Source organism: Homalodisca vitripennis, chromosome X (assembly GCF_021130785.1).
Source record: "Homalodisca vitripennis isolate AUS2020 chromosome X, UT_GWSS_2.1, whole genome shotgun sequence".
Lineage (NCBI taxonomy): Eukaryota > Metazoa > Arthropoda > Insecta > Hemiptera > Cicadellidae > Homalodisca > Homalodisca vitripennis.
In genome coordinates, this window is record NC_060215.1 from 76,852,385 (window position 1) to 77,076,898 (window position 224,514).

At 33.6% G+C, this 224,514-nt stretch overlaps 1 protein-coding gene across 6 annotated transcripts; it reads right to left on the reverse strand.

Annotated features, from left to right (window-relative positions):
- Nucleotides 1-13,195: 13,195 nt before the first annotated feature.
- Nucleotides 13,196-151,148, reverse strand: LOC124369232 (hepatocyte nuclear factor 6). 6 transcript variants are annotated; one of them, XM_046827107.1, is made up of 6 exons: nucleotides 149,551-151,148; nucleotides 109,633-109,692; nucleotides 78,296-78,361; nucleotides 47,033-47,056; nucleotides 28,003-28,115; nucleotides 13,196-15,335 (listed from the first exon to the last, which is right to left on the reverse strand). In XM_046827107.1, the coding sequence occupies exons 1-6, from the start codon at nucleotides 150,827-150,829 to the stop codon at nucleotides 15,120-15,122; spliced, it is 1,758 nt and encodes a 585-aa protein (XP_046683063.1). In that variant the 5' UTR covers nucleotides 150,830-151,148; the 3' UTR covers nucleotides 13,196-15,119. The 6 variants fall into 6 exon arrangements, with proteins under 6 accessions (XP_046683063.1, XP_046683062.1, XP_046683065.1 ...); XM_046827106.1 differs by having other exon boundaries at nucleotides 28,003-28,133; XM_046827109.1 differs by lacking the exon at nucleotides 109,633-109,692.
- Between the last annotated feature and the right edge of the window lie 73,366 nt (nucleotides 151,149-224,514).

The window sequence follows — 224,514 nt, forward strand, 5'->3', positions numbered from 1 at the left end:
ATGGTTTCAATATGTGATTCTCAAAATCAAAAATTATCTAAGGTTATACAAATATGGCAACTTGGATGATATAGAAATGATGAGTATAATATTAACTTTACTTAGGGTTTAAGTTTATATATTTTGCGAAAATGCTAAAATTATTAACTTACTTAAATTTGAGACAAAACGTCTTCTCACCTTTCTTGATTTGGAAAATGGGTAAAAAATGTATCTTACACAGTACGTAATAAAAACAATAATTGTTCCTGTCTACTGGAATAGATTTTTTTTAATGAAAGGCTATTAATTGTGTTGTGCTATACACTATCGTAAATCCCAATATACTATTGTATTGAAAAAATCCAATATAAGACTTTCAGTCAGTAGTTAAAATGATATTATCCTTCTTTAAAGTGTGTGCATGTATTACAAACTCTCCTATATTTATCATTATATTCTTTAACGAAATCAAATAGTTGTAATGTATGTGTGTGGGCCCCTTCTTGACCCCTGATAAAAAGTTTTAAAAATTATGCATAATAAATGTCTGTTAAATTCCGTGTATGTAATACATTTTCAGATTGTTATTACAGTTTGTTCAGTGAAGACAAAACAAATCAAATATGATGGTAACGTGTGATTACATTTGCATAAGTATCCACAAGGGGATAAACCCAAAAACCTTATCCAAACAAAAATAATCAACTTTTTGAAAGTAACAAAGAAATATGGATTATTTATCAGTACATGGTGTATCAATGAATCCCTGTCTTCTGGTGTCTTCCCAAATTGGCTAAAATTGCAAAACCTGTACCTGTTTATAAGAGGGGGACCAAGGAATTCACCTGGATCTTATATGCCGATCTCTGTGGTTCCAATTTTTTTCAAAAATTCTGGAATGTATCATGAACAAACAAACAGGTTGGTGCTTACTTTAAATCGTTGAACCTTTTTTCAAATTATCAGTTTGGCTTTCAAGCAAAAACACTGTGGATGCTGTTGAGGTCTTGGTGAGATCTGTTGTTTCAAGCCAAGGCCTCCACTTTGGCAACACTTTTTGATCTCACTAAGGCCTTTGACTGCGACTCTCGTGATATCTTGCTCTCAAAATTATCTCATTATAGAATTTCTGGTCTTGAATTGTCTCTGTTTAGGTCTTACTTAACCGACCATGAGCAGAGGGTTAGTGTTTGAGGCTGTCTTTCAACTCAACAGTCGGTTACTTGGAGTTTGGGGTTCCGCAGAGGTCGGTTCTTGGTCCTTTCTTGTTTGTGGTCATCATGAATGATGTTAAAGGCCCATGCACTTAAGCCTCAAGGGCCTTTTGCGCACCCCGGAAACACCATGAGGCCTACCAGTCTACAACTTCAGCAGTTCAACAAACCGCCGAAAACAACCTATCAAGTTCTCCTGGGAAAACTCACCACCCCTGTTCAAGCTACCAAAGATGGCATACCGCTCTCTTGCTATTGCAGGGCAATCAAAGAGCAGGTGCTCAGCAGTCTCCTCCTGCTCATTACACCTTCCACAGAGCGGATCCTCCTGAAGGATGCCAACTCTGTGTAGATGCTTCTTCAGGTGACCATGCCCCGTAATGAGACCAATGACCTTAGAAGACATTGATCTGTTTAATGAGAGAAGGTCCGAAGCCACCTTGGGGGAAGGTGACTGTAATACCATTCTACTCACTCTCAAACCCGGATGCAACCTCCACCTTCTCCCATGCTCCGCGCGAATCCATTTCGAGACAACCCTAGAGGATTCACACCTTGGAACACCGCAGAACGGTTGAGGGCCCGTCATAATTGTTGCTGAGCCCTGGTTGGTGTTCCCTGAGATGAATGATGTTCCTGTTAGCATTAAGTCTGATTTAATTATGTTTGCTGATGATACTACTTTGTTTGGTTCTCATAAAGATTTCTTATGGTTAAATAAATTTATAAATGAAGCTTCTAATAATGAAAAAAAATTGGTTTCAGTTAAATCAACTAGCATTAAATGTCAGTAAAACTCAAACGATTTTGTTCACTTTGCATAATTATTCCTTGTCTGATGAATATGTATCTCACGTTCAACTCCTTGATATAATAATTGACACTAAGGATTAGTGAAATCTACCTTTCTTCCAAGTAAGCCACAGTGGAAATTTGACCTCTTGAGGTAGTTTCAAAAATTGTATTATGGCAGTCATTATAACAATTCTCAATATATTCAATATCTTGAAAAATACAAAGATTAAAATAAGCATATAAATTGTTTTTTTAATTGATTTATTGACTATGGTCGATAGAAGATTTGAAAGGACAACAGGATTTCGATGATTTTAACTTGCCATTTGTCTAGACACTAATTTAAACTTAATGTTTTATAGAATGCTTGTTCATAAAATTGCATTAGGTCATGATTTTGTACAATGTGGATAGTAACCATTTTGAAATTCCTATTGGTTGAGACACTTTTATTGGTAGAGAACTTATCCAAGTAATATATTGTAACTTATCCGTGTGTATTGTCTTAGTACAAATTTTAATTTGAATTGGCTATAAATTATGACATTTCACCACTATTTCCGCAATATTACTGTATATTATTCAACACTGCACCATTTTAATTCAATTATTACCAATACAGACAGTATTACAGTTTTTTAATACACCTTAATATTACGTAATAATTGACAAGTTTTATTACACCTCCACTTTTCAACAACTGTTATGCTTTAAAGTTGACGGCCACTCACAATTTGGGAAAAGAATAAGTTTTTATTTGTGTTTTATTTTTAACGTTCTAAAAACCAATTTTAGAAACATTTTGCTATCTCACTTTGTTTTGCCAAACTTTAAGTTTTTGTTTACAAATGTTAAATTTGTATGTTCAACCTCATAAAATTAATATATAACAAGACAAGTGTATTATTGGTATTATTTACTTATTGGTACATAACTAAACTTCAGAAGTTTACGAAGACAGCAATACCAATTACTTTATGTATTGAGTATACAAATATTCATTATGAATTTCTAAAAGAACACATGCAAAGCATTATATAGTAGCCTGCTACTTAGATCTAGGATTCCGGAGGATTGAGAGAGAGAGATGAGCAGATGGGACAGATAACTAATTACAAGTACTTGGAGTGGAGATGGAATAGGCCAGTGGGCTGCTTATTGCAAAAAAACAGGAAACGATGTAGCTCATGCGATGGTGGTACTCCATTTGAAAAGCAAGTAGTAACTGTACAGGTGTGGGATATGTGTGAATATGCTGTAGTAAGAATGCCAATGGCACACAATTTGAGATGTACAGTAGAAGGGTGCTGTTCAGATTGCAAAATGGTAACTGAGCCAGCAGGTTCCATAGTTGTGGAGACTATTCTCAATGATTTTAACAACCAACAGGTCTATCTGAAGAAAGTTGTTTCAAACAAAGTGCCAAATATGGCAAAATGTTCTGTAGCCAATATAGGAAATTCAATAAGCAGATGTTCTGCAGTTCTCCCTCACTCATTGTACAATCTGCAGAATGGATTATCTCTAGAGTTACCCATTTTGTGAAGATCTTTGATATCCCTGTGATTAGACCCACTATGTGAATAAATAAACATGTACTCATGGTGAGATCGTCAGATAACATTCTATGGTAAGGTGGTTGCGTACACTTCATAATGGCAGTGGCCGCTGCTTGGAAATCTGTAGACCAAAGACCCAAGCACCCCCTGACCTTCAACTCTTGACATTTTCAGACAATAATAGACTTAAACAAGTATAAAACACAAAATTTTTAGGACTTATAATAGATAAGAATTTACCTTGGGATAAACATGTAGATTATATGACTAATAAAATGTCTACAGATCTGTATGTACTGCAAGAAATGGCAATATACCAGTTACAGTAATATTGAAACATATCAAAATATATGTATTTAATTAATAATATATTTCTCATTGATCTACTCAAATTTAGCTTGCAGAGTAAGAATTTATGGAGCAACAACAATAAACAATTTAGAAAGATTACTGGTCTTTGTAACAAATCATTGAGAGTCAGAAAACATTTATAATACATATATTCTGTTAATCATATTTTTCAGAACTTGGTATTTTTACAGTATATAAATTACATATATTTAAATCAATAACTTATGTAAAAACAATTTTGATCCAGTATGACAAAATAATAAATATACATATAGTACTTGTTTAACAGACAAATTGATTAACACAATTTCATATTTTATAACAAGAAAACATACTTCAGAGTTGTGAGATATTTACGTAATCTACCAATAAAATGTATAAAGGAAAAAGATTTGTTAAAATTTAAAAAAAGTAATTTTTTAGGTTTAGATAATTATACTCCAGATATTAAAGCTTTAAGAAGGGTAGAGGAAGGATTCATTCTTATCTCTTCAGCATTTCTACCCCTCCAATTATAGATATATGAAAGTTACAGCACTTCTAGGTATCAAATCCTGCTCCATAATGACCATATCATCTTCAGGATGGAGATTTTTTTAGAAAAAAGATACTGGTCACCTTTTTATTCTTATCCTGCCATATCCTTGCACCACTGTATGAGATCTTATCAAACAGAACAAGGAGAAGAGCCTGTGCAGTACGAAGTTGACAAAAGTACTGGTCACTATAGGCGTATCCAAGGGGAGGAGGGGTTTTGGAGGTTGAAACCCCCTCATTTATACAAATATTCAAGGTATATTTTAACTTGTGTTATACTGAAAGTATACTCGTAGTCACAATGTATCATAGTTCAGTTTTGTTTAATTTGTTTTCTTACTTTAACTATAACAGCTTAAATACAATAAACCACAAGACTCATGCTTCGCAATTTTTCAGAATGACGTAATTTTTCAGGTCTGTGGCCCGTGAGGGTTGACAAATACAATAAGCCATGACCGCTTGCCTACCAGTCATTCTTTTGAACGCTAAACTGTAATAGTCTTAAAGTACTACTCATCGCTTTCATTGTTGGTACTAGACTATTAGTGACTTGTGTTATTAATGAATACTATAAGTGGTATTACTAATAAGAATAAAATAAAAGCACACACATCTAGATTGCTGATTATACCATTTAGAAATATTATAATTAAAAGTGATTACATTTTACTTCCTTACTTTGTATGTGTACATTCATTAATTATTCACTGATCGCTATAATGTGTTTCTATCACACTTTGTGTATGGAAATCCAAAATTACACTACTAAATTAATGAAATATCGTGCTTTGTAAATAATATTTAACTTAAAGTTCATAATTTGTATTTGCCTATATTTGTTCATCGTCGAGTGTCTGCTGCGTCTATGCGTAATACACGTAGTTGATATAACCGTTTTGGCGTAATATCAACTGCCAGCCGTGGATACACACAACACAATTACACGTAGATCAATTCAACTATTTTAAACTACAAAAGAATATTGTGCTTCTTTGTCAGATCAAGATCACAGAATATATGTTACTGCATGAACTATTGTGACCAGGTGTCAATTTGTCAACAGATTTTAGAATCATATCCTCAACTTACCACCGAGGATGTTGCTATCCAAGAACAGTGTTTGCTCTCACAAAACTAGAGGGTGATCTGAAATTGGAAAGGAAAGGTACTTATATAGAGTCATAACAACATTACAGCAACATAAACAGTTGCAAAATATTTATTTTTCCAATTTCACCCTACTGATACACACTTGGAGAAATTAAAACTTGAAGGCAGATTTATTCTTAGCTACAGAGAGGTGATATTATTGCATACTCTTTGTATCAGATTTCTTTATTCATTACTTGCATATTGTCTATTAGCTAAATCAGATTATTTTTTTGCAACCAATAGTATATTCACAAACATAAAGATACACAATACATAATCAGGATAAAAAATAATACTGTAACTTAACAGTAAACAGCAGTTGATTAGTCTTGTACATTTCGTATGGAAAGATTTGGATTAATTAGTATTTGTACAAGTGCTTGCATGACACAAGTTTCAAATATTTGTACCTGTTTATTTCAATGTTTCGCTATGCCACTTCGTTAAACATTTAAAACCATAGGCAATATGATTGTTTGGTCTCTCTATAAAAACAATAATTAACTAAGAAAATGTGATACAAGATCAAAAAATACACACCAACCTTAATCAATAACTTAAGAATAACAATACAACAAACACAGCTTCAGCAGGAATAAATGCTTTTTTCCTTAGAAAAATAACAACTAAATCTAAAAAAGAAAATCATTCAGTTATTTTTATCGTTTATTAGAAACAAGTTGTTATCCAATGACTGTGTGTGTCATTTAATTCCTTATAATTTAGTAGAATGAGACATTTTTATCATACCACTCATACTACTGATTATTATGAAATTTCAGGTATTTTCTTGTTTTTTAATAATATTAAATCTACTTACTAAAAATACTGCATGTTGGATATTATTCCAGGAAAGGCCAGACTCATTGCCATAGTGGAGATGTGCAACTCTTAACAATCTTAGAGAAGGAACAAAAGTAAACTCAATAATTTATTTAAAGCGTTACCTGAAATCACACTAAAACTAAAATTGGAACTAATTAATTAGTGAGGCATCCTAATTTTCCACCCTCAACAGCATACATTCAGCTGTGTTAATCAGACCAATATCAAGTGGACTCAAGTCCTCAGATTTCCTGATAACTGGACTATTAATATGAAACCCAACCTAAGATTCAAACAATCTTAGATAGTAGCAGAATTAGATGGGCATTCAATGAAATTCTACATGCTTTTAATGTTATTTCTAATCATAATTTCAAATCTTAAAAATACTGAAAACAAGAAATAGGAAAAACACAACTTCTCCCATATGTTATGTTATTATGTTCAATTTTTAGATGCATTAATTAAACATTACACTTGGTATATTTATATATGTACTTCATTGACAAAAGGAAAACACCTTTTTCATAGTAATTTTTGGAAAGTTTTTATCCATGCGCTGAGATAAAAGCAGCCTCCGTGTTTTTACCATTATTTTAGAGAGTGCTTACAGTCCACAAACGTTTACAATCATTAGTATCCCTTCCAGCACAGTGAAAAGATAGGTAGCTTCCCTGTGAGGCTATGATCAAAGTGTAAAATTAAAGATGCTTTATTAGTTTAGAAAGTTAATTTGAACAACAATGATGGTATGAGGAAGCTTTATTGGTAGACATGTTAATATGATTCTGTCAAATATTTTATAAGCTACATTTGAAACATTATGAATTTAAATTGCATATCAGCGGTTTTTAAAAATATGAACTTATTTATTCTAGAGGTTGTGATTGGCAAAAATCCAAAAAATATCTCCTGTAAATTCCATCACGATAGTAAATGCAGTATAGAGACCTCTATGATCTACCTAATACCACAGAAGTCAGGTTTTACCTGATATCCTTCTATGTTTAATCATTTCTAGAATGAATAGATGAGAACAGCTTGGTAATTGTGTGATTGTTTAACTTATGAAAATGAAACTCTGCATATCAACATAGCATTTAAGAAACTAGTTTAGTGATCTCTGAACCTCAGGGTCCGTAAGAAATCGTTGGTGTATCTATAATGATAGTCTGGGTTTAGTTGCATATCATTTTAAATGTCAATCAATCAATTAATACAATCATTATTCATTCTGCATAATTGTACATCATATGGTGTGAGGAAACATTCTTAAAATTCTTACTGGAAGTTTTACTGGAAGGAGATGTGATTGTACATTGGCTATTAAGTGTTTTTGTAAACTACCTCCATAAACTGAATTCTATTTATAAAATATGACTTGATCTACTGATAAGTTGGACCTTTTACCTGTATACCAAGTAATCCAAGTTTACTTAACAATATATCAACATCATGTTGAAAACAATGGTATGAAGAAAGTTATATTTGGACTATCCGGAAAAATGTTTAGCCATTTAAAGCATTTCAACATCAAATGCCAAATAAACAATACCATTTTATACGAAAATTTTTTTAATGGATCTACATGAAAATAAATGTAGGATAACAAGAAGTATAAAATTATTTAAATATTCACACACTTAAAATATGAATGTAGGATAATGAGAACTAACAAATTGCATGAATATTTTCACAAGAGCTTTTCTTTTACAGACAAGGAAGCATTTCACTAATCCAAAATCTGAGATTGCGGGGAATATTCAAACCCATCATCTCATATTTCATGATGGCTAGATAGACCACAGAAACAGGGTTTAGAGCAAATTTGAACCAAATCTTTGAGGAATTATTACGTAAATTTTAGTGATGAAACTAGTGCATAGTAATGGATAAATGAATGAATGTTCCTATTTACAATGTTGAGATAAGTAATACTAACTAACCAGGATGTTGTTAGTAATTGCTAGTGTAAGTTGTATCTCTATTACATGATTATGATTTTATATGATTACATACAAATGTGAAATGAATATATTTATGAATAACCTGGATTAACATATTTGTACCTGATTTCTATCACTCCATCTGTCATATTTTAAAGTTTCACTTTATGTTGGGTTCCATAGGCGTTTTTGATTATTATTACACAGTTGTGGAATATTTAATTAAAAATTTTGCTAAGCAAAATAAAAATAAAATCCTTTGATATGTTATGATTTGTAATTGACGATAAAAGGTTTTAAAGGATAATAAGATTTCGGACATTTTCCATCATTATACGTTTCATTTTTAACATACTGCCACTCATAATATACTCACTAATATACTGTCACACATAACAATGGTAAATGTCTAAAAAACAAAATATGTGACAATAAGTGCTATATCCTTTCATTAAAGTATTGTCAATCCACTTTTCAAATTTTTCTCTCTACATAAATTTGTAGATAAGTTTTAGATTTTGATTAGACAGTTTGAATTATTGTAATGGACAATAGATGGTTTAGCATATACTCAGATATATACAACAGAATAAAAATTGAATTTGTAGGAATATGTGCATTTCTTGACAATTTAATAATTACTTTAGCTTCCCACATTTTAAACTTTTTCGCCCTATGAAAGCCCATGATTATTTTTGGATTTTGAGGGAAATTATCTGATTATAAAAGGAATGTGCTTAGCTGAATACAATAATTTGTGGTACTTGGCACTATTCTATTACAAAATTGAACAGAACAAAACAAACCTTTACACTCTCCCACAATTTCAAATCTTTTTCCTGTATTGGTTCATAATTTCTTAGACTTTTTAATTTTTTTGTATGTCTTACTGTTTAGTAGTGTAAAATTACAGTGTCTCAAAAACTGGCTAGACTTAAGACTTATCTTCATATTTAGTCCATTAATAGTTATAAAAGTAGAATTTAGTTTTTGTGTACATACTCTACTAAAATTCTGATATAGGCTGATTGACACATTATCATAGTATTCTTTGATATTTATTTAGTTATTTTCGTAGATCAAAATATAAATTTCTCGTGTTTTCAGGAACCATAAATTATTCCTTAAGCATATTCTTCAAAATCTAATTTGAAAGAAATACTAGTTAATGCTGTTTACAATGAACTAACTTACTTCTCAGGCTTAGTTGGCCGATGTCATGGTTATAGTTTAAGATTTCCAGTTCACACTGTAATAAAAGATTAATAATGTGATTAGAATCTCAAAATGTTATATATTGTGGTCTAACATCTGTAAACTGAAGGAGAAATCCTACAACAAGACTGAAATATTTTAAAAGAAGGTGTAAACTTAAAATCCTTACTGAAGTGATCTTTTTATGTACACCATATATATAAAACCCACTGCAAAGTACAATAGTTTAAATAAATAAAACATTATTGGATTTTATTCTTAGATCACAGCTTCTAGAAACACATTAAGAAACAAAGGAGCTATACATATTAGTTACTAAAAGGCAGATTTTTATGCTGGCTTCATCACTTCATCCAGTGACACGAGGGAATTATTTTTGGACTGGTCTATAGAACATAAAATATTCTGTACTGGGGTTATTTTAATTGGGCTTACTAGCAATATTACTTTTGGTTTAACATGCCTTCATGAAAATATTTACAGTATTTTATAATAGAGAATACAAAGTGAATTTTGTTTAACTAATTAAAATTAACCACAGTTTATTTTGACAAAAATGTCATTTAAAAGGAATTACAATGATCTATTTCAGTCAGATTATCCAACACATGACATTCATAGAATCCAAATTATATTGCAATGTTTTACTATTAAAGACTGTCAGAAAACTTCAAAGTTATTAATAATACTGATATAGTAGGCCTATATACGAGTTATGTACTACTTTCATATGATATTCAATTACTTCAATAAAATGATGTTTCAAGATTGTTGCACACCTCAAATGAGCATCTTTCCTTTTTTTTGAATCTGATTATTATGTAAAAGTTGATTTAATCAAAAGACACACACAACCAATCATGGATCCTAACATAAATAACTAAAACAAAAAACCTGACTAGAGCTTAAACAAATAATTCACTTATACAAAGTGTAGAGTACCCTTTAAAAGAGTTTGTGACTAGACGTGCAGGAGTATGACTAGAGTTGCATCAGTCACTGGTCCACCTATATACATCGGCCTCATAGCCTGCTCCAACAAAACAACAATCTTTACAGCCTAATTTAATCTAATCTAAATTAATCAAACTATGATGCATTAAGGTACAAAACAAAAGAAATCTAATGAAATCACTAACAAATTCTAGTCATATATTAACAAATCACTAAACTGCAAATATACGATGGAATACATGTAATAATTCCTATCGATGGAATGTCAACACGGTCTTACCGTACTTTCTAAATTATATACATTTGAACTGTGCAGCTACCAACCCTTACCACAAGTCACTCCTCAACAAGCCAATAAAAAACGCAAGGCTAGATAATCACAACAGGCACTAGACTGTCCTCGGAGCCGTCACATCCGCGTCCGCGAGTGTTACAGCATCCCAGTTGCTAAGAGAAGAACATATTTGCTCGACCGACACAGACCTGTAGCAACATTTGGCACTCGAATATAGCCAGTTGACAACTATCACTTAAGATATAATGCTTTTGAAATTCTGTTTGAAAACAAACAAATTTCCAAGATAATATATTAATCCACAATGGGTTGACCAGCGATTGTACTTTTGGTATGACGGTAATAAGATTACATGGAATGCTTATATAATAAATAAAGGAATGTAACATCACTTTAAGGTAAGAATCTTTCCTTCCTTACCTTCAAACTTGACAGTCAGTAACTTTTATGATAGTTAAAAACCATAATAAAACTAAATAATTTACTAACCTTTACAAAACTATACTAAAGTTGACACGTGTTATCTCTCAAGACTAAAAACAGACATAACTAAATTCTAAGAATAAAAATTAAAACATTACATACCTGTTCCTTAAAAATATATTTGGAATGTAGCTTGCCATAATAAAAGACTTAGTGTGTGATTTACCTGTAATAATAGGTATTATTGATAATACTGACGCAGGTCTAGTTATATAATATTCATGTTATCAAAGATAAAGGAATTTCTGTTTGATTTTAAAAGAGGCTTCTGGTAAGATGAAAAAATATTGATCTCTCCTTGAAAAGGTTTATGTAAGGACTTAGAATTAATGTTTTTTATACTGTGATAATACTCATGCAAGTTCTTTCTATATAGCTCCTAAACTTCCACAAAAATAAACTAAAGTTAAAATATATTAACATATAAATAAAGCTAGGAATCATCGTTCCAGAACATATTCTTAACTTGAAACAATTAACCTCTATAGCAAATAATACTTGAAAATGTAAATACGCATCACATCGTTTCACCTAACAGTCAATTGAAAACACATTATACAGTAATCTTAGACATGATGAAATATATGATGGAAGAGATCATTGTAACGTTACTATTTTATTAACTAATAAAAAATTTGTTTTTGAATTAATAATATCAAATTGTTTCCATACCAATGCTTAATACAGTACATGTTGTGTTCCAACTGTGTACTATTGTGAAACATATGTTATTTATGTTTAAACAATTCAATCTCTAGTACAATCTCAACACAATTAAACAAATGTAAAAATTAAATTCATGCACATTTCTAAAAGTTTATGCTGACTGTATAATTAAACCACACCTAAAACTAAATCAAAGTCTAATTTTTATTGTGTCATCAAATTAAATTGGACTACTCATTTTCCTTTTTCCAAAGTTCACAACAGCATCATTGCCAAATGGGGATAGAGAACTGGGAAAGGAAAATGTAGGCAATAGGATTTGACAGGTTTATTTACATCTATAAAGAAAAGAAGCTATTTTAGATCATTTAATGTCACAAATTCTTGTTTTGTAATTAGTATTTAAATTATGCTTATTTCATGACAGCCATACTTAACTTTGTTGTAATATTTAAGTTGTTACAATTAACTACACTGTATATTACTCGTATACATATAATCTTTTAAAGTATCTGAACTTCATGAAATATATACTTCATTTTTCACCACACACTATCCTTATATTTTTTTATTTTAAACAGTGAGATAATTTTTTCAATGTAAATATTATTATTATTGTATATGTGTGGTTGTATGTACGTATTGCCACCCCACCAACTTAGATCTGCCAACTGCTCTTTACTAATTTAAGGAAACAAACCAAGAATCTTTTGCCAATCTTGGCTACAGAGTCAAAACTAATTTTAAGCCAAGTTTTTCACTTTGGATAAGGTAATTATATACAACAGTTAAATATGGTATGGCATGATAAATGTAGAAGTGAAACCAAGCTCTTATTTTAAGAGAAATCAAGAGCTGTTTTATTGGTAAAGTATATTTATTATTTCTGATAGTAGGGAGGGGGGAATTTGGCAGCGACAAGCAAGTTTAGTTCTAACTTTACGACTGCCTAAAAAGATACAAAAGTAAATCAAACTGCATCAGCAGCACTGCTGATTGATTTAATCGACAAAATGGTGAATTATCTACACACATTCTGGGTTGGTGCTTGTGAACAATAATCTAGATCCTTCAAGTTATGTTTACATTAATGCTCAATACAAATGAAATCTCTGAAATAATGTTTTTATCTTTAATATTTGGAAAACAAAAAATAAATGTATATATATTATATATATATATATATATATATATATATATGTATTTTTTAAGCTATGTAACAAAAGTACAAGAAAACCTCTTTGATTCACAATAATCAAAATCACGTAAACAATTTACTATAGTTTTTTTCAAAATACAAAAAAAATACTTGTTGAATATAACTTTAGAAACATAGCCTCATCCTTAAAATAATTCAAAACTAGCCTTATACATCATGATTATAAAAAGCTAGCCTTTTCCATCACCATTAAAAAAACTAGACTTTTACATTATAATTAGTCAGAAATATTCTTCTTCATCACCTTAGTCAAAACCAGCCTTATTCATATTAAAAACTCAAATGTACTTTAAATAAAACATTGTTAACTTAAATTACTTTGAAATCATTCCTTTAAATACCCTGGTAGCAACAAGGACTTTTAGCAATACTGTTTCGTAAACATTATTAGTTTTACAAAAAGTGAACAAGGCAAGTTTTGATTATGGGTTACTCAATTTAGGTCTCTTACATCTGTTTAGTATAAACTAATACTTACAATGTTTGTTCAATGTGTTATATAAAATTAAAATTTATCGTTAGGGGGAGAAATGATCTTTCTATGTAAATGTACTGAGGTTTTAAATCAATCTATGACTGATATAAAGTGTACCAATTGATTTATAACATTATGTATTGATTTAATGATATAAGACTGCAATATTGAAACTAAAAATAATTTAATAATGAATAGCATTATTCCGTTTACTACTTTTTGTTTCATGTTTATCTCTGAGATACAATCTATAATTAGTTTTGGTTATATAAAAGAAGACCAGTAAACTATCCAGTAGTCTACCTACCTCTCATATCTGCCTCAGGTCTCATCCAAACAAAGTTAATAAATAAATAATTCAATAATATTCTAATCTGATAAGTCTCAGACTAATCAATAAGATCACAAACATATTTACACTCTACATGTATCACCGAAAGTCTCAGTCACAGACTGAATCAATTATAAATAAATAAAACTGAATTATTGGTAACAGTAACAGTAGTTACTTTGTCATCTACACAATAAATAAGTCACAATAAATATCTACACTTTGTTTTCATTTAGCCAAAATAAATTAAAGGCTGGCAAGCATAACAATATAGGAGCACAAAATATCGCTTCCTAAAAAATTACAATAATGTATTTAACAGTTTATATGCATGATTAAAAAAAACTTCTACATAGGAATCCTTAAAAATAAATTTATAATAATTTTATGGAATTATAACAATATACCAGATATTAAAAGGCATTCCTGAAATTGTGCATCTTTTTGGCTCTAACAAATTATTAAATAATCCAGGGGATAGTTAGTGGTACTTGGACTAGCAATTACATATAATTAGTTTTCTTTGTTTTTGTTTGACTCCATTAACTTTAATGTAATACTTCAAAGATCTTTTGAAATCTAAGATTATGACTACAATACAAAAAATTAAAATTTGCTCCTTAACTGTAGAACTGTTACTTGACAGCTTTCGCTGCTCATTACAAGGGGATAAATTATAAGGACAATTCATACACTTTTATTAAATTTCAATACGCAAATGGTCATAAATGTACGTTTTTAAGTGCACAGAAAATAAAGGTGAATGCAAACAGAAAGTGATGGCTTCAAGCTAAAGGTGACTCCTACCTAGTCATAACAATATTGTCGAGACCAGTGCTGCTACAAACACTGCCTTTACTGTCTACCGTGTACTTCATTTATGTACTTATACACCCACTAACAGGCATGACAGACGTATCGCAAATATCAAAAAATATTTTAGTACCAAAAAGGTCTATATGCCAGAAACTATTTGAAAATATATTCTTATCTTAAGCATCGCCTCGGGACACTGCAACCGCACTGAAGTGAGACCTAAGACCCCCTGTGTTGCGTGCGCACGACACGTCCATATTCACAGAAACACCAGGTGTTGTAGGGGGTAGCTCGCATGGTGTCACAACACGTCTGATTGCAGTTGTAGGCTGTTGGACGCTTGCGGGGAGGCCTGTTGGTGATGTGAACTGCTTGTAGATTTAGCTGGGTCTTCATCTTTCCATTTGTCCATTGATCGTCGTCTCGCGTTCATGAAGAAATTACCCACTGTGGTCGGTTCTAACCCCAACTGCCGCGCGATCGTCACCTGCATTTCTTTAGATGGTCGTTTGGTTTCCTGTAAAAATAAAAAGTTATTTTTAAAGTATGGTACAAAACTAAGTGGTACCTACAAGCATACCAAGGACAATAAGTAACATATTGTTAATTATTACTACATTTAAAAATTATAAATTCCCTTTAATGACATTACTCTCCAACTGTAATCTTTTAGCACATCTAAAAATCCAGTAAAAACTCAACACCAACTATTCAAATCAAATAAAAAAATATGATTATATTATTAAAAATATTGATTCAGTCTCTGAACTGTAAAGTGGCATTCTATTCTGCGTCACAACACAAACTTTTGTGATGATATTTGCTTGTTTGCATATTTCTGGAACAAGATACTGTGTCTAGATAAAAGTTTCTCTACATTTCAGTACAAAGTTTCATTGATACCTAGTTGCTTTTTCAGGATTGTAATTTGAAGGAATTCCTAATCTAAATAATGAATTACATTGAAGGTTTAAGAAAATGTATACCAAAACAGTAAGTGTTAAATCAGTTGAAATAAACAAATTTTCTTCTGCTAGTATATTATATCCTCCTCATAAGTTATTTGTAAACGTTCATAAAGGTATGTCTTTATCTACAACATAAACTAAAACTCATGAATTTAAACGTGTGTAAGACATATTAACCAATGAGATACTTATGCAAGATGTATGTTACATAAATTATGATGACCAAACATATTATCAGTTCTTTACAATATTGTATGAATTAAGTAAGAATTGTGAAATCAGTACTTTTGGCTAAACTTAATGTAACAAAAAAGTACTTGGCAAAACAGTCCAATTTTCCTGAATGAAATGAAATTTCATGAACCTTCTATTATCAGATAATTCTACTCCAAATTGGATCACAAAAGGTTAGTTTAATCAGAAATACTTAAAAGAATGTTCCTTATCTAACTAGTATTGCAACTGTAAGACTGAATATTCTCCAAACAATACAAAGCATGACACATGTACCCAGATAATAAAAATTAAAATAATATTTATAAAAAACAATAAAAATCTATGCAAGAGACATACATACATTACAATGAACAGTTGAATAATGTTTCTTCTACCAAACCTTTACATATTGCCCATCTGTACAAACTTTTCAAGAATTTTATAATCCCTTAAGCTTGTAATTTCTAATCAAGTCAATTTCTACAGATCTGGTTTGAATAAAATGCTTTACTATTCAATACCTTTAAAATATGGTAAAACATTACCATTAGTGTAACAAATTTTGTTTATGAAAGATTTCATACAATACGAGAAATAAAATATTGTTAGTAAAATATGTGATGATCTGTGTTCAGAGAGTTCCTGTTTTTAGTGGATTGCATGCAATTAATGTAGCTAAGTGTTAAGAAAACTCATAAACCAATGAGTCCAAAACCAAAATATCAGAAGAACGGGATAACCTTATAGATGGTTAACATGAGGAACTGAAGGGTCGCCAGTTCAGTGCTACCACAGGCTGTCGATCGGATACTTTCCCTCAACTAATAGACGCTGTTAGGAAAGGCAAGGAGAAAGTTAAAAATATCTATTCAACATAAACCGAAATAGTCAAGAGTTAATGACCAAACGAATGATAATACAATTATCTTCTTATCATGAATGACCATGTGGCACAGAGTTTAGTCATCTCAGAGCACAGAATTTTTAGTGAATTTGAGTCTAAACTTGACTGCTTAAGAAAACGGAGTCAAGGGTTCTCTGGATCAAGAATATGAACTGCCGTGAGTGGAACAAACTGACCACCAGAGCTGTGGGGGCTCTATGACATCGGGTAAACAGTCCACCTCTCCCATGTGTGAGGGTCGGAGGAATTTAACATTGGTTAATATTGTGGGTACCAGTAGCTATCCTTTCACAACTTTCTTTCCCTACTTCTATCCTTACTTATTCTTATTTATTTCATTTAATGCTTCTGCTGGCAATATGCTACATTTGTTTTACATAAACAAATTACCAAGTTTAAGAATAATTCCCTAATTCCCAAATACACACACTAAGTTTTGGTTGTCTCATCTATATATGGTTAAAGCTCTACAACTGTAATTTTAGAACTTATGGTAGAAAAGACACTAAATTTTTATTTTTTAACTACAATCAATACTACAATTTTACTGATCTCAGTTCTACCGATATAAAGAATGCTTTTAATATTGATATTTTTGTTATATTCCATTATCTGCCTCTAAAATATAAACTTTTTCTACAAAGTTACGATGAGGTGAGTGTTAATAATATTTTATAGTTTCTCAGGCATTCATGATCAAACCTTTTAGAATTTTGATCTGTTATTTAATAGCTACTATTTCAAGTTATATTTTTCTTTCATCTATTTCAGTGCAGGGTAGCATGAGAAGTGGCCGGAGGCATTAGTGTCAGTTCATATGGAAACTAGAAATACTTTATAATCTTATTCAAACAAGCATAGAGATTGCTTTTCTTGGTCTTCATTTCTAATTCAATAGTTAAAGTAGCACACCTAAAACTTTATGTGTTCGGGGAAAATAACAGAATTTAACTTATATATTTTTATTTTCAGTCATACATGTTAAGACAGACTAATGCTAAATGAAATAATGACTGTACAACACAAATATGCTTATAAATATATGCTCTTGTAAAATGAAAAAAAGAAGTGTAAATATTGAAAGCGATGCATTTTCATTAAAAAGTGTATTAAGAAAAGTAACTAAAGATAACTAACTTGGCGAAGAAGTTCTAACTTACCTGTAGTGTTGGCATTGTCCCAAGTCTTAACTCGCCTAGATAACTAACTCAGTAATGCTCAGCCTTCCGTATAACCCACAAGTTCATTGGTTCATTTCATCTCTCATTGATTTTAAAAAATGCACTTAACCATTTACAGATTTTGATTGGTACCATGAATTAAATCTGTTTAGAAAGTAGTTTTGTTTCTACATGATAAAACATAGTTATAACAATTATAAACAAATTCTTACTATTTTGGAAAGTGAGATGAAATATATATACAATTACGAGATGGTGATACGGATCTATATATTTATAAATTTACAAATAACTCTAAATTTTTTATACATTTTTGCATGGTAAAAAAGGTAAAGCACTGAACAAATTCTAATTCTTTTGCATCTCTCCAAAATACTCTTAAAATTGGAGTTTAATTATTTGTTCTGCTTTGTTCTACATATGTTGCACCTCCTCCACAGGTTTCAGCCACTCTTAGTCTTTCCATAAATCACCCTTTATCAACAAAACTCCTTCAAACTAATTTTTGGTTTCACACTATTTTCAATATTCATCCTCCAAAGGAATCAAAAAATCTTGTAACACAATACATATTAGGCTTATTTCTAACTTGATATAATGAATATTTGATTATGTGTTAACTGTTTAGTATTTTAAATTTATAACGATATAATTGACCTATAATAATATGTAGGCGTTTTGAAAAGTGGAGGCCAATCTCCCTCTCCCCTACCCTCTTCTCAAAAATGCATTTGTATGATAGACATCGTCCATTACTATTAAGTTTGGTTTAAAAAATGTCTTGATTAAATTCTAAAAGAACCTTAAAGTTTTATGTATGCATTTATCGTTTTCAGTTACTATATTTTGTGCTCAGATAAAATAATTTTAAACTTAGGAATTGAAATACATGTAGACAGTTTAATAATTTTTTAGAATATCAATGAATGGATCAGCAATGTAAATTTAAGCAAATAGGAAATCTTGTTTACACTTTAGTTCAATTTTACATACTTTCTGGTCAAAATAATTGTTTTTATAATTTGGTTGGTTTTAAATTTAAACAATTAATACTTTATCTATTAATTTTATTGTTAAAGGTAAATTAAAATCACGATGGTACAAGTATTAAAGATTATCTGAAACCCCTGAATTGAAAAATGAAATCACAAGCTAGTAATTTATGTTTCAACTGAAAATAGAAAAGTTGAACAAAATGGATAACATGAATTTTTATAACCAATTAATGTTGGGGTGTCTTAGATATGTCAAGCTACTGTTTTTATGGTGGACGAGCTATTTTTTCTATTGACCCTATCTTGGTTGTCCATTCATTTGCTAGCTCATGTAACCTATGAGACTGTTATTAACCTTATCTATCATTCCTGAACTACTAATTAGGACCTTCCTTTTTAGTTTCTCTTAACATTATGACTTAAAGGACAGTTAACCATCAACATGAACTTTTAGTATAATGTATTGGGTTAAATCAATGGAAGAGGAAATTTTCAGGATTCCAGGATATTATAAATTACTTTTCATTGAGGAATGCTACAGGAATAAGTTTGAAGTACAAATGTATAACAAGAAAGTAGTTAATAAATGAATTCAACAGCACAAGTCCCTATGCTTGTTTTTATGTTTCACAAATTATGATCATCTAATTTAAATTATCTATAAGTGTTTACAGTTACTAAACACCATATATATAATGCTCTTAAGTTTAAAGAATGCCAAAGACAGAAGGAATACACTATCCTTCTGATTAATTTGCTCTGCTTTTACTTGTAGACTACTGAATGTTGAAATAAATATCTAAAAGACTATTTAAAATTTTGCTTATAAAGTAAGCACAAGTAAATAAATAGTAATAACTGCTCAAATAACTTGCAAAATAATATACAACCATTACAAACCATAACATTCAATGTTAATATTTCGTAAAGTAATTTACTGTTCGAAAATCATATAAATATTTAGTATTTTGGTTAAATAAATGGAATAATTTATTTATTTCCTACTGGGACTATCAATAATGTAATAGTGTCATAATTGAAACATGTGGACATGGCAAATAACTATATGATATTTTCGTAGGTTTAGTAAAAATACAAATGCAGTGGGATTATAATATTGCCAAATATAAGTTTCATTTGTATCAATTAAGTTTTTTGTAATTTCCATTTTTTTTAGAATTACAATTACTGAGATGAATATGGTATACCTGTACAATATGTAAGAAAATATCCTCTGTAGGGTAAACACCTTAAATATTTTACCCGAGTAATTTACATATTTGATTTCAAGACAACTTTGTTGGACTAAGCCCAAGACCAGGAAGTAAGTTTATACAAAAGGTATATTGAAAGTTATATCAAATAAATAACTTCATAATTCATGAACCTTATTCAAAGACCTACCTATTCTACATCTCCAGCCCCAAAATTGACAAGCACGTGCAACTACATATTAAAACACGAGACCAACATAACGAGATTTTCAAAGAGTTTGTGTATGTATACATATAGAATATAGAAAATTCACCAACTAAATGAAATTACACCTTGAATCTCCAACTGTCATATTTACAAATACATAAAAATTATAGAATATTTATTCATTCAGAACTGATATTGACAACCAAAACAATAAAAGAAATAGGTTTTAGTACAATTGTTTTGAGTATAACAAGCTCAATTGACTTCCTTTTTCAAGAATTAAACAATTATTTTTAGTTTAAAAGTTGCAAGGCTTTATTTTCAAAGATGTATTTTAATTCAGAGAACCGTTTTTAATATTGTACAAAAGAGGGTAAATAAAGAAAACCCAACCCTGTACCTGGTTCCGCTGGGACTCGTACAGTCACGGACAGAGCTTGGGTGCAACATACTGTACCAACAAACAATGTAGAACCAATTCCTTGAGTGACGGAGTCAAACATTATAAATTTCTTAAAAGTATATAAATTGTACTGAACTACAGTGGAGATGTACGTCCAGACTCGAGTCGCCGGGAACGAGGTGCAGAGTTTGGTATCTCTCAATAGTTTCATTCCATCTGTATATATACATTTATTTTATTGTAATAAATATCACAGATTATAAAATTTCAATATAAAAATGTAAAATAAATCAATATTTTGTATACTATATTTTTCAATTGTCTATTTTGTGGCCTTGAGCAAATTCACAACTTTATCCACTTGTCATATTGTTCCAAACAATACCAGAAAGTAGGCAACACCAGTTCTTGTGTTTTATAATTATTGCTTCATAAACCACATACTATAGTTTAGTAAAAAATGCTGCTTTTTACATTTTCTTTTTTCTTTCTTGTCTTGATGTTAGTCCTATTATCGACTAAATCACCACAACTGAATCTTTTAAAGTAACTTTTTCATATGTATGGCAAAATGTGTTGTACTAATCTCATGGAAAGTAAAACTAATATATCATTTAGAAAATTATATAACACTGCTTATGTGAATAGTTAATGTTTTTCTTCAGATTTGTCATTTTAAGTTCTTAAAATATTCAAAACATTCTTCAGAAATCTCTCCCATTATCTGCTGAGCGCATTTCTTTTCCTCTTCAGATATATCTTGGCCAGTATTATTTTTTGTTAATGATATCTCTTTTGAAAATCTCTAGGGAAAATCTTTTGACTGTAAGTTAAAAAAGTCTGTAAAAATCGCTTTATTTCAATTTCTTGAAGGTAGTTAATACTACCAATAATGTTGATGTATTATAATAATTTTTTTAGTAATTAAAGAATGTTACTTTAATTAAGTTAGAGTCATGAAGCCACATTGTTCAATTTCTTTAATTTAATAAATAATTATTGAGTAGCTATATCATAACAAACATTTCATAAAACGTTTATAGATATTAAAAGTTATTCAAAACAAACTTTATTGTTCTACACTCATCATTTTCTGTATTCATTTATTGTTCTTCTTGGAGTGCAAAAATTACTGTCAATAAAATAGGAAATTTTTGTTATTTCTTTGTAATTAATTATTTTTCTGTTAGCAAAATATTCTAATGACTTCCATTATAATCGTGACAAAAAATACACTATATTACATCTTGAGAACCAACATTACGAGTGCTTCTTCATTTTGATGAATAAGTTTATATAATTTCAAAAAAGGTATATTATCTCCTTTCTTCATAGCTATCACTTCATCATCACATCATTTAATCAATGCAATCTTTTTGAACTGTATCCATTAACTTGCTAGAAATATTATATGGATGTAGGTATTGTTGAATACCTTTTAAGTCTTTTATTGACTGTTCTTGACAATAAGTGTAACAATAGTTTGTAGAAGTGACTATTGCAAACCCCTGAAGCCAGCCAGAGATCAGGAAGTGAGAGGTTGGAAGTTCTTGCTCATAATTAAAAAAATAAAGATGTTATTTAATTTAACATGAATTTAATTTAATTGTGAATTTTGTGATGTGGGTGACTCATGCAAGCTAATGTACTCCCAAAAGTGTGCTTCCAACTCCAAAGAGTGCAATTAATTTCCATTGGTTAAACAAAATTCACAATAACCAATTTGTTAATGTCACTGAAAGTAAACAACCTTTTTAAATCAGAGTGAACTCACTTTCTTTTAGAGAATAAAAAAATAACTACAAAATATCCCTTTTTGTGTTAAGATGATCTTCACGCATTGTAGACTTCTGGATCTCTGTTAATTTAGGTACAGCCTTAAGCATAAATACGGACTTGATATGTGTGCTATAATTTTGTGACTTTGTCAATAATTGTATATTATTGTGGCAAATAAAATTTGATTTAATCATTTCAATATTTAATCCGGACCAGCCTTTTAAATTCTGATGAGTCATTAGTAGTACCACACAATACATATTTTGAGTTGCCACATACTATTCTTCAATCCATCATTAAAAATCCAGAAAATATGTGATGATTTCCTCCTTCCAAGCCTACTTATAAATGTCATACTGATTCACAGGTGTTCCTTAACTGTTGCAGCAAGTTTTATCCTTTAAAATTAAATTGTGCCTTCTTGACTGGGTTTCACAAACTATGCCACGCTCTTGAGCAGCGCTTTCATCAATGTTCACCAGTTGTGTCTGATCAGTTATAACTAACTATAAAATTCCTACCAATGTTCAATAAAATAACAATTAATTAGTACAGGTTATCATTACAAGCTCATGGAAACAATAAAGCACATAACTGAATTATAATGTAGAAGCTAAAACACACTCAACAAGTTTAATAACATAGATTGTGCTTTGGAATAACATACAGCTATAACAATTTTTTTAAAGAAATAAGGAATCATGATTTACAAGATTATAACAATAAAAGTAAATAATTAATCTGCTAGTCAGTTTTTTGTGAAAAAAGCTACATTTGGACGTCTTCAGTATTTTAAGAATCATATTTATGATACCCTAAATATTGACCCATAAAATATGTTTTGTTGTAATATAAGAAAAGATCTTTCTAATAAATTTATTAAACTCCCATATTAACCAAAGACTTTTAACAATTTTACTTGGTTTTCATAGAGTAACATGGTCTTTTAAAATCATATATAACTACTTAACATTAAATTATAAAAGCTTTCTTTCTATTTTTAACTAAATATTTTTCACTTATTGATTTATATGTGCTTAATTAACCCAACTGGTCAACTGCTTCATACCTATCTTCTGTAATTTAAAAAATTAGTAAATACTGTAGAGTTGTTCTTCCTTCTTTGTCCTTCTCCAATAATGTATGTACTGCTTGATCCATCTGTGAAATACAGCAGACGTTTGTAGCCTTTATACACAATCTCCCATATTTTGTGCCTTTGGTGTACATTAAAAATAAGAATGTGATGTTGCCGAATAATGCATCCATTTTACACAATTCATTATCTTTCAAATTTGTGAACTCTGTTGCCTATTATAAAACATTATTTGCTTAGTTTTAAGAATAAAAAATGAATCAAGAGAAAATTACTTGAATTTTGTTGAATGGTCTTAATTTGATTCTGTAGCATTAAACGTTTACTGTTCCTTATTTTAATTTCTTAAATACAGTTCATATTTATCTTCCAAAATGATACTTTCCAAGCATATATCAAATTCAACTTAATTTCAAAATGCAAAACTTTTTGGTTAGCCTGCAAGATTTAAAAATTATTTCTGGATATTCTAGATAAGTTTGACATAATACGTAAAAAAGGAATTGATAGCAATTTTATATAAACACTCAAATTATATCAATATTTTTTGAAAATTATTTAGTTATTATCATAACCGCAGTTTTTGCTTCCAAACAGCCTAACTTCCTTGCTCAAAGCCAATTTTGTTTTAATTTTTTATCAACATTCATATGAAATGTTAGAGTAATGCATACACATAATACTATATTTAATCAAACACAATTTGAATTTAGTCACACTTGAAACAGTTGAAAAGTTCTGACACTGTGAGTATATGAATAAGCAAGCATTGGTTGCAAATTCTGAGATGATTTCTGTATGGTGCTTTTACTTGTGTACATGAACATTGCTGGGTAAAATAATAATGTCTGGTACTTTTAAATGGGAGGCTCAGTGATTTTTAGATCTTGCATCCATCGCTTGTCAATTAAGAAATGTACCTAGACTACGTTTCGGCTGTTGCAAGAGAAGAGACGGTACTTTTCTTCTGACCAGGCTCAATAAGGCTTTATTCTCTCACCAATTAATTTGATTAGTACTACCTATTCTCTGGCATCATAAATTGCAAACGTTTTACACGTATGACGTCCATCTTCTATTACCTTGGTGATGAGTATGATTCAATCAGATCAATTTCCAAATGAGTGCTTCTCTTCCTCTAAGCTTTATATCTTACTCCTGAGTACAAATTCTGCCTTCAGTTAGTCTTGTGTCTAGGTTTTATGGCCTACTGTATTCCTCATACACTCCAACCTCATACAGTCATAGCAACCATACTTCCAAACAAAGTGAGCTTGCCATCCTCAAGCCCACATATAAGCTCCTTCTATATGTTCTTCTCCCAACATATGTTCTTCCATGTATCTTTCTTGTCTTAACCTTGTCAAGGACATTATAGGCACAAAGAACTCAAACTGATGATTCCTCTTCTCCTCCACAATTGTGACAAATGTGGCCTTTCACAAATCCCAGTATATGAAGATATCTTCCACGTGAAGAAAAGGCCTTTTTAATATTGCTTGGTGCGATGACAAGTTCTAGTACAACTATATGAAAGTCTTGGATGTCACATCTTTAAAAAAAAGTAAAATTACTTTCTTCCAAAAAATGTAGCTACTGACAATGCTGATAGTTCTATTAATATCCATCTTGAGGGTGTTTATAATTTTTGACTAGCAGTGAATTACTAGGAAAAATTTATATTATTAACTAGAAGTTATACTACACCAAATGTGTGCTCCAGAACCTCAAGTGTATGCTCTTCATATTTTTTTATATTTATATTATTTATATTTATAATAGCATTCCGCTATTCTTTGTAAATAAATTCATCTCCATTGTTTCCCTGTAGTTGGGACTTATAAAGCTTTACTGAAATAAGAATGTAGTCTGGCAAATCAAACTCCGTATTTCATCTCTTGAATGCACAGTACAATGAAAGAATGCTTCCAGTTGGAAATCACTAGTCTTCTTCAAATATCAAACTAATGTCAAATTTTTGATTGTGTAGAAAGGTTTCATTCCTTAATTAGTAAAGAAATTGTGGAAACAAGATTAACTGGCATCAAGTTCTTCAACTTTTATATCTCACTCTTAAATATGTCAATAGATATTAAGTGTGTTACCAAAAGTAATAAGGACATTTTTGAACACAAGTATTTTAAAAATTTAAAACAAATAATTAATTCTCAGGAAACAACTATGACACAGTTCAAATAGCCTTTTGACATGGCTGTATTCAAACAAACATATTTTGAACACTTATTGATAATACATTCTTCAGTACCTACTACCAGCTGATCAGGTGGAAATTAAGTATAGAAAGATATTCTATATAATAGACATGTAGAATTCTGTGAGGAAGAATTGAATAATTCCAAAACCTGCCAGGTATATTCTTGTAATACGAGGTGTGTTCAAAAAGCATAGCGAATTTTGAATTTTCACGTGTTACGTATATTCGAATTTCAATTTTTTTTGTGGCGTTATGTTGGTACAGACGTCTCTCACTTATGTTGACAATTTCAGCCAATTTTGAATGTTCAGTTAATTGTTGACAGCTGCTTTGCTTGCACGTGTTTTGGTTCGTCTTCGATTTTTACCTATTCAAAAAAATGGAACAAAGAACCTGTATCAAATTTTGTGTGAAAAACGAAATTAAGTGCACGGATGCATTCCGAATGTTGACTGTGGCATACGGAGAAGCTACTTTGGACAAAAGCAACGTTTATCGGTGGTACAAAATGTTTTCAGAAGACCGAGAAGATGTGAACGACGAAGAGCGTGCCGGACGCCCGAGCACTTCAACAACAGACGAAAAAATTTATGAAGTGAAGAAAATGGAATTGGCCAATTGTCGAATCACCGTTAGAGAAATTGCAGAAGACCTAGGCATATCGATTGGCTCCATTCAATTTTAATCGATAAATTGGGCATGAGACGGGTCGCCGCAAAATTCATACCAAAATTGCTCAATTTCGATCAAAAACTGCTTCGCATGAACATTCCTAATGAGATGTTGGAATCTGTCCACGACGACCCGAATTTGCTCCAGAGGGTCATAACTGGTGACGAACCGTGGGTTTATGGTTATGACGTGGAAGCCAAAGCTCAATCGTCTCAATGGAAGCTGCCGCACGAACCAAGACCAAAAAAAGCACGCCAAGTTCAGTTGAATGTGAAAGTTTTGCTTATAGTTTTCTTCGATTGCCACAAGGTAGAACGGTGAATAAGGAATATTACTTGCAAGTTATGCGCAATTTGCATGAAGCAATCCGCCAGAAACGCGCCCGAATTTGTGGAAAAACAAAAATTTGCTTTTGCACCACGATAACGCCCCTGCTCATACATCGCTGCTTGTACGCGACTTCATTGCCAAAAACAACACAATAATGATACCACAGCCACCGTATTCCCCAGATCTGGCCCCCTGTGACTTTTTCTTGTTCCCGAAACTGAAGAGGCCCATGAAAGGACGACGCTACGCCACGATTGACGAGATAGAGACGGCATCGAAGGAGGAGCTGAACAAGATACAAAAAAAATAATATATAATATCCCAGGGGGATTACTTTGAAGGGGACAAAATAGATATTTACTAATAAATAATTTTTGAAAATACACAAAATTCGCAATACTTTTTGAACACACTATGTATACCTGGCTATTATTATCTTTCTAACAGGAAATACATTTTTTATTTTGCTTCCATTGTTATAAAAAATCAATAATATTTTGATCAAGTTCTAGAGATAGTTTAAAATTATAAAATAATGCTACATAAATATCTCTAGTTATTTATAGTGTTGTAAGGCAAAAAGTTATTTATATATTTCAGAAAAATTGAAGGAACTATAACACTGAAGTTTTAAACAAAATTTGTTGCAACACAATATTATATGGTACACATTAGTAATATGTAACTCTGACCGTAGCTTTCATATGTAAAATTCCTTTTTGATTTTGTAAAAAATTAACTCTGAAGTTCTCTTGTATCAATTGTTTTTAAATTTGACTCGGTTCTCTGAAAGATTTTCATTTCTGTTATGATTTAACATGTTTGCTGTATTTGAGAAGAAATCTGATGGTGAAATCCGAGAGAGATACCAAACTCCTATCCTCCACAAGTCCCGTGATGTCATTCAGCTTCTGAAAATTGTATCCTTCAATGCTTCTGTGCTTCTATTTTAAAAGACTTCTAATTTTTGTCTTCATGATATTTAAAAAATAGTTTTAACCACCTTAAAAATAGCCTGTAGCGTACGGCGCTGTAGGTCTGTGAAAACCAAACGAGGTTTCTTGGGAGCGGGCGTGTGTTCTGGGTGTATCTGGGGCTCCTCTTTCCTCTTGCATGCTGAAACAGGACACAAAACTACACTCAATTAGATATCCACCGGTTGAAATAACATAAAGGAGCCTGAAAACAACTATGCACCCACTGGGATTAGTCTAAAGACAATGTATCATATTTGTAACTAAACTTTTCGAATGTGGTTAAGAAAAAGAAATTATAATAAGAGCAAGTATAATGGTATGTAGAAGCCAAACAGGGTCTATTTCTTCTGGTAAGTCTTTTAGACTACAAGCTGTCAGTTATTTTAATAAACATTTAGTAATTTTTAGAAGTTCCAAACCTTTCCCTTCATTACAAGCTACAATTACTTAATTTAATTATTTATTTGAAACTCATTGTTGTTTAATATTCTTTAAAAAGTGAAGGAATACCTGCCATATTTGAGTAGACCTATTAGTTTAAGTACAGGTTTACTATATCTATTTCCTAATCTTGTGGTAATTTACTTGGTTTAAATTTGATCATTATTATTTTTATTTTATCATTTCTTCATTTTTTTATATATTAACTAAGAACTGCTAAAAAACCATCCGAATTTTCAATATACCGATGAAGTGTCAAACTCACATTAAAGCTGAGGTTTGTACTACCGTAAAATTAGGATAGTTTCCTTTAAAAATTACTTTTTATGAACTATGTGTATTCTCTGATCTTTCACATACTTATAGAAACTTTGTTTTTCTGTGATTATGAAATGTAATGTATCATGACACGTGCCCACTCAACTAGCAATAAGAGTTCTCTGATAAATCTGTGCAAAGTTAGAGAAATGACAGTACTATTTATATATTGAAATTTTTAGCAGTGTTTTACATCACCCAGATCATAAATTCCACAAAATAGACATTTGTTTTCATAACGTCATCCAAGTTTAAAAAAATGTTGTCCAGACCAGTCATTCGTTCATATTAACTAAAGATTTAAGGAACAAAAGTTAGAGAGCAAGAGATATTTGAATCATGTTGAAACTCGTCTCCAATTTTGTGGCCACAACTCAAAAGGAATAAGCTGGTGTGTTTCAGTATAGGAGAACTTTTCATAAGCCATCCATGAATAATTTCTTACACTCCTATTTTAATGAATACACCTGGCAATATTTTCTTTGGATATTATGTTAATTTCAGATCTAGTAGTGATAATGTTTCATCCAAAGATAATGAAAATCCTTGATATTTAACTAAAACAACTTCAAATTTGCTTAGAATAGATAACAAGATTTGTTGAATCAAATTCATATTTTGAAAGTCAGTGATCCCATGCTTAGTTCAGATTAGTGCTATACATTGAGTAATAATCCAATATAGTTGAAAATTGGTATCAGTTTCTCCAGAGGTGCTATTCGTTGAAAATATGCTCAATATACAGCATTTCGGCATACTCTGACTTTTAATTCAGACACAAACCCCTCTTCATATTTTGTTACAAAAAGTATTTATGAGATTTACCCTTATTTTCAATTTGATAACAAACCGGCCTGTCCCTTCACATGTGTTAAAGACTTGGGACCCATCTTGCCCATGGTGGAGATAGCACTGTGTCTATCCTTTTCCAAAATCTCTTTCCACCCATTAATAATATCACACAATAGCTCCATGCTTTACATTACACCAATAGTGCACACAAAAAAATATATATATTTTTGACTAAACCTCTCTTTTACTTAGCATTCAGTGACACAATAACTATAAAATACATTATAGGATACATCTCATTTTCAATAAAGAATTAGTAATAAAAGAATATAAACTGGATTAAAATAAGGAAAAGTAGAAGAATAGTAAGTTACTTCTTATGAAGAAAAGCCAATGCCCATTGTTGTATTTTAAGGAGAAGTGATAAACAGAAGAGTTAAGACTTCAAGACCTATGGATGTTGTGACTACTGCTATCTCAGACCACAATGGCTCTATGCAACCAACACCAACTGTATTGGGAGAAGGAAGTTTAACGAAAGAAGTTTCAAAGCATCATAGGATAGCGAGATCAACAATTGTGGTAGAATGATGTAGAACTAATAATGTAGATGATGCATACAGAAACTTAAAATCTGTTACCGACCAATCCATCAACAAAGCCTGCTTACAAAAATAAAACAATTTTGGACTTACATCTCTATTGCTAAGGATATTTATAGCTAAGGGTTCTCAGAAGTATCAGTAGAGTATTTCAACCTCAAGAATTGTAAGGTCAGGGAATTTATCCACCTATCTCACATATAGGAGTCAGAAGAAGAAAGAAGAAGAAAAATCTTAATTTTTTTCAAAGTTTAAACTCTTCCATTACATTTGAAATCATAAGCTACATAGCAATGAAAACAAATGTATTAATTTGCTAATGTATTTTGTTATGTTGTTTTTTTGTTACATATGACGGTCTGTTTTGTTCCCTACTGTTTGTATTTCTACATGTACAGTAGAGAGAATACAAAAGCACACTAAAAGAATATTTGATGTTTACAAATAAATAAATTACTTTTCCCAGTTATATTTGGAATAGAATAATGTATGTGATAAAACAGAAACATTTAAAGTACATAACTAGTGTTTTATACAGGAAATAAAACAAAAATAAACAGACTGTGACAATAATAATTGTAATAGCAATGTTAAAATTTAAAGTAACCCATATTATTAAGATTAAATACAATGAAAGATACAAAATAACACATTTCACTAAAAGGAAAGAAAATGTAGATTAGTCTACAATTAACCAAATTGTACAAACTAAAAATTTTAGTCTAGAGAGCCAATTTGTTTGTTGCTAAAATAATTATCATTTCTTCATAATTACTGTTTTATCACTGTAATTATTTGATATGCTTTCTGTGGCTATATACTCATATATGTTTTTATTACTCAATTTATATGTGTTCTTTTTAATATGCATTATAAAATGAAGAATAAATAACAATGGAATTAGCACATACTTAATTTATAAATAATGAAATGACTTCTGAATGAAGTATTCAAGGAGTGGTATTGTGAATAATACCACCCTTGCTATCAGATATTTGTCATAAAGAAGCCAATGTACTCGTATCATATCAATACCAGTACAGCATTCAACCAAATAAATTGTTTATTTATTCTATAGTAAATTTTCCACCTTGAAATATATTAAATAAAAATATGATCAACTATGTCAAGTTTAGTGTTTTATTTTACAAATGCCACTTTGCAACATTACTATTCATAATTATATCGTTGATGCTGTTCTGTACATTTAATCGAACATTAGTAAGAATACTGACAAGCTAATGTAGAGATGGCTGAATTGACTTTTCCTCACTGGCTCTCACAATCCCGGGGTTGATACATGGCAAGTTACAAAGCTTATATGAATCACCATCCCCAGTTGTAAACAATAGTCATCATCCTTTCATTCATGTGCTAGAAATATATTGCTTGGAGATGGAATAGTAGGCCATTGTATCCATTGTTCACACATATTTGTCACATAATACATGATTATATCAGTATGTCAAGGTTTTCATTGGTTGTTTAGTTAGTGATAAATCAACAAGAAGTGGTGGAGCAGGTTACATCACAATTCAGGGATAATTTTTCACTCAGGGATGGTCCCAATGATATGTTTCAACGTAATAGTCGATCCAAGAATCTGTTCAGATCATTTATTTTTGTATCAACAGCAATCAATAGGAAGAAGAAGCTAAAATTGATATGTTCAATGCAAAGCTAAAGATATCACAGAATGATTGTAATAAGTATTAAGATATATATATATATATATATATATATATATATATATATATATATATATGCAAAGGAAGTTAAATTTGTATAAATATAAGAAATGTTTAATTATAGGTTAGTAAGTGATTTTATAAAAGGTTTTGAAATGAAAAGGGAGAAGAGAGGTGAAATCTATCTTTGCAATGGATGACAAAAACGCTAGCTTCATCTAACGGTGGTACTAATCTGTTTTGCGGATGTGTTTTAAATCTTTCTGGCTCATTATGTACTAAAACCAATCCAACTCTTCAATATATTTTCTAATTCTATTGACTAATTTTGAGACTGATTGCAAAGGATATATAACAATTGACAAAAAGAGCAAGGGTAGAAAGGGCTTTCCTAGATATAAAATAGTAAGTTGGAAAGACAGGTTTTAAAATCAACACTAAGTTATTTTTTTAATCCTGAGTATAATTATGTCAACTATAATACATTTTGAAACATCAATATTAATAAGAAGTTAAGTTACCTGTCATTTTATAAAGAACAAATGGTTTTTGTTAAAATGTAGATAACATAAGGTGTCTGGCTTTCCCCTTTTGGAAATATTTTTCAATGTATTTGTTTCATGTATACTCAGTAATAAGCATGTAGGATTGATATCCGAAGAGTTGCCAGTTTAGTCATGGCATTAGGTCTACGGTACTCATAGACAATTTCTAGTGAAACACACACGTTAATGACTAAAGTTGTCAGGAACATAACGATAATGAAAACATTTTCATTTGTCAGTAACATACTAGACAGACGGATAATTTCTTGTATAAAGAATAAGTTAATGGTTAAAGCTGGGAAAACAAAAGATAACCAAATAGTTATCAGTTCAGTTATGACACTAGATCTGACAAACTGATAATTACTCATGTAACAAACACATTACCTATTGACTAAAGTTGTTGGGAAGCCAAAAGTGTAAATTGATTAAAAAAAAATTATATATATTACAAATTATGTATGGTTATTTATTGACAAGTATAAATCATAATATTTCTAATATTGTATTAGGTAATATCAATTATATTTTGATTCAGTAGTGAGGAATTTTAAAACATAACCCCATATCTTGAACACGCATACATAGTCGTGCTTGTGTATATGATGTTGTAAAACCGAAATAATGTAGAGTTTAAACAAAAACCTTTGTACACCTGATATAATCCTATCCATCTTCAGCACCTGTTGGGGGCATTACTGGTTTTTCTATTACATTTAGTCTAATATCGATGGTGTACTTAAATAAACATTATTGGATATACTGTGACCAGATGTTGGGGCCGTATGCGACACAATAATGTCCCCCTCCTTCTTTCCGGCAACATAAGCCACCAACGACTGGCACACCCCTCACTCTGGCATCATGGTATGATATTGTAAGAAACATCTTACTCTAACTCATAGCCGAGCTAGTCTTTAAACGATTTGTTTTTTTTATTTATTTCAGCTCAGCAACTTTACAACACAAGAAAAACTTTATGACCACTAACAAAGCAGTAATTTTGGATCATCAGATGCATGACAATTTGCTTTTTTATTTGTAATTTTGTAGCTTTAACTTATTAATTCTATAATTCAAAAAGCAATAGATGCGTGCTATAAATAACATTTCCTGGTTAATGATCAAGCAATTTGATAATTAGTTATGTCAATTATTTAAAATTCTCAAAAATGTTAATTCTTACAAACGTATTGTCTACTAATATACAATCTTTCAAAACCTTTTACCAACTCATCACAATGAATCATATTTTGTTTTGTTTTTAATTTGGTGTTAGAAGCAGTTCCATGTTAATACCAATATTCACCCATTTCAAATACTGGTGAATTCACATCTTTTAATCATTCATTACATAATTTATGAACTTTATCAAAAATTTCAGTTTTCGTTTCGAAAGCCCTGTTAATTCAATGCTACGTAAATGTAAAATACATTTAAGTAAAATATAAATGTAAAAAGTATTGATTTTCATAAACCAATTTTAGTTACTGCTGTTAACTGTAGTTTTGTTTATAAATTTCAGAGTTTACTTTTATTATTTGTTACAGTCTCTAATTCATATTTTTCTTAGCTAGATGGTCCTCAAGATAATATAAAATATTTTTTAGTAATTTTTCACATAGCTATAACTCTACAATAAACAGTTTACTTTAAACCCCTTTAGGTTGATACCAGCTACAGTTTATGTATTTCTACAACTATATTCAATTTGTTATAAGGTTTATACGGGTTGACCGATACAATTGAATGAATAAACTAATAAAAAACCATTAGTACTGCTAAAAAATAATTACTTAGCTGTCAGATTTCAAATAAAGTTAAGGATGGAATGATGATTCTATGGATGGTTTGGTTGTATATTTAAATTATATATGTAATAAAACAATTTCAATTACTTTTCTATTTAATTGTTTATATAATTTTCCTTCAAGAAGAAAAGTCTTTGAAGATAAATTATGTTTGAAATAGGTTACTATACAGAAGAAACATCAAACTTAAACTATATGAACCTAACAATTCTAAAGCTCATTTTTAATACTGCACGACCAGTTACTATATGAACTATTTGTCTATGCTATTTTATTGTTCAAATAATATGTAGCAGGAAAGTGGTTCAATTAATAGGCGTCAGCGCAGTTACTTAAGCAACTCAAGTGGTTTTACTAGGTGCCATTACATACAAAATCCTCACCATCAGGGCCTTGTAATCCGTCCTCATTCTTCATCTATAAAATTGTAGCCTGATCTTAATAGTATGAAATCTGATGGATTTACAAATATCAATCTGATTTTCAGATTAAAACCTCAACAACTTCTAAACTTGAGGGCCACAATTCTAGTAGAATATACTGTCTGATTAGGCTGAAATGTATTACTGAACGGCCATTACTAACACTAATTATTTTCTTTGAATAATACCATGAGTTTCAAGTTCAGATTAAAACTAAAACATAATAGCTTATAGTTCAAACAGTTCAGTCAGGCTGAAACTTTACAGATTAAACATCCATGTGGAGGGCGTTTAATAACCAAACTTCTATGAAAAACGATTGTAGGATTCATATTTAGTCATAATTTTGGGTATTATGGATTAAAATTCGACTCTTGAGGATTAGTTTAGACAAAAGATTTGGCAAAAAGTTCATATGTGAAATACTCTCATGAAGGACACTTGATATGTGTTATTAATTATTTAAAAACAAAAGCTGAAAAACAAGTCATTTTAAAGTGAAGGACATAAATCTTTACTTCATTATATTAAAATCCACTCTTTATGTCCATAAATGAACCACACTGTTGCTAAATGGATAAATGAAGAGTAGTAGAGGTTATACTTTTACATACAAGAGCCATTGTTTCGTAATATCCAACAGAAAACCAAACGTAAACATGCCATCTATATACCACACTATGCTCTACTATATTTGTATAGGAAACAGGCTACCCAGTTTATTTTATTTAGTTGTTATAACCTCCTCATTCCAAATAAAAAAAAATTTTGGAAATTTTTTTATTTTGTTGTTATTTTTAGATTTTATATGTTTACCAAAGACCATTAAAATAAAAATAAATTTTTTTTTTATATGTTTACATACAGAATGGCTGATGTCGACTATAGTAGACATTTGGAATATAGGCATTACATTTTGACCCATCGTATCGAGTAGTATTCTTTTATAATTGTACCAAAGGAAGAATAATCAGCATAGAAAGATAAAGTAAAAAGTGTTTTAATTGTACAGTATACTTTTTTGTAAATTACAATGGTGTTATAATCATCTTATGAAATGGGAATTTTCAAAGCTCGTGGTACGCTTTTGAAGCAATTTCGGTTTTCCTGTAGACACAAGTAGACCTTGCATGTTGCGCACTGAACTCTCGCACCATTTTGAGTTACATCCTGGGAATCTACAGCTGGGTTCTTCTTAGGAGGGGTAGGAATTTCCGGTAAGTGGAGAACATTTTTGGTTCGCAGTGCATCTGGTGGATGTGCAACTCTTGGTTGCTTCCTTGGAGGGGGTATAGAGCAATACATAGTCAGGGTCACTGTCATCAGTTCCCTCACCAACATGTCCGTGAATCAGGAACTCAGCGTACTCTCTTTTGAAGCCCATTAAATCTAGCATATATCCTTTTTTGATGTACCCAGGGCACGCTGATCCCGGCGGTACTCAATCCACCCCGCAGCGATTGCAAAATCAAAGAAATGCATGATTAGTCTTACCGTCCACTTGCTAGTCCTAGCTGAAATGCGGTAATAGCTTATTAAGCGGTCCAAAAAGTCCACACCTCCCATTTGTGAGTTGTACTGTCGTACAACTAAAGGTCTGTTCACCTCAAACGAAAACTCTTCTTTTTCTACACCATCTTCTGCATGTTTCAATGGTTCAGCGCCCTCTTTACTTGATATGAGCAGTACTGGCTTGTTGTCAAACCATTTCACCACACTTATCTGCCCATCTGACCTTACACTCTGGTCCACAGACCCTCTGCCTCTCTCTTCATTATTTTATCCTCTTTCAATTTGGAATTAGAGGGGGGATTCTCTGTTTTTGGAGTGTAACCGGTTTCCTGTGCCTCTCGTTCTGAGTGGAGCAAGTCTAGTAGTTCCTCGGATGTAAAGTACCTATCCATGTAAACTGAAACCCCCTGCGGGAAAGTTCTCAGCAGCTTCATGACTGCCTTACCACCAATGTTAAGTCTGGAACAGGATGGATCTTCTACAATCGGGTCACCCTTGCCATTGTAAAAAAAGAAATCTAGAGGTAATCCATCTGGAGCAGCTGCAACAAAAATTTTAATCCCACAAGGATTTGGCTTGGATTTTATCACTTGTCTTGCAGGACATCGACCCCAAAAAGGCACCATTTGTTCATCTACTGCTACGTTTTGACTTCTATTATTTAAAAGACACCCAGTTCGGACAGATTTTACTATAGGATTAACTTTCCAAAACTTTGTAGCTTTTTTTTCATCCTGAGGCACTTCATTGTTGTAAACAACCTTCAAATTGTTTCTGATGGCAAAAAAAAAGGTCCCGTGGTAAAATTGATGCTATCGATAGGGTACCTTGGTCTTAACATCATAGTACATCCTAGTTCGTGGGAGACCCATAATCGACATTTTGATCGCTGCACCAAAAAAACTTTTTGGTTTTGTTCAGGGACCGGGAAATTAATGGACGACCTTTGTTTTCGATGTAAGTGCGATTTGTTTGGTTAGTAACCACATTGAAAATATCGTCAGGAATGTACTTGCTGACGTAATCTTGAGGAGGTATATTGAGTGCGTTTTTGATTTTATTTCTTTCGTAAGCAGGAGCAGGAGGTAGTGGATCAAAACTAACCTGTTTTTTTTTCCAAAAAGTTCTTGTTTGACTTGGTAAGGTTTCATCATTTTGCTCCGGAGTAGTTACTTGAGTGTGAGTGCCAAGCTGGTTTACTGAAGTCACACTGGAATCGTCTGGAACCTCTTGGTTGAACCATGCGTGTGGAAGGTTCGATTGCAGGATTTGCCACCACCTGAGTTACACCACCTGTCAACACACAATACAAATCAATGTCTGTTACTAACATAAATATATAAGCATAGTATTCAATAATAAATTTTGCATAGCCTATTTGTAAAATACATCCAAATATTATTGAATTTACTAAAGTTTGGAAAACCCAGGTTAAATAAATTTATTCAAATTTTAGAGTACCAACCAATAAAATATGTAACCTAAAAACGTTTTGTCACCCTGGTTTGAGAAATATGGTTGTTTTTTAATATTATTTTAAACGTAAAGCCCAAAGTAAAATCATACCTTCCGAATCACTGTCGTCTTCAGATGTCTCCTCCTGCGCTTGCTGGATAGGTTCTTCCGGTTCAAAATCTGGATCAGCATCTTCATCATCACTGATCTCTAGATCACTAACGTCTCCATTTAATTCGTTGTCCACAAAATCTTCAAAACGACTAGAATCTAAAAAAAAAAAACCAAAGAATTATTGTCAGCAAAAATCAAAATTCTAGTGTTTTAAATAGCACAAAAAAATGAAAAAATAAATAATAAGTTTAAAAATAACATACAATGTTAATTTATCTCAAATATAACATCTATTTTGTTGTTAGAAATGAGAAAGCAGGAACAGTAAACATAGGTTGTTTAGTTTGTTGCTGATTGCCCCTGTTCCAAATGTTCCGACTCTGGTAGACATACAAGTTTCGAACGTTACCAAGGCAACCAAAATCCATAAACTAATCAAAACATTATATCAATGTCTTCCTTAGACCTTAAACAATACATGTAGCCTAGATTTATTCTAAGAATTTAACATTTAGTATTAAAAAACAAGCACTTACATGGACGTAGTCGCTCTGAACGCTCATATCGCCGGTCGGACATTTTCCAAATGATGTGATGATGACCAAACTCAACAAAACAACTGTCAAGAGTATCCAGGGAGTGCTGCTACCTCTAGGCAGTAGAATGAAACTACTCGCAAAGCTGCCAACCTATTTTTAACTCGTAGAGAAAATTCCCTACGACACAATGTTTTATGTCGACTGTGGTCGACGAATGGAACGAGGAGGATAATGCCACTATTATAATATACTGTAAGTAATGAATTCTCCTACCCAGCCATAGTATTATTGTAATGTAATTAATGAACATATTTTGGAAATTATGGGCTTTGCCGACAAGTCCACTGGACTTGAGAAAACCTAAATTTGTAAGAAAATGTTATAATTGAATACATAAACAAGGATCTCATCTCTGAACCAAATATTGAATCAGCTATCAGAAACAATTCGAAAGCCAAGCATTCATACAATCCATACAGTTATTTAAAGAACTAGTTCATAATATAAAATCTATTAATTCTCTTTGTAAAAAACGAATAACCCGTATTTGAGGTGTTCTTTCAAGTATTCAGAACATTCTAACATAAACATTAATGAAAGAATTATATTATTGAATCCTATTAGAGTGAGTTTAAAAATAAACAAAATGCTGTGGGCAAGATTTTGCTAAAGAAAATACTGACCTGAAGACCTTAGTTCATTAACTAAATGCAGTAAGTTTAATCTGATCAGCTTTACCTACTAAATCTTTTTCTCTTCAGAATTTGTCACAGAATATTTATAAAGAGGTCTTTAGAAAACTAATTCTTGCACTGCTAGGTTCTCTTTGAACTATTGGCACTACTAATATTTGTATGCTTAAGTATATGCTGAGCAAGATTAAATAAGGTTTGAACCTGCTTCAAAATCTACTTTAGCCAAAAGTTGACAGTAGCTGCAGGTAAAAAACTAGTCTAAAGAGCAACAACCAAAACGAAAGAGAATCTACAGAATAGTGTTGAATAGTAAGAAATATAAAGTTGAATATCTCATAGCGCCATCGAAATAAGAATTTCTTGGATCTTATTTTTATGAACAATGACACAAAGTGGACTTTTACTTTGGTGAAATTTCACTAGTCGAGGAAGAGAAGGAGCATCCTCCTCCGGATATCTCTTGCCTACAAGTATAAACTAAACCAAATTTCTCTACTTTATATCTGAGGGCTATTTAGGTTTAGATCAGCTTTCTTTATAAATCTGGGCTGATGAGCTTTTATTCCAGTGTCAATGGTGCTGCTGAGGTTCAATAATTACCATGTCCTTAAGATACAATATACCCATGAAAAGAAGACAACAATTCAGGTATGCTAAGTATGTTTCAACCAAATTAATATCTCTATGAAAGGAAGTCTGATATTTCTTAAATAGGATGTAAAATTGATTTTAGAATTGCAGTTGAGTATGAAATTTATTCTGGGCAAGACTGGAACTCAAGTTCTAGCATGCTAGAAGGGTTGAAAGTGATCAGAATGATAATAACCTGCCTAGTTTGGAAATACAATAAACAGTTTCAGGAGGATTCTTCCTCTGACCCACCCAGCTATCAGCATTGATAACAGAATTGTCACAGATATCATTTTGCTGTACTCGAAGTTGGAGAGTACTTCATATCCGTCAATCAATCTACTGATGATGAACCTGAGATGGTGTATCTAACTGAACATGACAAACAGTTAAACAATAACAATTACTTCTTATCAGTCAAAGCTATCTAATCTGTCATAAAAGAATTCTTGTCAGGTTGTGGGATTAAAGGATTTATGTGTTATAATAAAATTTATATTGTCACTCCTATGCTTATGTAATTGTTTTGGTGAAATTTCCGAGGTATTCCTTCCTATCTGGTCTACAAACTCTCTCTAATTATAGACAGGTTTTTGTTAACATGAATCAAAGATATTTCCAAAGATTGTTCATAGTTTTATTTGTAAGTGAGTTTTACCACAGCATATTGGCGTCATAATAAATCAACTGTCATAAACTTGTACTTTTAGAAATAACTGGTCCAGCAGGTGAAAGAAAACTCAAGTTGATACCAACTATCTTGATTTTCAAAAGACCTTTTCAAATTTTGACCTCTATATTATTTTATTAATAATATAATTTATATTTTCAACTGGGATAAGTAGCCTTGTACTGATGATATTCAGACACAAAGATAACATCATGTGGATCACAAACTTTTCAGACAATTATCCGTGTCTGACGTTTTAAATTATTGTTCCTAAGTATCTTGAGCATACCACCATTGTCTGGAACAGGGATTTTGGTTAGATAGATGTGCCAATAGAGGGTGCATGAAAAAATTCCTTCTATAGATGGTCGGAAAGTTTCTGGAGCTGATTTGAATAGGTGTGCACAAGGAGGTCAATCTTCCTTCTCTTTCAACTTTGGACTTGTTTTTTTCTATAGTATTCTATAAGGTTACAATGTAAGCAAAACATACAAATATGATACTTCAGTGGTTTCAATACCAAAAGAGACGCATTCATTAGTTCGTACTTTGAAGTACTTTTGTGACCTGACCAGTAGATATGGAAGTGTTGCAAACATGTTTAACAAATTCTACTTTTCATAATGAAATTACCAGATATTCACGATAACTAAAAATGGAATTTCAGCTATGATAGTGTAACTGAGTCCTTACAATCAGCTTGTTTTAAGACTTCATTTTTACATGCAAGGGAAGTGGGGCTGTTTTGTACACTTGAATGTGTGACATTTCTACTAATTGCTGTAGATACATACACTCAACTTTCTTGCCCGTGCTGGTCGTTCTGCCGGTTTGTCAACAACATCCTATGACAATTTCATCTACACATAAAGTTCTACTAATTGAATAGCAGAAGGAGGATCAGTGAGATATAGGGATGAGTGGGAGGCCCTCTTTAAAAAAATAAACATGCCTCACAGAAGTTTGGAGTATATTAAAAAGCAAATGCCTTTGTTTAGAATGCTTTTGTTCATGACAGTGAGGAATATTTTACAAAGTAACTGTTTGAATTGTTACAGTTTGGTAGAGATGCTGAGCTTAGGGAAGCTTTTGAAATCAATAATTTGATAGCATGAAAAATTCTAAAAGAATTTTATATCATGAAACGTGTTAAATTATGTTATTCCTAGGCATAATGTTGTGAGGAATGAAAAACATACTAAATGGCTTAGAGCACTCTTATTTGAACATGAATTTCAGAATCAATTAATACAGCAGAGGTCAAGCAGTAAACAGCCACAGATTGGTCTTTAGGTTTAATACCTATTAAAGGTTACACTTAAATCCTTACTTAGTACACCAGCATCCAGGCATCCCAGTTGCATACATCCCCATGGTAGTGTGTTTAATGGAGTGATACAAACCAAGTAACACATTCCGAATTACTTCTTTTGTTTCCTAGTAATTGTAGTCAACAGATAAAAGTCTCAGGTAAATTGGGGATGGATTTGATGACTAAATAATTGGAGGAGTGCTTGATAGATCAGATTTGACCTGTAACCTCAACAATGTGTATGATACGTGTTGGTAAATCCCTCAAATAAAATAAAAAGGTGGACATATTTTGGGTAAACAACCACATTTATTTCTTTACGATTCAGTTTAATTTGGCACTTAGGATAGATTGAAAATGCAATTAGTAGAACTTACGGTTCTGATAGTAGTTTTTTCATGGAATGGATGCACTTGGTGTTGTGTGCCTGAGATATCAGTCTAAGCTAAAGCTAATTTGAACAAAGATCAAAATTCTAAATCTGTCAGTTTTACAAAACTTGACCGTGTTTTTTTATATTAATTAGTTCTTTTCTAAAGTATTCGGATTGATGAGATAGTAATATTTATATATTATATACATTAATTTAAAACTATATTTGAAAGAAGCTATAATGTATGAAAATCACAATAGTACTAAATAGAATTTTGTAATACTTTTCAAAAATATGTGCAACTAATTGCATTCCAAAAACAATCCTGTAGTAAGACCATATTTGTTATATTCATTTTGAAAATTAACTGGGAAAATAACCAATAAGTGATTTTGATTTATTTCTATACATAATAAAGTACTAGTATCTTTGCCAACACATAAAATAATGTTATATTTTATATAAATAACATTTTTCTCAATAATGTCTATATATTAATGCTATTAATAGAATACCATGGCTGGGATATGAGAGCTTAATTGCATTGTACAAGAACACAAAATGTTTTTGCAAAATTGGCAGAGAAATTTCACCTGATAAAAAAATCGATCGTTAGTCATAGAAGTTTTGATGAGGGTAAAAATGGGTAGTAGTAAAAGGATTAGAAATACTAAAAGAAATACTTTTTACAGGTTATGTTTTTTTAGTTTGTCATACTTAATACAAATATTTAAAACATATATAAAGTAGTTGTTTTAGGGTCAGCCAACTTAAATAAAGAGGCAAAATAAAAATTAACATAATGGCTCTTGCTTCACACTCTATATAGGCCAGGTTGATCAGTTAATGTACTATATCAATAAATAGAGTTACACTATATGTCCCTTCTAATATAATTATAATTTTTTAATTCAACAACTAAACTGTGTATCTTGGTTAAAGATTACTTATAGAAGGGGTTGTTTGAGTTTATTTCCAAAAGAAAGGTGCATTGTGGAGGTTACAAATGTTATGATGACAAATCTTTAAAATACTTCTTCATTTTTGTTCCTTTTTTGAAGTTTAAAGACAATTCCCCAGCTGCTTTTACACTGTTTCATACTGAGAAAAGTTTAAAGGCTAACTATTCACTTCAGCCTAAATAATGTTTAAAATCGAACCAAGGCCTCACACATCTTAATGGTGTGCAAATCAGTCGTTTTACAGTTTTAGGTTTACAACTTTTCATTAATGCACTGTAAGTTACTTCATATAATTTGTGTTGGTCTTCATCTAATGTTCCTGCCTGGTTACCAACTTGCAGACAGCTGTTACATTAAACATTAACTTGATGTCAGATTTGGCTTCATAAGCATATATCTGGCAGTTCCAACTCACATTTTCCTCACTTTTCAAGTTGGCACAAACGGAATGGGAAATGCTCTTTCATTATCTCCTTTGTGCTATTCTATCACACCCCTCATGTAACACACTACTACACTCATGAACAGCAGACTACTGCAAGATTGATAATCTTTTTTCATTGAATAATTTCCAAAGTTTTAAATATTTCCTTGCATTAAAGGGTTTCCAAGATTTATTAAATTTGTGATTATAATGCAAGCTTTAAAGATGTTTACTAGTTTTAATTTATTCTCAGTAAAGGTGCCAACTCTGTATGCTGTTCTATTAACTGTGTGTTGGTGTGTTAATAATTAATTGTGTTTGTGTGTAATCTGTACACGTATCGTGTATAATATATTGATGTAAGATTGCATGCATGTAGAAGGGGTTTAATGATGTAGTTGTTGAGTTCCTTGCGATTGGTCAATTTGAACATTGCAACTGTTATTAATTTTTCTGGATTCTGGTTATTTCAGCATGCTTTCTATATTACTTGCTCCTGCCATAAAACAATTTTAACATCTTTTTGAAGATTATTTGCACCTACTTTTAAATTTCTTAGAAGAAGTTCTAATGGAACCATCAGGAACTGATTCAGAATTGAGATAACACTTAAATTGAGTACCTTACAATACAGCTCTTTCCGTCTGCAAATTGTATGTAAGACTGGACCAAAGAGTTCTCAGCATTATAAGTTTTTCTTTTTTTGCTTACCGAATATTTTTATTGCTGATAACTTTACTCTGTTCAGTCTTGTTTGCTATCCAGACAACATATATTCACCTAATTTTTTGAGTAATTCCAACTGAATACACTTTATCATTTGGTTAGAATATCACATTCATGAATTATTATTATGAGATTCCCATACTCGTATTATTGTAACATAACAATACTATCTTACTTATTAGGCTTACGTTACTGGTGTCGTTACTAACATGTCAGTTTTCAGTTTATGTCATGTAGAAACTTTTGAAATACTTTGGCCTCACTGTGAAGAACCATATTCGGTCGATTGGATTAGTCATACAACTGCTAATTACCAGAGAATTTTCATTACACTGGTCCTGGTTGACACCTTCACTGTGGCTCTATACTTAGTGTCTTAGTACTCTCTCCAGCCAGTAAGCCCTAAAGCATCTGCCATACTCAACATGTTAAGGCCTCCATCATTATACTCACTTGAGTCATGACTATAGCTACTGTCACCAATAAAGAACATGTTTTTATTAAATAACTAGATGCTGCTCAATCTAAAAACCAGCTGTTTATAGAGCGGATTTGTGTATAAATCAAAGAAATATTAGGTGACTTAATGGATATATTGACTATTTTACACTGGGAAACCTATAACCTTCATGAATACCCTCTTACCTGATTTAAGACATTTTGATTTGTTAAGCTTCTTATACTTTTACTTTGGTATGAATCCAAAATTTGTGAACACAACATTTTACACATCTCAATAACTACCATTAATTAAAAAATTAGTTTCTGTCTCTATCTAGTCTTAATAACGCACGCTTTCATCAAGCTCTATTATTTATGCTGCTGTTACTGTTTTGCATATGTTTATTGCTGTTACTTCTGCATATATTTATATTATTAAGTTATGGTTTTATTACTTATTGTATTTATTATTTGTTATTCATGCCTGTTCTTATTAACAATTAAGTTCATATAATCTGACTCTACGTTGACATTAGTCTAGGTACCTTTCACTTTTCGTGACGCCCTATTGTTAGTTACTGTTTTCACTATTATAGAAGTTGGTATGTAATCTGTGGTTATTGTTGATATTTTTGTTCCTTATTGCTACTATTATTATTAATCGTTCTTGGCTATTATTACTGGAGTGAAGGCCTTCTTTATATGTATTGAAAGAGAATACACTAATTTGTATTCTGTTCTACTTGTGCCTACATATATTTCCTATATACTAGTACTAAACCTTCTTGTTCTTTATTTATAAATGGTAAAATAATGAAATTAAACAACAACTAATGCAAAACAATAATGATAGTCAGTCAAAAGGTTAAATTAATTTTGGCTGTATTTATGAGTTCAAAGATAAAATACTTCAGAAAACAAGAGAAGGCAACAACAGTAACTAGTCAGTAACAAAGTTCAAACAGACATCACTCATGATCATGTTTCAGATGGGTATCAATGTGATTTTAACCCATTGCCTGCTTCCAGGATCATTAAACAGTGCAAAGGCCAGGCCTATTGTCCTTATCTCCTATCTGATACTATTCTTGCTCTGTATGGAAAATTAAAAAGTATAATACATTCTCTCATGTCATGTTTAAAATATTCATGTGAATATCATTCATTGCACCGTTCTCCAACACGTTTCTAAACATTTAATTGAAGTGTAAATTAATTATTATTAATTTAAGCGGTAACCACAAAAATCCGTTCGATCATACTATCTTCTAAACAGCTAAGTGAGCAAGACTTGAATATGACAGGTTCTAACATGTATTTAACTAGATTCAGCATTAACAGGTTTTATACAATCTGAGAAACATGAAAGAAGGAGGAACCATATGTGATATCTTAAGTTACTGTCTAGCACATTCCTGCACCATCACTGAGTTGATTTAATTATTATCATTGTATGGCTAAGGTTTGTTTGGGTCAGGGTTAATCTTCCAAAATTAAATGTAACAATGGAATACATAATATACTGAACTGTATTTTCTTAAGGATAGAGGGATTCACAAATTTGTGTCTTGATCAAAAATATAGTACCATAGTGTGCTGTGTGTTTACATTCTACTTTTCAATTAGGCAACAAACAAGAATGACACTGTTAATACTATACACATAAATGTTTTTTAAATCTTAAAGATTCTTAAGTACACTGTTGGGTTAATTATGTTGTCAGTGTTGACAGTGTTGATAATGAATTAAAATAAAATTGAATAATATTAACAAAGCAACATTTCAAATTAGATTTTTGAGGTTGTGATCTACTTTTGGTTATAATATCTTTTTGAGTTCAAACTTATTTTGAGATATTAAAAATAATAAATTATCTTGCATAAGAACAAGATACAAGATATAATAGGCACAACCAGGAGGCAACTGGTGACCACAAGCTCCACAATGGCAGCTTAGAGAACAAATATCCCTATCTTCTTAATAGCAATATTGTATTGTAATAAGAATGAAATGTTTCTAAAGAAAATATAAACACAGTGTATTTTTTTTGCTATATTTTGTAATACTCGTAGATATGAATTGAGATGACATAAAAATTCATCCTTTTAATTATACATCTCATAAAATCATCTTAAGACTCAAATTGTACTAGGAAACGAGTTCTATGGATCAAATTGCACCTTATACTAAACTGAACTGAAAACTATGGCAAGTTTCATCGCAGACTATACATATTTCTATAGAACAGAAATATCTATAGTCTGTGGTTTTATTTAGAGTAGCTTTGACAAAATAAAGAGTTAGCAATTTTTTGTATTTAACATGTTCTTTTAAAACAAATTAAAAATCACAATTTTACTACCTTATAACCAGATTCAGTAGATAAAAGTGATAACACTATTGATTTTTTAGAATTTAGCAATATGGATAAATCTTCCAAGATTAATCAATTTACTGAAAGTAACTTAATTTAATAATACCTTTACATATTGTATACTTTTGATGCAAGATCCACATAAGCTGGCTCTCAGTACATGCAGTATAATGTTAGAGTACTTACAACAGAGAAGGGACCAGTACTTACTGCCTCGCTGGGGAATCTGTGCAGCTGAAAGAAAAAACACCAACGTTATCAAACATATAACACTAATTATATAACATGTAACATTCAATACTACTACATTACAGTACAATATAGTTATGTCTAGTACATGTATTGATTGAGAGAATGAAACTGCCCGGCCTGAAGCCCGCTTCTGCTCGCTATTCACTTCGTGCGACACCTACATCGTACGCCAACAACCCAACGGAACATAATTGAAAGTAAAGATATTCCCAACACTGTTCGCGGTCCAAACCGAACAGACAAACGTCCATGTCGCCTGCAGCCGTACATCCGCCACGTATGACACCAAACACTAACTGTAACTATGACAAGATGCAACACCTTCGGACAAGTTGTCATGCAAAGATAAAGAAAGCGTTGAAGACATCAATGCAAGACAAGGAAGGACGGGGTCTAAGCGCAATCCGACTATAGAATGAGAATGAGAGAACAGGCAACACAAGAACTCACAAGCACGAAGAGGAGGGTGTTTTCCTTCGTTTATGGGTGACTGCTCTCACGTTAACATTGCGCAGTTGCGAGTCTGCAATGCAAACAAGAGAGGAGTCAGAAACAAACACACAGAAGACACATGCTAACCCTCCCTAACATGCTAGACTAAGGCCTCTGGCCGCGAAACAACTGATCACCAACTGACATTGTCAGGTCACATTAACTTCCGGTTCATCAGTGGTTCCTACTAGGAACTCATTGTCTACTTTTACAACTTTAAAGCATTACAGATTTGCAAATGATGGGACTTCTTAAGTATATCTTAAATTCATTAATGACTTTTATAATTTTATGTTCCAATCCATACTATCATTCAGTATTCATTTGTAAGAAATATGATCTACACTCTAAACTTTAAGAGTATTCTTTTAATGTCCAAGATCTACTGAATGGAATTGCACTTTACTAAGTATGGGGAATTTGTATGTATTCAGCTATATTTCCTCAAAACACTAGATAGCATTAACTCAACTGCTACAGGCTATTTAAGTGATTTGCCTCTCAGTCACAAATAATTACATATCACATTTACAATCTTCTATCTAAAGATCAAAGATTTATCAAGACAGTTAAGATGGATGTTGGAAGTTGTAATGTATTTGATAAATATGAGTAAGTTTTATATTTAAGACATATTAATTCACAGTGGGAAAATTGAAACCTTTGCATCTGTGGTTCTACTGCTGATTACTATTCTCAATTATAGCAGTCAAATCACACTCAAAAAATTACTATATGTTAGAGTTCATTAAAATTAATTAATAATTAACCATTATTAATGCTTATATTAAGAATTTAGAAAAATAATTTATACAAATTCATAATTTATGGATTCACATTTGTAAGAAAACTAGTGTATAATATAAATCTAATACATTAATTACCGATACCACTTAAAAGTAATGGTTGTATATTTCTGTTGCCAAGTGGTATTTTCCCTGAAAATAACTACTTACTGAAAAGCAGTTCAGTTTATTTAATTTTACTGACTAGCATTGGTAAATGAAAACAATTAAAATTAATCAATCTGTTCTTGTTGATATAATATCAGAAAACTCTATATTATTCCAATTTCATATAGATCACAATATAACATCTCAATAAATAGGAGATGCATTCCAAGAAATACTAAATCTCAATAGATTCTGTATTATTATTCATAAGGGCTAAAATAAAATAGCAGTATGAGTGAGTTTTAAACAATTATAACTGTGAAGAGACATCCAAAAAAGAGTGATGTGTATAACACTGACCATCCCAAGATAAATAATTACTGATCAGTAATTGTTTAGGGATTGATTGAGAAATAATTGTCAGCAGCAGAACTGTTAAAAATCTTTGTTAGATTTAATATCAAGTGTGGAAATAGAACTTAAACAAGTGAAGAAAACAGAAATGAAAAAAGTTTAATAAAAAAATATATACAAGAAACTTGATCAACTTGACTTTGGAGAGACAAGATAATGAAATATGGGGCTGTTTATTACCAAGGGCATGATCTGAGATACATCAGATATATGGAGAAAGACATCTCATATTTTCTTTAAACATGATTTGTTCTAGTAGTGTAATAAAGTGGGTTGGCACCAGATATACATAAGTTCCCTATAGTTCAATAGAGAGTTTCAGATGGTTGTACTAAGGTGGCTGTGTTTATGGTATTGTATGCACCATTTTTATAGTGTGGGCCACAAAGGAATTGAGGAATTCTTAAATACTTTGGGTAGGATAGTAGAGACTTGTGTGTAATACTCTGTGGAGAGTATCACATGTATCCTTTACGAGAAACTCTAACAAAGTTTCAATGAAACCCCAGTTTTTTCATTGTCCCCTGATATACTAATATAAGGCTCTGGTGAGAACACTGAATATTCCAATATTAAGGCCATCCTGTACAGATCTCCAAAAGAGAACACTTGGCCAGTTGTTAGTGATGAATGTCTCTGACACTAACATGAGTCCATGGGACTCTCATAGATAGATTATCCCTTAATACATAACAATTATACAATTATACTTAGGAGACACTCTGATATGAAGTGTAATGAGTCTGTTAGACGACTTCTTTGTAAAGCACTGGTGGGTATATTAGAAGCTTAGGGCTGACCTCTAGGTTTTTTTCTAAATAAATCTTAATCAATGGTATTAGGGTGTTACTATATAAAGCTCCTTTGTTGTTGTCTAAAATCATGTGTATAGTTCATAAATTCCTAATCACAGGAATCATACTGTTAATAACTGCCAAGTCCAAAATATGTTTCAGTTAAAGATAAAATAGAGGTATCTTAGGTGTTGAATACTAAATGAAATACATGACCATTTTACAATTTTGAAAAATCAGTTATCCATCCCTTTGAATATTCTACTATAGTGCACATTTACTATCTAAAGTAAATATCTCTTGAATTATCACTTAATCAACTCTTACCGCCTACCATAAACAGAAGCCGTCTTACCTACCAATATTTTCATAATGAAGAGGCTTTATTAGTATAGTATATAGTTTTGAAATAAGAAGTGCTTTTTTAAAGTTACTGTTTACAATTTATTATACATGTTATACAAATACTATGAGCTTACATAATTTTAAGGAGCAGAATTAGAGTTCTAGGTGTACTATACTAGTCATAGTTATTGTTCTGTTTCAACCAATCAAAATAAGGATTAGTCACCTTGTCCCAATGTGCACATGTCTTTAGTAAATAAATATAATGGTACATTATGTGTGATTTTGAGTATGCAAAATTGTTTTAGTTAATGTTCAGTCAAAAATCGAGTCCCTAAAGTTTCTCATCCACCTTCTTACAATTGAATGAAAAAACAATTAAACTCCAATACCTGTTTATGTTTTGTACAGTACACTTTAAATGAAATTCAAACTGACTTTCTCATAGCTCCTATCATAACAGTTGTTATTTCTATTCAATGATGTAAATTTAGCATTGGTAAAGATTTTCATTGAATAACAAATCCATCAAAACAGCACTGTTATTCACATCCTTAATAGTCCAGAATTGTTAATTAACCTAGTTTATTTTTTCTTTAGTACAGAAACTGAATACTTTGATTTAAATTTCAATCAAGATCTCTTTATCCAGGTTCTTATTTGGGGCTATTCTATATTTCCTGATCAAGGTAGAGTGGGGGCAACACATTATTTTAAGGGTAATCAAAACAAATTGAATGATATGTCTGCTTTAAAGTGAAAACATTTCTGTGAAATTATAAATGTAACAGAATAATTTGTAAATGAGTTTAGATCATCGTTTTAGAAATAGAAATTTATAATTTGGTAATATATTTTGAGCTACAAAGTTCTAACAAAACAATAAAAAATAATGTGGGTTAAAAAACAAAACAAGAATTGTTATTTTTAACTAAAATTATAAATGTCAAATATACTCAGCTAGAACATCCTAGAATATTCTGTAAGAGAACCACTTAATGTCTTGTGGAATGTCCTTTAAAAGCACTATCTAAAAGTTACAACAAATACCTTTTTTTTCTTTCTTTTTTTCTAATAGATTATTACAAACATATCCTCCAACAACTCAATGATGCAATGGGCAAAATGACACCAACCTGTGTGAATATTTTGCCGTTTACTTGTATTGAGATTATACTTATAAGTTAATAAGAAAGTCTTCAGAATTGCAAATGTGATACTTGAACCCTAGAGCTGTTAGAGCTAGTAGCTCTCTTGCAAAGCTCTGAGAGGGTGTCCGGAACTACCTCCCCCATGTCGTTGAACTTCAGCTTGTACAATGAACTCATTGCACATTAATTATTAGAGTATAAAATTGCTAATTTGTGATTTGATTATGATATAATCTAAATCTATATCTATGATATAAATATAATATGTTATGTGTCTAGGTTATGGTGATATAACATACTTATATTATATAAAAAAATCAGTCCTAAGGAATGTTTCGCAATGACATATTTTAATACAACATTTATTAGTTCAGAGCAAGAGTCAAAACTGGTCACTTAGAGCTCTGAGATATTTGGAAAATTGTGATCTTGTATCAGTGACATACTTTTACAAATGTATACTTGCATGTCTTATGGTAAAGTAATTTTAACTTCCTGTTTCTCTTTTTCTCCATAAAATACAATTACAAAGTTAATTGAGAAAATAAATGTTTTTTACTGTAAACAGATTATTAGTTACCTGACATGATTGATAGTTAATAAATGACAGACCATCAACATTGATTTGAGTAACGGCTCTGGGTACCGTGGTTAGGTGGTGAATTGCAATATACTTGTTCTCTGTAAGCTAATGCATTAAAAATAGTAGTACTTCATATGACGTGGTCAATGGAAATCACATTCATAAACTTGTTTTTATCCTACAACTCATAAAAAGTTTTTTAATCTCATTTCCACCTCAAGTTTATTCTCCCAGACTCTGTGCCCTTAGTAATTTGTAAAGATTACATAGAACATCAATTAATATAAAGCAATATGAATCTGTAACACAAGGACAGAAAAGAATAATCCAATGACCAATTTCATCAAAATTTAATGTTAAACCACACACCTATGCCAAATACAAGATGTAACTTCTGATAAAAACAATTCAGTTTAATACCCCATAGCCAAGGTAAAACTAGGAACTAGCAAAATTATTTTTGTAAGATAAGGATTTCTTTCATTATTAGTACTATATATACCTTTCTATCTCAAAACTTAACAAATATAGACTAAAACATTTTATTATCATAACAATTAAAGTGTACTGGCAAATCCTGTGTTAATACACCAATCTGTGTAGCTCAGGAAGGGTTTTGGAGAATTCCTTAAAGTGACTCTTTTTACTATTTAAATAAACATATTGTTATCATATTCTTTTAGGATTAAGATACTGTTTCTTCTGAATCCAGATCTCCATAATATTGTTTTCATAAATGTATTGTGAAAAAACAGTGGATAGGAATGTATTTACAGTGTCATAGAATAAATTCTTGTTTACTAAATTAGTCATCATAATTTGAGGAATATTTGTAAGTCAGTGAAAACTCAAATCACATGACATTTCAAGCCGACAATGTGAATAAAATTTGTGAGATATAACTGCAAATACTTCTCAGTTTGTATATCAGTAAAAGCTATTGCAAGGGTTGTTTCTGCTAACCATGCATTTTGAGGTTATCTTCCAACAGATAAATTGGGAATTGGTTTTATGATGTTTACATTGGCCTCCTGTCCTATAACAACAAGAGCCTGTAGTAGAGTTAATTACCTACACTAGCAGTCTGACAGGTTAACACGTATCAACAGGCAACAATTGAGAGCAGATTTTGTATGAATCCGTAGCACTGATGAGTTATGAACAAAGCTTTAGATATGAATTTTATATTATTTCAACTAAATGACAAATTACATTGTAAGTTTAACTGGATGCTATAGCACAGAGGTCACAGGAATTCTTAGACTTTCAAGTTTCAGCACTCTATCTGTTGCTTGATGTCTAGGAAGAGGACTTGTTCTCTTTACCTTGAGTACTTTTGACCCTTGGACCTGCATGCTTAATAAAAAAATATATTTAGGAATCTTCATTCTAACTGCGCTACATAAAAAATTTATGTCATGATGTGTGTGGTTCTCTACACTGTTTGATGCAGACGTAATGTGAAAGTCTTTTACTGCTGAATGAAGAAGATCCAAATCAATTTCCCATTGATGTATGATTTCATTGATTAGTAGCTATAGCTTCCTGCATATTTTTATAGAGTAATATTTCTGAGTGAAGAATAGTAACTGGTAAGCAAAAGCATATACATCTGCTAACTCATATTCTTCTTTGAAGAAGTTTTAGTTGGCTCATTTATCACACCTTGGAGCAAACTAAGTCAAAGACAGACTTTATACTCCATGTCCTATTTTGACCCAAACATGATACTGTATGAGCATTCATAGTCAATCAGTGGGTACTAAGCCTATGTTTGTGAGAAGTTAAATACTTTACTTTTGTTAATGTAACCTGTCAAACCGTGCATTGGAAATTTCATTTATCATTGAAAATTCTGTAAATGCAATTTAGTTAGAGTGAGAGTCCTATTACATTATGTTTAAAGATCATTAGATTTTTTAGTAAATTTGTGAGTATTGCTAACTAAAGCATTAATAATCTCCAGCTTAAGATTGGGTAATGAGTGGGTAATCAGTTGTCTTCCAAGGTGCTGACCTGAAAAATACTTCATATTTACGTGTTGGCAGCAGCAGACATGTTTCTCTTGTAGATAAAGGCAGTGAGAGGCCTATAGTTATGTCTTTTAAGTAGAAAGATGTAATTCAATGACCACTATTGTATTTGAGGTAGAATTCAGTACTATAATAAGACTGGTCTAAACATATTAAAAATTAACAAAGTACCTTGTTACTTATCTGGTTGTGCTTTTACTCCATTTTCATTTACATGATTCGACAAGAATGTTTACTAAATGGTACATAGGTACCATAGAAGTAGTGGCAAAGATAAATGGGTCAAGCAATGACAAGTGTGGGTAATTACTGAACTATTCTGTCCTTGTAAGCAACTCATTTACACAGACCAATGATGGTCATTCCAGAGTTTCCTTAAATGTCTATAAAAATATATACATCTTTAAGGCAAGAATAACTTCCCGTTATTAGTATGGGAGCATTCCACCAAAATCATCCATAAAATAGTTTTCATTGGGAAATCCGAGCTTGAGCAAATAACATAAAAAATAAATTTATTGTAGTATCAAAGTAATTTTCAATAGTATCACAATTATAATGAATATAATGGATATTTTTATATTATTACTACTATTAATAAAGCAAAGTGTCGCTTATACATTCAAATCCGGTATTTTTATGTATGCCTGGAATCCGAGAACCACCAATTATTTACTATTGATCAAGAAGTTTTATAAAAAATATCATACTGCACCTAGAGGATAAATTCATAGTTTATTTGAAGACAAAAAAATTACATAATCACTATCGTTTGTAAAAGCAATATATAATCATGGTTGTTGTATTACAACAATAATTAGCATCATTATGCCAATTGAGTACGGTGTGCTTGTGCTTATGCTTTTTCGTTGTATTCAATGAAGACATTTTTCATTTCATTTAATTTCATTTTTCATTATAAAAAAGGTGTAGGTAATAATGATGTTCATTCATTAAAATTATAGTTTTGTAGAGAGAAAGAACAGCTGAGCAAAGCTGCTCTTGGCATAGACTAACGGTGCAGGTAGTAAGGAGCAGAGTGCTTGAACGAGAATTTAATGAATTTTAAATGGACTTTCTTTATTTTAAATTCTCTTTTATATTTAGATATTTTTGTTTATTTTCATTGGTAACAGATTACTAAATTTATGTAATACAAGATGAAAATTATTTATGAAGTGCTAATTATTTAATGCCGTTAATGTAAAGTCACTGTCGTTGCAACAATTCTGTAGCAGTCATAGTACAGTATAGTATATTAACCAATAATGCAAGTATATAGTTTTCTAAGTTAATTTTACTTTTAGTGATTGGTTATTGCTCTCTATAACATCAAGTTTTTTAGTAGGCGTACATAGATTTAACAGAATTCAATCCACACATAAGATTCGCCCCATGTAGCTCTTTATTATATTGCAATTTGTTATATAAGAAATAAAGATTACTGATTCTGAGAGTCAGTATCAACCTAGACGGGAAGTTGTAGTAATAATGAACGGATCCTGCGACGAGAGGCGGGTAGCTATTTGTAGATATAGTAGTGTTGTGGAATTGAGGATTGGAGACAGAGGAGGCAATCCACGTGAAACAGCATGCAAGCGAGTATCAAAACGGAGTGTTGTGGCGAGAAGCGGGTAGCAACGTGCATGGAGCAGCATGCCAGAGTGACGAAGCGGAGAGTGGCGACGAGAAGTGGGTAGCAACATCCATACAGTAGCATGCCAAAGTGACGAAGCGGAGAGTGGCGCCGAGAAGCGAGTAGCAAAGTGCATGTAGCAGCATGCCAGAGTGACGAAGCGCAGAGTGGCGACGAGAAGCGAGTAGCAACGTGCATGTAGCAACATGCCAGGGTGCCGAAGCGGAGAGTGGCGACGAGAAGCGAGTAGCAACGTGCATGTAGCAGCATGCCAGAGTGACGAAGCGGAGAGTGGCGACGAGAAGCGAGAAGCAACGTGCATGTAGCAACATGCCAGGGTGCCGAAGCGGAGAGTGGCGACGAGAAGCGAGTAGCAACGTGCATGTAGCAGCATGCCAGGGTGACGAAGCGGAGAGTGGCGACGAGAAGTGGGTAGCAACATCCATAGAGTAGCATGCCAGAGTGACGAAGCGGAGAGTGGCGACGAGAAGTGGGTAGCAACATCCATATAGTAGCATGCCAGAGTGACGAAGCGGAGAGTGGCGACGAGAAGTGGGTAGCAACGTGCATGGAGCAGCATGCCAGAGAATAACAGAGCGGGACGTTGCGAGTACAAGAGGGTAGTAACCTAGACAGGTAGCGTGACAATGCGAGAGAAAAGAGTATTGCGTTTTTAAATACTATGATGAGTTTTATTTAGTATCTAATAATTTTGCAGCAGCTATTAATTCAACTAAACATATCATCATACAGAATTCAATATCATTAGTTTTTTCTTGGACTACTTTTTAACAATTGTTTCCAAACATTTCATATTTGACAAATTAGCTGTATTTTACAAATTAATTTGGGTATTTTGCTAGTCCGTGACATCTTTATTGCGTGTGTGTACCCGTAATGTGCGTAAATAAATTAATTGCATACATGTAATGTTAGAGTTTCATTTGCTGTTGAATATTGTTGTACTAAAATTTTAATAATATATATCGCTCTAGCGTGGTCTCAGGAATCACACACTTTAATATAATAAATAATTATGGCTATTATTTTATAAGCGTTTGATTATTAACATTTCAATGGAATGATTAGTGCCAAAAACTTAAGAACAAAATAAAACCAATAAATTAACTATTCTTGATAAATACTATCAAGGTAAATTGAAACACTAATCCACTCTAGCGTTTTAAATAACTCTAAAAAGAAAAGTACTGTAATACTGCTCGTCTAATGAATACTATCACTGAGGCTAGTTACTAATTATACACCTATAACTAATCATTAAAAAAAATTGGTGTTACTTGGGAAGACCACTAAACAAGCGTGAGCGAGCATCCTTTTCAGAGACGGGGTTGCTAAACACAAGTATTAGCAATGCAATACTGATAAGGCGTATGATTGTATATCTCTTAGCTTGGCGGATTCGAGCAACAAGTTTAAAAGTGCATACAGTCCGTTTGGTTCCTCTAATGATACATGCTCGCTAAAGATACACTAAACATTATGGCCCTGGCTTTACTCTGTCGCAGTGTAAGGATTTCTTAACTTGGGTTTATTTGTGAGACTATGGATATTTCTTTATTAACAATCGTGTTGGAACCCATACAGGGCAGTCCACTTGTATCATACAATTGACAACTGGCTAATGATACAAAGACCAGTGATGGTGTGTTAAACGACCTCTTTTTTCTACTTTTCAGATATATAGGATACGTGTAATCAAAAATCATCTAAAAATTGTGACATATACAACTCTATAATTACTTCGAATAATCTAAAGGTTGAGCAGAAGGGATCCAAGTTGCAACTCTGAGGAACATTTCGTTCCTTAATTAGCGGTAAGAATATATTTCTTCGGTGTTCGGTGACGCAGACTTCCCAGAAGATATGATTTTAACCATCATGTTACTTCTTCAAAATAATTATTTTTATTCACCAATAATTGGGAAAAAGGATCGAAAACCTCCCAATATTTAGGAATTACCCTTTTCCATCTATAACGCCAATCATACTGGCAAGTAGTCTTTTCCTTTTACGTCACTAATTTTCAATAGTATCGAATTAAATGATGTACCATCCCACAATTTTGTCCATTATTCAATATATTTCATCATAAATCAGCTGTAAAATATAAATATAAAATTATTATTATTCTCCACTGTGTTAAAAACATAGTTAAATTACAGTTTCTGAATGAAAAGTTTCGCTTTATTTACATGATGGTTATAAATAAACCCTGAACAAATTTTAAAGCGAGCCTCCCCTAATGACCTCCACTGGTAAGTTTGCGGTATCTGCAGCGTGCGCCCTTTGGCATATTGGTCAAATCACTCACTGTTCATTACTTACAACATCTCATTATTGACTATAAGTGTGTTTATATACCTAACTAACGTGTTTAGTACTCTTATGATTGTATACTTGTTAAAAAAATCTATATCAATCATCTCCATCAGCCAATAATTAAGTACTAAAAGTTTACATTATTACAAATATTACTATTATTAGGTAATTGATTAAAACTTTTGACCTCAATAGAAAAATGTTATCGAAAGAAAAGTTTTTATTTTCGGTCAGACAAAAAATGTTTAAACGGAACTTCTTGTTTTATAATACAGATTATCTGTGTCTCAATTTCTGTTTTGCTTATAAACCATTTAGGACTTTAAAAATTAAAAATACCGTTTAAAGGTAGAAGAGCTACCTTTGTTGTAAGTTGTAAGTTCACGTTGATTCTTAAATAAAATAAATAGGATTCAGTTCAACTAATAATTGATTTCATTAGTACATCAATTTCACTATATCACATATTTAAGAGTAATTCACAATCGTGTTCACTGGTCGCTCAGTGGAAGGGGGAAATCCTTCTAAAATTTGTGATACGACTCTGCTTCGTTCATTTATAGAAATCTCTATCATTGTTGTTTCATGTTTTATTTCCTTATACTATTTCCATTGTACGTTTAAGGGTATACTGACCACGATAAGAAGTGAACCAGATATTAAGATGTCACCCAGAGATATTACAAGACCTACTCTGAATATAGAACAAATAAAGTGAAAAAGCTACGAGTGAGGCGTGCCTAACAAAAGATTGTCTATGAAACACGTACCACCAAACTTTTCCTCATTAGCTTTAGCGGCAACTCAGATGTTTTCAAAGACAGTACTAGAGCCAATAACTATGACCAGATAGACGTTTATCACATATAATAACCTCCTAAATATAGATAGCAACATCAATACTGCTGCAACCTCAGGAAAAACAGCATGACAATCATACTATTGTCAGGATGAGGCTTACCTCAGTGACTCCAACAAATACATCAAACTCAAAGTCTACACCTTCAGCAGTGAGTGGTTTATCATCCTCAGGACAAGTATTCTATAGAAGGAGTCGAGTAGGGAAACGTCCATAAAGAATATTTACAATCCCCTGAACAGTCTACGGACAAAAACTTCTTTTCGAACATCTCTGAACTTTACAAAACTACGGTAGAAGTTTTGATTTTCGGAGTGTTAAAAGTTCTCTTATTGTTGAATAATTCGCATTGCACCATATCTCATTAACAAGTTTCAAATCATAATGAACCTCATACAGTTTACTAACGACAAGTTTGTAATCTCTAAGTTTATGATCTTCAGACTATTTTATTATAAATCTGACAATACCACCCCAATTGTCATAGTTAATATTAACTGCACATATTAATATATCGTTCATAATATTATCATGATATACGCGTTGAAATTTATAAAAATCTAAGTATGTCAAAATTAGAATATAAGTCCAGAAAGTTTCTAAGGTACACAAAATGTTCTTTGAAGGCCAAAATACCGCTTATTTCAATAGTGTTTGAGAAAATATGAGTTTGGATGATATAGCATACCTAAAAATGTTTATCGTAGTCTAGCAGACGAATGCATTATGTTACAGAACATTTAACAAATATTTCTCTCATTTAGTTTTAAAAAAATACAATAATATTAATGTAATAAATAATAATACTACATAACAATCACTAAAATGATAAAGTAATTGAGGCTGTTTAGAACAACACTTTTGTATGAGACAAGGACAAGAATATTGTATGGGGGTGTAAACAACATACGTTTTATTTTTAGGAAAACGTATTTTTAAGCTCAATGAACTTTATTTGTAACGTATTAATCTGAATTGCGTTGTTGCGATTAATTTATGGGATTTACGGATAAACAAATTTAGTTTTTAGTTTAGTTACTGCGAGTTGTATAATCAATTCTTCGTCGTTTACTGCAAGGATTTAAACAATGAAGGTGGGGAAGATGATATTTTGATTACTCTTTCTATTTTATTCCGCCCATTCACGAAAAGGGCTACACATTGATGGATCGGCATAAAACTTCCTAATACGTACTGTAGGTGCGGGTCTACTCTGGTTCGAGGAGGCGATTAGAAACGGGCCTACTGAAATAAGAGTACAATATTCTGTGGTTTGGTTTAATAGACCAGACGACTCCAGGGTCAAATCTGTGACAAACATGATGGCTCTTATGTTAAATTTTATATAGGCGGCATACATAGTTTTCTAACTTTAATAACAGCAGAATGTTTTTACATATACCATGTTTTCACAACGTATATGAACAAAACTTTCTAATAAGATTCTCTTTCTGACGTATGTAGGGATAAAACTATAACTTAAACGCAGTCTACATTGTTTTAAATGTATTTTACTCTTATTTTAGTACATGATCCCGGGTATTTGCAATTCTATTACGCCAAGATCCCAACATTACCTTACAACATTATTAGTCAGTTTGCAACGCATGACGTACTTTGTTAATGGATAGCCTTGAGATTTAATTCGATTAGTGAAACGGCTGACACCAAAACCCGTAGTGCCTGTATTATAATAACTTTATAATTTGGATAAAAAAACTTTCATCGTACTTGCTTATCTCTCGTTTGAGTCGTTATCTCGACTCAATGTAGGTGATATTGAAAACGTATTTTATATATTCCATTCCTCTCTTAAACATTACAGAAGATAACTCATCCGCCAGGCAGATTGACATCGTGGCTTTCCATGGATAACTGTCTTAAACTTGAGAAAACTCGCTCACAGGGCAGATTGGCAACAGGACTTCCCAAGTAACTTTATAAAAATTAGGAAACCCATCGAACAGGCACACTGACATCAGAACATTCTCCAGATAACTACCGCAGACTTTAACAACCTTGCTCACAGAGCAGATTGACAACAGGACTTCCCAAGTAACTTTATAAAAATGAGGAAACCCGTCGAACAGGCAAACTGACATCAGAACATTCTCCAGATAACTACCGCAGACTTTAACAACCTTGCTCACAGAGCAGATTGGCAACAGGACTTCCCAAGTAACTTTATAAAAATGAGGAAACCCGTCGAACAGGCAAACTGACATCAGAACATTCTCCAGATAACTGCCGCAGACTTTAACAACCTTGCTCACAAATCAGATTGATAACAGAACATTCCAAGAATAACTTTCGCGATAGAAGTATTGACTTTCAGGGACATTGACAACAGGACATTCACAATATAAATGTCAATAACTTGAGGAAACTTGCCTAGCAGGCAGATTGACAACAAAATACAGAATTTACTTAGCACAGACATTCGCTCGAAAATCTTTCACGCAACTTCATATGCCTGCAATCGTTTTGTTTCGAGACTTCGACGTGGGGGAAGCTTGGTTGCTGTTCAGGTAGACATCATTTGTGGCTATACCAGCTTGTTTAGGAGGAGAGTGAGTAGTCGAATTAAGGTGTTCATGGTGACTTTAAAGGACCACGAATCTGTATTTCGTTATATATTACATTTTATTCCACCTAAGCACCAGCCAAAATTTTGCTGCAAAGTAAGTGCACAGTTTAGTGCCACTCATACCGGCCATGGTACGTACTGTGAATGTCTATTAATGCTGTTAAAGTGTGGTTTTTTCTTCTTGTTGCATTGAACTATTTTTATCAGCACTCTGCATTACTATATATTCTGTTGTATGTTGGTTTTTGTTGCTACGATGTTAGTTATTTAATGTCCTGGTACATCCGTATTAGTTTGGATATTTTCTGTTTGTTTACACGTTTCTATTATTATATTTGTTGTTATTTTATATTATTTTTTGTAAAATGGTATTTACTTTTGAGAGAGAAATAAATAAATAAAACAAAATATTTTAAAGATTACCGCACCGGACTTAAGGAAACTCGCTCTCCAAAGAACTGTCTTAAATCATAGCATTACATCGGAATGTAAAGCTTACACAGTAGCATATCAGCAATTTCATAAAGCGTTTCAAACCAGTATTGTTAATTAGAAATATATCAACAAATTATACCTATCTTCATAATAATTTAGGCTCATTTACCTTGAAATATATGTAATCATTTTGTAATGACCCTTAGCAATCGCCATTAGGAAGTGAAAAATCATAACAATATTAAATTCAATTTAACTGTACATCGGCATCTACAGCAGGGACAGAGAGGGACGTTCAAGAATATTCTTGAATTAAATAAATAGTAAGTACTAATGTTTGTCGCACTTCCAGTTAGGAACGTTTGTTTAATTGTCTGAACGGTCAAATACGTGATTTTTATCTTAGATGTTCTGATAACATCCTTGTTCCACACAGGGTATTTATGAACTCTCATAACGACTTTCTGTATTGTTTAGTATTTTTATTTCAGAAATCATTACATCACTAAATCACAAAAATAACTGTTGTAATGCACGCCGTTTGATGCCGTACACAATAGCCAAATGTTTCCTTGCATTACAACAGTTGAAAGTTATATTTACGTTACGTACTACCCGATTTTTATGTTTTAAGTGTAAACATTTTTCACATTAAATTGCAGAACTTTTTATTATTCTGTAATTAATTCATAATCTCATAATTTTATTACTGTATCAAACTTTAAAAAATAACCGCCTGCCATCTTGATACGTGACAAGATAATAAAATCTAAATTTGTCTGTTGGTTTGTGACTACAAGAAAATTAATTGTACGAAGTTAAAGACTTTTACCTTTACTTCTTTTGGAAAAAACTACAAAACATATATACAGACAAGTAATAAACTGAGCATTTCTAACCCTTGTTTAAATCACATTTTTTGTCTGTCTTGACACGAAGAGCAACTTTTCAAAATATTTCCGCAGAGTTCATAAAACACTCTGTATATACATTATCTGACAATTTCTGTACATACTCTGGCACCCAGTTATACAAAGGTTGGGGTCAGTAACTTTGTCTTCCAACCATGCGATCACCTCGTGTACGTCACAAATCTCGGATTTAATGTTAAGTTCACCCTTAGATCCCAACTGTGGAAGGAACTGTGAGAATTCTTCGAGGCAGTCATATGAACATCACTGGAGGGACAAGATGTGTAACAGAGCGGTAGGAGCTATGCGGATTCAGATATTTCGCCTTTCTTTTCATTTCGTATTAAATTTCTTTTCCCTTGCCTTGTTCGCTCATTTTTCTGCTAATGCATATTAATAATATCACTTTAGTTTACATATGAGAAAATCTAAACGTAACGTCATAACTTTGTGTTACTTATTGTACGTTTTATTAAAGTTCTGTAATAAGAAACCTACTAGAGTTCCGAGATTCACTATACGTACATCAATCAGTCGGCTGTAGGGAACACAATTCGCCGTATGCAGTTATATGATGAGTATTTCACAATCAATAAGTCCAAAGATAAAGTGACTTATCGGCATTTAAATCTCAGCCAGATAAAATCCAATCAGATTTAAGGCAGACATCCAGTCGAAGACCAATTAGATGTCAGTCTGGCGGTGGCAAATTCCGCCGTTGCGCTCTTGAGTGACACTAAGGGTTGCAGAACCGGGCGTCTGACACGACCCGCCGCGCGCTCGCGACCGTGTCTCCGTCAAATTACGCCAATATGTGGCAGTAAGTCGGCTGCAGCTGCCGCGACCAGTTAGAGAAACAAGGTACTTCGTGATCATACGATTTCTCCAATAAATCTCCATTTACCTGTAAGGATTTCCGAGCTATTAAAAAGACGGAATACTCGTACGGCAGGTCTGTTCCTACTCTAACACAGGATTTTCAGCAAAATCATTTTATATACAACTTATTATTTTATATTCAATTGTTTTTCATATATTCAGTAATGTTGTATTGTCTTAACTTCAATTTCTCAACTTATTATACATGTTTTCTGGATTTTTAGAGTTTGCTCGATTCTTCCAAGTGTAGAAACTTGCGATCTCAGCGACCTACATTTGTTTAAAGGATCAAAACTTACTGATCAGTTGAAAGTGTTGTATTTCAATATTACTGGTTTATTGAGAATTGCATGAAAAGCAAATGTCACTATCAAAACATAGTGTGTATATGATGATTTATAATAATTTCTGGTAAACATAGGTCTTAATATAATAGATCAATGGTAATTAAACATACCTAGAGACGCAATAAAATAAAACTAAAAGAGCACATTAATTTTTCATTGCAAGAACCAGGTATTATTAGTTTTTATTTTGTTAGTGTCAATAAGAGGATACAATAAATAGTGAATGTTTCGGGAACTATCTCATGAAGTATTTCAATGAAATATGTGAAATCAAACTTCCATCCATAAGACCATACTAAACAGAAATTAGTTAAAATGCATTCCAATTACATGTATAAATTAAATATATCATATTTGTTCTTAAGTCCGATTTCGTGACTTGTTCACGATAATGTAATATTTCAATATACATTAAATATATCGCTTAGGTTCCGATCTTGCCAAACTCGACGGTCAAGTCAACGGATGATGAAAATAGTTTTTTAAAGCTCGGGGTTTTATGTATAACTAGAAGTGTTTGAAAAATAACGATCCATGAGCCTCAGGTCACTCAGAATATAAAAAATACACACATATTAGAAACTAGGACTAATAAACCCTCTATTTCAGTATCTGGGGACCAACAGCTTAAAGGAGACTTCCAAACCATCAATGGCCGGGCAGGCAGACTGCTTGCAATGATAGGATCGCTCAGCGGTCACCTATCCAAGCAACGACCGAAGTCGACCTTGCTTGATTCAATTATCTCACGATAACCGTTGTACTCGCTACACTGCGCCATTGTAGTCATTGTTTATGAAAATCATTAGCGTAGATAAACTTTATACATTATGTAAAGATATTTCAGAAGTTTATTAATATAAAAAATAGGAAGGACCGATCATTTGGTAAGGATATAATAAAAATATCCGAAACCAATTACTTAACTTTCCAGGTAAACTTTCATCAAACGGTAACTCAACTTAGAGCTAGCACCTTTAAAATTTAAGAGAAAATCTTTAGGTCATAAGCTTTGCTCGGAGACCTTTTTTCATATGGTATCATATGCTGCACCAACATCCACAAAGGCAACAAGGTTTGAGATTTTTGGTACCCATATTTAATGAAAGATGTTTTGGCTCTTGTACTAGGATCTGGGCACAACAGATAAAACTTGCTTGTTGATGTGGATAGAAATATACAGTATGAGTCAATTACGATTGTAAACGAAGCTTTCAAGCAAATTATCACATGTCCTTACAAAAAAAGGGCTAATGGGCGGTAATTGTCTGTACGATCTTCTGGTTTGCCGGGCTTGTAAACAGCAGTAAACTAATAGATTTATATATATATATATATATATATATATATATATATATATAAAGGTAAAGACCAGGTAATAGAAATGGTGTTGAAAAAATAACAAGCTAGAAAGGATTTTAGGCCATGCTCTTGCTAAGCATTTAAAAGATGCTGAACAAACCAGAAGCTTTACGGGTTGACATTGCACAGATGGTATTGCCAAACTTTGTTAAAGAAAATTACTACAAGGTCTGCTGATATTCCTCTCATTTAGTTTGTAGAATATCAACTTATCGGCCAGCGGACTTGTAGAGTTTGATAAGTTCATTCTTTTGAATCTATATGGAAGGACCAGGAATTTAATTTTTTTTTTTTCTGAGCACACTCTATTGGAATGTTTCCTCAAAAATGAACAAGCCTTATAACTGTTGTGGGTGAAATCCAAGCTCTAGCTGTCTCCACCTACTTCTTTCTCTTGGCACAGAAAGAGTACATCCCCTCTCATCAATCATCTACTCATACAATGATTAAGGCCTTATAACTATAACTATAATAGCCATCTTTCTCATTTGCAGCATTCAATCAAAATACACAAGCTTTCAATTTCTACGTTGTTATTTGGTACTGTCAACGTGTTTTTAAATTGCAAGACAAATGTTCGTATCAATTCCAGCATATAAATCTTTATAGCGTTTCTTTATAGGCTAATAGGAAGATCACTGTCAAGTACAATTCTGGGATGAACAGTAACTAATCACGAACATATCTTCAGAGTGAGACGGGCGTTAGCATGCTCACCTAGTTTTCAAGAACAAGGAACATTTCCTTTACCCATCGAATGATACCATTTATAGGCGGCTAACTACATTGAAGAACATACTGTATTTCGTTCGGTTTCATTTAAAACGTTTGTATATATATGACTAATTAGACATATATGAAACATGACTTGTTCATGTTGCCATCTCTACATCGTACAGCTTCTTGCCCTAAACAGTAGTTAACTGCGATGTCCAGCACTGAAATGTTGTTTTTGGATTATTTCCGACAGTAATAACTTCCAAGGTACAGGAAGTTTCTCTTTCATTATTATTTGCTCAGTGAATAATTCCCCCCACACCTAATCTTACTATATAGCATCTTGTTACCATATATTGTCAAGGAAAACATGTAATTAAATATTGTTATTTAGTATTTCGCTTCAAACGGTAGTAGATTATATTGAAGTAAACAGAAAAAATACTATGGAAAAAATACATAGTTATTGCATCAATCTATTTGTTACTGTCAGAAAAAGAAACAACCATAAGAAATATTGTTGTGCGATAACTGCAGATATATATTTTTCATAAAAACTTTCTAGAGTGAAGTCCCTCTAGTTGTTATTTTTAAATCTTGAAAACACTTTTGATCACTCTAGGTCACCCAAGTTTGTTCTACAAACTATTGTAATGCATACACCCTATCACATAATACGATAGTTCTACTATCCAAAATAGTATTATTGAGAAAGCAGTTCAAGATGGGCACCGTGGAGTCCCGCTCGCTCGATCATCGAGCGTCACAGACTTACAAACAGGAAAACCGGCGAGACGAGAACAATTTAATAATTTTTTTATATTACAACAATTAGTACAAAACACAAAAACTATTAAATATATCAAACAATTAAAAAAGTAGAAATACATAATTAATTGTGCTTTGACAAATCCTGAAAGATTAGTTAGCCAGTATTATACATATCAGAAAGTAGGATAAATAACGTCACAAAATAATTTCAATATGTCAATAAAAAACCCAGTAAATGCTATTACTTATAGTTACGCAAGCATAAAGAAAAAGCTGCACTGCACATAACACTAAATAACTACGACGGCGTTGGGTAGGCAATATAGGTACTGTAAGCATATTGCATCACTATTTACGCCTTGACATTTGAGGAAAAAGTCCTATTTTTCTCCGCCTACATACATTTTTTGATACATAATGGTCTAAAATTCATAGTGTTCTTTTCATGCTGAGTAAACGGCAGCAAAAATAAATTAAAAGGGGATTGACTTAAGCTCAAAAGAGAGAAACTAGAAAAATGCGTACCAGATTTAGAAGAACGCTACGCCTATACTGGTATATGCACTTCTACATATATAAATAAACATAGAATAAATTATTTAACATTATTTAACAGTGGAAAATCTAGATAGTGAAAACTACACCCAAGAGAATAGGAATATATATGTTAATCAAGTAATAGAGAGGGATTTATCTACTGGTAAGAGACAAGATAAACAACGGACGCGAAACTGTGCTACTAACTGAAAGATTAGTTTCTCACAGTTGAGATTCGGGATAAAAATGTCTCAATAAACTCTTACGTGTTATTATTAATAGGTAGGAAGATAGTTTTTGCTTTAAAATATTTGTCTATAATCCATGAAATTTAAACTAAGGAATGATAACTTTTACTGCCCATGATATAAAAGCAATAAAATAGTATTTTAAGAAATAGTATCACAGTATATGTTAGGTTTAATTGCAAGTATAAAATGTATTTACATTCTCAGCACAGACTATATCTGTAGGCTATAAAGCCTAAAACTATACAATTTGAAGAAAGTAACTGAGATATCGCTGTATATCTAATTTGAAATTATATTTATGTAGCATTTAAAATTTCAAGGTGGATTGTTGTTGTTGTTGTAAGCATAACTTTAGAATAGTTGATGAAAATTTCAACAGTTCCACATGGCCTTAGTTTCAGATGCCAAATAAATATAAAATGTCTGATTTCTAAATTAACAATTATAGATATTCAAACACATGCATACTTTATTTTATGATGTAAGTTTTTTACAGGATTTTGTCCTGTTCATGTATTAACCTAAAACTTAAGTTGTAAAAACACTACTTTAACTAAAGTATAGTACTGTTAACTACCAATAAACTTTTTAACACGAAACTAGAATAATTATACGATAGTTTATAGATAATTATAGAATAGTTATATATTTAACAATAGTTTGAAAACTTGGTATAAACACACACATACACACAAGAAATAAATAAACCCAATCAACATTGTTTACGAAGAAATCTACATTTCAATAAAGTATCCTTAAAATTGTACGTATCATTTTAAATAAATAGAAAATAGCGCTTGGGGAGATTATAATTCCTATGGGATATTAACGTCTAGCAACGATAACTATTCTCTGATTTGAATCAATTCCCGAGTATTATAAGTTTCAAAAACAGAAAACATAACTATGGAGATGGATAAACTAACCATGATATCGACCAGGATTATAAGATAAACATAGACGTACATGAGTGCAGTGGTATAGTGAGCATACAAAAAATATATATGCTTCAATCATCCCTCATTAAATAAAAATGGAAACAAAATAAATAAGGATGTGAAAAGCAACGCATATTTGATTGATTAGATGTTAAAACTGTCTGTTATTCCCCCTAAATTACACGAGGAATAGGTGAATGGAATGTCCAATTCGTCCGCTATATACGACTCTAGTGACGATCTTATCCCATCCATTAATAATGCAAATATGTGTGAAAAACTATAGAAAGATCCTTGCAAGCAGATGACGAAATATGTGACCCAAAACGAATTAATAAATTATCGCTATGAGACTACCTATTCCGAGTGAAGAAGATGTTCAAAGAGTCAATTCTAATCCTACATACCCAGATAAAGTTGTTTTTTTTTCTTTATTTCAGATAGTATTTACAATTTAGTTGAATACGCCGTATAGAATTTATTGTGATTTATTCATCCTCTAGAAATTCATACATTTTATTGATAGACGTGGATTGTACGAAACAATTCAACAAATTATATGGAAGAAAGTTTTAATTTCAGAAAACAGTTAACTGTGAGTTTTGTATATTGTAACGGCGAGATCAGTAGCCTATTGATGACATTTTCTATGTAATCTTTGTTTGTTGTTCATAATTTAGTATACACCGGACATATAAAAACGGTAGTTAGATTAATATAACCAAAAACCAATTCTTTCTTTGTAAGACCATAAGATCCGTCTGCAAAAGCGGCGGTTTTGATTTTAGCTCGATAAAAACAATTTTAAAGATACAAATTTCTTCTTAACATAATGAGATATGTCTAATTTTAAAGATATAAGAAGTAAATCCAAACAATGTTTAATGTTTATTTTTGTTATTGCTTATTCAGGGAAAATCTTAAACGTTTTACTTCATTGTTTAAATTTTGATAAATGAACTCTTTACAAGATTATCTCGAAGGGTTTGGCTATGTGTTATTTATTAATTTAAAATGGTTAATAATAAATTTAATTCCATAACCAAAAATAGACATCTAATGATGTTTGTGACTGATTTTTTTAATGTTCTCCATGTTTTGCTCTTAATGATCAACATTTCTCGGTCATTTATCTTTAGCGTTTCTCCCTTTCACACCTTCGGTTTACAAAGACAACGCATAATTTGTGCTATCGTTATGACTTGACACTTTTCTTATGAAATAGTGTCATTGTTGAAGAGATGGGGGAGGGGTGGATGGCGGAAGATTGTGAGGAGCAGGGGAGAGCCTGAAGCGCCTTGCCAGGTGTTCGTTCCCACGATGCTTTTAACAACCGCACTTCTTTTTGCACCCTCACTCAATCCTTCCCCCGATGCCAAGAAATCTGGGGGATAATCCTGAGCCCAGTTGGCGAATCTTGAACCGGCACGGTCACTCAGCGCCATCATCCCCCCTTCACATGGGTATGCACTGTAATTGAGCAATGAGATTTTCTTACCCACAGAACACCACCACATTTAATACTTTAAAAGTTTGTTATTGGCGCCAGATGATTTGAAATGATAATAGGGTGTCATAAAGTTTTCATCGTTACACGTTACATAAGACATCGTGTTCTATTTCCTATATCTTTCACCACATTTAACTTTCGTTTTTATATGAACCGTATCTGATGAGAATGAAAAACAATATGTAAAACACACAGCAAAACTTTAATTACAATTTTATAAGCCAATTTTACTAGGCAAGCTCAATGTAACTTCAGTACCACAAATGAGGGATGGTGAGGTTAAAGAAATCTATAGGACCTTCATAGACTGTATGATTCTTTTTTAATAAATAGTCTAACTTTAATCAATTACCTATATATTACAATTTGAGCCAACTAAAATACACTTAAAGATCAAAACTTGAAATAACTTTTTATAAATACGAGGGAATAATAAAATTTAAGAACGGTCTCCATCTTACAAAGTTGTAATTACGGAATATATTATACAATTGTTTTCCCTCCTTGGTTCCCCCCTAAGAATCTTTTTACCAAAAATATTTCATGAAGAATAACAAATACTCGTTAATTTTATTGTTTTATGTGTTGTATTGCCTTTTTCTGTGTATACTGATATTGTTTTATTATTTTTGATGCAATCTGGTCTCAAATAAAAAGGTTCCTACTAATAATATTCCTACACCTACGCAGTAAAAAATTTTGAAATAAACACCCAATTATTAACAGAATACAAACACTGCATGATATAAGAATACATTTAAGTATATTTATTAACTGCAACAACATTATTTGATTAAAAATTGTTATTGGCAATGGAAGGTTTGAAAAATTTACTGCGAAACTTAATCCCTATAAATAGCCAGTTACAGTTACGATCCTAACATATTTCCCATTTTCATATATAAAACAATTAAGAGTAGGTTTACTCTAAAAATTAGCTGATTGATAGAAACAGCGTCAGCAGCAAATAATTATAAAATCCAAGCCTTAAAATAAATCCAGAATGATTCATCTTCATCTCTGTCATATCTATATATAGTATCATATGATTTGGTTAGCTCTCCTAATTTGAAAAGAGAAATCAATAATAGTTTGTTTCTTGCGTATGTGCAACAGAGTGTACGTCCAACAATAGGACAGCGTCGCTAAATGTGTGTGATCCCGAAATAGGGTCATGCTCTGTCGCGTGGTTTTAGTTCAGTGCAGATTTTGTTGACATGGCGGGTGTGGTTTATTCAGTGTCAAACGATAGGGCTGTCAGTTCAGCAACACCAACCTCGCCCCCTTTGGCTGGTACAAACTGACTGACCACAGCCTCTCATACCTCCAAAGTGATTTTAACTAATTACTGACGTCTGACTAAGAGCAAATCTCATGGTAACAGCTCCAGTATGCGTGTACCATCTTTCCTCTATCCATCCTTTACTATCATTAAGAAAGCAGCAAAAAACTTCTAAAACTAATTTAAGTTCCAAGTTCGCAATCCCCCGAACAAAAAACTCTAGCGTACGAAAAGTCACAATGTTAAAATGACCATTTTCAGGTTTAAAGCCCCAATATCTTAATTTTAAACATGTTCGAGATATCATATGTATAGCATAGTAATACATATTATTTTTGTTGTACATTTTTACCTCAACGCTCTAGAAATGTATGGAAAGCTTTGAATAGTCCCTGTTGAAAGAGAAAATGTCGTTATCCTATACTCTCCTATCATATGTATTGCGCTAGGCCATTCAATACAACCACCATCAATGGATCTTCTAAACTTAGGACCTAATAGGTTTCTCTGAAGAATTTAATACACCAAAGGATAATTATGTAACTACTCTGGCTCAAAATAGTCTTCACATTCTCTAAATAATATTTTGTCTTTGAATGGCTAATGAATAGGAATCTTATTTACTGTATTTTACTGGTGTATCTCCAAAACTATATCCAAGGTCCAGACTCAAAATGCTTATACAGTAACCACAATGACACCTAATTCTGATATACTCTCCTTCAAACAGATCCACCACAAGAACTGAATAATTTTATTTTAAACCTGAGTACATTTATATTTGTTCCTAGACCATGAACAGCTTCAGTAAAACTGGAGGGTTAGATGATCTTAAATACGACTGATCAACAAAAAACAAAGGGTTAAAACTAATAAGAAGTCTCTAACATTAAAGGAAATAAAAATGGCAGCCCACCATAAACTTTTAGACAATCTATGAATGAATGAATCTGGAATATCAGCTTATGAAACAACTGATTGATTATAATAATAATAATAATAATAAAAACACATGCTTTCAAATGTTGAGGGAACTACGACCAGTGCAAAAATAACCCTATAATATAAGGCCAATAAACAGCCTTTCGTCAGAATAAGCGTTCTCATTGATGTTCCACGCGAAAAAAATTCATCACCTAATCCATCTGAATTCTTAATTTAAATATTTTATCCAGAGTCAAAACAATTATCATGTACAACATTATAATATGAGACAGACTAATAGTAAAATAACTCCTAATAGTCCTAAGAAATAAATCTTGCACAAGTCTGGAGAATGGCGTCGACCTGGCCAGTTAAAAGAAGACTGTCTACTTGGCGTCAACATAGAAGGCTACAATGACATCTAAATTGCGCATGTTAATTTAAAGGTCATTCTAACTTTGTTACTGGAATTGAAATGTGCATGTAAAATGTATTGTTTGACCAGTTTGCAAAATACAGATTGTTACTAAAACGCCTTAAGTAAGCAGAAGCACATGCGTAGGTCCAACCCGTCTTCATACACACTACAATGAGTGAAGCCAATAAAAGTTTGAGCGAATGGAGAAATAAGAATATTACTCAAGGAGTGCTGTTTTATATTTTAACAATGTACGTAGAAGAGATGATGATGTAATGTATAGTAGGAACCAACCAAAACCAGAATTCACTGAGAAGAAGGGAAGGAGGCGATGAAGGCTTGTGGCCTTCAATCTTTGTGATAATAACGGGAGGGGGCGACCTTTGAGAGAAGAGAGTAATAGATATGTAAATGGAGTTTAATGGAAATTTACGATGGATTTCGGAATAACCACTATCAACATATATAAGACTTAATAAATATTCATATAATGAAGAACAGACAGCGAGAACCAATTTCCAATTTTTAAGAAGCTCATATAGTTCTTTTTTGAAATCGATAGGAATTTCCTCTAAGAAAAGAATAGATTGTCAGCCACTGGTTTTGGTGGAAATTAAAAATAAGGTGGTAGCGCAATGTTAAAAGAAGCAAATTATAAAACTTTTACTGGTACTATTATTATCCTGCTATACTTCAGAGCTGAATGTAGTGAAACGGTCTTGAGTTTTTACTCTGTAAGAATAATTTTAAACCTTTACGCTATAAATTTTAGTCGTAAAATTGCACAAGATGTCTCATATTAAAGATGTGACTAATATAAGCTCAAATTATTGTAGTTTTTCTTGTAGTGTATACTTTTTGAGTATTTAAAACATAAGGTACAAACAATTTTAGATTTGTTTCTGAAAAACTAATACATATATCTAAAAATCTAAAACATAGATATCTCCCGTAACTCAGCGAAAGAATAAGGGCATTTTTACACTACACGTTCAACACGGGTTTGTGTTTATGTTCACCCCACACTTTTGTTTTTGAGTTTAACACTGTTCTTATGGGATTAAAATCAAGCCAGTAGAGCTGCTGACTCTTTACACTAACCGACCGTCAGATACATAATAGAATAGTTATCAATACAAAATTCATCCAACAGTATAGACTCTGCAAATGATTACCTCCAAAACACTAGTATTTATATGACTAGTTGTTTTCTAAGTTTGTTAGCTAAAAAATATGGCTAGTAAAAAAAATGATTATTTGATCTTTTTAACCATTTCATTATCCTCCTTTACGATACCTATTAAAATAGCGCACCAATTCCTGTTTAGGGGAAATTTGTATATCGATTTACCACAGAACTAGGTTGTGTTTTCATACAAAGCAATCAGCCTCTACTCGTGCGCACTATGTACAAAATGCCAACCACGTGATTAGGTGAATGTTATAGTTATGTAGAGAAAGGGGTATTGAAGTTTATGGAAATATGGAGAAGAGCGTTTATTTTGTATTATAGAGTTATATGAGAATCGGGAGTGATTTTTAAAGTTTGTTTTCGAACAAAGTTTTGAACTAATTTTAAAGTTTGAAATATGGGATTGAATAAAAATCATAAACATGATCAACAGATATACGGACTAAGAAATTATAATTTCCTTTCCAGTAGAAATTAACCCGGATTTTATTTTAAGATTTTAACTAGCTATAACGTAATTAGGGCAGACTACACCACGTGTGCTTTATGGGCACCTTTTATCTAAAATTATGGATTATTCACTTTCACGGCCTAAAATGTCCAAACCTATTGTGGAAGTTCTCTGAAACTATAGTTTTACTTATCTCCGCGTCAGATTATCTTGAAAACAGCCAGATTAAAACTGTAATCCTGTAATCTATGTGCACAGGTCACCTGTGGAAACATCATGTGGAGTATCTGTAATCGCATCCTTGTCGTCACTAGTCAGTATCTAGAAATGCTTCCTGTGCCGGTCTGAGTTCTTAGCCTCGTGCGGCTGTCTATACACCATCTTTCCACAACTCATGTTTCTATTTCATACCACGTCAAACCATTGTGAACATAAATGATATCTCAAGATATTCCGTATTCCGTTTAAACTAAATAAATGTTAAACTAAAAATTTACTTTGGATGGGATTGAAGTTTGCCTAAATACCTTGTGTTAGTAATTGTAACTACTAATTTAAATACTACTACTGTACTGTACCGGAAAGATAGTTATCCCGTGAAGTCCAACCAGCATCCGATAAAATAGTAGGCGTACAAAGCACTTATACTATTGATACGACCATCATAAATACTGGAAGAGCTTTGAATTACATGCGGGACAGTATCCTAAACATAAAAGCGGGCGATGCGCCTGCGCGACCCGGTTCCTGACACCTAATCTAAGCGGCACTATTTCCTTGTCGCGCGCGTTCTTTTTTCGAGCCCGTTGAGTTGAAAAATGTTTATGTGTGATTCCAAACCGTGATAATAGGTGAAGTAGGCATTAGAGTAGCGGCATTCAGACCAAAAACAAGTCTATATAGATTTCTTTCATAACGGGTAAGAACACCCACCAAAGAAAACTCTGGTTGACCCACGCTGAACGGTAAACTAATGTTCCATACGATATGTGCAAGCTTTTTAGCTTTTCAAACTACTAGTAACTGGTGAAAAACAAAGACTGTGCCGCAGACAAAGATAAACAAAAGGAAAATAAAGCGATCACGTGAATACTGAGAACGGAATCATGGTAAGAAGGTCAAGAAAAACGCACATCAATTTGCAATGGCAGTTTCAAAAGAAATCCTAATCAACCTTCTTCGGATTGTATTTTCATCTTTAAAAAAATGTAATACGATTCCTCATTAGTAGAGACCTTTACGTCAATATCTAATTTGAGAGTTAAGAAGAATAATCATATACTATATTTATGCGATACAGATTGCACCTAAATACGAGTATAATCTAGCCCGCTACATTTCCTCGATTAATAATATATACAGAAAATCTAACTCTATCTGGCGCAAGAAATGCGTGTGGCATATCAGATTGTCATTGCAAAGCATAGTCACTGGGTTTTCTTCGGGAAGAGACAATCTGATGGTGACAAAAGCCAAGATAGGACTGTAAAAGTCATAATCTGTTGGATAAAATAGTAAGTGTGCAGTGTACTCTTGCTAGGAATATGTTTAATTAAAACCAGTATTTAAGAATGAGCAACTCTATCGACTAAAAAGTATTATTAATCTCAACAACTTGTAGTAACTATAAAAAAACACTTTTTTGGTCATAAATCTCCTCCATTAAGACTGATGTTTGGGAGAGAAAGTGTCGATTACAGGTTCTGAAGAATCCCGTGAAATTGTCATTCTAGATTTTTACTGTTAACAAGAGCGAAAGTTCATATCAGAAATAGAACCTTGGAAAATGATTTAATGCTTAAGGAATTCGACAAGAAAAGAGGCCAACCAAGGGGTCTGGGTGAATGGTATGTGGTCTCTGACCTCGAGTAATTATTTTCCTTGTATGATTCACTTCTGGTTGGTTTCTGTCTGCCAGTAGAACCTATATTGGATACAGCAAAAACCGATATGTCACTTTAATCTGGGCGACCTGATGGATGTGGCACATCACTAACCATCGAATGTTGATTTAAGGGGTAAAAAGGGCTGGTAGATACGTCCGCTTCATTGTGGAGGATGACCGTTGGAGTGGGTGGAGCTGCCTTAATGTCAAAGATATTAAATGCCTAAACTTGAGGAAGTATGGCTTCCTCTGCCAGCTTTGACTGAAGGGGCTGGAACGGAGCCAGCCTCCCCTTATTCCAAGGTGACACATGACTGAGATAGTGACGTTATCCCTCATCACAGGATCTCGACAAGAGGCGGATCCTATCCCCATTCTTATTCATTGTGCATATCCTGTCACTCCGCAAGCAGTGTAAATGTCCTTTTAGGACTAAGTGCAATGTATGATGGGTTTCCTCGCCTTCTTGTACTAAATGAACAAGAATAACTCCAAATATACCGAAACATTTGCTAAGATTATAGAATATAGACAACAATTTATAGTCATCTGTCTGATTCGTTAAAATAGGCTTCGTAATTCCAACTCCAACATGTTGCTTCATACTTACATTTCCGTTGTTCAAGGTAGCTTGTGTTTCAACCTCCAGTTTCAATAATTAAATATAAAGTTCAAACAGCAATTATGCTTGGCACACAAAACATTACAAGTAGTAATCTTTAACACTGTTCTGTAATACAGGAGAAAAATTTACAATGCTAAAAAGATGAGTATCGTTTGCAATATATTAAACGCAATGAGAGACGCAAAGTAAATACAACAATGATACATTTATACTAATTGGAATAAACTTGGTCCTTTAGTGGAATAATAATCAAATAGATCTACTGTTTGAATCATCCACTCATAAGTTTTTATATTTATTCTTCTACTCAAAATATTTACAATATGTACCATTTCATTTGTCTTGACTCTTGTTTTGGCCAACCATACATATGGAGATAGAATCTAAAACTACTATTGCATCCTCATCGAGAATTTCGTTTGTTTGTTGAGGGGGATGTACAGTTATTGTTTCCAGTCCAGAAATTTTAATGTGCATGAAATTAATACAATGTTGCATATAATACAATCTTATTGATGCTAAAATTAATTAAGGAACATTTTATTACGTGTTTTGAAATGCGTTGGAGTTATATGGGTAGAGAGGATGGACAAAGATTCGCATTGACTGGAAACATTGGTTACATCAGTCTTGACAGTAACTCAAACAAACTGTTCCTACTAGTATTATGTGTTCTTATTTGTTATGATTGCCAGCGACAACTTACTAAACTACGCTACCTAGTGCACTACAGTTAGGGTTGCCATTGTTAAGGTCCGACCACATCAAGATCGCCCCCACAACCAGGCACCGGTCTACCTGTCATATCATAGTACCGGTACACCTCAAACACGACTGTTAATGTTTTGGTATTTCCTCAATGATTATAACCGATTCGTTTAAGATATTTTCCAAGGCTGGAAGGAAATTACTTAAACGACTCAATTTTGAAATATTTTTTGTTTGGCATAAATCACATGATATATGTATGGGGCATATTACATGATATGAGAAACTATGTAAGTGTACCGCAATTACGCATAAAAATCACATTGTGAAAGTATAATTTGATAACATGAAATTAGATATATAAATCCGATTAAAATTAAGAGATTGCAATTAGTTTTATGTTTATTATAAAGCCAAACTTATATTTCTGGCTTTATTATATTTAAAGAAGCATACAGTTCTCAATAGAATTGCATCTTATTTTAAAACTACACAAACACGCGTTCTATTAAAAATCAGAATGTTATTACACGGCCTGAATTAGATTGTAAATAAAGTTAAGATTAAAATTAATCTAATCTGTTATAATTCTTCAAACAATAATAATTATTTAACTTTGGTTTGTATACATTTTATTAATAGTTCACAGACAGTATATGCACCTTGTGCACAGTATTTAACTTTTGTAGTTTAATATTTTGATTGTTAATTAATGTGAATTTGTTAGTTAAACTTGGTAATATCTATGCGAGTTACTTTTTTTAATACAAACAGGTATTTAAATTTTAGGTCCTTTCCTTTATCCCACCTCTTTTAGACACTATAAAATCGACTGTGGAATTAACTACTGCCATGATTGAATACGTTAACAGAAGCAATTACGGGTCTGGACAAGAATGTCTGGCAACCCTATCTACACCCGTCACCAACATAGGACTCCAGAGGACATACCGACAGCGCAGGGCAGCTGGCACCCCTTGAAGTCCTTCGGGTACCCTTCACCATACATCGATTCCGCTAAAACAGGGTTCAAATAAAAATATAACAAACAAAAATATCTAACGTAACATAGCATTAAATAAGTGCATGCAATCAACAAAATAAAACCAAGCTAAAATTAGGGTAATCATTTAAAACACTAACCTAATATTCAAGGATATGTTCTTTTAAGGAGTTTTTGTCAGTTTCAATGTCAAGCAAGAAAGTGGAACGTATCTTATCAGCTAAACCTGAATAGATTCCATGTTAGTAAAGAGCGTTAAAGATGCTGTGTATTCATTCAAATTTATTCTAAGTTCAATATCATATTTAGAATCGTTTTTATTACTATTGTAAAATGATTAGTGTCATTTTAAATATAGGTATATTAAAATTAACTCCAGTATAATACTTCTTAAAAGAACATAAGCAAGCAATTACTCAATAAAAATAATATGGAACTTTAAAGTTAACAAACATGAAATCAATAAATGTAAGAGGGGAACATAACTAATAATAAAGTGTAAAAGCACTATGACACTACTTAAAATATAGTAATTATTCATTCTTCAGACCATCATAATTAGTACCAATAATAGTATATTATTAACCAGTCCTCCGATAAATATTCATTTTAAGAAAATAATGTATGTTCTATAAGTAAGGAGCCACACTTTGAGTTTCGGGAAACGAAAATAAACATACAAGTTCCAAAGTATGTCCCTCACAATAAAAATATTCTCAAGTTTAGTTTAAAATTACAATATTGAAATATAGTTGTGGCACATTTTATATAAATGTTACAAAAGTTGAAGCTTGAATATAAACCACAACCTTCTTGTAGATTTGTGAAACACAATACAAATAGTTTGATATATTAAGAAAAAAGTTCGTTTTATTTAGTTCAAGACACGTTTAAAATATGTTAAACTAGTCAAAAACACTTTGGCGCAATATAGATTGCATCTTTACAACAGTATACGCGAATATGTGACAAAACAAACTACTGATCACTTCAAATTCAAAAGATACGTTTTAATAACATGTATAAAACTCATGTGATGAGAGTGATATTCTGTAAATTGTCTTTAGAAAGGAAACAAGGTAATGAACTGAACATGAAAAATAAGAACACATTTGTATAGGGACTGGTTATTACAATTTCAATTATATAATTAATGTATCAGTGATAAAATAAATACTTCGTGTTGACTGCTCTACGTTTGGTGGAACTCTAAAATAATGATTTAGTTTATAATAAAGTGATGACGTTATTTTTTCCATTAATAAGGCAATGATGTACCCAGAACCTGTGTAATTTAAAACATATTGCGAAAAATGTATTCATAATCAAACTTTAATTTTTTGCATTTTATTATTGTCCAATTTTTTTTTAACATAAGATAGTGATCAAATTCCAATCGGAACTGTTTGAAAACGTTATTTCTGACCCCATCCTTTAAATTGTACAAACGTCTTATATTTTTCGGCAATACTTCTTGTTACGAATAATTTACACGAGCTATATTTTTACGAACTAATTTCCCTAATTATTTAGGGAACCTACTTTGGAAGCTTAGGAACAAAATTAATTATGCCTCTTATAACGTTACATATACATGACGGCGAAAGCTCTCTAAATCGTCAGTTACTGTATTTCAAAAATAACAAAGCCTATTGAATTGAAATGTTACATGGCGGTTAATTTTATTATCTAGGTGTAGATACATCAGTTACATTAATGTTATGTTTTATAAAATTTGTTTTGAAAGCAGTTTAACTTTGCTCAAAAACATTAAAATGTAATATGTAACCTTCCGTCTACTTCTTATATAAATTATTATACCCATGAAACTTATTTCAGTGCCATTGATAACTATAAAACGGTCCTAAATTAAATTCATCATATGATCATTTTAATCAAAGTGACGCTTAATTTACTTCTTTCAGTTAGAGACACTGTCTACTTTTCAAAGAACTTATTTTGAAAGCGTAAGACGTATAAATATCACATAGTGGTTCTTATTATTATTTAAATGAAATAGAAAGTGACTTTACAACGTTCACCAAAATTAAATTTTTTCTCCTCCAAGGAAAGTTTTCTAAGTTTGAATTATTAATCTGTCATCTTAAAATAAACTGTTATGGGCTCTAAAATTTAACTCTAGCTGTTTGCTTAGGATATTTCAGTTTTCTCAGAAAACTAGATTAACGGATTTCTTTTTCATTGTCCTAGTCAGTATATATTTTCATTTTTGATTAGGTCTAAAACCGTAGCTCTAAAGCATAGATATTTCACTATTAACTTTCCCTCTCCCACTAACTGAGCTAAACTTTGGCATACTTGGCAATCCAGTGGTGAATATGGTGTATGCTAAAACCTTTCCTTGCCTAAGTCATATAAAATTTAACCGAAAACTGCAAATTTAAATCAGCTATAACCACCACCCTGTATGGGTTAAGTACCTCAGTTTACCTAGATATCGCAGCAGATAGTTATACGGCTTATGAGTAAAAAAACATAACTATGTGAAAAGTGTGTACTTAGATTCCTACAAGGATTGAAAGAGATTTCAATATGAATTTGAAAGAACATTGCCAACACATGGGATATTAATTAATCTCTAAATCTCATTCGAACCGACACTAATACTCAATTTATATTAAACGTACTTTTAAATGTTGGTTACCAGTTCCTCTAAAAGGCCTTAAATAATCACTGCAAATACCGTAGAATAGGCTATGAAAATTCACGGTCTTTTAACTTTATGTTTCACTGATTTTGAAAATTGTTATATCCAATAATTGAGGAATGGTGTTGACAAAATTTAACATCTTCATATTACATACGAAAATATTTCAAATGTGACTATTTTTACTGTCACTTAAATGGTCATACATGCTTGAAATTAGTAATACACGTTTGTTAGGGCTTGACAGTGATACAATATAACGATCAGAGGTTCGTGAAGTCGTGGACTAGTTAAGCTTATCTTGCATTCGAATATTTGTAATTTCTGTTTGGGTCATACAAATATCATCACATCCACTTATAAAAGGCCTAGCAGAATCTTCTTAAAATAATATCGATGTCCATTCGACTGTCCATCTGTACAATAGTTCCTCTTTTTTCTTTTTCAAGTTTTTTCAAGAAGAGGCCGATTCACTTTAAGCTTTTGTTCTGCTCATCCTCATGTGTGAGGGCCTTATCAAGAGAATAAAGTAAAGTAAAGATGTCTTATTTTTACCAGGCGAAATTAGGGCTAAAAAGCCCTCTCTAATACAACCTGGGGAACGGCTTAAAGGTGACTTCCGAACCACCACTAACGGCCGGGCAGGCGGACTGCTTGCAAGGATAGAATCGCTCAGCGGTCACCCATCTAAGCAAGCAGCCACGCTTGACGTTGCTTGATCTGGTTATCTGGCGATAACCTTTGTACCCGCTACACTGCGCCATTGGCATTAAATAATAATAAGAGTAAAGGGGAGAGTCGATACAGTATAGGTCGATGGTACTGATAACAATTTCTAGGGTCACAGACAATATCGGAATCCACGCTATACCTAACTAAGGTCCAAAGCCCGGCGTCCTAGACCGCTCGGCCATCTGCTCTCAGAGGTGCTCACAACATTATCTCTTTCAACTCTCAAACGTAGAGTAGCTGACCGGCCTGCCTGATCCCGAAAAGCCATGGGAGTTCTATAGTCACCGTACTTTGACAAACTCACTAAGAACCCTGCACTTTGAGATAACCGGATACGATCCAAGCTATCGTGCACGACCAGAAGACGATGTTTCTTATCTGAACATTACACTCATTACACATCCAACCTCAACGACCAAAACTGTCTCGATATTTTGTCACGTTTGTGGCGTGTTGTCGTGTCCGATTTACACTGATATACTAATTGATCTATTTCAGCTCTTAGGCTTACGCGGCCGGTATTATAACCAACACCATAGTCTTCTGGTCCACACCACATCGAACCGTTTACATTGGGCCTTATGGACCGTTCAACTCCCCTTAAAAATTAAATTCATGGAATATTTTAGTTTAGTTGTAGAAACCCATCATCAGGCAATATTTCGACGCAGTGAGAACCGATTAGTTACAACTGTCATATATCTATGTTTAAAGCGGTGCAATTGGATTTTCGGTTGGAATATTTTTTTAATTTTGAAACAGTTCAAGCCATTATCTCTTTAAGATAATTTTTCTGAAGACAAATAAACAGAAAAAACCATTTTTAACCTTCAACGAGGAGTGATAGGAATTTTAGGCAAAATTTAGAAGCATATCAGGCCAAAATAAAAACTGTTACACATAAGGATGTGAATTGTTTACGATTTTGTACAGGAAACGATTATACTGGCGAGAATGGCACGTTTTCCTTCAGAAACTCTTTATTACAAAAATACATTCTTCTTAAATTATACTTCATACAAAATAGTCTCCTTCATTCATAAATTACTAGGAATATATTCCTTCTTTTAAGGTATAACTCATTTACATACTTTAGTAATAAAATGTTTGTGTTCAGTCGTTTTTATCCAGCGAAAATTTCCTGCTTTAAATGCCTATAATTCACAGTGTAGTGATATAAACTACTTTATGTATTTTTGTCTTCTACTTAAAAAAATATCTTAACCAAAAACCGATTGCACCACCTGACACTAAAGAATATTTAGCGAATATTTGTGTCATATACGTAGATAAAACATTACCAGTTGCTTAAAATAATAGCGATTAAGTACGTATCTAGGCCACACATTCACATTCACAGGGGAAGAGATCAAGTAGTAGGAAAGGCACTAGTACTGCTTACATTCTTTGAACAATGATTATCAAAACTACTTTTGATTAATTCAAATCCCTTTACTAAGCTAACGAAGAATTCTAAGAACAATAAAGTTTCATAAAAAAGAGCTTTACAAACATTTCGAAAATTTCAAGTCTATCCTCCTGGTTTACCCATATTACGAGTATTTTGGTGTATTTGTACTATAAGAAATACGAAATTGCTTAATGACAGACTCATTCAATAACGGCTAATTCTCTAACTTCTCGATAACTTCAGACTCCTGAAAAGTTAAAACTGTTTGACTGGTTTGTTTCACAATAAGTAAGAGACCTACTTAAGATATTCTTTAGATTTTGGCAAAACCTATATTTTTAAGACAAGACTGGGTCTCTTCTGAGACAGTGAATTATCTCAAAGCAGCAAATTGTATATCTTAGACATGTTAATTACATCTGAATTTTTTAATCTAATAAAAATACAAAATCTGGTTTCAAAATTACACTTATTATCTTTCCCGAACGTGTTGAACTATGTTAGGTCCAATAGTGTATTTAAAGCACTTTGAAATTTAAAAGGGTAGTAACTATTGTCAGCACATTCTTTATCCAAAGCTTAAAAACGGTAGCTTGAAAAATGTTAATATTTAACAAGAACAGTTTTGTATATTATGAACCAAATGGTTTGTACTTGAGACTATTAACACGCAAAAGTAGGATAACGAACACATCGCTGATTCATTTTAAAGTATATTTACTACTGAACACAATTCTTAATATTAACGTGTTAGTTGTAATTTTCACAGCAAATTACGTGAAGCCTCATGCTGAAAATGTTAAAAAATAGGTCCTTTTTTATTGATAATTTTTAATAAGAAATAGTAGTAAAATAATTTACTGGTCTTAAAGTCTATTACTCCCCATTCCTTTGTATATAGTTCTTAATATTGACAACGGAGGATTTGAAAGAATGCTATATGTCACATAAAATAAAATACTTCATTTCGAGGATTGAAATCTAACCCCTTCTTCAGGTGTCAAAATCCCTAATACGTAACAAACCAAAAAAAGCGGCAATGGGTTGCCACTCGAAGTTTTAATTAAGTGATATCTAGCTGGGACGCGAATGGCATGAAATCCACACTGGAAAGAATGAATCCAGGTATCACTTAAATATACCTTTGAGAGGCAGTTCATCGCCTAGATTTATAGTTTATAAGTTGTTTTATGTATTAGTATTATCTTGAAGAAGAAGATTTCAATCCCCAATTTGTTACCCAAGTCCAAAATTTAGTCTTTAACCTTAGATTCCAATGGAAAATTTGTGCGTAAGTTTTGTTTTAACCTATTTAGGATGATCCAATATTTTTGACGTGTATATTATTACGGGGTTGTATTTTACCCGTCAAACTGAATGACAAAACTCCCGCGCGATAGAAACAGTCAAATTAAGCATGACTTAATGTATCGTTAATACCTTCAACGAGTTAAACATTCTGCCTATATACAGAAATATAACTAAACCTTTGTAGACCTCCCTGACCAAACAAGAGAAAAATGTAGTATTTCAGTTATTTATTAGTTAGCATAATATTAACCAAATTTATTAATCCATGTTTAAATCAATCCCCAATTAATGAGGCTGTATCATTTATAGTACCTTTACAGGTAGTTGTGACCATAAGCAGTACAGAATTTAAAAAAGGTTTTTACATAAACATGTTTAGGAATTTCACAAAAACGTGACACCACTGAAAGATCGTTTTAGAACATAAACCCACGTAACCTTCCACCAAGTCAAGGCTACAAACAACTATTAGATTGCAATACACATTGATAGTATAATATTTCATATGCGGCAAGAGAACTACCACGTTAACTGTAACTCAGCGATAAAACCTATTGTAATATTGGCCTGAACACACACATCAATATCTGTAACTCCCTAGTAACCTAACTTACAGTTCTCACTTGCAATATTCCAACTATATTCCTATTTTCTAATTTCTCAATGGCTGGCGTAGGATAAGAATAATTTACAGCATTATATTTTCCTAAATTTACAATTAAGCTTTAACGACAAATTTAATTCAAATAAGGAACATTAGTACACCAAACAATGTCTGTAATGTCTGAATGTTAATTTTTCGAGTTCTGTTATATTCTATTAAGTGCACCGAAGTTTAGAAGTTGTTTTTTAATATAATAATTAAGAGATATTTACATACTGCACACTTTAATACATTCCTGAAATGGACAGAGTTTTATCTATCATGTTTTATAGTTTTTGGAAGTAAGCCACGTTCTTCTACTGTACGCCCATTTTCTGCTTAACAACTTAATGAGGATTTGCAACTTTTGCTTATACACGTAAATTCTTATCGTGTTTTTCAAAGTGTTATAATTTGTCTTATTTAAACAAAACATTGTATATATGAATAATGCCATAAAAACCAACAGTAATTCCAGAAACACTACTAAATACAATTATAATCAGTTTATATGCTAAATCAACAGATTGTAAATGTGACGTCTGAAATCAAAATGTATAAGTAGGTTATCAAACGTTCGTACTAACAAAACACATAATAGTTGGATTGTTTTGTAATCAGTATATGTTTCAATAGAGAAACCATCGCGTTATACCCCAGCTAAGCGTCACTAATTAATACACCCTCAGGTCACTAGCAGTGTATACAGTTTGGTAAGCTTGTAAACAATGATGAGCACCCTTCCAAGAATAAAACAATCAGCTTAGGAAACATCATTATGTTGTATATTCATCCAACCGATATTTTCCTTTACTTACTCTAAAACTTGGAAATCAATCAACGATTCATAATATTTATTCATAATAAATTTATGAGTTTACAAAACGTTTTTAAGTGTGTATTTAAAAAGCAGCCCAACGGTTAATACTTGTGAAAATACAGCCTGTCCTACTTAGTACAGCAAAATAATATGACAGAAATGCACTCATTTTGCTTGTGATTGCACTCTGATGTAAATAAATACGAACAAGCAGATTAGTCGAAATTCAAAGCATTACAATCCACAAACAACTAAAACCGCCAATATGTTTTTTAAATATCCAATATATTATAAGCAAAATTTGTATATACTAAATTTATTCTAGAATTTGTAGCATTGTGGTACAATTTAAAACAGAACAGGAGTAAGCCAAACGCATGATGGTAATGTTAAAGTATTGACGATTGGTGTGTTGTGTTGATCACACTTAAAAAGCATTCAAACATCGTATTTTAGGCTGTTCTAGAACATTACGTTAGAATATTTAAAGGATAGTGTAATGAACTAATGTTTTCATAGTTCATTGAAAGATCACTAGAAAATGCCTAGAATGGTTACTGTTTTCTTGAAAAACGATTCCTTTTAATGATGTATAATGGAGGTAAAATCTTACTTGTGCTGGAAGGTGCAGGATAATAAATATTGTTTTATCTAGGAGCCTATTGTGATAGTAAAAATTGGATTCATTTTTATCAATAGGCAATAAACAAACCCCGGCTGTTGCCTGTAACTCCACGTGGATTTCTACAACACCAGTGTGTCCCAAACTTTTTCGACTCAAGGCTCCCTGTAGGTTTGTACAACTTTCCGCTGCGCATCACCCCCTCAGCGCATCTCACTAGAGTCGATGAAGAATAACAATAAAGTGTTGTGACTTTATAATTCACATAATAATTCAATCACATCGATAAAGTACTTGCCTGTATGCATAACAATATCAAGTAAAGACGGTGTTTTTAGTAGATTATGCAAAACAATGTACTATTCACGAATACTGATTTTTAAAGAACTAAAAATATAATTCTGCTAATGTGTGATTTGGAGTAATAACAATAAATATATAGAGGAAGTAAGTAAAGTATAACACGTTTAAAATATTGTTTTAGTAATTCAAAGTAAATAATGAATGCTACATAAAAATTACAGTTTAAAAAGTCAGATCATATCTACCCAAAATCATCACAGTTCTTAATATTCGTTACAACATTCACACAAACCAGTCGGACATGCGAAAGTCTATGCGAAGGATGAGATTTTTATCCTGTAATTAGTACATCAAAATCTGGACTCGTGATCAAATCTTTAAAAACACATCTTTTTCAATTTTTAAGTTTGGTCTGCATTTTGATTTGATGACTGCCACAACTGAGAAGCCTGCTTCATAAAGGTAGGAAGTAGCAAAGGGTATCAACACAGGCAACGCTTTCCTGGCAATTTGCGGGTTCATTTTTTGACGTTACGTCAAAACTGAAGCAAATAATTCTTTTTGAGTCCAGTCTTTAGGGAAACATCTGTTTGGAATTCAACAAGTTGTTTACTCTCTTCAACGTTCAGGTGCATTTCTTTCTTAAATGGATTTGATACCCAAATAATAGACTTGACATCGTTGATAAAGAATTTTCATCAAAATAGCTTCATTGTGGAAAGATATTTCTTTAATAAACTGTTTCAAGACGGAAAATCTAGTATATTTATCTTTAGCCATGGTATCCTTCTGCAAATAGAATTTCTTTTTAAAGCCTCCCACTTTGTCTGACAGGTTTAAGATAAGTGTCTTCTTTTCTTGAAATTACTTACTTATCATGTTCAACTTTTCAAACAGTTAAATAAGAAAAGCTATCTTCGACAGAAAGTTCTTGTCAATAAATGTATCGGCAATGGATAGGTTTTTATTATTCTGGTAAGCATATATTTCGTGTCTCAGCTCAAACACCCAAGAGACAACCTACAAGAACTACTGTAGAATTAAACATGAGCGGTCAGATCCAATGTCCTTGTACATTTGTTCAAAAAATCTTACTTCATTAGGAGTGTTTTAACGCTGTTGATTGCACCCATAACGGTGTTAAGTATATCGAGCAGTTCCTTAATGAGATGTTCAGCGGTTAATGCTTATCTATGGATCCACATCCACATCATACTGGTCGCTTTCCCTCGAACGAACTTGAACCCCCTTTATCGATCCGCCATTGAACTACCACTATCAGTCGAGTCCTTATTACAGCACATTTTTGCCAATGTCATGCTTATTGGCTTGCCTGGGTGAAATGATGTGCAGCGTCAAGGCAACACGTTCCTAGAAATGGTGGTAAGTACGCATGCGAGTATATCAAGAGAACGCTATTTATGAGATGACGCTTTTTTTTATGTATGCCTAATTGATCAAATATAAATGTAATCTTAAGTACTTTGTGGAACTCTAGGTATATTAATGATGATTAATACAATATGATGAAAGCAATAATATATATATATATATATATATATATATATATATATACTTTAATTTTATCACGCAATATGATATTTTCTTATTCATTGCAGCTCAACCGCAGCGCCCAGGATTCGAGAGCCTCAGGCCGTGAGTGCCGCGACGTAATTGTGAAGTCCAACACCATCTACCGGTCTGTGGCTGTACCGCAGTTGTAAGTAATGATATCATCATTCAAACTAGACAAATTACCTTACACAAATTTCAAATAGATCCCGAAATAATTCCCGAATATTTGAATTAAAAACAAGCTTGCAAGTGCATCCTGTAACACTAGCTATAAATATGAACTATAAATTAGGCCAGTCCCTACTTCACAACTTACTTTAATTTCTCACCCTGATAGGTAAAAATACATCATGATTTCCCTTTACTTTATAGTGTAAAATTATAAGAGTTTAACAATCGTGTATAAAGAAAAGAAATAACCAGATTAGAGGAAAACATACATAATATTGCAAACCGTACTTAATCTTTTCACGAGGCTATCCTGAGTACGTATGCTATATATGGAATAATCTACAACAGATTGAGTTAAATTTTGCGAAAGAGGCCATCTATAAATTAATAAGCTGTGTAAAATATTATGCCAATTAAGAATTGAGAACCAGCGTAGAATTAGCCTCTATTGATAAGCGTATACATAAGTGTAATTCTCATTGTAGGAGATTAATTACAATTATTAATTAATTTGCATGTTTTACGAACAATACATTTATAAGTGGAACAAATGTTATTTGGAAATAAAATCCTTACGAAATAAAATTCATTTAACTATTTTTAAGAGGTGGAATTGAACAAATGAGCTTTAAGAGGAATTAAATATATTTATTAGTTTTTTATATATGTAAAAGCCAAGAGAAATCCAATGATAACTACTAGAAGATACAAAACAAGTGCTATCTCAAACAGCATAATTAAACAATTTAAACATGATTTTCTAAATTTTCTTCATCTAGTACAACATAAAATAATCACGCAACGTGTTGGGTGTAAGATAATAACAGAATACATTTATATTTTATTAAAAGTCCAACTTCTTCTACCTTTTTAGCAAATAAAAGTACAAACAAGGTTTATAAATTTAATCATGGTACTATATTGTTTTACTTTATTCAGTTGTAAATAACCTCCGGTTGCAGAAATATTTTTACGTGGCGTTTTTTAGTTTTAGTACTTGTTATTTTTTTATCCCTTGATAAGTTGTGATTTGCATTCACTTCTGTTCAACTTCTACTCTACTATAATCTTATACCCTTATTTTTGTGCTTTTCATTATAAAAATTACCATTTCTTTTCTTAATTAAGCACTTTTATATTGACCATTTTTTATTGACTTTCCTCAATTTTCATTTAGTCGCGTTATTTAGGAAAAGATATAGAATGTTTTCTGCACCGATTGTGTATAATAGTAGTTGCTGCTGTAATGAATTGCAAAGTTTATTTGTTCTTACAACTTAAGAAATCTAAAATATTGATATTTATAAATGTGGTTATATAAACGAACTGTCGGCTGTTTTTCGTATACTAAAATATAAATAGTAAGTATCCCACGACATACTCGAAAACAACTTGCAGAACAAGTACACAAAGATGACCTATATGTAGATGACCAAATATTAAATATAACCAAGTCACACTATTTACAGCGATTTCAAAAAATCTACAATTAAATTTGAACAAATAACAACGTTCTAAGTCCTATAAGCTTTTAAATTTTGTTATTGGTTCTATGAAATTCAAGTGTGACTAGCAGAGTTATGGAGGAATTATGAAGTATGGGAAGGTTTTTTTTGCTGATAGTTTATACTGTGTTTTCAGCACAAACTGTAAATACCTTAAGATCAAAGATCAATTTTTGCATTCGTTGGAAGTATTTTTTCCGTACAATTCAACTTTTATTACACAGCGCACCCTACTATTGTATCGTTGTTTCATATCTACGTCCCCAACAAATGTATAAAATCTAAGATACCTTGATGGTTCTACAAATGTTATATATATATTTGAAATCTCTACATTTGCGTAAAATGATTTCCACACCCTCATCAGAGACGAAGGTCTTTAATAAAATTTTTTATATCAACTAATGAAACTAAGAAAATAAATAACAGTTGTGTAGCACTTTCATCTGTAATAATAACTGTTAGAATGTAATAATAACTATTAGAACCTTTACACCATTGTTTGGTATTTTAGGTATGTTCATCCAATAATATAACAAAGAGGTGTGTAGCTTCACCCATAAGATTGGTAGGAATCCATCAGCCCTCTATTGTGTAATGCTGACAGCCAACACTGCACTCTATTTCCCCATCATAGTCGCTGTTTCCGCTCTTACTGTGGTACCTATATCTGTCGTTGTCATGCTCTCGTGCAGTTCTGTTCTCAATATTCCCTTTCGCTACTTCCTTCCGTTTTTAAACTTCTCCAACAATTCACAGAACGTTAAGTAGGTCAACACAGTCTCTCCCTTCTCCATCATCGGTCCATCCATGTAAGTCTTGCGTTATTGGTGGCTAGATGATCGAACAGCATATGCATCCTCCTCCTCTCATACACACACTCAGCCTCGGCCCGCATCACAGTGCCGCCAGACACGAGCGTTTCCGACGTACCTATAGAGAAGGATCGATATATCGTACAGCCCGTTCCCATCACGATGACATCCGGTACGTACACTCAGTCTGGATCATCGGAGAGTGCGCTATCACATCACTACCGTACTTCCCCAACGGATACGCAAGATTAATTCAATCTCCAGTTCCCAATCCTCTCACTGCAGAGTTTACGGACTACCTCAGACAGGATAATATGAGATTATAGATTTTTTTTAATGTATATTAGAGTGCAGTATTTCTTCATGTAAGAGATACTTCATGCGATACGCGCTTTATCGTATTACGAGTATAACACTTTTCGTTAGATAACTCTTTCACCTTCTTGCGTAGATGAACCTAATTGCCAAGTTTAACAATTTACATTGAGCAAGCCACTAATCCTAAGTCAACCCAATCAATCGGAAGTCATACAATTCCTAATTGGATATCTGTGACATCCCCACATCTTCGTGGTCTACGATGGCTTATTGTAACTTTTCTACAGCTTTCTCAGGAAATGTTGAGGGTCACATGCGAGTTGAATTTCTTAAGGCTGGCGACAAAAATTGGTTAATCATAGTATCAGCAATGTATGTTGCATGTATGGCACTTATTAAGCAACAAAAACGGCGCACCGCATCGTGGACACACGCCGCGACACTTACAGGCATTGCGCAACTGGTCGACCACGTTGCTTTCCAATATCGTTTGCTAATGCCTTCAATATGCACTAATTGACGAAAAAATAGCATCAACGTAAATTGCCCTTAACTAATGATAACGAATTCAGCACTTGCCAACTTGTCCATTATAACTTTACTTCAACACGATTTTTTCAGACAATGATACAATGAGCTGAAAAATAGCTTGTTAAAACATGATAAACTCGGAATTTACGACAGTACCATGATCCTGCGTGATCTACTTCATCTTCGTTCTACCGCCACCAACCTGACAAAGTAGAGCGATGGATAATTATTAACAGTAAAATAACTACCAACACTTTACTGAGATTTTGGAATACTTTGTTGTTTTAAGCTCAGTTTATAGCAGTGTCAATGGCTGTAGAAGTTACTTCAGGAATCAGGAAGCAGCCTGTATAGTTAGGCGTAACAGTTCAATACAAATAGCATGTCATTGATTAACAATAATCAAAAAGAGATGATGTGGAGCTTTTCATACGCTTTGTTGAAACCATTCAAAACAGTGCTACACTGAATTCGTCAGTCAATTAACAGGCTAAACATTTTTTGAAGCAAAAGAATCACTTTTTTATGGAGCAATTCTAGTGTGGTGAGTTAAGATGGTGAAAAACTGCAAGTAAGAGGAACTGAATGCAAACGAGTTGAACATCTTATGTAGGGCGTCTATAAAAAAAATTAATCTAAAAATAAAAGAGTAAAGTTAACCAATTTTTTTTTAATTTCTATGGTTACCAAAGTTCTAGGTAGAAGGAAATTGCACTGCCAATAACTACACTTGAACACACGCACACAGCAATGGGTGTTGGTTTGCAAGTACGTGTTCACACGCACAGGAGTGACGATATCAGATATATTTTTGGCAATTCACGCAGGAATATTGTAAATACCACAAGCAGAGAGAGCATTCAGTTTTTTATGACAGTTTGGATAGCTTTAAATAAAGGAATGTCAACATTTGAAACGTTCTAGTAACTCCTACGTTTTGTGTTCACCATCTTGGGTTCCTCACGCAACCAGTCTTCGCCATTCAATGAAAGCGAATTACTTACTCAGTACACATTTGAGCAAATTTGAAAAAAGTACATTTCGTCAGTGACGAATCCTTTATAGAAACTGGCCGTTATACGCCAAGCGAGGATCTATAGTGTTATGAGCCTAATCCAACAAACATTACTATACGACTGTTAGAGTATTACAAAAAGGTCCCCTAAAATATATTGTAACTTACACTAATCCCAATGTCATTATCATCAAAATCTCGTACTTGCAAACATGTAATATAAATTGCTCAGCTAACAAGACTGACATCTTCAAAATATAATAATATCGCATTACCTTCTGGAAGCCAGAGAACATCACGTTACCTTCTAAAGGCCAGACAACAATCTAGACAGTGAGATAGCCTTTCCTTTCACATTAACATCTCATTACTAAAGATGACTCTTAACAGAGAGGTAAAAATATTTCATACTTATAATCGAGGGAGTAATGTTTTACGATGAACCGGATAACTTCTAAGATACTCAGAGATTAGTTCGCCAGCAAAGCAAAAATATGTAAATTACTACAGTAAAATTATAAACAAACGCTGCGGCTGTCACAATAGCAAAAGGGTTTATATTGGTTCCAAGATAAACTTCACTTTTTCGAGCCAAAAATAGAAAAAGAGGTTCCTGTTATGTGCTTCAATAACGTGAAAATTCAATTTCCTTCAATCCAGAAGTCTAAACCTTTACATAAGTTTATTTAATGTCAGCACCATAATGCCGGGCATTTCCTTAGGAATACGCGTGAGTAGCATGGTTGCTTCCGAATAACTTCTTCTAGATCTAAGGCAACCTGAACGATTATGCCTCCAAGAGACCAAATGGTGCATTTCTACAAAAATACTTTGTTGGCGATGATCACAACGTGAAGAACATCCAATGTGAAAACTTTCCAGGAGTTGAACATGAGCTTATTGGTTAACCATAGGAGTATCCGTATTGCTACAATCGTATACTCATATTTTTAGGGTTGCTGTTGAGTACGTAGGCATAATCAACATTGTCAACGCCTGCTGTAGTTTACAGAGATCCCTTCAGTGCGCCCAAGGCCATTCCACACTGCACGTGGCTATCGTGTCTCCGACATTCTCGTGGTATGAATTTGTATTTTGTGCGGCTTACCTTGGTTTGATGACAGCCGCAGCAATAGTTATGAGCTAATTTTGTTGTATCTTTGACATCAATAAACGAGTGGGTGTAACCCAAAAATAGAAAAAGACAAGTGTTATTGCGAACACTATCACTTTATTTGAGAAATTGAGCCTGAGATGACAGATTCAGTACCTATTTTAGGTTAAATCGTTGATAGATTTAGGGTCCTGACAGTAGTTAATAGTAACTAACACAAGGTCAAAATAACACCAAATACAGAGAGGTATTGGTGCAAACCACAAGAGCGAAGAGCGAATTGGAACGCGTCTACCACTTTTGCAGAAACATCGCTTGAATAGCGACTGGTAGTATGAACTAGCGTTATCCTGCAGTATAAAGGGTATAATTTAATAAGCGAGGAATCTTTCAAAACATAGCTGGCATACATTCCGAGACGCCGGAGTGCAGTGTGGAATGGTCTTGAGGTAGTCACTAGCATGTTTATGGGCTATAAGGTGGTACGGACATAAATACCTTACTGCATAACAGAGACAATAGAAAAATGGATTTAGCGAGACTCATCGAGCCTGCAATGCACTTTACTAACCGTTCATATTATGTCTAAGAAAAGGTCAATACTTTGTCAAAATCCTTCAGCGGGACGCCAAGGTCAAGTAGCTTTTAAAAAGCCACAAAACAATGTATGTTGCTTTAGTGGATAAACAATTATGGCAATCAGTAGGAAGGAGATCTAACAACTGTTATTTCACCACCTTCTGACTAAATTCATATTTTAAATATCTTATATATGGTAACATATTGGATTATTATATTTTAATTCTATTTGAATTCATTACAACTAGAAACCGTAAAGGAGCGTGGTCTATGAACACATCAAAAACGCTACGAATAGATCTGACGGCAAGCTTTTCGAACAGGGTGACTCATCTTGATGGCAATGCTCCGTCTCATCGTCTTCCTTAAACAATCCGAGAAGCAACTAAACCGTAAGGCGCGCTGTATAGTATACAATTTTTAAACTAAGGCTTAACCTCAACATTTCATCAATAATACTCAGAACACTAAGGATGGTCCCTGGCTAGTAGTGGGTTCGCTATCAGATCAGTGTGATTGAACTTGATAATAGATTATTATTGTCTTTTATCCTGTTTTGTTAAGCACCTTATTGAAATTCAATAAAGAAAACTGCAATTCTGTCAAATTAATAAAAAGTCTACTCATAATTAAATGGTCTGCTCAAACATCGAGATGACAGAGTAATTGAACAAGGGGTCGAGATATGTAGCCAACCTAAGCGGTATTGAGAGCGATGCCCATGTACTTTATACATCAGATACTTATTTTATCAAATGGGATGAGTACCCATAGCTTATAAGGGTCAAGCTGGAGCTTTCAGTATTTTAGGAGCAGTAACAGATTGATGGGAGATAAATCTGTGAATTCTGCCCGGTTGTGCCTTAGAGAATAAGTGGCGAGTTTAATTCACTTACTGGGACCTAAATTCAGCTTGATAACAAATAAGCCTAAATATAACACAAAGGGGGGAAGATTTTGAATCTTAATTCTTTTAGATTGTTTTAATTTAAAGAATGATCATAAGTGAAAATCTGCCTTCCACTGTCCCTCAACTGAATGCCTTTAATTGACAGGATACGTCCTGGTTCACCGCTAAAGTAATTAATAGTGCGTTTTGGCTGAAATTGTACTACAGTATAATCATTCAAGCTATTTTAAGCGTTTTTGAAATATAACGTACAAAAAGGCAACACGTAACTTGTGTAAGTACTACGTCTATAAGTCACCTCACTATCGAGGTGTTGTAGTAAACCCCTCTGGATACCAGGGGACGATACGGACTGTGACATCCTGTGCCGAACGAACGTCGATTGTCTTATAAGTGATAATTTTACGGTACAAATATATTAAAGTATTTATCAAAAAAGTTATGTTTCATAATAACTGCCCAGGGCACTTTTGCTTCGACAGTCAAGCGGTTTGTACGTCCAAACAACTAGGCGCCTGCCACGGCGAAGTTATAAAACCATCTCAATTAAATTTGTGTTACAAATTAAAAGTTTAAATAGTGCTTTACAAAATTACAGGCCCAAGACAATGACTTCAAAAGCTCCATAAAGAGACCAATGCCGAATGTTTGAACAACCCGACAAAGAATAAACGTTGAGATAGTAATTTAATAACAAATTATTTCATATAATTCTAAAACTTCAAACTCATAAACAGTACACTTACACATATCTTCAAAGTAACAGTTTAATTGAAAAGTATCAAAAACCGGTCCCCTCTTTCGTTTTTATCGGTATAAGTTATTGTTTTAAAATTATTTGCTTTACATGTCTAAACGCAGAAATAAACAAGCAATAAACAAATATACATATACATATACATATATATAGCATAATACGAGTAACGTCTTCTTTCGTAATTTCACATTTAGTTATGTAGAGTAATACCTCTTAACTAGTACGAAATGTATATTAGTGAACAGAATAACACGCAAAAACGTAGTTGAATAAAGATCAATAATCCACACCTAATCGCGATACGATTAACTCTTCCTTCGTAGTTTATCTCCTAGGTAACTAAAGAAATACCTCTTTACTAGTACGAAATTCATTGAACCGAAATAACACGCAAAAACAACGTCTAAACGCGATACTAGTAACGTCTTCCTTCGTAATTTAATTACTCGGTATCTAAAGAAATACCTCTTAAATAGTACGAAATTTATATCAATGAACCGAAATAACACGCAAAACTATCACCTAATCGAGATACGACTAACGCCTCCATTCGTTATTTAAGGGAATATCTCTTTAGTATGATATTTATATAAGCGAACCGAAATAACGTGCAAAAACGTCACCTAATCTCGATACAAATAACGTCTTCTTTCACAATGTAACTTCTAGTTATCCTAATAAATACCATAGAACATTACATAATGCAACATTAGTAATTACGTCCTACTTCAATGGTCAAACTATTCTTAACAATCATGAACTCGTAGTCGGTGAATAGTAAATACGCATAATACATTGCTCGCGATCGACGATAAACTGTCCACCAAAACCAATACGGCCTGTTACGATCGATAAAGTATTTGTACTTCTAAAGATGAGTAATTAAATACTTTTATATTAGTTCTAAGGCTTAAGCACCCTCCGGTGGCATAACTAACACCTACGTGTTCCAGTTCACACCGTATCGACTCAATATTTACACAAATATATTCTCGAAATGTGTATACAGTGTAGAATCGAATTGTACATGTAAATTTTCGACACGGCGTCAACTTGAAAAATTTGATGCTAGTTATGACTTTATGGTGAAACATTATCAAAACAAGTGCCAAAAAATGTTTTACTTCATATACTTAAAGAATTAATAATTTTACTTAATTAATGTCTGTAAAATATAAGCCAAATCATTTTATCAAACTTGATAAATATCGTCAAATGTACCCAATTTATGTTGGGATATTACTATTACAAGTCATAAACATACACTTAAAATTGAGGTTATCAACATTAAATAAATTATATTCCATAGCATATAATGCTACTATTTGCTTCAATTTCATGACTTCGAACATAATTTTACCTGCCTATTACAACGCTTACATTAAAATGATGGAAACAATTAAATTTGAAGATAACAAAATTAAGTGTGCTTAATTATATCACTCGACAGGCCTGGTTTAACATTAACCTTCTTACAGTAGTATGGATTACAATTTATTTATTTAAATATGTTCTCCTTGTGTGATTTAAAATTAATAGTACATCAGAAAAATGTTATAAATTTATATCAAGTAAGTACATCTTTGCATAACAAAGATTAACTTTGCATATTTTTTCTGCTGCTAACTCTGTATATCTGGACTCTACATTCAGCTTAGACGTAGCCCTTAAGTACTGTAAGCTAAAGCTAGATGGTGAGGTAACTTTCAAAATTCTACACAATTCAAATATCTAACAGAGAAGGTGGACTGGGCTGTGAGTGACTACTAATCTAAACCTTACCGGACAGGGGTGGTTGTGGTGATAGTGGTGATGGTGGTGGTGATTGTGTTGGTGAGGGTATAGGGTACGAGTCTCTGGGACTTTCACACGAACCTGAAACATGAAAACCAACTTAGACTAATGTAATTAAATATGCCATACAATTAAGTGATATAATAGTATCTGTATAATAAAGAAGTATCAACATTATATAAAAACTATTAATTCTTAAACCGAATATTAAATATAACGAATCATTACTGGTTGAACATGAGTCCGTTTGTTGCCACAGTTGAGATCGATCCAATACCTTGAGTCATACTAACCTTGGTAATGCTCATTTCACTTCAAGGAATCCGCAATATCGTGTTAGGACTTAACCCCTTTTATACGCCTCCTCTCTGTCTCATTCGATGTTTATCATCTTAGATTCCAAGACACAGTCGACGAAATTGTGTTGATGAGAAATGCTATTTTGACATATAAAGCTCAACTTAATCCAATCCTTGACCGTTGACGATAATTAGGAAAACGAATACCAGTACAACTTTAAGTGAATCGAATTTAACCATATTTGTGATTTCTTTTTTGGTTAATTAAAACTTTCTTTCAGACGGGATTATCTGTTAGTGTATTTTCATTGGAAGGTTCCTTGCGAATTGGTCTAAAGGCTAATACACTTTCTGAGTTTTTTTTCCGGAATTCACATTGTTAATAGAGATAATTTTCATAATTTCTTACATTCATTACAATAAAGCTTATTTTCTATTCCAAAAAAAGGATTGTGAATAAAGAAACTGTGATTCATCCCAACCACATCTTACCAAAAATTAAAACTCTTCTGAATTACTCGTAAACGGAGCGGCTACTGCAAAAAATATGGCAGACCTGCTGAAAATAATAATCTATTTCCTGAGCCCACTAAATAACTATCTTTATCTTAAAGCTTTTCATACAGTTCGTCTATATACCGCTTAGATAAACCTATATTTGAAAAAAATCAAATCTAAATATGTGTTTTCATTTAACAAAATGATGGAGCAATTCTTGTTTGTTCAATTATAGAACAAAACTGAGGAACTAACTATCTTGTGCAAAAATCAGAAAGAATAAATGTAGCCTTTTTTTATTCTTTCCATAAATCTTTCCAAAACTTTTCAAGGTTTTATATATAAATACTAGCATGTTAGTTTTATCTTGAGTAATAACCTTGTGTCCGGAATGTGACTTAAATGTCACAATACTTACGTACCTCATATCACCTAGGGAAAGATAGGGTAGAACTGGAGACAACGGGCTCGAGTGCAAACAAAAGACACGAAACGCGGTACATGAGGCTGGAACAATGGAGTTCTAGGTAATACGAGTGATTTTCAAATCAGTTCCAGTGAAGAGAGCGGGTAATTGCAAGTCTAATGGGCTATCGGTGGGCTCTCGACTACGGCGCTCTGTCACCGCGCCCGGCCGCCCTCTCCCAGTTACAACCGCTAACCATTTCAATCAATTGGTCCATCGGATATTGTTTCAATAAAATCTTATTCTGAGGAGCAGCAGAATCCAGCAGCAGCACTAGTCAAAGTCCAGGCAACACTTAATGAAACCAATCTCAACATATGGAATGTTTATTTTAAATAGATGGATTTCGAAAAAAATAACACTTTTTTAACAATAAAACTGATGGTAATGTAAAAATCTAGGTTAGTTTGCCATACTTAGATAAAGAAATATTGATAATTATAACATACAAATATTGAAAATACGTTATATTATTAGTTAATCTTTCTTTTTCAAACTGTTTCTAGCTTAACAGGCTATTAAACTTAATATATCACTACTGTGGCACATTTGTTATCGGTGCAGTTGGTATTAATTCCATAGCAGAATTTTATATATAAAATCCATTAAATCCACACAACGCCATTTTACCTAGAACACTCTACTCTAAATGCATTTCTCATAACCCAGTTACGCAAAATGTGACACGAATGCGATAAGAGTTGGAGTAGGATATGTTTCTTTGTTATCAATTCGGAATCAATAAATCATCAGAACTCTGTTTACTGTGCATAATTATAGCACTTATATTAAAGCATTTTTCTTGAGGAATCAATCATAAAGACACTTGCAGTAATAAAGCCGACCGGTTTCATGGCACATTGAATGAGTACACCGAACCGGAAAACTGGTGTAATTTAATCGTAATTTAACTGCTAAAAGTCCAACAAAAAACGTCCGCGCTCTCCTTATCACACAACTAAAGAAATGTTCAGATTAATTCTGAAAGATTTTAGTCCCCTCAAGGTGCAGACTGCATTATAAAGTTGAGACGAGTTGAGGCGGGAGGGCGGGACGAGGCCGGGGCGGAGTGATCCGAGCGAGATTGGAACTTGACAATCAGCCCAAGATACTGTTTGTTCACCTTTAGCTCGATTTTGGGCTCGTCTTAATCAGGTTGATTTCTGTGAGCCAATCTCAGCGCCATTGTGCCCGAGTCACCGATTCCAGTAATAGACCAAGAATCTGGCTCCCGACACTGCAGAGTTTCCCCATACTTACCTCTTATTTCACTTTTCAGTTCCTAACAATCCGCAATACAGAGTGGATTGATTACTATACGTAGAATTATAGCCTAAAATTTCATTATTATTTTTAAATACAAAAAAACTTAAATATTAATTAATTAGTGTTTATTTACAACCGCAAAATATGTATAAAATATTTTAAGAATGGATTTTTCGTCCGTTTCTGACAACAATTGTGTTTATTCTCCTTACACAATATATATGCACTTATATAATTTTTAGAGAAGTACAAAACATCATAGCGTTAAAAAATAAAAAAAACACTGACAGCAGACGTAAATATCTTAATATATAACGTTTATTTACGTTCGGTTTGATCAACTGAAGTAACAAATGAAATAAGAAGGAAATAAGAACTACGCCACCACAAAGTGCCTCAAATAGAAAGGTAAAACTATAAAAACATTAAATTACGTAATTTATATTAGTTTGTATGTAATTTTTTACACATTTAAAATGTTCCACATCAAAAAATGTGATCATTGTAATACTATCCGATTAACGATACAAAGACGCAGTAGCGTTCATTGGAAATCCAATTTGTACGATTCTGTATGCAACAATAACTTGGGAAAATGAAATCGTAAAAATACGCAATCGAAACTTGATGTTTATTTTTATTAATTAGTTTTAAAAATATAGTCTTGTCAATAGTCAGCTCATTAATTATTACATTGTGTCTGTAGCTTGAGCATCAAATAGTGTACAGAAACGGGGGATGATGTAGAAAGTGCGAGTTTAAAGAGATTTCGTCAGTGAGCCAACGCTGGATTAAGAAGCTACCGGTATCGTCATACCGGCCACAATGCGACCCAAGATTGGGTCCTAAACCTGATTAAACAGCTCAAAATGAGAGCACCGTCTAAAACCGGAATCTTGGACTGATTGTTAAGTTCCAATCTGAAGTTGATCAACTGCCTTCCCATCCCCCCCCTCCTGCGACCCCGCTAACCCGGAAACTTTATCAAGTGAAACTTCATTTTGGGGAGGTTGGAAGAAGCCTTTACTGTCAAATCTTTGTTAAATCGTTTTTTTCTTAAATCTTTACCTAATCTTGATAGTCATTAATCTTGAAAGTCTCTATTATAGAATAAATATTTTGCCTTAAGTGAACGTTATAAAATCATATTTTATAAACATGGAATAAAATAACATTTTCGAGGAGCTCAATTGTGAATTAGGAATTAAATGATAAATGATAAATCTTACAGATTTTTAAATTTAAAAACTAGTATATTTAGAAACTGTATTAATATAATTCGTAAAATTTATTTAAGTTATACATCTAATACAATACACACATAATTTACTCTTCGCCATTCATTTTGAGTACATGTATTAAATTTTATTTTATAATTATTCGAGGTGATTATGACATTATAAATGTTTTATGTTTTAAATGTAAATCATTAACCATTTCTTACATTTTAGAGCCGAAAACTGATATAGTTATTTTACTAAAATATACCTTCGCTCAACTGTTTACGGAGAAAATGTCACTCATTTGGCTATCATTGATTAGTATTCGCAGAAAGAAGGCGAGTAACACCAGTTGGTAAAATATAAAAACGTGACTGTTTCAAATTACATTATTTTCTTTTCTCGATCTTAACTGTTCCAAAGCGGCCAGGTTTAGTTACTTTCACAGATTATACGTTGGACGGTATGACGATGAAGATCTACCCGGTGCTGTGGAAGCGCCCGCCGCGCCGTGAAGCTACCCGCCCCCAGCCCACACCACCCCACACTACCCGCGAGTTTGCTGATAACACCGCGCGATAATCGTTCGGGTTGGCATCTCCATTGCCGCATTTTGCTAAATGACGTATAAATTTTGATAACGCTTATTCCTGTGCTCAATTACCCCACGAATACAAGACACTACATTTCTGGGAATGATTTATATGTACGTTACTTACTCTTGAACTAACTTTATGGTTTCCCAAAAATAACAAGGTTTTTAAAACGACGCAAATCAGGAGTGTGTCACTTTCCTGATGAACTGTATATTTCTCATGGGGAGGAATAAACACTTGTCTTCAACTACCAAGACACATTTTCCGTATTTTGTCGTTGTATTTATTTCATATTATATTACATAAAAAATCATCGTCATACTTATCCCAAATGAGTTTAGTGAATGGTAATCGAGTGTTTAAGAGCTTTCAGCTACAACTATAGTATTTTCACGATCTACAGAAAATGCACTCCGTTTATACATGAAATAAACTAGCCTGTTACTCTCTATTTACAGCTTCTTTTGTTGATAAAGTTAAAACAATGTTCGGGTCATTTACAATCTTGTGCATTAAAAGATATGCAAACGAAATGTTATAAAAATGGTGAAATCTTTCCACAATGTTTCTAATACTACTACGCTTTTATTTTGAGTAACATTTATAAGCATTGTTCATGTGTACAATATTTGCGAGGTTTTGAGGTGTAATAACTAAAGCAACGATTTATACTGTTACTTTGACATTGTAACTATATTATACATTTCAATATTGCTTTTGTGCCTTAACATACATAAAGCGATAATCACCCTTGACCTGATATATTTGCTAGTATGGCACTGAGGTTTATTCCGAAAGTTAATTCTTGCCTTGATTTTCAAAGCGTATAGTGTGTTTAATAATGAATGTACGGGCTGATGGATTGCTGCCGCTTTGATGTACCTCAAGCACCAAATCTAAGGCTATCTCAGAATGTTTAAATTTGTAAATTAATCCTTTGAAATAAGAAGTTAGGTTAAGTAATACAAAGTTTAAAATTGAAACTTTTTTCATTTCCTCATTATTGCGCAGAAAACTCTTAACACTCTCTTATGAACACAGTATTCGGAGTTTTCGTCTACTGAAATCAGGTCGGTTTTTTTTTAGTTGTTTGTGTGTAGGTTTTATATAATATAATATCTTCACTTCATGATTTTTAGGTTTACTAATTATTTGCAATATAATTCCGCGGTTACAAGGATTCCTAGATCTATTTATCACTATTTTTAAATATACAAATGATGATGCCAATGAAATTCTAAACTGAATATCTAATTTTGTTATTTTATTTAAACCAATGTTTCAAGATGAGTAAGGATACAGAAAAATATGTGATGGTTCGTCAACGAAACGAACTTTAAAAATGACGTGTCGGCTTTTAAAAATTAAAATATTGTGACAGATGAATTGGGGCAAGCTGACAAGGGAATGTGGACAATAGAAGAGCGTGGTGGCAAGCACCGATGTCTCTATGGTGACCTCCCCATAAACAGAGAGTATTGATCGGCTGCCGGCCCAGCCACGTGCTGTGTCCCTCCAACAGTTCACCTGCTACAGTCAACGGGTATGTTCTTAACCCAATTCGTCTGAGAGACGAAAAGCAGTCGGACCTCACCGATATTTTAATTAATAAAAATACCAGCTCTTATTTGTACAGTTGAACCCTCGTCTTGCGTGGCACGTTACGGCCTCACTGCCCTACATCCTCTGCTAACCTATAGGGTCACCTAATCCTCTAGGCTTTCGTTGCTTGAGCGAAGTACAGAGAGTAGCAATGGCCTTACTACAGCAAGTAAACTGTATACAGTTAGTTCCGAATTGTATGCACACTGAAGGGGTTTTGGAAACTGTAACAGATACAGCAAAGATTAAATTGACAAAGTTGTGCGTAATAACAAGACCAACATATTAATGAAGTTAAGTTGGTTGCTTCGTACTCGCTATGCTCAAAAACGGGTTTTAGTCAAAAGTTTCAAAGTGTCACAGCTCTCTTATTAGTACCTAAACTGATGCCTTTTTTACATGAAATGTGCATGAAATCTCATCTAGTTTTTAAATATTATAATGAAAGATTTTTAGGCTAGCAAGGAGGAGGCATAGCGTTTGAGTCAAGTTTTTGTTTTAAATACAATGACACATTTTTTACTTACTAAAACAAGGACATTAGATTTTTACTGATTTAAAAAGTACCATATATGTTGTAATTTGCTCGTGGTTTTCATCATATAATTTATAAAAATCCGTTTTTGCATAGCTGTGTGAAGGGAATTTTTATTCTACTATTTAAAACGTGATAATTGGTAAACCTGACTGATATTTCACAGCACACGGTGTTGGAATCAGCTGTTTAGTAAAACATATAAATTGTCAGACAAGATCAGTTCAAAAACGAGTGTTTTGACATTTTTCCAATTGATTAGCAAAATAGCATGTTCGTTTCAAATTGTTTCATAATTTATCATTTTATATAACATAACAATCATCATATAATAACAATAATTAAACAATTTCACATAACATTGTCCAACCAGGGAAGGTGACAGACGTTATTCTCGTGTTTGTGTTTGTGAGGGTTGTATTAGGCGACTTGAGCGTAAAGTAAGAGTCTATGATATGTTCTACAGGATATGTTTACATAGTTTAAGATTTCCACAGACAGATTAATCCAAGAAATGTCCAACGTAAGTCGGATTCTAGATGGGTTAATCATGTTCTCGCATTCTGCCCTACCAGGTTTTGGTAGCGGGTGTGTGGAACTAACTACTTTTAAGCAAACCTTGTTTGCCATGTTGAAAGCCTACATCCTTCAGTAGATGAACAATGCCCTTTAACTTTACATTATTTGCATTAGCATTTTCGTTCTGTTTTATAATTCGTTTTGTAGGTGAACGTTAATATTATAATTTTTTTCTAACAACCTCTTGCTCATAAAAAACTACATTATTTTTTATGTTTCTGTTTTTTATCAATTTTGCATACCTATCTAGTACGTAGTTTTTAAATTATACATTTCTATTAAGAATTATCGAATTCATGAATATAGCAAGATACGATAATTCATTATATTTCCACTTTACGTACGTAGGTAAGGAATTCTATTTCCACTATACGTACGAAGGTAGGACAACCTATTTCCACTTTGCTTAGGTATATAAGATATTATAGACCCACTATATCACAAATGTATTGGGTGTATCTACAACAACTAACATATTTTTTGGAAGAATCGCAATCAAAAAACATTAAATTATCAATTAAACATTAAAACGTTAAACTATCGATTTTTTTAACATAGTCAAAATTAATTCATTTTGAAGGGCGCACTTGTTGAGGCCTAAAAACAGTATCCGTAAATAAAGTGTACATTTTACTAAATTTACCATTAGTTAAAAACAAAAACTAATTGTGATTTTTTCTTATCCGTCTATATTAATATGTCCTAAATCAAATTGTATTCCAATGCATCCAACCTAAAATACACTGATACAATTAAAATATACATTTTAGAACAAATAATTATAAATGTTTTCATTTAAAAATACGAAGTTTACTCTGAAACAGAATGATAGTTTACTTTGGAATAAATAGGTCCTATACCAGAATAAAAGGGACACAATTATTATGGATAATACCGTATACCTTTTTGTTTTTAAGCTTAGAGTTGGAATAGAACGTACCCTTAAATAAAAACCGATAATATTAATCATGAACTAAGTTTTCATAGCGGCAAGTAGAAAACTTCAAAAATAAATGTTAGGTCTTGTATGAAATTCACTTTGAAACATCTTTAAATTAACGTTTTAAGCTGGTGCGCGTTCTTCTTTATTTATATTCACTTCTGCGAGCGTAATTTTATACGCTGTAACACAAATATCTCAACTGAATTGACAAATTTCAGGCATTAGCCATGCCTCATCGATTCCGTGACTGATTCCGAGCGATTAGCGGTGATCCATCTGAGCGCAAGCTCGCGAGTCGCGGAGATGTGGTTTCGCTGAGATGTGTGTGTGCTCTGTGAACGTTTTCTCAAGACTAAGATAATTTTTATTGGAAAGGGAAGAACATTTTATAATGTTTATAGACTTTCACTCACTTATTTTTCGCAACATTTTCTTTTCATCATTATGATCCCATGATCTCCAAACGGGAAAGAAATGACTATTCTTTTTTTATTCAGAGTATCGTTTTAATTATACTGCGTCCATGAAAGATAAAAGCCAGTGTCTTAACAAAAGTGGGCTCTGGTATTAGAGCATCTTTCGTGCTCGCAAACAAAACCATTTCATTACACAGCATTCACTTCTGTCTAGATAGCATATAATCTCCCGCCAGAATCCACATATGTCTAGATAACATATAATCTGCCGCCAGAATCCACTTCTGTCTAGATAACACATAATCTGCCGCCAGAATCCACTTCTGTCTACATAACATATAATCTGCCGCCAGAATCCACTTCTGTCTAGATAACATATAATCTGCCGCCAGAATCCACTTCTGTCTACATAACATATAATCTGCCGCCAGAATCCACTTCTGTCTAGATAACATATAATCTGCCGCCAGAATCCACTTCTGTCTAGATAACACATAATCTGCCGCCAGAATCCACTTCTGCCTGGATAACATATAATCTGCCGCCAGAATCCACTTCTGTCTACATAACATATAATCTGCCGCCAGAATCCACTTCTGCCTGGATAACATATAATCTGCCGCCAGAATCCACTTCTGCCTGGATAACATATAGTATTTTACCAGGATCCTCTTATGCCTTGATAATATATACTTCTCCGTCACCATCCACGTCTATTTAAATGCCATATAATCTCGTGATCTTGAAACCTCGCTGAAATGAAAGGAAGTTTCCAATTAAGGAAACAAACATGTCGCACACAGTCTTGCTTTATCCAATTTCCACGTTTCATTAATGGTCTGTTTTATTTATGATTTTTGTGAATTTGTTTTATTGTTAATAAATTACTTATTTCTTTGTCATATTTTTAGTTAAGCCTAAAATTTATTAGGTGAATATGCATGACGAATGAAATTAAATTAAATTATGTGTTTCCAATATTTATGATTCTGTGAAGGAAACATTGGGTTATATACCTGCATGATTCCACTTTGATCTTAGTATTTCCTCGAGTACCGAATCGTTGAATAAAGATACCGCTCAACTAGTGTTGCATGATCGCGTGTCGAACATGGTGTTTCCGTCAACCCTGATAAAATATAGAAAGAAAGTTATGTATGCTGGAGTAATTAAACTACGCAAATATTCACTTTTACGTAGCATATATTCACTTACTTTCTCTCTGACTACATTTTTTACGGCTTTCTCGTGATCGAAAATTGGGCGAGGAAAGTCAATAGCTCTGTGATTTAATTTCACCAAAGAAGTATATTCCCTTCCTCTTTAGTGTACATGTACAATCTGAGCGTTACTTTGGAAACTTGAAAATACTTTCTGATACTAACCTAATAGAAAATGTATAGTTTTGCTGTTTGTAACCCAACTTGATTTATTAACATCATGGCTTTTAGAATTGATAACAAATACAATACACATCTACAAAAATATTAAAAAGTAGAATTATTGAAAACCTTAGTCATACATTTTTGTCAATCCGGTAATAAGTTTTATAAGATGCAGTTTCAAAGAGATCCTACACAAGTTCTTTTCTAGCCAGAATTAGTTAACCCTAAGAATAATCAATCAACAATTCGGTTTTTAGAGACATCTCAATTTAATTTGTATGCAACCGTAGTGTGCACCAGAAAACACAATACAAGTTTAAACATTAACCATTTTAGCTTCAAACTCTAAATTTTAAAAATAAATTACTCCCCATAAATTTATTTTGGTGAGAATAAGATCAACATACAGTAACTAGTGATTAATTAGTTATTAAGGCTGTGCCATAGATTTTGGTTGGGAAAATACCTATTTATTAAAATATATATATTTTAAACTGAGAGGATATATATATATATATATATAATATATATATATATATATATATATATATAGCTCTTTGAGATAACTTTATAAAGACAGAACAAGTTTTTAACACTTCACGAGGAATTAAATGCATTTAAATTGGAACATTTAGGCACTTTTGTAATCAGGTCAACATTTAGTATATTGGGAATTTGAATAATGCACACATCTAAAACAGCGGTGGACAAAATGTTCTGTAAAAAGTTAAAGAAAATTCTAACCGAGAACCGATTGCACCCTTTTAAACTGAGAGGACACTTTAAACTGATTTAAAGACGAAAAAAATATGTCCTTACGAAACTCCCATTTCTTATCACACGTTGCGGTTGAAAACGGACTAAAATGATGTTTATTATGTGTTCGTCATTATTTTCCTAACACACTAAAATAATTCACAAAAATATTTTCACGTTATTGATTGTTTACGTTTAATATTGCACGCTACATGCAATTGATGGTGTTATAAAACTGGTGACAGGAATAATGATAATACATCAACATGCAATTGTTTCATGTTGTGTCCAGTGTCACTAGTACGGTTCATATTTAGTGATATTTGCTTTTCTACTCGGGCAATTCGTTGTTAGGTTGTGAATTTTAAGAGCGACCTTGGCAGGTGACAGAATGAGTGGCACATATAGTTTCGACCTTGAGCTGATATCAAGCAACTCTTTGCTTGTATACGTGATCCACAACACCCTCTCCACGGCATGGAGTTGGAGTAAGCAGGTCAGCGGTGGAGCGGGACACCCGGTTCTGAGCCCTTGCAACATTGATGCTGGCAGATATTAATCGTTCCTTGTTTGTACGTGGGGAAAGGAAGGCATGGGGAGGGGGTGCCCCTACCTTTTGTCAGATGTCTATTGAGGCGACAGGGGCCCTATGTTGGTGCGCAACGCGTTGCTAAGTTACGATGCACAACAACCTTGCATTTCTATTATCCAATCCTTAACATAAAGTAAATTAAAGAACTATTTTGTTACAACACTATATAAATCTTTCAGCTGCGAAGATTGTAAACCTGTGTCTTTTTCTTCGTAGCATTCTTGTCCCGATCCACTTAAAGATTTGTATTTTCAGGCATTGTTCCTTATTTGTTGTGGAACTAAAGTGGCATATTTCCTCTTGAAGAATATGGTCATATGTCAAGTAGTAACACGTATTTTAAGGACAGTACCATATAACCCAACATATTAATGAATAAAAAAATACGAGCATTCAAAAGTCGTAAAGGAATAAATAGCATATTTGAAGACTAAATAAAACCAGCACCACTTATTTTAAAACCACCACAACCACCGAGTATAAGTTACATTAAGTAGTCCCCTTAATTCAAAGGAAGCTAAACAGAAGAATCACACACCTTTCTCCTTCACACAACATTTTGCAACATTTGAGGTCTCATCAGCTTCGTTATTGGCTCCTGAGAACAAGAATTTAATTAATAATTAGTTAATGTTTAGAAAGGGCTAGCTTAAATGTACTCTTTGAAATATTATATACAATGACTAAAAACAGATGATTCAGAAATTCTTTATCATACCATAACGATAAATAATTAAAATAGAGCAGAGGATTTATGATAATGAACTAATTGTGGTTCAAAACTACAAATATAATTCAATTCAACCTTCAAAAGTCACTATCCTAGCGTTGGGTAACATTTGAGATTGCTACAGTAGCGTTGTTCACATGTGCAAGTTCTAAATCTAGATTTAAAACAACACTACTCTCAGTCCACGTAATTAGTGCCTACCAAGGCCACCGCCATATTGCCAGTTGTAAGACTCTCCAGGACATGTATCACGTGTTGCATAACAGTAGGGTAAGGTCGAGATTGCTACAGTAGCGTTATTTACATGTGCAAGTTCTAAATCTAGAGTTAAAACAACACTACGGTACTCAACTATCTGAGGTACAAGTCCATGTAATTAGTGCTTCCCAAGACCACAACTTGTGACACTCTCCAGGAAATGTACAACACGTATCGTATATCAGCTACGTGTTACATCAGAGACGATGTGGAATGCTCTACACCAAGACTTTGAAAACAAGTCACTTAATTACTTTGCATGGCTGTCAGATATTACGTTTATATTTTTCCTTTTACATGTTGGCCCTAAGGTTTTGCTATCGTAATTATTTAGATTTAAACTTATGGCGAAGTTTGCTAGATTTTATCTGTTTTACATGATCATATACTAATTTGGCATTTTTAATACTCGGCATAGAGCTGTAGTGTGCATAGTGTCACCTCCGCTACACAATTTTATTACAAATTTGTGTGGAATATTTTATACCAGACTTATTCAGAAAAGCACATCGAAAGATTGTGTAACTAATAAGGATAACGATAGGGTGTAGCGGAAATTATATACATGGTAAGATTGAAATTTTTGAAAAGCTATAGAACAAGAAAAGTAATAAATATTGAATATCAGTCATAAAACAACAAAAACTAAATTTACTTACAGACATAATCAATGTTCATTATTATTATTTACACTAAAAAGTTAAACTAGTTAAGATTTTGATTTGGTCAGTATTTTATTTAACTGAAGGCGAGATATAGCCTTGAAAGGCTATAATGCCATCCACGAAATTCAGACACTGGCAAATGTCCAGTGATTGATCGAGGAGGGACTTGGAGGATTGGCAATGACTGAGGCAGGCGGTCCTGCAGTTGTGAATGCACTGCTCCCGTTGGCGAAGTCAGGCATGTGAGCGTCTTACCATTACAGCGCGATGAGTTCTTATTTATCTGTGCGTATTAATACTTTGAATTTGGCAGTACAATATGAAGTCGTGAGAAGCATACAACAAGTAACAATAAATTTACAATCGCCAGCAATTATCGTTAAATGAATACAGCATAATCAAGAAACATGCTAGCTTATTATAGCAGGCAGTCTGTTAAAACTATTGTCATGTTCGTGAAGAGTAATGTTTGTTAGTCAATAAAATTATGTTCCATTCATTAATTTTGGAAATTTTCAAGAATTCTTATGGATGTTAAAAGAGTAAATGCATTAGAATTTAAAATACTCAATCTTAAGTAACGCTATATGTCTTTTATTATCAAAGTATAATTTGTTCATGTAACAACAAACATTGTATTTTGTTTTATAAGCGTTTCAAGAAAATTATATTAAAAATAAATCCACAATATTTCAAACAAAACTTGTTTCCAAACATAAATGCTATAAATATTATTCAAAGTTGGTTTATTGAAAATATTGAAGAAACGAGTGAGCCACCTTTAATCATTTTAAAACTCTCCCTTTATAATTGATTTTTAACTATATTTTATATATATATATATATATATATATATATATATATATATATCAGGGGTTATTATATGGATTTATAGACAAATATTTACATGTAATCCACCTATTTAATTACATCATCAATTAAAATAATTACACATCACGCCTTCTCTTTAAACTGCCAACGCCGTTCTATGTAAAACGCAATATAGATACAACATCTTTGCGCGGAAATCGCATTGTAAAACGTGAAGGCGTTGAATGTAACTGAACAATTTATTACTTTGGATTAACTGCAATGTTGTACTGTATATTTAAATAATTTCGAGCAAACAATAATTTGTTTCGTTATGCTAGTTAACGCTTTTATTTTTGTCTTAAGTATATAGAAAAACATTCATTCAACATTTTAAAACTTTTAAACGCTAAAATGTCATGATGATAATTTTTTCAAATCAATTCGATAACAAATAGTCAAGAGCCATTTCGTATTGTATGAATACACACTAGATATCTTGAAATAAATAAGAGAAATCTCATCTCAAAAAGAAGTTTATCATTATTGATAGGGTCAAATTGGGGTATATCGAAAGTGTTAAAATATCAATTTACAGTTTTTTTACATATGGAAATAATATTTATATCAACTAACAAGATAAAGACACTAAAGGACCCTACATTCAGCCAAATAGTCGGTCTTCATATAGATTGCTGACGTTTATTTGTTATATACGTGTCTGGCGGTTGATAATAAGTCTGTTAAGCTCTTTAAATATGATCGGAGAAATGAAAATCGTTTACTATTTTTGACTTGTTCAATACCCACCCCATTTTGACCCTAGTGCGCCTGAGAATCGATTTCTTCCTAGTGATAAGAGAAATTTATCGGTTTCACGAAAAACTAGGTTGTGCGCTTTACGATGTAAATTTGCTTTCCGGCTTCTATTCTAAAAGGTTTTTACGTCAACTTTGTTTGCAGGACACTTTGAAAACGTTACAAAGAAACTATTCGATTACTCATTGGATCGAAACAATAACTACGGAATGATAACGAGGATAAACAGACAAACCCACTTAAATAGAAGATACCCTAAGATGCAATAATATTTCAATTAAGTATCGTTTCGTCCTAATATCAATGTATTGATTTTAAATTTGATAACCTTAAAAGTTGTATGAGATTTACAGTGTTGATTTACCATGATTATTGCCTAACAAGTTAGCTAGTGAAGTAACAAGCCCCAAACATTCAAGTTGTGTGAGTGCAAATTCAGTTTTGAAACGTTCATAATCAGAAATCCTACATGTGACAAGAAAGTTCAATAGCCTAGTAGTAGCCAGGGCGTAGAGATAAAACTCCTAGGAGACAGGTGTTCAGTCTGTGACCGAAAGGTTTTCTTAGCATTGAAATGACAAACTGTAGTACTGACCTAGACCGTGATCGCCCGTCCGTAACTGACGATAACGTTGTCACAATAACACCCAAACTATTGTAACATTAATCAATAAAACTTTAGGATTATTCTAATTTATTTTTCTCTGATAACCATCGTTATTTAATTGCCTATATTTTTAAGTGGATTAGTAACTGTTTGGTGTGTACTTAAAACAAGTTTCCAAGAGTAAAACTAAAAGTTTTAGTTGATTAGGATCCAATAAAATTAAAAACTATTTAACTCTCAGAACATAATTCTTGGGTGATAAATATAGTTAGATAGAAATTTTAAACTTTTCCTAAAAATTGTACAGATGAGATCGTCAAAGTACCTAAGTGAAGGATACACTGAGTACCTACAATCCGAGATAATGAATCTATTGGTAGATCAATGTAGAATAATGTGCCTAGAGTAATACTTACTTATACAGTAACGGAGTATTCCCTATCCCCCATACAATACTCACAGAAATATCTACACTCTCTAATAAGATTGTAAATTTAATACCTATATTGCTATTGGTTTGATAACGATGGACTAAACTGTCTACTTCACTAAAATTAGAATTGCCTTCAACTTTTCCTTCCAAATTCTTGATTTAATGAAGAGAACCTTTGAGTCTATTCTTTTCGAAATCAGGATTAACACACCACTAACGGTAATGAAGAGGACTTTTAGAGGATTTTATTATTTTTAACGAATCGGACATTGGGTCCCAGGCCGTGACCATGGGCCTAGTGTCCGCCCTTAAGAAGTAGGTAAGAAATAGTCCCGACAGCTTTATGGGGTTTACCTACAGTACATTTATCGTACTGGCCTTTCTTACTATTACGCCCCTGAAATAATTTTGTCTGAAGATATATCAAGGATTGTATTTACAATAGTAAAGAGATATACAATGCTATACAATAATACAGTTAATATCAAACAGTCGTTTATTCAGTATGAATCTGGCAATTCCGAACATCTTGGTCGCCTTAACTTGTACCACCCGCTGGTAAACAGCAGTGCAGATATGATCATATCCTGATCAAAGCTGTGTCTTCACTGTAAGCCTCTACCACTAACCGATATAACTTCCCACGTATTGGATATTATTAAATAATAAATATAATTAAAAAATAAATAATCCTAATACCTGACTAAGATTTGCATGGACAACTTTGAGCCACTAAACAAAAAGGATCACTTGGAAAGAGTATGTAATCCATCGAAAACAAAAGTTAAATATAGCTTCATCTTCGGAGTTCAATGGAAAGGAATTCCTCAATTATTAAAGAATAATAGCGACTCTGAGCTTAAGATCATTCCGTTTCAACAAAAGCATGCGAAGCTCAACACGCAAGAATAAACTGTAAGAAGTGCAATACTGGTAATAAGATAACGTAACTATGGTGGGAAGGGTTGATTCAATCTGAATTATGAGTTCACCTTCCTCTTGCTACAGTGTCTGGAATATGACGCAGTCACAGACTTGACTCCTGGAATCTGAAGTCATATTCGACAAAAGAGATCCGAAAAATGTCGCCGACGAAGAAGCTTAAAATGAACTCTTTACATCGTTTCGGCATCAGAGACACCCACATTACAAAATATAGTGTAATCTAGGTGAAGAGGTACTCTCATTGTCTCATCGGGTGCAAAATTGAGTGCACTAAGATGTGATTGATACGAACCCTAGGCACGTTGGAGCAACCGAGATTGCTACACATATCGTAGTTATGATGCTAAGGGTTCAACCAGTGCGAATGTCGCGTTTAGCTACAGATCACCTTCTTTTGATTCTGGAATCAGACGCTGTCACAGACTGGACTCCTGGAGTCTGACGCTGCATTATCACATTAAGATGAATATGAACTGGAGAAGACACATCATATCTCTTATATGACAGTGAATTATAACCTGAGCATGTTTTGACCGAAACAAATCCTTAATACTTCCTAGAAAGCGTCAGGAGGAACACAGGAAAGAATATATTAACACTACTGTTCAGGGATTGTTTTTTTTTCCTTATACATGTTCTTAATTTTTAAAAAATTTTCATTTTTAAGTAACAATATTACAAGACGTTATTTGCGTTTAAAATCAGTAAAAAATCTAAATATTATTATGTATTTATTACAAATAGTTCAATAAATACAAAAAGTGTAAAATAACTTATCAATAATAAATACAGAAGTTTTCAATGTGCGTTTGCAGAAGTGCAGATATTACATACTGTAAATTAAATATAAGCAAAAGCTAAGTTTTCTGATTTACACCGCATTTAAATGCTGCTAAAACTAAATTCTTAAAACGATCGGTCCTTTGTGTAGAGCTGCCTACAGTTAACTAAAGAAAAATCAAGTAATAAGTTTTGGGAATACTTGTAGACTAAGCGGTGGATTTTCACAGCGGACCGAAATATTTTAGGAATTTCGTTGTTTAAGCATGTTTTGACGCGATGTAAACCGGAAAACTTAGATGTTAGTTATGGAACAGGGCGCGTAATCATACGAACTAAAAGAAAGAATCATATAAATCACGTTGCTATTAAAAATTATCACAATAGTGTGCAGTTCTGTAAACTATGTTAGTTTGTATAAAGTATTAATGTTCTGTCGACTGCATTTATTTTTAAAATTGTCTTACGTAGGTGCAATCAAAGTAGGTCAATTATGCTCGTATCTTTTAAGTGGTTTCTTCTTCTAACAAATTATTGTTCCATTACGAACAGTAACTCAATAACCAAAACCAATTTAACTTCAAACTCACTGTATTTTTGTTATTTCTCATCAATTATTTTGGCAAAAAAGGGGTAGAGGGTAAGATAATGATAGATGCCCTAATTACACAAGTACAAATTTAGGACCCCCTCAAAAATATGTAAAATACTTTGAACTTTAAAGCATAATTAACAGTCGCTATCTGATGTGTTTGGTAATTAATTATTCTTTAGTTCGGAGTACACACTGACTATAGATGAACTGACAGTATCGTTGTTTACTTATCAAGTTCCCATTAATAAGGTGTCGTTTTTAACCAAATACAAAAAGTGTATATATTAGCAATTACGTATTTATGGTGTCTATAATAATGCCTGAATCTTTTAACTGTAACCCGTCTGTATAATTTTATAAGTTTTTATAGTTTCCGAATGATGACACTTAAGCCTCCGGCCAACGAAAGAAAAACATCCAAATTATTAGTGGGTTTGATCATAAACACCCGAGAGAATTAAAAAAATTATAACCTTATTTAAATTAATATATTTCTATAGAAAAGTTTAGTGGGCAGATAACCTAATTAGACAAAAAACAGTAATCTACTAGCGTAGTTTGATTATTGGCTGCCTTTTTTTACTCATGTTCACAATATGTGAAAATGAAAAGCCGTTAAAAAAATTATTGATTTAATATTTTAATTCGTACACGATTATACTCATAATGGTAATAGCACATCCCAATATTGTATTATTTTATTCTTTGTAATGATAATAATTGTATGCATATTGAACTGAAATGAGAGCTAGATTAGTGTACTACGGAAAACAAATGACCGTGTTGCACAACTGCGATAGCAGCTCATGAGCACGTGGCGTAGATGTATTAAACCAGTCTTTGTACCAGAGTCTGGTTTATATTCCTTTGAAATGGCTTGCTTATAACTTACAAAACACTCAGAGCAGAGATTGAGCAAAACTAAATCCAATATATCGAGTTAGGGAAAAACGTAGTAATTGGCATTTATGTAATAATTGGTTGAAAATCTTGGAAGGCGACGGTTAAAAGTATATTTAATTCTTCGTAACAAGCTATTAAACCAGATACATCGCTTCCAATGTTGTGCGTTGCGTTCTTTTTTGACCTTATCGCTTGAATGATACAACAGTAACTAAAAGGATCAACTTTATATTGTCAATTTTCGAAGAAGCACTAGCGCGTGTGTCTCCTATTATCCTTCTGATTCGTTACACTCTTCCACGAACGCCATCTCATCCGGTACCGTCTATGAACAATCTGCTCAGATAATTGTCTTATTAGTGAGATTAACAAGGTTTATACAACATGGAGTAAAAAAACAACTATAATAAAGATCCCGATATTGGGGATGTGTTACAGTACAATGCACCCACAGTTAGACTATTAAACTTTATGAATTTCGTATTTTACATCCCTAAATGTTTGTTTATTCTGTTGTCCCTAAATTTCATGATGTTTGTTCATGAAGTTTCCTATACGTGTCTTGAAATCAAAGGCGTTACACAAGCTAAAATTGTCTTTGTTCATTATAATCCACAATAGGATCTAACGTTTAATTGTTTAAAACCTGTCTAAAATATGTTAGATTTTATTTTAGTACTGTTTAAAACAATATGACAGAATATAAATAAACGTATTTTTCAATTCCTAAGGCTAAGAAAATTTAATCATTTAATTTGTATAACTCATTACCTAGAAGTAAATAAGCAGGTTGGTAATACTTACTGACTCGGTTAATTGCTCTATTTCTATTGACATTGTTCTGTTTATGATTAATATTTTTTCTATACTTTGTTTTGTTCTTAAACGTATATTATATTTGGGCAAACGTTATCCTTGTTAAATGAGTTGTATTATCTACTAATAAAGTAAAATTAAGAATATTTCAATGGTGACGAGTAAATTCATCAACAGAACCTGATTGGGAATACTTTAATGAAGTGAATATTCTTGTGTTTTCACAATGTTATTATGTCACTCATCCGACATTCAGAACCAGTGTTATAAACTGCCCGCGAATGCTTTGTTATGGTGAAGAGTTTAATTTACAAAAATACGTAAATAATACTTCAGAGGTTTTTAAGTTTCTCTTTTATAGCTATGTAAAATTATGTATATACCACACTTTACCAAATGACAAAAGTAAGGTATCGGAATTATATAGGCACTATTATGCAACGTTCAGCCTGTTAAAAGGTTTAGTCAAGCACACATGCTTGAGACAGAGGACCGACTTGGGCCGCCCAGACCGCCCTGGCACCGGCCTAAACAAAGCCTTACGACAACCGGTTTATGGTGCTGTCCCCCGTCTTTCCTGTCCCTCTTCTTCTACCTTTGTGCCGAACGAATGTGCTATTCACAATAGTGTTCGACGGCTAAGCTTCGGTGAGAGAGTCTATTTTTAGATCCTTCAGACCCCAGGAAAGTACCGTTACTGAGATTGGCCCTCAAACCTCCGTCTTAGAAATTGGAGTGCCTAATATTCACATCTTCCCACAGACGATGGAGACAAATTAATATTAATGCTTTAACCCTCCGAGCGTTCGTCGACGCAATTTGTAGCTACTCGGACGTTTACTAAGTGCAATAGACGCAAATTGCATCGATAAACGTTCGCTGCTTAAATTCACTTTACCTGCGCTAATATCGGTCAAATCGCATTAAAAAACTATTTCGCCCATAAGCATAAGTTTTTATTCCCGTTTATCCGTGTGGATCTAGTAACACAAGAGACGTTCTTTTTGGAATTGATGTAAGTGTTTTTTTAATTAAGATGGAAGCAGTTCCTACCACGTCAAGGGCAAGAGGAAAATATGAATTTACTCATGTAAACTTTATAACACTTTACATATATTATTACGTCACATGAATACTGAGGAATATTCATTAAAAAGGTATTTTATTTTAATATTATATGTCAATGTTGATATTATTATGTATTTATTTAGTGCAATCCCATGAAAGCGAATGGGTATTTACATATGTTTTTATACCCCGTTTTTGGCATGAAAAAAATCGTTGATATTTTTACGATTTGAGCTCTTAGTTCGGACTCCGCGTATGAGACAACCATTGACGCTAACATGATAACCCGTGTTCCTGCCCACGTATGCCGCAAAACACAAGGAGGGAAAATACACAACTACGTATAACACTTGCCATTACAAACTAATTAAGGTAAATCTCTATATTGTTCAGGTGCATGCTTATCAGAAACAAATGCTTGTTTATTGATCAGACAATGGTATTACTAATAGAGATGATAAAAAATACGAATACTAATACACTATTCTTTGTTTGAAGTATTTTTGACGATGGAAGGATTCTGGAAGATAAATTTAGTGAAGAAAACAGGATTGTTCCGAACATTTGCCATCGTTCAGTGAAAAAATATCAGTAACACTACGTTTCGAGATCTGCAATCTGTTCTTCAGGTAAATAACTAACCTAACACATAATTACACACTAGGCTATGAAGAAGATAACAGATTGCAGATCTATAAATGTAGTGTTACTGATTTTTCTTTTACTGAACGATGGCAAATGTCTGGAAAAATCCTTTTTCCTTCACAATATACTATTATTATCCGTGTTATACCTTTGGCATGTTTACATCGTTACCAGCAAATTTTGAAGGTGAAAGCAGCAACCGTGCTTTGTTTTACGGCATTAAAGTATTAGTGCACGACTAGGGTTTCCACGGAACGGTGCTCGCCCACTACCAACGTCTCCCCGGGTTACCGGTCTTTCCGCGTCCGACGTCGCGTCGCGTCGCGCGCGTTGCATCCGACGCCGTTATTGGATTGTTTTTGCCTTCATAGCTCTGTTAGGTGCTGTTGTTCAAGAAAAGGATGGAAGAGCAATCAGAAGATAGACGAATAAGCAATGAAGCCAAAACTATCCATCTACGTTTGTAAAATTATTTGTTCTTGATCCCTCTGAATGTTTAAATCCTGACAGAATTTCCCTCAAAAAAAAGGAGATGATTTGTAAATAATACATATTCAACTAGTCATATATGATTAATTATCACAATTATGCACCATATTTATTTAGTTTTAATATTTTGCTAAGTATTTTGAATTAGTCAAATAAAGTTTCTTCACGAATTTTACTCTCGTGTGTGCGGCTTGAATATTCTTACATACATGACATTAACCTTTCTCCTAAGTCAGAATATGTGCAAGTATTAAATTATCTTTGGAAATTTAAATAATGTGATACTTTTAGACCAATGTATTTATATCAAGGTTTTGAATGGTTGTTGAAAGAAATTTTGTTGAATTATTTTAGTATTCGAAACAGAACAATATTATTTAGACTTGGAATGATCGTAGACACTTGACTGATGTAATTTTCAAATTGTGTTTTTCTGCATTGTTAAAACCAATGTGGGTTGTACATTGAGGGCTTCAAATGAGGCTTTTTTATTCATTTTATATATTCATGATCTAAGAAATTGAATCACAGATGTCCAATAGTATTTTTATATAGCATGAGTTAATTTTAGAAGATACTGTGAAACCGTGATTAACAACTCCATTTTATTAGTAAACACGGATTAGACCCTAACAAGAGAAGGTTGATCAATATTAGCTAGCATTATGTGTAACCGATGACCTGAAATATAACGGCGAGGAACTGCGTGTCAGTGACAGTGGTGTGTACGATACACTGCCAAGTATCAGGATAACCGGTTATCGAGCATGCTCCTGCCTCGAAAGATCACTTCAGATTTTTACTTCATGCAAGATAACCCGGCATGGAATCTGGGGGTCAGAAAATGTTAGGAAAATCAACACTACGTTCTTATAATGTAATTTTATAATGTTTCATAGCTGGAATCGTATGACGTTAAATATATGACCACCACCACTATGGAGGACATCTAGAACCAGACTTTGGAAAATACTTTTACATATCAGATGTCAATACCGATAAAAAAACCCCTCTTTCTCCGTGTTTACCGCGGAAACCGTCTATATGTATAACTTCGCGGGTAGAGGATTTAGCTATTGCTCTTCCTTCTGTTGGTAGAAGTTATAACATATCTTGGCTAGCTGTTGTTATTTCGAGCTCCCTTCTTTCTGTGAAACGCAGATCTTGAAGAACTTTTGTTGCAAATGTACTGGTCGCGTTCCAGGGCGCCTTCGGTGATACCATCGCAACCACTATTGTCTCCGGTTGGATCGTCTGCTGGAGGACCGTCTCCAAATCGTTGCTAAGCAACCTGATGCGTATATAAGCTGATGCATGTGCGTCGATGAATTGAAAGAAGTCAGTATTGTGAGCACCAGCAGACTATCTATCAATTCTGTTCTGCCCTGTTATTGCCTCTTTTCCCCTAGTTCAGTTTACGTTGCCAGCAATTGATTAAAAATTTTAAGAAAATACTCAAGCCAACCGTCCTGAGAGTTCTATTCACCAAATCCTCACTATGAGCTTCGACTCATATTAGAATTATACCCTTTGATTAAAAATATAAATAAATAAAATAAACTTGTATCAGTATAGTTATAACTGATATAACGCTTCCATTGTTCCTATTTTTACCTAGAAGGACATGATCACACCAGGAAGTGACCCTGGGAAATGTGCGTTCCTAATTCAAGTAGTCATTATTTAAATTAATAAATCCTACTCTATTTACACGCGAGCAACGTAGCCATTTCATGGTTGAGAAGTGGTGGCCACTCCATTACTGGCTGAGCTTTAGCGAAGCTTTTCGCTCGTGGGGTTAAAATTGCATTTCTACAATATCTCGAAAACGAACTGACCTACAAACATGAAATTGAGCATGAAGCTTCATTTCTATACGGGAAACACTGAGTTCGGCGACGGAGCATGTCACTCCGTAAGATTTGCCTAAGCGTAAGCGAAAATTTTACATTGGGTTTTTGGGTAACAATGATTGGCAACAAGAAAATTGCAGAATAAATCAATTTGTAAACAAACACCTATAAGAGATTTAAACATATGACAAATTAACACATGCAGCCTTACTATTCCAACACATACAATATCATTTGAGAAGGCCTGGGTGTGTAGACTCTTTACTTAAAACCTTATATGAAAACCAATTTATTAACACGAATATGAAGGAATAATGTGGCAAGATGATTTCGAGAAAGATTTCAAATGTAGAGTTTAAATTTTGCATGAACTTAATTTCTACAACAACGAGTTCTATGATGCTACGTTTTTGTGTCAATTTCTTTTTTGTATGCTTGTCTATCTGTCTACCTGTCCGCTATCTGAGCTATAGAGCTATTTGAAATTTGCATGCAACCTCAGCGGCCCCTACTACGACACGTGGTGTGGCATGTGTAAGATTCCATTCCACTGATGCCCCCGAGTAATGTACGATACGGACCATCGCCCTCTATAACGGACAGATGGAGTTTTGTTGCCAGGTGAGAGGTCCCTTACTAGCAGCTGCATTGATAAAATCCGCTGCGAGAGAAAATTACACATGGCCAGATAAAACACACAAACACACAACCCGTAAGACTTGGTGACATACCGAAGTTAAATACAAGTATTCGTATATGAAGTTTAATTTAATACAAGTTAAATACAACAGTTAATAAAAGAAACAAATAAAATTATTATGTATATACATTTTAATTCTTATTTTTTCTTTTTCCATGGTAAATTTGATTGTCTGTTGGCAAATTTACTTATTCCAACAGTAATAATCAAAATTCATCTAAGTCCATATTTCACAATCAAATTTAGCAGATTTTTTAGGAATAATGCAAATATTCGTCTTGACAAGGATTACACTACAGTATGTAAATGGTTATATTTTGTGTCCAAATGTGTTTAATGTGTGTATGATGAACGCAGCTTGGTGATGGAACTGTACTATTTCAAACTGAATATTGTAATATTTTTAGTTATAAAATGCCAGGACATCATTATTCTGTATTACGCGTACCATTGCGCTTTGCTTTATACGCTTCTATCCCGCCATCGCACCACGCGCCCACGCTATCCCGCGGAACCCGAGGAGATCGAGTGGCCTAGCGGAGGAAGCATGTTACCGGAAGTCTGTCGCAGGTGTGAAACCCAGCTGTCCCCTTACTTCCGGCTGGTCGTGCGTACCGCACGCACTCACGGGTAGGTACGCACGCGCCTTCTCCCGCTCCCGCACCCACTACCGCTTCCGCGCTCGCTGCCTCACTATTGGGCTCCGAATTCTGTACCAAAAATTTGTTTTACCTTTTATTGTTTAGTGTTTTCCACTGTTTATCCCATCCGTTTATTAAAACATTAAACGCTCTTACGAAATTACAGAACACTACATATGTCATGAAAATAATATCCGAAAAGAGACATATTGTACAAACTAATATTAAAACTGAACTTTGGTGATTTTTTTAAAAGTTGTACGAAACTTAGCTTAGAGATAAAATGCCTTGTAGTAATTTATCCTTAGGTTTAAATATCGTATAGCAATATTAATAAAAGTCTACTTTAACTAATACTGTGGCAGTTTTAAAGTATTTTGTATCGTAGAAGCAAGCCTTTCCTAACTGAAGTTTGCAAACATAAGTTATATTCATATCGTGAATTTTAAGTTCTAAGGTAGCCTTGTGTTTACTTATACGTCTTGTGTAACAGTCTCTCTGAAAAGTACGTAGGAACCATCTCCGCGATGTTAACACATTAACAGCAGCGGATTCACATTACTACTATTCTGCATGTCCTATCGCCCGCACATGAGTCGTGTCGCAGTGAAGGTGTTAATGAATTACTTGAAGCTTAACTAAACAAAAACTTAGTCAAACTCATAAAACTTTGTTTGTGTAGTGGTAAGATCAGTAGTAGACAGCAAGTACACGTTACGCGAAGAACCGTGGGGTCAGCGCTTCGCGACCATAAAACTGACCATAATTTCAATTCCTGACCAGAATAAGTATTTTTGTATATAATAGTTTACTACGCTTTCCATTTTTTGCCACGTGTGCGCTACTATTGAATGGAACAATGATGCGATAAGGTAAATAATAACTATAATATAACAATGAGATCCTCTGAGTTTAAACTATGATATTTTAATAACTTAAGTCTTAAATGGCATTGTAAGTGTCCTCTACCACTACCCACTAGACCACTACCCAAGGCTAGATCAAATGAAAGCCCAAACTGTTATAAAGTAAAATACATGATTGGTCGATTGGTCGATACATGATGACGTCAAACTAATTTTGACGAGGGTAGCTGAAATTTTGACGTTTCTGAAGGGTAGGACAGTTAGCCCAAGCCGATTGAACTACCAATCCTACTGTCCAAAACTGACCTGGTCGTTTTTCTACCTGGACCAATTTAAGTGAAGCTACCATTTCATTCGCACAGCGAACTGTTACGGTAGTAAATATTAAAAATGTTTACTCAAACCAAAACTTAAGCTATCACATGAGAAATGAATTACTAACTGTGATTACTTTTTATAACAAAACCTAAACAGCATTATATTACTATCTAAGTAATATGGTATTATATATTAAGTTTGTATGAATTATACGCCCTCTTGTTCCATCGTTGGTATAATGCTGTAAGCGATTAGCCTTACACGTTAACTACAATGGATAGTTCATAGTTTTATCAATTTCTGTCAAGAATTAAAACAACAATTTGATTCGTATCCCTAATATGTCAATCCTGTAAACGTAGTGTAATTTTTGTGTAACATACAAAGATGGAAAATATCCAATATCCTACTATCCTTTTAATTTGATAAGAGACATTTGATTAATATTATTTTCTGCCACAAACTATAGATTTAAAAACACTCTAGATATCCAACTACTGCAGTGTGAGTACGATCCCTTGTCAACCCCTCGTATAGTGGGAGTACATCTTTGCCTTGATATGAAAATTTGGTTGGTTCACTGGGCTTGATGTTGTTCATCGACAATAATTATTGTGTCGGCTGCAAGATGAACCATTTGTAAAAAAATGCTATTGTTTTACATTGCAATGATGATGAATTATAAGAACGGACTTTCAAACATGAAAAATCAGAACCTGAATACTGCAAGAGTTCAACTGGATTCACTGCAACCCCCCCCCCCCCCCCCCCCCACCCCAACACCTACCATTCCTATTTCCTCACCCAACTCATTTTATTGCGTCATGATTTGAGGCGCATGAATGACCATCTACATCCATTCATCGTACGTTTATTAGGCTACTTGAACATCAATCTATGAATTTTTTGTCTTAATATTAGACATTTTCGGCCCTCTAGATGTAACTAATGATGAACTGTTTTAACAGCAAGGCCGGTGTAATACTCTTATATGCATAAACATAGCAGTTTAATTCATTTTGCTACATATATATTGACGATTGTATACAATTTACTAAAATTGTGAATGCAAGAAAGGTTTATTATTATTATTATTATAGCATAATTACGCAAGAATTGCGAATGCTTAATTCAATACTGGATTCTTAAGTCAATTTGACAATGTTATAAGCCAGGGACATATTGCAAAGCAAAGTTATATTCCAGAATATATTCCACAATCATATCTTGGCTCTTGAGAAATTCGTGAAATAAACATTTGAAATAATTGTTTGTTTTTAATACTAGAAGTTCTGTGCACAAGAACTCGCATTGTTTTTAATTAACACGGTTGTAATATTTACTTGATTCAAACATATTTTATTGCTTAAAACGTTTGTTGATCAATTATTGTATTGTATTCACCTTCAAGAGTCAAGTGTGTAGTCCAGTCAAAACTATCTCTTCACGAAACTCTTCACGAACGAAAAAATATTACATTAAAGCAGATATTGGACCAGCAATCAAGTTTTGACTAAACAAACAATATGAACACACAATGATCATTTATCAATAAAATTTAAACACTAAATTAGAATTAATCAAACTATTGGAAATTGGAATGAATGAATTTTATTGTACTAGAATTAATTAATTAAAATGTAATGCGGAAAACTCTAGATCCCAGGATCTTGGTGTTAAAGTACCAAGATTTGTATGTTTCACCGATCTCCAGAACGGAAAACAAAAGTTCCCGGGCTGGGATGCAAAGTATGGTACTTTGAGAAGCAAAATGAAAAAGTTGTATGTATTGTAAATGCTCATTCCAAGATTTTGGAATATTCATCGAATTAAGATCAGTGACAGAAACAAACTTCAAACAACAATATATTACCACTATCTGTGTGTAATCAAACATCATATTAATGAATAAATTAGTATAAGTCTACAATAATACTGCATTTATAGGATTTAAAGCAGCAAGTTAGTATTAATCATCAGTTCGTTCCATCGTTGGTATGATACTCGCATATATCATGAGTCTTACACGTCAACTATAACGGATAGTTTAAGAAACAACTGTCAAAAATAAACAAAGAGTTGATGCATGTCCAATATATGTCACATGTATAAATGTTTATAAATTATTGTAGAAATTATACGAGGCCAAGATATTTTTTTTTATCTTAAACATAATCACGGGCTAAAACTGTAAAGTAAATAAATTTAAACCTAATAATCTTATCATATTAGAAAGTATTATTTTGGATTGTATTATTAGATATTTTACAAATATTTACGAATGATATATGCCTACAGTAATGCACTGAAATAAAGGCGATTATTTATTTCGCATCTCTGTTTCGTTCAACACCCGTACAAGTATGCAGTAAGAGTATTTGTCAAATCTTCGTCAAAAGAAACCCGTGACCGTGGAGCTAGTGGAAGAAGGTAAAAACCAGCACCAACAATTTTATGGCGTGGACGCTTTTACCTCTATAAAACAGTCACTTCAGTAAGAATTCGACTTATGAACTTTCAGTTAATGGTTAGTTGAAAACGGATAAAACCGCTTTTTTAACATTACGTTTTATTGTTTAAAGTTCAATTTTATGGCGTTTTTCTATTTTGCACTACACTTGTATATGAAAAATGTATATAAGGACAGTAAGTAATTAACTTTCAGCTCCGGCTCTACTAATTCTATTTGTAGTGATTTTCCGTATTGCACAAATTTAAATTACATCAATACATCGAATTTCGTAACTTACAAAGATTTTGCGGAAGTCTGGGTCTGCTAAGAAAGAAGTAAATCTCACTCTGTAGGTACAAGTTTTTTTTATAATTTTAATATTTATATTTTCATAAACAACTTAGATGTTTTATTACAATAGAAACCTGCATATCGTCTCACGGTCATTTCTAAAATTAATTATTTTTCCAACTAAAGATAATCCCTAATTTTATATCCTTCCGCTTCGGCGTCGTGTTCCTTGAGATCATGCACGCGCTATTATGCGGAAAACACAATCAAGTTGTAAAAATTAATCAAAACCTACCTTCAACTACCTTTTTTGGACCTAGTTGTCATATACCACAACCAAAATACACTCACACACTAAACAATTTCGGGAGACGCAAGTTCAGAATTCAGAGCTATCTAATAAGTAAGTTATGAGGTTGCGTTGTGTTAACTGAACAATTTCCTCATAGCTTGGTAAAAAAAACACAAGTATAAGGAATATAGAATAATTGCAAGACATTTTATACCTAAAAACATAAGAACTATTACGTGTGCAAACAACTTCGCAGGGATAGAATTGTCATGAAGATTTTCATGAAGGCCATAGCAGAATACAAAACAAGCATAATGTTTTAACTGGATTGAAACAAGGTGACGATACGGCTTTTTTCAAACTTGAAACTATGGAGTGGCTAGAGGATATGTGTGTCTATTTTGGATTCCTCAAATGAGATTTTCCAGATTACTAATATAGGATTTAACGCATATCAACTAGAGGTACCGAACTACTGCACGTTACTGTTTATGAGACGTAATGTCGGTAACACTTCCCGTGCATCTCTCTCATAATCAGGGGTCCTTGCTCAGATCACGGCCAGAGTCTATCGTGCAGCACGGCACGGTTACGAGTTATAAAGAATCGCGTTCAGTTTGTAGAGAATAACAACTACGCGACTAAAGAAACTCGTTCAAGCTTCAAGTTATTAAATGCAACCAAGTTTGACGCACAAAGTACAGAAGAATACGTCTAAGAGAGGGGTGGAGTCGGAGGAGTGGACGGGGAAAAATGTAATATTACATCACAAGGACGATAAATCGAGAGGTAAAACAAAGATAACAGATTGCGGGATGCGGCGGCGAGGCATTTAATATCGGAATATTTGTGCCGGTAATTAATATGCGATTGGCGATCGGGGTCGAAGGGTTCGAATACTTGCCTTCAGGTACCTTACTCGTTTTAATATAACTTTTTCTCGCTGTTCCTATCTCGCATAAATATGTTCGGTATTCCCTTTACGATGAAAGAAGAATGTGCTTTATCCAATTTCGTGTCGACCAAAGCCGGAAAGCAGAATCAATCCCGGCTTGCGGCGGTTCAAGCGAATGACAGGGCGGGTAGTGGTATCCTTTAATACAAAGGTACAAAGTCGGATCAACTATATACCGACCGCTTTGGTGTTTTGATTAAGAAGGAATGCGCAGCAGCCATATACGAGCAAGCCACACACACATGTAAACGTGAACATTCCTGAGTCGAGGGACCGGGAGTGTGGCGCTGGTACCGGGCTCGGATGTCGGTTTTTGCCAACTATCGGGCTTACATTCCACACTCTACGCCTTCATCACGGCTCTGCCACATACCGCCCTTCACAGACACTACTGTACTGTGTATTACCTCTTCCACCTACGTGCTGTGTTTGTGTCGAGCCCTGTTCCACACGTGTTCGCCGATGAAGCAGACAAGAAGTTTTTTCTTACGCCGTGAAACTATTTGATCCACGGGTTCGTCGTTATTGGAAAGCGCCGGTTGTCAAACGCATTGGAACCTTTGATTTTCACACAGCAGCCGCAACCTGTCACAGTAACCGCTCAGTGCACTTTTACACAACCGCTCAGTACACGCGCCGACATTTTTATTGTTGAAATTAGTAAGCTAAAGCCGTCAAAGGGATATAGAATAAATATTTTATGACATTTAGATCACAATGTCTAAAGTAACATCCAAGAGCTACCTTAACTTTTAGATAATTAAGGTAATTTTCACCTTTTAAAAACCAACAATTTTTTACTTGAACTTTGGAAGTCAGGATAAGAAAATTATGAAATGTTATATAAATAATTATAAGTAGATTTTATTACATTTATTGCTAACTGTCTAAAAACTTACGTTATATTACAATTATGCTGTATTTTTGTTACAATGATTATTTAGATAAACGATTAGAATAATCGGAATGAATTGCAGTAACATTTCTCAGACACAATATAATTCACATGACATCATTTCAGATTGCCCACAATTAAGGTTAAATGACTTTTACAGGACTTAAATACTGATCCTCCCATTTTTGGCAAGATTCATTACATCATTTCAGTTCCCAACAAGCAAAAGATAAGACAATATTAAAACGTTAGACTTTTAGCAATATGGCTGAAAAAACACCAAAGACCAAGTCTTAATTATTATCAACTGTTCACAAAAATTATGGTCCGACATTTATAAACAGAGTATAAAGTTTACTGTACTTGCGGTGTTGCCGGGAGAGACGCTACTTACTAACGTCGCACACAAAACAACAATATATTACACTAACAATGAGAATACTGCATTAAGCTTAGTTTCCGTATTAAAACATGAACTAAATGAGAGGGGAAGACGGACCCTCCGTAAGGGCTGACCTAAGGAAGAGACGAGGCTTGGAAGGCGCTTAAGTTGAAAAACGTATTCAGGTAATGTTATAAATAACAGAATGGTGCTCCAACAATAGTTTTTTGTAACCTTTAATACTTTATTTTATAAAACACAAAGCTATTCATTCCGGCGCAATGTAGTATAAATGCAATGAAGTCTACAATCTCTCTGACTTGAAAGGAACAGAAGAATGATATCGTTTTCATTCTTGAACTACGTAAAATGCGCAATCAACTATCGCAACAGTACGGTGTAACTAATAGCAGTATTGAATATACTGACGCCAGCCTTGAATAAATCAGGTTGTATACATGTAGGAGCCACTACACAAGTTTCTAATGACTGGTTTACCTGTGTCAGTAATCAACTAGATGTATACGGTTATAAAGGATTTAACAATTAAGAATATCGGCAGCAGTTTATGGTATGGATGTACCAAGCATATTAGAAACAAAAGTTAACGTTTGAATTCTAATATAATCAACATTAAAAATAATTGTGTGTGACATTTTAATAGTTTTTCTCGTATTACCTAAACATTAACCTTAAACTCAAGTCTCATGTAAATAATGATAATATAAGACAAGCCTAACTTCCAAATATCAATAGGATTCCTATCCAATCCATTTTAATTGATACTTACATTAACTCGTATTTCATATAATGTTATTTGGACAAATTCACTTATTCAAGTTACAATCTAAATATAATAAAGCAAAGGTCGTCATGTGATGGTACGGCAAACATTCGCAGGAGCGGAAGTCACATAGTGAGTCACAGACCATATATTGATCTACTATTTTATATGGACATAATTAGATATTTACAGTTTAGTGTATTCCGGTGGTTCGTGTTTGTGAGCCACTCAAGCGTGGCAAATACGGGTCACACTAGTCAAAAGTCACACAGTGAATCACAGATTGTAGAATTATTCACCATTTTATAAACACAACGTTAAATATTTACAATTAAAGAGTAATGTGCTAGCTCAGAGTTGTGATGCAGTCATGTATAGCAAGTACGGGAAATCACACAGTGAATCACATATCGAAGAATTATTCACTATTTTTATAGACAAAATTAGCTATTTAGCTTAATTTTGGAATGAAGGCTCAGCCGGCATGGCCAGCAGGAGCGACTAGTCCACACATAGACGTCATGCAGTGAGTCACAGATCGTAAAATCACTATTTTATGAACAAAATTATTTATGTAGGGTAACAACCGGGTGGCGAGCCGTGTAGACACAGCGAGTAAGGCAAGCGTTGTTGTGAGTCACAGATCCTAGAATTATTCACTGACGTTACGTGGAAAGTACTTGTTATTTACCTTGTAATATAAACTTATTTCAATTACTACTAGTATATTTCTCCAACAGTTATACAAATAATTTAATTCCGTTTGGTCTTTATAATATAAAATTATAACAGCAATCAATTCCAGTACGGAAACATTGGATAGTACCAAGATGTTGCAATAACATACAATAAATAATATACAATGACGTACGTATTGAAAGGTGTTAGCGGTATTTTCAGAGCAATATATATTTTTGCGATTGTGTGATTCCTAACACAAGTTTGGTTGGATTGTAATCTGAACCTATATCTGCAGTCACCTTATTAGAAAAAACTAAACAATGAAGGTAGATATGAAAAACTCAATGACAAACTAAAAGATTTTCCGCGGAGTGCTCACATACCACTGTAGCAAGTACTGTCCTGAACATGCCATAACACCACACATAATGGCTTCATAATCAATCGTTGTGGTCATGGTGTTAATGGAACATGATATGGGAATATTGATAAACTACTTCGAGAGGGAGAGCAGGGTTGGTTTGATGTGGCAAATTGAAGTAAATGAGTTTTGGTCTCCCACTTCGGGCCAGCTAGGTCAACTCAAATGTGCCTACATTGACAATTAAGGGTACTAAATCGTTCAATCGTTACTTTAGCGCTCAGTGTGTTTCCGGCGGTGTACAGTTCACTGTTGTACCAGCCTCCTGTCAGGCTTCAGGTATGTAAAAAGCCTGGGTGCTGCTCATTAAGACGTAGTTGTCTGCAATGGGAAAGTTAGCATCATAGGTTTCATGGTTGTCATTCCTTTTCATAAACTAGGTATGGATAGTATAATAAAGCGGACCTTATCTTTCCTACTTCCCGTCGCTGCACAATTCATTTTTAGGCTACACTGCACATTTATATTCTGGCCTACATATTTCTCTCTAACAACAGAGGTTTTTTTGGATTCTTCATCATCTTCGACATCCTTAACGATTTAAACAACGCAGTTTGTGTATCCAGTTGTGTACCACATTTTAAACTTCAAGGAGTTCAAAGTTCAAGTCAGTTACTAAGTACGGGGATCAAATGGTACTACTAGGATCACCACTCCTTTAGATCTGTGGGTTTGGTTTTTTAAATTTAAACTAGGAAGAAGGAATAATACATGGTTCCTGATCTATGTTTATAAGTTGTCAACAAGGCACCGTATGCCTAGCATGCAAAATACACTTGAATTGTAATATGATGCTAGTTTGGATAAGACTAGAAAACCGTCATTGTTGCGAGATTTGAATGACATTCGTATTCCTACCTTGAAACCTTGTGATACATTTTTTTATTAATACTTGTGACTTCCTCGTATATATTTAACCAGCATACTGTTTGCAAGATTAACTGTACAATTTATTTTATTTGGAAATAAACGTAAAACTAAATGTTCTTATTACAATAATTCATAATTATATTTTTGTAAACACAGGAACTCATAAGATATATTGTATTTATCTTATGAAAATAAACGCTACTAAGCTTCGTATCTTTTAGTGTTTGGTGTTTGTTTACTTCAGGGGAAGGTCCTAAAGTGGTCGTTGCCAATATTTCAAACAAAACTTGTACGCATTGTAACAAATCGCAATATTTTGTTACGACAATAAGAATGCAGTATTCATTCAGCCACTTAATAATCCGATGAATTCACCATTAGAACACATGGGACAAATTTCAGTTATTTCATAAAATTTCATGAAATTCTAATATGGCACGCAAACGTCTGTTACGAATTTCCACCGTCCTGCAGCGGAAAGAACTGAAGATAAATTCAACAAAACATAGTGATGCAACTACGTACTTGGTTGCATGGACTTAATAGTTGTAAATAAAGTCAATATTGATAAGTGCCCAATACCTACTAGGATCACTTTACTTCCATATGTATATAAATCGCTATATTAATTAATACCGTTAACAAATGCCTACTAGCACTACTACGTGAAAATAAGATTTATTAATACATAGGTCTATCTATTAAATTATTAAAAAATTAAATTAATAACTTTAAGTACATGATAATCACTCCAGAAGGTTATCATTGGAAGGTTTGATTAGAATATCTCACCAACGGCTTAATAGAATCCGGTATATAAATAAACCAAATTAAGGAAGTTTTTTTTAAGTGAATGAACTATTGTATTATTAACAGTAACAGTTAGCTGTTTATTGCAATAGACATTCATGTAAACCACAGTAAATATACATAGAGGACTATATGATGTGCTATGAAAGTTATTGAACATTTAATGTTAAATGAGAATAAATGCGTGGGATATAGAATGTGTCTTAAGAAGTTTGAGATATTGAAGAATTTTTAAAAATTTCGACTGAAATAAAATTAATTCTATTAAATAAATAAATTATAAGGGAGCAAAATGTAAGTAAACAGTACATAGCTAAAATCCATACAATATATTTGTACAAATATTAGGAAAGCTGATGAGGTCCTTGTCGATCCTTTCAAATTTGGCACGTGAGTGTAATTCGAGATACCCCGATGTATTTACACTTTTTATATCTTTTCCAAATTCCGCGTCTTAAGCAGAACCATATACTGTCTAAGGCCCCCCTACTTTCGACTGATTTCCCAATACATACAGCAAACTAGATATTTAATAACATATAGCAAACATTGCATTTCAAAAAACTCAATTCGCACCAAGTACAACACAATTAAATCAATTCACGCAAAACAACAAACATAACAAATCTCACTAAATAGTCTTCAAATTTTAAATTTTAATGTCAGTTTGATAGAAAATGTGGTAGAGATTTACGGGTGCCCTGGTTTTTTAAATTATTTTATTTATTTATTTTAAATTATAAACTATCGTCAATGCTGTACCATTTGCCTGTCTCAAAACTCATTGGCATATGCAAAGTACTTTTAAAAATATAAATTAAGTCGCCCAAATGTAGATATAAGTGTGGCATAAATGTTGTCCTTAGTAATTTTAAATGCAATGATATTTCCTATTTTGCTATATTGGTACCTCTATAACTCTATTATATTGTTCTTTCATACACTTCCTTGGTTGTAATCCAATTGTTTCACCATTTTGAAAACTATTGTGAATATCACGTTTGTAGCCCATTAAGGTATAATGTAAATCTCTATAACAATGATCCTATTATGGTTTTAATGATGAAATTTTATTTGTATTTTGTCAGGTTTTCACAGTTGGTTGTTAAGAGTTCTCCCCTCGATAGTATACATTGGTTCAACTTTTTGTTTTCACATTATACAAATATATATTTTCATTTCAAGTCTAGTGTATAGAAAGTTTCAGAACGCTTACTCTAAAAAAGAACCAAATTGTAATAGGATATGCCTGTTTGCAAAAAATGTAGGTTTTGTAATGGTCACGCAAAATTCTGCCTAAAAAATTGACGATACTGTTTACTCTGATACTGATTATTTTTCATGAACTTATAACCAAAACGAACATTTATGTTATTACTAAATATAACTGTCAACGCGCAAACATTTTAACATTTATTTATACATAAACTGGACGTCAGCCTATGTTTTCATAAGGGTTAGTAATACAAGATAACAAGACCAAAGTCTTCATACGTTGTTATCAGATAGACGAGAAAAGACCGTAGTTTCTATGTATGCCCAATACTAATGTACACAGAACGTTGATAAGTTTGTTAATCGCGATTTACGAAAACAGGAACAAGAATGTAATCGGCCTGCAAGTCATAGTTGCAAGAGGATATTGTTTGGTTTCTGCCTGCCTGCCACCGCGCCGCGTCGCCGTGCGCCGCCCCCAATGGGGGGCGGGGGTGGTTGTGCGTGCGGGAGGGGAGGCAGTCTCGTGTTTTGAAGTGTCTTACCTCCCCCGCCCACCACCCACTGAGTGAATATCGATTTTTAAACTAGCCCGACACAACTCTTTGTAGGCCCATGCTAAATCAACGTCCTATTTCACTTCCTCGTCTCTTCAATGAGCTAATACGATCTTGACTTCTTCCTGTTTTAAAATATTTCTGCGTTTTTAAGCCACTATTTGTGTTTTGCTACTGAAGGTTACCATTCTATGTCAAATACAAATATCAGTTTTATGATCCAATGTAAAGTTTTAAATTACGATTACATACGTCAACATAATGTTTTATCCTATCTAAATTTTAATTTTGGTAATCAGTTAATTTCTAGTAAATAAATAAAATATATTTTATGATTGTTGAAATTAATGAATTAATTACGCAATTTCTTAAACGCTAATTCATTTTTTTAATAACGTAAACATTACTTTAATTTATTAATTTATGTGGATACGTTACAAACATCTATATAGATCACGTTACATTACGTTGGGTTACGTTGATGTCTCACTTAAATTTCACCACTGCTCTTTTTATATAGACGTATTATAAAAAGGATATTTTTTAAACATTTTTAAACTTAAAATTGATATTTTGTAAGTAACACTGACAGACTGTGAAGTACGTAATATATCATGTAAAGTGGTGTGAAACGTGATCTCGTGAAAAATAATATGCAGGATGTGCCAAAAGAATATGATCACCTTCTTAAGGTTTTATCGTAATAACTTTTCACAATATAAAACATAATTTTATTTTCCTACCAGTGACTTCTTACTCCAAGAGTGGAAGTTGGAGAATTTAAAATGTAATCGTGATCGAAAAGCAAATAATTTGAAAGGTATTGATAAGATAAAGAAAATAATGTTAGGAAATTATAATTTTAATAAAATTACAATTAATAGTTTTTTACTTTTATATGCGTTACATAAACCATGTAATATTATTCGAGTCACGTACCAAAAAGCATATTCTTCCTATAATTGTATTACAATAAGCAATAAATTTAACATATTAACACAGGAATAGACAAATTGTTACATGCGATGTTGACTAAAAGATATCTGCTCATAGACAAATCTTGTTACAGTAAGACGTTGTATACTTTGTCTTATCTATGATCAAACTTAATTTGATCCTATCAGTATTCATTGGAATAAGGTTTTAGAATTTATAAGTAAACATTTCGTTACTTCCCGTTAAAATACCCTTTCTGAGGACAGTAAATAGCAAATAATATTATTTGTAATTTCACGAGGAATTGTGTACACTTGTGTTAGAATCTGGGGACAATCTCATAATCGGTCTAAAAAAACAATATTGCAATTAAAGGATGCGAATGTTTACAACATTAATATTAAACATAACGCGAGGATTTTTTTATACACAAACAAATTTAATTTCCTCAAGTAATATTTTATTAAAAAATATAATTTCTTCCAGTCATAAATCTTTAAGAACATGTTACCTAAAGCGTACTTATATGGCATGTACTTATTGCAAAAAATCACATTTGTACCTTCAGCCCATTTTATTTCTTGCCTCTTAACATAAATTCCTACTTCAAATGCTTCTAATTTCGTCTTGGAGTTGTGGAAAAGTATTTATGTTTTTCTCGTTTTCACGGGAGTAATCTTAAAGCACTATTACTTTAAAATTCTAAAACATTCCAACCAAACCTAATTGCACCATTTTTCGTTTGCTATCTCTCACGAGGTGAAAAGTCAATTGCAGTACGAAAAGTACCTACGTTTTAGCTATTCTATTGACGTAAGCACCTGAAAGTGATGTATTATCAAGTCGTTCCGTATTTTTGAACAAAACTACGTATATGTGATATCGGGAGTCCTATAACTGAGTGAGTGTATTTTATTGGTTAAAATAACACGTTTTAAACATAAACGTGTGTTCAAAAATGTATTTCCTAGACTTATCCGCCCAAAGTTCGATAAAACTAGAATCCTCTCTTTATTATTTGAATGAAAGTCTTCAAAATAATTCTCGTAATACTACCATAGGCCAAAGTCAAAATGGGGGGGCCCTAAACACCCGCATCCTGAATCGCTAGGCTGCGCTGGCCACACCATCACAGGAGAACTTACATTTTTTTAAACTAATTATTTTAAGAACAATGCTTTTTAGCACAATCTTTCAAGACACTATTATAAAATGTTTATTTCCTCTTTTTGAACATAAATGTTACATTTTTCTGTCTTACATCTAAAGCCCCCCCCCCCTTTTAAATCATAACATCTTCTAACTCCTCCCTCCTCGTTTAGTTAAAATTGAATAAACACTAAGGTGGCATTTTGTATTAATAAGTAAATTAATTTTTACGCATTAACAGAAAGAAACACAACTGATATCCCACTTAGCAGAGGGGGTTATAGCTCCCTATCTTTACTTCAACATTTCCATCTAATAGTATTCTTGATTGGCATCAAGACTTTATCAAGGTTCAAGAATTATATTGAAAGCGTTCACATTTCTGTTTAAATTTTAACTTCAAATATTTAGTAATGGTTGGTAACAATATGTCTAAAATCAGGTTAATTATTCCCTTATAATCAATATATCCAATATTTATTTTTAGTCTTTTAAAGGACCTAAAATACAATATCCTATTTTTATGATTTCATCTTCTTTTTTTATTATCACGCATAGTTTGCGCCATGTAACATGAACTGAATAATAATGTGTATATTGAAAATTAATTGAAAAATGTAATGTAATTTTATAAAATAGAACATCAAATGTTATTTCCATAGACCGATATTGAACAATCTAGGATTGCCGATCGATTATACTATTTATTGCCATTTTAAAATAACTTTTAATTTAAAAACACATCTATAAATAATACTTGTGTGTAGATACGAGGTGTAACACCTGGGACGAAACTACACTCTGTCCAGACAGCGACGATGACCCCTGAAGGATTACGAACCCTCGCCGACCCACACGCTCTTGCACGCGCACGCACAGGCCTAATGGTCAGGCCCCTCATCAGTCATAGACTGTGTTCCCGATGTACTTCCAACATTTTTAGTAATTCTTATTAAATTTAGAAAAAGGGTTAAATACGGTGCACGTAAGAAGTAGTAAGGTTTACTTGTAAACGTATATTGCTGAATCAAAATTCGTGATGGCCCAGGGCTGGCAGTAAGGTAGAGGTCATTTATGTTAGTTGTGTAAGGCGCCACAGTTCTCGGAACAGAGTATAGATGATGTCATCATCAGCGTCACACTGTAGTACCTCCTCATTCCTTCATCTTTCAGAGACTAGGGTAAATTAACAGGTATTAAAATTTTAGGACACCCTTTTGATGACAAGATTATATTTTAAATTATAGTCATCATATTTCTAAGCAAAATAAACGAAATCAAGTCGACCACATTGCTCCTTTCAGTTTATAAAATAATTCTATCCGAAATCGAACTATTATTATATATTTCTAGAATGAATGTTGAATATATGTTTTAACAAAATTGGATAAACTATAAAATTTATATTGATTTTGTACAGAAATAAAATTTCATGTTATAAAGTGTTTACAAAATTCTGTGAGGAGTTACTACTACAACAATAACAGGATTATTAATCATACATAATGAAATTCTTGTTTGTAAAATCTAATACTTCGTATTAGTTCTTCTACAAAAACTCGGATTGGAGTACATAGGCCTCTAAGCTTTCTATAGGGGCTCAATAATACTCATGTCTCCAGCCTAACAAGAGAGCTACCAAGATAACAGTTTTGTGTTTAATGCCCACATTCTGCTGTCATTAATTAATATTTCACAATTTAATTATTAATCATCTTAATTGTATTTATTGTATACATACCTGAGTAAAAACATAGACAAAAATGTTTCAAATGTAGCAATACTAAAATATCGCCAAAAACTAATTAATTTTTTCGAACGGTTGCCAGTTGCTGACAATACACTGATTGGCAACAGTTGCCAAAGTGAAGTTTTGGAATCACTATCGTTGGGAGGATTGTATTCAATAGGTAAAAGCGTACCAGTAGTTAAATGTTACCACTGTACACGTACTGTTACCATTCTACATTGTTGTGACTATTTTAAGGAATCCAAATCATGTGTATATTGAGTCGGTGGTGTATTTCTGTAAATATGTATCATACACATCTAAAAAATGAAATAAGTAAAAAGCAAAAAACGTAAACTCCGTCAATTTTATCAGTAACATATCACGATGGCAAGTGTCCTAAATCCCAATATCCCTTCAAATCATCAATCAATAACAAACTTACTTAAACAAATTACATCAATTATTTCATTTTATTTTGAAGAAAAACAGAAAAACTTGAACACGTAAAGTAACACACATATATAAAACTCACGCAAGAGTATAATACTTTTAAATAGCTAGTACGCTGTTTGTAACACTATAAGAAACAGTTACGAGTTAGTATGTAACCAGTACGACAAGGAAGCTCTGTGCAGGTGCACTCTGTGCGCATGCGGCTTCTTGAGCACCTGTCGTTCAAGTCTCTGGGACGCTCACAGGATACGAGGACAATAGGCCTGACATGAATCCACCAGCTCTCATTCAGGTCATAAATACTTGAAAACTAATTGCTTAAACCACGATAAGATTGTAAATTATGGACCAGCGACGTATTTCAAGGGGGATCTCCTCCTACCTTTCGAGAAAAATAATAAAATCCTCTGACAAATGTTGGATAAATAACATTAGTATTATATAAATAATAAAGTGCATTCATTAATTTTAAGTGTGCACTCAAATAAAAAACTTCGGAGCGACGACGACGCGTGCTCGGAAGCTACGAGGAATCGTATAACAGGGTAGTTTTTATTCAGGCGAATCATTTAATAGTGTTCAAAAAGGTTAACTGAGTTGAATTAGGCAGTTATAACTTTCTTCTTTTTATTACAAGCGTGTTTAAGAATGTCATATAAATCTGAAGAAAGGAAATTATAAACAAACCTGGGAGTTAATTCGTGACATCCAATGTGTGATTGATGCTATTACCTTGCGTGTTATTTCGGAGATATCGGAGATTCGGAGTTATCCCCAGAAACGTCACTTACACAGGACTAGGAGGAGTAAATGTTTGTTAATTTGCGTTACTCTTAATAAAATAGTAAATAGCTTTAAGCACTCTACTGTTTTACATGTGGAATGATAAAGCGTTCTTCTTTGTAAAATTTTGGGGCACTTAAATTATTTTTTAAATCCTGTTGTAAACGTTTTGGTTCACATTTTCCAATAGTCATATAATAAATTGAATTAAAAATATGAGTCCCAATAATCCTAATAATTCTCCTGATGTTTTATTTGTACGACTGGTACAACCTCGTGATCCGAAGCTGCTCGATGCACACTGATTCACTCACTTATCAGTACAAATGCTTCGCCCTTTATCAATAAGTCACAAACTTGACATTCGGAATTCAGTAATTTATTGCTCAAAACCTCTTGGAAAATCTACAACAGTGTTAAGGTAAGGTAAGGAACGTCTCTCAATATTGTATTATCCAATGCGTGTATTAATGACACATAAAGTATATTCTATATGTTATATGCAATATATGTTACTGAAGGTACACTTTTTAAAATTTTAAAAACCGTTTAGTCATGAAACACCACAGAATTTGAATGGATTATTAACGGTAGATGAGCTCTACATATTATTTTATACCATGGAATAGGATGATTTCCCCGTTATAGTATTTAAACCTGACAATGTATCCAGTAGGTGTAATATTCAAATTGGTAAAATATAATATCTCGTGTCATTCACAAAAGGCAAGTATATGAACCGAAATGCCTTCGTTTAGCGAACCGTAGTCGGGTTGAAAAAGGTTGTCAGAATTTGTTTTGAAAAATTATTGGTACAGTTAGAGTATCAGATTTATAACTAAAAGTAAGAATTGTTTATTCTGTTGTTTAATATAGAGTAACCACTGCAAAGTATTTATTTTGTTCAGTATTTTACTTCACCTAAATGTAAATGTTTTATTCAAATGCAGGACTGATGTGTTTATTATATTTTTGAGTTGGGTTTACTTGTGAAATACTTGTTATAAAATGCAACTATACATATATGTCCAACAGAAACTACACGCCGGAAGTTAACGTACTTAGTAAGGAATTTTTGAGTTACAACAAGGCAGATTTTAGAACTATTTAAAAATTTAATAAAATGTTTTTAATTTTTTTAAATGTATAATATTGTATCTGGGTACAGCTAAATTCTTTACTTTGAGTTCAATATTCAACAGCTGTGTTAATAAAGTAGGGCAATGGAGGAAAGTATTGAAACTACTTAACCTCGAACTAATTAAATTCAAATAACTAAAACCTCAAGTAATCTAGCTTTCTTAAGTGGGCAAGAAATCGAAAATCAACTAATTAGATACGTCTAACTCATAAAATGTATTTCATGTCTTTTTTAAATTTGTAAGAAAGAGAGGTGTTCATATCGCACTTTCGCAATTATAAATTTTAAGGTAAAACGAAAATTTAGAGCAGAGACGGTCTGGACAGGTTAGCCAGTCAGGTTTCACCGGTCACCGGTACTGAATACAGCCGATTGACAGAGAGGGCGAATATTCCCGCCCCTGCCGGGCTTGGTAATTTTTGCACTTGCGATTCTCCATAATGACCGATAGTAGCGGGAGATTAATTACGAATTGCAACCCATTCTTTTCTATCAATTCCTTATCGTTCATGTTTTACTACATCCGAAATTACGAACGCAATAACAGTTTTGGGGACTGTTCCGCAAAATATTGAATGGGCCCCTCTAAATAAATAATAAACCCAATTTATTGGTACAAAGTCCAGTTGGAGAGTTTGGTATGGCATCCGAACGAGACCCTGACGTGCTGTATAAGAGTTGCAATATTTTAATACTTGATATCACCAAATGGGGGAAAAGATGATGGGTAGATAACTTGTACTAAGACTTTTTCGTTCTTTGTCATTCATATTCCTAATTCGAATATTAGAGAAGTGGTAATATCGGGGCCCTGGACCATCTTAAAAATTGAAATATATACTGCACTAGATAATTATGCATTTTTACATACACAGTTTATTTAATTTAATTGTAAATTCATGTATATAAAAATACAGCATTGATATTTTAACAGTTATCTTTCACAGTTATGAACGCCTAATCCGAATAAATTATGAAAAAATACAATTACTTATAGATTTTCCGCCTTTAAAACTGTAATTTCCTAATACGGCCCTTCATCTAGGGACTGACGAAGCCTATTAGTGCAACTATTAGTTTTTCCATAGGTTAATACTAAGAAGTCATTTTTGTGCGATATTGGAGTCTAATATGATGGATACAAATAAGGCCGATTTGCTCTTACCATTAATGTGTCACAGTTAATAGAATATTTCTGCTTTGATGGTACTAAAACATCCACATACAATTATAAACGTTTAAAATTTGAGCTTTTTGTGCCTAATACACGAATGAATGGGTAAATTTAATCTGGGTCATGCGTAATCCAAAATTAAGATCCACGTCCAACTGCAACATTTATGGAAGCGGATCAGATTCCAGATGGAAAGCAATCTACAGTTCATTAATCACTTAATCTACAACACATCATGTAACTGGTACTTGGCACTTGCAAGTTAGTATTCATTAACAAGATTCTTACTCTAAAACGTATTTGTTTTTAGTTCATTCGTATTGCCAAATTGCATAAAAAGTTATTTTCAGAAGTTAATATTTTTAAATAATTAAAACCTGGACTCGTTTTGCCTGGGTTACTTCCATATCCTCCGCTAAATCAGGGAAACCGGTAACATTCACTAGACAAATTAGAGCCCTCCCATTCGTTTCTAGCCTAGGGCCCCCAATGATGCCAGACCAACCCTGATTTAGTGTTAGAATGTATTAAACACGCTAAAATGTACTCATATTCCAACCTTTTTAATTGAATGATTCATTTCTGAATCTATTTATGACTGTATACTCCTCTAAGTAGTATATGATAAGTTAGATTTATTTCTACTACGGTAGAATGTATTTTTAAACGTTTAAGAACAAAGTATAGTACTATTGTAAGGTAGGAGATTACATAACTTATTTTGGCATAATTTAGAAGGTTTTCTCGTATTGTACAGTTTAAAACTTCTTAAACTTATAAAATGAAATCTGTAATTATGGTAACCTTAAGGTAACCTGATATTTTGGACAAACAATACTTCGAAGAATTGTTCTTCGTTATGTTTCTGTTTGGTACCCTCTGTGTTCCTTCTTCTCTCGCCATAAAAAATGAGAACCTTATGTGGACCTGCAGCTTGCTTGCTTGGTTGTACATTTCAATGGTGGGAAAGTTCTTTACCATACTTCATAGCCATTGGTTACGAAAACTGAAGTGACAGGTATAATTAGGTAACCATTGATATATATATATATATACACCATCATGGTGCCGTTATTGAAATGTCTTCAAGATTTAATATTTATAAACGCCATGAAACTATTGAAAATATCGTACAAGTGTTGCAAATCCTTATCGCACCACGCAGGTAGCCGTTATCGTACAGGCCAGTGCTTTATCGGCCGACCCTATAGCGCAGCTATCTTGTTCTCTGATAAGATTAGTGGTATTAGATTGGGAAGGTTCAATGTGGAACAATGAAGAGCAAGAATTATGAATATTCCTCTTGATTCTTTATACCGTTATGTTTGTCGAGATATTTTCGTAAGATTTGTTTATACGAGGGATTTAAACCGACTATTGATAAACATGTGTAAATTGCTTATTAATAAATAATATTTGGAGAGTAGATTTAGTTAGATTTATTCCAATAATATTTGCTTTAATAAAAACATTAGCCTAACCGTCAAAAATGCGTGCTATACATACAAGCGATAGCATATGTGTGTTACAGTTATATAAGCGTATTTTTGAGTTAGCGATGATCTATAGGAGAGAGGTGAGGTGTTCCAGCCAGAAATTTCAGAACTTAATTTAGGTTTATCTGATTTTGAAGGTTTAACTTGTTCACAGTTTTTGCTTAGATTCTTAAACCCTCGTCAGGAATGAGTAACTCAAATTCCCAATCAAGGTACAATGATCACAAACAAATTACTCCAACAGTTATTATGGATTATCAGCTGTCTCTACATAACAAAACTATTAGCGGCTCACTCAACGCACCCCGTACCCAGAGACTTCAAGCCGCCAGCGCCGGTCGTGTGTAGTCACTGTTATGTTTAACTTTAAACTATTTCACCTCTCAAAAATATATTGTCTTTATAGAAAAAAGGTTATAACGATTACATTGTTACTTTTACTTATTAACATATCACATTAATGTGGTCACTTTATTGATCACTTTATAACTAGTAATAAAAATTACTTTTGTTGGAAATGTATATAATCTGTGCCAAGACGGGTTGATGATTTGTATATATTTTATCTTTAAAAAGGTAAAACTTATAATAGAATATGGACGGTGTTAAATTTTCGACTTAAAACGATATTCAGAAAAAGGTCCTGGAACAATCTATTAGAAGATTACCAAAATTCATCAATTAACCGTGTATAATTTTAATTGACTGGTAGGGACGAAAACTGAAACTTCGAATGACCACAAGTATCGAAATGGTGACAATCGATTATAATTTTTGAGTGCAGTGGGTCGTATTAATGTACGTACAGTTTACCGAAAATTAAACTTCACAAGAGAACGTTTCTTTAAAAGTTGTATACGACTTTCTCACCCGTTCTTCCAGCAAACAATTTGTATAACGTACTTTCTTTCCTGTAAGTAGTAATGTAAAGGTTATTGCGTTGGCACATAAATATCAGTTCAGGAGTTCCACAAGTTTGAACAAATTTGAATTGTGTATAATTATGGCGGAATGAGTCTGTTGTGGAAACTCCTTACACATCTACTTGTTTCTTTGTTTAAATAATTTATATTTTAAGTCAGTTAATTAGATTTATTTTTAAAGCCGGTTTTTTCCAAAATTAAACATTTCTATTACTTCTACCTCTTATGATGCCGCAAGAAAAAACTGCAAAATATTGAGTGCAAAAAGTAGACTGTAGCTTCCTTTCACCTACGGTTTAGTGTAACATCTGAAATTTGACAATGGAATCTGGAGTCCGTTATAAAATATTCAATTTGCATTCTGGAACAAAGTGCAGGTAGCTCCTTTGTTATGATTAATAATGCATGGTTTCCATGTTATTTAACAGGTAATTTACATGAACATTTGAAGTAATATAACATAAAAGTGGGTTTACAATTCACAAAAACCAAGTTTGATTTTAGATAATGGTAGGACATAGTGTAGTGAGGTCAAAGTATTCCCAATCCCACGACTACTAGGGAAATAAGGTTGTCGGCGAAACAGAGGTGTTTAAATATATTACAGGTAACTTATTGCATAATACTGTCCAGTCTCTAGCAGTGACAATGCTTGAATGCTTCACTCAGGTAACAGAGTAGCTTTTACTTGAACAATGTGCATAAGAACACTTGAAAAATAAATGGTACTTGAACGATTTCAATTGTTACTTACCCTAATTTTATCGACGAATTTTGCATAGTTAATTAGTCATAACTTAAACACTATGCGAAATTCGTTATTCTCGCTTATTCACTTTTATTACATAGAACATGTAACACGTTTATTTTTAAGATGATGCAAGCTGCTTTGAGTTAAGTTATTCATGTAATTTCAGAGCCACTGCTCTTAAAAAATTTACTAAATTCAGAAAATAAACCATTTTTGACAACTGCTCTAGAAATCGTAAGCATTTATATTACATAAGGAACTCCATATATATATATATATATATATATATATATATATATATATATATATATATATATATATATATATATACTATCTTCTAAGTTAGACTAAATTACGGATACATGTGAAATTTGATTGAAATTGGTTCAGACGTTTTGGAGTTTATTGGCAACATACATCGTGACTCAAGATTTTTATATATAACATAAGATATATATAGTAAAAAGGTCATTATTTCCAATTTTAATTATTCGAATGTACACAATACATTTCTTATTGTTTGCTGTTTTGCTGTGAGTTTACTTTTAATGCAGTCAAAATTATTTTTGAATGATTGTCTTTATTTTTCATTAAGATATATAATGGGATATGACTAAATACGTTACTAAAACCATTTAAGAACCTAACCTAACCGAAGATCTAAATGTTGCATCAGCAATTAAACGACCTATGTCAGGCGAAGCGTTTGTACGTGTGTGGCGGTTTTAAAAAATTTAAAAACAAGCATGATCTGACCGAACTAAAACGACCAATGATGATAATGATGATGTGGGCCACGTACACGTAGCCCCGGAACAGGGTGGAGAGGGGGAGAAAACAATATAGAGGGAAGTGTAGGGAGGCGGAGGGTCGAACCCCTTGAGAGCGGACTGTACCCGTGCCTTGCTGAGTTGCAGCGACTGTACTGCACCGTCACTGCTCGGTCCTCGGCCCTTGCCAGTCGCCCTCCATTGTACGAATTCTGGAAATAAACGGTATCCTAGGCCCTTCGCAGACCACCCGTTTTTACAAAGGACAACTTTCCCCGTCCTTGAAACAGATTAGAACCTCCACCATTCCAAACGCCAATCACGCGGAATAATTTTCCTAAATAACCTCACAATGTCTGAAGTTAATACGTAGCGACGGGAAATGTTCCAGACACCACAATTATATAAATTTAGATACTGTATTTGAAGTATCTATCTTGAAAACATTACTCAGTCTACTCTCTTTAGAAAACAACGATTACTTGAAAGGTGCATAAAAATAATTAATGCATACATATCTAATAACTTTCCCGGAGGTTTCATAATAATCCGCGTATAACAGAATATACAGCAATATTTATGTACAGAGACACCCAGTACAGGTTTATCGCAGATAGTAAGGAGTTCGCCGTAAAAAGGTGTACCACCTAACACAAACTCAGGTATTACAACATAGAGCGTGTTTGTACACTTTATATCACAGGCCATTCTAAAAACGTATTAACAAAAAAATATTACTTAAAGTTCTGGTGATTTTGGGCAGATGCAATTGTGGAACAAAATCTTCTTTTTTATCCAGGAGTATTCAGGAAAAGAGGTAGGAAAGGAATAGCGCACATGATAGGATAGCCGATTAGATTCGAAAAACTTATTGATAATAAACCGGTTTCACCATCAATTGGATATCTCACGAATGTTTTAGGATTTTATTATTTAGTTCTTGGGGGGGGGGGTTCTGTAAGGTAATCCAGGTGTGCGGCAAACTCCATACATTTATACTTGGCGTTGTAAGTATTTTCATTTCAGCATTCTCTCCCATATATTTAGACAAGCGAAATACCCACCAATTACTGTAGCTAAGATTTTCGAAAGGAGGGGGTTCCCAAAGGTAATTTATGTAAACAACGAAACAATTTCAGCAAATCCCAGTGGTTAAGTTACATCAAGTATAAATTAGTTAGTTTGTAAATATCTGATTGCTACTGCGTGAATTATATTTGTCCAATACATATAAATAATTTATGGTTTCCACATCAGAATTAATGGGAGGTTATACTTTAGCTCCAAACCCCTTGGATAGCTAAGGTAGGCTATATCCTTGGATAGCTATCCTTATCTAAGGATAGCTAAGAACCATTCTGCTTACCTGCGTCCGCTAATAAATTATGTTTACCACAAACCCAATACAATAATGTATGGCTATTTTAAAATCGTAATTTGTCAATAAATAAAAGTCTTAAAGCAAGGAGTCCGTAATCAATTTAAAAGAAAATACTAAAGTCGACTGATTTCAACGTTACAAAATCGTATTAATCAGCGTACAATACGCATGGATATTAGCGGGATGTTATTAGTTATAAGCCGTGGATTAATAATACCGTTCAAATATAATTCATCATTGTACAGAATGAACTCCATGCAATTACCTATAAATTAATCAGGAATAGAATGTGGTATCGGTTAAACGTATACAATTAAATTTCAAACTAATAGCTATTTAAACTGGCTCTAAAATTATTAAAAATAACAAAATAACAAGAATGACGTCGTTTTATCAGAGAAACTGTTAAAATGTCCTAATGCCAGAGACAACATACATGGTTACACTATGTTGGGAGTTTTCAACCATAATCAACGTATAAATATTACTAGATAACACATACCACACTGAAATCAGCGTTATTCACACAGTTTGTAAGGTTTCGTCTACTTTCAAAATATTTCGTATTTCTACAAGTACGTTACCATTATTATTGTGAGCGAGAGTTTTAAAGGTTTTACCAATAGTTTCTACTCACATAACTTTGTCCCACAAAATCTCTAAGCTAAAATGATTTTCGGCCTGGGCTTTGAATGGAATCTACTCTACTTTCGGAAATAAAGTACATAGTATATTCGTGTGTAAAAACACCACGAGGAATTTCTGAAAATAACTCTCATTTAGCAAGTATAAGATTTTTTCTTTTTCTAATAATGCACCTTTATGTTGCAAAATCGTCGGAGCATTTTTTTAAAATTTTCGTCTAAAAATGAATTTTAAAGATTAAACTAGAGTAAACTAAGTATTTCTACCTTTCGAATTAATCTATTTTTATTTGTAATTGCAGACAGAATTTAATGAAGAAACTAAGCACCTTATTAATAAGTACGATCGGTACAAATTTCGCAAATAAAATCTAATCTTTCTACTATTGTAATACATTAATATGAAACTGATTATGCAACTGTATCGAATATTAAATTGAAGGCTAACAATGCAACCGTACGTATTTCACAGAAACGGAATGTAAATATCACTCTGAAGTATTATTTATTAATTTTTATAAAATGCGATCCGAAACCAAACAAACACTGGTATAACAAATATAACGCTGAGAAGTGATACATGATAATCATATTTATATCATGATGAGTTGAAACTGCAACCAACGTTATCAGTGTTACTTTACAAATTAAAAGTAGTGACAGATCGACAGACGGACTGAACTGATGAATATTGACGTGCAAACATATAAAATACGACAATATCATCAATCATCTGTTCAATAACACCAAAATTGTGTACTCTTCTCAAATCATCACATGGCGAATCCCATTTCAGTCTCTTAGGGCCAAATTTTCCACAATTAATAACAAAATCCCGACTATTTTTTCCAAGGTCTTGGTTGTACATAATATTGTGTTTCAGTGTAATGAATGAGCAGTACGAAATAAATATTTAGTCTTTGAGACTTTGAGAAAATAATTACACAAAATAACGAAAACTAATTGTGTAGTTTAAGTAGTCTCTTACAGCTTGGAAAATGTGAATTGTGAGCTATGTTCAATGACTAGACCTTGTACTGTAGCGACAGAGTAGTTTTGTAGTCATGGTTACGCAATACGGTATTCAGCAAAAAAGGTTGGCTGAGCAACAATTAATTTATTTAAACCAAATTTATGGCACGTATACTATTCTATATTTTTCAATATTTAATGCGGAAATCGTTCCCTACTTATAGCTCATATTTTGTAAATTTGAAAAAATATAGAGTAAAAGATATGTATGCTATAAGACAGATTAAACAAAAAGATATCAGGTAATTTATTGACAGAACAATAACTAATCCTAATCGTAATTAGTATTAGTACGGTAAGCGTGTACGTAACGATAAATGTGACAACTAACGGCGCAGGCACTGTACGAGGGCTACAACGGACTCTTACTACTACATCGGCATTATCGTCTAGGTCTATGTCTATCCACATTTCATAATACAACATAATATTTGCGAAGTGTAAGAGTGGCAGGTGGGAGAGGGAGAGGAGAGAGGGTAGAGATGACTGGAACTAGGTTAATGAAGCCAGTCACTGGAGATCAATAGAGAGCACGTGTTATTTACCTGCGAGTCGAAGAGCAGACATCCTCTGGAACTCCGGTTCCTGAAGCCACTTCCACATCCGCCTAAACGTCTCCCGGCCTGACTTGAGCTTGGACCACGGCTTGGGGTTGCGCAGCAGGTCGCTGAGCGTGCCTTGAGATCGACAGAGGACTCGCTGAGCGAATATGGCCTGGGGAATACTGTAGCGCTTCAGCTCGGCAGATATCCTCTGGGCGAGTTCCTTGGTGTTTATCTCCTCCAGCTCGCCCGCCTGGGAGCCGATGTTTCCGCCGCAGCTGTTGACGGGTGACACGTTCCTCAGGGTCAGGGTGGCCGTTGGCTGGGAGGTGAGCTTGGGCGGCGAAGGAGTGGCCACGACCACGGCTTCCCGCTGTATCTGAGTGGTGACCAACGAGGGCGGAGAATGATGTGGTGATACGACCACCGTGTGCGGAGTGATGGTGGTCAGTCCGTTGATGGTAGGCAGGCCGCCGGACAGCGATGTAGCCACACTTCCGAAGTTGGTCACTATCGTGTTCGGTGGCGAGTGAAGACTGCCGGACGGTGGACTCAGGGTCGGACTCTGCGAGGCGCCCAGGTTCCTGCCCACGGGGTTGTATGGCGAGTCGTAGCTGTTGGGCGAAATACTCTTCTGCGGAGAGTTGAGACCGTTCTGGCTGTAGGAGCTGTGAGGACTTAGGGGCGAGTGTTCCGAGTGGGTCATACCCAACACGTTGTTGGGCGAGTAGTGGTGAGGAGGTGACATGCCCATGCCGTACGGAGAGTTCACCCCCATACCTAGGCCTATGTTGTTGAGGCCGTTATTCTGCATGACGGTGAAGGAGCCGGAGACGTTACCCGCGTGTCCGTACGCGAACTTGTCCGACATGGTGGATATAGGGGGTAGTGGTTGCAGGGGGGTCAAGGTCGCATACGACGAGCTCGGACTAAAGCCCGGAGGAGACATTCTGCCGTTGACTGAGGTGAGGGTCTGGTAGGTCGGCTCCGGCTGAAGAGCTCGAAAGTCCGAGGCGTCGATCATGCTTGTGGGCGAGATCTTGCCGGGGCTGAGCAGTTCCGAGTCATGCGAGTCGTCGTGAGGATGGACGATCACCGACAACTCCTGTTTGGCGTCGACCTCGTCCTCGTGCTCGTGCTCCTCCTTCACCTCCGAGACTGAGAGCTCGTGGCCGTGGCCGAGCGACACCGACGGAGCCGTGTTCTGCGCGCCGTGCGTCGACACCTGAGTCGAATCGACCAGCGATCGAGCCTCCCGCATTTCCACGATGTTTTCCATCATCGCACATAAAGAGCCGGCGCTCCGGCTTCTGCCACACACTACCGCACGGATAACACGAGCACACGCACTCTAACGCACACTTTTACCGAGTTTTCACTATCAAAAATGCGGAATACACAATAATTTCAGCGTTCGTTGTAGCTCCATGTTCGCGTGGAGGGCGCACAGCACACTCGGCTGTTAGAGAATCAATAGATGGGAGTTGCGCAGTGCCAGGTGCGAGTGAGTGAGGCGGTCGGGTCGGATAGGCTGTGGGCAGCTGTAGCACTGACACTGGCGGTGGCAGATGTAGTCCTAGTTGGCCGCCACCCCGCTCCGGCTGCGTGTCGAACACTACTACTGCCACTGCCTCTCCGTAACCCTCACGCTTACGCTCAACTACCCCCTATGTACGCGCGCGCTCACAATCGCTCGCTCGCGCGAACTAACGGTATGTAATTCACTCGCATATGACCAAATTACACTTTTTGAACAATTACTAACAAAAAAAACTTTAAAAGTTGTGTTTAAACGAAACAAATTTGAGGGGAACATTTTGAACCGTATAATGTGTAACTTTGGATGGTTCAGAATGTAAAATATAAACTTTGTAAACACCTATTAAACAGTTAAAATTTTAAACCACAAATTATGCCAGTTACAAAATACGTGCTAAATTTAACGCACGCATTACTTCTTAGTAGTGCGCTTTTTACGATAGTTTTGTAAAATGTTACACAATAGTCCAAACAGTAGTCTACAAATTGCTAAAACAGTTGATTAGGTAGTATTACTATTTTAAAGCAATAACCTATCACTGCACAACATCATTTAGTAAGTATAAATCAGCATATCATAAAAATAATAAATTTGACAGTATTTTCAGAAAAACTTTATAATTTGAAAATAACGAGTATAATTTTTATTCATGGTTAATTCCTGATGTTTAGCTTATATTTAACCCCATAGATGTATTAATTACCACTAAAATTGTAATAACAGCTACATATTTTGTCTTAACAGGAATGTCTAATCGGTTATTTCATTCCGCCTAAAAATAATGATAATTACTACATAAAGCACTTCCAGTACAGCAGTTTTGTATTTCTTTTCATTTTAAAATGTTATCATAGAATAACAATTTTAGTTGGCTCTAACGTTTTATAGCCAACTGGTTATTGCAGGCAGAAAATTGCAAGGATTAGACTACACCGGTATTTTAAAAACGTTTCACACATATTTAATAGATCCGTAACTTCAAGTAAATTCAGAAATCCTATAATATATAAAAAATTTAATCTTAATAGGTTGTTATATACTGAATTTCTTTGTCATTATATTGACAATAAAGTATAATGTCAAATAATGGGTTTTACGTATAGGTTGGTTTTATAAAATAAATTTTAAATGTCAAAAATAAAAACAATATCTAATAAATAATCCTTTGAAAATATAAAACATGTCCTACAGTGGTATAATATTTCCCTATAAATACGAATGTATAAACTTGACTTTACCAACATCTAAAATTTTAAAAATAATTTAAATAAACTTCTTTATTAAAAACTTTCCTGTCAACCCTTCGATTGGCTTCAGTCAACACTTAGTATATAATGAAACGGACATTACGTGTCAAGTGTAATTTATTTAAATTTCATCCCAAAAATACGACAGCGGTCAAAACGCCTTTATGATATAAAGGGCAAGGAACACTGAGCTTTACGTACGTCGTTAATAGATGTTTCGTCATTAAATCTACGACACAGATAACATCACCATAGTTTCGTTATAATAATGTATCTCTAACAAATATTGGATGAACAGAATTGCTACTGGTAATTTCATCCTTATAATAAATGGCAAATAAGAAATGTCAGTATTTGCTGCAAGTTCATGAAAAATAAAATGATTGTTACCCCATTACCCTATTCCTTATCTCTTCTATTAAGTGACAATAACGGTCCAAGTCTTTTTTCCTTTTTTTGAGAATATGATTTATATAATATTTCCTAATTTCGTAACTTTACGTTACAATATTCTTTTTATTGATTATTGTTGTCTTAAACTGGAATTCGTCGTTTTGGGTTTTACGAACGTATTTTGTACTATCGGTATGAAGACACTGTGTGTATAAATAAATAAATAAATATATATATATATATATAATAAATACATATATAACAAATAAATATATATATACAATAAATATATATATATATATATAATAAATACATATATAACAAATAAATATATATACAATAAATATATATATATATATATATATATATAATATGTGTCTCGTATAGATTAACATTTACTTTTCCTCATGTTACAACTTTTTCATAAAGATATAATATCATGTCATGTCATTAGAAATCGTTATGATATGATTAAAATTATTATTCAGAACCTGTTCAAGTTAAACAGTTGATTTAATCAATACTTGCAATAATTAGTGCTAAAATGGTGTAGAAAACTTAAAAAGTATGTTCATTTGTATTTAAAATGTCAGTGAACAACCCACGTAACAATAAAAACGTTAAAAGGACATAAATAATTGTTCAGTTAAAAACAAGAACTGTGGTACCTTGTGTCCCAATGTTGGGTGACAATTAATAAAACTTCTACATACGACTTTTATTCAACACTTAAGTAAAGTTAATTTGGATTTGCAATAATTTAAGAAATAAAACTTCATGTCCTCAATAGCTATTAGTTTAAACTTAACGAACAGAGAAGCAAACTGTATGTCTTCAAATGAGCAATTTTTATATTTCATTATTTTTCAATTACCACTATTTATAAATTAACCAATGTCCGTTTTATATTCTGTGATATCACGTTCTTTTACGCATTTGTCCCATTAAGGTAATAGCATGTAATGTTCAACGTCTTAACAATTATTTAAATTTACCTTCCTAAAAACACACTCACACAGAAAGACGCATCAAGGGGATACGTTTATGAAAATGTGTTATATTAACGTTCCGAACTGCTTTTCAGCAGTGCCCATGTCCATGTATACTAAATATGTTTTATTTTTTAAACAGTAGTTTTTTGAGTGATTGGGAATAATTTTTTTTTTCGAAGTCTGAGTAACCGGTTCATATTAAAAGAAACTATGTAAACATTACTGTAGTTACCCGTACCTATTGCGTTACGTACAGGTATAGAGATAGATTCATATAGAACCATACATAATATTACAGAATATACTAAATTCTTACTTTATAAATCAAACTACCGTTTATTTTTATTGTTATTAGTTCTTAACACGAGGATTTTAATTTAAAGTATTTTAAATATTATAATAATTTAAAGGAATAATCAAAGTTACTCTATAAATCAAACTATCGTCACTGTTATTTATTGCTAGTTTAACATGAAGGTTTTAATTTTAAGTATTTTAAAGGTTTATCTACGTATTTATATCTAGATTTTTAATATTTCTATATATTCTTATTTAAATTTACATTTTAGTGTCAGTTAGTTTTGTAGACCTTTTTTCTGATTTAGAACTTGTTTTATTGTGTTCAAACTTACCGTAATCTAATACCCAATCAATGCAACAATCAATAACATAACTTTGCCGCACCCACACGTAATGAACGCACTCGTGTTAATTTTAAAACATAATGTTTTTTTTTTTCTGCACAATTTAAACTTGGTTTACTAAAACTATATTTCACTACATAATTGTAGTTCTTTTAATTAACTGTTTCGCAGATTTCAGTCTCCTTTATACCGTGGGCATGTGTGAAGATCTTATCAAAAAGTACAGGGAGAATAGCCGGCACAGTACAGGTCGAGAGTACAACGGTCACAGACTGGACTTGATCCAACGCTCTCTAACTTATGCCGTACGTCCTAAAATAGATTTTATTAGCACTCGAAGGAAGAAATTATACTTGGTTTACTGGCAATAGTCCGTTCGCTGTTACCACTTTTTCATAAAATTACGTAATAAAATACGTTCCTTCCACAAAACAATTAAGAAACGAATAACATAAAATGAAGCATTTATGACAAACAAACTCAGATATTCCTTATCTAAGCGTTTTAGGTTTTAATAATGAGCTGCTTTCAAAGGTAGATTACTCGTTTCAGCAATTTTAAAATATTAATTTAACAGCAATGGGACGTATTTCCATTTTGTTAATACACACAGTACATTTCGGGGTTGTCAAACACATTTTGGTTGAAATTGCTTTTTAATTGTAAAGCAATACATAAACGGCCCTTCTCAGTGTATTATTGTTCTGGTATATCAGAAACTATAACTCTTCTGGAAGGGTCGTTCAGGCGAGGCAATACATCTCTACTGTTCTGAACTTGAGTACAAATACACAAGGAGAACGCAAGATATAAATAAATAAATAAATATATATATATATATATATATATATATAAATATATATTTGAACTCGATATATTACTTTAATACAGTTTCATCATTGTATATGTTGATAAAAATGGTGATTCAAGTATCTCATAAGTCTTTTTAAGTAATGATGCTAAGAGTTTTAGCAAAGAAATTGTGAAATCTTTTGAAGTTTCCAAAAGTATTTAACACAAATAAAAAAAAAAAACAATAATAACGTGATTACTGTAATATACACATATATGACTACATGCACATATAATATCTGGATAGTGGTGGCAGGATAACATTCATTGCACAGGATCTGATATTGATTTTGTATTTTATATTTTTACAACTTCCTCTCCATCTGAATATAAGTCCATCTGTTGAGCATGAGTATAACTAAAGATGGCTGTTCCCACGGGAACTATAATAATAGTTATAGGTGGAGATCGAAATATTCTCGCGAGTACCATTCCACGGTATTTTAGTGCAGTACCAATGGAGTTATTCCATTGTGCAGATAATACACGTAAATGTTTTTGTTATGACAATTTACAATATTTTACAACATATATGTTCAAAGATAGTCTCGTAATATCCGATTTACATTCTAAAAACGGTGAAAAAATTCGAGCAATCGCAATTTGGACAATATGTTTACACCAAATATACGCTACTGTGTTTTTAGGTTAATTTAAACGTGGTTTTCTTATTAAATATTGATTTATTAACAATGAAGATCGTATATTTCACCAGGCGAAGTTAGAATAAGAAACCTTCAGACGCTTAACCTGTAGACCAACGGCTTAAAGGTGACTTCCCAACCACCACCAATAGGCGGGCTGCTTGCAAGCACAAGGTCGCTCGGCGGTCGCCCATCCAAGCAGCAACGACGCTTGAAGTTGCTTGACTCGGTTATTTAGGATCTATTTAGCCTTAGATTAGGTTCCTGTGCATTTACAGATTTTCACTGTTCCGAAGCATTCTTTGCATTTCTCTGGCTGAAAACAAGTATTTTCGTAGTTTTAATACTCATTTCAGCTGTAAAATCAAGAAACAATATTTACTTGGTTAATAAAAAAGTAAAACGCTTGTATACAAACCATAACAACAATTAGAACCAAAATTACAACAACGGAATACAATATCAGTTGTGTTATTGATATCATACTCATATATAATAAGTATATATAATGTAATAATATATAACATGCTTAATACAAACAGCACGAATGTTTGGAAAATAGTAGCGGTAAACGTTGCGCTATCCTTTAGCAGGTGAGATGAGATATGTAACGCTTTAGAATAATAATAATAATCTTTATTGCGTCAACTATTACAAGATTGCATGCATGCGTCAGGTACATACATCATTATATACATTTCCAGTAGTTCTATTGCAGTTATAGCTATTATTGGGGTTATTATTTTATTATTTTTTTCAATTGCCTATAACAATAATAAACGGTGATTCATTAGTGTGACGTCATCAGTCTTGCACATTGATGGAGAAATAATCCCATCTGCGCCCACAAAGCCGAGATGAATGATAAAATATTCCTGGGAATAAAAAAAAAGATATAATCAACAAAACTTTCAAAACACTTGTTTTATCCGTTTAAAAGTTTCTTTATCCCAGAAAAATAAATCATATGAAGTTTATAGGAAAATCTTGGTTGGAAAAATATGCTTCTCTAAAACATCAATTGAATTTACGATCTCAAATCATGATTGATAAATGTGTTTTTATATTAAAGTTTGATGAAAAATTTGCAATATTAAATTATTTAACATGCGTAAGATTTATATTATTAATAATGTGGCAAAAGTTCTCAGAAAACTGTCTGACATATGGAAAACTTTATGTTAAACTCTTACGAATACCAAGGCCTCATGTACATCATGTCGAAGTCGGCTTAAAATAATATTCCGTCCTTCAACGAATAACTCTCAAAACTTAAATATGAATTATTAATTAACTTTTATTCAATACTAAGAACTAATATGTTCTCATGTTAAAAGTCCTGATATAATTCCTACAAATTATAAAATTTCATGTTCTTACTCAACTAACATTTAACACACGTTTATTTTTATAATTATTTTGATTATAATAACTTAGTTTACAAACACAAGTATAGCTATTTCAACAACCTTCCACGTTAAATTCTTTTTCTGTGGCCATGTGAGCGTCGTACAGCGTTCGGGGTTGTGATAGTGTTTCATTCAATAGAATTATTTACTAATATCCTAGGATAAATTTGAAGTTTAATTAGTAATACAGTGAATGTCTAACCTTCACTGTATTAAAATAACAGTAATATACTGATCGTGCAGTAAATCAACGTAATTGAATAAAAATACATTATAAGTATGTACATGCACATCAAATTGTAGTATACCGAGTTTTAGAAACATATTTAATGATTTCCACAATTATTCCAAACCGTTTCAGGAGGAAGAGGAACCATTGCCGGAACGGTATTCTGGGAACGGTATTGTCATAAATAATCGACCTAATTGAAATAACTAGCTTATAATTAGAGACTCAGACCGTCTTCAGCCATATGTGTTTAAAGTCCACTTAAGATTTATCTAAATATGGAACCAATTAGGCTCATGAGGACAGTGCTATCTAATGTAGGCTTATATATCTCAAATTATCTTTTTATTATCTGACATCATTTTGACAACTGCTCATTTATTATGGGTTATTCCTGTTATTATGTTCGGACAGTACTTTTCTCCTTGATAGGAAATCAGCTCGTATAACAGATACAGATACAACAGAGAGTAAGTTAGGAGTTACTTAAACTTAGTGAATTAGCACTAATATTTTTAGAGATAAAGAGTAGATTTCAATCCAATTGTGACAAAAATAAGAAGTAAATGCAATGAAAATTTCTGGCATAAGTGCAGTAAATGAATATTTGTTCACCATTTCGTAACAGAATACTTGAACGTGTTATATAATAAACAGTTAGCATAATCACGCTTTTATGAGGTGATTGAGTCAAATATATCGTCACAAGCACCATATACAGATTCGGCTTTTCATGAGGATTCCACTTTAGGCCTCATTATTCTTGCTTCATTATCTGAGCCAATTACCAACGTGGAATTATTATAACAGTAATAAAAACTAAAGGTTTAACGTTTTTTATTATTACTGTGAGCTTTATCGTGCCAAAACTAGAACACATCATACTCAGAAAATTTACAAAGATCTAACCAATCTACAAAAGTATATTTGCAAAACTTACACGGCAACACTGTCAAGCGAACTTTTGAAAATTATTCCGACTCGATTGAATAGAAAAAAAATATTGCTCTTTTATAAACAAAGTAGGTTTACATGGGTCATCTAACTAGAGCGAGTACAAACACATGTTTTCCTACTATTGTGCATAGAAAAGGTGGAATATTACATTAATTGTTTTTATCTGTGGTACTTTGAAGTATTTGTAAATTTAAAGTGACTTACAATTTTCATTTTATCGTTGTAGAAATTAAACTTAAATTTATCGACACAAGTTGTAATTATACATCACCAGAAAGTAGTTATAGATGAATCATTATTCCAGGATTTATGTTGAAATCCCAAACGCAGATATGTCATGCCAAAATACTATTCATGAAGTGCTCCACATTAGCTACAATGCCGTTTCAAATAATGGAGTGTCTCACCAGTTACTACTCGCTCTCTGAAAGAAACTTATAATTTTTCAAAATAAGTAAAATACGACTGTAAGTTGATTTTGTGAAACAAAGATCACAAACATTAAAGAAAGACAACACCTCCCGTTATTTGGTGTGCAGTATGTTTACCAATCAAACTTAGATACCCGAGATAGCCAGAGTATAAATAATGAGATAACCAGAGTTAATTAAAATACTGGTAACAGTAATTTGTGATTGAAAATTCTATTAAAGATGGACTCGGTTCTTACACACAAGCTTTTGCCCATGTGGGAACCTTCTCGCGTAATCTGTTAGCACTATATTTGTATATATGTAAATGGGATGGATAAATAAATTTAAATGTAAACGAATGAAGTTTTTTTACATTTTATACCTGAATTCAAAAGAAACCCCTTACGTAGGGCATAAGGAAAGTTATTCCTAGAATTTGAGTGAATGCAGAAACCACCACCACACATGCATCATTATATTCCTAAGTCTTAGTAAGGTGAAACACAATAATTACAGTCAATAATTTAAGGTTTTTGGAATATCTACTACGCCTTGAAAAATAAGAAAACGAGATCATCGATAAAGACAGACAAAGAAATCCAAATATAATATGAGAATATAGACATTATTATAAACAGATTTTATTATATATTTAGAAACTTCGAACAGTAGTTAATTGTCTTTGAAAAACTAATTCTCTAGGTCAATGAGTACTTTATTAATGGGACTGACTGCCTAAACTGCCTATAGTTAAGTCAAAAAAGAAACCCGTTTGAATTTGTAGGATAGCTTTGTGAACATGTCAAAAATGTGTTTAAAAGTATAAAGTACGTAGCATAGCAATGTTTTGTTCTCAACTTTCAATAATATTTTGTGTATGGAGCGCCTTAGTACAGGGATCCAGAAAATGCAAAACTATAAGCGGAAATATCGCAGAGCAGCCCGGCATTACACAGAAGCTTACTCTATTAGACAGGAAAAAATACTATACATTTCCAGAAACACAAAATTTATAAATTTTAACCATATTCCATGACAGTCACCCACCTTACGTGTAATTTATTATAATTTTAAAGCTGTGTCAGCAATAACAATATATTGTCATTTGCCTAATTTAAGAACACACATTTTGGAATACAAACATGTAAGCACTACTCAGAAAGACTCCTAAATCACTGAAGTACAGCTTATTAGAGCATCAAGCCCCTCAATTCTTTCTGTAACAAGAATAACATAGACATACTAGTATACATACTTATATACCAATTACATTACGTAATGCATATAATTATGTACTACTATGCATCCGCTATGCCTTGCAGAAATGCAGATGCAAGAACAATTGCACAAAACTTGATTTGTCATTTATTTAAAAAAATTATAACTCATGACAGAGCAACTCATATCATGAACAACGCCATGACAGAATTAACAAAAGTCTTAGTGATACGTATTTCGACAGCGAGTGTTTCAACGTATTGTTATATATTACTATAACCTTAAAATTATAACTCATGACAGAGCAACTCATATCATGAACAACGCCATGACAGAATTAACAAAAGTCTTAGTGATACGTATTTCGACAGCGACTGTTTCAACGTTTTGTTATATATTACTATAACCTTAAAATATAATCAAGTAGCGGAGTAGGTATGCTCTATATGAGGGGATTAAATTTATTACACGTGCTTCGTAAAAATATATGGTAAACTTTTATAGCAAACCTTACATTACTCATGTTTTGAAAGTAATTCTTTAGATGTTATGTGGACATAAGGTATGTATGATATTATTTCACAATAGTTATAATTGGAATTAAAACAATGGTCACGCCTGTAATCAAAGCCAAAATACTTTTGTACTAAACGTACATAAAATTAATTATATTATAGCAGTTTAATAATCTGTTACTGAACACAATAGAACAATAAAATTATAAATTTTCTGGATGTTTAGCTTTTAACTTTGTAGTTCCATTTAATATAGAAATAAATAAATTATTAATTATTTTGATGTAATGATATACTTTAGAGTACATTTTTCAGTCTACTCGAGTCGAGACATTGTTTTACTTATCAGATAATTTTGTTGATTATAGTATAATTACTAGGGACGCCCAGACGAAATTTTTATCATCGTTAATACAAGTACATTTATATGCAACATAGCCTAAACTTGCATTAGAGATTTTCACCAATCCCTCGCGGACGCACCCCCGAGCAGAGTTCTTGATGACAAAGGAATAGTAATAAAATGCTTCTTAAAAATATCTCATAACTGAGGTAAGATTTATAAAATTGTTAATATTGTTAACGTTAACCATACTTTGATAATATCTATTCTACTCGTGTATTATGAGGTGGTAAAGCTTTTGTCCTTCTTACAGTTTTCTTTCTTAGAATAGGGTTAATTTTTATAGCTACTTAATCATAGAGAAAAACAAGTAACTAAATAAATTAGGTAGATATAAAAGGGATTTTTAAAATTCACATTACGTATACGTCACTGCTAGAACAGTAACACGTATTTTTCAACTATTTTTCCGTCAGATTTGTTATATCCTATAATGTTTTGTTTTCGAATGAATAACTTCTGCTATTATTTGACGGTTGTATATTCGAAAATTCTAAACAGCCTTCCCTTTAAAATCTGTGGTCACACTTCTGTATCACTAAAAACTCCTTTTTGGATTTTCACTGTCCAGAACATTAATTGCTGTTGAAGTAATGCTTAACTATGTACAATTACGATTGAACTCTACGAAGGCAGTTTAAATAAGCAAACAAACATTTTCCTGCTTAATTTTATTAATTTTGGTGTTGATAACCACATCAGCTTTAGCTTAGTGTATAGTAATGAATAAAATTAAATATGTCGATAATCATTGTGCACTATGTTACATTTTAATGCAGTAATATAGTATTAATTATTCTTATAGTTAATATAGTTACGTATAAATTATTAATGGACACTCATAACGAAGTAATAGTAAAAATCCGAGTTTTTTATTTCCTTATCGATCTAATATGTACCAGTAGTCTTACATGTCAACTTTAATGTATAGTTTATTGCTATGAGAACAACCCTCAAGAATTGAAATCATTCATTGAATTGAACTAAATTGGCTTTAGATTCATGTCTAATATGTCAGATGTGCACTCACAATTTATTTATTGTTACAACAAATTACGTCATAGTTCAGAAAGGCAAATTAAATCCAACTTTTACATAATTTTATATTGATTTCTGTTGCACTGCTATGTTAATGTTGTTACTGCGCTTGAGGCAGCACATACAAATTTATTTTAGGCGTTTTTATGGCAGTATAAGTTAGATAACTTTTCCTTATCGTTATAATCCCCTCTGAATAGTTATAAGTAATTCCCAACAGATATGTCTACACCAAAGGTATACACGTTGATATAGCGCTTATTCTTGTGGTCAGGTAATTCGGGTATACTAGGTCACCTATAATGTTAGGAACAGAACAGTGCTGGTTGTTTTGCTTCCATGAACTGTTAACTTGGTAAAATTCTGTATAAATGCGACTCGGACACGACATTTTTAATGTCAGCCTTTCAACCCGCATCCACGAACGACTGTTCATTAATGCGGATTGGAATAAAACTAGATATGAAATTTTAAGCTGGATGTAATAGTAATAAATATCAACTTTTTATTAATAAAGAAATGGGTGACCGTTCTTCTTTATAAGATTTTCAATCTACAGTCATGAACTAAATGACCAATGCAGGGTTTATAAGTTACATATAACCAGGAATAAAGATAAATACTATATAACCAAAAGAAAAAGTTAGAGACGACCAAATGTTCTGTGTATACTTTTACCTAAAATCAATTTCATGAAGTATGGAGAAAAGTATACATTACAACTTGTTCATGTTTTGGGGCGGTAAAATACACTATAAAACACTGATTCTTGTTAAACCCGTTCATAATGTGATAATTTTAGAATTTTCATTTATTATATATATATATTTTTATTTTTATATATTTTCATTACAACTAATCATCGTGTATTTATCAGACTAATCAATGGACGTAATCTATCATCAGACGTGTATACAATGGTGTATCTAATAGTGATGCATCCTGTATTGTAGTCTAGCTTACGTACGCCGACTTTCCGCACTCACTGACTGACGTCATTCTCACAAAAAGGTCATCTATTAGTTGGTTTTACTAAACCTAGTTCAACATATTTGACATTTCCTAAATTTTGCTCTTGTGCTATAAAATTAAAACTATTTAATTATTTCATCTTTAAACCTAAGGCATAATCAAAACTTGTAAATTTTGGCGAGTTGTCAGTTTTTGGCAATAAATATGTTTAATGTTGAATACGCCTCACTTTCAGCCCTACCAAAACTACCTCCTTTGAAGTCGATAAGTCGTGGTAGCAGAATTTCTCTATGGATATAATGCATACTTACAATTTTTACTTGCAGCCCATTCTCAGGGTTTTCCCACACTTGTCCCAGTTTCAGTCAGTTAAACACGTGGTTTTCAAAACATGTGTCATTGACTCATCTATCTGTAATATGCTTTTGAACTTAATTTAGTTTTCAAACTTGTTTCAAATGATATTTGTCAAATGCCTGAAGCATTTTTAAAGAATTGGGTAGCTGGTTGACAGATCGAACTCCTGTCTGAAGCAAGCGTTAATAAGCTATCATTCTGTCTGAAGCAAGCGTTAATAAGCTATCGTTCTGTCTGAAGCAAGCGTTAATAAGCTTTCATTCTGTCTGAAGCAAGCGTTAATAAGCTATCGTTCTGTCTGAAGCAAGCGTTAATAAGCTATCGTTCTGTCTCGCAGTTGGGTAATTATTTATCCCTGCCTCTAGTCTCATACGCGTGTGTCACTACTTCTTATGACACTGCATTCTGACTTTAAGAAATAATACGTTTTCAAAACATTAAAGCAGAGTAATGTCAACAGATTCAGATTTATGGATGCTGGCCTGCAAAACTTTTAACATTACATACATTACAATGTATCAACTGTCCTAATGGCCTTTTTTAAGAATAAAGATTCTGAAAAAATGTGTTTAGCACAAGATCCCCACAAGACTACGCCGTAGTATAAGTAGGTAGACTAGTCCTCAATATGCCATCATCAGCACCTGAGTTGTGCGATATTTGGGCAACTGCCTCAGTACATAAAAGCCTGGAAATAGTACACAAACGCTGTCAACGTGACAATAACATGTTAATCCTACATCGATGTGTGTTCCAAGGGATTTTGTTGAATAGACTTCTCCAACCTTCGTCCAAGGTGAACTCTGAACTATGCTAAATCTGACTGTCGCTGATAAAATGTGACACAAGTTGATTTGGTTGCATTTGTTTTGGGAGAACGATGACATGAAAAATGACTCCGTGTGCTTATACAAAAAGAAACTCGCTCTCGATTTCCGATCCATAAAAATATTATTTGTTTCCACTTCATCAATTTGTTACTCGTATATGGTTCATTTAGTATGTAATTCGTTGATCACAAGTTCTACAATTCACACCATTCTTTACTCAGACATCCCAACATGATCTAGTCTAGTCCATTCTACACAATACACAATACCCGCCTTAAAATGTAGAATATGTTTATTTTATAATACTTAACATTGTGTGGGATATGCAAGTTTTCCTGAACATGCTATTCCTATATTTGGACACTCCTGGAAATGCTAGGAATATTTAATGTTTTATATCATTGGTATGAGCTAAAGTTCGATATTTGAGACAAAGATTCTACTATTAAGCTATATTTCAAATATCAATAACGATTCCCAAGAAATTAAAAATTAACACACATAACATATTTTCCTACAAAACAAGTTAAAGCGTTTAGAAATTAATAAATTTTAAACCGTGGTTTAATATTGGGAATGGATGAGTTACTTTGTCTAAAATTCAAATCAAATCAAATCAAAATCAATTTTATTTCAAAATTTGCAAACAAGCACAGTACACATAATATAAATGATATATATGAATTAGAAGGTTAAAGAAATTAATTAAATGTTTCACAGTAAGTTCATTTTTGTACCGCTGTGTAAAAACTCCTAAAAACTTCAAAGAACAACCACTATATAATAAAAAGCCACAAAATAAAAAAATACAGGAATTATAAGGCATACTGAGGTTAAAGACAGTGAGTGATTCATTATTGCATTGGAGAAGGCTACTAGACTTGCTCAAGGGAATAGAGCTTCAAATAGTAGGGTCAAATGTAGCCTATTCATTAGCATTGAATGAGTAAGACCCTAATTCTGATTAAACGCCCAAACTGTCTCTATGAGAAATTTATACAGTCCTAGTGTTTCGGGTGAGCTTGCCAACTTTCCAAGGCTGAAAACCGAGACAATGAGTGGACTTGGTGTTCTGGGGTTGGCACGCGAAGTCAGCGTTCACAATCTTGCTATCGTCATACATTATATTAAAATAAAAAGCTCTGTTTCTTAGTATTAGGTGGGTAAATCCTTTTGTTCCATAACTCTGCCGTATTATTCAAAGAATATTCGGACTGTTGTTATACCAAATTAAACAATATTAGCTCGAACAAAAATGAAAACTTTGACCATAGTCATGCATGGGCGGACGGACTCCTTGCTGTTGGGAGTGTCCGTCATTTATCGTTCTGTCACGCGGTGATCGATACATTCTTACATGCTTGTAGCTGTGCACCCTTCTGTAGTTTGTTTATTACTTCGTCCGTTTGTTTAATGGAAAGGTACGTTGTAAAATGCCCTAAGTCCGTGTTAAATTAGTTCCTTTATGAAAGTTGCAAATTTGAAAACAAATTATACTTGAAAACATAAAAATTAATAAATTGATACCATAATTGTATAAGATCTAAGATTATTAACTGTGATCACTGATCACCCAACGAGCCCCCCTTCCCTCAACCACCCCCCCTTCACCAACTGAAAAATTGGAATATGGTAATTGGCTGTTGGTCTAGCTACGGTGTGGAACATGATTTCCAAGTAATATTCCTTATGTGTATATAAGCCTATTTTAAGTCTTTTTGACCGTCTCTTTTTATTATAGAATACGGAATAACTCCTTAATACCAAATGTTAAATTATTTTAATACGCAAAGGAATCACGATTGGCAGGATTCAGACAATAAATGCGCAAGGAACTAAGATAATTAAACATTATCTCTATATAGCCTAATTCTTCCTTCCCTCCCCCCCGCAGCCAAAAATAAAGATAAAAGGAAACATATCTAGTACATGACATTTCAGCATAACGAAGTTAGGTTACGTCATGGATTGATTTCTTTCATGAATCCTTGTTATTTTTCAGGAGAGGTATCACCATAATGGTAACTGCCGACATGTCTCAGTACACCAACTGAATAGCCTATTTTTATAGTTGCTGTTAAGTTTGAATAGCATAAATTAAAACATTATATTATATCTATATTACCCCTTAGTTAGTGAATAAATTCTTGTTACTTTAATATATAATTACTATTACTCATTTACTATTATACAAATTATAACTTGAATATATACAGTTTTTGAAAGCTTGATTATTGTTTACTTTATCTTTGCACTGTTGTGTATTTTTATATGTTACTTTTATTGTTATTATTATCTTTATCATTTTACTGTTTTTGTTTTTTTATTGTTATTGATTCTATTTTTTTCTGGCACATCATTCTTAGTTATTATTATAGTCTTTCTCTAATATTTGTTGTTACTCATATCTCATTTAATAATCTTGTTACTAACTTAAGTTAGGATAGTTTTATGCATGATAACCATCGTTTTTATTAACTATCTTGAAATGGTTGTGTTGTAAGTTGATGTTAAAATGGAGATGTACCGTTGAAAATAAAATGAACAAACAGGTTTTCATGGAATGCTCCTACCTTGCAAACCTAACCTTATTGCAAAAGGAAACAAGACTATACATTTTCATCATGCAATATGCAACTCAAACCCAAAACGGGGAAATTACAAATTATCATTTCGCTAAGATCAGAACGTGGTATAAAACCTCAATTAAAAAAATAGTCTAAATTGTTAATAAACAGCATTTTTTACGATAAGAGGATCAAAATTTATAGCTTGAAGTTCAAAACGTGAAAATTCAGGATTTTAACCTTCGAATTCACTAAGATATTCACTAATAACCTACCTAGTTTTAAGTGTTATTAAAGTGTTGGTGATTATTACGTACAGGCAAATTGAACTACATAAGATTAAATATGATTTGTTATTAATAAAAAATACTATAAATAAATAGAATGTGACAACAATTTATTTTTATAAATGCTTTCATATATACCGTACCAATTTTTATTGAATGTTTGAATTTATATAGGACTTAGTTTATAACATTGTAAATATTCATACAAAAACTATTCTTAATGTGTTTTGTTTGTTTTAAGAGTAAATAAATGTTCTATTCTTTTCTATATCATGCTGTTTTTTGTAAATATACCTAATACTTGCTTCAGCGCTATTATTGTATAGGCTACACGTTATAGCCTATGTAATGAAATAGTAAAATTCCAGCTGCGGCACCTGGAGCGTGTTTATTGATTACCAGACTCTGAGTGTCTATCATTGACTACTGGAAAAAGTAAAAATGATGACGACAATTTGGCCACACATTCCATTCGCATCTCAGTGGTTAAATCTTCATTTGTTCAGCTTTTTAACTATCATTTTCTGTATAGGCTGAATGTGCGGGTCAACTTCACGATAGCACACGCGGTACGTCCACAGCATTTTCAAATGCAGTGTACTAAGAGTTGGATATTCATTAGTTATAGCAAATTCAGCGATAAGAAACGTTAGTTCCACTTCCCATATATTTTATCGAATCTTTTAAAAGTGCGGTCCATCTTCACACTATCCCGCACAAACTGAAAATCTAACTAAGTGTAGTGGTTAGATTTCCGTTAGTTCTCGATAGTACAAAAATTATACCTCCATATCATCCATATATTTTTAATCAATTTTACAAAACGTGCGCCCAAACGTATCATTATAAATTCGTGCATGTAACAAAATGACCTACCCGTTGGGATGAAATTACTATTGGAGGTAAGACATACAGTAGATAGCAAGTTTTTTTATATTTTCACATTTTATTACTTACACTTTGCTATGTTCTCTTTCTTTTCACATCAGCATTTCATTATTATTTTTTTAAATTTTTATTTGAATACTTGTTATACTTAGTTATACTACTGTTTTGTTGTTGCACTACAGAGCACATTTTCCTTTGTCGTGTATATATTTTCAACATGTTTCTACATTTAGTAAGGCTTATAACATGTTTTAATTTACTTAGTGTTATTGCAAATATTTTTGAACATATTGCTGATACAAAACTAAAACATAAAATTGTTGTATTCGATTGGTAAATATTCAGTTATCCTCAAGAGGTTCAAATTAATTTTACTGCATATAAACCAATTTAACTTGGTAAAATAAATTTTAATAGCAAAATACTAGTGCAATAAGAAACTTCTGTGCTGCCTCAAATGTAATGATCAATTCTTTAAACCCTTACATTTATAAAAATGTATAAGTCATATAATCATCACCCTTGAATTCCAGTTCTTAGGTAATCATGTGAAATTACATTATGGTACTTATTATCGTTTATTAAAAAAATACTCTATAAGTCATTTAACCCTTAGAACATTAAATAACTATTCGTTTTACCTAGAAATGTATTAAGTATGTACAGATATATTATAGCGTACAAAGGTTTAAAAACTTAAGTGTATAATTTTTGAAATGGCTAATATAATTGTTTTGATATTATTCATATTTAAATCATCATGTACATCAGACGATATTTTAAAACCATTAAACAAACATCTTCTATCTTATGCAACAAAATCAAAACACATTACTTATGTAATTTAATTGTAATTATATATCTTTATCAGCCACGTTATATTGAGTGCAGTATTTGTTATTTCTTGTTTTTGTTTTCTAGTTTTAAGTTTTATATTTATTTGTTAGCTTAATTTTACTATCAGAACTTTTCTTATTTAAGTCATGTTTTCATTTTGAATCCGTATTTAAATCTTTATTTGGATGTATTGGGATCTTTACTTCGTTATATTGCTGTTTTGTTATTGAAATTTTTATACTGCTATAAAAACATGCTGTTTTGTATTATGCATCGTTGAAGCCTAACTAGGTGTAAGTTTGTATTGATAAATCAATTGAATTTGTATTGAATACTATTGTATTATTGTTTCGTCGATAATTGTTTGTTTTTTGTCAGTTAAAATCTACTGTTTTTAATTGTGCATCGTCGAAGCCTTACTATTACTAATATTGTTTGGATCGTTTTCAATTTTGAAATTCATATTGTAAATATTTAAGTAAATGAGGATTATAAAGGTTTTAAACGTTATGAAAGCCTTTTTTAAGCGATTTGCGCCATGGTAAATAACCACCATGTAGTTAAGGTTAACCTCCTAAACGTAACTAACATATAAGTTTTCCGGTTCACAGTACGTCGACACTTTCGTTACACAATCACATTCTTGAAATATTTAGGCCTCACTGTAGTGAGTTAACATCAGTCAACAGATACATCGAAAACACCAATAATATAATACGTCTACTTGTACTGGAAGAGGATCTGCACAGTGATTGTTAGAAGCCCAATCATCGACCAACATCACATCTTATACTGTCTAGTTTGACCAGTGATATGACTTGTAACCCACTTGAAACGCTGCCAATATTTTGTCAATTGTACGCTATATTATTTCTTTTAATTATTTTCTTTCTTGATTATTCCTAGGGTTCCTCCTGAAATCCTTTGGTAATAAAATATAATTTTTTCAATCAATTTAGTTTGATCGAATTCTATCACATGTTTTTATAACTGAGTTGTGTTATGACCGATTATTCCATATCCTGGCGTTTTGTGTGTTTAATGTGTAACTCTTGTACATATTAAACTTGTTGTTTCTCTTATTTAGATTGAGCCACAACTACACGGAATTTCGTTAACTCCACAGTGGAATCGTGTCCTTTACTGCTCTCAAACAGTAATAAACTGTTGTAGCGTGCTTGATTGAATACAGTTTTGATATTGTGCTTCCTCAATATTTTAGGCATAGCCGTCTCTAATATTTACCACTTGTTGTACAAAATAAATTGCCCTTCGTGGCGAAAGATTAATATATACGCAGACATTTTCAAGATCCGGACCTTGGATCAGCACAAGATTAACGGTGTATAGCCCAGGAGTATATGACCAGGCTTATACGTATGTCGTCCAGGGATATGACTGTATTCGTGAAGGCGAGTTGTGTGAAAGTCTTGGACAACTACCATAGAGTGAGCTCCTTTCTTCAACAAACAATGAAGGCCATATACTATATGCGCCAATACTATGGTGGGAATTTTAATAAGGCAGATTTATGGTACCCTAACCGAGGTAGAAAACTGAGGCGATGGTCAGTTTGTATTGTTGTCGTTACAATAGACCGAGGACAAACCCACCTCAGCCAACCCGGCCGGTGCAGCGCCAGTGATCGTTAGCCAGCTCTGAGCAACTCCGATTACTAATGCTGCTTATAGATCACTTATCAATATTGTTCGTTTTAAACGATAGGCCTTTTGGGCATAATACAAAAGGTTATCCTTCTTGTACTAAACGCTAGTGGGAATTGTATTCTAAATTTTCATATAATGTATTTTAATAATTACAACAGAAATAGTTTTCATGCAGGAAATAATGGAACTATGATCGTCCCCTTTGACTATTACATTGTTTTTAAATAAATAATTAATACTAAATTATATTAAAACTATTTAATAACTTTTAGGTTTTCGGATTTAATATCTCAATGCATTTATTTGCCTGTAGAAAAAAATTTACACGTTTGTAAAAATTGGGCACGTATAAGATCAGTACATGTTAAGATCTGTTTTCGAGTAAGTTAGAGTAGGATAAACAAACTAACTTGCGTTCAACATTAGTGTTAGGTCACTGTACAGAGAAGTGTTCCTTGCTAAACTAAGTGCTTTAAACGTGAATGGAAGTTGTGAATCTTTTAGTTAAAGTAAAAATTTGCGAACCTCCATGGCAGTTCAAATACTCGTATTACATCCAGAAGCTATGTACCTATAGTAATAGATATTATGTTGTTGATTTTAAATATGATTGCTATATTATAAACCTATTATCTGACCATAATCTATAAGTAGAATATTAGGAAATCTGTTAGTGGGAGTCGCTCTATTACAAGCTCAATATAAAAATAAAATAATAAATAAATGTTTGCTGAAATAATAAACCAACATTATCGAAAGACAGAGTCTTCAGGACGTTCCTATCACGAGTTATCGCACATATAGACAGACGAACTGCCCTCTGACCAATTGACCTCAGAATCAATAGAACTCCTCCTTGGACCAAGAGGATATTATGTACCAAGTTTCAAGTCTTTAGAACCTTCTTATCAAGAGAGAGTTATCACACATATAGACAGACGGACTGCCCTCTGACCAATTGACCTCAAAATCAATAGAACTCCTCCTTGGACCAAGAGGATATTATGTACCAAGTTTCAAGTCTTTAGAACCTTCTTATCAAGAGAGAGTTATCACACATATAGACAGACGGACTGCCCTCTGACCAATTGACCTCAAAATCAATAGAACTCCTCCTTGGACCAAGAGGATATTATGTACCAAGTTTCAAGTCTTTAGAACCTTCTTATCAAGAGAGAGTTATCACACATATAGACAGACGGACTGCCCTCTGACCAATTGACCTCAAAATCAATAAAACTCCTCCTTGGACCAAGAGGATATTATGTACCAAGTTTCAAGTCTTTAAAACCTTCTTATCAAGAGAGAGTTATCACACATATAGACAGACGGACTGCCCTCTGACCAATTGACCTCAAAATCAATAGAACTCCTCCTTGGACCAAGAGGATATTATGTACCAAGTTTCAAGTCTTTAGAACCTTCTTATCAAGAGAGAGTTATCACACATATAGACAGACGGACTGCCCTCTGACCAATTGACCTCAAAATCAATAGAACTCCTCCTTGGACCAAGAGGATATTATGTACCAAGTTTCAAGTCTTTAGAACCTTCTTATCAAGAGAGAGTTATCACACATATAGACAGACGGACTGCCCTCTGACCAATTGACCTCAAAATCAATAGAACTCCTCCTTGGACCAAGAGGATATTATGTACCAAGTTTCAAGTCTTTAGAACCTTCTTATCAAGAGAGAGTTATCACACATATAGACAGACGGACTGCCCTCTGACCAATTGACCTCAAAATCAATAGAACTCCTCCTTGGACCAAGAGGATATTATGTACCAAGTTTCAAGTCTTTAAAACCTTCTTATCAAGAGAGAGTTATCACACATATAGACAGACGGACTGCCCTCTGACCAATTGACCTCAAAATCAATAGAACTCCTCCTTGGACCAAGAGGATATTATGTACCAAGTTTCAAGTCTTTAGAACCTTCTTATCAAGAGAGAGTTATCACACATATAGACAGACGGACTGCCCTCTGACCAATTGACCTCAAAATCAATAGAACTCCTCCTTGGACCAAGAGGATATTATGTACCAAGTTTCAAGTTTTTAGAACCTTCTTATCAAGAGAGAGTTATCACACATATAGACAGACGGACTGCCCTCTGACCAATTGACCTCAAAATCAATAGAACTCCTCCTTGGACCAAGAGGATATTATGTACCAAGTTTCAAGTCTTTAGAACCTTCTTATCAAGAGAGAGTTATCACACATATAGACAGACGGACTGCCCTCTGACCAATTGACCTCAAAATCAATAGAACTCCTCCTTGGACCAAGAGGATATTATGTACCAAGTTTCAAGTCTTGAGAACCTTCTTATCAAGAGAGAGTTATCACACATACAGACAGACGGACTGCCCTCTGACCAATTGACCTCAAAATCAATAAAACTCCTCCTTGGACCAAGAGGATATTATGTACCAAGTTTCAAGTCTTTAAAACCTTCTTATCAAGAGAGAGTTATCACACATATAGACAGACGAACTGCCCTCTGACCAATGGACCTCAAAATCAATAGTCACTCTTTGGTCCAGGTGGAATCTACTCTCTACCTAGTATAGACACTCAAGACTGAATTTAACCACATTCTAAGAAGTTGAGCTACAGCAACGGGAGTCGATTAAAATTTAGATTGTTTATTTCAACGTTTAGACATATAAAGCAGATTATTTACAAACAATACCTTCCCACCGCGGTACTGTCTCGATAAATCAACCAAATCAGTGTTAAAAATTAAACGATTATAATAGTGGTTTACAAAATTTCAACCAAGATAATGACTTTGGAGCTGTATAACGAGACCAATGTCGAATTATTTGAACCGACCGGTCAAGGATAAAATTTAAGATGGTAATTTAATCACAAATATTTTCATATAATTTCTAAAATTGTAATATGTAATTAAAATAACTATCTTGTACAAATAAAATACTAAATAAAACTTGTAACTATCTTGTACAAATATTTTGGTCTTAAATACCCGAGTTAAATTTTTCTGAGTTGCAGTTTGATTGGAAAGCTTCTAAGCACGGTACATTTTTCTTTGTTATCGACATACAACTGGAAGTTATCATTTGTAAATAATTTGGTTTCAGTTTATATACGCACAAAATAAAGAAGTTAATGTTCATCAATTCTTGTAATTGAAACTCTACTGGTTAGTCTGTGGTAACTTCGTTGTAGTAACTTTCAAATTCGGGTATTTAATCTTTTCGGTCCGAGAATATGTACTAGGTTTCAAATGTCAAGGATTTTCCTATCAAATTTATCGCACATATTTTAATTTCATTCTGCTTATTTATATGTACAACTTAATTATAGAGTACGCTTGGACATAATGTAGGTATGGGTATCAAAATGGTGACATAAAGTAGCCACTGGTACAGGTTGATTTGGTATAGAAGTATAAAAATGTTACGGTATAATCGATCTAATCACAACTAAATATCGCCTTTTACAAACGAAGTTAATAAATGAATGCGTTTAGTGTAAATGCGTGTTTAATGCATCTGTGAGTGATCTGTGTATAATGTTTGAGTTTTTAATAAATTTTATAATAACTCATTTGAATTGTTAGATAGAAAACGTCAAGCTTGTGCGATTCCAGTTAATTAATTATTATGGAAACCAATGGATATTAAAATCAAAATTGTACTATGTAGGGTATAGAAAAGCACAAAGTCAGACCAGAATATATAACGTGATTAGTTTGGAAAATGCAGGTTTCTATACAAGCATACTCAAAGCTTTACACGGTCGCTACCAAAGGTTGTAATATTATGTGTTGTGTCACCGAACACCAACCACTATGTCACTCAGTAGAACTATTTACTAACTATATAGTGTTGAAAATATCGTGTATCGCTAAACAGTAAGAGGGTTCTTTTATTCTAAAAAAGTGTTTTATGTTAGCCTATGTCTGTGTATTGGTTTGGGATGGAGAATCTTTTGTGAGGTAAGAGAAAGTGGAACGTTTCATTGATAGTGTTATTGTAGTTACATAAGAAAACTTAAATAACAATCTGGCACTGGAAAGACAAAGAAAATAATAGGTTTAAATAAAGTAAAGAACCATTTATACATTAAGGATGTTTGGTCTTTAATCGAATATAGAAAGGTATTCGTACTTCGTTAGCTACATTGAAATTATAATCTGATGTGTTAATAATACTATACGAGGTTTGCTATTTACATATTTGGCCTTGGCAGCACCGATCGTTTCCGGGCATCAACTGACATTTCCGGTGTAAACTATAAATAGTTGAACATTACCTGAACCACAACATTTTGTCATTGCGATTAGTGTTGTTTGCAGTTAACTGAATAATGCTCAGGCCCATACTTTTGGAATCATTTTACCAGGGCCCCATGCCGGGTCCCGCCACACGTCTATTTGAAAGGACCGCGTCGACGGACAAGATAGCTCAATCTAACAACTGTAACTAACTGCTAAATCTTACTATAATTAACAAAATAATAAGATGTTATCAATGGGATAACGGGTGATGGGAGGGGGTTGGGACGGTGGCGCGGTGGCAGGACATGGCGGGGCCCGGCCGAATATCTTTTCCGGGGCCCTCCAAAGTACAGCTATGAGTGCAGTCCCCAGTAAAAAATGGCATTGACCCGTGAACGCTTTCGTGTAATTATTTCTCATAATTTTCGACGTGGATTATCAAGACAAGAGTGCATCAATGAACTTCACACATTATATAGCGAAAGAGCCTCATGCTACTGCAACTGTATAAAACTGGTATACTGACTTCAAAACGTAGCCGGTGTTCACTCTAGGACGAATCCGTGAATGCAGTCCAAAATCTGTCCTTTTTCCTGGAAACTTCGGTGCTGTGCTTTCACTGATTAAACAAGATTGTAATGTGGCATACCGTGAGATTGAGGCATCTTTGGGCATTAGTATGATTAGCATCAACAAGATACTACATGATCATTTGGCCGGAAAGATGTTGTTCCCGTTGGATTCTGCATAGTGCTTAAAAGAAGGCTCGCGTCGACTGGTGCATTGACATGTTGAAAATATTTGCTGAAGGTGCAAGGATCGACGTATATGACCCCGAAACAAAACAGAATAAACTGAGGTCTTTCAAGACGAGCCAAATCCAACAAAAGTTGTTCGCGGAAGAAGCACATCGAAAAGAAAGGTTGCCCGTTTCTTTGGCATTACTGATCTTGTGGTAACAGCGGCTTGTTTTTTATTGTTAAGGCAAAAATATAAACAGCAATTCTCGTAACATGACCAATGGTAATGAGATGATTAGGTTTTTAATCCTCAGTTAAGCAGTAAATAACCCCTTTTTTAACAATAATTAACTTAATTCTATGTGGAAGTCCCAGGGAATGTTTAATGCGTTTAGGCGTGTGCAGCGTTTTATCTTAAATAAATAATACCTTTCAGTAGTCTAAATATCAAAGTAATGCGTGAGGTGAGGTTAGGGGGTGGTAAAATGCACATGTACACCATTTTCAGATACCGGATGTTTGTTCATGGTAATTACGGCCATAAGGCCGGAGGTGGTAAATGCTAACCGTGATGAGGACATGGACGCTACACATTTAATATGGACTCTTCTGATTTTATTTTACCAGATATTCAATTGAAAAGTGCGAATAAGTGTAAATTATTCTGTTGTATGGGTTTTACAGATGTACAAGGCGTTATTTGAACCGTTATATTAACAGGGAGTAATTGATAGCAGTTGATGTAATAAATTTTATTAATAATTTGTAGTATGTTGTACGCTATATGATTATGACTATGACTATGTTGTAGAGACTAACGTAATTTATTTAGGTGATATAAACATAAGCGTATTAGGCAAGGTATCTGTAAATAAACGAAATTATTTAAATCTAAGGAGCGCTTTTTGTTACCATCACTAATTGACATGCATACCAAAGAAACACCGAAATACGAACATTTCTTAATCATATTTTTATGAGATTAAGGAGTCGCACTATCTACAGGGCTGTCTTTATACATTTACAGATGTTCCATAATTTAATGCGTACAAAATATTAGTAATAAATGAGATAAGAACTTGAAAGTGGATCTAAACAATTATACATTAAAAAGTTAGAAACTAGAAGGAGGGTTACAATTACATAGCTTGGTGATAGACATATAAAAATCTCAATTTTAACTATTTCTATCTAAAACTGACGTATATTTTTGATTTGATAAATTGCTTGAACTGATAAATAATATTTTAAAGAGTTATAGTTGTTTATATGTAATATGAGGTAAATAACACATGTATAGTTTCGATTTTACTGAATTTTAAATAAGATATATCTTTAGCTAAAACTGTTTGTACAAGTGTGATTGCGGAAGATAACGGGGGCACAGTCCGGCAATGAGCAGTCAATGACAACACAACTGAGGCTTATCAGTCCTACATAACTGTACACAAGATTGAACTTGACCACGGAGATATCGTTACTGATAACCCGATCTCAAAGAAACCATTCATTACAATTTCGGAATCAGGAAACAGTCAGGTCAAGCAATCGGCAAGGCAAACATTACATTACACAATTCAATGTGGTTTTGTTTTTTCCGCCTTGTGTCAACAAAACAGTGTGTTTTTGTAGAGCCTCATAGTTAAAAATTTAACATAACACAAAACTCCTCGCGGTTTAACCGGGTTTTTTACTCAATTTCAAAACTTATTAATCCATTACGGTACAAATTATTAATATAAATTCTATAAGCACTTTCTATTGTTTTCCTATCTACTAAATTTAATTTTCAAAAAATCTATAATCTAGTTGCTGTGCGCTTTTTTGTGGAGGTTTTGTTTATCTGAGAATTTCTAGCTTATACAATTGTGGAACTCAACTTATTTCAGACATTAAGCGTGTAAATAAAGTGTTTTATGCGAAATTCCACACTAACTAACCTTTTGACTTAAAACTAACTAAAATTTCGAGTTTGGCCGAAAACAGAACTTATAAATTTAGTCTTCTAATAATTTAGTAATTTATTGAAATATTTCATCATAGTTGGAAAATAGCAAGAATGAAATGAAATACTACATATTTGATGAATCAAACAAAATTGTATTTTATTTAGAACAACCATCCTACATGTACATTTCTGGATTAATAAGCACCACCTAATTCAATTCCTTAATATAATTTTGGAGTTAAATCCTCTTTATGGATCCCCCATCCCTTCAAGGTCCTCTCCTTCATACCTCGATCTTGTAAACACATATTTCAGTCTGATTACTAACTTTTTACAATAATCACCTACTTGAGCTAGATAAAGTATCCCATACTTAGTTTTATCATTATAATTTCACCATATTAAACATTTTGTACTGTAAAGTTTTAAAAGTGATTAGGTTTAAGACTACCATTTAATTGGAAGATGCATGTAATTAATATCCTTTATAAACTAAACAAATTTATTTATTAGTCATTTTTGCTGATTACACTTGCCTAATGTTATTTTTATTTTGCAGATTATACGATGAAATTGAAATAGCACGTAGGCTAGAGGTAATTTTACCTGTAAATACAATTAGAACAATAACAAAACGTAACTACGTAAGATAAAAAGAGATAACGCGAAGGAGTTCCGCTCCTTTGTATTAGTCTACATTTTTCCATTGTTGTATCTTTGCAATCATAAAGTTTTTATGTTAAAAGTGACAGCAAGGTCAATTTAAACCCTGTTGTAGTATCAGACGTTCTTTACAGCTAATATCCAAATTGCCAAAACAAAGTATTTCGTTATCAAAAAATCTATTAGGAATCTAGTACCTAAATTCTTTATTAAATTGTCTTGACATAGATAATGTTCTAAATTTGTACAGTTTACAAAGAACTAAACTCCTGAATATGTGGATAACTAAACGCTGAATATCTTATACTTGTATTACAATATTTAATGTTTAGTTTTTTATTCTAAGTCGAATCTATAAATATTTGTTATGAGGTGTAAATTTAATATTAATTGCTTGTGAAAATCTGTCAGTAGAATACACTCTGTAAACTTTACGACTTGATTGACTGATGCGATTCTCAATATTCTACACAGTGCTGTTTCCTTTTATGCAGTTTTTGTGTTTATAGCAATTTTAATGAATGTTAGCAGATGTCACCGAAATTTTGGTTTTATTTAACTGAAATTGTATTGTTTATTATCTCTCGTTTTTCTTTGAGATCGTTTTTTTATTTCCAAGCAACTGGTTAATGTGGGATCTTACATTCCTGAGTGATTGGAACAGTGTATGTTTTTGTACAGTTAAGTAATAGCAACTCATGTTGTGCGCTATACTTTCATTATATTTTATGACTTTTTACATTGGAAGGGGTTGGCGCTAAAATAACCATGCTACAGCTTGGACACTGCATTTTGATAGATAAATGGAAGGCAATTTCCAGAAATGGTACACTTACAAGTAGAGGTTAAGGGTTTTATATTCACCATCTAAGGAACCCACCCCCAATCATCGTGTACACTAGTGGAATACTAAATTTGGAATTTATTTAATTGACGATATTAAGTAAACATGTAGATTTATATGTTTTTCAGGCCTCTGATATTTAAATAATATTTTGTTGTAATTTATTTCAACTTGACGAGTATAAGCAACTATGATTTATAATGAGCAATTTTACAAAATCCTCATATTTATTTTGTTAAGGGTTGACTTTGAACATTTAACTCAATTATGAGAGATATTTTTGAAGGATAAGTGTGCTTAGAATAATTAGTCTAGGTGTTACAAACATAGATTCATAGGCAATTTTGTTTAGTTAAGTAGTTGAAGTTTCCATCAATAATTGAGAGAATAGATAATATCATATAGATTATCCCAAATAAACGTTTCCGTTGGCACAGCGCGCTGGTTTTTGCCCGGCGAATAGTGAGATTTTTAAAAACGCCTTCAATTAGTTATCACAGTAGTCGAGTAGCGTTGTAGAGTTTGAAGGCACTCTTGCATTCCATCTACTGTATATCTACTAGGCGGTACTACGCTGTCTTTGAAAACAAATTACAGAAATTAAAAACGTAAAATTAATAATGTACTACTTTTATTTAGTTTTACCTGACCAATCCATTTATATATTAAAGGAACGATCCATATAATACGCGACGTTTTAATTCCCACTTCTACTGATACACTCACAGCCCCTAAGGCACAACTTTATAAATATTCTGATGGCCTTGAAGAACCCTATTGGCGATTTTTATAAACAGTGAAGACTTGATAGTTATTAAGATGCTGCAACAGGTTTTAAGTTGGAATAATATTTGTTGAATTTTAACAAAAGTTTAGTCATAGTTCTGATACCTTTTGGGAAAGCATGAAGAATAGACAACATTTTTGTGTACATTCCACGAGATATGGTAAGTATTTTAAGCACAATTTCTCCCAAATTTAAAAAAAACGAGTTTTTTACAGTATGTTCATGAATGGCAAAGTGGTTCTTTTTGTTCAATAACTTTACAGCATAAAAATAACTAACATTGGTTCAAAAGTTTCAAAGTACTAACAAGAAAATAATATGCCTACACGACACAGTTGAACAGTAAGGAAAAACTGCAAAACGCAATCCGACATACGGCGCTTGACATACGGCAACTATGAGTAAGGTAGTGTGTACCTCTAGAGTAGCGGTGCCTGATACACGACATTCATGAGTTACGTAGTATGTAACATATGAGAGTTGTGCTTGACATACGGTAACCTTGAGTTAGGTAGTATGTACCATTGGAGCGGCAGTGCCTGATACATGACATTCATGCGTTACGTAGTATGTAACATATGAGAGTTGTGCTTGACATACGGTAACCTTGAGTTAGGTAGTATGTACCATTGGAGCAGCAGTGCCTGATACATGACATTCATGCGTTACGTAGTATGTAACATATGAAGAGTTGTGCTTGACATACGGCAACCTCGAGTTAGGTAGTATGTACCACTAGAAGAGCAGTGCTTGATACATGACATTCATGAGTTACGTAGCATGTACCATATGAGAGTTGTGCTTGACATACGGTAACCTTGAGTTAGGTAGTATGTACCATTGGAGCAGCAGTGCCTGATACATGACATTCATGCGTTACGTAGTATGTAACATATGAGAGTTGTGCTTGACATACGGTAACCTTGAGTTAGATAGTATGTACCATTGGAGCAGCAGTGCTTGATACATGACATTCATGAGTTACGTAGCATGTACCATATGAGAGTTGTGCTTGACATACGGTAACCTTGAGTTAGGTAGTATGTACCATTGGAGCAGCAGTGCCTGATACATGACATTCATGCGTTACGTAGTATGTAACATATGAGAGTTGTGCTTGACATACGGTAACCTTGAGTTAGGTAGTATGTACCACTAGAAGAGCAGTGCTTGATACATGACATTCATGAGTTACGTAGCATGTACCATATGAGAGTTGTGCTTGACATACGGTAACCTTGAGTTAGGTAGTATGTACCATTGGAGCAGCAGTGCCTGATACATGACATTCATGCGTTACGTAGTATGTAACATATGAGAGTTGTGCTTGACATACGGTAACCTTGAGTTAGATAGTATGTACCATTGGAGCAGCAGTGCTTGATACATGACATTCATGAGTTACGTAACATGTACCATATGAGAGTTGTGCTTGACATACGGTAACCTTGAGTTAGGTAGTATGTACCATTGGAGCAGCAGTGCCTGATACATGACATTCATGCGTTACGTAGTATGTAACATATGAGAGTTGTGCTTGACATACGGTAACCTTGAGTTAGGTAGTATGTACCATTGGAGCAGCAGTGCCTGATACATGACATTCATGCGTTACGTAGTATGTAACATATGAGAGTTGTGCTTGACATACGGTAACCTTGAGTTAGGTAGTATGTACCATTGGAGCAGCAGTGCCTGATACATGACATTCATGCGTTACGTAGTATGTAACATATGAGAGTTGTGCTTGACATACGGCAACCTCGAGTTAGGTAGTATGTACCATTGGAGCGGCAGTGCCTGATACATGACATTCATGCGTTACGTAGTATGTAACATATGAGAGTTGTGCTTGACATACGGCAACCTCGAGTTAGGTAGTATGTACCCCTAGAAGAGCAGTGCTTGATACATGACATTCATGAGTTACGTAGCATGTACCATATGAGAGTTGTGCTTGACATACGGTAACCTTGAGTTAGGTAGTATGTACCATTGGAGCAGCAGTGCCTGATACATGACATTCATGCGTTACGTAGTATGTAACATATGAGAGTTGTGCTTGACATACGGTAACCTTGAGTTAGGTAGTATGTACCATTGGAGCAGCAGTGCCTGATACATGACATTCATGCGTTACGTAGTATGTAACATATGAGAGTTGTGCTTGACATACGGCAACCTCGAGTTAGGTAGTATGTACCATTGGAGCGGCAGTGCCTGATACATGACATTCATGCGTTACGTAGTATGTAACATATGAGAGTTGTGCTTGACATACGGCAACCTCGAGTTAGGTAGTATGTACCCCTAGAAGAGCAGTGCTTGATACATGACATTCATGAGTTACGTAGCATGTACCATATGAGAGTTGTGCTTGACATACGGTAACCTTGAGTTAGGTAGTATGTACCATTGGAGCAGCAGTGCCTGATACATGACATTCATGCGTTACGTAGTATGTAACATATGAGAGTTGTGCTTGACATACGGTAACCTTGAGTTAGGTAGTATGTACCATTGGAGCAGCAGTGTCTGATACACGGCATTTGGACCGGCACTTGATATATAAATACATAATTTCTTTTGTACGTAGTCTTTTATTTTATACGTTGGAATACCTGATTCAATAATATACAAAGTGATTATTATATCTACCCTCGATATCAAGGTACCCTTGCTAATGATGCCGTGGGATTTAGACGCTCTTTGAGTTCAAAACTTTCTGTGGAACTGTAAAGTGCTCTAGCCAACAACTTCTCAGTAGGTACTTTGTAATTAGCTGTTCTCTACAATCATAGTGTTTTAGTTTATCAGAATGCGTTAATATACTCTTTGCCAATATTAGCAATTCTTTATTCACAAAATTGAGACATTTTAATTTGCTACGGAATCATACGATTACGATAATAACTACGTTGATTTATAGTATCAATAAAACAATTTAAATTTTACGGAACATTCATGTAAAACACATGAATGTTCCATTGTGATAAAAATGGTTGTGTATACAAACATTTTTATATTCATTTTAGTTCTTCAAGAAAGTGAAATTGTGAATAAATTAATGAAAATTCGAGGAATAGTGGCGCAAAGAAAATAAATAGATACTTAATTGGCCATCCCTGGGTAAGGTTGGTTAATTTTTAATTTAGTAACTCTCCTCGTGTTCTATCGAGAGACACGACATCCATGAGATAAGTGGTATGTATCATGTGAGAGTAGTGCTTGCCATACAGAAACCTTGAGTAGGTAGCAGTTGGTGAATTTTAAAATAATGAAAATAGGTATTTACTTGGACATCCCGGGGTGAGGATGGTTAATTTTTAATTTAGTAACCTCTCCTCGTGGTCTATATAATAGCTACAAAAAATGTAACTATACTAGCCTGTTCTACGCTCAGCGTTTGCTGCTCTCTACAGGTAATGTACTGATAAACTTAGTTCTTGTGTTTAATACAGTCAATTCTCCAAATTCAGGTTCATAACTAACCTGACAGTAAACTACAATTTATTTTAATAAATATGTCATAACAAAGCACTATGATATGCATAAGTACGAGTATGATTTTTTATTTTATTTTATGTTGAATTTAAGTGTTAGGTGGGTTAACCTCCTGAGGAAGAGATCACATTGCAGATCTCGAAACGTAGGGTTACTAATTTCTTGTGTCACTGAACAAATGTCCGAAAAGTCCTTTTACCTTCACTATCCTTTCATCGCCGAAAACTTTACACAAAGTAAATTTTGTATAACAATTTTCCTCAATAGAAAACAGGCTCTACATCGATCCAACATTTTCTTCATAGTTCGTATCTATTAATTAACATTTATAGTTAAATAATCATCTTATGAATGTTTAAACTAATACGATTGCTTCTCAGTAGGATACAAAGGTCCTAACTGTCTCAGGATATGACTCCACAGCACTAGTGAGCAAAGTTACTTAAAATCTGGAAGCTGCGCTTACTCTGTACTACATCTGAAAATAAGTTAAAATTACTGAGTATCTCTCTTGAAGTCATGGTTACTCAAGTTTTTATGTTTACACACGACTGCAGCCAGATAAATAACACAAACTCTAAGTAATTAATAACTCTCCACAATATTCTTATCCCTCGAAGTAAGCGATATGTACTACTGGTCACGTTTTCTTGAAAACCAACGGATAGGCTCCTCATACATTTCTATCGAGTCTCTTTTCAGTAGGCGCCCGCAACAACTGATAATGGAATTCGGATCTCCTGCCTCGTCTCTCGAAAGAAATTGTAGCAGACCAACTAATAATACAATTAACAGTTTTATTTCTTGTAGCGCATCCCTATTTCTTGGTCTCAATAAACATTCTTAGTTACTTTAATCACAACGGATTCTCTTTTACATTTATATCTAGAGATTCTGTTACATCTATAATCAAATTGTACAAACCCAACAAATATGAGTTTCTCACAACAATGACTGTAACCATTATACTATATGTACATTAATTAATGTAGTTAGTCGTTACGTTTAGTAATTAATTTTATCACCAGTTTTTGATCAATTCTGGTTGCGATGAGCAGTGACATTGTTCGGTACATTCTCTCTAATCTTGACTTGCAGGATATGTATGAATTTTTTTAAATAACTTATTTTGTTGTCAATTACCTTCTGGCTAATTCATATACACTTTTATCGGTTAAAACAATTTTTACCTTATACCTTAATATGTTTGACACCTAAAGAAGAGGAATGATACCAATCCTCGAAATGTAATGTCCTATTTTTCGTAACATATAACGATGACAAATGTTCTAAATCCTACTATATTTTCAAATAATCCACCGCCGCGCCAGAAGTAACAAACTTTAAAAAAGTATTGTCGGAATGTAAAGAGCTTACTGTAAAACACACAAGAGTGGATATTGGAGCTTGATGTACTTACATTGCAATGTCCTTCAGTGTAGTGACCACCTATTCTAGCTGACAGGTTTATTTATCAAACTAACACACGTATAGTATCTCACACAAATATAAAGATTTTTAATCTGATTGTCTTTGGTGATATCATATATATATATATATATATATATATATATATATATATATATATATATATATATATATATATATATTTCATTCCAAACAATGTTTACATTTGTACCAACTTAACTTCTTGGGCGGAATCTTAATCGACTAAAATGGAAGGTGAGAAAATAGCCTCATTTCCCTTACTATATATCAGTTTCAAAATTTACTTACAAAGGTATGAACGTTACCTGATATGGTCCATGTTATAAAAATGTTAATACATCGATATGTAGTAACATTTTTGTCTTTTCTTTCTTTCAGGTTACGTCTGCAACATAACTTGTTCACCGATTTCACGCAATACGAAACGACGTGTCTGACAATACTGGTCATTCTGCTTCCTCTGATTTATCTCCACGGTTTTTATTACGTCCCTGTAGCACGTATGAAGGTTTTTGAGGGCCTCCTCAGCGTTTACATATACGCTTATATTTATAAACCAGATTGCAACAACAGGTAAGGTACCCAAGTAGAGGTATGCTAAGAACTTCTCAGTAGCCGTTACAACCGTAATAGATAGTCTCCAGTAACGGTTACATATACCAGTTACAAAGTACTATCAAGTACTCCTTGTTGACAACGGTGAACTCGATTAAACTGTCACTTAGTACCAGACGCATATGTTGAATACGAGAGTGATAATCAATACAGAATGCTTTAGTTACTAGCTACGAGTATTTAGTTACTAACTGTACTTACGACGAATATAGTATATGATAACTATATAAATACCACAGATGAATAAATAATTGTTTTAAATCAAAAATAGAATAATATTATGAAACAGTCAAACGTTCGTAGCATTAAAAATCATTGCATACCATATTAATGTTTGTCAAAACGTTACATGTTAGAATCTTACCAATACACCCACAATTAACGGTGAGGATTAGTTTTTGTCACTTATGGATTTCAGTCAGCACCAATAACCGAGGGTTAAATGCACCAATTTAAAATAATACGATACAGATTACTCCTAAATTGGTACTTGTTCCAGTCACCGCTAAACGAGTCCGTGTACTAGAGATGGCAATCACTGTGTAAAGTATCTTTATCGTAAAAGTACCTATAACTGGGTTCTTTCAGTTTTCGGTTACAGGTACTTTCAGACCCGACACGCCTCTGTAAACCAAGGTTTTAAACAGCCAGTAGTAAAGACTTTGTTCGGTTGTTTCCTAACATCTTGTGTTGTGGCTGAAAAGTAATTGATCCACGCAAAGACACAAGTTTATCACATTGGAACAAATGTATTACCATACCATCCGAGCCTAAGTATTGCACCAAACCACTCAGACAAGCTGCCGTGAACAGCCTGTGAATTCCAATATTCATTTAAAATTCCGCATACAACACTAAACCTACAATAGCACACATTGGTTGGCATATTTGGGGGACAAATATGCCCTCTTTTAGTAAGGATCGCCAAGTTCTAAAAATAATTAATTATGTTACAGAAACTTGGTTTCCTTCTGCCACAGCTAATAAGATTGCTTTGACTTCAACCCTTCGTTACATATTCCGTGCCTGCTATAATGTAGCAATGTAATTCATCTACATCTAGAATAAAGCCTACTACAACGTTCCCACTCTTTCCAGTGGAAGCCGTAGGAATATACATGAACAATCTTGGTAATAAAGTTATAGGGATTTTTATGTATCTAAATAAAGCGTTTGACAATGTCTTGTACTTTCAAATTTTTGAATGTATTTGGCCTTAATTTTAGATGGTAGCATTCCTATTTGGAGAGTAGAATGCAGTTTGTGGAACAGCCATGTTAAAAATCGTAATCAGACACTGATATATTTATAAAAAATTTAGTTAATCACACCTGTAGTTCCACATGGAAAATTCTAGGTGTTCACTGTCTGCCTGGAATAATAGGTGATAACTTTTTTCTAAATTCGCGTATTTTCTTATATTCACATAAGCAAATTCTATAATAAATAAAAAAGTTATTCAGGAACACAAGCAATAACAATTCAATGTTTAAATAAAATGAATAATTATTATATAAGAACGTTTTTGGGTTTGATTATAAATGTAAAAATATAATAACTGTACTGTATAATAATTTGTACCCTTCCAGTCTCATATAGCTTTTGGAATTAGTATTAATGGAACCACCTCTACAAAATATAGATATATTATTAATGTGAAAAAGAGCAACCCAAACTATGCAAAAAGTCAAATTGGCGATTGGCTGTTAAAGAATGATTTCAATATCTCAACACAATGAACGAAGCGAGATTCCAGATCTCTTCATCTCTTGGAAGCCAATCATATGTGTGTATATATATATACAGGGTGATTCATGAAGTTCTCCCCCCACTTCTACAGCACATTGAACTAGTAAAAATAATGAAAAAATGTTATATAAACATAGGTCCGAAAACGCTTTGTTAGCGAGTTACAGCTAGCGAAAGATTTTACCTGAATTCCTGGGTAAAGAGTAAAATAAAGCCATACTGAACTTTTGGAAAGGTTAATTAAGTAAGAAATATCGTGGATTCTTATGTATTTTTACCTGATAAAGCTAATAAAATAGGTTTCAGAACTGTACCTGTAGTAGTTTTTGAGGGATTTAGGGTTAAATGCAAAAAATTGGGGCACGAAACAATGTTTTTTTAAGTTTGATGTACAATAACTTTGTTAAATTGGTAATAAATACATAAAATTAACGAACATTAATAGTAGAGAATTTAATTCTGAGAACATTGATATAATCAAAGTCTAAAATAAAACAGAAATAAGTACCAAAAAATCGATTTTATTCAGTATAATACATTACTAGTTTGAAGCAAAATTAATCAGGTTGGGACAACCGTACGCACCTTTTTATAATAGATGTTCGAAAATGAGGCCATCATTATCAATACATTTTGCAGCACGTTTGTGTATTGCTTTTGTTGCGTTTCTTAATTTTTCAGGACTCCCCTGTATCTGCACAGCCGAATCCATAATACGGGCAATTAATTCATCACGAGAATTCACTTTTGTCTTGTATACACTGTCTTTCATCCATCCCCAGATGCAATAATCCAATGGAGATAGATCTGGTGATCTTGGTGGCCAAGGGTGAGGCCCTCCACGACCAATCCAGTGTCCAGGAAATTGATGATTTAAGTAAGCAGAAACGGCACGTGAAAAGTTGGGAGGTGCTCCGTCATGCTGGAAGTACAAATTTTGTCTGAGATGTAAAGGAACATTCTCTGAGCTGCGGCAACTCTTCTTGAAGGAAATGCAAATAGAACTCAGCATTTAGGCGTCCAGGTAATATGAAAGGTCCAATCAGCCGATTGTGCAAAAGGCCACACCAGACATTGACGCTAAATCGGTGTTGAAAGTTCTGTTCCACTACCTCATGTGGATTTTCTTCTGCCCATGAGTGTTCATTGTGCAAGTTATTGACACCATCCCGAGTGAATTGTGCCTCATCCGTAAACAAAATACGCTTGTAGAGTTGATTATTAATATTCAAAAAGTTGCAAAACTCCAAGCGAAGCGGACCATCCCCTAGCTGTAGATGTTGAACCTTTTGTTTATGAAACGGATAAAATTTATTTCGATTAAGTGACCTCCAAACCGTTGACTGCGAAACTCCTATCCGCCTAGAAATACGTCGTGTACTTACACCTGGACTGCGATGAACAGCATTAATAACAATATCATCATCAAGTTGGACAGCTCGTTCATAATTGGTTCTAGTACTTGGTAGTGATCCTGTTTCCCGAAGAGTACGAAAAGTTCCTGAAATTGTTTTGGTATCTGGAATCCTCCTATTAGGGTAACGTAGTTCATATTCTTCTACAGCAGCTCTAGCATTACCATTACAGTAACCCAAAATAAAAAACATATCAGCGTATTCCTCTGATGTAAATAAGTAAGGCATTTTTTCGCTGAATAAACAATCGAATTATAACTCACAGAAAAATTGCATTTAATAACACGATTCACAGAACCCGATCTCCTGCTGTAGCTTGCAAAACACCACTAATACACAGTTCTAACGTAACAGTACAGAATACCATTGTTGATCAGCTGTTATTCGTGCGTTACCAACTTAGAAATTAATAAAACAAAAAACTGCATTTCGATGATTAGTAAACAATAATGGGAAAATGTTTGCTTCATTTATTTTCGAACATTTGATGTAAATTCTTATTTAAAAAAAAATACAAAGTAATAAAACATGATATTTTTATTTACAAACATATTTATTTAACAGTTAATCTTGTTTTCTCAATTTATCTCATCATTAAGGAACAAACATTTTGTTTTTGTTTTATTTTAACTAAATACAGTACGGTATTTCTTTACAGCTAGTAATGTATTATACTGAATAAAATCGATTTTTTGGTACTTATATCTGTTTTATTTTAGTCTTTGATTATATCAATTTTCTAAGAATTACATTCTCTACAATTAATGTTTGTTGATTTTATGTATTTATTACCAATTTAACAAAGTTATTGTACATCAAACTTAAAAAAACATTGTTTCGTGCCCCAATTTTTTGCATTTAACCCTGAATCCCTCAAAAACTACTACAGGTACAGTTCTGAAACCTATTTTATTAGCTTTATCAGGTAAAAATACATAAGAATCCACGATATTTCTTACTTAATTAACCTTTCCAAAAGTTCAGTATGGCTTTATTTTACTCTTTACCCAGGAATTCAGGCGAAATCTTTCGCTAGCTGTAACTCGCTAACGAAGCGTTTTCGGACCTATGTTTATACAACATTTTTTCATTATTTTTACTAGTACAATGTGCTGTAGAAGTGGGGGGAGAACTTCATGAATCACCCTGTATATATATATATATATATATATATATATATATATATATATATATATATATGTATATATATATAATATAAATATATATATATGTATATATATATATGTATATATATATATAATATAAATATATATAAATAAATAAATATATATATATATATATATATATATATATATATAAACAATGCACAGAGGTAAGTAACATTTCCTTTCATGTTATAAATTGAACTAAAAAATAACATATGCAACATAAATTATTATTTATAAATTCTCTTTCGTATATTGTAAAAACGTAAGCAAATTTTCAAAGACAACAAAATTATTTATGGTTTAAGTGCCTACTTATGAATGTATGTAGCTTTTTAAATGTAACTAGTAGTTTCAAAGTTATGGTTCAAAAAATACAAATTGAATATTCTATGTATTGATAACGCAATTCATTTGTAACTATGCGTACAATATTCAACGAATAATTGCTTGAGACTTAAACGTTAGTTACCTGACTATGAACCAAATATAGCTTATTATAGCTATGTGTTTTATATAGCTTTGGCACAATTCTGTTTAATAGGTTGCCCATCACGCACTGGCGACGGAGTAATGGGGCTGCTCCGAGAATAGCTGGTCGATGATGTCTATTACACGGTTTACGATTTCATAAATTCATAAATATTGTGTTTTTATGTATATAAAGTTTGATTTAGTGAATTTTATGCTTTCTGTGTCATTTATATGATTGCGACATACATTTATTATAAATGTAATGTAGAAAACAATTAATATTAACGTGATGCTTGTTCAATGATAATTTAATATTTATAGTGGGTAGAAGTTAGGTACAATAAGGCATGATAGCTACAAGGGTTTTCCACTCAGTTGCTAGAGTATTAACAACGCGAAACACACGTTTTTAAAACATTTACTTATGTATATACTATTGAAAATGTCTTCTTTAAATTGAATATATACGTATTATGATATTAATAAAACATGTGTTTATTTTACAGAATATTTATATTTAATCGTTAAGTGCAATAATTGTAATGGAGGTCTTTAATTGTAAATCAGATTACGTGATTTTTTATTTGTATCGGAAATTAGATGTGATTTAATTTGTTTCTATAAAAGAAAACTCGGGGGTTTTTATTACCGAAAACATTAATTTTTTACTGAAAGAAGATAATTTACTTAATTCTTAGAATTATACAAGATACTAATGAAACATAGTTATGGAACATTAAAATAACTGTACTGACTTAAACTGTGCTTGGTTATAATCTGTGTAGACCACAAATAAAAAAGATTATGGAGAAAAAATAAATTACAGAAAAACTTGGTTTTTCATTAATTTCCGCTCCTCACTCTCAGTACACTTTTAATACTCCCCAAAACTATCTTTAAGAATATAGTATATTCAATGTTCCATGGTTAATCAGATAAATGTACAACGAAGAATTGTAGAGCTATTTCAATATTTTTTTTGTGATATCAATCACTCTCGCCCAGAATCCTCTGACAGAGGGCATTAGAGTAGAAATATATTAATAACATTTTTAGGTATGAAATATTATAGATTTATTTACTATAATTCTTGTTGAGCCCATTTATTATGAGCAGAATTCTATAACAAAGAGCGTTACACCAGTAATCAATTATTAAACTTGCTTAAATATAAAATATTAGAGATCCATACAAATATTTTAATGGTGTCCATTACTCTCATCGAGAACTACCTAACGGGGCCGTTAGATTGCGTATAATCATATGTTTCATAGATACACTATGATTTTTAATTGGTAGATGTATTACTTGAAACTGTCCACGACGGCGTAATTTTGTGAGTAGATATTATCAAAGTATAATGTAGCAGAATATTAAGAGTTTTGATGTTACAAGTATATATATATATATATATATATATATATATATATATATAAGATTTACGACATTTTATAGTTTAATTAATTTTTTATATTTTCTGTAACCATTGTATGGTACTTAAGTTGTTAATACAGCAACAATTTGTAAAATGTAGTATGTTTTTCTCACCAAAAGGATTACCTAACAAGCCCATTCAAATATTTCAACTTTAACGGGATTTAAAAAAATATGAATTTGCGACTTCAAACGTGTTGCTGATGTAATTCTTAAAAACCTGCGATAACTTGCAGGAAAAATGATGTTGTAAACAAAAATGAGATGAGTATCCAAATGCATGGGGTAACTGCAAATTTAAAACAACATCTGACGTCATAGAGGGACGATCCCTTGATTATACTCGTTGCGTACCTGGTGACCTCGTTAAAGCTTTGTTCTACTGTTAGTAAATGAGGTTGTAGAAGTTATAAGTAAGACAGGCAGCGCTGCGAGTGACGTCTGACGCAACCACTGCGCCAGTCACTGTTAAACACAGAAATTGTATGTACTGGAATAAACACGGCTATGAATATAACATTCTATTTTGTCCGATACAGGGGCGCAGATAGAAATTTGGGAGCCCATCAGAAATTGACGTTTCCTTCACCTTCTCTTAAATTAATCATCTACAATGGAAGTTGCTAACGGTGCCAAATTAATATCAGGTTTCAGAATGAAAACATAGTACTTATACCGTATTTCGTATAAAGTTTACGAAGGATTATGCCTTTGTTCATATACAGGAAAGTAATATAATCTTTGGAAAAATGTTTATTTAGGATGAAATAGTTATAACCTAAAAATACCATTCCTAAAGCTCCCTTACCTCAAGTTTCTGCTCTTGAATATTCAATAACTTAATACATAACAATCCACAATTTCATAAAGTTCACATACATTATACATTAAGCTATATTTTAAAGTATTTTGATACATTTTGTATTTAAAACTAATTATGCAGAGTAATAGCGTATCTATACATTGTATTACATACAGAAGCCGATTTATATACCATTTAAACCTTTTCAAAGAATACTCTGGATACAAAATATATACTGAATTTAAAATATGAAGATACCACTTAATAACGTAGACCCTTTAAGGTACAAGTAGTTTAGTCGTTGGTTCTACCTTACTTCTGAGGTCGAACACAGATGTGTGGCAGGTTAGTAATCGCTGATTAAGTAATAACATTGAATTAGTGTTCTAAATTTTGCTAAATGATTCACGTTCCACAATACTGTCTAAAATTAAATATCTGATAAATTGGCTTTTAAGGCACTTGTGGTAAAGTAACATAATTACAGTAAATATACATGATGGCACGAGATATAGTTTGTGATAAGAAAGTAAGTAAATATTGAACTAGATTTAGAATTTAGAATTTTGCATATAGGGCAACGTTTGTCTTCGTAAAAATTGCAACCTAAAAAGTTTTTACTTGCTTTGGAACTTGGTTAGGCAACACTTTAGGTCGTACCAGAAGATTCTTCAAATAAGATCTTTGCTAAATATAATTTTAGGAGGTTTTGAAAATAGATTGTGTGTCAAGGGAGATAATTCTAAAATGTTGTAAGTAGTTTTTAATATATTGATAGTTTTGTGTAGCCCAGGAAAATACTGTGTAATAGATTTTGGACCGTAATAACATATGAATGAACTAGATAATTCTCTACTATTACTGTATCAACTTCAACTCTTTTTCTTGAAATATATTACAAAGTGAACGTTATTAATAACATTTGGTGCGATAACAGGTGTTGGAAAGACAAAATAAACTAATATAGTAATTTTATAATATTGAGAATAACAAAGCAAACAAAGTAATCCTATGTGTTGTTGGTATTACATGAAATTAAATGCCTAAGTGATACAGCTTGGTAGGTACAAATTAGAGGGATTAAATTGTAAATTTAACCTAAGTGCATTTTAATCAACGATTGCCCTTCGAGGTTGTAATACTAACACTGTTTGAGCTAGAATTTAGTTACTGTCTTTATAGATGTTTCTCTTTTTTTGCACCACTGAAGCCTATACAGGCTGAGGTTCTTCAGATATCCTTTTAGATAGTATTTAAAAATCAAGCTCAGATCACAAAAAGGTATTTTGGTATTATTCAGATGCCACGATTTGTTTAACAGTTATAGCAGAGACGTATCATCAACCGTTTACTGTATGAAATATTACATAGGCAATAATTTAATTAGTTCTATATTTTTTCCTGGTACTTATTGGGTTTAACAGCTCCGCCAATAGTGATAAAAAAAACCACCTTCAAGATACTCCTTTAAATGTAAACTTTAATCATTACCACAAATTTCAGAGCAGAAACAAACTAAACCTTCATTTAAATATGGGAAGAATGCCCCTTTCAATGTTTTCTTAAATCACAGTTCTCTTTGCCTTCATCCATTTTTTATCAGTCTCTGAAATTGTATATTAGCCTACCAGAGAGGTACTATATCTAGGGATGATTTTTTTATTGCCAACAGTGTGAGGCAGTATCCTATTACTAATGACTAGAGGCATTCACGATCAGGTCCTTTAGGAATTGATGAAACAACAAAGTGATGTTGGTTATATTTTTAGGCTTGTGAATTTGATTTTTAATAACCTTTGCAGGATGTTTCCTAGCAATAAATTATTTAGATAATTGTTCTTTATAATTATGACAAGCCGAGTTGTTTGAAAACGACTATTTGCCTCGGTTTGGCAAGTTTTTGGTATGGACTTTTTAATGTGAACAGTACGGCAATTATTATACTGCAGGTAACATTTTACATGAATTTTGTTTTTAAGTAGCCGTGTTGTATAAAAATATCTATGACTAAAAAGGTTAACAGTTTTCTGAAAAAAATTCCAAGTAAATTTTAAAAATGAAAATGTATTGAGATGTTTTAGAAATGTTTCCTCTAGAGCACATTTCCTATTTTGTTTTGTTTAAATACAATTGAACGACTTGACTAAATAGGTTTCATAAATTTCGTGTGGCAGATGTGATATGTGTATAATGTTCTTCCTGTATTATGCGTAAGAATCAATTACCAATTATGAGACAAAAAAACTATTTTTTATTCATGAAAGCTTACAATAAAATCAAACGTTCCCCAAATTCCACTATAAAATTGTATTATGAATACAATTATTGCTATAATAAAACTATATTATTATTACTTTCTTTTACGTAGGGGGAATGCATTTGCGCACGGAGTGTGGGACTCCCTTGCAAACTACCCACTAAACCTCCTACGGGCCACGGAGGGACCCAGGCCGGAACCCTTTCGGATGACATCTTGCCTGGTTCGTGTGTCTTATGTCCCATCCAGGACAAAACTACTAAGTAGTACACTTTGGCCGTTGCTGGGACAACGCACCCGAGACCGGATCTGGGACAAACCGTGTGAGACCGAATCTGGGACAGAAAATTGTTAGAGAGCGACTAAGAGTGTGAGTACGGGTAGTCAGAACCACGCCGCGCGAATCACCACGCATGTCATCGCTGTCCCGCCACCAACACCACGCGTTGTTACTGTAAGTATGCAAGCAATCGGCACGCGCCTCGTCAGCACCGCGCCGCGCGACTGCTGAACCGTCACCGCCAAGCAATTGGCACGCGCCTCGTCATCACCACGCCGAGCGACTGCTGAACCGTCACCACCACCGCGCCGTGTGAGACACCGCGTGTTGTTTCTATAAGTATACAAACAATCTGTACGCGCCTCGTCACTGTCCAGTCACCGCCGCGCCGCGCGACTGCTGAACCGTCACCACCACCGCGCCGTGTGAGACACCGCGTGTTGTTTCTATAAGTATACAAACAATCTGTACGCGCCTCGTCACTGTCCAGTCACCGCCGCGCCGCGCGAAACACCGCACCTTATAAATTACTAGTTTGGTATAATGTAAGTGTATTGTGGATAGTATTAATGAATCAGAAAAGTCGGAAAGAAATCCTGCTTCGAGCTTTAGAGGTTCATAAACCTGTGGTTAAGCGATTCCCTAAGAGAAAAATTGTAACTTTGGGTATTGATGATTTGTGGGCTGCAGACCTTGTTGTAATGATTAGGTTTTCAAAGGAAAATGATGGATTCAGATACATACTTAATGTAATTGATACGTTTTCAAAATATGCGTGGTCAGAACCATTAAAAACTAAAAGCTCACAAGAGGTTACTAAATTGTTTGGTAAAATATTAAGAAGAGCGAAATTGGTTGGTCACAAACCCCCGAACCTTCTTCACACGGATAAAGGACGAGAATTTGTTAATAAGGAATTTAGAGAGTTTTTACACAAAAATCAAATAAAGTTATACCATACTGAAAATGAGGAAAAAAGTGCCATTATAGAGCGTTTCCATAGAACTCTCAATGAAAAAATGAAAGTGCACTTTGAAATTCAAAACTCTTTTAGATGGGTGTCACATTTACAGAAGCTTCTACGTCAATATAACAGTAAATTTCATAGCACTATAAAGATGAGCCCATCAGAAGTGAATTCAAGCAATGAACAAACTTTAAGAAAACATGTACGCAAACACTGGACGATGTCTAGTATTCAGACCCAGACTTTCGGTTGGAGACCGTGTAAGAATTACTATAAAGAAAGATGTATTTGGAAATAAGTACCGCAGAAATTGGACAAGAGAAATTTTTCGGATTGTGGCTGTCAACAAAACTTGCCCTGTTACCTACAAAATCGCAGACCAGTCTGGTGAGGAAATAATAGGATCGTTTTATGAAAAAGAGTTACAAAAAACTATGTTCTAGTTCAGAGTCAAATGTATTAATAATGCTCTCATCCTTCCTTCCACTCATCCCACACACCCACCCTCTTCCTACTCCTCTTCCTATTCTCATCCATCCATACCTCATCCTTTTCCATCGTCAATCGCCCATACAATAAGAGAGTAGCCAGCTCTATAATAATGGTGTTTCCTCCTGCTAGCAAGCAAACAGCATTTCTCAATGCTACGGATGGTCTTCGAAGATCATCAGTCAAGAAATGTTCGAATTGTGGAGAAGAGGTTACGGCATCTAACCTATCCCGCCACCAAAAAACAAAGAAGTGCATCCATACCTCATCCTTTTCCATCGTCAATCACCCATACAGTAAGAGAGTAGCCAGCTCTATAATAATGGCGTTTTCTCCTGTTAGCAAGCAAACAGCATTTCTCAATGCTACGGACGGTCTTCGAAGATCATCAGTCAAGAAATGTCCAAATTGTGGAGCTGAGGTTACTGCATCTAACCTATCCCGCCACCAAAAAACAAAGAAGTGTATGTCAGCGTCAAATCCACCAGCTTATGCTTCTTCCAACGGATTCAATGAAAAACCTCCTTCGATGAAACAAGTATGTTCAAGGTGTGGTGTTGAAGTCAGGAACTCCTCCATGTCCCGCCATAAAAAAACAAAGAAATGCATGTCCACGTTAGACAGACAAACTCCGGATTTTGATATGTCTATGTTGGAAAACTACGCTGATGCTGTGAGTGACAATCAATTCCAGAACGTGATTGCTGATTTTGATATGTCTATGTTGCCAGAGTCCTATTCAAATCTCAGACCTGAAGAACAAGACGCGATTGCTGATTTTGATTTGTCTATGTTAGACACTCCAGATTTCTATTCCAAAATTAGAGCTATAATTGGTCCATCTACAGCTGACGCTCCAAAGTTTGAACCACCAGTAAAAAGGATACACCCCGATTCATCGAAAATTATATCAATACTTGGTCCACCACCATTTGAAGTTCCGGATAAGTCAGACTATTCACTGCATATACCATATAGTCCTGTATACCATTCACCACTACATATCCCAGAGAGTCCAACATACAACATGCTTAGTCCGACCGATGTACGTGCTCAAATAAAACCCCAGAAGAAACCGTGTCCAAAATGCAGTAAGGAAATAACGGTTTCCAACATGGCTCGGCACCAAAAATCTCAGAAATGTGCCAAAAACCAGCATGGTATGACATATAACGAACGTCTGAAAAAGATGGAAATCAAACCAGCTCCTAAAAGTAAAATGTGTTGGATTTGTGAAACACCAATAGAGTCATCCAACTGGAACCGTCACAAACAATCGAAACGTCATATCCGTTTGTCAGCACTTCATGAAGGTCCTCGATACAGGAGTGAAATATTACCCATTACGAGACTGACACCAAGACTGCCGGCACCTACTCCAGACATCAACATGCTGGTAAAGAAATACCCAAAACGACCAAGGGAAGTCAAACAAGTACCGAAGGTCAATACAAACGATATAGCTCTTGAAGCGATGATCCGAAAACCGACTAGACCGCAAAAGATTACTACAGGTGTGAAAAAGATTATTAGTGAGACACCGACTAGTACAATTAATAGTGAGAATTCGATTAGTCCTACCATGGAAGAGAGACAGCTTCTGTCTGAAACAGAATCACCTTCAACACCTCATCTGGTTCCGGTACGTACTCCAGAGGAGTCACAGACAATACTTGATGAAATATCGGAAGTCCAGTCGGCATTCACGGGAAGATTGAAAACGTATGTGATTATGAACAAACGTGGGATCAAAGATCCAAAAATGTTTCTTGAGATATGCAAACCACTCGTTGTTGACAAACTTCAGGAAGCTGTAAAAGAAAAGAATCTTAAGGTAAACATGGTTTATCATGCTGAATTCAAGAAAATAATAAACGATGTGGAGGTGACTCAAGTCATGAACTTTAAAACGAAAAATGAAATTCTTTACTCGACAACGTCTCTGTCTGACTATTATAACTCAGCAAAACTTAAGATGTTGGTTGAGATGGAGGAGTTTGAGGCAAACGGTTCTCAATGGTCACTAAAAAGTGTGAAAGACTTGGAGATCAGAGTCAACCGATACGTTCCTTTTCACGGATCCAGCTATGTGGTTCTACCGAAACAGATTCAATCCAAAAAGGCTGTTATTAATGTAAAAAAACGAAGATCAGAAATGTTTTATGTGGTCTATTCTGGCAGCTTTACATCCAGTTAAGGTTCATCCAGAAAGAATCAGCAATTACGAACCTTTCAAACGAGAGCTGCTTCATGCACTAGCAACTTGCGAATGCCCCATGAAACTTGATGATATAGCAAAGTTTGAAAGACTTAGTGGCATTTCTGTTAATGTCTATGCTTATGATGACAAGTTCGATATATTCCCGCTGAGAATAACTGATAACGAGATGGAAAAACATGTTAATCTACTGTTTATCAGAGAAAAAACAAACACTCACTACTGCTGGATCAAAGATATGTCCCGTTTGGTTAGTTCACAGATCTCACGAAATGGACATAAGATGTGGATATGCAATAGGTGTTTGCAACACTTTACGAGAGAGGATTTACTCATCAAGCATAGAGAAGACTGTAACACACACGATGCTGTGAAATTGGAACTACCAGAGCCAGGAACTGTAATTAGATTTAAAGATTTCAATTGCTCAATGAGAGTGCCCTTTGTGTATTACACAGACTTTGAATGCTGTCTAGCACCTATTTCAACATGTCAACCGTGTAAAGTGGATTGTAATGGTAATCATCAGTCGTTCACTATCAAATATCAGAAACATAATGCCATTTCCTTCTGTATGTATGGGGTGTCAGAAGACGGCTTTTCCAAACCACCGATTAAATACTTTGGAGACGATGCTGCACATGTATTTGTAAAATCATTGATTGAGGAGTCGATAAGGATTAATGAACTTTACAAGAGTGAAGCAATAGTCCCCATGCAGTTGATGACAAAAGAGCAACAGGAAATGTTTGAATCTACTACTACGTGTCATATCTGTGGAAATTTTCTTGGTGATGATCGTGTTAGAGACCATAACCATTTAACGGGTTTGTTTAGAGGAGCAGCTCACAACAAGTGTAACATCAATTTCATAAAACCTAGGTTCATTCCTGTTTTCATTCATAATTTAGCAGGTTACGATACTCACCTTTTCATTAAAGAGTTTGGTAAGTTCCAAAATCGCATATCATTGATACCCAACAACGAGGAGCGGTACATTTCCTTTACGGTCAGTGTGGAAGGTGGAATTGAACTACGATTCATCGATTCATTCAAGTTCATGTCACAAAGTCTCGATAGGTTGGCAAAGAATCTGACTAGATCTCAATTCAAACACATCTCAACATATTACAATGGTAAGGACCTCAATTTATTGCTACGAAAAGGAGTGTACCCTTACGACTACATGGACAGTATAGAAAAATATAGTGAAACATCACTACCTAGTCAAGAAGAATTTTACAATAGACTGAATAAACAACACATAACAAATGAAGATTACAAACATGCGTGCGATGTATGGACCGCCTTTAACATTCAGAACATGAAAGAATATACAATGCTATATAACGAAACCGATGTCTTGCTGCTTGCAGATGTTATGGAAAACTTCAGGGATGTATGTCTCAATACATACAAATTAGATCCTGCATGGTATTTCACAGCACCTGGGTTGGCTTGGAACGCAATGCTAAAAATTACAAAAGTTGAACTGTCCCTATTGACTGACATCGATATGGTACTCATGGTTGAAAAAGGTATTCGTGGTGGTATTTCACAGTGTTCTCATCGATATGCGAAGGCAAACAATCCCTACATGAAAGACTACGACAAATCGAAACCAAACAACTACCTCATGTACTTGGATGCAAACAACCTGTATGGGTGGGCAATGTCTGTAAAACTACCATATGCAAACTTTCAGTGGAGCAGTACAGACATCGATGTAATGAAAGTTAGTGACGATTCACCCACAGGCTACATATTAGAAGTTGATTTGGAATATCCTGAAGAACTACACGACGTACACTCTGATCTACCTCTCGCTCCAGAACGTAGAGTCCCACCAGGATCGAAAATGGCAAAGCTTCTGAACACTCTCTATGGCAAAGAAAAGTATGTCGTACACTACAAAAATTTAAAGCTTTATTTGAGTCTGGGTATGAAACTAAAACATGTTCATAGAGTTCTTAGTTTCAGTCAAAGCAATTGGTTGCAACCGTACATTAATCTGAATACCATGGAGCGTACAAAGGCGAAAAATGATTTTGAGAAAGACTTTTTCAAACTTATGAACAACTCAGTTTTTGGAAAAACTATGGAAAATATGAGAAATCGTGTGGACATTCGTTTGGGTACTAAGTCCAAATTAGTGGAAAGATGGGTTAGCAAACCGAACTTTAAGAGTCGAACCATCTTTACAGAAAACCTAGTTGCTGTACATTTTAGTAAGAAAAAACTTTTGTTAAATAAACCTATTTACGTAGGTATGAGTATTCTAGACATATCAAAGACACTGATGTATGATTTCCACTACAATGTAATGAAAGAGAAGTATGGATCTAATATAAAAATGGTGTACACCGATACTGATTCCCTGATATATGACATCAAAACGAAAAACTTCTATGAAGACATGAAACATTTAATTGGATTATTTGATACAAGTGACTACCCCAACCCCAACCAATATGGGCTTCCCCACGTAAAAAAAAAGTTCTGGGTAAAATGAAAGATGAACTTAATGGTCGAATCATGCGAGAATTTGTAGGACTACGATCCAAGATGTATGCGAGCAATATAGAAGACAACCATTTCATAAAGAGGTCTAAGGGCGTGAAAAAAGCTGTAGTTGAAAATGAAATTACCTTTAGCAACTATAAAGACTGTTTGTTTAGTAACATCGAGCACTACAAAACGATGAATACAATTCGGAGTCAAGCACACAATCTCTACAGCGTAGAACACCATAAAGTGGTACTTTCATCAAAGGACGACAAGCGTTTCGTACTCGAAGACAATATCCGAACCCTAGCATGGGGTCATTATAGAATATGCGAAAACTGTTAAATTGTAAATGTATGTAAGAGAACATACTATGGAAATTCAAGTGTATTGCAAAGATAAATTCGAAGACCAATTTTTACCTAGACCGTTACGGTGTCTTATTGTAGGACCGTCTGGGAGTGGTAAAACGAACTTGTTATTGAATTTCATTTACAACAAAGATGGAGTTCCGTTCAAGAATCTATACGTGTTCAGTCGTTCAATAGAACAACCTGCATATGTAGATCTGCGTGAACAATACAGTAGATTAGAAAAAAACCTTAGAAGACAAATAGCGTTTTTCTATTCGTCCTGTCAAGATCTCATTTCTATCGATGACTGCAAACCAAACTCATTTGTGGTATTTGATGACTGCCTCCTAGAAGAGCAAACTAAAATCAAAGACTATTTCATTAGAGGACGTCATAAAGGGATTTCTTGTGTCTACCTGAGTCAGAGCTATGGTCGAGTTGATATGCAGGTCATACGAAACAATGTTAATCTGTTGTGTCTGTTTACAATGAACAAGTACTATACAAAGAGAGTGTTCCAGGACTTTGTAGGTTCTGACATGACTTTCAACCAATTTGAGGCTCTCTGTTTTGAGTGCTGGAAAACACCTCATGGGTTCATATCTATTAATACTACAGCTAAACCACAAGAAAGGAAATATATGTGCAATTTAAAAAGGAAACTAAGTGTTGAATAATACTTCGTTGTAAAACGTACCAGTATAAACGTAATTTGACGTTCATAAACGTAATTTGACGTTTAAGTATAAACTTTATTTAACGTTCATAAACGTAATTTGACGTTTAAGTATAAACGTAATTTGACGTTCATAAACGTTATTTAACGTTCATAAACGTAATTTGACGTTTAAGTATAAACGTTATTTAACGTTCATAAACGTAATTTGACGTTTAAGTATAAACGTTATTTAACGTTCATAAACGTAATTTGACGTTTAAGTATAAACGTTATTTAACGTTCATAAACGTAATTTGACGTTTAAGTATAAACGTTATTTAACGTTCATAAACGTAATTTGACGTTTAAGTATAAACGTTATTTAACGTTCATAAACGTAATTTAACGTTCATAAACGTAATTTGACGTTTAAGTATAAACGTTATTTAACGTTCATAAACGTAATTTGACGTTTAAGTATAAACGTTATTTAACGTTCATAAACGTAATTTGACGTTTAAGTATAAACGTTATTTAACGTTCATAAACGTAATTTAACGTTCAAGTATAAACGTAATTTAACGTTCATAAACGTAATTTGACTTTTAAGTATAAACGTAATTTGACGTTCCAGTGTAAACATGACTTGAAAGATTTGAAGAATAACGCTGTATCTATTACTATAAGTATACAACATGGCGAATAAACTAGATGCAAAAGAAGCAAGGCGACTTGAAAAATTCAGACTGTCTTGGCTGCAAAGTTCAAACGTGCTGAACAGGATGAATTAAAAAACTTCTCAAACAAAAATACTATATCATCAAATGCTAATGAGACGTCTGCCAATCGTAACATATCAATAACACATGATCGACCGCTCACTGTTTCTAAAGCTAGAAAGTTGGATGAGTTAAACCGGAAATTACAAAGTGAGTTTGCTCAGACCCATTTCAAAGAGTTAGAAGATGTTCGTGAAAATGAGAAAAAGTACGAACCAATCACCAGAGCCATTAGGGAACAACAACATAGAGAATTGGAAACACAAAAGATACGTAGTCAAAACCGTATGAAACAGTTGGTAAGATTTCAACCTCAAGCATCAGATCGTCGAACGTTTGAGGATGTAGATTACGATGATGAGCCAGAAGTACAACCTCAAGAGCAATCGATGAAACAGTTGATGGATTCTAAAGTAGTAACACTTGGTTCTCTAGGAGCCCGATACCTTCCAAAATCCAACGACAAACAGTTTGGTATTTGGTACGATGAAAATCTAGAGCAGCCGATGATCGGTTCCGAACCGATTACATTTGATTATGATGACATTATATTAGTCAGCTCTCAAAAGAAATACAAAGGGACTGAGGGTCTTTGGAGATTGTTGACGAAAAACAATATAGTAGAGAAGGATCTGTACACCGATGAAGACTGGAACTCTTACAAGGACATATTGGTGAGGACAAACTCGCTTTTCCAAAGAAACAATCCCAAAAGTGGTCGTCCCAAATCAAGTCAAGGACTAAAGTGGAAACATATGATAAAACCTATTTGGGATGAGTTGGTGAATGGAAAAGTGGCAACAATTGGTTCAGGGTTAAAGGTTTACAATGAAAGTCCGGTCGAATATAGGTACATAAAGAACTTCAAAGACCTCATTGACAGGTTACACTACATTCAAGCTCAGGAAGAAGCTGGGAACAACAACTTTCATAATGAAAAACTGTCTGTGGTTGATTTCCTTCACGATGAAATGGAAGACCTAATTGCTACACCTAAAGGGTTGAAGTACCTAGTCAGATGTTTGTCTGTTTTGCCTGAACATGTTATAGAAGGTAAAGGGCTTTTGAACGACATCATTAACAAGTTACCATTCGAGTTACATGCGCCCAAGAACTGGAATCTTGATACGTACAACTACTGTGGGCCCGGCACCCAGCTTGACAAGAGACTTGCTAGGGGAGATAAGGGAATTAATCCCCTCGATGAAGCTTGTAAGAAGCATGATATATGGTATAGGGATCATAAAAACACAGAAGACAGGTGGGAGGCGGACAAAATATTACAAAAGAAAGCTTGGGAGAGGGTTACCTCAGATGATGCTGATTTGAATGAGCGTATGGTCGGTCTAGCAACAACAGGAGGAATGTGGTTGAAACGTAAACTCGGTATGGGGTTAGGAACTTCAGAATGTATCTACCCATCAGATATATAAAGCAATGAAAGCAAATATTTTTTACCCTATATATAAGAGAGGATATAATAGAACAGTGATCAGTGGTAAAACCAGTGATGGAGAAACTGTATATTGAATTTTCGAACGGTATAGCAAGAAGTGAGTATAGAACTGCAATGCCAGTTTCAGAGCTCAACTTCAATGCACCCAACAACAATACAACATTCAAACTGGATCATGGAGACGCATTTTATGATTCACGCATAATGTACCACATTCAAGGAAAGTATGTGCAAAAATCTGATGGATCGGATTATCAAACTAACTCTACCGTCAAACTGGTAGACAACTTCGCGGCCTTCTTGTTTTCAAGAATAGAGCTGAGGAAACACAATACATTGATCGACACAGTAGAACTCCCCGGCATCACCAGCACTATAAAGGGGATTGTTAGTTACAGTAACACTGAAAAACAAACACTCTCAAGTAGTGGTTTCTCATCATCGTTTACAGGAGGTGGGAAGTTTGAAGCACTCGGCACACTTGGGCATTTAGGATTAGGGTTCTTTGACCACCTACGTTACCCGATGTACAAGGGAGGTTTTGAAATCACATTTACTAGGAATGAAGATAATGATGCGTTGTTTCACTGGAAAGGGGCAGGGTCCACAGCAACGGATCCTGGTGATGGAAAAATTGTGATAGAGTCGTTTGTGTTACGAGTCCCCATAGTCGATTATACCAGCACTTCCAAAATCCAGTTAATTGATGGTTTGAAACATCTGAGTGACAAGGATGCTTTAGTCTACAACTTCTTTCAATGGCAATGCATCGACAAAAGAGGGGTGTTCGGTTCATCGTTCAGCTTCGATATTACAAGTGTTTACAGAAATGTGTACAATCCTAGATTTGTTATAATCGCACTTCAAACAAACAGAACAAACACCCAGGCAAAAGATCCTAGTAGATTTGACAGCTGCAACATCAAAAATGTGTCTGTGAAAATTAATGGAGAAAGGTACCCTCAGGAATTGCAGAATTTTGATATTACTAATGGTATATACAGGATCATGTACGATCAGTACCTAGGGTTCCGAAAAATAAACTTCGGAGACAATAACGTGTTAGTAAACCTGAAAGAATTTATTGATAACTCACCTTTGGTTGTAATTGACACACATCTACATCAACCAACAACAGACAGATCACGAAGTGACATTCAGATTGAATTAGATTTTGTAAAAGCTATTGCATCTCCACAGGGGAGCAGCGGCACCACAGCATATGTTGTCGTTGTATCTGAGGCACATTTCTCATATGACATTACTCGAAACATAATCAAATTCCTGTAAAAACAAATAAAAAAACAAACAAACAAAAAACAAAAAAAAGTAAAATAAAAAAATGATTTATTTTTTTCATTAGTAGGGGCAATTATTGTTTTCATGTCAGTGTTTTGTATATAAGAAAGCGTATAGAATGGAAAGTCAGTATAATTATACAGTTCGGCTATCCGAAGCCCAAAAACGTAAGCTTCGTATAGCGTACAAAAGACGGAAACCTACAGTAATCAGATTATCTAATGAACAGCTGTCTCACGGAAGTGATCGTATACTTCTTTCTGGAGAGCAACACAAAGCCGTTTCTAGAGCTGTTAAGAACAAAAAAGGTTTACAATTGCTTCTAAGTTACAACCAACTCGTATCTAATAAACAAGGAGGGTTTTTGAAGGAAATTATGGAAATGGTGGATTCGTCAGTTCCTGGAGGTAAACGCTTCATCTCTCCATTAATAAGAAGAAAGTTGGCTCCTTTACTGAGAGAAAAATTTATACCTTGGTTAAAGAGTTTAGTCGATGAGGAGTTGGACACCATTATTGAAAAAGACCCTACGGGTAGAGGGTCGTATTGGTCGGAAGCTTGATGCACTGTTGTCTGTGAATAAAAAAAAGAGATCTTCCCGCTGTCTCTTGGTGAAATAGAAAAATTAGCAGGTATATTAAACATTAATGAGTTTAGAGGTGTTTTCATGCGACAGCTACTTCCAGACAAACCTACAAATATCGAACGTGGTATTGTAAATCTTGGTGACCTTTCATCTGGTGGTACTCACTGGACGTGTTATGTGAAACGTGGTGAAAAGAAATTCTATTTTGATTCATATGGCGATGTCAATCCTCCAATAGAAGTAGTCAGGTACTTGGGGCCAAAAGGGTTGGTTTATAACTCAGAGCGTATTCAGGGGTTTGACGATCCTCCTATCTGTGGACATCTGTGCCTGGAGGTTCTACGACGAGATTCAGCTGGTGAGGACTGGGAACATATTCTTCGTAGTATAAGAAACAATAAAAATGCATGGAAACCATGGTTTTATTTTCAACAGATTTGGAGACGAAATTGAAATTGGATCAATACCAACTCAACCCAATTCAGACCCTTCTCCTGACGAGATAATTGAGCTTGCAAGTGATGTATCAAAAGTCTCACAAGATTTATCCGAAGTCAAGAAATTATTGGAATCGCATTTGGTAAAATCGGAAAAAATAATAAATGCGATCGAGATTGTCCCTACTAGTACCGTAAATGGTGAAAAGATATGGGGCAGCTTCCTACTGAAAAAACCACCAGAGAATTGGTCAAGTGAGCAAAGCAGTGGAGCCATATGATGTGGTTGTCAAAGTTCAATTGAGTGAATTAGAAGGCAAGATATACATCATGCAGAAAAAATTCAACAACGAAATAAAAAATATATGGAAAGAGGTTTTGAAGACTTCCATGATGGTAGCAACTTCATCTAAAACTTGTATTGAATTATAAGTATATAAAAAACTGCAATCATGCCATTACTCAAACTAACTGGAACTGAGTCTGTACTGACTCTCCATCTAGAACACCCCATCCACTTGGATCCAAACGCAGAGTATTATATGGCTCTTGTTGGATTTTACTCTGAGAACAACATATACAACTTGTTGCAACATGCAAAAGTCTATTTTTGGGAAATACATTTCATTCCGAAACCACTGATACTTCAATGCGGTTACTGGACCATTGAAAAACTTGAAAAGAGTTTCAGAGATTACATACAATCGTTGAATCTTAGTGTAAATTCTAACGATTTTAAGATCTTTAAAGATGGTGACAAAATATCAATTAATTCTCCAATTAAATTCTACTTGGATAAAACCGTTAGTGATCTCTTAGGTTTTGAAAAATCGGATGCAACAAACTTACAAAAAGAATCGTCTTACTTCAACTCAAATGAAAATGTAATTGCATCGAATCCACCGAATCTCAGAGCCGTTGATGTCATCGAGATACACTGCAATATTGTCAACAACAGTCTTGTCAATCATGATGTTCACTCTCACAAACATTTGGAGACAGCAATCCTCTACTCCTTTTCCCCTAATGTACCACACGGCTACAAAATATCTCAATCACCTCAAGAAAAACACTACATACCTCTTCGGAGCGGTTTACGAAAGATTCAACAGATCACAATCACACTTGTAGATCAAAACAACCAACTGCTCCAGAACAACCATGTAAACAACATCGTCTATTTAGATCTGATCAGTAAATCACAAACACATACATACTCACAATTGTGGTAAATAAAAACACGTGGTGTCTGTGGCGGGACAGCGATGACATGCGTGGTGATTCGCGCGGCGCGGTTCTGACTACCCGTACTCACACTCTTAGTCGCTCTCTAAAAAATTCTGTCCCAGATTCGGTCTCACACGGTTTGTCCCAGATCCGGTCTCGGGTGCGTTGTCCCAGGAACGGCCAAAGTATACTACTCTACTAGTTTCGGAGGCTAGGGGTCAGCCAGGCATCCGTCTTCACGCTTCTGATGAAGGATCGCATGTACATGAGTGGTGACTGCATTCCAGGCGTCCTCACTCTGCAGCATCAGCTCCACAATGGTGTCTGCCGAAACATCGCCAACAGTGGTGGCAAGCGTTCGCCTGGCCTCGGTGAAGCGCCCGCAAGCGAAGAAAGTGTGATGAACATCATCATCTTCCTCCGAGCAGTAAGCACACCGAGGCGACCTGACTTTTCCCATCCTGTAAAGGTACTTCCTAAAGTAACCGTGCCTCGTCAGGAACTGACACAGGTAGAAATCTATCTCCCCGTGGCCACTATCTATCCAGGGTTGAAGCTCTCGAATGAGACGGAAGGTCCAGCAACCGTCCGATCCTTCCGTCCACCTCCGCTGCCAAACCTGCAGAGTCTCCACCCTGGCAGCAGCGAAGGCATCCTCTCTACCCCGCTCGGCAGCCTCCCGGAAGACGGTCTGTCTCTCGATGGCCAGCAGATCAATAGGAATCACCCCAGCCACGACCACCACGGCCGAACCGGAAACGGTGCGATAGGCGCAGGCGACCCTAATTGGCGCTCTTCTCTGTACCTTTGACTGTATCGCCTTATCCTCATGACACCCGCCCAAACCTCTGCGCCATACAGAAGGGTTGAGTTTACAGTAGACATGAGGAGGCGTCTCGTACTTGACCTAGGGTTTCCTACGTTAGCTATCAGCCTGCCGAGAGACATAACCACCTAAGAGGCTTTGTTACACACCGGCTGAATGTGCTCCCAATACCGAAGATGGCAGTCGAGTAACACACCCAGGTACTTCGCTGCAGTCCTTGTCCGAACGTCGACACCCCCACATTCATAGAGATCAGAGTGGGGATTCTCCGTCGAGTGAGCAAAACGATTTCGGTCTTGGCGACCGCCAGCTCAAGTCCGTGGCTCGTCATCCAGGCATTGACCCGAATCATTACCTGATTAAGGCGTAACTGTGCCAAGTCCGGAGTCCTCGCCGTGATGACTGCAGCTACGTCATCGGCATAACCCACGAGGAAGACGTCTTGGGGCATCTCGAGGCGAAGCAAACCATCGTATGAAACATTCCATAGGTTTGGGCCGAGAATAGACCCTTGAGCCGCACCGGAAGTGACCTCTTTGGTTCTCCTTCCGTCTTTGGTTTCATACAACAGCCGACGGTTCTTCAGGTATTCCTGCACAACGACCAAGAGATAGTCGGGCACGCTGAAGTCCCGCTGCAACGCCTTTAGCATGTCCTCCCACCGAGCAGAGTTAAACGCGTTCTTTACGTCAAGGGCACAATCACAGTGACCAACAGCACAATCGGCCGAGCCTGGTGACAAGCTGTTTCGGCTTGCTAGACGGCACATATCACCTCTGTAATGGCGTTCAGAGTTGAGTGTCGCTTTCGAAAGCCGTGCTGCTGGGGAGAGAGATTTCCAGCGGTTTCGATGGACGACTGCAATCTGGTTTTCAACAACCTGTCATAGAGCTCCCCCGCGGTGTCAAGCATTCAAAGTGGCCTGTGTGCCGACGGGGAGTTCGGGTCACCTTTGCCTTTGCTGATCAGCGCCAACCTAGCAACCTTCCAGCGCGACGGGAACACAGCCGCTACCAAACATGCATTAAACATATTCAGCAGCAAGAGCGGGTAACTCGCCGCCACAACCTTCAAAACCTCCGCTGGAATGCCATCAGGTCCTGGAGCCTTCTTGTTGCGCATGGTAGACACCGCCGCTACAAGCTCCTGCTCCGTAAAAATGGGAACGTCTGGAACTGGCCTCGCTACTCTCTCCTCCCGCTTAACAGAATGACTTGGGAAGAGAGCTTCCACGATCGCCAAAATCATTCCAGCAGGCATTTCCGTGCTGTTAGCCCCCATTCCTCCGAGGTTTTTTCTCACAAGTCTGTATCCTCCTCCCCAAGGGTCCGAGTCCACGTCCTGGCAGAGCTCACGCCAGCATCGCGCCTTGCTCAGACGGATTGCTGCACTCAAAGCTTTCTTAGCAGCCTTATGCTCTGCCTACCTAGTTATAGCTTCAGGCCGGTCTCGATCTCGCTGCGCTCTACGTCTGCACATTAGTGCAGTTCTCCTGAGCTCGCCGATTTCGTCCGTCCACCAGAAGGCTTAGCGACGGCCCCGGTAGGGTCGTTTCCGAGGCATTGACGAATCGCAATCGTGTTCTATCAGATTCATGGAAGAGTCGATATAAGCCTCAACATCAGCTGTTGCAGTGGACTCGGGAACCCCGGAACACCAACCTCGATACTACGATCTAGCTGCTCGACGAGTTTTCCCCTGTCCAGCTTAGCCAGATTCCAGCCAAGAGTGTTTCGGGCAATCGCTCGCCGCGGCAGCCGATTCTCGATAAGATGGAAAGCGATGAACTCGTGGTCACTAGCAGTGTAGACGTCCATCACTCGCCATTCCGCTACTAAAGGGAACAAATCGTCCGATACCAGCGTAATATCTGGTATTGACTCACCGAGAGTGCTTCGGAAGGTCGGTCTTGTCCCTCTATTCACGACTTCCAAATCGAGTCTCGAGACCACCTCCTAAATATGTCTTCCCCTCACGTTAGTCACGGGCATACCCCATTCGACCGCACGGGCGTTGAAGTCACCCGCCACCATAACTCGCCCAGGGACGTTTCGGAGATTGTCTTCCAGCGCTTCCAACCTCTCCAGATACTCTAACGCGGAGTAATTGGGGGAGAGGTACACACTGTAAATGGTAACGCTGTTCAACTTAACCCAGGCATAACCGTCACCGGAACCATGACTCAGTACACGGACCCCAAGACTGTCTGAGATCCAAACAGCCGCAGTGCCGAGTCCGTCGTAAAACCAAGATGAGCTGGTTTTGGTTCGGACGTGTTCACTGACGATCACTATCTGGGCTTTGGTCTCACAGGCCAGCTGTTCAAGGATTGCGTTCGCAGCGTGACATCTCTGCAGATTGGCCTGGATAAACCGGATTATTTTCATGGCCTAGCACGGGTCTTCCTGTCGTCCAGGGCTTTCTTGAAAACCCCGCAGGCACCTGATCGCAGAACATGATCCGTCTTTGCTCCAGGTTTTCCGGTACATAAGACGCAAGAACGAGCCCCCGTGCAAACCGCCGCCTTGTGTTCGGCGTTGCCGCATTTCCAGCAGTTACTGTTCCTATCGGGTCCGGAACAGTTCCTCCTGGTGTGACCGTAACCGAGACAGCGGAAGCATCTGTCCACCTCCACACGGTCACGAATCCGTCAGACGACCCACCCGACCTTGATCTTCCCCTTTCGGAGTACTGTCAAGTAGTCACTCTCGAGCAGCTCAACCACGGCCTTCCTCTGTTCTTGCCGGTTAGGCTTGAAGAGGGAAACCCTACTTTCGCCACCGGACACCTAATTTCGGACAGAAAACTCCCTGCTTAAGGCGTCCGAGATGTCGGCTTCGGTGGTCAAGGCGTCCAGATCTAGAATCTCTAGCCTTGCCTTAGGAACAATGGAGCGAACATCGCCCATGTCACACACCGCCTTCTGTATCGCCTCCTGGAGTTTCCTTCTGTCGTCGCATTTTGCTAGTCCCAATAATACTCCTCCAGTGACAGTCTTCCTTATGTGGCGTACCACGGTGCCCGACTCTTCGGGAGTAACTCCAGCCCTCATTGCACCAAGAATCTCGTCGCATGACCTGCCAGCTTTAGGCTTGTCAATCACCACCTGCCTCCCAGGCCTGGAACGCGGGAGTTTCTCCAGCTTCTTTACTTGTGGGGGAGGAGGTGGAGGTAGGTCTTGCCTCTTCCCGCTCTTATCTACGGCCTTCGGTTTTCTTTGTTTGAGACTACCAGGCGAAACTCGTTCTCTTCTGTCGCGTCGACAGAAGCAGGCTCTCCGGCGTCTCTCTGCCGCTTTTCCTCCCTTGGATGTTCAGGGGGACTTCCGGCCGTTCGTTTCCCAGCCGTGGTAGAGGCTGCTGCCACCATAGATGGTGATGGGGCCAGAGTCTCTTTTTCGCGGCTTTCTCTCTGCAGTCTCTCCATCGATATCTTCCAGACCTGCAAAAATGTATCGATCAGATCTAGAGACGACTCCAGAGAGATCATGCCGTTCCTGACTGCCGTGCTTAGGCTCTTCTGTCTCGACGTAGCTGCTCGCATGTCGAAAAGAACGTCTTTCATCCTCTTTACCTCCGTAAAGATGGTGTCCGCCGCATACTCCATGTTCTTCCCATCAGGGGAAACCAAGGGAAAAGACATTTCCTGACTTGTGATTGGTGTCTCCTCAGACTGAAACTGATCAGAGACAACCGGTGTACCCGACTCTTGTGGGGCACAGGAAGCCATGGCCTGCAGATGTACCGAAGGCGGAGTCTCGCTATGAGGTCGTGAAGGAGGGGACCTCAATATACGACTACTCTTAGCAAACGGGTCTGCAGTAGACGAAGGGAGGGGGGGAATTCCTTCCTTAACCTCTCTGTATCGTTGTCGATGGGTTTTTGCGATTCCATACTTTAAGTTTACCAGCGCATCGTGCGACAAGGGCGGCCCGGAAAAATCGGGAACGGGTGTACCCTCGAGGACTGAGCCTCTAGCCCAGATCCCTGGAGCCCGACCTCCGTACTCCCAGCACCGGAAACCAGACGTGCCGGGGGCCGACCGTAGCAATGCAGAGTCCGACCTCTGCATCCATGGCGCACTTCCTGACTAGGGCCCGTAGGGGCTGGTTCCTGGCGTCATACCAGAGAAAACACCATCGGCAGTGCAAAGCACACATCAGTCCCTGCGACAATTCAGGGACACTCCCCGGGTTCTCTGGTATGCGCCGGTCGAAAAGAAGGAGGAAGTGACACCCACGTGGGGTCGAAAAAAAGAAGAGGTGGGTGAGATTTGCCCAGAAAAGATAAAAGATGTCGAGCTAAGATCCGAATGAGAGAAGAAAGACCTTAGCTCTAGAAGGACGTGAGTCTCACAGCTAGGCTCAGGTAGCCCCGAGGTCGCCAGCCTCCCAGAAGAAAGGGGAGGCCTCCTGTGTAATCGCAAGCCGACTACCCCTGAGGAAAAAAACTCTATTATTATTAATGAAATTAATGTATTATAACATTAAAAAGCAACATTTATTTTTCAGCGAGTTTAGTATTCCAATTTTTCAAGTGTTAAAACCGCTCTGTACACTTGTACGAGTACAATAGCCATCTTTGAAACACTGATTACCATCATACTGTCAGTTAAACTGTACTAAACAATTTAAAAATTTATCTCAGTTCAAAATATAGCTCCACCTCCGTGTATAGACTTTAGATAGTAATGTGACAATGCTTATAACCAAAGATAGCATATTGACCCTAACGTATTTTATTTAAGTAGCAACTCTCTGAATTTATAAATAAAAATACTTGATGAATATCCATGTACTATACAGGGTGTTTCCTAAAGGTGTTCCAATATTTTGGTATTTTGTTCTGGACATGAAAATGACAAAAAAACTTCATATGGAAGTATGCCCTAAAACGTTTAGTTTTCCGTCTATCTGTCTGTATGTGATTTTTACCTAAAAAGTTATATCTTTTATATCAGTAAAGATAAAGTTATGAAACTCTGCAGTTGTTTTGGCCTTTTTTATGCCCATTTGAGAAATACATATGAACAATAATTATCTTTTCAAAATGGCAGCCAATCATAAAGTTGAATTTAAATTCCGCAAAATCGATACCCTGTATGAAAATTTTATAAGAATATAAAAACGTTGTAATGTAATGTACAAGTTGTTTTGTCTCCATTCCAATTACTTTAGTATAATGTATTGTTTGTTTTAATTAGTTTCTTTTCATTAGCAACAGGAATGGCAAATAATGATATTACCAATTTTACCTACTCAGAATTAAACAACTTTTAATAGCTTAAATAAACAGGTGATCACATTAATCAGCTCATTGACTTTAAATCAGCTGTTCAGAGTAAAACAGTTTAGAAAACTACACTTCCTGTTGTGAAGTGTCTAAAACATGGTATTATGTTTAATAGTACTAATCAGTTGTTTGTTATCCGATTTTAATGAAACAACCATTGTTAGGTTTAGAATAAAGGTTACAACATTTTAATATTCTTGTAAAATTTTCATACAGGGTATCGATTTTGCGGAATTTAACATCAAAATTTATGATTGGCTGCCATTTTGAAACGGGTAAAGATAATTTGTTCATATGTTTTTCTCAAATGGGCATAACAAAGGCCAACACAACTGCAAAGTTTCATAACTTTATCTTTCCTGGTATAAAAGATATAACTTTTTTGGTAAAAATCACATACAGACAGATAGACGGAAAACTAAACGTTTTGGAACATACCTCCATATGAAGTTTTTTGGTCATTTTCACGTCTAGAACAAAATACCAAAATATTGGAACACCTTTAGGAAAAACCCTGTATATCGTATATTATATTATTTGCCAGCGACCATACATTTAACGTGCTTACAAAGTACATGAGTCGTAAGGAGAGTAAAACAAACTAAGCCTAATACGAGATTATGAAATTAAATCGCTCGTCAGAGAAATTCAAATTCAAACCACAAAGCCAATTTAATCAAGATCACACTTTAAAGATCGTCTAAACCTCCCGGAAACAGCGCAAGGAGCAATCATTGACAATAACACCCCCTCGAGAAATCTTGCATGTACTACTGTGTAACATCATTATCTTCAGCAATTATTTTTATATGATCCTGATAATGTCCATAAATTATTCTTTAAACACTTACGGTTCCTCGTGAAACTATCAAAAGATTTTTTTTCTTGTCTTCAGGAAGATATCTTAAAGGGCTGCTACTAAAATGGTGTTTTAATTTTTGTAATTAACCTAACTGAACAAATTAGGCATTGTGAATCCTTCTCTGGACGGTATTAAGATCCCAAGCACCCCGAGGACGCGGAGGAGTTTAGGAAGGCACCCAAGCACTTGAGGTGTCGGGCAATAGGAAAGGAATTGTGTATTGATGTACCTTTTAGACTAAAAAAAACGCTTCGTCCGCCGCTTCAAATATAATGTCACTTTATGTAATTCAGTATGTGTGTGGGTTCTGTGTGATTGATTTATACACATTAAATTGTTCTAAGATATTGAGTTCTATAAGTTTTGGAGCGTGTTTAATTATTCCCAGGTGTTTTATTTTCTTATAATCGTGGTTTCTATTAACTGGATGTTCAAAATAGCCTGACGGGGAATACTGTTACTTGAGATATGTTATTTATAGCCCTTTCTGAAACTGTTTCCTGTTTGGCCGAAGTAGAATTTTGGACAGCAGTCACATTGGTCAACGAAGACACGGTCCAACAGAAATGGTGTAATAAAATTCAGAAGTGCAAAATTTTGTTTAACTATCTTAAAATATGTAATTGTATTTATTAATAGTTTATAATTTTTATAATTAAGTATGTAGTTAATAATTTTACTAACTCTTGTTTAAAATCGTGTGATTAACAATTCACTTATTAGTTTAATATATAATTTATTATATTCACCTAAATATTTGTAGATCGTTAAAACATTTGTGATAGCAGCTAATTTATAATTTGAGTTGATTTAATATAGTATTGAATATTCATTACTTCTTTCTCATTTAGTCTAAACAATTATTCAAAGTAACTGCTTCTCTCAGGAATTTTTAAAAATTAAAATTTAAACATTAATTATTAATATTTTCAAATTAAATAGCGATATTTGTCTTGTCTAAATGTTAAGATAAGTTAATAATTAGTATTATTTCAGTTGGTAAAATAATTATAATATTGTTAACATCTTATACACCTTAGGTTATTTATTTTACTATTATTGCTTTTTATTAATAAACAAGATCTTTAAGTCGTCATATCATAAAAAGCAAGAAACCATTTGTAATCAAACTAACTAAATATTAATTCAGCACTTATATATTTTTTTAAATATTAGTGCAATGCAATTATTTAATAGAAGACAATATTTACAACAGATTTTCAATTAGCTGTAAATTATAAACAATTTAATCATTTCCCCAACCGTATCCAAGCCATTTGAATTATCAGTTAAATTGACTGTTAATTATTAAATTAAATAATTTACCTATTTTAAATCATCCAATTTTTTTATTTTCACTTCTCAGTTTTTCATGGTTTTATTAAATCTTGTCTCATCTAAATTATTACTAAGCAAATCGAAATGTAATAAAGGCTACATGTAAAATCAGTATATTCCCATATGACAAGGATTATTTTGATTTTCCAGTTCTTCATATCCGTCTGTTAGCCTTCTGTTTACTGTGACAATATAGGAGAAGAGTGGGTTGTCTCTACGATATCTCGTCCTGCTGTATAAGTCTTGGAATATGGCAGTGTTGTTTGGGAACCTTATCAAGAAAACCATATCATTAGACTACAGAGTATCCAACGTCGTTTCGTTCGACTATTGGGATCCCTGCTTTGCTACAAATTTTGAAATGTGTCTGATGATTAAATGGAACTGGACTTCATGCTTCAACTATTAGAAGAACATCGGGGAGGTGTAGCAGATGCCCTATTTCTCTTCAAATTGGTTCGTGGAATTTTCAACTGTCCTGAACATCTGCAGCTCATCGATTTTCGTATACCTGGGGCAAAAAGGTCTACTGAAAGTATCCTTATATAAGTATTCACAGTATAAGAACAAATTATATGAAAAACAGTCCACCTCCTTGTCTTATTAGTCTTAGGAATTCCATTTCAGGATTGGTTGACTTTCATTACGACAGTCTGATGATCAGACAAATCAACTTACCATCCGTGGGTTGAGGAATTCCTTTTCATCCCGGTCTTGACTCCTTCCTCTTATGTATCATCATCACACGCACATACTTGTTTATTATATTTGTATTTGTTATTATTATATTTATTTCCTGTCATTGTTTTGTTCAATTATTTACTTATTGTTATATTTAATTATTGTTAAAATGATGTTATAGCTTTATTCAAAGATTTATTTTTGTTATATTCATTATTTTGTTATTCAATATTTAAATTTATACTCATCCTACTTTCTCATTATTGACTTTATTGTTTGTTTCTATACGTATATTTAGTAAGGTTTATAATTATAATTATTATTATATAATTTGTATTCACATTGTTTTCACAAAAAGACATTGCCGTTGGTAAAATAAATAGTTTACTGTGACACTCGTATGCGGCTCCTTAACGACATTGCCTGCTTTCTTCATTCCTATCTGCTCAGCTCTGTCAATAATGTAACAAAATTCTTTCCACATGCAACACTCAACCTCTTCGGCAATTCACGACTTGTAGATAACAATCACTATAATATGAAATGGCTTCATAACTACCAGTTCAAGTGTGGATCTAATTACAAACACGTGACATACCGCATCATTAAAACACAAAGGGGTTTGCTTATCACCATGTGCATTATTTAATATATCTGAGTTGTTTAGTCATAGAGAATTTTTACAACATATATGGTAAAAGTGGTCATTTAAGTCAAACACATGACCATATTGCCTGAGAAATATGGACTTACATCAGCTCGTTCTCCTTGAGACAGCAACAGTTTTAAAGTAATGCCTGCAAATTAATGAAAACTATCTTAATGGACTTTAAAAAAATACTTTACATCAAGGCTGAAGTAAAGGTGCTTAAATATATGTATGAAATACGATTTATGACCTTTTTGATCATTCGACACCTAAATTCGATATTAATTGTGATAAATAAAAACTTTTTATATGATGAAAACTTTAAAAGTAACTCCCAAACTTATGTATTTAGAACAAAAAACCTTTCTAAACATACTATCAGAAGGTGATCATCAACGTCAGGTCTGGGGCAATATTAATCTACTGTTATCTTCACAAAGCAACAATTGGTGTATGCCACTTCCCGTACTTTATTTAAAAGTTACAAGAATCTCACAAAGTGTCAACTAGTGTCTTGAAAACAAAGACAGTCTATTTGAAGTGTCAAACATTTCAGACTTGGAGGTTTAAGTTCTAGTTATTATTTAAACTTATGAGGAATTTACTAAGCTATAAGAGTCAAATTCTTTAGTTAACGCCAGTTAAATGAATATATCTTTAGAACATCAATTTAAAATTTTGTATATTTTATTTCTAAATAAGTAGTGCATAAAAGTGATTGTTTTATACCTTATGATAAAAACATACCGGAATGAGTACACATTCACATACTATAATCTTTACAAAACATTTAATCTTTATAAAACTCCCAAAAAATTTGTTTCACTCGGTTTTCCCTTTGATTGCAGCATTCTAGAGTTAGAATACAATAGACCGGGAGTTAAATATGAATGATTAAATATTAATCACGAATATTGAATGAGTGAAATCAATTAGTACGTAATGAGGCCTAAACATTAATGCCAAAAGTAAGCCTAATGATTACACGAAAGTCCTACTACTAAGCCTATGTACGTATTTCATGGTTAAATGTAAAAAGTATATTGTAAGCCTTACATGCGAGACCACTTTTGTACTATCTATCTTAAATACCTTTTTAATCCGAATGTCTGTAAACCATAAATATAAGTTGATCATTTTGTTTAGTATCCGACATTCTAAAACTAAAATTATTCTAGAATTAACTTTTCTTGTATCATTTGTCCTTTCCCACCTAAACTTTTGAGAAAATATGACACTTCACATATAGCTAGTAATAATTAAGCTATTTGGAACTATATTGGGTTTTCAATAGTTTGGTGGCAGATATGAAAGTATTTTTGCAACATCACTGATTTTTCCAAAACGCCATACTTGTCCGTGAAATTTCCAAGATATCCTCGTACGGGAATCGTACAGTAGATTAGTACATTACATTTTCCGCCTCTTCTAAGAGCCATAATTTTATGGCTTACGTCATGAAATCAAAACACTTGTCATAAAAAACCATAAAAACACTAAAAAGTATAAACTAAAATCATAAAACAGACTAAAATGTATTCATACGGAACGTTTATACCATTGTTATAAAATAGAATACGAGTACATGTATGTCAATTCGACGTTTGACATAACGAGTTGGTCTTCAAAAATTGTTAATGCTTTTTGTCAGAGACGTTTCGGCAGAAGTTGAGATTCTTTATTTTTTTGTATCTATTCATCGTCGCTGTGAACCCTAGTACAAAGAAAGGTTATTAAAAAAAGTATTTAACCAGACAAGTCATATATTTAAAACCTTGATTACTCAGCAAACGTTTAAAAAGTACTAATATTTCCTCCCTAATTTAATGGGGATGCTAATTCCTGGCCCTTGGTCATGGTGCTGAATTAGTAATCCTTATCTAAAAGAGGGTGCTTATTCTGCACATTGATGTGGTCTTTGTCTGTGTACTCTTTCACTTTCAGATGGTTCTTTTCAGCTTATGGACTTGACCAGAGCATTAAACTAGCACCCTTATATTTAGATTTTAATTCTACACATGGGATGATTATATCGCTGAATTAGCATCCATATTTTCATGGTGTTAAGACGATAGCACATCTCAGGTGGAGCGTGCTATGTCCATGAGGTGCCAAAGAAGCTCTCCTACTAACTACAATTTTGGGCTACGTAGCAAAAATATTTAATCCACTTACATTTTGAATTCGATTGTTTATTTTCAGAAATAAATATTAACACTGGTTAAAGCTATATCTCGACTGAGTACATGTCACAAACTGCTGCACTGGATGCGGAGAGGGCTTAGTTCATTATTTAGCAGTATACAGGCAACGTTATCTCCCAGCCGCCCAATACCTTGTTCGTTGAAACCGTTATCCAAGCAACGTGTAGTGAAATATTTATCAACAAATTTTGTGTGTGCATACTACAAAAAATAATGAAATCTAGCATTTAAATGTTCCGGTGAACTTATTTTATTAAATTTATTTAAAAACATTGCCGTTTATTAATACATTTTTAAATTTCAGTTGAAGCATTACTTACAACTCGAGTATATTATGTTTACCTTAACTTACGTTCCTTAGCTTTAATGTCCATTTTAACTGTTGTTTTTTTTTGGATTGGTATCTCCAAATATAATTAATTTACAGAAAGTTTAAATTAGGGATTTCACCTACTATTGGCAATCAAAAATTTGATTTTAAACTTTCAAAATGTGACCACCACTTTCTAGTACTGTATATCTATTTTTAACTATCCTTCTTAACAATTTCTTACGGAACACCTTATGTAAAAAAAAGTTTCAAACGTTTTCATTCTTACAGGTTTTATTTCCATCTTAGTCGTTTAGGAGCTACAACCTATTAAAGTTTTTAAAAATTATAGGTTATGACATGTTTAAGAACCATTTTGTGTGAAATATTAAACACAACAAAAAGGTAAAATATTACTGTATCATGTCCAAATCCAATAATATAATCCTAATGTAATTAATAAACAATACGCGTTTAGTTTAAATATCCGCTACTTTGTGATAAGTTAAAGTAGTGGATAATGGATTTTAATATAATCCTATGTAGTTAAGCGTTAGCTTTACTTATTCATAAGTACATCGTATTTATACGCACTTTCCTTATTTTAGTATGAAGATTAGACATATAAAACAATTAATTGAATTAATACAGAATTGCCAACATTTGTCAATGTACTGTATACTGATAATGCAAGTAGACTATGAAAACAGTCCCATCATTAGGGCTATTGGTGCACGTGTGTACAAGAACCGATTATCGCAGACCCTCAGATGACCAATGGTAGACTCGGGTTCCTGATCAGTCTGTAGGTGTTTTATTTTTGTTAATGACCAAGCCATGAGAGCTACTCCGTATTTCCACTGCAGTTAATAGGGTAAGTGAAAATCGAGTTTCTGCAGAGTTTGACAGTATTTCTTTCTGACACTTGTGTACATCCTGTTCTATATAGATCTTTATATATGAATACATATGAGTAGATAATATCTACTCATATTCATATTGAGTAGATATGAATGCAGTAGAAACCCCATTATGAATATGGGGTTTCTAGCGCACTTTTGGAGCCGATCGAAAATCAATGGAAAATACTGTTTAAAGGACAATAAACGAATCTGTAAAATCAAACAGTAAATCACGAATGAAAAATTAACCGAATCCGTTCGTCTCCAGAATCCCTATATATCTACTGACCATAAATGAAAAATCACTAATGAAAAATAACCGAATCTATAGCTGTTTGCTTCTACTTTCTTTAGCTGTCTATTGGAAACTTAGTCAAATCTGCTTCGAATCAATCTATCGGAAATGTTGTTGAATCTGCTACGAATACACGAAAAATCTATAACAATTGTAGTTAAATCTGCTTTAATCAATCTGCTAGAATCAATGTAAAATCTATTGCTAATGTTCTCATATCTGTTTCGAATAAACGGAAATTCTGTGGTAAATATATTAAAATCTTAATAAAAAATCTCTGAAATGGAATGATAACTCAAGAAATCTAAAATTTTACTGGATTTCTCTAATATCGTTCTTAATCACGTCATATGATAAAAATTTCTCAGAGACAACAACAACATAACAAATCGCATTTGCAACAGCATTTTGAAAATCCATATTGATAATTATATCGTTCTTTGAACCAGAAATATTTGTCAAACTCTTTGTTGTATCAATGACATAAATGGGTCTATTTTCTATAAATTCTTTGGGATTGTAATACATTTCCATATTTTGTAGTAAACTTTCTTAAAATCTTGATAAATCTGATACATAATTCTGAAAAGACCTCCGGAAAGGTTTAAATTTTGTAATTCATCTGGATAATAAGAACCATTCAATTTTACTCTGATATTTTTTACATTCAAACTATCGAACTTTGAAGGATTTTTTTCTTGATTATTCTGTCTATCTGTTTGAAAACCTATAATAACGAACTTTGGATTGAATATATTTCTATAAATATTTGTGATATCGAACGAATAAGTTGTTCCAGTAATACCTTTTTGTTAAATACATTGCCAATCTAGAAAATTAAACATAATGTTTTGACTTTTTGTAATTTCATCAATCAACCTAATTTTACTCGTGGTTTTATAATCAATCATCGGAACTCTAATGAAAAACTCGTTAATTGTAATTTTGCCATCAACTGGCATATCATTTCCAGTTTTTGTTTTTAATATAGCATCATCATCTTCAGCTCTTATGAAACTAATGTAAAATCCACCTTTGTAGATTGGAAAATTGACATTTTCAAAGAAACCTAAGCCGAAATGTGCTAAATCACCGACCGCTTCAAATTGTCCAAATTTAAAAGTTGATTCAAAACTGTTTGAAAATACATCACTTTTGGAATAAGATATGGTTCCTTTAATAGTACTTAATTGACCGCAATTTTCAATTTCTTCTATCAATTTATTGTGTTTCCTTACTTCAATTTTAGAGAATAAAAATGGTACGAAATTATCAATCAATCTGACATCATTTGTTCCAAGATATGCTTGACCATCTTGTTTTGTTAAAGTTCCAGAAATATAAAACTGGAAGTTAGACGAGCAAAAATTATCACCAAAATCAATATTAAACTCAGTTCTTTTATTCGGTTCATTCAAATTTTGTTTACTAATTGGATGGAAATTTTTAAACTCCGCCCTTTCAATATCGCCTGAATACTTTTTGTAGTCCACCATTTAATAAGAGAAAATTTCAAAATTCTTTTACGAAAATTTTAATCATGTATAAGTCGATAAGAAAAGATATAAATTTTAGTCATTTATTAATGATCTACTTCGTCATATTCGGGATTTTCTGCTTTAAATTTTGCAATTTCAGCCACATATTTCAATAAAATTTGCACAGGATAGTAACCGCTATCTATAATATTGTTCCAATCAACTGAATCTTTAAATTCTTCCAAAAATCCTGTGCTCAAATGTTGATAAAGGCAAAGAACAGACATGTGTTCTTTCAATTGATAATGTATATTTTCTTTAATGAATTCTAGGGACAGATTTTGATATTTTGCAATGTTATACCAATTTAACTTATTAATGTACAATCGCATAATATCTTCAGATAGTTCATATTTTTGAGAAATATCATCCCAATGTTCTTTTTTCAAATCTCTTTCGTGTTGCATTATAAAAAGATCGAAAGCACTGTAATGTCCAGCCATCTCTATTTATTAGGAAAAAATTTCAAAATGAAGTTTTTATAAATTGGCTCTTTTTAGTGTTACATTCAGCACATTTTCCAGATATTCTCTTAACTCCATTGATATTTGTGTAATATTTTATATCATTCTTTGTAGTTTTTGCCTTACACCTCACACAATATATTAGTGCCATTTATTTAGGGAATATCTGAACATTCTGCTTCTTCAGGAAATAATTTCTCTGAAGCTATTTCTCTAAAATATTCAAAATTTTGTGTAAGATAATGTAATTTTTCTTCTAGTTTTTGAAATTTATCAGCATATGAATCACTGTATTCAACAAATTTATGAACAATATTTTCAAAGGTTTGGTGGCATCTAAACTGAACTTATCAAAAGACTGTTGAAATGTTGTAATTTTTTCATTAATTTCGTCACAATTTTCTATAGATCTTCTATTTCTGGCTTCTAACTTGTCATAGACTTCTGTTGTAAAGTCTTTAACGTGTTGTTTATGATTCTCATAATTTTGTTTAAGTTCATTAAACATTTTAATATGATCTTCGAATTGATCTTTTACGATAACATCAAACGGATAAATTCCCTTACTAACGCTGCTAAGTCTTTTTCCTTTAAAATCTAAGGCATTTTTAACATTCGGATCATGTAAATCAACAATATCGATGTTTTCTGATAATTTTAGAGGTTTTAAAATTTGTTCTTTAACAACATCATGTTTGTCAATACCAGGTCGAACACCGACAATTCTTTTTTTGTTAGCTAAACTAACATAATTCTTTTCAACTTTGATCGCTTCAGTAATTTATTTATTTATTTATTTACATACGGTATACACCATTTCACATTTGTTATAGGTATTGAGAAAATACAAGAGGCTTGATATAAACAACTTACATAAATAGTTTACATGCATACATGCTAAAGCAAACAGAAGCAAAAAAATAAGCAAAACAAGTGCCAAATAACATCAACATCGTGAATAAAAAGAAAAATTACAACAGCAATATAGTTCATAAACAAGTGCAACATGAAGGTGGAACCGTAAAAAAGACTTAATTAAAGTACCGGTAGCGTATAAAATATAGAGTTACTTATATACTACTGAGACATACATATGCATATGAACAAATACAATACGAAAGAAAAAAATAAAGATTAGCGTAGCCTATGTTCATTGGTATATATAAAAAAAATCACAAGAAACCATTTCCATTTAGCAAAATATAAAACATGCTACAATACATGCAAATTTTGATGCTATTATAATAATATATGAACAAAAGTGTTAAGAAAATAGCAAGCAATATATAACATTCACAAGAAACCATCTCTATTCAGTGAAATATACAATATGCGACAATACATGCAGGGT

What these genes read in the sequence shown, in the direction of transcription:
- LOC124369232 (XM_046827106.1), bottom strand. Translation starts at nt 150,829, where the DNA reads ATGATGGAAAACATCGTGGAAATGCGGGAGGCTCGATCGCTGGTCGAT. An exon ending in CCAGCTGCCCTGCGCTGTCG is followed by an intron (nt 47,057 to 78,295) that starts GTATGTCCTCTG and finishes TTTTTCTTTCAG; the next exon opens with CTGCACAGATTCCCCAGCGA. An exon ending in ACAGATTCCCCAGCGAGGCA is followed by an intron (nt 28,134 to 47,032) that starts GTAAGTACTGGT and finishes AATTGAGTGTAG; the next exon opens with TTTTGTGTCCTGTTTCAGCA.